The following is a 288,358-nucleotide window of genomic DNA, read 5'->3' as shown; positions in this document are numbered from 1 at the left end:
TGAGAAAACAGGATCCAGGTGTCACCAACACTAAAAGGTTAAAAAGGCAAAGCGAGGAAGACGCATCTTACTTCATCATTTTAAGACCCCACCCCATAAGAAGGACCACCGACCCATTTCAAAGAACAAACTACGCATGCTTAATTGCTTTTTGCCTAATTACCATACGAAGCGGGGAATGGGATGGACCAGAGTTATGAATATGCATTTGTGTTTTGGGTACTCAACACTTTTGTACATAAAAAGACCCTGTGATCATCTGTAAATTGCGCGTGTGTATTTGGGAGCTATCCCTCACGCTGCCCGGCGTCGTAATAAACATATACTTTCTAACTTCAAACTGTTAGAGAGTCTTTGTCCGTCGTAGTTGGATATTGGTATTAGATCAATATCCATATTTTTTTTTAACAAATCATTTTGGCGACCGCGGCAGGACACTGCTCTCTCTGGCCGAGGGGGCCATCGGGGTCTGGGACCCCTCAGGGCGCCCGCCCAGAATTTCCTGGGAAGAGGGGCTCCCGCGGCCCCGCTGACACCCCCGGGGAAAGACCAGAGCCTGTTGGAACTACGGGCAAAAGGTATGTTTAAAATACTGGGACCAGGTACCTTTGAATAGAGGCAGCTTATAAGTCATAAGAGACGTCTTATGCAAAGCAGAAGCCTGCCTGGGTTTTGGAAACTCCGCAGAGTCTTGTAAATGGTTGGTTGTGTTCCAGGTAGAGCTGGTAACTTGTAGCTCCGTCCCGTGGAGGGGAGGGCAGCGGCGGCCCCAGGGCCGCAGGTTTTGTTGGTTTTGGGAGCAGTGATGGCTCCGATTTCGGCTTGTAGTTTAAAGGTGCGCCTTGGTGATCCATAATCTGAAAGGCTAGTCCCTGTTTTGGGGCGCGGGAGGTGCTGTCTTGGGTCGTGGTCCCGCGCCGAAGGTGTGTGTATTGACGAATCTGTGTCTGTCTTTGTGTGCGCTTAGGTGAGGAAAAGAATCATTTGTGTACTGTATGTGTTGAGGTTTGTGAAAGCTTGTGTAGTACGTGTTTTGGTTTGTGTGATTTTGCTGCGTGTTACTAACCTTTGTGAGTGTTTTTGGAAGTTTTGCAAGTTTACAAGAGATTTTAAAACTCCTGTCGATCCGCGGAAGAATACCTATGAGAAAGCGGAGGGATTTGAGTGCTTAACAAACAAACAAACAAACAAAAAACAAACAACCCAAGCAAGGGTAAGGGGTTTTCCTTTTCAAAGTGAATGCCCGACACAGCCACGGTGATTGGGGTGATTTGTTTCTCTGGTAACCGTAGAGGAATCTAGGCTTGCGCAGCTCTCTGTAAAACGCGGAGAGGTTTTGGCGAGTGGATGTTTTAGTTAAAAAGAAATATTCTTATCTATTTGTGAGGTTTGCAGTTACAAAAGTGTGTGGTAGTATCTTAAAGTGCTGGTGGCTTAGTCCTCAACCACAGAGGAGCAGAAAAGCAGTGTGAGATCAAGGTCCTCACCCTCACCCCCCCCCCCCCCCCCCCCCCCCCCCCCCCACTTCCCCGCTTCCCTGCGGAAGGGTCCTGTGCTACGTCCCGGCTGAAATCTGTGGGAATTTGGCGAGACCTTGTTAAATTTTTTTGGTTGAATGTGTTTAGGGTCGCAAGGGACCCCAGCTGTTTCTTTTGTGAGCCTAAAACTGTTGGTGTTTGAAGCCAGGTCCCTGCAGAAAAGGGAAACCCGATCTAGCAGCTTTTGATTGTGTGCAGAGAACGGAAAGCCCAATGCCAGCCGAAGTGGCCAAGGGATTTCAGTAGAATTGTTGGATTCCTGCGAGAACTCGGTTGATACTCTGCAAAGTTCACATTTGTTAATTTTAATTATTTTAGTAGTAACATACCCAAGGCAAGGCATAACAGAAGACCCGGTTTAACAAGTGATTAATAACCAGCAATTTGGGGTCAAGTGCCTGGCTGATTGTGTACTGGTTTTTTTAAAGAGGAAATTTTTTTTTCTTTTTTTTCTTTTTTTTTTCTTTTTTTTCTTTTTTTTTCTTTTTTGTGTGTCAAAAGGCATTGGGAAAAATAGGATCCTGAATATGGGGGCAAATGAAAGCAAAGAGATCCCCAGAGGAAGCCCTTTGGGGTGCATTTTAACACACTGGAAAGAGCTGGTGGGCTATGATGGTACAGGAGGGAGATGGTCAAGTTATGTACACAGTGGTGGCCACTCTATAAACTTGATGAGGGAGTGAAGTGGCCAGCAAATGGTACATTGGACTATGAGACACTATTACAGTTAATGCTTTTCCTCCGGCGGGAACAAAGGTGGTCAGAAGTGACATATGCAGATATGTTTTTCAGCCTTCGAAATCATCCTGAGTGGCAAAGGGACTGTGGAATGAAGCCTCCATCTGATCCTTTAGTACTGGCCCTTGAAAAGGACAATAAAGCTACTAAAGGGAAGCCCAAACATTGCTGCAGCACCTGCTTTATAAATCAGAGGTGCACACATCCCGACAAGGTATACCAAGTAGAGGCTTTGGAACAGGAGACAGAAGACATACTTAAACCACCTCCAAAAAGACAGGAAAGGGGGAGGGTGGGGGGAAATGCAGATTCAGAACCACCATTAACCCCAGCCTCCCCTGCTTCATCTCTAACTTCATCTTCCCTTGGAAGGACAGCAGCTAAGGTAGGGGTTTCTCCACCCACTCCTGAACCATACCCACCACTGCCTAGCAGTGACAGAACCTCCCCTGTCAGCCCCCAAACTTCCTCCACAAGGGCCTATAGCATCCAGGACCCGAAAACAAACCACAGGGGTCATACAAGCACCTCTAAGACAAGCAATGACCTCTGATGGAGAAACAAAGCTGATTAAAGTTCCCTTTTCCTCAATTGATTTAGAGATCTGGGAAAAGAGTGCTAAGGGTTATTGAAGTGATCCAATAGGGGTTGCTAAGAAAATGAAGTTTATAATTAAGCAGCATTTACCTGATTGGGCAGACCTCCAATTGCTGCTTGATGCCTTAACAGAAACTGAAAAGCAATTGATTTTGAAAGTGGCTAAAGACCTAGCCGAGGATGACTGTAGAACAACACAGGAAGATGTTAAAGATGTGTTTCCCCTTAAAGACCCAGGCTGGGATCCTAATAATGATGAGGGGTTGGGACAGTTAAAGAGATACCAGGAATTAATAGTAAAAGGGCTAGAAAGAGCAATCCCCAAAAGCATAAATTGGTCAGCACTATATGCTGTCAAACAAGGCCCTTCCCAAACACCTTCTGAATTTCTAGATCACCTGCGAGACGCGATGCGCCAACACACCACCCTGGATCCTGGATCTAATGAAGGGACACAGCAATTAATAAATTTATATTTAGGACAGTCTACAAGAGACATCAGGTGGAAACTCCAAAAGATCCGGGGTCCAGACAGCCGGAATTTAGAAGCTCTACTGGATGAAGCCTGGAGAGTTTTTAGTAACAGGGAAGAAGGGTATAAACAGGGGATGAAGAAATTAGTAGCAGAAGTAAGGGAGAGAGAAAAACAGGGGCAAGGTCCACCGAAAAAGGGGCCACCCCGACTGGGAAAAGACCAGTGTGCATTCTACAAGAAATTTGGGCACTGGAAAAACCAATGTCCAGAATTAAGAAAGGGTAATGAACATAGAAAAAGTGGTCAAAAAGGGGAAAAGGTGGTTGCTCATGTAAAAGAGGACTGAGGAAGACCGGAGGGCCCTACGCTAGAGGACCCTCTGTTTATAGTCAAACTTGTTGCCTCAAGTTTGCCTGTTTTTCACTTTTTGCATTTTGTTCTCACGCAGCTTCAAGTAAACTATGTATATTTTTAGAATTGTTTAAATTCTTCTCCTCTGGGAGGAGAAAGATGATTGATGGTGATGTTCACCAACAAGGTTGAAGAGGTGGCTACCTGTGTAGCCAATCTTGGCCTGTCTGTAAATTTGGATATAATATGGAGTCAGAAAAATAAAGTAGAAGCTTTCCTGCTTGACCTCCTGCTGGCCTGCGTCGTCCTTTCGTGCTCCTAACAGCAGCCGCACGTGTGACCGTCCGTCACACAAACTAGGGAAAAGAGAAGAAGAAGTAAAATTCCTAGTAGACACCGGGGCAACATTTTCAGTGTTAAATAAGGCCCTAATACCTGTAATCAATGACTATGTTTTGGTAAAAGGAGCAACTGGCCAATCTGAAAGAGCTTATTTTTGAAAACCATTGAAGTATAAATTGGGGAAACAATGGGGAATTCATCGATTTTTATATATGCCTGGAGCTCCATCTGCACTGTTGGGCAGAAATCTGCTAGAGCAGCTAGAGGCAAAGATAATATTTAAGAATGGGGAAATTATTTTGGAAGTAAAAGATCAACAATATATAGAACTGTTAAGTTTAATGATGATAACCAAAGAAATTGAAGTTGCAAATGAAGAAGAGAATTTCAGGAAAGTAATAGATCAGGTGTTTCCTGGAGTGTGGGCTTCTGACATAACAGGAAGGGCAAAGAATGCACTACCAGTACAAACCAAACTTAAAGAAGAACAGCCAGTAAGAGTTAAACAATACCCCCTAAAGAAAGAAGATAGAGAAGGGATTAATCCAATTATTGAGAACTTTCTGAAGATAGGACTACTGAGGGAGTGTTAGTCTGATTTTAACACTCCTCTCTTGCCAGTGAAGAAGCCCGATGGCTCGTACAGGCTAGTACAGGACTTAAGGGCTGTTAACAAGATAACTGAAGACTTGTATCCAGTAGTTGCTAATCCTTATACCTTGTTAAATCGTTTAACTCCTGAACTAACCTGCTTTACTGTTTTAGATTTGAAGGATGCTTTCTTTTGCCTCCCTCTCCATGAAGCCAGTCAGAAAATCTTTGCATTTGAGTGGGAGAACCCCAAAACGGGACGGAAGAACCAGCTCACATGGTGTGTGCTTCCCCAGGGGTACAAGAATTCATCCACTATATTTGGGGAGCAGCTTGCAAAGGATTTAGAGTCTTGGGTACCTCCACCAGGAGAAGGACAGTTGCTCCAGTATGTGGATGACCTCCTAATAGCCACCCAGACCCAGGAAACATGCGTGGACTGGACGGTAAGCCTCCTAAACTTTTTGGGCTTGCAGGGGTATTGAGTATCTCAAAAGAAAGCCCAAATAGTGAAGCAAACAGTAATTTACCTGGGCTATGAAGTGAGTGCTGGACAAAGAACCCTAGGGCAAGACCGCAAAGAGGCAATATGCCAGACCCCAAAGCCTCAGACAGTGAAGGAACTGAGAACCTTTTTAGGTATGATGGATTATTTGTTAAACCTCTGTATGCCTTGATCACAGAAGGAAGCAGAGATCTTCAATGGACAAAAGAAGCAGCTCATGCTTTTGCCCAGCTAAAGAAGGCCCTCATGTCAGCACCAGCCTTGGGACTTCCAGATGTGAGTAGGCCATTCTTTTTGTTTTCTCATGAGAAGCAAGGGATTGCTTTAGGGATACTAGCACAAAATCTGGGTCCGTATTGAAGGGTAGTTGCCTACCTCTCTAAACAGCTGGATACGGCAGCTAAGGGGTGGCCAGGGTGCCTCAGAGCCGTTGCAGCAGTGGCAGTGAACATCCAAGAGGCACGCAAGTTCACCCTGGGTCAGAAGATGACAGTGCTAGTGTCTCACACAATGTCTACAGTCCTGGAAACGAAAGGGGGGCACTGGCTCTCCCCACAGAGATTCCTGAAGTACCAAGCTACACTGGTGGAACAAGATGATGTTGAGATTGTGGTAACTAACATTGTGAACCCAGCTTCCTTCCTCAGCGGCAGTATGGGAGAACCAGTGATCCATGATTGCCTGGAGACTATTGAAGCCACCTACTCCAGTCACCTGGATCTGAAAGATACCCCGCTTGAAAATGCCAAGACTTGGTTTACTGATGGGAGCAGCTATGTCATCAGTGGAAAGAGACATGCTGGGTATGCAGTTACCACAAGCAGAGATGTAATAGAGTCCAAACCATTACCGACAAATACCTCTGCACAGAAGGCTGAGATAATTGCCTTAATTCGAGCTCTGGAGCTGGCAAAAAAGGAAAAAGAATTAACATCTATACGGACTCAAGGTATGCATTTGGAGTAGTTCATGCACATGGAGCCATTTGGAAAGAGAGAGGACTGTTAAACTCACAAGGGAAGAACATTAAACATGCACAAGAAATACTGAGACTGTTAGATGCAGTGCAACTGCCTGAAAAGGTAGCCATCGTGCACATCAAGGCACACCAGAAAGTGAGCTCGTAGTTGGAAGAGGGGAACATGCTGGCGGATAGAGAGGCAAAAGAAGCAGCAAAAAGTAAGATAACTGATGAGACAATTGAGGCAGCATTAATCCCAGATGGAAAAATTTCTATTGAAGGTAAGCCCATATACAATAAAAAGGATAAGATACTTATTAAGGCAGAAAAGGCAAGTTATAACCAGGAGGGATGGGCTGTGACAGAAGAAGGAAAACTTGTAGTACTCTCGTATTTGTTGTGGTCATTAGTACAGAGGGAACATGAGAAAACACACTGGGGAATAGATGCCCTGTATAACCATTTAAAAGAAAGAATCATGGCCAGGAAATTGCAGGGCCCAGTGATACAAGTAACTCGTCAGTGTAGTCTTTGCCTCCGAACTAATCCCAAAAACACCCCAAAGCCTAAAGTGGGACAAATGGGGAAAGGCTGTGGACCTGGACAACAATGGCAAATTGACTTTACAGAGCTGCCCAGGAAGGGAGGATATCATTACCTATTGGTGTTAACTGATACTTTTTCAGGATGGCCAGAAGCCTTTCCTGCCAAAACAGCTAAGGCCCGAGAGGTAACCAAAGCACTGTTGCAAGAAATAATACCTCGTTTTGGAGTTCCAGCCACCATATCCTCAGATAGAGGACCAAACTTTATTTCAAAAATTGTACAGCAAATAAGCAACCATCTGGGAATAGACTGGGAATTACATACCCCATATCACCCTCAATCTAGTGGCCAAGTGGAAAAAATGAACCACTTGATTAAACAACAAATAGTGAGACTGGAGCAAGAAGCAAATTTGCCCTGGCCCCAGGCTCTCCCATTGGCATTATTGCGAATTCGGACAAAACCAAGGGCAAAAGAGAAACTGAGCCCTTTTGAAATATTATATGGAAGGCCATATGCAGTTCAAGAAGGAACAACACCCATGCAAGTAGGGGAAGAAACCCTACATAGATATATGGTGGCACTAAATAGACAACTCAGAGAAACTGAGAAACATGTGGCTGGAGCTCAAAACAGGGAATTAGATGGGCCAGTACATGATATACAACCTGGGGATTATGTATATATTAAGTCTTTTGCAGAAAAGACCTTGGAAGCACAGTGGGAAGGACCATTCCAGGTGCTTCTTACTACCTTCACTGCAGTCCAAGTCAAGAAACAGAAGGCCTGGATCCATCACTCCCAAGTGAAGAAAGCCCCAGAAGGAATCTGGAAGATCACACCAGGCGATAATGAACTGAAGCTGAAGCTCACTCGGAATCACGAATAGATGAATTAACAGTATGGACATTATGTGGAAAGTTGTAATTATTGCAGTAATTCCCTTAACCATAACGAGAGTCAATGCAGTACCACGCAGGTACAATGTGACCGAGATAAATAGGTGTCAAGGAAGAGCTTATGATGCTTACTCTCGTAAGGCTCTAAATAAGATGCTAAAAGTCACGAATGCAAGCTTGTGCGAAGGAAGAAATGTTTGGGGATGTAAATATGCATTCATACAGGATGGGTTCTACGAGGCTTACCACCCACCCATTAGATCCATCTGCATTAGTCCTGAATGTTGTGACAAATGCTTGAGTAAATGTCCACAGTTTAGGCTCAAAATAGAGGGGTGTGCAATAAGAGGGTATGACATTGACTTTAACATCACTCAAGTATGTACTGAGCTCCATAAGGACCAAACCAAGATTACTCCACCAGTGCCAAAAAAGGCTGTGATCAACCAGGTGCCAGCTATCCCAGAAGTAGAGGAACAGATAACTCCTGTAATTACCAAAATTGAGCCATATGCTATTAAAAAGACAGGAGTTCAGAAACTCATAATTAAACCAAAGTGGTCTTTAAAATGAATAGAAATGGGAGTACAGGTAAACGCTTCTCACGTTAGGCCAGAATGTGCTCCATTTCTCAAGAACCCCTTTACAGACTGGACTACTTGGCTCCAAAAAAGTATGCCTCCTGATGTTAGAAGTAAGAGGGATACTAACAGGGTTGCTAGGAACAGGATTAGGAGTACTAAATACCATATATTCAGAAGTACTGATGAATAAATTAGCTTCAGTAGGGAATGGTTTAGTCCAACTACAACAACCTTTGCAATCCTCTCTACTCTCACTGGGTAACAATCATTGGAAACTGACCCAAATACTACCAGAATGGGAAAACACAGAAGACCGAGATCATGAGGTAATAATTAATGCACTGGGTACAGCTAGTAAAAACACTTCGCTGGCTCTAGGATGTACTCAGGCACAACTGTGGATGCAATCAGTGGCTGCTGCGGTTATCAGAGAAGGTGGAGAGGGAACATTCCCTGCTGAAATTCCCAAAATTGTTTGGGATAATGCTTCTGATATGGAGAAGGAGCTTCAGTCTTGGTGGGTGTTGGTCAATTTCACCTATAACCCTGTGTCTAGTATAGTGACAGCCATAACCATACATGATGCCTCAGTGGACCTGATACATCCAATAGTCCCCTTAGGATTAAACCATGAGAGAACTGTATTGTACCCTTCTAAGCACAGGATGTGGGCACGAGAAATTGAAGGAAAATGGCAAACCGTTAATCTAGAGCCCTGCACTGCGAGGAGACAACTAGGATACATATGTGAGGGGACATTAGAAGGTGTCAAAGACACTTGCTTAGATACAGATCAAAATATTTGTCACTTTGAAACGCATCCAAGCGAACAGAAAACTTCAGTGGTGTATACAGGACAAGGTTGTGTCTGTCTAAGGACAGCGTGCCTCATCATAAGAATAGACAGCCAAATTGTAAGGGAGACCCAATTCAATTTGTGTGTTTGCAATTTTGTCAGAATTAAGGGATGTGATTTTTCCTATCGAGCACCTGTAGTATCACAACAATATATAAAGACTAACCTAACCACTGTACAGAAGATATTGCCTGTGCCCATAGGAATGAATTTGACTCTAGTCACTCAATTGATGAAACACCCCGAGCTGAGAGAAATCTTAAAGGAAATTAGAGAAGGGGGCAAAAAGACATTAATTACAATTCACCATGATACAGAGACCATCAAAGGAGTTTTTAAAAGGTTTGAAGAACATTTGTCTCATCATTGGTGGGATGTTCTTCTTGGGTAGTCTCCAACAGCAACGGGTATACTAAACACCTTAGTCCACCCCATAGTTGTGTTGCTTATTTTACTTAGTATAAGTTTAATTTTATCTGTTGCAATACTTGTTTGGAATTGGAGGATGCTACGACGAGTAGCAGCCTTAACCTCACTATCAAAAGCATATGGCTTAGTCTTGAGAGACACCATCTGTGCGGCTTGGATACATGAAGAAGACTCTCTATATTGAGTAAAGGAATTTACTCACTTTAAAGAAGAAGTGGGGAATGAGATATTAATTTTGAAGAATTAAGGACTTTAGTTAAACTAGATATTGTTGAGGTAAACTTCCCTTTGTTAACAGAAGCCAGATTTAAGGAACCGATAAATCAGGAGACCTGTCAACTTAATCAATAGACTCCAAGAACACAATGTGATCATAGATCAGATAGTCTTGAGAAAACAGGATCCAGGTGTCACCAACACTAAAAGGTTAAAAAGTCAAAGCGAGGAAGACGCATCTTACTTCATCATTTTGAGACCCCACCCCATAAGAAGGACCACCGACCCATTTCAAAGAACAAACTACGCATGCTTAATTGCTTTTTGCCTAATTACCATACGAAGCGGGGAATGGGATGGACCAGAGTTATGAATATGCATTTGTGTTTTGGGTATTCAATACTCTTGTACATAAAAAGACCCTGTGATCATCTGTAAATTGCGCGTGTGTATTTGGGAGCTATCCCGCACGCTGCCCGGCGTCGTAATAAACATACACTTTCTAACTTCAAACTGTTAGAGAGTCTTTGTCCGTCATAGTTGGATATCAGTATTAGATCAATATCCATATTTTTTTAAATAAATCACTCTGGTGGGGGGCTAGGGTGATTGGCAGAGCCCATGACTTCTTCGCCCTGTATTATGTATAAGATGTCCTGCTAATTGTCTTCTTGTTCTGGTCACTCCCATCCTACCTGGATTGGTTCTAGATCACCCCCTGCCCCTTTCCGCACCCCCTGTCCTTAAGCTGAAACCCACATCCCAGGAACCCACTTTTCACATGGGCTTCCTGGAGGCAATAAACCTTAGCTCCAACCCATATGAGAGTCCTCCTTTCTTCCACGTGATTGCCACGTTTGCAAACGCCCCCCCCCCCCCCCCGCTCCACTGGAACTGCCACGAGGGGGGGCAAGCCCCCTCTCCGCAGAGCCGCAGAGAGACACACACCTTTGCTGTCTCTGTGTGGTAAAAAATGGGCTAGGAGACCTGCTCCTTTGAAAGGCCTTTATTAGTCAGCTCTTTCAAGGGGGAACTCGAGGGGTCGCCTGCGCCGTCGCCGCTCCTGTTGCCGTTCTCACTCTTGTCGCCGTTCCCGCTCTTGTCGCCGTTCTCTCTCTTGTCGCCGTTCTCGTTCGGGCCGCCGCTGAGGATGAGATGTCAGACGAATCTGCTTCTCTTCACCACAGAGTCGGGAGTTCCTGCCTCGTGGGAATCCTCAGGAACTCAACTGGGCTCATGTGGTCTAGGGGCGTCACTTCTTCCCAGTCTCTTTGTGGTCATGGCGAGGCGGCAGAAGCAGAATTCAGTCCCTAAGTAGCTGAGGGTCTTCTCGTTGTTGTAGTGTCTCCCTTTTATCTGGATTTTGTGCTGGGTCGCGGCTTTTGGGTCCGTTTGCCGGCAACTGCACTTCGGTTTGGAGCGGTGCACCATGGAAGTCTTTGGATTTTCCTATTAGGCGGGGCCGGCAGTTCGAGGAGCCGGCGGGGAACGGCGACAGTCTAGCCCGACAGAAGGGGAAGGGAACCCGGGGTTTTAGAGGGGGTATACAACTTGGAATAAGGTTTTGAGGGTACAAATTTTGGTACAAACAGCATAACTTTCTTAACAGGCAGGGTACAACTGGCATAACATTTTAAACAGCATAACTTTCCTAACAAATGACAGACTGTGTCAAAATGGGAATCTCTTACATTTTATTCATTTCATGCGCATCTCCCAAGCGGAGTGAACCCACTTCCCCGCAGTGCACAGCCAGCAGATGTGCTTTCTGCCTCTGTGAGAGGACCACGTGGGCTGCTCCCCGTCCTCCCACCACAGCAGTAGGTGCTCGGCGCAGACACCTTCCATGCTGCGCCGCGCCAAGAGGACAACCCATGATTTCAAAAATGGCTGCGACCACGTGCAGCAGCTCTCAGCATTTCTTTGTCCCCTTCCTTCTTCCCATCACCCCTCGTGGTCCCAAACCCCGTTCCTGTCCGGTTCCCGCGAGAGTTCCCCTCCGCCCTCTCCCCAAACTCTTCCCCCTCGCTCCGCCTCGAGGTCTGCCTACCGGACGTCACCGGAGGGCCAGACCACTTTCCCTGAGGCTTGGGGGCCCCACCCTGCTTCTGATTCCCATGGTCGCTCTGTCCCCATTCCTCATTTCCATGTCTCCTCCACTCCCTCCCCCGCTTCGGATTCTTGCAAAACGAGAAAGGATGAGTCAAAACCAGAAAATTCCAACTGTAACCTGGTTTCAACACAGACTCCAGTTACTCCCCAGAGTACAGTGAAAGAGTTATGTAAAGCACTCAGAGAGCCTGATGTGAATAAAATTGTGGTAACTCTAGAAAATCTATACGATAAAAGACAGTGGGAGTCGCGTCCTACTCCAGCCTCAGATATCCCTACCCTTGTTCTTGAAAAGATTAAAGAAGAGGCAGAGCGTGCGTTTTAAGATATGCAGACTCATGGTCCTCTAAGATTTTTCAGAGTACTGATGAATCTGATATTCCAGTTGTTAAAAATACTAGAGATGTATGAACACAAAGCTCCACAAATGAATCAGCAACGGAAACAAACTGCTGCTCAAGCTGCTGCTCTCAAAACTGCTGTTCTGTGGATGCTGAGTCACCAAACACCTTGCCTGCTTCCCACACGTCGGCCCAGAAGACCAAGAAGCCGTGCCTGCTGTGTGGAGAGACAGGACACTGCTTCTTGCAGTGCCCTGTCAAAAAGGACTTTGATCTATTCAGGGAACGAGGAGGGGAGGGTCGGAAAGAGGGAGAGAGTGGGAGAGAGGGAAAACTCCCACAAGCCCGTCAAAAAAACTGATGAAGGAGCACCAGCCTACCCAGCATGAAGACAAAATTTGGGTGGCTCAAGCCAAAAGAGGGAATGGGGGAAAGAAGAAAGAGAAGTGAGGGAATAACATCATGCCTTCTTCCTGAACACCAAATTTAATTCAGGCTCCTTCTGAGAGCCTGACACCGGACTTAACTTTTTCACAGGAAAAAGTATTGCAAGTCTTGGTTGCAGCCTGGCGCAGAAAAAAGAAAAACAAAAAAAAGAAAAATAAAAATTCCTGAAAAAAAATTCTCTTCCTTTTACCCTTTCCTGACTGACCCTCTAATAATTTGCTGTTTTAAGTTCCTTTTTACAGTACCAGACCATATCCTGTCCAAAATGAGAATCTCCACGACTGTCAAAATCCTGCATCTGCTCTTGCTCACCAGTTTCCAAACACCTGCCAGTGGATGGGTGACACTACAGCCAAAAGTGAGTCTCTCACCTAAAGCTGAAGACATCCATCAGAACATCTCTGATGTGATCAGCAAAACTTAGAAGGAATCAGAAGACTGGCTGAATAATCTGTTACTGGACTGGGAATTCCCTGAGTGGGCTGGGTTTCTGGTCCAAGCTGGACTGTTGATTTTGTTTGTTATAATTGTAGTTTTGATTACTTTTTGTTTTACTAAGTGTATGGTTTCATAGAATGATTTGTAAGCTAATTCCCATGGCCACCACACCCCATAAACTAAACCAAGTCACCCTGCCAGCAGCTCCTGCAGATGAGGAAGACCTAGAGGGAGCCGCCTCGTTTAAAGAAGATGAAGATCCAGACATCCTACCTCCAGAAAGAGATTGGCCCATTCCTTAAGAGGAGTCATCCACCGATCAGGAGTGGGACGAGGACTCGTACTTCGAGTCCGAAAATCCCTCTCCTCAAATGCAAAACACCTCCTTTTAAGTAAAAGAAAAGGGGGACATTGTGGTATGAAATTTAGGTATGAAACCCAAAGCCCAGGAACTCACTTTTCACGTGGGCTTCCTGGCGGCAATAAACCTTAGCTCCAACCCACGTGAGAGTCCTCCTTTCTTCCACGTGATTGCCACACTTCTGCTTGAGGTTCAGACCCACCAAACCTAAAAGGCACAAAGCTGTACCCCTGAATGTGGACCCAGTGAGTGAGCTAGCCAGTAAGCAGTTCCAGACACCCGCAAGAAGGGTGCATGAATTGAGAAAAGGACCAGGAGAAAACACTCATTAATTTCCACCAAAGGAAAACTGCTCAACTTAGAGCTATTCAGTGAATTTATTACTAACAAAATGAGAGGAGGATAATGATAAGTAAAACAAGCCCTTAAAAACACCTTTTTCCCCCACCCCTCCCTCCTTCCCACTGTCAGCACAGGGGACAGGGCATGGGGGTTTTGGGCAGTTTGTCACCCAAGGGTTTCTTCCACTGCTCAGGGAGAAAAGTCTTTCCCTTGTGAGACCACGGGGTCTCTCCCATGGGAGACAGTTCTCCACAGACTTCGCCAATGTTAATCCATCTCAAGAGCAACAGTCCTCACAAAACTGCTGCAATGTGAGTCCATCCCATGGACAGCAGTATCCCTCATACTGCTTGTAGCATAGATCACTCTGCCATGGGGTGCAGTCCTTCAAGGACAGGTCACTCCAGCTTTGCTTGCATGCCTGACTTTTGCTTTACAAATTAAACTGTGTGTATTGCAACATGAGTTCTCTCACATTGACTCTTCTGATTGTCTCCCTCATTCCACCTGGGGGGAGTGACTGAGCAGCTGCATGGTGCTTAATTGTTGACTGGGGTTAAATCATGACAGCAGAAAACACCTGGAGTGGCCCAAGGTCAATCTCTAGAGTTTTAGAACCATTGGTATAGAGAATTCACAGGCAGAGTATAAGGACATCTGGTATATGAGATAAGAAGTGACAAGTGCCATGCCACCAATTTCCAGCTGAAGTACTGCCCTGCTGCAGGCAGCTATGTGTTCCACTTGCCCCAAAAGACAGTCTCTTCTTCTATCCTTGTGGTCTGTTATGATTGGATGGCAGGATCAGCTGCTTCTTCCAGTTTACCCAGAAGTAAATCAGACCAGGAAGCACCTTCCCCCTACATACACAGGTGTGGTAAATGTAATGGATAAATTCGTGTATCAAAGATTTGGTTTATTAAAAGCTACTCCAGGGCATCTCCGAGATTCCAAGACCTGTGGTGCAAGCTGTGAAACCACAACATTTGCAACAGAAACGACATGGCTGGACTGGAGATGGCCCATTCATCAAGGATGGGCCTCCACTTCACAGCTGCTCGACATCTGATATCGATCTTGGTGGAGGATCAGGAAGATGATCAAATCAGCACCCCAAAGGAGAAATCCAGGAAGACTGTCAAATCATCTTTTCATACTTACAGGAACCCCTTTCAAAACCCTGCCTGGAAATAAAGAGATACACGAATATTTGGACTTTCAACGGACTTAGCCTCAGGATAAATAAACTGTATAAAAACCGTACACCGAGACCCAGTGTGTGTGGTCGAGGTTAGATGGTACCGTTGTTACTGTCACTCTGCCCACCCAGCATTCGATCGATGTTGTCCAATTTTATTGTGGTTTTTAAATGGGGTTTTTTTTGAAATTTGCTAAATATTTGCTGTTATTTTGAATTGGCTTCTTCTCATTTATAACAGATTGGTGCCGTGACTCGGATGCAATAACTGGTGCTGCAGAACCCCTTTGCACAGGGGGCACCCCGCTGATTTTGGCGGTCCGGTGAAGTGGGAAACCCCATAGCACCTATTGTATCACGAACAAATTTAGGTTAAGTGCCACAGTAAAAGAGGGTGTTTTTTTTTTGATTCAAAGAACTCAGGAAAGACCGGGGGGGGGGTGTCTTTCAGAGCCGCAGCTATTGTTTTCACTTGTGAAATTTCTTCATGCACAAAGATTCCACACAAGAAAATAGGTCTAAGTATTGCTGGTTGAGTGAGAGTGATTGGGTGAGTGTGTGAGATGAGACCTGGTCATGTTACCAAAATATCAGAAAATTGTATAGCAGTAGTTATGCTAAGGCTTCTTGGCTAGCATTAGGGCACTAGGCCTTGGGAAGGTAGCCTGGGAATATGCTGGGTCTGTGGAAACAATAATCAAAGGGATTAGCAAAGCATGAAGAACATGCTGAAAGGGAAAACCGTCTTAAAGATAAAGTTTGAAATATTACTAGGAGGGGGTCTAGTGACGGGGAAAAGTAAATTTTGGTAATTAACCTATAGTTTTAAACAAGACAAGCATGTAGAATTTATTACTTTAGGAGTCTGTTACCTAGTAGATGAATGTTTTTGCTTTGATCAAAGAATTTTTCTGTTTGTCACATAGTATGATGAAGTAATCTTTGTAAAAAGGTATAAAAACCTGAGTCTTGATGAGGGTCCTTGGGAATCCTGATTTGGGACGCTAGTCCCCAGGACCCCGGGCCCCGAATAAAGCACGACATAAACTGACTCTTTGTTGGTTTGTGTTTTCACTTCGTTTCGGGCAACAGTCACAGAACAACTACGGACCTGGAAAGCCGCATTTCCAAACTCCCACGAGGGACTTGGTCGGCTGACAGGGAAGAGAGTCGGGGAAAACTGATTTTCGCTCATCAAACCCAGCCTCAGGGGAGTCTGGGGAACCGATCACAAGGAAGCTAAAAGGAAAGGAGACGTTCCTCTGAGTTCGGGAAACTGGTAAGCCTTTTAGCTACGGGCTGGTGGGAAGCCCAAGATGGAAACCGAAGTTTTTATCACTGGATGAACAGACCCACAGCTCAGCTCGCTGGACGGGTAAGTAGTCCAAAAAGTGGAATCCGGTTTGTGACTAAACAGTTTGGGAAAGGATCCCAGCCCTTAGCAGAAACTAAGAAAGAATTCAGCGCGAGACCCACCACAAAAAAAAAAAAAAAGGTAAGAAAGTTTTTTTAATATAATGGGGCAAGGGAAAAGCAAACACCGAAGAGCCTTGTGTGTAAGGCAAAACTTTTACCCCAAACCCATACAAACCCAGGCTCTTCTCCGCTCCGAAACCCCCGCTCCAAACCTGGCAGGCGAAAACCCCCCCCCCCCCCCCTTCCCTCCGGCTTCAGTGTCTCTGCGACTGCGGCTCCCCCGGGAGGAGCGCAGTGTGCGCATGCTCCTCCCCAGCCCCGGGGAGTCCTGTCCCCACCCAGCCCCTGTAACCTGACCCTCTCTGGCGGGCTCACTGCCGCTGCCGACACAGCAGCACCACCACCCACCCCCACCCCCCCACCCCCCCCCCCCCCCAGAGCAGGGGGGGCGTCCCGCCCCGGCCCCGGCCCCGGCCCCGTGTCAGTCCCGGGTAGGGAGATCGAAAATTGAATCAATTTCAATTATAAGTTTCCCCGTGGTAGCCAATCCCTTATACCATTCTAAACAAAGTCCCTCCGGAGAATGTGTAATACAGTATAATAAATCTAAAGATGCCTTTTGGACTTCCCCTCTAAAAAAAAATCGGGATTATTTTGCCTTTCAGTAGGAGGATCCTGAAACAACTTAGGCAGACATCTCAGCCTCAGGGATTTGTGGACTCTCCTAGCCTTTTTGGTCAGGCCCTTAAACATTATTAAGTCAATTCGTGCCAGCAGAAGGAATTAAGTTATTACAATATGTTGATGATTTGTTAATAGCTGGCCCAAGGAAGGAGCATGTGAGAAAATGTACAAGCTCATTGTTGAATTTTCTGAAAATTCAAAGTTTCAAAATCAAAGCTACAATTTGCTGAATCGGAGGTAAGGTACCTAGGACACTGGATATCAAAAGGTAAAAAGAAATTAGATCCTGAAAGGGTGGCTGGAATTATAGCTCTGCCCCCCCCCCCCCCCCCCCCCCCCCCCGCCCCGGACAAAGAGGGAAATCAGGCAATTGTTTGGACTATTAGGATACTGCAGACAATGGATTGAAGAATATATAAAAAGGTAATATTTGGGGCTCCCCTAGTAGTATACTCACCACACAATGTGAGGAGCATTCTGCAGCAAAAGGCAGATAAATGGCTCACAGATGCCAGGCTCCTGAAGTATGAGGCTATTTTGGTACATTCACATGGTTTGGAACTTAGGACAACAGCTGATCAGAACCCAGCCCAGTTTCTGTTTGGAGAGGCACTGGGGGAAACCATTCATGACTGCACTGAAATGGTGGAACTGCAAACCAAGGTAAGACCAGACCTGGGAGAGGAAGAATTGGAAGAAGGAGAAAAATGGTTTGTAGACGGATCAGCAAGGGTAATAGAAGGAAAAAAGAAATCAGGATATGCCATAGTAGATGGCAAATCTGGAGAAGTAGTAGAATCAGGGCCTCTGAATGCAAATTGGTCTGCCCAAGCCTGCGAATTATATGCAGTGCTAAGGGCACTCAAAAGATTAAAAGGAAGAAGAGGCACTGTCTTCACCGATTCAAAATACACTTAAGGAGTTGCACACACTTTTGGTAAAATATGGGAAGAAAGAGGTTTAATTAACACTTGAGGATGAGGGTTAATTCATGGGGAAATAATAAAGCAAATCCTGGAAGCAATCAGGGATCCAAAAGAAATCTCCATGTCAAAGGACACCAGGTGGGTATGCAATTCCAAAACAAAAGAAATAATTTGGCAGACAAGGAGCATTGCTCACAGTAAGTATCCCTGAGGTTCAGGAAGGGGAGACCCTGGAATATCCCCCTCACCCTTCTCAGAAGGAAATTGAGGAATATGAAAAAATAAGAGGTCAGCTAGAGTAAGGAAGGTGGAAATTACCTGATGGAAGAGAACTAGTATCAAAAGAATATACCAGGAAAATTCTGAAAAAATTGCATCAGCAAACACATTGGGGAGCACAGGCTCTAGCAAAACATTTTTTGAGATAATTTAAAATGTCTTGGGTAAAATGCCTTCCTCTAGCTCTCTTGAACATAAGAACTATGCCTCATTCAGAAACAGGATTGTCTCTGTTTGAAATGCTTTATGGAATGCCTTACAGACACGGAATGCTGGTTGGGCATCCTCAAATAGAGGATACCAAGATTCAGCCATATCTAATTGCCATAAACAGAAATTTACAGGACCTACAGAGAAAGGGGCTCATTCCTCAAAGTGCCCTTTTGGGGTTTGCTATTCACAAAATAAATCCCAGTGATGAAGTTTTGATAAAAACCTGAAAGGAAGTCCCTCTGGCACCTCATTGGGAAGGCTCTTTCACTGTCCTTCTTACTACAGATACAGCAATCAGGACTGCAGAAAAGGGTAGACGCACGCTTTAAGAGTAAAGAAGGTTGAGTCTCAAGGCACTGCCCCAAAGTGGAGAGTGTCTTTGTCTCCTGGAGACTTGAAAATCAGACTTCAACGCCACCACGAATGAAGAGAGGGGATCAGATAAGTTGTATAAAACCAAACTGTGATTGTTTTCCCTTTGTTTACTTTAAGTGTGTATACTGTAAGCATATTTGGGTTACCCATTGTAAAGGGGGGTGTAAACCAAGTGAATTGTGTACTAATTGTCTGAAAGAAGAGCAAAAAGAGACTAGCCATTTTTTCAGTAATTGCCACTAGCTTGGGTCTACTGGAGTTAAATTCTCCAGAGTGGTAACAAATATATAAAAAGGGAATAAAAGGACAATTGGATGCAGAGGCTGAAGTGCTTGATGTTGAGTGCCAAAGGACAATCAAAGTACCTTGCTACTCAGATAAGTTCAGGTGGTCCCAGTGGAGTGTCTTTAAAAGGAGGTTTGTGGCTCGGACCAACCGGACCCCAGAAACATACTCCTGCTGCCAAGAAGATGGGTTACCCCACCGTGGACTGCTACCCCATGGGCGAAGGGAAAGGCAGAGGAGTGTTGTACTGGGGAGTCCTCGTAGTCCTGAGCCTAGTCCTGAGCAAAGTGGGGGGATCCCACCCCAAGAACCTGCAGAGGCTGACCCTCATGAAGGAGTGTGAACCAGGCCTGGAAGTTACACAAAAGGGACAAACAAGAAACCTGAAGTATCAACCGCATTATGATTGTCCAGGGGATAGGAGAAAGGGATATTGTTTCTTTAATGGTACTCAATATAAAATTTGTGAATCAGAAAAAGGGGTGGTATGCCATGATCCGAGGGCAATTACTAAAAACTGGCAGTCAAAAGCACACGGAATTTACAAATGGTAAACAGGAAAGATACCAAGTATACCTATGTGTGACCAATGTAACCGGACTGTGTGGATAGGGAGGAAAAGAAAATCTATTTTTTGGGGGTACTATCAAATTAATAGACTATGCTATGACAGGAACAAATTAGAAATATGTACTATGGATGGAAAAAAATGTATTGGGTAGGAAAAAAACTAAAACATGAGGTAAAAACACTTTCAGGAAATGAACCCATACTATTGGATCTCCTCAATCAGGATGACGGTAGGGCATGTTTACAATTTGATGAGACCCTCTGTTTTCCAAAAAAATGAAGAAGGACTCGACCCTAAAAGTAAGATGCAAATAATAACACAAGAATTAAGGAGACAGGAATCAGAGGCAAAAAGAAAAAGAATTGAACAAGAAAGATTAAAAACATTAAGTGAACATTATGAGCAGTTAGAAAAACAATATAAAAATTGGGGATTACGTGCTCCAAATCAGAACCTATTTATAGATCTGATGCAGGAAATTGCCACTGAATTAGGTCTATCTAACTGTTGGATTTGCAGAGCAGAAAAATGGCCATGAAAAGGTGAGGGTTTGACTCCAGAACAACTCCTAAAATGGGACAATACCCAAATATCAAAAACTATTCAAAGACCTGAAGGGTGGATTCTAGACAAAAGAATCATTGGAACGATTTGTATCAGCAGGGAAAGTAAGGAATACACTGAATTGGTAGGCTACACCCCCTGCATATCCACCCTAGCAATAAATTCAAATAACAACTCAAAAGTCTGGCAGCCTGAACCCCCAACAGGGTTTTGGAGCCAAGAAAAAATGGACAATTGTGAATGGTTTGAGTAAATTGGATTATGTTGGTGTAAGAGTCCTGGAGCTAACCCTTACCAGTCTTTTGAAGATTTGAGAGTACTGGAAAGAGCTTGAAAATGTAAACATAAAGTGGAAAGCCCCTGATGGCATCTACTGGATATGTGGGAAAAAGGCTTATAGTGAGCTACCTCAAAAGTGGAAGGGATCTTGCACTTTGGGAATGATTGGGCCCTCATTTTTCAGTTTTACCCAGGACAGAAAGTAATCTGTTGGGGGCCCCACTGTATGAAACCTTGGATAGACAGAAAAGAGATTTGAAAAAAAGAGCTGCCTTTAGCAGGGGGAAGTCAAAAATGGAAAGAAGAAGAATGGCCTGCCGAAAGAATAATAGAATATTATGGTCCTGCAACTTAGGCAAATGATGGGAGTTGGGGATACCAAACCCCTATCTATCTTTTAAATAGACTGATAAAATTACAGACAGTAGTAAAAATAGTCTCCAACAATACCTCAGAGGCTTTGGAATTACTGGCCAAACAGCATTCTCAAATGAGGGCATTTGTGTATCAAAATAGGTTGGCCCTCGATTACTTATTGGCAGAAGAAGGGGGAGTCTCTGAAAAATTCAATGAATCAGAATGTTATATTGAATTGATAAGTATGGAGAAACAATAACAGGATTGGCAGCTGAAATTAAAAAGGTAGCCCGTGTGCCTGTCCAGAAATAAAATTCTATACTTCAGACCTCATCGTGAGACCAGCTGTTTGGGCAAAGTATCTAGTAAAAAGGTAATATTTTTTATCTTATGCTCAATAACCAGAATCATATTTCTACTTTTTCTCATCCCCTGTTTCGTTTGGCTGATTCACTCAGTGGTACAAGGCATGCAAATTGTGGCTTTACCCACTGACCCTGAACTAGCTGGAGGAAAACCTGGACAGTTTTCCAAAGCATCTAGATTAATGAAGTTAAAAGAGAGAAACAGAGTGTCAGAAGCCTTGAAAAAATTTAAAAATAAGAGTAAAAAAAAAAAAGGGAAATTTATCCTTGAAATACTGTGAGATAACACAAGATGAATAGGGGGAATATGAGGATAATTGATAAATAAACAAAGATCTGTAGAACACGAATTTATTGGATAAATAAAAAGGTGGGGGACTGTGGTAAATGTAATGGATAAATTCATGTATCAAAGATTTGGTCTATTAAAAAGCTACTCCAGGGCATCTCCGAGATTCCAAGACCTGTGGTGCAAGCTGTGAAACCACAACATTTGCAACAGAAACGACATGGCCGGACTGGAGATGGCCCATTCATCAAGGATGGGCCTCCACTTCACAGCTGCTCGACATCTGATATCAATCTCGATGGGGGATCTGGAGGATGATCAAATCAGCACCCCAAAGATGAGATCCGGGAAGACTCCTGAATCGTCTTTTCATACTTATGGGAACCTCTTTCAAGACCTCGCTTGGAAATAAAGAAATACATGAATATTTGGACTTTCAATGGACTTAGCCTCAGGAGAAATAAACCGAATAAAAAACCTTACACCAGGACCTAGAGTGAGTGGCTGAAGTTGGATGGTTACTGTCACTCTGCTCACCCAGCATTCGATCGATGTTGTCCAATTTTATTGTGGCTTTTTAATTGGGTTTTTTTTGAAATTTGCTAAATAAATTCTGTTATTTTGAATTGGCTTCTTATCATTTATAACACAGGGGACCTGACATTTTGTTTAATTTGTCATTTTATGGCAAGGAGCTACCATTGTGTTAAACATCATAACCCATGTGTTTTTATACTGCTCTGTGATTGGCTAACAGCTATTTTTTGACACTGTCATATCCACATGTTTTCAGGCACTTCTGTGATTGGCTGACCAGCCACTTCTTCCTATTTCTCCCAGAAGGATGTCAGAGCAGGAAGCCTCCCTCCCACTAAATACACAGGGTCCGACATGTTGTTTCAGTCACCATTTTATGGCAGGTAGCCACCATTTTCCAGAATGTCATGAGAGATTTCCTGACAATACCATCTACTAGCTGGCAAAATGCCTTTTCATAGATCATGTTATTATCATAATATCAGTAAAATGGATTGAATTAGGAGGAGTAAACAGCAAAAGGAAGAACACTTCTTGAAGGGAGCTTAATTTCAGAGAGATTTATAGCAAATATACTTCATTGGCAGAAATCAAGTGAAATCCTGACACCACTGCAATGAGTGGGATTTTTACCATTCACTTCACATGGCCAAGACTTCACTCACTGGGTCTGCCACCTTCCCTTGTCTCTATTCAGATGTTTTACCAATAACTTTCTTCTCTTTGTTTTAGGTGTTTTCTTTAGTAGCTTCAGACTTTCTGCCCCCTACATTCTGCTGACAATCTGAAGAGCATACAGCATCGTGGTTCTTATGGTCCCTACTTTTCAAGCTGATGCTTGCTTTAATCAAGCTGAATTGCTGGAATAATTTCAGAATGTAGTTTTCAAAACCACACCCCTTAAAAAAAAATAAAGCCAGAGAACGGTACAAAATTTTCATTTTTGAAACACCAAAAGTGTACAAAATTAAACACACACCAACATGAAAAGGAGAGAGTAATTATATATATGGACTGTCATCAGCCACTGGAGGCTGTGGTGGTGCATTCTCCCTCCCCAAGCTGCACTATGATCTCAGAAATGCCTTGGCCTTGACAAACTGTACTTGGACTAAGCCCCTCTTGAGCTTATCGGAAACGATGTCTGTTCCCAGGAACTTGTGCTGTTTAACGAGCTCTTGCTTTTTTTTAATGAACAGTCTTGGAAAGTTTTTTTGCCTGAATAACAACTCAAGTGGAATGATATTTTTGTTCTCATACTTTCAAATAAAATTTCTGACTTGAAGTGCAGACAGGATGAAACAGTATTATGAATAAAGCCAACTCTCTTGCAACCCTATAAATAGTGGTACTGAGACCCCTTGAGGTCTCCTGGACCACAGCAGGCTGTGGTCAGCAACCTCCCTCTGAGTGGGGCCTCTCAGTGCCAGCAAACTCTCAAGATTGCTGTACTTGGAGGATTGCTGAATGATGACAATGGATCCTGGGCTGATACCCTCACTCCATAAGGCTCAACCCCTCTCCTGTTGAGAAGATGCAAAGGCATCCAAAGTGAATACTTCACTGAACTAGAGGGGAATTTTTCACTGGTACCCTGTACAGACTCTTTAGGTGTGTGTGCATGCAAGTGTGCATATGCTATAGCAAATGGGCTAGGAATATTGCTCTCCTAGATTCCTAAGTACTTTAGATTTGTAAGTTAGGCCTGTGAGTTACTGTTGTGGTATAGTAAATTCTATATGAATCCTTTGCTAAATTATTTAACTTAAATTATAAATTAGATGTTGTTATGGTGCTGTTAAGTGCTGTTGGGCCTTTAGGCCATATTCTGTTTCATCCTTACCCTTTCTACCCTTTTGACACATGCACACACACACACACACACACACACACACACGCACACACGACCCCCGCCTCCACATAGTTGTTTGTTTATTCCAGTTTGGAATGATTGAGTCTGGATTTTTGTTTGTTTGCTTTTCCTTGGTGTGCATTAACCATTTAGTAAGTAGTAGAGTGAACCTTGCCACCAAACTTTGTTGTGCTGTCACTTTTATATTAAACCTGGTTTTGGTGATACCTTTGCCAGTGATTTTTTAAGCAACCTTAAATCACTCATTTGCAACAGAGGCATTCTTGTGGCTTCTTTGTGGAGCCAAAGATAACTAGCACTGGATTTCCTACAGTTCCCTTTTCCATTCCTCTGTATTTTAAGCTGTATATAACGGCCATTGCTATTTTTTTTTTAGTATTCCTTCAATTCCAGCATTTCACAAGATAAATGTAAAGAGTCTAAATGCACTAGCTAAGAAGCTGTGTGGAATTCCTTTATATTGAGTATTACTATTAATTTTTTGTAATTAAACTTTCTGTTATATATTAACTATATCGTATACCTTAATACATATACATATATATTCTATAGGATTCTATAGGAAAAATTAGAAAACTTTATAGAAAATATATTCCATAATTTTTTTTTTCAGACATTTTATACTGGTCATATTAGATTTCCGTTGGCCCTAACTGGCTTAATCTATTTTCAGTTCCATTTCATTTTTACACAAATTAGAGATGTCTTTTTATTTGTTGATGTTGCCACTAGTTATTTAGAGGGTTAAAACTAAGCCATTTTAACTGTCTTTTGGTTTTTTGGGTTTTTTCACCTAAGATTCTGGACACCAAGTTTTAGTCCAGACATTGAACAAATCATGCTACATGTTGTCAGACCCAAAAGGTTGTGGAGCAAAACCAGTATTTTGTGGTAGAGATGTTCAGCACTGTGATTCTGTATTGCTCGGAAGTAACTTCTCCTATGGCTTATTGAAATATTTTTTTAGATTAATGATCCATATTCATCCAGTTCTTGTTTATGGCTGCCTCCTTTTCTTATAAGCCCCTTTTGCACTGAAAAGGTCTTTGACCACATATCCTCAAAGGAGCAGATGCTCTTTCACATACCCTTACACTACCTGCCAGTCAGTGAGCACACTGAAGCCTTGCCTATGCATACAAATTGTCTGACTAAATATTTCAGTAATCGACAATATGAGACTGACTAAATCGGTGAAACTCAGAGTGACCTGGTGTGGAGGTGGGCGGAGCCCCAGCTGCTCTGCCCTGGAGAGAGCCAAGCTGAGGAGTCAAGGAAGAATTTCGCAACTTCACCCTGAGCCCCTAGGACAAAAAGGCAAACATCCTAGCCACGGCGACCTGTCTGGAGACCCACAAGCCCCCTCGGGATTTTATGTAGATCTGTTACAATTGATTGGTTCTGTACCCTTTTCCTCCCACCCCATAAAAACCCCTGGGTTTCCTCTGGTCGACAGAGGTTCCTCGTCCCTGGATCCCTTTCGCTGGTACCCTCTCAATAAAGTACCACCTGCGGAAATTCCATACGAGACCTCTCTCTCTCTCTCACCACGGCCGGCTAAAAGAGGGGCTAACTCACAAGGGCATGAGCTAAGAGCACTGGGCTGAAATCACTGAAAGCTGAAATCACTGAGCTGAAAAATCACTGCTCTGCCCGATGCTGAGAAGCCCCTCTGTCCAGCTGAGGAGCGCCCTGACCCCCCAAGGAGCTGTTTCTAGCGAGACATCCTTTGGGGTGGCTGTGGCCCTCTGGGTCCCAAGCGGCGGACCCCATCCACCAGCTGGCATATCTGGCGCCCGAACCGCCTCTGGATTTTGGACCCCCTGCATTCCAGTGGAGAAGCTGCGCCCCTTTGAGGGCTGAAAACAGCTGATTCGAGTGCTACCTCCTGGACCAGCCTTCGCTATGTTCTAGTACCGATCCTGACCAGGAAATTTCGCGACCCTCAATCCTCCAGCCACTCTGAGGAGTGAATTTTGGCCGGTAACCACGCAGTTAGACAATTTGGACGCAACCTCTAGGTAAGTATAAGCGCTTCTCATCTTCGGCGTCCCTTTTCTATTTTTTTTTCTTTTTATTTTTCTCTTTTTTTCTCTTTTTTCTGCTGCGTGGGGCATAGAAACCTTTTAGCATGGGGAACAAGCTTGTTAGAACACCCCCTCCTGAGAGAGATATATATCCCATCCTTAAAAATACCCTTCTTGAAAATCTATCTAAGAAAAAACTTCCAAGAAAAAACCTCAAACGTTTCACTACCTGGCTAAAACAAAACTTTCCTCATATAACGATTGATTCTCTATCCTCTAACTTCTTCTGGGATGAAGTCGGGATAAAGCTTTACAACACGCAGGCTGCGGGGGACTTCTCTGTTGCATTCTTTTATCCTGTCTTTCACACTATTGCTAAAACTGTAGAAAACCAAAAAACCCGCGCCGTGGAAATCTCCTTTTCTCCCGCCCCCACTTCCAGTTCTGCCAAAACCGGTTTGCCCTGTCCTGGGCCGCGGCCACTCCAGCCTCCAGCCTATACACATGCTAATGACCCGGCGATTACCGAGGAATCCGCGCCTCCTCCCCCCCCGCCCCCCGCCTCGGCAGCGCAGCCGACGGACGCGCTCCGCCCCGCCCCTGGACCCGCCCCCTCGCACTGCCCGCCGGCAGTCCCGACCCCGCCCCCCACCCCTGACACCGCGTGTACCCCGCCCCTCCCGCCTCCGCTGCCCGCCGCCGCCACGCCCCCCCTCGCGCCGGCGCCGATCCACCCCGCCCCCAGCGCCCCCCCGCTCTCCCCCCACCCCGCGGCTCCGGCGGTGCCAGCCACAGGCACCTCCCCCGCGAAGACCGGCCTGCCGGCTCCGCCGCCGTCCGCACAAACCCCGAGCGCGGCACCCACACCGCCTCCCAGCGCTGCCCCGCAACCACCCTCGATCCTGCCGACCCCCGCCGCCCACACCTCCCGCGCGTCAGAGCAGCCGCAGCCGCATGTGCATGCTCCCTCCGCGGTCCCGTGCTGCGCGCCCCCCCCTGCCCCGGACATCCTGGGTCCTGCAGATGGCTCCTGCCGCCCCTCTCTCCCCCTCCCCCTCCCTCCCACCGCAGAAGTGACCACGGGAGCCGCAGACCCCTGCTGCCATCCCTTCCCCCCCACCCCACTCAACGTTCTACATGCTGCTGTCACACGGACCCCCCTCACCGCCGCGACCCCCTCCCTTCCCATCCCCCCAGACACCCCTCTCCCCCCTCCCCACCTCCCCTGCCCAATGAAAAGCCGGCATCCCGAATTCGCCGTGCAAAAGTTCCTGCTACAGCTTATTCATCCTCCGATAGCACCTCATCTGATTCAGACTCTGATCCAGATGACCATTGGGTACAGACACGTAGGCAAGCAACACAAGCAGAGGACTGGGATATAGCCCAAAACATCACAGCTTTCCCAGTCATATTAGGAAAAGGCAAAAGAGGAGGCTCTTAACACATAAAGACATGGGAGCCTATTCCTTACAAGGAACTCAAAGAACTCTGTACAGCAGCAAAAGAACATGGTAGAAGTTCTCACTTTTTTAAAAATTACTGGAAGCTACCTTCTCTGCTTACACATTTGTACCACATGATATTAAAAATATTATCACCTGCCTTCTTACCCCTACTGAATACATGTTATGGGAAAGATGGTGGAAAAAACACTTAAAAACAATATCAGACACCTATCATAATGATCCAAATCAGAGGAACCTAACAATTGAGCAACTTGCTGGAGAAGGTGACCTCCAGAAACCCCTAGACCAAGCAAACACGCTGCCTGAAGCAGCTCTACAAGACATAGCTACTGCTGCAAAGACATCACTGCTCCTCACACCTGATGACTCTGTTCCTACACAGCATTTTTCTAATATCAAGCAGGCAGTAAATGAAAGCTTTGTCCAATTTATAGACAGACTTAAATTAAGCCTGGAAAAACAGATAGAAAGCCCAGAGGGGCGAAAAGAACTTTTAACAAAACTTGCTATGACTAATGCAAATGAACAATGTAAAACTATTTTAAGAGCTTTACCCTTAGATACTGAACCAACTATTGAACTGATGGTAGAAAGCTGCGCACGCTACGCATCCACGGAGAACAACATGACCCAGGCACTTGTCAAAGGTATTGTAGATGGAGTTTCTGGTGCTTTTGCAGTAGCACTGTCAAAGGAGAATTCCCGTTGTTACCTGTGTGGAGAACTTGGACATTTTATCAAGACGTGTCCAGAGAAATCACCCATCCAGGACTGTCGCATCCAGAGGTACCAGAGACCCCAGCAGTACCAGCAGCATCCGGGAAACTCCCAGCAGGGCGCGGTCAGGCCCCGCGTCCGAACAACAAATCAAAGGCCACACCATCCCACCCAAGAGCCGAGAGAGTGGAGACATCGAGGCACACCATCCCAGGGGATCCCAGAACACGAGAAGGACCCAACATACGGAGCCTCACAGACGGGAACGCGTCGCCAGTTGGTAACATCGCTGTCTCTTAACCTTGTCGAGAAATGTTTTTATCGTATCCCCACAGGAAAATACGGACCCCCAGGAGGCCCGTCGGACATCCTTATCCTGAGTGACACCTTCCGAGGCCCAGAGCAAATTTCTGTACTGCCGGAATTACAAACTGTGCTTCCTGGACAAGAAATTCTTGTTCAGCTTTGCTGCACGGACCCTCCCTTTTTTCTTTCACAGGGAACACCGATAGCACAAGCCTTCTTGCTTCCACGGAACCACCCGGAACAGCTCCCACTCAACCCGACAGTGATGTGGGCACAGATTGTGGGCCCAAATAGGCCAATCATCGAGTGCACCTTGTTCTGCAAAGGAGAGAGAGTCCACCGACCAGGTCTGCTCGACACAGGCGCGGACATTAGCATCCTGGCCCGCTCTGAGTGGCCAGACAACTGGGAACTGGAGCCAGTGGCAGGTGTGATCTCGGGGATTGGTGGAGCTGCTGTTTCCATGAGAAGCAAACACAATGTTGTCATCAAAGGACCCGAGGGCAAGATGGCAACCACCCGGCCTTACGTGGTAAGGGCCCCCATCACCCTATGGGGCCGAGACCTCCTATCCCAATGGGGGGCATCCATCCGAATCTCTGACCAGGATTTCTGATTGGGGCCACTGAGAGAAGCGCACCACCAGCCACTCCCCAGCTTACCTGGAAAAGTGATACACCAACCTGGACTGAGCAGTGGCCCCTGTCAAAAGAAAAACTGCGTGCACTAGAGAACCTGATGGAGGAGCAACTTGCCAAAGGACATATCACGGAGACGACCAGCCCCTGGTACTCTCCCGTTTTTTTATTGAAAAAGCCCGGCACAGACAAATGGAGATTACTCCAGGATCTACGCAAAATTAATGAACTCATTGAAGACATGGGACCCCTCCAACCCGGCCTACCATCACCATCGATGCTGCCCTGAGATTGGATGCTTACCATCATTGATATAAAGGACTGTTTCTTCCATATCCCGCTTCACCCACAGGACTCTCCACGGTTTGCCTTCTCTGTTCCATCTCTCAACCAACAAGCCCCGCTCAAGAGATACCACTGGCTGGTCCTTCCACAAGGAATGAAAGCATCGCCCTCGATATGCCAATGGTACGTTGCACACATCCTGTCTCCCATCAGGACCCTATTCCCAGAAGCAATAATCCACCACTATATGGACGATATCCTAATCTGTGCGGCAGAAAAAACCTACCTGGACAAAGCTGTTAAAAAGACTATTGAAACCATAGAAGCAGCAGGGTTTGAGATTCGTGAGGACAAAGTGCAGCACACCAGCCCATGGACGTACCTCGGCCTCCTTATCCGTGAGAGGACCATCGTACCCCAGCAACTCACCATCCGAGACAACCCAAAGACTCTAAGGGACTTGCACAGCCTGTGTGGATCTATAAATTGGATACGCCCCCTGCTGGGGGTAACAACAGAAGACCTCGCCCCCCTCTTCAATCTTCTCCGGGGCAATGAGAGCATGAACTCTCCCTGCACCCTCACGCCAGAAGCCCGAGACTCCATCGCCAGAGTCCAGGAAGCCCTGTCTTCACGTCAGGCCCATCGCGTCGAGCCCAGCCTGCCTCTCCTGTTTGCTGTTTTGGGCAAAGCCCCTCGATTTCATGGACTGATCTTCCAATGGGACTCCCAACTCAGAGACCCTCTGCTGATACTCGAATGGATCTTTACAAACAACCAACCCACAAAGACAATCACCACCTTCCAAGAAATAATAGCATATTTAATAAAAAAAGGCCAGGACTCGCATCCGTTCACTTGCAGGGTGTGAGTTTGCATGCATATACTTGCCATTAACTGCTGGAAATCTAGAGGATTTGCTTCAGACCAATGAGAGCCTCCAGTTTGCCCTAGATATCTACACAGGAAGAATTTCCATTCATATGCCAAAACACAGACTTTTCAATCGCAATGTAGCCTTCCATCTGACCCCAAAATTAGTACAGAGCCGGACACCCTTGGAAGCCATAACTGTCTTCACAGATGGCTCCGGATCATCCCACAAATCAGTAATGACTTGGCAGAACCCAAAGACTCGAGAATGGGAGTCAGACATCCAAATAGTGGACGGATCTCCACAAATCGCAGAACTAGCAGCTGTCGTTAGAACCTTTGAGAAATTCAAAAATGAACCTTTTAATTTAGTCACAGATTCAGCCTATGTTGCTGGCATAGCTATGAGAGCTGAACATGCTCTCCTCAAAGAAGTCCCTAATGCAAAATTATACCAATTAATTTCTACACTCATTCATTTAATCTCCCACAGAAAACAGCCTTACCATATCATGCACGTAAGATCGCACACTGACCTTCCTGGTCCCATTGCAGAAGGGAACAGGAGAGCAGATGCGCTGGCCATGCCAGCAGAGATTGCAAATGTCCCTGACATCTTTGCCCAGGCAAAACTGTCACACATGTTCTATCACCAAAATGTACCTGCCCTCATCAGGATGTTCAAGCTCTCGAAAGATCAAGCAAGAGCCATCGTCGCAATGTGCCCAAACTGCCAAAACTACCAAATACCATCTATGGGTACTGGAGTTAATCCCCGTGGACTGAACAGCTGCCAACTGTGGCAAACTGATGTGACCCACTTCCCATCCTTTGGGAGATCCAAATATGTGCATGTGTCAGTTGACACATTTTCTGGAGCAGTGTTTGCATCGGCTCATGCGGGAGAAAATGCCACCCACACCATCAAACACTTTCTCTTGGCATTCTCCACCCTGGGAGTCCCCAAAGAAATCAAGACAGATAATGGCCCAGCCTATGCCTCCCGAAAGCTGAAAGATTTCTTCAATCAATGGGGGGTAAGACATAAGAGAGGTATACCCAGCAACCCCACAGGGCAAGCCATCATTGAAAGGACTCACCAAACCCTCAAAAGAACCCTCCACCAGCAGCGGAGAGACACAGAAATTCTGTCGCCTGTAGAAAGACTCTGTAAGGCTCTCTATGTCATCAACTTCCTAAACTGTACATCATCAGAGCCTGACCCTCCAATACTCCACCACTTCTCAAATTCATCCCAAGCTAAGCTTAAAGAAAAACCACCAGTGCTGGTAAAGGATCCTGAAACACACCAGATCTCGGGCCCTTTCAAATTGATTACCTGGGGGAGAGGCTATGCCTGTGTCCAACTGCCATCTGGCCCAAAATGGTTTCCAGGAAAGAACATTAAACCATACCTGAGCCCTGCTAATAATGCTCCCACAAACACAGACAAAAATCCTCCCGAGTCAATCACAAGACCTCGTCAAAACCAGACCAGCTCGGCTTGGAGACGGAGACGTCGCCAGATGACCCCAGACCAGAAAAGAAACCATCCCGTCACCCAACAGCAGATGAGACAGAGCCGAGCAAGATGCCCAGAAAAAAAACCCCAAGCCATAGGCCAGAAATAGTCTGACCAAAAGTTGATCCCCAGTTTATGTGTTTAACACCCCCTTTTTCACCCCAAATTATTCCCTTCCCTCAACCCCTGCTGTTCTGGGTTGAGCTGCCTCCTATCCCGTATATCCATCCCATATCTTGGATATGTTGTTATGTCTCGCAGCTGTACCCCGCCCTCTTGGGCGGGAGCCTGCAATTCCTTCTCTCTTTTTTCTTGCTTGGCTTTCGGCTCTTGCTTCAGCTAGCTCGGCTGCTTTTGCCTTCTTCGCTTTGCTTCGCTCTGCTCTCCGGCTGCCCCTGCCGCCGTTTTTCTTCTCCCCCCGCTGCTTCTGTTTGGTTTTTTTTTCCCTCCTTCCTTTCTCTGTCCCCCCCTCCCAAGGTTTGAACCGGCTCCGGACCTGACCTGACCTGAGAAGTTGGAGAAGACCCGGGCCAGACAGAGACGCGTCAGCACCCTCCACATCCTCACAGTAACCTGTCTTTTCCCACTATTCGGTGTTGGGGAGTGTATTTTTGTCAATAAACTGGTTTTTCCACTTTCCTCCGAGGTATTTTCCTTCCCGAACCCAGGGCTGGGGGGAGGAAGGGGTGGTGGAGGTTTGGTTTAGGGGACTCCTTTTGGAGGTTCTTCCCTAATTTACTCCAAACCAGGACATTTCTTGGTGCGTTCGCCGGGAAACAGGCCATAGAAAGTGGAAAAACCTTAATAATAATATTGGTGGTTCTAGTTGTTTTGTGAGTGTATTGGGATGGTTTTTCCTGGATTCATAATGTCATTCGGGGTGAAAGCCTGCCAATATTTCTGGTCCCCAGGGGTTTTTGAGGTCTTAATACCTCTGTGGTACCTACGGTTATTACCTTACATAGAAAAAGTTCTGGTATTGCTACTAATACGTAGTTTTTGGGGCCGTGGGGCACTAACCAGAATATTCATTGGGCTGGGCTTGCTTGTGATGCTTTATAGAAGGGCTGTTAAGATGCTTAAATCTGTTCCGGAAGTGTATAGTTTGTTGTTATGGTGGTGCATTCAGTTTGTTAGAGGAGAAGCAGGGGGAGGGTTTTTTCAGCCTCTGTCTTCCCTCTTCTCCTTTGAATTTTTCACATCTCTATTAGAAAATGTTCAGTTTCCCTTGAGTGTTAAAGAGACCATCTTTCTGGCATTTAATCTACTAAGTCTTTTCTATACTGTCTGCAGTTTATATAAAATGAAAGCTGAGATTTCTAAAAGAGCTAATGAGACTCCTGATTTAGGGGTAAAGCCAACAAAGAGCAATCTTGAGTGGAGTGGGAAATGGGAAGATATGGGCCAAATTTTAAAGGAATTTTCTGATCCTATAGTCTGGGACTTCCCATCTGAACAAATTCAGAACCCAGCTGAGGTGGCGAAGTATTTGAAAGAGAAGTGCTGTGGTAATACTAAGGAGAAAAGGATTGTTGCAGTGAGCTGGGCCCTGGCATATGTTTACCATACTCTGCTAGATACTGAAGGACAGCAGATAAAAGAAAGGGAACAGGGAGATAAGCTAGTTACCACCCCAGTCACTCAGGCTGCAGCTAATATCCTGGGCTCCGGGCCAACAGCTAAACCAGACAGGGAGTCTAAGACACTGGCAGTCGCCGGGGCAAAGAGAGCACGAAAGACTGATCGACCAGTAGAGGATGATGATGATGATGAAGGTGAAGGGCCCTCAAGGCCGCCTGAGGACACTCAACCAGAAGCTGGACAAACTGACGTAAAATCAGAAGCCGAACTAACTGACACCCGATTGGGAGCCGGACCAACTGGCCTAAGATCAAATGTCCAACCAGCTGGCACAAGATCAGGACCCACTATTGATGCTTTTTCCCTGAAGGACCTTCGAGGTTTGAGAAAGGACTACACCCGACGACCAGATGAGTCTATAATTAGTTGGTTAGTCCGTCTCTGGGATGCTGCAGGTGAAGCTACAATTCTGGATGGCACTGAAGCAAGGCATTTGGGCTCCCTGTCACATGATCCAGTTATTGACCAAGGAATGATGAGGGAGGCTACCCCTTGCAGTCTCTGGGAATGAGTCCTGGGAAGTGTGGCACAAAGATACCTGTGTGCAGACGATCTCTACATGCAGCAGACCCAGTGGAAGACCATAGAACAAGGGATTCAACGCTTGAGAGAAATGGCAGTGGTGGAGATTATCTTCTCAGATGACCTAAACACTAGGAACCCAGACTTGGTACCATGTACACCCGTGATGTGGCGAAAACTTGTACGACTTGGACCATCTGAATACGCTTCTGCTCTAGCAATAATGAAGCGGGAGGAGACACATGAAATCATGCTCGATATGGCAAGGAAGCTTCGAGCATATGCTGATGCAGTACATGGCCCAACTCACGCCAGGATTGCAGCTGTGGAAACACGACTGCAGAAATTGGAAGATAAATTAGAGGAAAATCACAAAAAACTCAGGGAAGAGATTAGGGAGGACTTCCTCCACATTTTGGCCGTTCAAATTAGAGACCCTGGTGTTCAACGCGGGCCTACCTCTGTTGGGGAGAGAAGGCGCACTCCGCGAACCGAGTTGTGGGTCTTCTTGCGTGAAGCTGGGGAGGACATGAGGAGGTAGGACGGAAAACACACTGCTGCTCTGGCACAACGGGTGCGTAAATTGAAAGAAGGTAGGATTCAAAGAGGAAGTCCTACTAAACAGAGAGCAGCACCAGTTGTCTGCAGCCGGGACGATGATGATATGTCTGATCCCCTGGAGGGAACCTCTAGGACATATGTCCAAGGAAAGAAAGATAATCAGGCTTAGAGGGGCCCTGCCTCTAGCCAGGTAGAGATTGGGGAGAATCGTATGTTTTGGACTGTGTGGATTCGATGGCCTGGCACATCGGCGCCACAGAGACATGAGGCTTTGGTGGACACTGGATCTCAATGTACTTTGGTGCCATCGGAACATGTGGGGGCAGAACCAATTTCCATTGCCGGGGTGACAGGGGGAGTACAAGAGTTGACTTTGTTGGAGGCTGAGGTGAGCCTGACTGGAAAGGACTGGCAGAGACACCTGATTGTGACCGGCCCAGAGGCCCCGTGTATTCTGGGCATAGATTTTCTTTGGAATGGGTATTTCAAAGACCCAAAGGGATTCAGATGGGCATTTGGAATAGCATCTGTAGAAACAGAGGGTGTTAAGCAACTGAACACCCTGTCTGGACTATCGGATGACCCATCTGCTGTGGGATTGTTGAAGGTGGAAGATCAGCAGGTGCCAGTCGCCACTTCTATAGTACATCGACGGCAGTATAGAACAGTTCGAGATGCAGTGATTCCCATCCACAAAATGATTCGTGAGTTGGAGAGCCAAGGGGTGGTCTGTAAAACCCACTCACCCTTTAACAGCCCCATCTGGCCTGTGCGCAAGTCGGACGGAGAATGGAGGTTGACTGTGGACTACAGGGCATTGAATGAAGTGACTCCACCACTGAGTGCTGCCGTGCCGGACATGCTGGAACTCCAGTATGAGCTGGAGTCCAAGGCAGCAAGGTGGTATGCCACTATTGACATCGCCAATGCCTTTTCTCTATTCCTCTGGTTGCAGAATGCAGGCCTCAGTTTGCTTTCACCTGGAGGGGTGTGCAGTATACTTGGAATCGACTGCCCCAGGGATGGAAGCACAGTCCTACCATTTGTCATGGATTGATCCAACCTGTATTGGAAGAAGGTGAGGCTCCAGAACATCTGCAATACATCGATGACATCATTGTGTGGGGGAACACTGCAGATGAAGTGTTTGAAAAAGGAGAGAAGATTATCCAGATTCTCTTGAAAGCTGGCTTTGCCATCAAGAAGAGCAAAGTCAAGGGACCTGCTAGAGAAATTCAGTTCCTGGGAATTAAGTGGGAAGATGAACGGCATCAGATTCCCACTGATGTCATCAATAAGATCACAGCGATGTCTCCACCAACTAACAAGAAGGAGACACAAGCTTTCCTAGGTGTCATAGGTTTTTGGAGGATGCATATTCCAGAATATAGTCAGATTGTAAGCCCTCTCCACCTGGTAACTCGCAAGAAAAACACTTTCCAGTGGGGCCCTGAGCAGCAACACGCTTTTACTCAGATCAAACAGGAGATTGCTCACGCGGTAGCCCTTGGCCCAGTCAGGATGGGACCGGACGTAAAGAACGTGCTGTATTCTGCAGCCGGGAGCCACGGTCTGTCCTGGAGCCTTTGGCAGAAGGTGCCTGGGGAGACTCGAGGCTGACCACTGGGGTTTTGGAGTCGAAGTTACCGAGGGTCGGAAGCCAACTATACTACAACAGAAAAGGAAATTCTAGCAGCCTATGAAGGGGTTCGGGCTGCCTCAGAGGTTATAGGTATGGAAGCACAACTCCTCCTGGTACCCCGACTACCAGTGCTAGGGTGGATGTTTAGAGGAAAGGTTCCCTCCACCCACCACGCCACCAGTGCTACCTGGATCAAGTGGATTGCCCTCATTGTACAACGCGCTCAAGTTGGGAAATTGACTCGCCCTGGAATTTTGGAAGTAATTACAAACTGGCCTGAAGGTAAAAGTTTCAGTGTTGCATATGAAGAACAAGAACCAGTGACCCGGGTTGAGGAAGCTCCGCCATACGACCAGTTGCCAGCAGAGGAAATATGTTACGCTTTATTCACCGACGGTTCCTGCCGTGTCATAGGGATGGGTCGGAGGTGGAAGGCAGCTGTATGGAGCCCCACACGACAGGTCATAGGGGTCGCTGAAGGAGAGGGTGGATCCAGTCAATTTGCTGAACTCAAAGCCATTCAACTGACCCTAGATATTGCAAAGAGAGAGAAGTGGCCCAGGCTCTATCTATACACTGATTCTTGGATGGTAGCCAATGCTCTGTGGGGATGGCTGAAGAAATGGAAAGAGGCAAACTGGCAGCGTAGAGGAAAACCAATTTGGGCTGCTGAAGAGTGGAAAGATATCGCTGCCCGGTTAGAAACCCTACCTGTGAAGATTCGCCATGTAGATGCCCATGTCCCCAAGAGTAGAGCTAATGAGGAGCAGCAAAATAATCAGCGGGTAGATCAAGCTGCAAAGATAGGGGAGTTGAAGATAGATCTTGACTGGGAGCACAAGGGAGAGTTATTTCTAGCACGATGGGCCCATGATGCCTCAGGTCACCAAGGTAGAGATGCCACCTATAAGTGGGCACGAGACCGAGGGGTGGATTTAACCATGGACAGCATTTCTCCGGTTATCAGTGACTGTGAAATATGTGCTGCCATTAAGCAAGCAAAGCGGATGAAGCCTCTCTGGTATGGAGGGCGGTGGTCTAAGTACAAGTATGGGGAGGCCTGGCAGATTGATTACATCACACTGCCTCAAACCCGCCAAGGCAAGCATCATGTGCTGACCATGGTAGAAGCCACCACAGGATGGTTGGAAACCTATCCTGTGTCTCATGCTACAGCCCGCAACACCATCCTGGGCCTTGAAAAGCAGGTCCTTTGGAGGCACGGCACTCCCGAGAGAATTGAGTCAGACAATGGGACTCATTTCAAAAATAATCTTATTAAAACCTGGGCTAGGGAACATGGTATTGAATGGGTATATCATATCCCCTACCATGCACCAGCCGCGGGTAAAGTGGAGAGGTACAATGGGCTGTTAAAAACCACCCTGAAGGCGTTGCGTGGAGGGTCCTTAAAAAACTGGGAGCAGCATTTAGCAAAAGCCACCTGGTTAGTTAACACTCGAGGTTCCACCAACCGAGCGGGTCCTGCTCAGTCCCAGCACCTTAATGTAGTAGATGGAGATAAAGTCCCAGTGGCCCATGTTAGAGGTTTGTTGGGAAAGACAGTATGGATCAACCCCGACTCGAGTACAGGCAAACCCATCCGTGGAGTTGTCTCTGCTCAAGGACCGGGTTGTACATGGTGGATAATGCAGAAAGATGGAACGATGCGATGTGTACCTCAGGGAGATCTGAATATGGGGTAAGATTGATATGTGCTGAATGTTACTACCATTGTCTGCGTGTTAGATCAGTTAGACATGAAACAGAAGAAAATGTGTAAGTGTCGAAGGTCTGAGCAAGTAAGACGGATGGAAATGTGTAAGTGTTAAAGGTCTGAGTAAGTGAGATGAAAGTTTTAATTGGATGGATATATGGGATAAGGGGTGGAATGTTCTGGGTTGACCTGCCTCCTATCCCGTATATCCATCCCATATCTTGGATATGTTGTTATGTCTCGCAGCTGAACCCCGCCCTCTTGGGCGGGAGCCTGCAATTCCTTCTCTCTTTTTTCTTGCTTGGCTTTCGGCTCTTGCTTCAGCTAGCTCAGCTGCTTTTGCCTTCTTCGCTTCGCTTTGCTTCGCTCTGCTCTCCGGCTGCCCCTTGGAGAAGTCCCGGGGCTTGCAACAGACGCGTCAGAACCCTCCTCATCACAGTAACCCGTCTTTTCCCACTATTCGGTGTTGGGGAGTGTATTTTTGTCAATAAACCGGTTTTTCCACTTTCCTCCGAGGTATTTTCCTTCCCGAACCCAGGGCTGGGGGGGGGAAGGGGTGGTGGAGGTTTGGTTTAGGGGACTCCTTTTGGAGGTTCTTCCCTAATGTACTCCAAACCAGGACACCTGCCAAACCTCCCTAATCCCCAAAAACCCTCCCCCTCTCACCACAAAGCTAATCGCTCTTGCTTATATTCCCTCTCAGAAGCCCCATCCCTGTTTCAAAGATGAAATCTTTCTGTGCTGATGCTGTCCTCATCGCTGCCTGGATGCTCTCCACCTTGCCTCATGCCTGCAGCTGGGTCGTCCCACAGCCTAGCCACAACATTTAGGTAACCCTAGAAAAAACACTCCAACAAGACAATCTGTGCCTGTCTATGGGAAGCGTAGATAACCCACTTTCCACATGTCTGGTAGGAATTCCCTTTGTAGCAGATGACTGGCCCATCACTAACTCAGAAATCCTCCGCACCACAGGTAAGAGACCCAACCCAGTAGATACTTGGGATGAGTGGACCAAAATTCTGCCAGATGCCAAAGATGAACCCCAAGAATTAAACCTGCTGGGGTCCTCTAAGGCAACATATTGTATCAAATTCTATTTCAGACACAAGAAATCAACACTGGCCAGGAATTGACCAGGCAAAAAACACTTACAGAAGAGACATATCACCAATTAATAAAGCTTAGAATAACCATGATTGGTGCAACTATACCAGTCACATGCTTTCTATGTCCACTCTCCACCCCAAAGTGCTACCCAAAGGGATGTTTTTTATCTGTGGTGACAGAGTATGGGCTGGGATTCCCTCACGCCTCCAAGGGGGCCCCTGTAGCCTTGGAAAGCTTTCTACTCTCACTCCAAATATTACACTACTACATAACTGGAGGAAAGCAAAGGTATCCACACGCCAAAAGAGATCCTTTTCAGAGTATGATGCAAACTGTGACAGTCATATTTACAACATACACTGGGTAGAGCGAATTGCAGTTTCTGTGTTCACCCCTTGGTTAGCTGCGCTTAAAGCCCTTGGTGATATAGATCACCTGGGGTGCTGGCTCAGTAAGCAAGCCAATGCCACATCTGCTGCCTTAAGTGATCTTTTAAAGGATGAGGAGACCACCAGACAAGCAACCCTCCAAAACCACGCGGCGATTGATTATCTGCTGCTTGTCAATGGACACGGATGCCAGGACTTTGAAGGAATGTGCTGTTTCAACCTTTCTTCACACTCAACATCCATCCATGCAAACATACAGAAACTAGAAGGATTAGAAAAAGACATAAAACCAGAAAAGTCTCTGGACTGGATCAACAACCTCTTTGGACAATGGGGATTGACAGGATGGGTGGCCACCTTGGTTAAAAGTGTTTTATGGATTTTCATTGTGATTGTTATTGTATTGCTTATGTTTTCATGCCTCCTACGCTGCTTTAAAAGAATGGCTGGTGAGGCTTTTTTACTAAATATAAAAGGAGGAGTTGTGGGGGTGGGCGAAGCCCCAGCTGCTTTGCCCTGGAGAGGGCCACGCTGAGGAGTTAACAAAGAATTTCGCAACTTCACCCAGAGCCCCTAAGGCAAAAGACAAACTTTCTAGTCACGGCGACCTGTCCGGAGACCCACAAGCCCCCTCGGGATTTTATGTAGATCTGTTACAATTGATTGGTTTTGTACTCTTTTCCTCCCACCCTGGTGTCCCATAAAAACCCCTGGGTTTCCTCTGGTCGGCAGAGGTACCTCGTCCCTTGTTAGGAGGGAGGCTGAGAATTAATTCATGCCTATAATAAGATTTTATAGAAAGTGCTGAAAGTTATATGAAGCACCCCTTTTGTAAAATTCAGAGTGCAAACTCAGGGAGAGACTTCATTTGCATTCAAAGGCACAGAGCAAAGTTCAGAACCAAGGTGGTAGACTTCATTTGCACTTGAAGGCACAGGGTGAAATAGCATTTTCTTGAAACGAGACAAGGAGCGATCATCATCTGACTACCACACCCAAGCCACCTGGCACCCACGCCACCTGGCACCCACGTCACCTGGACCCCCGTCGCCACCTGGACCCCCGTTGGGCCAGAGGGAAGAGACGAAAAGACTTCAGTAAACAACTATGCAATGCAAGAGATAACACCATATCAGGACGACTGAGGAGATTTACATCCTGGATCTAGCCTGAGGGCACAAAAACTGTATAAAAATTAAGATCCAGCAGCAGTTTCTCGTGAACAAGAGATGGACTGTTTTACCAGATAGACCGTTAGTCCAACCTTGTCTCACCAGGTGCTGAGTCCCGGGGCTCGACATCTACAACAAACAATTGTATTTTTGGTGGTGGGCTTTTTTTATTTCTTTGTAACCAAATTGACTTTAATAAATTTCTTTATATAAAATAATTCGGCTATTTCGCTTATAACAGAATTGGTGACTTTCCCGACGTGATTTCCAGTCTTGGAACCGGAATTCTCTCGGCGTTTTGGGGGGCGCCCCACTGCTTTTCAAGCGGCCCAAAACGATACGAGAAGCATCTCCGGGAACCAGTTGGAAATCGAGCAAATTCCGACAAAAAGCCACTACCAAAAAGAGGAAAGCTAGCTAGCAAAAAGGCTCTCAGGGAACTCACGAAGAACCCAGGATAGGGGTGTCCTCAGGTTGCCACGGCAAGAATTTGCTCATAAAAATCTGAAGTGCACAAAGAATCCACGGAGGAAAAGGAAACGTAAGTACTTTGTGGTTGAGCGGTGTGACCGGGTGTGAGTGTATATGTGTGAATGAGACGTGATTTATCACGAAGTGAAAGGGACCTGAGGACCGCATTTCCCACCTCCCGCGAGGGACTGGGTCGGGCCAAAGGGAAGCGATTGTGGAGAAAACCTCAGAGCTCGAGGGGTTTTTTTTTGGTCACAAGTGGGCCGAAGGGAAGGGGACGTTCTTTTGAGTTCGGGAACTGGTAAACCTTCGGTGCCGGGACGGGGTTCCGTCAGGATGAGTATTCGTCAAAAAAAAGAAAAAAGGAGAGCCGAGTGCCAATAGAAAGCCCCCTCAGACGGTTCCTGGCGGTGGGTGAGTACTTTGGTAAAATTATTAAAATTTGAGGTACCTGTAATATTTCCAGCTCCACATACGCATAAGTATTGGTAAAATGGGACAGAGGAAAAGCAAAACGCAAAAGAAATCTAATAGAGAGTTGAATAAGGGAATCCCAGAGATTCCCTCAGACAGTCCATTAGGGTTAATGTTACAGCACTGGGAAGAGAGCCCTAGGAGGAAGCACAAATCTAAAGAAAGAATGATACATTTTTGTATGAAAATCTGGGGTGGCAGAGAAATTGGGAACCATGTGGTTTGGCCCGTGTTCGGGACCTTTGAACAATGGACATGCCAAGCATTAAACACATATGTCCAGGGCAAAGAACCAAGGAATCAGGAAGAAAAGGAATATGCAGACCTATGGAGGGAAGTTGAGGTCAGACTGTATCCAGTACAGACCAATAGCCCAGCTAAGGGTTCAAGGGATACGTGGGATCCCTTAGACAATTTACCCCCTCCCTACCTAAGACCCCCGCCCCAACCTCCACAAGCCGGGAATCCCCCAGCCCCTCTTGCACCACCTGACCCACAGCCGCAGCCAGTAGTGGCTTCGGCACCCCCATTGGAGCAAATACCACAAGCGGCTGAAACCTGGCCGCAGGAACCTGCCCCCCCCCCCCCCCACGGGGCCTATTGCCGCGCCGATGCCCATCCCCCTTCCCCAGCCGGCTGCGTCCGCGCTGAAGCCGGCAAAGGCACCTACACCAAGCCCCCCAACTCCGCCAAAACGACACCAGCCCAGCCGGTTAGGAGATCACAAAGGAGATTACACAGTATAGACGAAGAGGAGGGGGAGGACGAGGAGGGACATAAACACGGTATGTTCCCATTAAGGGAGGTACCAAACGGGATGGGAAACATAAGCTATGTAAATGTCCCGTTAAACAGCATGGACATTCGAGCATTCAAGAAGGAGATGGGAGGGCTGATGGAGGATCCATGGGGGGTGTCGGATCAGCTGGATGAATTTTTGGGAACCAGCATACACTCTTTTGAGGATATAGCTGCGATCCTTAGGATTTTATTCAATCCTGAGGAAAGAGAAATGATAAGGCAAGCGGGAATTCGGGAATGGGAATGTAGAAACCCACAGGGACCCCCAGGGGAGGTGAAATGGCCCCGCCTACCCCCTGGGTGGAGTGCTCAGACAGTGGAAGGGAGACAGAATATGATAGATCTCAGGAACATGGCAATACAAGGGATAAAAGAAGCAGTACCCCGAGGGAAGAATATTAGTAAAATATTAGGAAAATGCCAGCGGAAGGATGAGACCCCCATCGAATGGTTAGAGACTTCGGTCAGGTTTAAAAATGTACTCAGGCACGGAACCCTGACTCCCCAATCGGAGAAGTAGTACTCAAGATACAATTTGTGGGGAGAGCTTGGGAGGACATACGGAAAAAAATAGAAAAGATGGAAAACTGGCAGGACAAAGGCTTGCAAGAATTACTAAGAGAGGCACAGAGAGTGTACATGAGACGGGAAGAAGAGCAACAAGTTGTGCAAGCGAAAATTCTCGTTGCAGCAGTGAGGGAAGCTCAAAAACGGGAACCTCAGACAGAAGGGAGGGGGAAGGGAAGGATTAACATTCAGAAACTGAAATGAATAAAATGTAAGAAATTCCCTTTTTTTGACACAGTCTGTCATTTGTTAAGAAAGTTATGCTGTTTAAAATGTTATGCCAGTTGTAACCTGTCTGTTAAGGAAGTTATGCTGTTTGTACCAAAATTTGTACCCTCAAAACCTTATTCCAAGTTGTATACCCCCTCTAAAACCCCGGGTTCCCTTCCCCTTCCGTCGGGCTAGGCTGTCCCCATTCCCCACCAGCTCCTCGAACTGCTGGCCCCGCCTAATAGGAAAATCCAAGGACTTCCATGGTGCATCGCTCCAAACCGAAGTGCAGTTGCCGGCAAGTGGACCCAAAAGCCAGGACCCAGCACAAAATCCAGATAAAAGGGAAACACTACAACAACGAGAAGACCCTCAGCTACCTAAGGACTGAATTCTGCTTCTGCCGCCTTGCCACGACCACAAAGAGACTGGGAAGAAGCGACCCCCCTAGACCACACGAGCCCAGTTGGGTTGCCGGGGATTCCCGCGAGACCGGAACACCCGACTCTGCTGCGGCGAGAGCAGCAGATTCGCCTGACACCTGATCCTCAGCGGCGACAGGAGCGAGGGCGGCGACAGGAGCAGCGGCGGCGCAGGCGACCCCTCGAGTTCCCCCTTGAAAGAGCTGACTAATAAAGGCTTTTCAAAGGAGAAGGTCTCCTGGCCCGTTTATAACAGAAACCACAGTCTATGCCTCCAAGGAGGGAGGTGGGGAAACAAAAAGAGACCCGTTCTTGTCACTATTGCGACAAGAAGGGACACCTTAAAAAGGACTGTTTGAAAAGGAAAAAAGAGGAAGAAATGTTCAAGGAAGACTAGGGGTGTTAGGGGCTCTATTTTTTAGGGTCCCACTCCATTAAGGAGCCCTTGATAACTCTGGGGGTGGGGCCAAGGAGGGAGAGTTATGTTTTTTTAATTAATTATGGGGCAGAAAGAAGTACTTTCCGAAAATTGCCGGCAGGGTGCACTAAAAGTAGAGAAACAGTGTTTGTCATCGGCGCGAAGGGCGAACCGTTCAAGGTTCCGGTAATCAAAGATGTAGAAATAGAATCTGAAAGTAAGATCTGTCTTGGGAACATGCTCTTAGTGGAAGAAGCTGAACATAATTTGCTGGGGAGGGATTTGATGGTAGCTTTAGGAATAAATCTGGTGGTGGAAAATTCGCAGCTAGTGGTTAGTTTGTACCAGTTAACTTCAGTACATGAGGAAAGAATAATACCAGAAGTATGGCATAAGGAAGGGGAGTCAGGAAGACTCTCACTGGAACCTATTAGGGTGGAGTTGGAAAACCCGGAGTGCCTGGTGAGAGTAAAACAATATCCAATCCCCCTCGAAGGGAGGCTCAGGTTGAAACCCATAATAGATGATTTGATAAAGAGAAAGATCTTAGAACCATGCATGTCCAGCTATAACACCCCCATCCTGGCAGTGAAGAAATCAGATAACAGCTATAGATTAGTACAAGACTTGCAGGAGTTAAACAAGAAAACCAAGACAAAATTCCCGGTGGTAGCAAATCCTTACACATTACTGAATAGAATTTCACCTGAGGATGTATATTACAGTGTTTTGGATCTTAAAGATGCGTTTTGGACTTGCCCATTATCCGAGGAAAGCAAGGATTATTTTGCTTTCACATGGGAAGATCCGATCACGGGTAGAACTACCCAGCTAAGGTGGAACTCGCTCCCCCAGGGCTTTGTAGACTCACCCAATCTCTTCGGACAGGCACTGGAAAAGTTACTGAGTGAATTTCTGCCAGAAGAAGGGGTAAAGTTGTTACAATATGTTGATGACCTATTGATAGCTGGTCCTGAGGAGGAGCAAGTCAGAAATTGCTCTATAAGATTGCTAAATTTCTTAGGAGAAAAAGGTTTAAAAGTCTCAAAATCTAAATTACAATTCACTGAGCCCGAGGTGAAATACTTAGGCCACTGGATTTCAAAGGGGAAAAAGAAATTAGACCCAGAGAGAGTCATGGGGATTGTTTCCATGCCCTCTCCAAAGACAAAGAGGGAGATCAGGCAGCTTTTAGGACTGTTAGGCTATTGTAGACACTGGATTGAGGGATATAGTGAGAAGGTGAAGTTTCTGTACGAGAAACTGACCATGAATAAAGTAAAGTGGGTGGAACAGGACGAGCAGAGACTCAAAGAGGTAAAAGACTTGTTAATTACAGCACCGGTGCTAAGCCTACCAGACATCAGGAAGCCTTTTCAATTGTTTGTAGAAGTTAGCAACCACACTGCATATGGGGTTATGACTCAGGAATGGGCAGGCAGCAAAAAACCTGTGAGTTATGTTTCTAAGATTCTTGACCCTGTAAGTAAAGGGTGGCCCAGCTGTTTGCAAGCAATTGTGGCAGTAGCTTTGTTGGTAGAAGAAGCTAAGAAAGTTACATTTGGTGCCCCCTTGGTAGTATTTACCACACATAATGTTAGAAATATACTACAGCAAAAAGCAGACAAATGGCTAACGGATGCTCGTCTATTAAAATACGAGGCCATACTAATACATTCCCCCGAACTGGAGCTACGAACCACCTCAGCGGTGAATCCAGCTCAATTTCTATATGGAGAAACCTGAGAAATCCCCAACCATGATTGTGTTGAAATGGTGGAACTGCAGACAAAGATAAGGTCGGATTTGGAGGAAGAAGAGTTAGAGGGTGGCGAGAAGTGGTTCATGGATGGGTCAGCAAGAGTGATAGATGGAAAGAGAAAGTCGGGATATGCTATAGTGGATGGGAACTCAAAGGAAGTAGTGGAGTCTGGCCCTTTAAGTGCTGGATGGTCTGCACAGGCATGTGAACTATATGCAGTTTTAAGGGCTCTGAAAAGATTGAAGGGTAAGAAAGGAACGATTTTCACTGATTCTCGATATGCTTATGGTGTGGTACACACTTTTGGGAAGATTTGGGAAGAGAGAGGCTTGATTAGTACGAAGGGATGAAACCTTGTCCATGAGGAATTAATCAAACAAATATCGGAAGCTGTGAGAGGACCAACAGAGATAGCTGTCGTCTATGTGAAGGGACACCGAACAGGTATGCAGTTCAGAGTCAGGGGAAACAACCTAGCAGATACTGAGGCAAAAAGAGCAGCATTGATGGTGGTAAGTACCCCAGAGGTTCAAACAGAGGGGAGTGCAGAATACCCGTTTTGCTTAACAGAGCAGGAAATTGAAACATAAAAAAGAATGGGGGGAGAAATGGTAGATGGGAAATGGAGATTACCCGATGGAAGGGAAATTATATCCAAAGAGTATGCCAGAAAAATTTTAAGACATCTGCATCAGCAAACACACTGGGGAACTCAAGCCTTGGTAGACCAAGTCCTGAAATTCTTTGGATGCAAAGGGATCTACGAATTAGCAAAACAAGAGGTAACAGGATGCATGACTTGTCAGAAGATAAACAGAGCAAACATTAGAAAGGCCACTAGGGAGGGCCGCTCGATTGCTTATCGACCATTTGAAAAGGTACAGGTGGATTTTACAGAATTACCTAAGGTAGGGCGATATAAGTATCTATTGGTCCTTGTGGATCAAATGACACATTGGGTGGAGGCATTCCCCAGTGCCAGAGCCACTGCCCAAACTGTTGCAAAAGTTTTGTTAAATGAGATCATACCCCGATATGGGGTCATAAGTCACATAGACTCAGATCAGGGGACACATTTCACGTCCAAAATTATAAAATTACTAACAGATGCCCTAGGTATAAGGTGGATGTATCACACCCCGTGGCACCCTCAGAGTTCAGGAAAGGTGGAGAGGATGAATCAAACATTAAAAGCACAATTATCTAAATTAATGATTGAAACAAAAATGTCATGGACCAAATGTTTCCCCCTTGCCCTCCTCAACATTAGAACTATGCCTAATTCAGACACTGGACTCTCACCTTTCAAAATGTTGTATGGGATGCCTTACACTCATGGAATTCCAGTAGGGCATCCAAGAGTAGAAGATAAACAATTACAGCCATATCTGGTAGCAATTAATAGGAATATGCAGGAACTTAGGAAGCTTGGACTAACCACACAGAACACACCTTTAGGTTTTGCCATTCATAAAATACATCCTGGAGATAGTGTGTTGATAAAAACATGGAAAAAGGCCCCACTCACACCACACTGGGAGGGTCCTTTTCTTGTTCTCTTGACTACAGATACCGCAGTGAGGACAGCAGAACGCGGCTGGACACACGCATCCAGAGTAAAGAAGGTCACCACAGAGAAGAAAAACCCAGAGTGGAGCGTGGTCTCCCGACCGGGAGACTTGAAATTACGTTTACAAAGGAGCAACCCATGCCAAGAGGAAACTGAGTGAGATGTACTAAAGCTGAGTGCCCATGTTTCCCGTGCATTGAATTCAAATGCAGTCTCTGTAACGAGGTTTGGGTAGCTCATTGTAAAAGGGGATTTAAACCTAAAGGATTGTGCACTAGGTGTCTAGAGGAGGAGCAGACCCTGACCACTCGTTTCCTAAATATCTCTGTCGAACTTGATCTGATTGGGATTCACTCTAGGACCTGGTATTTGCTAAAGTGGAACGGGCTGAGAGGAAAATTGAACACACAGGCAGAACCCCTGAGAATTGAGTGCCGAACTCTGAGCAAGACCCCCTGCAATGCAGATACGGTCAAGCCTGCCCGCTGGGAAGCCTTTAAGAGGCGATATGCAGCCAGGGTCCAGCACGGGGCCCCTGAAGATGACTCCTGCTGCACAGAAGATGGATTACCACGCTGCTGGCTGCACACCAGCAGGCGTAGGCAGAGGCAGAGGAGTGTACCGGTGGGGAATCCTGATGACCCTGTGGCTAGCTTCACTCCCGACAGCGGCATGGTTCTCGGGGAAGCAGTACCAGATGCTTCCGCAAGGCCCGATCAACAGCTGCGATGAATGCAGGATAAGATCAGGCCAAGCAGGCTGTGAAGGGAAGCAGGTGGGATTCTGCAGGAGAGGTGGCACACTCTATGGGATCTGCAGGGAAGGGGAAAAATATGTGTGTTTAGACATAAATAGAGATGATGAAAACAAGAGGTCAGGTCAACTCCCACCAAAGGACAAGAGAAAGCACAGCAGGCAGAGGAGAAGTATCCGATTAGATATTCCAATCTGTGATCAGCGTAACCACACTCTTTGGATGGGAGGGAAAAAGGAATCGATTTTCATAGCATATTTTACTGTGAACCACTTGTGTTACAATAGTGAACAACTGGGAATGTGTAAAATAGGAGGAAAGACCTATTGGGTGGGCAAGAATCTAAAATATGCTGGGAAATCGGTACAGAGGGATAATCAAATAACATTCAATAATGAACAAGATTGCTCACAATTAGATAAAACATTTTGCTTTTCATGGAACAGGGAAGGTATAGAGCCTGAAGTAAAAATTCATGAAATCTCTCAAGAACTAAAAAGGCAGGAGGCAGAAACTAGACAAAGAAGAATAGAACAGGATAGACTTAAGTCATTAAGTGAACAATACGAGCAACTGGAAAGACAATATGGGGATTCGGGATCACTCATTTCTAACAGGAATTTATTTTTAGATCTTATGTTGCTTCAAGTTGGCCTGTTTTTCACTTCTTGCATTCGTTCTCACGCAGCTTCAAGTAAACTATGGTTATTCTTAGAATTGTTTGCATTTTTCCTCTCTAGGAGGAGAATGAATGATTGAAGGTGATGTTCACCAATGAGGTCAAAGAGGTGGCTACCTGTGTAGCCAATCTTGACCTGTCTGTAAATTTGTATATATATGGAGTCAGAAAAATAAAGAGAAGCCTTTCCTTCTTCACCTCCTGCTGGCCTGCCTCGTCTTTTCGTGCTCCTAACAGCAGCCGCACTTGTGACCCTCCGTCACAATCTTATGCAAGAGATTGCCTCTGAATTAGGTCTAACTAATTGTTGGATTTGTGGGGGATTGAATTCTGCTGAAATGTGGCCCTGGAAAGGTGAAAATTTATCTCCAGAGCAATTATTGAAGTGGAATAAATCAGAGATTTCAAAAAACATATTGCGACCTGAAGGGTGGATAATTGACCACCAGATAATTGGAACTTTTTGTATCAGCAGGGAGGGGAGGGAATTCAATGAGGTTGTAGGATATACCCCGTGTATATCCACATTAGCTGTAAATTCAGAGAAACAGGAAAGAAAATGGCAACCTGAACCTCCGATGGGATACTGGGACAAGAAAAAAACTGATCGCTGCAATTGGTCTGAGAAAATTGGTTTATGTTGGCACAAATATCCTGGAGCTAACCCTTTCCAGTCCGTAGAAAACATAGCTCATTACTGGGAAACGCCAGAAATGACACATGAGACCTGGAGATCTCCCGGTGGGATATATTGGATCTGTGGGAAAAAGGCATACAGTGAACTACCAGAGAAATGGAAAGGTTCATGCACTCTAGGTATGATCCGCCCTTCCTTCTTCACACTCCCCAGGGCCGAGACTAATATGCTCGAGGCTCCGTTATATGAGACTAAGTCGAGAAAAAAGAGAAGTAAATTCGGGCCTCCCAATGGCAGGAGGAAATCATAAATGGGAAGAGGAGGAGTGGCCAGCAGAGCGTATAATAGCATATTATGGCCTGGCAACCTGGGCACAAGATGGGAGTTGGGGCTATAGGACCCAAATTTACTTGCTAAACAGGCTAATCAGACTGCAAGCAGTGGTAGAGGTCGTGTCTAATCACACCTCTGATGCATTGGAGCTGTTAGCCAAGCAACACTCCCAAATGAGAGCCTTTGTGTACCAAAACCGAATAGCATTGGATTACTTACTGGCTGAAGAGGGAGGGGTGTGTGGAAAGTTCAATGACTCTGAATGTTGTGTGGAGATAGATGATTACGGAGAAATGATCAAAAACCTGGCATCAGAAATAAAAAGGGTAGCTCATGTACCGGTACAGAGATGGAATTCAATCCTCCAGACTTCTTGGTGGGACAATTTGTTTAATGGGGCATGGTGGAAAAAACTGATTTTCTTCATACTTTGTTCTCTAGCAGGTATCATGTTCTTGCCTTGTCTCATCCCATGTTTCATTCGTCTAATACACTCTGTGGTTCAAGGCATGCAAATCGCAGCAATGCCTACAGACCCCGAATTGGCCACAGGCAAAAGCAACAAAATATCAAAAATCATGAAACTAAAAGAACAGACAGAAGAAAGTGAAGTCGCAAAAATATTGGCAAGATTTGAAAACCAGGTAAAGAAAACTTCCTATGAGGGGAATTACATCCCTCCACAGGAAGCCTGGGATGACTACAAGGAGGAATTTAAAAAAAAAAAAAAAAAAAAAAAAAAAAAAAAAAAAAAAAAAAAAAGAGATTCTTAAGTAGAGCATGAATTAAATTTCTGAAGAAATACAAGGTGGGGGATTCTGTTATGAGGGAGGCTGAGAATTAATTCATGCCTATAATAAGATTTTATAGAAAGTGCTGAAAGTTATATGAAGCACCCCTTTTGTAAAATTCAGAGTGCAAACTCAGGGAGAGACTTCATTTGCATTCAAAGGCACAGAGCAAAGTTCAGAACCAAGGTGGTAGACTTCATTTGCACTTGAAGGCACAGGGTGAAATAGCATTTTCTTGAAACGAGACAAGGAGCGATCATCATCTGACTACCACACCCAAGCCACCTGGCACCCACGCCACCTGGCACCCACGTCACCTGGACCCCCGTCGCCACCTGGACCCCCGTTGGGCCAGAGGGAAGAGACGAAAAGACTTCAGTAAACAACTATGCAATGCAAGAGATAACACCATATCAGGACGACTGAGGAGATTTACATCCTGGATCTAGCCTGAGGGCACAAAAACTGTATAAAAATTAAGATCCAGCAGCAGTTTCTCGTGAACAAGAGATGGACTGTTTTACCAGATAGACCGTTAGTCCAACCTTGTCTCACCAGGTGCTGAGTCCCGGGGCTCGACATCTACAACAAACAATTGTATTTTTGGTGGTGGGCTTTTTTTATTTCTTTGTAACCAAATTGACTTTAATAAATTTCTTTATATAAAATAATTCGGCTATTTCGCTTATAACATCCCTGGACCCCTTTCGCTGGTACCTTTGCAATAAAGTTGATGTGTGAATCTGACTTATGGCTTCAAATTTGTCATGGCAAAAATGGAATACAATTTACATCAGATCAGAACAGAAGCTATTGGAGAGAGCACAGAGCAACAGTCTCTGCTGATGTGAACTCTATGTAAAGTGAATACAAGTTTTATACACTTAAAGATGCTATGCCAAAGACAGATAACAGAATGTGAGTTATTAATATCTGTCACATACATAAGACCACAGAACTGCTCAAGGCTGGTTTAGAGTCTGCTTTCTTTAGCACAGAGACTGATCATGAAGGTTACACAGTGATTATTGTTTTCAGGAGACAGGGTGAGAGTTCAGTCAAGAGGCCCATGAGACAGGATGAGAATTGAGTCAAGAGGCCCACCCAGGTCTTACCATTTCTACTTCCACAATAAAAATGAGTAATTGTAAAATTCAGGAAAAAGGATAATATCTTTAAAATTATGTAGAGGCATACCTTCTTTGAGAATGATGTAAAAATATTTTGAGAGAAAAAATCTATATATTTGAAATTATTTGAAGTAGAATTTCCTATTCTTATTTCAATTTCTATTAGTCCTATTAGGCTCTGATAGATCTAAGTGGAAAAATATCTGTGCAAATTAACTACACAGAAGAAAAGATTACAACTTGAAACTGATTTGATAATTTCCTTGTAACACTGGCAGCTACAATCCTCCTACCTATATAACAGCTGATTATATATTCATAAGCTGAAGATGTTTCTAAAACATTCTACAAATATGTAGAGTCGGGGAAAGAACTTAAGCCATTTCCTTTTATTTGTGCCAAGGCCTGAAACAGGTTTGATTTTTTCCTTCGAAGATAGGCACATGAAGTTCCTTCCTTTGAGAACACAAATTGACAGCCCAGTCAACTGAGATAAAGACCCAGCTTTAAGGCTGGTACCACAGCTTGTCATGTTCTTCTTTCCAAACAAGTAAGCATGCAAATGTTGCTTGACTGAACAGATAAGAGTACAGTATCAAGAAGAAACAGCCTTCAAATCACAGAATGGTGAAGGTTGGAAGAGACCTGTTGAGATCATTTAAGTCCAACTTCGCTGCTCAAGCAGGGCCACTTAGAGCTGGCCAACCAGGACCATGATATCTCCAAGGCAACCACTCTGGCCAACTTGTTTGAGCACTCAGTCACCTTCATAGTAATGACGTGCTTCCTGATGTCAATGCTTTCTTAACCATAATGGGAAGGATGGTTCTAAAGCATTACTGTGGACTTAGTCACAGTATTCTGGCAACAGTTTTTATGAGATAAAAATTATTTGGTGGTCAACCTTTAGAAATTAATTAAGATTATTCTGTCTTGCTTTTAGCAGCAATTATCCTAAAAACCCTTTCAACCTTAGATACTATGACATACATTTTGTAGCCCTCTATGTGGATACTGGACAAATGCCTGTTAAACTGGTGCAGCCTGATTTTGAGAATGGCTGCTATGTGAGACTACACATGCAGCTCATTCAGATAGTCATCAGCCATTTGGAAGACCATTTCCTGCTGGCTGACATAAGGACCATTGAGTTCAACTCCCTGCTCCTCACAGGAATACCAAATACTCCTCTCCTCCCCTCCCCTCCCCTCCCCTCCCCTCCCCTCCCCTCCCCTCCCCTCCCCTCCCCTCCCCTCCCCTCCCCTCCCCTCCCCTCAACAAGCCAAGCGGTCTCAACTGCTCCTCACAAGTCTTGCCCTCGAGACCTTTCACCATATCAGTCCCCTGCCTCTGGACACACTAATAATTTGATGTCCTTATGTTGAAGTGCCCAAAACTGCACACAGTACTTGAGGTGGTGCTCCACCAGTGCAGAGTGGGAGAATCACATCCCTTGACCAGCTGGTGATACTGTGCCTGATGCATCCCAGGACATGATTGGCCCTTTTGGCTTCCAGGGCACACTGCTGATTCATATTCAACTTGACATCAAGCCGAACCCTCAGATCCCTTTCCACGGTGCTGGTCTCCAGCCTCTTGTTTGTACGTACAGCATCCAGCCCCCCCCCTAGTTTGTACATATAACCAAGATTACCCTGTTCCAGGTGCAGAATCTGGCACTTCCTGTTTTTAAATTCCATAGAGTTGGTTATTGCCCAGCTCTCTAGCTTATCCAGATCTCTCTGGAATGCCTCTCTACCCTCAAGGGAATCCACAGCTCTTCCTAATTTAGTATCATCATCCAACTTACTTAACATACATTTGATTCCTGTGCCCAGATAATTTATAAAAACATCAAAGCGTACGGGCCCTAAAATTGAGCCCTAGGGAAACTTACTGGTGACTGACCACTAGCCCAATGTAACCCCATTTACTATAACTCTTTGAACCCAACCTGTCAGCAAATTGTTCACCCAATGTATTATGGAGTTGTCCAGCTGTATGCTGGACATTTTGTCCAGAAGAATACTGTGAGACACAGTATAAAAAGCTTTGCCAAAATAAAAAAAAAAAAAAAAAAAAAAAAAAAAACAAAAAAAACAAAAACCAACCCACCACATCTACTGGTTCCCCGTGGTCAACTAGATGTGGAACCTTGTCATAAAAAGGAAATTAAGTTAGTTAAGCAGGATTTTTCCCCTCATGAGCCCATGCTGGCTATGACCAATATATGTATTACAGCCAAATATTACTGGTTATGTAGATGGTATAATGGACTGCATATAACAGTAATATCATAGGTTACAAAATGTGTAAAAGAACTGAAGGTTTGCATGTATTTGGGTTACAGGTGTGGTAAATGTAATGTATAAATTCGTGTATCAAAGATTTGGTTTATTAAAAGCTACTCCAGGGCATCTCCGAGATTCCAAGACCTGTGGTGCAAGCTGTGAAACCACAACATTTGCAACAGAAATGACATGGCCGGACTGGAGATGGCCCATTCATCAAGGATGGGCCTCCACTTAACAGCTGCTTGACATCTGATGCCAATCTTGATAGAGGATCCTGGAGGATGACCAAATCAGCACCCCAAAAGACGAGATCCGGGAAGACTATCAAGTCTTCTCACACTTAACAGAAACCTCTGACAAGACCTCGCTTGGAAATAAAGAGATACATCAATATTTGGACTTCCAATGGACTTAGCCTCAGGACAAATAAACCGTATAAAAACCCTTACACCAGGACATAGGGTGTGTGGTTGAGGTTGGATGGTACCGTTGTTACTGTCACTCTGCCCACCCAACATTCGATCGATGTTGTCCAATTTTACTGTGGCTTTTAAATTGTTTTTTTTTATTGTTTTTTAAATTGTCTTTTTAATTTGTTAAATAAATTCTGTTATTTTTAATTGGCTTCTTCTCATTTATAACAGATTTGGTGCCGTGACTCGGATCAATACGGTGCTGTGGAACCCCTTTGCTCGGGAGGCGCCCCGCTGATTTCAGCGGCCCGGCGGAGCGGGAAACTCCGTATCACCTATTGAATCACGAACTAAATTTAGTTTAAGCACCACAATAAAAGAGGGTTTTTTTTTTTTTGATCCAAAGAACTCAGGAAAGACCTAGGGGGGTCTTTCGGAGCCGCGGCTATTGTTTTCACTCGTAAAATTTCTCCGTGCACGAAGATTCCACGCAAGAAAATAGCTGTAAGTATTGCTGGTTGAGTGAGGGTGATTGGGTGAGTGAATGAGACGTGACCTGGTCACGACCCGAGTGTGGACCTGGATGTCGCATTTCCAATCTCCCGCGAGGGACTTGGTCGGCTGACAGGGAAGCGAGTGGGGGAAAAGTCATTTCGCTCATCAAACCCAGACTCAGCGGAGTCTGGGGAACCGATCACAAGGAAGCTAAAAGGAAAGGAGACGTTCCTCTGAGTTCGGGAAACTGGTAAGCCTTTTAGCTAAGGGCTTGGTGAGAAGCCCAGGACGCAAACCGAAGTTTTTTTTCACTGGACGAACAGACTCACAGCTCAGCTTGCTGGAACGGGTAAGTAGTCCAAAAAGCGGAATCCGGTTTGTGACAGTTTGGGAAAGGATCGCAGCTCTTAGCGGAAGCTAAGAATTCAGCGCGAGACCCACCACCAAAAAAAAAGGTAAGAAAGTTTTTTTTAATAATGGGGCAAGGGAAAAGCAAGCACCAAAAAGCCTTGTGTGTAAGGTAAAACTTTTACCCCAAACCCATACAAACCCAGGCTCTGCCCCCGCTCCGAAAACCCCGCTCCAAACCTGGCAGGCAATCCCCCCTTACCTCTGGCTTCAGTGTCTCTGCGGCTGCAGCTCCCCCGGGAGGAGCGCAGTGTGCGCATGCTCCTCCCCAGCCCCGGAGAGTCCTGTCCCCACCCAGCCCCTGTAACCTGACCCTCTCTGGCGGGCTCACTGCCGCTGCCGACACAGCGGCCCCCCCCCCCCCAGAGCAGGGGGGCGTCCCTTCCCGGCCCCGGACCCCGTGTCAGTCCCGGGTGGGGAGGTTGAAATTGAACCAATTTCAATTAAAAGTTTCCCCGTGGTAGCCAATCCCTATTCTAAACAGGATCCCTCCGGAGAATGTGATACAGTGTAATAGGTCTAAAAGATGCCTTTTAGACTTGCAGTCTGGAAAAATTAGTGGATTCTACAATTTGCTGAATCAAAGGTAAAGTACCTAATTGGATATCAAAAGGTAAAAACAAATTAGATCCTGAAAGGGTGGCTGGAATTATAGCTCTGCCCCTGCTCCATGGACAAAGAGGGAAATCAGGCAATTGTTGGAACTATTAGGATACTGCAGACAATGGATGGAAGAATATAGTAAAAAGGTAAGGTTTCTTTATGAGAGACTAAGTACAAATAAAGTGAAACAGACTGAACAAGATGGATTAAAATTTAAAAGATTAAAGGTGGCACTAATAACTGCTCCTGTGTTGAATTTGTCAGATGTAAAAAGGTGGTTTCAGTTGTCTGTGGATTAGTGTTTTAACTCAGAATTGGGCAGGGACAAAAAAAAAAAAACAACACCTGTGGGATATGTCTCTAAGCTTTTAGATCCAGTGAGCAGAGGATGGCCCACTTGCTTGCAAGCCATTGTGGCAGTAGCTCTGCTGGTGGAAGAAGCTAAAAAGGTAACATTTGGGGCTCCCCCAGTAGTATACTCACCACACAATGTGAGGAGCATTCTGCAGCAAAAGGCAGATAAATGGCTCACAGATGCCAGACTCTTGAAGTATAAGACTATTTTGGTGCATTCGCATGGTTTAAAACTTAAGACAACAGCTGCTCAGAACCCAGCCCAGTTTCTGTTTGGAGAGGCACTGGAGGAAACCTCCCATGACTGCACTGAAATGGTGGAACTACAAACCAAGGTAAGACCAGACCTGGGAGAGGAAAAATTGGAATAAAAAGAAAAATGTGTGAGATGGGTCAGCAAGGGTAATAAAAGGAAAAATTGCTAGGATATGCCATAGTAGATGGCAAATCTGGAGAAGTAGTAGAATTAAGGCCTCTAAAGGCAAATTGTTCTGCCCAAGCCTGTGAATTATATGCAATGCTAAGGGCACTCAAAAGATTAAAAGAAAGAGGAGGCACTGTCTTCACCGATTCAAAATACACTTAAGGAGTTGCACACACTTTTAGTAAAATATAGGAAAAAAGAGGTTTAATTAACACTCGAGGACGAGGGTTAATTCATGGGGAAATAATAAAGCAAATCCTGGGGGCAATCAGGGATCCAGAAGAAATCTCCATTGTCCATGTCAAAGGACACCAGGTGGGTATGCAATTCCAGACCAGAGGAAATAATTTGGCAGACAAGGAGGCAAAAAAGCAGCATTACTCACAGTAAGTATCCCTGAGGTTTAGGAAGAGGAGACCCTGGAATATCCCCCTCACCCTTCTCAGAAGGAAATTGAGGAATATGAAAAAATAGGAGGTACGTTAGAGGAAGGAAGGTGGAAATTACCTGATGGGAGGGAACTGGTATCAAAAGAATATACCAGGAAAATTCTGAAGATTGAATCGGCAAACACATTGGGGAGCACAGGCTCAAACAGAACCTTTTTTTTGAGATAATTTAAAATGTCTTGGGTAAAATGCCTTCCTCTAGCTCTCTTGAACATAAGAACTATGCCTCATTCAGAAACAAGATTGTCACCATTTGAAATGCTTTATGGAATGCCTTACAGACACAGAGTACTGGTTGGGCATCTTCAAATAGAGGATACCCAGATTCAGCCATATCTAATTGCCATAAACAGAAATTTACAGGACCTACAGAGAAAGGGGCTCATTCCTCAAAGTGCCCCTTTGGGGTTTGCTATTCACAAAATAAATCCTGGTGATGAAGTTGTGATAAAAACCTGAAAGGAAGTCCCTCTGGCACCTCATTGGGAAGGCCCTTTCACTGTCCTTACTACAGATACAGCAACCAGGACTGCAGAAAAGGGTGGACGCACGCTTCAAGAATAAAGAAGGTGGAGTCTCAAGGCACTGCCCCAAAGTGGAGAGTGTCTTTGCCTCCTGGAGACTTGAAAATCAGATTAGAGTGTCACCACGAATGAACAGAGGGGATCAGATAAGCTGTATAAAACCAAACTGTGATTGTTTTCCCTTTGTTTACTTAAAGTGTGTATACTGTAAGCATATTTGGGTTACCCATTGTAAAGGGAATTGTGTACTGATTGTCTGAAAGAAGAGCAAGAAGAGACTAGCCGTTTTTTCAGTAATTGCCACTAACTTGGGTCTACTGGAGTTAAATTCTCCAGAGTGCTATCAAATATATAAAAAGGGAATAAAAGGACAATTGGATGCAGAGGCCAAAGTGCTCGATGTTGAGTGCCGAAGGACAATCAAAGTACCTTGCTACTCAGATACAGTCAGGTGGCCCCAGTGGAGTGTATTTTAAAGGAGGTTTGTGGCTTGGACCAACAGGATCCCAAAAACATACTCCTGCTGCCAAAGAAGATGGGTTACCCCGCTGCGGACTGCTACCCCGTGGGCAAAGGGAAAGGCAGAGGAGTGTTGTACTGGGGAGTCCTTGTAATCCTGAGCCTAGTCCTGAGCGAAGTAGGGGGATTCCACCCCGAGAACCCTCAGAGGCTGACCCTCATGAAGGAGTGTGAACCATGCCTGGAGGATACACAAAAGGGACAAACAAGAAACCTGAAGTATGTACCATATTATGATTGTCCAGGGGACAAGGGAAAGGGATATTGTTTCTTTAATGGTACTCAATATAAAATTTGTGAATCAGAAAAAGGGGTGGTATGCCATGATCCAAGGGCAATTACTAAAAACGGGCAGTCAAAAGCACATGGAATTCACAAATGGTAAACAGGAAAGATACCAAGTATACCTATGTGTAACCAATGTAACGGGACTGTGTGGATAGGGAGGGAAAAAAAAAAATCTATTTTTGAATACTATCAAATTAATAGACTATGCTATGACAGAAGCAAATTAGAAATATGTACTATTGATGGAAAGATGTATTAGGTAGAAAAAAACCCCAAACAACTAAAACATGAGGTAAAAACACTTTCAGGAAATGAACCCATACTATTGGATCTCCTCAATCAAGAAGATGATAGGGTATATTTTCAATTTGATGAGGCCTTTTGTTTTTCAAAAATGAGGAAGGACTCAGCCCTGAAAGTAAGGTACAAATGTTATCACAAGAATTAAGGAGACAGGAATCAGAGGCAAAAAGAAAAAGAATTGAACAAGAAAGATCAAAAACATTAGGTGAACATTATGAGCAGTTGGAAAAACAATATAAAGATTGGGGATTACCTGCCCCAGATCAGAACCTATTTATAGATCTGATGCAGGAAATTGCCACGGAATTAGGTCTATCTAACTGTTGGATTTGCAGAGAATTAAAATCAGCAGAAAAATGGCCATGAAAAGGTGAGGGTTTGACTCCAGAACAACTCCTAAAATGGGACAATACCCAAATATCAAAAACTATTCAAAGACCTGAAGGGTGGATTCTAGACAAAAGAATCATTGGAACGATTTGTATCAGCAGGGAAGGTAAGGAATACACTGAATTGGTAGGCTACACCCCCTGCATATCCACCCTAGCAATAAATTCAAATAACAAGTCTAAAGTCTGGCAGCCTGACCCCCCCAAAGGGGTTTTGGAGCCAAGGAAAAAATGGATAATTGTGAATGGTTTGAGTCGATTTGATTATATTGGTATAAGAGTCCTGGAGCCAACCCTTACCAGTCTTTTGAAGAGTACTGGAAAGAGCCTGAGAAGGTAAACATAAAGTAGAAAGCTCCTGATGGTATCTACTGGATATGTGGGAAAAAGCTTATAGTGAACTACCTCAAAAGTAGAAGAGATCTTGCACTTTGGTAATGATTAGGCCCTCATTTTTCAGTTTTACCCAGGACAAAAGGTAATCTGTTGGGGGCCCCACTATATGAAACCTTGGATAGACAGAAAAGAGATTTGAAAAAAGGCTGCCTTTAGCAGGAGGAAGTCAAAAATGGAGAGAAAAAGAATGGCCTGCCGAAAAAAAAAATAATAACAAAATATTATGCTCCTGCAACTTGGGCAAATGATGGGAGTTGGAAATATCGAACCCCTATCTATTTTTAAATAGAGTGGTGAAATTACAGGCAGTAGTAGAAATAGTCTCCAACCAAACCTCAGAGGCTTTGGAATTACTGGCCAAACAGCATTCTCAAATGAGGGTGTTTGTGTATCAAAATAGGTTGGCCCTCAATTACTTATTAGCAGAAGAAGGAGGAGTCTGTGAAAAATTCAATGAATCAGAATGTTGTATTAAAATTGATGATTATGGAGAAACAATAAGAGGATTGGCAGCTGAAATTTGTGCCTGTCCAGAAATGGAATTCTATACTTCAGGCCTCATGGTGGGACCAGCTGTTTGGGCAAGGTGTCTGGTAGAAAAAGGTAATATTTTTTATCTTATGCTCAATAGCCGGAATCATATTTCTACCTTGTCTCATCCCGTTTTGTTCGGCTGATTCACTCAGGGGTACAAGGCATGCAAATTGCTGCTTCACCCACTGACCCTGAACTAGCTGAAGGAAAGACTGGACAGCCTTCCAAAGCATCTAGGTTAATGAAATTAAAAGTGAGAAACAAAGTGGCAGAAGCCTTGGAAAAATTTGAAAATAAAGTTAAGGAAAATTTATCCTTCCAGAAATACTGTGAGATAACGCAGGATGAATGGGACAAATATGAGGATAATTGATAAATAGAAAAACTAAGATCTGTAGAACACGAATTTATTGGATAAATAAAAAGGTGGGGGACTGTGGTAAATGTAATGTATAAATTCGTGTATCAAAGATTTAGTTTATTAAAAGCTACTCCAGGGCATCTCCGAGATTCCAAGACCTGTGGTGCAAGCTGTGAAACCACAACATTTGCAACAGAAATGCCATAGCTGGACTGGAGATGGCCCATTCATCAGGGATGGGCCTCCACTTCACAGCTGCTTGACATCTGATGCCAATCTTGATAGAGGATCCTGGAGGATGACCAAATCAGCACCCCAAAAGACGAGATCCGGGAAGACTATCAAGTCTTCTCACACTTAAGGGGAACCTCTGACAAGACCTTGCTTGGAAATAAAGAGACACATGAATATTTGGACTTTCAATGGACTTAGCCTCAGGACAAATAAACCGTATAAACACCCTTACACCAGGACATAGGGTGTGTGGTTGAGGTTGGACGGTACCGTTGTTACTGTCAGTCTGCCCACCCAACATTCGATCGATGTTGTCCAATTTTATTGTGGCTTTTTAATTTTTTTTATTGGTTTTTTAATTGTCTTTTTAATTTGTTAAATAAATTCTGTTATTTTTAATTGGCTTCTTCTCATTTATAACACAGGGATATATGGAATCATAGTGACCATTAGATGTGGATGCATTGCAGAAAAATAGTTATGGTGCTGTGTAAATTCTCACACTTTGTATTGACTCCAGTATGCAACATCTCTTATATCCCTTAATCAAGCAGTAATGCTCAATATCTTGTAGCTCCGTGACTACAAGGTGCAGAGAATCATTGGTGATATGGGAGATTAAGGGGAAACATGATGAGGAAGGGAATTTAAAGAGCTTTGCCCTCGTGGCAGCATGCAGAATTAAGTGTGTTCAGGGAAGGAATAAAAGTGAAGCAGGTTGCATTCTAAGGAAAGGCATATGTGGGGAAATGGTAGGGGTCTATGAGAAACATTGTTGAAGGGAACGGTTGGCACAAGGCAGCTGGTAATGCACATGCTGGTTGTGCATGTGCTGAGTCCAGCAAGCCAAGTGTATATAGCAGTTACAGAAAATGTTCAACTTTGCCAATGAGGGCAGTACAGCTGCTGCCACAGCCTCACCTACTTTAGATGGCAGCAGTCAACAAATACCCCATCCAGCAGCATCTCTTCACTATTACTTTCTGATGGGAAAAGAAATTGAGATGGTGATAAGCTGTTAGGACAAAGCAGAACCTCCTGTTCACTCTAAACTGCTTCCAAGTAGCAGGAAGCAAACAGGGTTGAAAAGCAAAGCAAATCACTGAACAGAGATGCCTGCACAAAACCCCCCTTTATTTTAGTCGCTAATCGGATGTGACGTCAGGATGTCGGTGAGCATGATCCACGCGGGAGACAGATATGCTGCTATGACCACACCCTCTCTTCCCTCCTTCTCCCTCCCAGTCGTGTTTTGGCCTGGCAGTTGCTATCCATTTGAACTATCAGCCACCACTATAGGTTCGTTCCTTGCCCACTTCGATGTAGTATGATCTTACATCCATGGATAGTCGATTATCATACTAATGCCACTTTGCTTGTTGGGGATAGAATGCGCCCCCGCACGCCCTTAGTGAGGTGAGGGTTTTAATACGTTCCTACCAACCTTTTCTTTCCTCCTTGAGGAAACAGATCCTCCTCCCCTCCGGCCCTAAAAGCTGTCCGTCACATGGGAAGCCCTGCCTCTTCCGGGTCTCTTCGGCTGGGCCACTGCTTCCTTCTCTCTTGCTTGCTCTCTCTCTTTTGTGAGTTATAGCAACTGTTGCCTTGTGAATCAAGCGCCAGTCACCGTAGTCCTGGTGACTGTTACTCATCAACTACAACTTCTCTTCCACTGCTTTCTATTTGCTTCCTAATCATCACCTACAACAGCCACCACCAGCAAGAACAACAACACAGCTTTCCACGATTCAGGTGAATGTAACTGTTCTGTATAGACTTGCAGTTCTGCCTTTCTATCCCTTTCTTTTCCCTCCTACCTCCACCCCAGCTTTTACCTCCTCCCTCCTTGCAGCATCCAGACTGGGACTGCTGCATTGGGCTTCGCTATTGATGGGGGGGGAGGGGGAGGAGAGGGAGAGAGAAAAGCCTCGAGCGCATTCTCTTCCTCAGCCTTTCTTCCTTCCCAATTTATAATATAGGAAAAGACATAATTTCCAAAGGGGAAAAATGATGTAAATTGCCCTGTGGTTGTTTATTATGAAGGGTATTTATATATATTTTTTAAAAAAATATTATTAGAAGTTATCTGACATGCTGCAGTACTTGTAATGTTCCAAAGTATCTTGTACATCAATAGGGAAAGGCCTATGTTACCTGTAGTACACATTAGAGATCCTTTAAAATTACCTTGAAGGTGTGATTAGTAGTTAATAGTAGATGTTTAAGGGCTAATTGGTACTATATAAGATTCTTCAGTTCAATTAATTGTCATGTCTGGGTGCGAGTGCAATTTTATAATTTCATTTTATGGCTGTACCTCTGAGTTCCTAACATTCTCTTCTCATCAGCTAACACTTTCATTTTATTTTAAAAACATATTTGTTCTACATGGAATATTTCATGGTATTATTTTTTTCATGCACTGATTCAGAGCATCTTTTAATTCTTCAGTTTGTGCTACTTGTAGAATTTAACCTGCTAGTATAGAAACCACTAAGTTTTCAGTAAACTCAAATGAGTTGTGCATATTTAGAGCACACAATGCTGTGTGTTTGTCTTACTTTCTTAAAAACACATTTGTTTCTGAAGGGCTAAAGAAATGTTTAATGTATAGTTTGAAAGGAATAAGAGCCATCTACCTGGCTATGCCTTCTTGATTAAGGTGGCCCTACCATGCCATGTTGTTGATCCCTATGGTTTCTTGTCACTCAGTTTCTGTATCAAGTTGTATTATCTCAGTAGATGATTTAAAATAATTTCGTAGTCTATTAACCCTAGCTTATACTGTGTTAGGAAGTGTACCTCTTCTTACAAAAAATGTACATGCTATCTTTCTTATGAGCATAGCATCTTTCTGCTGTCTAATAAAAGTTCTGTGTGGAAAAATGAGAGAGCATATCTAGTGTGGGTTTTAACCTATTTTTAAATTACTTTAAAAGGAGAAAAACATGGATACCATGTAACTATCTAGTTCTTCACAACCCCTTAGCCACATAAATCCCATATGTATTTCCTCTATAATTGCATTACTTGAATTTGCTCTCTCTCATTTAGTGCCACGATGAAAGTTTTAATTGCCTCTTACACCCATACTTACATGGCACAAACTAGGATAATTTTTCTTCAGTGATTCTGTTTTGTTTTGTTTTATTACATTATGAATACTTTTGAATTAAACCTAATTTTAAGCTAACTGTAAAGTAATATTGTATCAGGAAAATAATGATTCAATTTTTAGAATTACTGTTTACTAACATGCAGATACAAGCCCATGAAATGGAAGACAAAATGCTGTATTTTTAAGGGGATATTTGGAATACAGATAATGGGGGAAGCTAAAGAACAGCCTTGGAACATTTTCCTAGAATCACAGAATGTTTTGGGTTGGAAAGGACATTAAAGATTGTCTAGTTCCAACCCCACTGCCATGGGCAGGGACACCTTCCACTGTACCAGGTTGCTCAAAGCCCCATCCAACCTGGCCTTGAACACTTTCAGGGATGGGTCAGCCACAGCCTCTCTGGGCAACCTGTTCCAGTGCCTCACTGCCCTCACAGTAAAGAATTTCTTCCTAATATCTAATCTAAACCTACCCTCCTTCAGCTTTAAGCCATTACCCCATGTTCTCTCACTGCTTTCCCTTGTAAAAAGTCCCTGTCCAGCCTTGCAATAGCCTCCCTTTAGGTACTGGAAGGCTGCTGTAAGGTCTCCCCAAAGCTTTCTCTTCTTCAGGCTGGACAAGCCCAAACTGTCTCAGTCTGTCTTCATTGGAGAGGTGCTCCAGCCCTCTGATCATCTTTGTGGCCTCCTCTGGACTTGCACCAACAGATGCACAGCTTTCTTGTGCTGGGGTCCCCAGAGCTGGATGCACAACTTCAAGGTGGTGTCTCACCAAAGCAGAATAGAGGGGGGAAATCACCTCCCTCAACCTGCTGACCGCACCTCTTGATGCAGCCTAGGACATGATTGGCTTTCTGGGCTGCAAGCATACATTGCTGAGACATATTGACTCATCCACCAACAGCCCCGAATCCCTTTCCCCAGGGCTGCATTTAATACATTCTCTGCCCAGACTGTACTTGTACTTGGGAGTGCCTTGACCCAGGTGCAGTATCTTGCACTTGACCTTGTTGAATTTCATGAAGTTTGCACAGACTCACCTTTCAAACCTGTCAAGGTCCCTCTGGATGGCATCCTGTCCCTCCAGCATGTCAACTGCATCACACAGCTTGGTGTCGTTGGCAAACTTGCTGAGTGTGCACTCAGTCCCACTGTCCATGTTGCTGACAAAGATGTTAAACAGCACCAGTCCCAATACAGACCCCTGAGGAATGTCACTCATTACTTCTTTCCACTTGGACATTGAGCCACTGACTGCAACTCTGAGTGTGACCATCCAGCCAATTCCTTTTTCACCAAGTGGTCCATCAATCAAATCCATGTCTCTCTAGTTCGCTTGCCCACCATTTTGTTGATTTTGTTTCTAGATGAGTTAAACTAAATACCAGTCTTGAAAACTTTTTTGGGTCAACATTTTCTTTGCTTTTGCAATTTATGTTTTAGTCCTACTTTGCTTTTTTATTATTGATGATAATTTTTTCCTGTTCATGTACATACTATAATTCTGTTTTTGCTATCTGCTGTTGCTTGATTTCATCTCTTCAGTATGGTTCCTTTTTGCAGAATTGTTTCCTATCCACTATTCTTTCCTTTTCCTTGTTAGATGTTTCACTTCCACATGGTTTAATGTTTCAGTTTACTTGAGGTAGGGGGGTGTGTCAAGGCTGGGAAGCACTGTATATTAGGCATCTCTGAAGTATATCCAGCTAAGCTGCAGAGATAGCCTATAGTTGCTCTTTTATTAATCTGTTTTCTTCTGAGGTGTAAATGTTACCTGCTTCATCTCAATATACACAGAATTGACATTTAAAATTTATTTTGAAGAGGACTCTCTCAGCCAATTGCAAATAACTAGAAAGAACACTTATTTAGCAGTTCAGGATCTATTTTTCATACCAGAAACTTGAAGGTTATTTAAAACATCTTCAAACATATTGTGAAAATAATCATATTGAGGAATTTGCCTTTTTGTCAAGTTGGAGAATCTGAGAAAGTTTTAAAATTATTTTTTTAGATAATATAGAAGTGTACTTGGTTGATATCTGCTTAGGTTTCTGCAGAACATATTAAAGCCTAATTCCTTTGTGATATAGTAGTGCTTCTGTGCCTGGTTTAACATCTCTTGGTGTAATAACCCTTTTACCACATTAAATTTACCATTTAAAAAAATCAGGGATTTACTGGAACTTAGTATTGGAGTAGCTGTTTTCAGGGGGTTTTAGTATCTATTTATATATATATAAATATACTTGTATCTATGTGAACATTTAAATACAGGTGATTAAGGTGTTTTTGTTTTAACGTACCCTGTTCTTGGAATTGCACAGAAGTTAATTTTCCTGATGGTTCTGGGTGTTTGACACTATGCCAACTGGAAAAATAATAAATTTAGTAAAGATGCAACAAAATGAAAACATACTCATGTTGGAAAATGTTCAAGAGTCTTAAGTGTCGATGGCAATATTTATTTTATTTTGGGCAGATATTTATCATGTACATGTGAAACAGCTGTTTAGAGAGATTGAGCATGTGTGTCAAAGCCTGGTCTATGTACTTGCATCAAGTACTTAGAAGTTTGATGCTGAGAAGTGAAGGAGGGAGAAGGAATTTGAATGGAAAAGACTAAAGGGAACATTGAACTTAGTATGTACTGTAGAAACATCTCACAGATGAGGGAGATACTCCATAATAGTGAAGGGGGAAATGTTGGTTTCATCTTGGTAGGGTCTGATTCTGGTTGAATTTCTTCATGTGAAGAATACTTATTTAACCAAGCTGTCTCGTCAAGCTTAACAGATTGACACTATCCTATTCTTATATAAACAAACCTATATGTCTGCAGAAGTTTAGTTGCATTCAAGAGACTGTCTTATTGTACTAATAAAATATTACTTATGGAACAATTGAAGTTGGACAGCATTGCAACTGTTCTTTGCTAAGTCCCTCCTGTCTCTAGTGTATCTTTGAGCAACACAGAAGGAAACACTTGCTCTCAGTAGAAACTAGATCTAACAAAAACCAAGACTGTAAAGTGGAGTTCAGATAATCATTAGCTAGTTTTTAAGTGCAACTATTTTTACAGTATAAATATCTAGATGTCTTTAACTGTAACTGTGTAGATAAAATTTTTTTAGACTGTTTTCTAAGCTGTTTTCCCTCACTTTTGAGATCACAATCAATAGGATAGCTTTTAATTTTACAGTTATCTGTCCTTGAAGGTAATAAGTAGCAAATACTGTAATCTTTTTGTCTGTGTTGAGGAAAATAGGTGCTTGATTCAGGATTCTGACTTTCCTCTGTGTTCTTTACAAGGCCAAATCCTAAAAGTGCAGCAGATCATGAATCATCATGGTTTGGGTTGGAAGGGACCTTAAAGATTATCCAGTTCCAACCCTCCTTCCATGGGCAGGGACACCTTCCACTAGACCAGGTTGCTCAGGGCTCCATCCAACCTGGCCTTGAACACATCTGTGTATGGGGTGTCCACAGTTTCTCTGGGCAACCTGTTCCAGTGCCTCACTAGCCTGATGAAGTAACTTTTCTTTATTGTTTGTTTTATAAGCCCACTAGGCAAAAAAAAACAACAAACAAAAAAAACAAAAAACAAGGTTTGGCTTTGAGGTTTAACAAGTCCAAGTGCCGGGTCTTGCACTCTGGCCACAACAACCCCCTGCAGCACTGCAGGCTGGGGACAGAGTGGCTGGACAGTGGTCAGGCAGAAAGGGACCTGGGGGTACTGGTCAACAGCTGACTGAATGTCAGCCAGCAGTGTGCCCAGGTGGCCAAGAGGGCCAATGGCATCCTGGCCTGTATCAGGACTAGTGTGGCCAGCAGAAACAGGGAAGTGATTTTTCCCCTGTACTCAGCACTGGTGAGGCCTTGAGTACTGTGTCCAGTTCTGGGGCCCTCAATTTAGGAAGGATGTTGAGATGCTTGAACGCATCCAGAGGAGGGAAACAAGGCTGATGAAGGGCCTGGAACACAAGCCCTATGAAGAGCAACTGAGGGAGTTGGGGTTGTTTAGCCTGGAAAAAAGGAGACTCAGGGGAGACCTTATCATTCTCTACAACTACCTGAAAGGAGGTCATAGTCAAGTGGGAGTCAGTCTCTTCTCCCAGGCAACCACTGTCAGAATGAGAGGACAAAGTGTTAAGACTTCTTCTCTGAAAGAGTGATTGGGCACTGGAATGGGCTGCCTAGAGAGGTGGTGGAGCCACTGTCCCTGGAGGTGTTTAAAAAATGCCTGAATGTGGCACTCAGTGCCATGATTTAGTTGATAAGGTGGTGTTAGGTCATAGATTAGACTTGATGATCTTAGAGGTATTTTCCAACCGAGTTAATTCTGTGATTCTGTGATTTGCTTTAGAAAAAACAATGCAAGCTTAGAATTATGGAGAAGAAACAAAATACCAGTTACAAAAGCAGTTCTCATTCATGAATACTCTCTTAGGAAGAAATTTTCTCCCCCCCTTCCCCCTGAGTTCTTGCTTTCAAAGGAGTCTTCTTTTTGTTATTCTTTTTTGAGGTCCCTGTAGAAAACCTTGACCCAGTAGTATTAAATATTTTGAGATGCACAAAATGGGTGTTTCATAGACTAGCTATCTCAGCCTTTTTGATAACTTTTAAGACATGCTTTTATTCTTATGTTCCTAAAGAAATAATTTCTGTGATTGTGCCCTTCATCTTATTTGAAAGAGGTAGAGATTTCAAAAACACAGATTTCATCAGAATGATTATCTGGGGAAAGGTAAGACTAAATTTATGCTACTATTGAAGAAAATGCAGTCAGTTCTCAGGTTTTATATATTTCATTTGGCAATAAACATCTGGCCAGTCAACAAACATCCACACCTTATACTCTGTTGTAATATGGATACAATTGAAGAGCAAAAGACATAGGCCAGATTTCCTATTTCCTATAGATATCATCAATCATGCTACTTTTGAACAATTTGTAGGAGAAAAGCCATATTGTTCACTTCTTAGCTATTTCTTCACCCTTCTTCAGTGGATTTGCAAAAATATTATTGAAAACACTGATCCTGTAGAGGAATTTTTAGGTATGTAATTTGGCCTGCAGAATCTTCAAGATTAAAAATAATGAATAAAACCAGAAAAACACAGTTTGCAAAAACAACTTGGAGTCAATATGAAGCTTTTTATTGAAGAGTGTTATGTCATGGTATAGAATATTATTTTGGACAATTGGGATCAGCTGCCCCAGCTGTGTCCCATCCCAACTCCTTGAGCATTCCCAGTCTGCTTGCTGGTATGGCAGTGAGAAACAGAAGAGACCTTGATGCTGCATAAGCACTTTTCATCAATAGCTGAAACATGGATGTGTTATGAACACTGTTTTAAATCACAAATCCAGAACACAGAACCATATAAGCTGCTGTGAAGAAACTTAATTCTATCCCAGCCAAAACCCAGTGCAATTGTAAAATCTGTTAGTGTAACCTTTTAATAAAAGAGATCTGTCAGTGTGTGGTGGCTGTTTGAGAAGACTTTTAAGCTCTTTAAGCAAATTTGTCAGAAATGCATAAGGAGAGCTATAGAATTATTAGTGCTTCTTAACCTGAAAGCACCACATACCTTTTAGGTTGCACAGCAACTGACTCCTAGCAGCAGTATCAGATTGAATTTTTAAGAGCGACATGTCTGATGTAATAATAAAGCAAGAGTACAGATAGTTGTAATGATTTTCTTTTCATAATAAACTAGTTTGAATTTAAGGAACTTTTTGTCCCTCCAAAATAGGAAGTCTTCTTCTCCACTTACCTTGGTGTCTCCATGTTGTTTCCCCACATGTTCTCACCTCCTCCCCTTCTCTGGGTAGAAAAAAAATTGTGCGTGCCCCACTTCTGGCACCAAAACTAATAAAGCTGTTTAGAATGAGAGTGGCTGTCAGGTTTTGGTGTGGAGGTGGGATTTTTTTTTTTTCTAGCATAATACTATGAGATAAAACAGAAAAAAAAGAATAAATGGAGCATTATGTAAGAAATTTAATGCACGCTTAATGAGATTTGTAAATTTCAACTTATCTTGTAAATTAATTCTTTGTAGAATTTCTTAAAAGTCACCAGCTAAACAAGTAAACAAATATTTTGGAAGGAATCAAAATTCTTTTACTTCGGGATATAAGTGAAACTAATGGAGTTAGAAGGAGATTTCCCCTGAATAGGTTATTCCACAACTGCCTACTGTAGAGATTCTTGTGTCTATGTGAAATTCGCTAAACTCATTTAGACAATTTTTATGTTCCAAAATATAGATGGTCATTGTTTCATTGTTTTTAGTTTTTTCTGTTGTCTTCTCTTGGTTCAGCTAACAAATATTCTGAAGCAATTTTTCTAACTTTTTTTGAGATGAATGTTGATATAAAATCCTACATTGATTTTTTAAAAATTTTATTTGCTAAACATGGTAAAATTGACTATTTTAAATCAAACTCTAACCTTTTTCAAAAAGGTTTGAGAAATTCTTGTGAAGATTTGTATAAAAGTTGCTGATGGACAAATTTACTGTCACACCAGTCTGTCAGTGTGTTTTACCCTTCAAAATCCTTTATGTTAAATGTGTGAAAAGGGTAGAAAATATGTGGGCAGGTAGGTGGTATGGAGATGGAATGAGACAGAGAAATAAAACATGCTTCTGCGTGGGCTTCTCTCCATGGGTCACAGTTCCTGCCAAGAGCCTGCTCCAGCATGGGCTTTCCATATGCCCCAGCATTCTTTGGGGCATATCCACCTGTTCCACTGTCGTCCTTGCCATGGGCTGCAGGGGTATTTCTGCTCTGGTGCACCTTCTCCCCCTCTACTTTCAGTGACCTTGGTGTCCGTGGGGTTGTTTCTCACATTCTTCTTGCCCCCCCTCCCTTTTCTCACTCTGCTGTGCAGTGATTTTGCCCTTTTTTAACTATGTTATCACAGAGGTGCTACCAGCTTTGCTGATTGGCTCAACTTTGGCCAGTGGTGAGTCCATTTTGGATCTTGCTGGAACCACCTTTGTTAGGCACAGGGGCAGCCCCTTATCTTTCTTCACAAAAGCCATCTGTGCAACCCCTTGTGGTCTGAATACTAATGGAGTCTGGCAACATGTTATAAAACAAAGCTTTATTGAAGCAGTAAGAAAGATGAGCAATGATGTGCCTATATGGCGCAATCACTATTAGCAAACATAGGATCATAAGTGATGTCATAACTCTGGTGGACTGCCAGGTACACTTGATGGTTGGGTCATCTGACAGCAACTGCCAATCATGCCATTGCCTTTTGAGTATGGGTAAAATTTGTGCCTTCCATTGACTCCCCCATGTTGCATTCTGCTCCTAAGAGGAAGGGAGCACTCAAGATTTGTAGATGCCCGTGGTTGAAAAGGAATGACAAATGTCAGAAGGTCAGAAAAAAACGTACCAAGTTTTATTAGTAAATTATAAACTTGGCATGTAAATGACTATAAGTTAGTCCCTTATCTTCTAGTAGCAAGAAAAATAAAAAATAAAAGAGGGAAGATGGAGAGAAAGAGAAATAGAGAGGTCAGATAGGAGAGGAAAGGAGATCACCAGTCCTGGGTCCAATGTCGATCTGGCTGACAGGATGTCCAGGGTCCTGGGGGGAAGCCACACAGGCTTTGTGGGAGTACCTTTTTATAGATAAGTTTTCCCCACACCGGAGATAAGTTCCTCGCTTTCTATGCAAATTAGTCATCATACACAGTTTGTTCTTCTGGACCCTTCTGGAAATAGGTCGGAGGGCTTTGGGGGTCTTTGGTGGTCTGATCCCCCCTCTACTGGTCTTACCCATTACTTGACCTCATTCCTGCCCTTGCTCTGAACTGTGTTGTACTTATCTCCAGGAGCCAGAACAAGGATGTTTGTCCTAGAAAAGTGCTGCCCTACCTCTGCATGGCCCCTTTTCCAGCCACATCCTGCTCTTTTTTGCTCATTTGCACAGCGTGTTCTTATTTAACAATCCTTGTTTGGCTCCCTGGCTATCAGTGTTTGAGACATACACATTAGCTCCTTATCTTCTGGGCTTCTACACATCGATGGTAGTGTGATTTGAGAGAATCATACTTTACATGAAGAATGTGGGCAGCATCCTGCTTGTGCTTCTGATATTGGTCAAGATGCAGGGTATCAGGAAGAAGGGTGTCACCTCCCCCAACTACCAAAATCTTGCCATGTAAATCTTGTTTTGTTTTAAACCACGCTTTGTTAAATGTAACGAGGCTATTTCAATACTTCATATGCCCTCGATAGAGCTAGTGATAGAAATTCATCTAAAAGAATGCCTTGCATGTCATAAAGCTTTATTTATGACACAAAACCAAAATAAAAGGCAGAGATTAAGAAACCATGCAGATGCTTGCTTGACCCCCCCTCCCCAACCCAGTGGAATGGGGAGGAGAATCAGAAGTAAAACATGTATGCTGAGATAAGAACAGTTTAGTAATTGAAAATAAAGTAAAATACAATAATAATCACAAATAATAATACTGATAATAAAAAGGAAACAAAAAAGTAATGCACAATGCAATTGCTCATCACCCACTGACCAATGCCAGACCCCCCTTCCTGAACCCAGATCAGCTGCCCTTCTGGATAACTCCTCCCAGTTTATCTACTGGGCATGATGTTCTATGGTGTGGAATATCCCTTTTGTCAGTTCGGGTCACCTGTCCTGGCTGTGCCCCCTCCCAGTTTATTTTGCAAACCTCCTCACTGGCAGAGCAGGAGACAAGAAAAAACTCCTTGACCTAGGATAAACACAACACAAACCAAAACATCAGTGTGTTATCAACACCATTCTCATTCTGAATCCGAAACACAGCACTGTAATGGCTACTGAGAAGAAAACTTGCTCCCAGCTGAAACCAGGACAGAGTGCAAAAGGGTTTAGCAGTACTTAATTATGGACTAATTTAACATTTATGAAGTGATTCAATAAGGTTTACTACAATTACAACGACTTAATTATAGATTTGAGATAACAACATTTATACCATAATCAATTCATGTGCACTCACACAGACGGATGTATGCATCTATATGTGCAAAGGTACCTGTTAAAAACTCCTGTCGAGTTCAGTAAAATATGCCAAATCCCTTTGTGTTATCAATGAGCAAGGGTTGCACCTCAAGGAGTGTGTGTGTGTGGAGGGGGATGTCAGCCTAAGCCTCATTATCAGCAATGGTCTTAAAGTATTGCAAACTTGAGGGTTCATGAGCTCTGAGAGGCATCCCACTCAGAGGGAGGTGCTGACACAGCCCACTGCAGTCCAGGAGAGCTCAAAGGGCCTTTATAGGGTCACAAGATGATTTGCTTTAGTCATCAGTAAGTTTCCATCCTGGCCATAACCTAAGTTGGTAACTACTGGACGCTTTTTCAAAAATATAACAATGTAACAATGGTACTATTTCACTTATTCAGGTAAATAGTTTTCCAAGGCTGTCAGGGGATAACTGATTATCCCTTGTTCCCCACCTTGGTCAGGCAACCAATGTTCCTGATACGATCATTGTTGTTCCCACCTTTACCATGCAAGAGCTCCTGGTCAAGGGATGCTTCACTACTCAACTGGTTTGATCAAGGCTTATCAGGAGATCCTGAGATCTGTTTGTATTTCAATATCACAATAATTAAAAGTGTGAATAGGTCTTAAAAGTATGGAAAAAGGCAAATGTTATGCTCATCTTCAAGGAGAATGAGGATGAGGAACTGGAGAACTATAGATTTGTCAGTCTAACCTCAGTCCACGGGTAGGTTATGAAGGAAATCCTCTTGTAAACTGTTTCTAGACACATAAAGGACAAGAAGGTGTTTTGGAACAGCCAGCATGGATTTACCAAGGCAAAGTAGTGCCTGACCAACCTAATAGCTTTCTATGATGAGCTGACTGTGTGTCTCCAAGGGGAGAACCATGGATGTCACACCTTTTACTTTAGTCTTTGACATGGCATCTCATGGTAACCTTATGGCCAAATTGGTGAGATATTGATTGAATAAGTAGACAATAAGGTGGATAGGAAAACTGTCATGGCCTGCCTGGCTCATTATATGGATGACATTCATGTATCAGCTGAACAATAGCAAGTCATGGAGAAAGCCTTAGCCCTTGTCACCAAAGCTGTAAATCAGGCAGGTCTTTGCACCGCTCTTGAAACGGAACAAATACACCCTCCCTGGTGTGATGGAGGGTCACACTTGTGGCTGCTGTTAGGAGCATGAAAGGACGAGGCAGGCCAGCAGGAGGTCAAGCAGGAAAGCTCCTTTATTTTTCTGACTCCATATATATACAATTTGACAAACAGGCCAAGATTGGCTACACAGGTAGCCACCTCTTTGACCTCGTTGGTGAACATCACCATCAATCATCTTTCTCCTCCCAGAGGAGAAGAATGTAAACAAATACAAAAATATACATAGTTTACTTGAAGCTGCATGAGAACAAAATGCAAACAGTGAAAAGCAGGCAAACTTGAGGCAACAGTAGTGATACAAAGTCTAGCTGGGAACTGGATAGCAGTGTTGTCCCTCAGGGATTGATACTGAGGTTGATAGTGTTTAATGCCTTTTTTAGTAATCTGGACAGTAGGAGTGCAACCTTGACAAGTTTGTAGATGACAGTAAATTGGTGTGAATGGTCAGTATTCTGGAGGGCAGGGCTGTTGTTCAGAGGGACCCCAACAGAGTGGAGAAATAGGCTGATCAGAATGTCATGGAGTTCAACAAAGGGAAATACCAAATCCCATGTCTGGGCTGAAATAGCCCCATGTACTGGTATGGGCTATGAGCCAACTGGCTAGAAAGCAGCCTTGCAGAAAAAGAAGCATCTAGGGGTGCTGGTGGGCAAGAAGTTGTACATAAGCCAGAAAAACATGCCCTTGAGACAAAGGCAGCCAAAAGCATCCTTGACTGTATTAGCAAGAGCGCAGCCAGCAGGTCCAGGGAACTGATCCTTCCCCTCTATTCCATGCTGATGAAATCGTATCTGGAATCCCGTGTCCAGTCTTGGGCTCCTAGAATATGACAGTCAGAGAGAGATTGGAGCAAGTCTGGGTCTGAAGCATGTGACACGAGGAGAGGCTGAGAGAACTGGATTTGTTCGGCCTAGGAAAGAGAAGGCGTGGAGAGACCCCATTGCTGCCTTTCAGCTACCTAATGGGAAGGTGTAGAGAAGATGGAGACACTCTTCTGGGAGGTGCACAGTGAAAGGACAAGAGGCAATGGACACAAGTTGGAACAGGGGAAATTCTGACTTGATATTAGCAGAAGTTGTGTAGAAAGGGGGAAAAGAATGTGTATCGGGAGGCATTAAGGTAGCGTGTTTTCAGTCTCCCTATCATCTGTTAAAAAAAAACCAAACCAAACCCAAAGAAATCTGTACCAGCCACATGTTTTTGGTTTGGTTTTTTTTAAAGAAAGGCATGTTTTTTATTGTGGTCATGGTTTCTGGTTTTAGGAATATTTATTGAAACTGGTTAGGAATTTATTCTCTTCAGTGTTATATAGGAATCTCAACTATATTTAAAATTATTCCTGAAAATGAAACAACCATAAGCAGGATGTGAAATTCTTAGTAATAATCTAAATAACATTTCAGTCTTATTTTCAAGTTAAAATTACTTCCTGACACATTCTAGATATAGATGTTTTCTGATTCTACTTAACATGACACTCAGGAAACCTATTTCTAAAATTCAATTTTGAGTGGAAAACAGATATGTATTAATGCCATTTGATCACAACACAAAATCAAAAAGAATGAATGCAGTTTAGGACAGTTTTCAGGTAGGTGGTTACATGACACCTCAAAATCAGCATATATAGATGTGAATTTCTTGATGCCTACCAGTAAGAATTTATTGCAAAGTTTAGAAGTTAAATTTGTGCAACATTTGACTGAAAAAAGGCCCAGCTGAAAAGGATCTGGGGTGCTGGTCGACAGCCAGCTGAACATGAGCCAGCAGTGTTCCCAGATGGTCAAGAAGGCAAACAGCATCCTGGCCTGTATCAGGAATAATGTGGCCAGTGCGACGGTGCCTATATCGCTGAGTCCAGTCAGCCCTGGCACCACAGCAATACCTGGGTCTTGACTTGTCAGGAGCGTAGCGTGGCGACGGCAGAGAGAATAAAGGAGGGACTCTGGAGGGGGTAAATCCAACAGGGGTTTATTGGGCTCTGAGCGTGGAGTCCTGACCTCGGGGTACCAACCTCAGAGAGACCCCGGGTAGGACTGTGAAACAACTTTTAAGGGGGGGGGCATAGCACAGGGGAGGGTTCAGTCAGAGGCCAATGGGGTACAGTAAGGGTGTGGCTCAACATACAATAGACAGATGCAATAACCATACAGAAAATAATGGGAGGGGGAAGCCTGGATCCTGTCCAGTCACTCGACGCTCTCCTTGGAACATTCTGGATTCTGGGAGAGACCCCTGAGTGACTGACAGGACCAGGGGGTTATATAACAAATGACTGACAGATAACTGTAACTGGGGGCAAACCATAAGGAGAAGAACATAGAACAAACCATTGCATATAGCTTTACAAAATGAATATAAAGGTGAACCTAAACAAAATGCACCACCGTAGGCCAGCAGGACTAAGGAAGTGATTCTTGCCCTATACTGAGCACTAGTGAGACTGCACATTGAGTATTGTGTCCAGTTCTGGGCCTCTCACTTCAAAAAAGACATTGAGGTGCTGGAACAAGTCTGGAGAAGGGCAACAAAAATTCGTGAAGGGTCTAGAGAGTAAGTCATATGAAGAAGAGCTGCGGGAGCTGGGGTTGTTTAGTCTGGAGGAGGCTGAAGCGAGACCTTATTGCTCTCTACAACTGCCTGAAAGGAGGTCATAGCAAGGTGGGGAACTGCCTCTTCTCCCAAGTGACAAGGGATAGGAAAAGAGGAAATGTCCTTAAGTTGCACCAGGGGAGGTTAAGATTGCATAACTACTGTTATAATTTCAAATATATGCCTGTAGAAAATCTCTTGAACATCTTATTTCTAATTACTGGCAGAGACAGAACAATACCTATACAATAGCTATGCAAAACTTGAAGCCATATGATAAATGCTTATTTAATTTGGATCACATCTTTCATTTTATCGTAACTCTAAGTAGTGTTGGGAAATATAATAAAAAGGTCAGAAATTACCAACAAAATAATACAACAGCTGAGATATTAGCATCCTTTCAGGTAGTTGTAGAGAACAATAAGGTCTCCCCTGAGCCTCCCCTTCTCCAGAATAAACAACCCCAACTCCCTCAGTTGCTCCTCATATGACTTACTCTCCAGACACTTCACCAGCTTTGGTGCCCTTCTCTGGAAACACTATAGGACCTCGATGTCCTTCCTGTGTCGAAGTGCCCAAAACTGAACACAGTATTCAAGGTATGGCCTCACCAGTGCCAAAGAACAGGGAGATGTTCACTGCCTTAGTCCTACTGGCCACACTATTTCTGATACATAGTTTCCAATTCCCTTTCTGCTGCTTAGTTAATATGAGCAGGAGTTTGAACAGGGAAGACATTTATTGGAAAAATAAATTTTGTGTAGAAGAAATCTGGTGGTACATGGAAGCAGATACCAGGGAGGAATAGGACCATTGGACTGACTTTAAATAGAGGATGGAAATATGAGAGATTTGAGTTCTGATAAAATACATACCTTAGGTGAAAGTGGAAAAAGAAGAAAGGGTGAACAGGATCAAAATCTTCAGAAAGGGGTAGGTGAAGGAGGGTATGAGAAATGTTAATTCTATGTACTATAGAGGGATTATCATCAAATATAGCAATTCTTTGGTTTTGACTAAAATGTTACATGATAATTTTTAATGAAGTTTCTTCCTTCAAAACTGTGGGGTTTTACCTTTCTTTTTCCTGCTTTTCCTTTCTTTTTCTGTTCTTCCTTTTTTGAAATTGTCATGATGTACAGTAGTGTATTTTGTATGGTTCTCTCTAGTGTTTCTCACTTTTAATTTGAAAGGAAAGTCCAGAAATGAGGATGTTAATCTGGAGAACTATGCTAAGTTCCCTGCTGTGTTACAGATTGTGTGGTCTGGTCTAGAGCAAATTATTTGGGCTCAGATAATCAAAGATAATCAGGGACCTAATTCCTCTTAGCTACTCTTTGGTTGCAATTTTTAAGTTTATGAAAGTATGCAGGGATTTTTTACTTTGTTAATACCCTTTATATTTCATATTTGGTTCATTCTCTGGTATATACATTAGTCAAATTAAAAGGAAAATAACTAGGATTTCTATGCTTTTTGTCAAATTGTCTCTCCTGTCTCCAAAAGTTTCAGGGGAAAAAAGGATTTTGAGTTTTATTTGGAATATCGCATTCAAAGAAAATATTTTGTTCATACTAAATTGACCATGTTCTAGTAAAAAATACAGGAGAGAATACTGTCACATGAAAGGGGGGTTTTCAGTCTGTCAATGCTCCAAGAAAGACAAGACCCTTGCATCTGACCAGTCTGTCAACATCCTGTTATGGGCACTCCACTACACAGTCCACTGTATCAGAGAACATGCATCAACAGCAAATTGGAGTAATTTCCTTTATTTCAGTTTGCAAGGAGAGATCCCATTCTGGATCTCCCCACTCATAGTCGGTATATTACTGGTTTTGTTCAAGTATGTTATCTGCTGTTGGCTGCTTCTACTGTCCTTGAGAAAGACTCACACTAAACAGTTTATGGAATAACACATTATTAACAGACACACTGATAATAGAAAATTGTGACAGATTAAAATTCAAAGATTACCATTGTTAGTATGACTGCAAAAACAAGTTTGAATTGATATACAGAAAAGCTCTAATCCCTAACAAAAGATGGGTTCAAGATAATCATTCAGCCCACATAGAGTACTGTTCGTACCCAAGAGGTGTCCTTATGGGGGAGAAGACAGGTTCAGCCCATCAACTGATCCCTGCAGTTATGATGGAGTCTTCTCTAACTTCTCCCCATTCTTAACTTACTTTTATACTATTTCTATGTGTTTAGGTGGAGCTTAAGTGACTCTAGTTACACATACCTTTCTCACTGATTTGTGTAAAATTCTCTCACATTGCTCTTAAAGACATAGTCAATAAAATCTAGAGTGCATGCCCAGTGAACAGTGGTTGTACCTTGGAGGTGTGTAACTTCAGGATAGAGGTGTGCTCTGGTATTGCAATGAGATTATAATGAACCAAGTTCATCTGAGGAAAGTGGTTTTGCCACAGTTGCTGATTCAATGACAAGACATCTTCTGTCTTCCTTGGTTGACAGCTGCTATGCAATTTATCAACTATATGGTACCATCAAGTTCCCATTCTTGCAGGGATTGCAATAGAGCCTGGCCAAGTTTCTTCACTCCACCCTCCTTTTCATCCCTCTTAGCATGTGCTTAAGGTTGCAGGATGTGTTATGTCAAAACTGCTGTAGAATAGGTTTCAGGCATGCCAACCACATTCCATCCTGGGAGTAGCAACTGCATTTCACCCTATAATTTCCTTACTAACTTTGTTAGAATATGAATATAACTTGCAAATTTTCTCTAATTTTACCCCCAATCATTTTCCCACAAATACTAAGTTGGTGATTAAAGTCCTTTAGTGTTGATCAGTCTCCAAGAAAAGTTTTAGAATTCAGATGTCTATGTCTTCATCTTTACCTTCAATTCACAGTGACCCTTAACATTATGAAACAGTGCAGGAAACAAGGTTTTAAACTTCATTTTGAAAACACATTGATTGTATTGTCGTTTTTAGCACTACAGCTTAGATTTGGTGTGATATATTAAAACTATATTGCATTTTTAGTACAATTCACCTTCTTCCATTGTAGAGATTATGTCCCATTATTTATGTTATGGTTTAGGTTTGCTTATCCAAGTCATGGCACCATTTATGTGGTGGTCTTACATTTGCCGAATTTGTTTGCTAACTGAGAGATAGGATTTTGGGAGAAAAAGGCAAAAGCAGGCTCAACTTAGAAGCAAAACCAGACAGATTTTATTAACATACACTAAGAGAAGAAAATAAGAAAAAAACAAAAACAACACAAATTAATTTCTAAAACCAACCCTTTCTCCCACTACAAACTGTTCATTTTCTACAAACAATGTAAAGAGGCAAAACTCAGAACAACAGGTCAGTACCACTTATAAAACAGTTTTGTTATAAATGATTAGAAGCCAATTCAAAATAACAGAATTTATTTAGCAATTTTCCAAAATCAAATTGAAAAGCCACAATAAACTCGGACAACATCGATCGAATGCTGGGTGGGCAGAGTGACAGTAACAACGGTACCATCTAACCTCGACCACACATACTGGGTCTTGGCATACGGTTTTTATACAGTTTATTTGTCCTGAGGCTAAGTCCATTGAAAGTCCAAATATTCATGTGTCTCTTTATTTCCAAGCGAGGTTTTGAAAGGGGTTCCCGTAAGTATGAAAAGATGATTTGATAGTCTTCCTGGATCTCATCTTTGGGGTGCTGATTTGATCATCCTCCAGATCCCCCACCAAGATTAATATCAGATGTCATTCAGCTGTGAAGTGGAGGCCCATCCTTGATGAATGGGCCATCTCCAGTCCGGCCATGTCGTTTCTGTTGCAAATGTTGTGGTTTCACAGCTTGCACAATAGGCCTTGGAATCTCAGAGACGCCCTGGAGTAGCTTTTTAATAGACCAAATCTTTGATACAATATTATATACACGAATTTATCCATTACATTTACCACAGTTTTTTCATTTAGTCTTTGAGAGCAAGAAGTCACTCCTATGGTTTGGTAACTTTCACACAAAGGCAGCCCACCCAGAGAATCTGCATCTGTGGAAACTTCCCATATCACTTAGCCTTTCCCATGACTACCTATGGGCCATGGACTTCACAAAATTGGGGTGGTACCTTTTAAAAATGAGCTGTTTCAAAACAACAAAGGAAATTTTTCAACTCAAAATTTTTTTTTTCATCTCAACAAGAGATGGTCTTCTCACTTCTTCACTTGGCAGAGAGCTTCTTCTCACCTCTCTCTGTTCAACCTCTCATGAGGGCACAAAAATGTTCACTCAGTTCATCACAGATACCTTTGCTCAAATCCACAAATCATCTCCCCAATTTATATTGTCCACGATTTAAAAGATTATCCTGTTACCAAAATCCGTAGATTTTCAGCCTAGAACCAAGGCAACTTGTCATCTCCACCACTTAAAAGTCACTGTTCCTTTACTGATTTTGAGATCTCCATATTGTCCCTTTACATGTGTCCAATTTGGCCTTTTCTTTCATCTCCGAGAAGGGTTAGTTTTAAAGTCTCAGTCTGTGTCAAGGAGGAGTTAAAGCCTGCCCAGGCCTTCGGTGATCAGGTGATCTCTGCTGAAGCAGCTGCAAATGTTTCAAAGCCATGCCTGTGGGGGAGGAGAGGAGGCTGATGCATACCTTGTCTTCCATCCCTCAATCTGATGGCACCAGCTGCTCGCAGCTGCTCTGTAAAGCCCAGCCTAGAGTGGAGGGGGAGTGATCCTACCCTCCTCCTGGGCCGGGGGTGCTGGCAGCCAGGGGAGGCCGGGGCATGGTCCTGCCACGGCTCACCCCGATCCCCGCCGCAGACCCAGACACCAGACACGGGCAGCAGCTCCTGGAATCCCAACTGGCCCCGGCCACTCTGGGGACAGCGAGGGCCTAAGCCAGCTCTCCTCATCTGCCCACGTGTTACCTGCTCGCCGGACGGGGGAGAAAGAGGAAGTCTCTAACCCAGTTTCAGCTTTTACATGGGTATTGCCAAAAGTCACCTTCCATTTTCTGAATGGTCAGAACTGCATGTGAAATCCAAAACCTGCTCCCCCATAGGTCCCTGTCCTTTCCATAGAATTCCAAGGTCCTAGCAGAGAGATACTGTTTCAACCCATGACAATTTAATAGCTGGAATTTTATCACCATGGAAAGGTAAATCCTAAAGATAGTGCAAAAAGATTACTTTGTATATTTTAACCCTATTCTTCTATTCATATCCCTCCCTCACTTTGGGGACCTTTTTCAGATAAGCCTGCTTAAAAATACTTGCTTCCTCATGTGGAAAAAGCATTTAAGAAATTCAGATTAATTAACTTGACTCAAGTTGTTTACTGATCATAAAGAGGGATGATAAACTGTGGCTCATTTGAGACAATGCAGTTCTTTTACAAGAAGTTTGATTTATGTATATTGACTTTAGTCAAATCTGTCTTCATAAATTGATTCAGAGGAAAAAGATGCATACTACTGTCTGCCTGTCAGAACTTGACAGCTCTGAGATGTACACTTGAAGGAGATCTACACAGTTGAAGGAGATGACAATTAGTGCAAGACCTAACTTCTGGTCTATTCCAACTGGGACCCAGAGAGCCACAACCACCCCAAAAGATGTCTCGCTAAAGACAGCTCCTTGGGGGGTCAGGGCGCTCCTCAGCTGGCAGAGGGGCTTCTCAGCAGGAGGGCAGAGCAGTGATTTTTCAGCTCAGTGATTTCAGCTCAGTGCTCTCAGCTCCTGCCATTGTGAGTTAGCCCCTCTTTTAGCCAGCCGTGATGAGAGAGAGAGAGGTCTAGTGTGGAATTTCCGCAGGTGGCAACTTTATTGCAAAGGTACCAGTGAAAGGGGTCCAGGGACGAGGTACCCCTGCCGACCAGAGGAAACCCAGGGGTTTTTATGGGACACCAGGGTGGGAGAAAAAGAGTACAAAACCAATCAATTGTAACAGATCTACATAAAATCCCGAGGGGGCTTGTGGGTCTCCGGACAGGTCGCCATGACTAGAAAGTTTGTCTTTTGCCTTAGGGGCTCTGGGTGAAGTTGTGAAATTCTTTCTTAACTCCTCAGCTTGGCCCTCTCCAGGGCAAAGCAGCTGGGGCTCCGCCCACCCCCACACTGGTCTTTCTACTTTCCTGTGTGCATTTACAAAGTGCCTTTCACTGTTCCTTCAGGAACAAACTGTTGCAGCATGGGTCCCTCACGAGTCCATAGGTCCTGCCAAGGAGCCTGCTCCAGTGCAGGCTCCCCACAGGGTCACAGCCTTCTTTGGTCATCCACCTGCTCCAGTGTGGGGTTCTTCACAGGCTGCAGGTAGATCTTTGCTCCCACGTGGACTCATCCACAGGTCCCTTCAACTCAAGTTCACACTAGAGTTCCATCCTGTCCAGTACAGTAGCACAGAAACAGCAGTGATGCCATGGCCATTTGTCAACCCAGGCGCATCATCATTGCTGTTATCAAAATGTGCATGGGGTTATTCCTCCCCAGGTGCAGGACCCTACACTTGCCTTTGCTGAATTTCAAAAGTTCAATTCTGCCCATCCCTCCAGCCTGTCAAGATCCTTCTGAATGGTTTCATAGCTCTGGGGTATTGGCTACTCCTCCCATTTTTGTATCATCAACAGACTTGCTGAGGAGGCATCTACCCCCTCATCCAAGTAACTGATGAATAAGTTAAGCAATACTGGACCCAGTACTGACTCTTCAGGAACACCACTAGTTATAGGCCTCCAACTAGATTCTGGGCCACTGATCACAACCCTCTGAGACCTGCCATTCAGCCAATTCTCAATCCACCTCACCATCTACTCATCCAGACCATGTTTCCTGAGATTCCCTATGAGGATATCATGAGAGACAGTGTCAAAAGCCTCGCTGAAGTCCAGGTAGACGATATCCACTCCTTTCCTCACATCTATCCAGCCAGTTGTCCCAACACAGAAGGCAATCAGGTTGGTTAAGCACGACGTCCCCTTGTGTAGCAGTTCGCTGTTTCTGCCACAGTGGAGGCTCTGGTATCTAGGCATACAGCACGACTTCCACTTTACTTTCATGAGTGGGTCGGGTCTTGTAACAGACGCATGGTACCAATATGGCAGACGGTTACAAAAGACGTTTATTAAGTAAAAGGTTCAGGTTTTATACTTCTTATCTACTACTACGTCAAACAGGATATTGCCACACCTCCTGGGTTAGTAGTTTTGGAGTGGAAAAGTACTGGCACATGTTAGTAGAGGGTCTACATTCCTTTCAGGGGTAGCTTATCTCGAGAGGGGGATGGGGCTTGCTCTCTTCCTCACCGTTACAGTCCGAGATCTTCCGCGCCGCCTGTCCCTATCCAACCACATCTCCCCCCCCTCTCTCACAAAAGAACGAGGTAGTTATACGCATATATATATATATATATAGATATAGGCACTAAATGAGGTAGAAGGTTAGGACTTAATAAGGTAAAAAGGAGTTTGGAAACTTGAGTAAATTTCTGCCAGGCAAGTTTGGAAATCTTGTGACTGGCAATTTTAAATTCACAGCATCTCATGTTGGCCTATGAACAGAATGTTAGTCTGATCTAGGCGAGCTTTGACAAATGAAACTATCTTGTTCAGCAGGCATGGTCCGAAGGTAACAGATAGAAGTAGCATTGCCAATGGGCCTACCAAGGTGGAAATTAAAGTGGTTAACCAAGGGGATTGGTTAAACCAGGATTCGAACCAGCCTTGCTGAGCTTCCCTATCTTTCTGTCTCTGAGCCAGTCTGTTTCGGAGTTCGGCCATGGAGTCCCTGACGACTCCGGTGTGGTCTGCATAGAAGCAGCATTCCTCTTTCAAGGCTGCACACAGACCTCCCTGCTGCATAAACAAAAGATCCAGTCCACGCCTATTTTGTAGAACCACTTCTGAGAGTGAAGAGACTGACTTCTCCAAGTAGGAAATGGACTTCTCGATCCTCTGCAGGTCCTCATCTATAGTTATTTGCAGCTGAGACAGACCCTGGTGTTGTGTTGCCAGGGCTGAGACACCTGTTGCTGTGCCGGCTGCTCCTAAGCCGAGTAGCATTGCGATGGTAACACCTGTCAATATCTCTCTTTTGTGGAGCCTGTTGGATTCTTCGAGAAGGCTGTACATTTCTTCCTCTGAGTGGTACAGGACTCTAGGAACAATCAGAACTTGGACACAGAAATCGTTAGAATCATCAAACTTGGGAAGAGATACACACGGACTTACTCCAGACCTCTGACAAACCCACATTGCCGATGTAGCAGGTATTACCCACTTGTTATTCTTTCTGTTAGGCTTTACAACTCTGGTACAGACATTCCCTTTTCGCTCAGCCAGGGTTGCATTACCAAAGCATTTGCCTCGGCCTGAGACCTGGCTTAGGGTGATCCCTCTGCGAGGTGTGTCCCATCGGCACTGCTGGGGTGCATCAGCGGCGGAGTAACTGAATGGGGTGTTTAAAGCAACTCCTTCATAAAAAGGTGGTTGGACATCATAACAAAGCCAACAGGAATTGGTTAGGTTAGGGTTAGATTCGTTCAGGGATAGGAAGGTAGCTTCTAACATACGAAAGATTGGATCGGGATCTGACCTAGCTAATTTGTCCATCTGAAAGGCTTCTGCATCACTAGTTGGGGTTCTGCTGACACCCGTAGGTGCAGCCCTAGGGTAAGTCATATTTCTCTTTGTCTGTGTGCTTTTAATTATCTTGTTGGGCCCCACAGCTCTGGGTTCTGAGGGTTGAGACTTGGTAATTTGCACGTTCACCCACTTTTTTGACCCTTGAAGGACCACTGTCCAGGTCTTGCCCACCGTCCAGCTAGGATGAGTGGGTTGCAAAACTGTCATGTTATAGTATATGCATTTTCGGATTTTTGGGATCTTGTAACTATATCGATAGGAATTCCCGTGTACAGAGAGAGGTGTTTTACAACCTGCGGGTGCCCAGGTGAATTGCAGGAATTTGTCAGGTTCTTGTGGGTCCCACCCAGGCCCTGACGGCCTGGCGTCTGTTACAATGGTCTCACATCCCCAATGTCCGCAATATCCCCAGCCGGGGTTATTACAATAGCTTTTTCCTGCGTTTGAAGCTGGGCACCAATAGGATAGGTATGTGTGTGATGAAAATGGAGAATGAGGGTCTACCTTTGGTTGTCCTGGAAACAAATCGATAATACGAAGCACGAAGGATGGACTGTTTGGTGTGGTGATGTCTCTGAGCACCTTACCACTGGTAAGATGTCTCATGACCCACCTGAATGGCTGGTGTGGGTAGAAATCTGAGCTGGCTTGTCCTCTGGCGACAAACCCCAGCAACAAAATCACACAGGCATATCGTTGGTGCTTGGATCTCGCCCGCGCGGGTTTCTCTGGTGCTTTCTGACGGCTTGGTGGTGCGTCTCGTTCCTCTGGGAGAGGCGTGTACGCGTTACGTGGTCGCCCCACCAGCATGTCCTGTAAACAGAAACTCACAGTTTTCATTAGTCTCATCCTGCTCACTGTGGAGATCAGGTTTAATTGATTTAATAGGACACCACCTGATTTTCCCATCCCTTTTGACAGCTGCATACCCTCGCCCTGTAAGCATTAATCTCCAGCCCCGTTCCCATTCACCCAGCTCATTTTTAATTACAACCTGCGGGCCCTCCTCTAGTGCTCTGGAGGCCCAGTGTTTTTGAATGGGATTATTTGCTTCACTTCCTCTGGGGAATTGATTTAATGCTATCAGTGCGGTTGCCAGTATGCGTGCCTGTTCTCCTGAGGGAATGGAATTGTTAAAGCCTTCTGCTTTTGCCAACACCTCTATCTTAGTTTTCAGGGTTTGATTTGCCCGCTCGACTATAGCCTGCCCAGTACTGTTATATGGGATACCTTGCACTAATGTGATCCTCCATTTGGAGGCGAATTCCTGCACTGGTTTAGAAATAAAATTGGAACCATTATCTGTTTTAATCTGCTTGGGGATACCAAGCCATGCCATAGCTGTCAGCCAGTGCTGGATTGTGGCTTTGGAGTTGGTCTTGGGATGCTGGGTGGCTACAATCGTTCCACTGAACGTGTCCACTGTTACCGCAAGCCATGCTCGAGGCTTCAGCAGCTGACACAAGGTGAAGTCCGACTGCCAGATTTCTGAGGGCTTAAGACCTCTTGGGTTGACTCCACTAGTCCACAGGGGTGATTTCTGGCAGTGAGGGCAGGTAGCCACTACATGTTTGGCATCCGCTGTTGTGATTCCACATCTCTTCGCTAGTGCTTTGGGTCCAATGTGGAGGGATTCGTGCAGTTGACGGGCCTCCTGCAGTGTCCAGACCCCTTTCGCTGCAGCATCTGCTTTGTCGTTGCCAATCTGAAAGTACCCTTTGATTGGGTTGTGGCTATTGACGTGAATGATTGATACAGTGCCCTTTCGTGAAGAGAGTGCCTCTTCTAGCATTAGGGCAGCTGCTGATGTTGACACACCTGGTCCTGCCATGGCTAGGCAGAGCCTTGCCACGAATATAGAGTCTGTTACAATGTTAAGGTGTTCCTCTTGGAAAAGTCCACAGGCCAGGGTTACTGCTGTAGCTTCCAGCTGCTGCACTGACAGTGTGGGGTCACATGCTTTGATGCACTGCCACTGCTCTCCTACCTGCCACACTGCTGTCGCCGTAGAAGTGGTGGAGGAAGCGTCTGTGAAAGCTGTTGGTCCTGGCTGTGGTCTGTCCATAACCTTTGGTGGCAGGTCTATGTCGACTATGGTCAGCAGCTGAGTCCAGGGTGGTCTGGTGGAGTAGGAGATTTCTCCTCCAAATCCGACGAGAGCAAGGGCTAGATGCTCCGAGATTGTGGTTGATTCTATGGTCGGTTGCTTGCGAAAAGGAAGGTGGATTCTCGCTGGCTCCGTCCCTAGGTGTTTCAAGGCGAGTTTCCTGCCTTTCATGATGAGGTTAGCGATGCATTCTACTGCTGGGGAAAATGCACGAGCAGGCCTTCCAAGGACCACCCATTGAATCGGTCGGGCCTTTTCAGAAGGTCCTTGGGCCAATGCTCCCACTCCCCCCTTTTGTGTAAAATGCACATATAAGTCCAGGGGCATAGCTGGGTTCCATCTGGCAAGTGTGCCAGTGGACATCTGCTGTTCGATGAAGTCGAGGGAGCTCGCTGCTTGTGGTGTCAGCTCCTTGGGTTCCCAGGGGTGCTTTCCTTTCAGGAGGTCGTACAGAGGGTCCATGATCTCAGGAGGAACCAGGACGATGTTGCGAAGCCACTGCAGTGATCCTACCAGGCGTTGCACGTCGTGGAGCGTCTTAACATCTCGGTGGACTTTCACCTTAGGAGGTGTCACGTAGGAGCTTGTGATTCCCACTCCTAGGAAGGTGACACAGGGTCCTTTCTTGATCTTCGCGCTCGCGATCTCGAAGCCGTTGGCCTGGAGGGTCTCTGTGATCCTGGATACCAGATGATCCACTTGGCTCGCTGATGGTGCTGAGACCAGAATGTCGTCCATGTACTGGATGATGGTGGCAGCAGGATAGGAGTGTCGGACTGGCATCAGTGCTTTGTCCACGGTGATCTGGCAGATGGTTGGGCTGTCGACCATACCTTGAGGTAGCACTTTCCACTGGAAACGCAGGCTGGGACGATTGCCATTCGGGAAAACCACAGAGAAGGCAAATCGTTCCCTGTCCTCAGGATGCAAAGGTATTGAAAAGAAACAGTCTTTAATGTCCAATACTGCACATGGCTGTCCTTCAGGAACAGCTGAGTTCATGGGCAACAGTGTCTGAACTGGGCCTATGGGTCGGATTGTTTTATTCACTTCTCTCAGGTCATGGACTAAGCGATAGCCTTCTCCTGACCTTTTGGGTACAGGAAAAACGGGCGTGTTCCAAGGACTCACAGTGGTTTCTATATGATCCTTTTGCAGTTCCCTCTCAACCAGTTTTATTAAAGCTGCCAAGCGAGGCTCGCATAGGGGCCACTGCTCAACCCATACAGGGTCTGATGATTTCCAGGTCAATTTGATCGGCAGCAAAGGGTGTAAGGCAGTGGCCCTCATTATAAATTTGTAATCCTGACTCCGAGCATAGCCAGGACATCCCTTCCTATTAAGGGTGGAGAATCCTGTAAAATGTAAGGGTAAATGGCAACTGTTTGTTCTGGCCCCTTTTTTGTGTGGAGTGTTATCGCCACCAATTGGGTGCTTTTCCATGCCCTGGATTGTCCCCCCACCCCGTTCACAGGAGGGACTTCTTTAATTTGCCAATGTCTGGGCCAGTGTGATTGAGGAAAAATGGTGCAGTCTGATCCAGTGTCTGCCAAAAACTGAAGCCCTAAAACGTGAGGGTCCTGGCTGCCATAGAGTTGACACGTCCCCCACACCCTCAAGGGCTCCCTCCCCACTTTCATGACCAAGGCCACCCAGGGGTTCCGCTCTGGTTTGTCCCCTGTTGACCCTGTGACACTGGAGCAGTTTGTGGTGGTGAGAGGTGCATGTTGGCTGCTGGTGATGGTGCATTGTTCTGCCACTGAATGACTGGTGGGGATGAGATAGTGACTGGTTCCTGTATATATATGGGGTATGAAGGTCCCCTGCCCCACTGGGTATTGGGAAGACTGGGCCATCTCGCAGTGGGAGGAGGCTGAGTATGGCCCGCACGCCCCCTCCCCCTTCCGTTTCCCTGAGGCCTGGATCTGCACTCCTTGGCCAGGTGTCCCCTTTTTCCACAATTCCAGCAGGTGGGTCTCTGGCGCTGCTGGGTCGGGGGTGCTGCCACTGGCTGCTGTGCTGGCTGGGGACAGCTTGCTGCTACATGACCTGGTTGGCCACATTTCAGGCAAGCCATTGCATTTGTTAGGGTATGAACCGCTGCCTGCATGGGTATTAGGTGTTCTTCCTTTACCACATGTTTGATCATGTCAGCTAAGCTGGCTCCTGCAGGCAGAGACCGTAAAATTTCCTTGGTTACAGTATTACACTGTTGCTTTAAACAGTCTGTCACCACCGGTCCCCTTGCAGCTGCAGGCAGGGTGGATGAATCAATTGCAGCCTGTAATCGGTCCACAAAATGTGTAAAACTCTCACTTTCCCCCTGTTTGATCGTTGACCATGGCGTGGACTTGTCCACAACCCGGGAAGCTGCCCTTATTGCCTCCCTAGCTGCCCTGGTTGTTGCTTTCACCTCCTCTGCTGTGAGGTGTGCAGCTTGGTTTTGGGGCGTGGCCACATCGTCATGTTTGCCAAGCAGCCTGGACAGGGTAGAGCCATGGAGAGGCTGTCCCTGCCCTGAGGCTTGAGCTAGGGCAGCTGCGCATGAATTGGACCACTCCTGCTGAAATACAATCAATCCTGCTCCATCAAAAAACATACGGGTTATTTGTGAGATATCAAAAGGCAGCATATCATCATTGCTAAAAAGACCATCGATCAGTGTGGACACCAGGGGTGAATTAATTCCTTTTTCCTGCACCGCTTTCACCACAATCTGCACTTCTTTTGTACTCAGTGGGGTATAAGTCCGTCTCTGGTTCTGCCGGTTGCCAGAAACCCGTACCGGGAACGCATGTATTGCAGCCGCAGGTTCCCACTCTGCACAGGCTAATTTTATCTTCCCCCAATCGGTTAATTTGCCCTGAATTTGTTCCCTTACATTGTTAAAAGCTTTGCTCGGTTTCGCTGAAAACTTTATAAAATCTGTTATCTCCGTTTCCGAATCGGACTCGGAGCCCTCTGTAGAGCTCGCCGTGGAGTTGTAACTTCCTTCCGTATCGGAAGTGAACTGGTGGTAAGCTTCCGGTTTGCTATGCTTTTTCCCCGGACTCCGCCCCCGTTCCGCCTTCCGCGGGTGGGCTCGGATGTTCCCTCTGCTTTGACTCCATTCCGCCTCCCGTGCCCGGCCCCCCCCTTCCGACCGGGGGTGACGCCGGCGCCTCTCGCGGGGGTTGTCCCACGTTCCCCCTTTTTGCTCGCCCCTGCCCTTGGTAGATGACACCGGTAAGGGACCTTGTCCGCGTGTTCGCCCCCCCCCGCTCTCCCGCGCATGCGCCATGTAGGTCGGTGGCTCCGGAATTCCTCCGACCCCCCACGCATGCTCGGTCGCGGGGTTTTGCACTTCCGGGTTCGCATCGCCACGTGGCGCCCTTCCCCGCGCGCGCTCCACGTGGCCGGCGCCATCTTGGCCACATGGCGGGGGGGGTAGCGGCGATTGGTCGCCCCGCCCCCGCGCCGGACCGTCGGCGCCATATTGGCCATATGGCGGGGGGTGTATGCCCTCCGCGGCGATAGCCAATCTCTCGGCGTCTCTTGCCTGCCGCGCGAGTTCTTCCCAGACGAGCCGCGTACATTCCTCCGCGCGGCCGCGCCGCGTCTCCGCGCCCGGGGAGACCGCCGTTTCGGACCGTGCCGGGGAGCCGCCGCTCCGCGCGGGCGGCGCCGCCGCCGGTCCTAGCGCCGTGCCTCCGCTCGGACCCTGGTCGCGGCAAGGAGGGACTATCGGGGAAACCGCGGTTTTTTCGGGGGTGTTCGGATCTGGGGTCTCTCGCGGGGGGACCCGGGGGTTTTCCGCGTGCTCCGCGGCTTTTATGCATGTATTTGTGGAGGGGGATGAGGCGTCTGACTCCCGCTTTTCCCCTGGGGTCTCTGCTGCACTGCGCCCCCCCCCCCGTCTCTTCCGGGGCTTCTCCGGAGGGTCCTGCGCCCCCTCGGTCCCCTCTCTCCGGCTGCTTAGCCGTGAATAAACACGTTTTTGCAGCGTTCCAAGCCTCCTGTTCTTCCATTGCTTTTCGCAACACTTTTTCAACTTTTCCCCATGCTTTTAAAACTTTTCCGCTGCCGGTGGCTTTTGTATCTTCCGCCAGGGCAACTGTATATTTCTCCCACCCCTCTGAATTTAATATGTCTATAGGGCGTGAAATCGCGCCTAGATCCGTTAACCTTGCAATAGCAAGAAATAAATCTTTTTTGTCCCATGCAATTCCCGAGTGGATTGCTAATTTACTCACGACCAGCTTCACGGGGTCCATGTTTTTCCCGCGGGGTCCTTTGGGGCGTCCCCCTTTTTCTTCTCCTCCTCAGGAGTTCGGACCGGCCGACTCCTACCCGCTGTGCCTTTCCAAAGCGTAGCTCCCGTCCTCCGAGGTAATCGTTCCCGGGTTTACGGCACCACTTGTAGCAGTTCGCTGTTTCTGCCACAGTGGAGGCTCTGGTATCTAGGCATACAGCACGACTTCCACTTTACTTTCATGAGTGGGTCGGGTCTTGTAACAGACGCATGGTACCAATATGGCAGACGGTTACAAAAGACGTTTATTAAGTAAAAGGTTCAGGTTTTATACTTCTTATCTACTACTACGTCAAACAGGATATTGCCACACCTCCTGGGTTAGTAGTTTTGGAGTGGAAAAGTACTGGCACATGTTAGTAGAGGGTCTACATTCCTTTCAGGGGTAGCTTATCTCGAGAGGGGGATGGGGCTTGCTCTCTTCCTCACCGTTACAGTCCGAGATCTTCCGCGCCGCCTGTCCCTATCCAACCACACCCTTGTTAAATCCATGTTGACTACTGATCACCTTGTCTTCCATGTGCTTAGAGGTAGCCTCCAGGAGGAGCTGTTCCATCACCTTGCCAGAGATCAAGGTCAGGCTGTAGTTCCCTCTGTCCTCCCTCTTGCCCTTTTTGGAAGACTGGGGTGACATTTGCTTTCTTCCAGTCTTCAGGCACCTCTCCTGATCTCCACAACCTTTCAAAGATGATTGTGGGTGGCCTAGCAATGATGTCCACCAGCTCCCTCAGCACTCATGAGTGCATTCTATCAGGGCCCATGGACTTGTGGATGTCAAGTTTGACTAAATGGTCTCTAACTCAATCCTCCTCAACCAAGGGAAAGTCTTCTTTTCTCCTGACCTTTTCCCTGGTCTCCTGGGTCAGGAATTCCTGATGATTTGCCTTGGTAGTGAAGACTGAAGCAAAGGAGTTCAGTATCTCAGCCTTCTCTGCAACCTCTGTTGCAGAGGGTCCCTGTTCCATTCAGTTGCAGGCTCACATTTTCCCTGGTATTCCTTTTGTTACTGATGCATTTGAAGAAGCCCTTCTTGTTATCCATGCCATCTTTAGCCAGATTTAATTCCATATGGGCCTTGGCCTTCCTTGCTTCATTTCTGTATACTCTGACAACATCCCTATATTCATCCCAGGTGGCCTGTCCTTGCTTCTACCTCGTGTATCTCCTGCTTATGTCTGAGTTTTAACAGTTCCTTGTTCATCTGTGCAGGTCTCCTGCCCCTTTTGCTCAATTTCTTGCCCATGGCAATGTACCATTCTTGAGCCTGGAGGAAGTGGTGCTTGAATATTGACCAGTTCTCTTGTACCCTTCTTTCTCTAGGGCACATTCCCATGGGATTCTTCCAAGAAGGTCCCTGAAGGGGCCAAAGTTAGCTCTCCTGCAATCCAGTGTTGTGATCTTACTCATTGTCCTGCTTCCTCCTTACAAGATACTGAATTCCATGATCTCATGGTCACTGTAGCCAAGACTGCTCCCAACCTTCACATCTCCAACCAGACCTTCCTTGTTAGTCAGTATAAGGTCCAACAGCACACCATTCCTCATTGACTCTTCCATCAACTGTATCAGAAAGCTATTGTCAATGCTTTCCAAGACCCTCCTGGATTGTTTGTACTTTGCTGTGTTGTTCCTCCAGCAGATGTCAGATGCTATCACAGAAGCACCACAAACTTCCTAAAATTGATTCTGTCAAATATGGGGCCGGTTCCTGATTTCTTCTCACAGAAGGGTCCCCCCCCCCTTCCCCCGCCCGCAGCCTCCCTGCTTGCCATGTAAACCCAATACAGGCACCAAAAAGGGCTATTGTGATTTACACTGCAGTAGGCAGCTTAACATCACACAGCTGCTCACTCACTCTCATCTTGTCAGGTCTCTCATCTCACTGCTATATCATCCTGTCTCTCTTACTTGTCTTGCCTGGTCTCCCTCTCCTCATCTATTCTCTCTTCTGCCTCTGTCAGCTTGTCCCTCATCTTGTTTCCTGTTGCAGCTCTCTCATCTCTAGCCTCTAACCTCTTGACTCTCTGTCTCTCTTCTCATCATTGCCTCCCCTTTTCTTCTTTCTTCCATCTCTCATGGCTTGTCTCATATTTTGTCTCGTCACATTTCTCACGTCCCACCTCTCATCCCCCCCATACTTCTTGCCTCTCACATTGCAGTTCTCTTGCCCCATCTCGTCTCTCATCTCCCCGCTTCGTATGGTAATTAGCCAAAAAGCAATTAAGCATGAGTAGTTTGTTCTTTGAAATGAGTCAATGGTCCTTCTTATGGGGTGGGGTCTCAAAATGATGAAGTAAGATGGGTCTTCCTCACTTTGACTTTTTAACCTTTTAGTGTTGGTGACACCTGGATCCTGTTTTCTCAAGACTATCTGATTTATGATCACATTGTATTCTTGGAGTCTATTGATTAAGTTGACAGGCCTCCTGATTTATCAGTTCCTTAAATCCAGCTTCTGTTAACAAAGGAAAGTTTACCTCAGCAAACTAAAGTCCTTAATTCTTCAAAATTAATGTCTCAAGACTAACAGGCTCGTATTTTCCAGGGTCATCCTTCTTGGTTTTTTTTTAAATCGGGACAACATTTGCCAGCTTTCAGTCAACTGGGACCTATCCAGATTCCCAAGACTATTAAAAAATCCTCAAGAGGCCTTGAAATTACATCAGCCAGCTCTTTGAGGATTCTTGTATGAATCCCATCAGGCCTCAGAAATTTATAAGGATCCAGCTAGAACATCAGGTCCTTCAAAACTTCAGGGTCAACTGGGAGTTGATAATTCTCACAGCCATAGTCCCCAGCTCAGGGCACTGAGACCCTGTTAGTCTATCATTGGTGTTGAAGACAGAGGCAAAGAAAGCATTAAACATATTTGCCTTTTCCATGTCCCTGTTTGTGAGGTGACCATCCTCATCCTGTAGTGGGCCGATGTAATTTCCACATTGCCTATCGCCACTAATGTATTTAAAAAAAAACTCTTTATTGTCCTCCAACATTCTGGCAACTTTGACTCCAACTGAGCTTTAGTTGTACAAATCTCCCTACAGTGGTAAGCAGCACCCTTTTATTCTTCCCATGTCACCTGACCTTACTTCCACTTGGCATACACCTTCCTTTTTGGCCTTAGCTCCAGAGGAAGTTGCTTGCTCAGCCAAACCAGTGTTTTGCCTTGCCTGCTTGACTTCTGACATTTGGGAATTGCCTGCTTCTGTGCCCTTAACAGGTGATGTTTAAAAGTGACCAGCACTGATGGACCCCAGCACCTTCAAAAGCATTTTCCACGGGGACCTTACTCACTAATTCCCTGAGCAGCCTGAAGTCTGCTCTCATCATGTCCAGAGTTGAGGTTTTGCTGGCACTTTTCCTTCTGTCAACAGAGGTTTTAAACTTGATTGCTTTGTGGTTGCTGTGGCCAGACAGCTGCCAATCTTCACTTCTCTCACAAGACATCTCTGTTGACAAGCAACAAATCAAGGAGGGCATCTTTCCTAGTTAACTCTCTTAGTACTTTTTCCATAAAGTTGTCATCCAGATTTCTTAGGAATCTTCTGGACTTGTTTGTACCAGCTATGTGGTTTTCCCAGTTAACATCAAGCATGTTGAATTCCCCCATAAAGACAAGGGAAGTTCATGTAGAGGTTTCTCTTAGTTCCTGAAAGTATAATTTGTCAGTGTCATTGTCCTGGCTAGGAGATCTATACTAGACTCCCACAATAATATCTGCATTATTTGGTTGTCTCTTAATTCTTACCCAGATGCTCTCAAGTGCACCACTGACATCTGTAAGCTCCATATGTTCCATCCCCTCCAATACATACAATTCCACCCTCTCCACCCGCCTTGCCTGCCATGTCTATCCCTCCTGAAGAGCCTGTAACTGTCCAGTATGGCACTCCAGTCACAGGACTCATCACACCAGGTTTCACTTACGCCAATGATGTCAAATCTCTGGTTCTGGGCTGTCGTGGTTTGTTATTGGCCAAACGCTAAGCACCTACAAAAGTTGTTTGTTCATTCTCTTCTGTTATAGTTGGGCAGGGGAGAGGGAAAAAAAAAGTTAACAAAGAGCTCATGAGTTGAGATAAGAACTGTGAGAAAAACACTTTAAGGGCAAAACAGGTTCAAATTTAAAGGTATAAGGTAAATTTATTATTAACAGAGTCAGAGGAGGATAATGAGAAGTAAAATAAGCTTTTAAACCACTTTTTTTTCCCTCCCAGCCCCTCTCTCTTTCTCACCGACAGTGCAGGGATGCAGAGCATGGGGGTTTTGGTTAGTTTGTCACTCGAAATTTTTTTTTTTGTTCGCTCAGGAGGGGAGTCTTTTTTCTGGTGTGCTGTGGGCTCCCTCCCATGGGCAAACAGTTTTTCCAAAACTGTTGTGGCATGGGTCACTTGTCCATGGGGTGCAGTCTTTTAAGGATAGGCTGCTCTAGTTTGGGAGCAAGAGCTGTCTTTCTCTGTCTCTGGAAGCAGGGGCCCACTCTCTCTATTTGGGTTTCCTACTAGATCACAGCTTTCTCTAGCATCTACTTGCTCCAGCATGCGCACTTCTCTCACGGGCTGTGAGTGGATTTCTGCATCCCCTAAGGACTTCATGGATTATAGGGGAATAGTTTATTTCATCATGGTCTTCATTACAGCTTGCAGAGGAATCTTGGCTCTGATGCTTGGAGCATTTCTTCCCCCTCTTTTTTTCCATTGACCTTGATGCTGTCATGTTGTTTTTCCTCACATGACTTCATTTTCTCCTCTTTTCTGACTAGAAGAAAAACTGCTGCTCATAGGTACCATTGCCAACAAGTTCTACTAATGCAAAGATTCCTACAGCATCCTGCAGTGCTGAGAGATTTATTTCCTCTAGGTTTTGCACCGGAGAGTCGCTCGCCATGTTTTCTCTGCCAACCATGCAGCCCCGCCATCACCAAATGGGTAGTAGTGGCTGCCACAGCGCTGACGCTATTTAACACCTCTCTTCATGTGGGGTGCCAGGAAGGAGAAGCTGCCACCATCACCTTGGCCCTTCTGCCTGTAGTGTGGTTGGCTAGGGGCAGCCAGGCAGGCAAGGCTCACCACAGGCCATGCCAGGATGGTGGTGGCCACAGCAGCCCATTGCTGCGGGCTGTGCTGGGATGGCCCTGGCGGCAGTGCCTCACTACCCCTGGAAAAAAAACCGTGCACGTGCTGTTTTGATTTTCTTCTTAAATATGTCATCACAGAGGTGTTACCAACCTCTCTAATTGGGCCAGCAGCAGGTCTGTCTTCAGAGCCATCAGAGATTGGCTCTGTCAGACATGGTGGGACCTTCTAGCAGCTTCTCACAGAAGTGAGTAGTGAGAAGTGAGTTCTGTAGTCCTCCCTGCTACCAAAACCAGGCTATGCCAAATCAACACAGGGCCAAAGCTTTGAGCCCGTCTTGTTTGTTCCTCATGCTACATGCGTTGATATAGAAACACTTCAGGTGTGGTTGATTGTAGCTGACACCTCATGGAGCCGATTGGCCCATTGAGGGATCCCACTAGTGCTTACCTCATCATGTTTTGGCACACCGTCCCACTATTACCAGCAAGCCTGGTTTCATGCCTTTCCCCTTCCAATCTAGTTTAAACCTCTAGTAGTTCCTGTGCTAGAACCATTTTCCCCCTCTGAGATAGGTGCATCTCATCAGGTGTCAGTAGATCAGGTGTTGAGTAGATCATCCCATGGTCATAAAACCCAATGTTTTTCCAATGACACCAGCCTGGGAGCCATGTGTTGATCTGATGGATCTGCCTGTTCCTTTCTATATTATACCTTGCTACTGGAAGGATCAAGAAGACTTAACTTTGCTCCCGCTCTTTCAACCAGTTTTTCCTAGGCCCTGAAATCCCTTTTGGTTGCCCTTGGACTTCTCCTTGTTATCTCATCATAACTGACTTGAAGAACCTATAACAGATAATAATCAGAGGACCTTATTAGACTGGAGAGTTTTCCAGTAAAGTCCCTTACATGTGCCCCTGGGATACAGCAGATTTCCTTTGGGTTGTGTCTGATCGGCATATAGGGCTGTCCTAGTTTGGAATAAATTAGGGAAGAACCTCCAAAAGGAGTCCCCTAAACCAAAACCTCCACCACCCCTTCCCCCCCCCCCAGCCCTGGGTTCGGGAAGGAAAATACCTTGGAGGAAAAGTGGAAAAACCGGTTTATTGACAATAAATAAAAAAAAAGAACACTCCCCAACACCGAAAGTGGGAAAAGGAGTTACTGTGATGAGGAGGGTGCGGCGACGCATCTCTTGCAGGCCCGGGACTTCTCCAACTTCTCAGATCAGGTCAGGTCCGGAGCCGGTTCAAACCTTGGGGGCGGGGGGAGGGGGAAGGAAAAAAAAACCCAAACAGAAGCAGCGGAAAAGCCAGCGGCAGGGGCAGCAGGAGAGAGAGAGAGAGAGAGAGGGAAAAAAAAGAGAGAAAGGGAAAGAAAGCAACAGAAAAACAACAGCAGCGAAGCAAGCAAAAAGCCAAAGCAGAAAAGCTGACAGCAGCAGCAAAAGCGAAAGCAAAAAAGCTGCAGGCCCCTGCCAGAGAGGGAGGGGCAGCTGCCAGACACAACAATGTATCCAAGATATGGGATGGATATATGGGACAGGAGGCAGGTCAACCCAGAACATTCCACCCCTCATCCCATATCGTGGATACACGATTAAAACTTTCATCTCACTTACTCAGACCTTTAACACACATTTCAGTCCATCTTACTTGCTCAGACCTTTGACACTTATACGTTTCCTTCTGTTTTACGTCTAACTGATCTAATGCGCAGACAATGGTAGTAACATTCAGCACATATCAATCTTACCCCATATTCAGATCTCCCTGAGGTACAAATCGTATTCTTCCATCTTTCTGCATTATCCACCATGTACAACCCGGTCCTTGAGCAGAGACAACTCCACGGATGGGTTTGCCTGTACTCGAGTCAGGGTTGATCCATACTGTCTTTCCCAACAAACCTCTAACATGGGCCACTGGGACTTTATCTCCATCTACTATATTAAGGTGCTGGGACTGAGCAGGACTCGCTCGGTTGGTGGAACCTCGAGTGTTAACTAACCAGGTGGCTTTTGCTAAATGCTGCTCCCAGTTTTTTAAGGACCCTCCACCCAATGCTTTCAGGGTGGTTTTTAACAGCCCATTGTACCTCTCCACTTTACCCGCGGCTGGTGCATGGTAGGGGATATGATATACCCATTCAATACCATGTTCCCTAGCCCAGGTTTTAATAAGATTATTTTTGAAATGAGTCCCATTGTCTGACTCAATTCTCTCGGGAGTGCCGTGCCTCCAAAGGACCTGTTTTTCAAAGCCCAGGATGGTGTTGCGGGCTGTAGCATGAGACACAGGATAGGTTTCCAACCATCCTGTGGTGGCTTCTACCATGGTCAGCACATGACGCTTGCCTTGGCGGGTTTGAGGCAGTGTGATGTAATCAATCTGCCAGGCCTCCCTATACTTGTACTTAGACCACCGCCCTCCATACCAGAGAAACTTCATCCGCTTGGCTTGCTTAATGGCAGCACATATTTCACAGTCACTGATAACCGGAGAAATGCTGTCCATGGTTAAATCCACCCCTCGGTCTCGTGCCCACTTATAGGTGGCATCTCTACCTTGGTGACCTGAGGCATCATGGGCCCATCGTGCTAGAAATAACTCTCCCTTGTGCTCCCAGTCAAGGTCTATCTTCAACTCCCCTATCTTTGCAGCTTGATCTACCCGCTGATTATTGTGCTGCTCCTCATTAGCTCTACTCTTGGGGACATGGGCATCTACATGGCGAATCTTCACAGGTAGGTTTTCTAACCGGGCAGCGATATCTTTCCACTCTTCAGCAGCCCAAATTAGTTTTCCTCTACGCTGCCAGTTCGCCTCTTTCCATTTCTTCAGCCATCCCCACAGAGCATTGGCTACCATCCAAGAATCAGTGTATAGATAGAGCCTGGGCCACTTCTCTCTCTTTGCAATATCTAGGGTCAGTTGAATGGCTTTGAGTTCAGCAAATTGACTGGATCCACCCTCTCCTTCAGCAATCCCTACGACCTGTCGTGTGGGGCTCCATACAGCTGCCTTCCACCTCCGACCCATCCCTATGACACGGCAGGAACCGTCGGTGAATAAAGCGTAACATATTTCCTCTGCTGGCAACTGGTCGTATGGCGGAGCTTCCTCAACCCGGGTCACTGGTTCTTGTTCTTCATCTGCAACACTGAAACTTTCACCTTCGGGCCAGTTTGTAATTACTTCCAAAATTCCAGGGCGATTCAATTTCCCAACTTGAGCGCGTTGTACAATGAGGGCAATCCACTTGCTCCAGGCAGCACTGGTGGCGTGGTGGGTGGAGGGAACCTTTCCTCTAAACATCCACCCTATCACCGGTAGTCGGGGTACCAGGAGGAGTTGTGCTTCCATACCTATAACCTCTGAGGCAGCCCGAACCCCTTCATAGGCTGCTAGAATTTCCTTTTCTGTTGGAGTATAGCTGGCTTCCGACCCTCGGTAACTTCGACTCCAAAACCCCAGTGGTCAGCCTCGAGTCTCCCCAGGCACCTTCTGCCAAAGGCTCCAGGACAGACCGTGGCTCCCGGCTGCAGAATACAGCACGTTCTTCACGTCCGGTCCCATCCTGACTGGGCCAAGGGCTACCGCGTGAGCAATCTCCTGTTTGATCTGAGTAAAAGCGTGTTGCTGCTCAGGGCCCCACTGGAAAGTGTTTTTCTTGCGAGTTACCAGGTGGAGAGGACTTACAATCTGGCTATACTCTGGAATATGCATCCTCCAAAAACCTATGGCACCTAGGAAAGCTTGTGTCTCCTTCTTGTTGGTTGGTGGAGACATCGCTGTGATCTTATTGATGATATCAGTGGGAATCTAACGCCGTCCATCTTCCCACTTAATTCCCAGGAACTGAATTTCTCTAGCAGGTCCCTTGACTTTGCTCTTCTTGATGGCAAAGCCAGCTTTCAGGAGAATCTGGATAATCTTCTCTCCTTTTTTAAACACTTCATCTGCAGTGTTCCCCCACACAATGATGTCATCGATGTACTGCAGATGTTCTGGAGCCTCACCCTCTTCCAATACAGTTTGAATCAATCCATGACAAATGGTAGGACTGTGCTTCCACCCCTGGGGCAATCGATTCCAAGTATACTGCACACCCCTCCAGGTGAAAGCAAACTGAGGCCTGCATTCTGCAGCCAGAGGAATGGAGAAAAAGGCATTGGCGATGTCAATAGTGGCATACCACCTTGCTGCCTTGGACTCCAGCTCGTACTGGAGTTCCAGCATGTCCGGCACGGCAGCACTCAGCGGTGGAGTCACTTCATTCAATGCCCTGTAGTCCACAGTCAACCTCCATTCTCCGTCCGACTTGCGCACAGGCCAGATGGGGCTGTTAAAGGGTGAGTGGGTTTTGCAGACCACCCCTTGGCTCTCCAACTCACGAATCATTTTGTGGATGGGAATCACTGCATCTCGAACTGTTCTATACTGCCGTCGATGCACTATAGAAGTGGCGATTGGCACCTGTTGATCTTCCACCTTCAGCAATCCCACAGCAGATGGGTCATCCGATAGTCCAGACAGGGTGTTCAGTTGCTTAACACCCTCTGTTTCTACAGATGCTATTCCAGATGCCCATCTGAATCCCTTTGGGTCTTTGAAATACCCATTCCAAAGAAAATCTATGCCCAGAATACACGGGGCCTCTGGGCCGGTCACAATCAGGTGTCTCTGCCAGTCCTTTCCAGTCAGGCTCACCTCAGCCTCCAACAAAGTCAACTCTTGTACTCCCCCTGTCACCCCGGCAATGGAAATTGGTTCTGCCCCCACATGTTCCGATGGCACCAAAGTACATTGAGATCCAGTGTCCACCAAAGCCTCATGTCTCTGTGGCGCCGATGTGCCAGGCCATCGAATCCACACAGTCCAAAACACACGATTCTCCCCAACCTCTACCTGGCTAGAGGCAGGGCGCCTCTAAGACTGATTATCTTTCTTTCCTTGGACATATGTCCTAGAGGTTCCCTCCAGCGGATCAGACATATCATCATCGTCCCGGCTGCAGACAACTGGTGCTGCTCTCTGTTTAGTAGGACTTCCTCTTTGAATCCTACCTTCTTTCAATTTACGCACCTGTTGTGCCAGAGCAGCAGTGGGTTTTCCGTTCCACCTCCTCATGTCCTCCCCAGCTTCACGCAAGAAGACCCACAACTCAGTTCGCAGAGTGCGCCTTCTCTCCCCAACAGAGGTATGCCCGCGTTGAACACCAGGGTCTCTAATTTGAACGGCCAAAATGTGGAGGAAGTCCTCCCTAATCTCTTCCCTGAGTTTTTTGTGATTTTCCTCTAATTTATCTTCCAATTTCTGCAGTCGTGTTTCCACAGCTGCAATCCTGGCGTGAGTTGGGCCATGTACTGCATCAGCATATGCTCGAAGCTTCCTTGCCATATCGAGCATGATTTCATGTGTCTCCTCCCGCTTCATTATTGCTAGAGCAGAAGTGTATTCAGATGGTCCAAGTCGTACAAGTTTTCGCCACATCACGGGTGTACATGGTACCAAGTCTGGGTTCCTAGTGTTTAGGTCATCTGAGAAGATAATCTCCACCACTGCCATTTCTCTCAAGCGTTGAATCCCTTGTTCTATGGTCTTCCACTGGGTCTGCTGCATGTAGAGATCGTCTGCACACAGGTATCTTTGTGCCACACTTCCCAGGACTCATTCCCAGAGACTGCAAGGGGTAGCCTCCCTCATCATTCCTTGGTCAATAACTGGATCATGTGACAGGGAGCCCAAATGCCTTGCTTCAGTGCCATCCAGAATTGTAGCTTCGCCTGCAGCATCCCAGAGACGGACTAACCAACTAATTATAGACTCATCTGGTCGTCGGGTGTAGTCCTTTCTCAAACCTCGAAGGTCCTTCAGGGAAAAAGCATCAATAGTGGGTCCTGATCTTGTGCCAGCTGGTTGGACATTTGATCTTAGGCCAGTTGGTCCGGCTCCCAATCGGGTGTCAGTTAGTTCGGCTTCTGATTTTACGTCAGTTTGTCCAGCTTCTGGTTGGGTGTCCTCGGGCGGCCTTGAGGGCCCTTCACCTTCATCATCATCATCCTCTACTGGTCGATCAGTCTTTCGTGCTCTCTTTGCCCCGGCGACTGCCAGTGTCTTAGACTCCCTGTCTGCTTTAGCTGTTGGCCTGGAGCCCAGGATATTAGCTGCAGCCTGAGTGACTGGGGTGGTAACTAGCTTATCTCCCTGTTCCCTTTCTTTTATCTGCTGTCCTTCAGTATCTAGCAGAGTACGGTAAACATATGCCAGGGCCCAGCTCACTGCAATAATCCTCTTCTCTATAGTATTACCACGGTACTTCTCTTTCAAATACTTTGCCACCTCAGCTGGGTTCTGAATTTGTTCAGATGGGAAGTCCCAGACTATAGGATCAGAAAATTCCTTTAAAATTTGGCCTATATCTTCCCATTTCCCACTCCACTCAAGATTGCTCTTTGCAGGCTTTACCCCTAAATCAGGAGTCTCATTAGCCCTTTTAGAAATCTCAGCTTTCATTTTATATAAACTGCAGACAGTATAGAAAAGACTTACTAGATTAAATGCCAGAAAGATGGTCTCTTTAACACTCAGGGGAAACTGAACATTTTCTAATAGAGATGTAAACAATTCAAAGGAGAAGAGGGAAGACAGAGGCTGAAAAAACTCTCCCCCTGCTTCTCCCCTAACAAACTGAATGCACCACCATAAGAACGAACTAAACACTCCTGGAACAGATTTAAGCGTCTTAACAGCCCTCCTATAAAGCATCACAAGCAAGCCCAGCCCAATGAATATTCTGGTTAGTGCCCCACGGCCCCAAAAACTACGTATTAGTAGCAATACCAGAGCTTTTCCTAAGTAAGGGAATAACCCTAGGTACCACAGAGGTATTAAGACCTCAAAAACCCTTGGGGACTAGAAATATTGGCAGGCTTTCACCCCGAATGACATTATGAATCCAGAAAAAAACAGCCCAATACACCCACAAAACAACTAGAACCACCAATATTATTATTAAGGTTTTTCCACTTTCTCTGGCCCTTTCCCGGCCAATGCACCAAAAAATGTCCTGGTTTGGAATAAATTAGGGAAGAACCTCCAAAAGGAGTCCCCTAAACCAAAACCTCCACCACCCCTTCCCCTTCCCCCCCAGCCCTGGGTTCGGGAAGGAAAATACCTTGGAGGAAAAGTGGAAAAACCGGTTTATTGACAATAAAAAAAAAAAAAAAAAAAGAACACTCCCCAACACCGAAAGTGGGAAAAGGGGTTACTGTGATGAGGAGGGTGCGGCGACACGTCTCTTGCAGGCCCGGGACTTCTCCAACTTCTCAGGTCAGGTCAGGTCCGGAGCCGGTTCAAATCTTGGTGGGGGGGCAGGGGGGGGGGGGAAGGAAAAAAAAACCCAAACAGAAGCAGCGGAAAAGCCAGCGGCAGGGGCAGCAGGAGAGAGAGAGAGAGAGAGGAAAAAAAAAAGAGAAAGGGAAAGAAAGCAACAGAAAAACAACAGCAGTGAAGCAAGGCAGCCAAGCTAGCAAAAAGCCAAAGCAGAAAAGCTGACAGCAGCGGCAAAAGCGAAAGCAAAAAAGCTGCAGGCCCCTGCCAGAGAGGGAGGGGCAGCTGCCAGACACAACAATGTATCCAAGATATGGGATGGATATATGGGATAGGAGGCAGGTCAACCCAGAACAAGGGCCCTCTGTTCCCCTTAGAAGGCAGTCACGTATGGCAACTACCTTTCTTCTCCTCTTAGCAGAGGTGGTCATGATGCAGGGAGTAGGTTTCGTTGTCCTAGATGGTCCCTTCATCCCAGAAGGACCTTCCTCCACCTCATCAGTTGACTGTCCTTCTGGTTCCAGGGCTTCATACTTGTTGTAAAAAGTGCCAGTCCTACTTGTCATGGTCAAGTTTTCAGGCAGAGGAGCCTTCCTTCCAGTATGGACAGTGACCAGCTTCCAGCCTTCCTGTTCAACAGACCTTTGACTAGCTACTTGACAGGGTTCCAGGTTGTCCTGGTTCTGGCCAGGAGGGGCATGGCTAGGACCTGGAGGTTGTTCTATACCACCTCATGTCATTATCAGGAGTGGGAGGAAGGAAGGACCTGGCTACACTTGGTGGGTAATTAATGCAGAAAGATGGAGAAACCCGTTGTGTACCACAGGGAGACTTAATTTTAAGTGAGAGCAGTGTGTAAGGTTTCATTCTGTATGTATATATGCATTCATCTGTAAGAATGTATTGATTTAGGCATGTTGTAGATGGTAATAGAATAAGGGGTGGATTGTCCTGGGTTGTAGTTTAGGATGTATTCTATCACCATCTTTAGTTAATGGCCCATCAATGCCTTCTGCATGACTCAGAGGGAGTTATCTCTCTCTTTAATGGGCCATCAAGGCCCTCTTCCATGACTCATCATCCCATTGTGAGATGCTCCGCCCATGGGGAAGAGCCAAGCATTCTCACCTGGATATAAGCTGGGATTTGGGACAGTAGAAGCAGCCCTCACCCACTGGATTCCCAGAGGACCGGAGCTACCAGACCTTTCTACAAGATTTCTGTTTCAGGAAGACCACCTCGTCTGGACTGTTTCCATCACCCTGATCAGGTTGTATTCTGACTCTGTCAGTGGTTTTTCTATTTGTATTTATTTTATTTTATTTTATTCTATTTTATTTTCCTTTTCTTCTCATTAAATTTTATTTCTGACTTAGAGCCTCTCACTTGGTTTGTTTTCAAAACCACAACAAACTCCTTGCAATTTCATTTGTAGATAGCACCTTAAAAGGATATGGAAGGAGGAGCTGGCTGATGTGACATAGCTTGTAGTCCTGTCATCCACCAGTAAGCTGTATTTTAGTATGGCTGATAATTTACCATAGAAAAATTTAGGTCGTAAGTGACTTCCAGAGGTTATCTAGTCCAACCCTCTGCTCAAAGCAAGTCTAATTAGATCAGGTTGCTCAGGGACCTGTCCCATAAAGTCATGTACAGCTCCAGGGGTAGAGTTTGTGTACCCCTCCAAGGATAGGGGAGGTTCCTGAGGACCAGAAGAAAGCAAATGACACTTCAATCTTCAAAAAGGGCAAGAGGGAGGATCTGGGGAAATACAGGCTGCTCAGTCTCACCTCTATTCCTGTGAAGATGATTGAAAAAATAATTCTGGAAGCCATTTCCTGGCACACAAAGGACCCAGGGTGATTTGGAGTAGTCACCATGGATTTACAAAAGGGAAATTATGCTTAGCCAACCTGCTAGCCTTCTACAATGAGTCAACTAGCTTGGTGGATGAGGGGAGAGCAGCAGATGCTCTTTATCTTGACTTTAGCAAGGCTTTCAATGCTATCTCTATAACATCTTCGTAGACAAGCTGACAAAGTGCAGGTTAGATAAGTGGATAGTGAGGTGGACTGAAAAGTGGCTGAACTGCCAGGCTCAGACAGTTGTGACCAGAAGCCTCAAATCTAGCTGGAGGTAAGCATCTTGTGGTGTTTCATGTTTCAATGATCAGCCCATTGGGCCAATACTGTTTAACAACTTCATTAATGACCTGAACAATGTGACAGAGAGCACCCTCAGCAAGTTTTCAGATGGTACAAAATTGAGAGGAGCATTTGATAGACCAGATGGCTGTTGTGCCTTCAGAAGGATCTCAACAGACTGGAGAAATGGGCAGACAGGAACCTCATGCAGTCTATCAAAGGGAAATGCCAAGTCCTGCCCCTGGGTAGGAATAACATGATGCACCAGTACAAGATAGGGACTGACTGGCTGGAAAACAGCTTTGCAGAGAAGGACATGGGGGTCCTGGCAGAAAATAAGCTGAATGTGAGCCAGTAATGTGCCCTTGCATCAAAGGAGGTCAATAGTATCCTGAGCTGCATTAGGAACAGTGTTGACAGGAGGTTGAGGGAGGTAAACTTTTCTCTCTACTCAGCACTGGAGAGGCCACACCTGTAATACTGTGTCTAGTTTTGGTCTCCTCAGTACAAGAAAGACATGGAAATACTGTAACAAGTTCAGTGAAGAGCCACTGCAGTGATGAAAGGATTGGAGCATCTCCAACAGGAACAGCTGGTGAAAGAGCTGGGACAGAATTATAAAATCATAGAATCATTGAGGTTGAAAAAGACCTTTAAGATCAGCCAGTTCAAGTATTAACCTAATAGTGTTGTCTAGCACTAAACCATGTCCCTAAGTGCCTTGTCTTTATGTCTTGCCAAATGCCTTCAGGGATGTTGACTCAGGATGACAGAATCACAGAATAGGTAAGGTTGGAAGGCACCACAGGGGTTATCTGGTCCAACCTCCCTGCTCAAGCAGGATCAGTCCAGAGATCATGGCACAGGACTGTGTCCAGACAGTTCTTGAATATTTCCAGTGAGGGAGACTCCACAAGCTTTCCAGGTAATCTGTTCTTGTGCTTGGTCACCAACACAGTAAAGAAGTTCTTCTTCATGTTCTGGTGAAACTTCCTGTGCATCCATTTCTGCCCATTGCCTTTTGTCCTATTGCTTGGCACCACTAAGACCCTGGCTTCATCTTCTTGGCACCCTCCCTTCAGATACTGATAGACATTGATGAGATCCCCTCTCAGTCATCTTTTCTCAAGGCTGAACAGGCCTGACTTCCTCAGCCTATTCTCATAAGAGAGATGCTCCAGTCCCTTAATCAACTTTGTAGCCCTTTGCTAGACCCAGTCCAGGAGGTCCATGTACTGAGGAGCCCAGAACTGGACACAGCACTCTAGGTGAGACTTCACTAGAGCTGAGTAGAGTGGCTGGATCACCTCCCTCCACCTGCTGGTAATGCTCTTCCCAATGCACTCCAGGATACCATTGGCCTTCTTGGCCACAAGGGCACTGCTGGCTCATGGGCAGCTTGTTGTCCACCAGGATCCTCAGGTCCTTCTCCACAGAGCTGCTTTCCAGCAGGTCACCTCCAGCCTGTACTGGTGCCTGGGGTTATTCCTTACTAGGTGCAGGACCCTGCACTGGACTTTATTGAATTTCAGACAGTCCTTCTCTGCCCATCTCTCCAACCTGTCAAGATACTTCTGAATTGCTACACATCTCTCTGGAGTATCAGCCACACCTCCCAGCTTTGTGTCATCAGTGATCTTGCTGAGGAAGCAGCAAACTTGCTGAGGAGGCATCTACCCTGTCATCTAAGTCATTGATTAATAAGTTAAACAATACTGGCACCAGTATTGAACCTTGGGGGACCCCTAGTGACAGGCCTCCAACTAGACCCTGTGCCACTGATCACCACCCTCTGGGATCTGCATTTCAGACAGTTGCCAATTCACCTCACTGTCCACCCATCCAGTCCACACTTCCTGAACTGTTTAGGATTGTATAGTCTACAAAAGAGAAGGCTCACAAGGGATCTTATCTGTGTCTAAATACACTGTGCATTAAAGACTGTTGTGGTTTAACCCCAGCCAGCAACCAAGCCCCATGCAGCCACTTGCTTACTCCCCCATCAGCAGGATCAGGGAGAGAATAGGAAGGGTAAAAGCTGGAGAACTCATGGGTTCCTCCCAACTTCCCATGCATCCCCAGCCTCCTCGACAGCTTGGCAGTATGAAAAGCAGAAAAGGCCTTGGCTTTGTGTAGCCCTGCTCAGCAATAACAAAAATATATCTGTATTATCAACCCTGTGTTCAGTACAAAACAAAAACAACCCCATACCAGCCACTGGGAAGAAAATTACCCTAGCTGAAACCAGCACAAAGATGGAGCCAAAGTCTTCTCAAGTGTGCTCAGTGAAAGGATGAGAGATGATGCACACAAACTGAAATGCATGAACTTCCATCCAAACATAAGAAAAATCTTTTTAACTCTAAGCGTGGTCAAACACTGGACCAGGCAGCCCAGAGAGGTTGTGCATTCTCCATGGTTGGAGATATCCAAAACCTGACTGGACAATTTCCCAAGCTACTTACTCTGGTTGATCCTTCTTTAAGCATGGGCTGGGAAGGGATTTGGACTAGACAAGCTCCAGAGATCTCTTTAACTTCAACTACTCTACTATTGTATGTTTCTGTGATTACACTTGAAGTCACCTCAGAGAAGGTGTCATTTATACAGGATTGAAAATAGCTACAAGTGTAGCTGAGGCTCTACATCTAAAAATATTAATCCAACTTCATAAAGATATTATTCTTTGTTCCACAGAAAGGAATAAAAACCTTGGTATTTACAAGAATTATACTGGACTGTAAACAGAAAATTTCTTTTTAATATTTAACACTACAAACAAAAATACAATAAATGATTTAGGAAGGAATCTAAACTACAGACACCATTTCCTGGAAGATCAACATGGACTTTGCAACTGATAAGATGTTAAACCGGGTGGATCCCAGACATCAAATTGGGATGGATGCAGGAATTGATAGAACTGTACAAACTGATTAAGGGAATTACAGGGGAAAGAGGAAGCAGGGAGGGACAGAGAGGAGGGACAGACAGAAAGGGGGATAAAAGTTTTCTGTCACAGGTAAAATGGAGCCAGTCAGTATGCTTGTCTGGCTGAGCCCTGTGCCTGATCACTGCAGTCTGTCCTATTTTCTTATATTTCTTTTTAAATGTTTTCTGAACTATTGCCCTGCTTAATCTCAATCTCTGTCCTCTGTGTATGTGTTGTGGCTTAACCCCAACTGGCAACTAAATACCACACACAGCTGCTTGCTCACTTCTCTTTGCCCTGACCCCCATTGTGACAGGAATGAGAATCAGGAAAGAAAATTAAACTTGTGGGTTGAGAAAAGAACAGTATAATAATTGAAATGAAGTAAAATATAATAATAATGATGGTAATATGGTAATACTACTGCTAATAGTTGTAATAAAAATGAGCAGGAGAGAGGAAGGTAAAACCCAAGAAAAGGAAATGATGCACAATACAAATGCTCACCACCCACTGACCAAGCAGCAATTGGCCCCTTCTGGCTAACTCCTCCCAGTTTATTCACTGAGCATGATGTTCTATGGTACAAACTATCCCTTTGGGCAGTTCAAGGTCAGGTGTCTGGAGTATGCTCCTCCCAGTTTCTTGGGCAGGTCCTCCCTGGCAGAGCATGAGACACTGAAAAGCCCTTGACTCAGGGTAAGCACTGCTCAGCAACAACCAAAACATCCATGCGTTATCAACATTACTCTCATACTGAGTCCAAAACACAGCACGGTACCAGCTACTGAGAAGAAAATGAATTCTATCCCAGCTGAAACTAGGACAGTATACATGCTGCAAGGAACAGGTGCCAGCTGCTGGTGAGACCCATGTATGTGTGAGTGAAATTTGGTGCCCAGCTACTGGAGTCAGACTAGGGGGTGTAGGCACCCTGGGGCCTGTGGTGTCAGCTACAGGAGTGAGTGACGGTTCTACCAACAGTAGTTGGACAGGCCATAGCTCTCTGAATCATCATCTTATGGTTTGGGTTGGAAGGGACCTTTAAAGGTCCAACCCTGCTGTCATGAGCAGGGAATCTCTTTATGGTCAGGTTGTTCCTAATGCCCCCCAAGATGAGGTTTGTCTTCTTGGTTGCCAGGGCTCACTGCTGACTCATACTGAGCTTTCTGTCAATCAGCATGCCCAGATTCCTTTCTGCAAGGTTACTGAAGATTACTCTAATTCTTGTTATGTGTAATTGTGATAATTTGACCCTGGTGGATGCCAGGTACCCACCAAAGCTGCTCTATCACTCCCTTCTTCAACTAGACAGGGGAGAGAAAATATAATGGAAGGCTCATGAGTTAAGGACTGGGAGAGATTACTTGTTGATTACCATCACAGGCAAAACAGACTCGACTTGGGGAAATTAATTGAATTTATTAATAATCAAAATCAAAGCAGGATAATGGGAAGCAAAACAAATCTTAAAAACACCTTTCCTCCACACCCCTCCCTCCTTCCTGGGCTCTACCTTCTCCCTCCCCAGCAGCACAGGGAGACAGAGAATGGGGGATGCAGTCAGTTCATCACATGTTCCTGTTGCTGCTCAGGGAGAGGATTAGGAGTCCTTCCCCTGCTCCATGGTGGGGTCTTTCCCGTGGGAGACAGTCCTCCATAAACTTCTCCAACATGAGTCCTTCCCACAGGCTACAGGTCTTCCGGTACTGCCTCAGTGTGGATCCCTTTCCATGGAGTGCAGTCCTTCAAGCACAGCCTGCTCCACTGTGGGCCCCTCACTAGGTCACAAGTCCTACCAGCAAAGCTGGTCCAGCATGGGCTCCTCTCTCCATGGCTCTGCAGAGCCCTGCCAGGACCCTGCTCCAGCATGGGCTTCCCATGGGGTAACAGCCTCCTCTCAGGCATCCACTTGCTCCAATGTGGAGCTCTTCCATGGGCTGCAGGGGCACAGCTGCTTCACTGTGGTCTTCACCACAGGCTGCAGAGGAATTTCAGCTCTGGTGCCTGGAGCACCTCCCCCATCTTCTTCACTGTCCTTGCTGCCTGCACAGTTGCTTCTCTCACATGTTCTCACTCTACTCTTTTCTGACTGCAATTACTTTTATGCAATGCCTTTTTTTTCTTTCTTAAATGCATTATAACAAATGTGTTATTAACATCACGGATTGTTTCACCTTTGGCCAGTGGTGGGTCTGTCTTGGAGCTGGCTGGCTTTGGCTCTATCAGACATGGAGGAAGCTTCCAGCAGCTTCTCTCAGAAGCTACCCCTGTAGCCCCTCCCCAACTCGCAAAACCTGGCCACACAAACCCAACAAAGTCATCCTCAGTCTTCTTTATGATAATCTAAATAGGTTTTCTTTGTAAGGCATTTTCTTTCAATGTTGGACCATTTCTGTGCTGTATCCAAATTTTGAATATTCCTCTTAAAAATGTCAGTGCCATCACCTCCTGTAGGGGTAAAATCCTTGTTTTTAACTCCAGTGATTACATTAACACTATCTGCTAAAAAAACTTACTTGAGTCACTTTTTCACCCTTAAAATGCTTTCCAGGGTCTTCTTTTCAGGTTGAAGCCTCTCCTTCTATCACCTGCCAGAGCTTTAACTCAGCATTTGAATATGAAAAACTTATACTGCAACTCAGTAAACCGAGGAAGGACAGTTTTAAATAATGTGTAGTCATTTACAAGCTCCTGGCAGGACTTGGACTTATTTTAATGAGTTGTTCCTGAAGTCACATAAATGAGTGAGAAAAGTTTCTGTTGATTTGCATTATTAAAAAAGATATCTTGAGGGCAAGTATGGTAAGAGAAAACTTTTAATATTTTAGTACATAAGGATTTGAACTGTTTCAGGGAAGAAAATTAAAAGAGAAATTTCTTTCTGGTATTGCAAATTTTACCCACTGTGTTCTTGCAGTACACTATTCAGCGTATGTTAGTTCTTTCTGAAAGCTGAGGGTATTGAAGGTACTATAATTTACTTGTACTGTGATTACTACATAAATTACTCTTTTTGTTCTTCAGAATTGTGATGATTTAGTTGGAAATATTTCCATCATTCAGTTTTATTGCATTGATGATTGCAAGTCTTTTTGTGAAGGCATGCTTAATTAAGAAGTAAACATTTATATGCGCAGCTTCTAGAATTAATTATTTTTGTGTGTATAGGTAGCTTAAAGTGTATTTTCTTAATATGGTAAAAGGTTTTGAGTCTCCTCTCAAAATTTAATAATAGTTGCAGCTAATGCATACAAGTGTAGTTAGAGAAGAATCAGGACTGTGAACAGATGTTGTTTTAAAAGTTCTTTACTTTAAAGCAGTAAATACTTCTTTAAAGCAGCTTCTGACTTGATAAATGCATTTGCTATTACAAAGCAGACTGTAAACTGTTAGAAAAAAGTAATGAAGTCCAAAGCTTATTCTCTTCTTGATGTGCTTCAAGCCCTAAACAGACCTTTAGATTAGACAAAGTAATAATATAATATATAATATGAATTTCTAATATTTTAAGCCAAAGCAACATTTAAAAAAAAGAAAAATAAATATCTCTGTGTACTCACGTAATAGTATATGAAACAATCTTTAGCTAATCCCCAGATTTGATTTTAGGTGAATATGCTTCTTTTAAGATCTGAATAAGTGACAAAAAGCAAAGATGTTTGTGCTGAACTTTTAATTTTACATTTTAATTTTATTCAGAGACCACGATGCAGACATCAGAGACTGGGTCGGACACAGGTTCGACTGTGACTTTACAAGCATCTGTGGCTGGCCAGGCAGCAGGGCCCACACAGGTAGTACAGCAGGTACCACCGGTTCAGCAACAGGTAGGTGTCTGTTAATTTTGGGAAAACAAAAAACCCTGGCAAGACAGAATGATCCATTTAAATACATGTAGTGAAGAACTGATTTTGTATGAGGCTGCAAAACCAATTCCTTTTTACTGGTTTATTCAATTTTATTTTGATGGAACTAAAATATCTACATAAGCAGACATGCAGTTTTCAGAGTTTATTTCTTGAACTAGAATATTTGTCAAACACCAGAAATATATATGCATGATTCTGTATGTAGATTACTATGAAATGTGTGCAATATCTCATAAAAATAACATTCATTTAAGTTACTCAGTATTCACATTTATTCCTTTGAAAGGAATATGGATTTTTAAAATAAATTCAATATAGATGTAAAATACAAAAGCGATGTAATTTTGTACTTATAAGCTGATGCAGAAAGACGTGAAGTAAAACCATAAGTAATGCATAATTTGGATTTGTTGGGGAATTAAAGGGGCTTCTGAAGCAGCCAGCTCAGCACACACTTCTGTGACATGATTAATCACCTATGCAGCCCCACCAACACTTGAGGGTGTGCTGCATGGGGAGATGGAGAAGGGAAGCAGGAGTTGGAAAACAGGAACTGAATGTGAAAAGCCATGACTTTTGTCCAAGGCTCCTTTAGTATGTGTAATTTAGCTTTTTTCTTTTTTTTTTTTTTTTTTTTAATTCTTTGTTCCAGTTGGAAGGTGTCCTGGTTTAAGGCAAATTTGGAAGAAAACCTCCAAATGGGGTCCCTCCAGAATAGCAAATTCAAACAGCCCCTCCCTCAATTGGTCTGGGAAAAAATCTCCTTGGAGAAAAGTGGAAAAACCTATTTATTTAGCAAACAAAGTGCCCACAAAAAATGAATAATATGAAACAATAAAACTTCTCGCCACTCTGAAGAGAGATGGCAAAATTGAGAAAGTCCTTGCTGTGGGTGTAACGCGTCTCGCTCAATCTCTTATCAGTCCCTCTGGCGCTGGAAAATGCCATCCTGGGCCCCGGTGGGCTGCAGGTGCGAGCTCCTGGTGCTCTTCTGGGTTTTCAGTTCAGAGCAGGGTTAAACAGTCCCAAGAGAAAGAAAAAAAACCAGTCCAGGGATCTTCTCTGCCTCAGCTAGCTAAAAACTAACTAAAAGCACAGGAGATCTCTGTCCTGCTGCCTGTCCGTGCTGCAGACAACACAATCCAGGAGCAGAATGCGGAGGAGTGAGTGCAGTTTCTGAAAACAAACTGCGTGCTTCTTCTTTCTCCCCCTTTGTTCTCAGAACCAGTCTTAAAGATACAGAACATAATATCCAACATAAACAGAACAGACAACTGGGGATACAAGCATCATAAAGCCACCCTAGGACAGAAGGGATCTACAATGACAGTCTACTTCAACTACCTGACCACTTCAGGGCTTATCAAAAACCTAATATTAAGGGCATTGTCCAAATACCTCTCAAACACTGACAGTCTTGCGACACCAACCACGTTTCTAGGAAGCCTGTTCCAGTGTTTGACTGCTTGCTCAGTAAAGAAATGTTTTCTAATATCTAGTCTGAACATTTTCTGATGCAGCTTTGAACTATTCCTACTCATCCTGTCACAGGATACCAAGGAGAAGAGATCATGATCTCCCTCTCCGCTTTCCCTCCATTCAGCTGTCACTGTTTTAGGTTCTTTGGGTGAAATCTGATGCTCTTTTTTCATATAAGTTGGCTTTACAGTTTCAAAATCAACAGTATTAAAACTGAGAATAGCTTGTTTAATTATATAAGTCTGTTTCTGTGCTAGTGAATCACTGTTGTCTAAACTAAATTTTCTAGCATTGTGTTTAGTTTTAAAATTTAAGGTGATTTTTTTTTCTGCATGTGTTGCGGGTTAATGCTGGCTGGATGCCAAGCACCCATGAAAGCTGCTCATTCACTCCTTTCTGCAGCTGGACAGAGACTATAAAATTTAACAAAGTGTTCATGGGCTGAGATACGGACTGGGAGAGATCACTCATCAAATACCGCCATGGGCAAAACAGGCTCAACTTAGAGATACAAAGTGAATTTATTACTAACAAAATCAGGGTGGGATAATGAGAAGTAAAATTAACCCTTAAAAACACATTCCCCCCACCCCTCCCTCCTTCCCAGCTCTACTGCCTACCCCAGCAGGGCAAGAAGACAGGAAATGGAGGTTATGGTCAGTTCATCACCCACATCTTCTCCTGCTGCTCAGGGAGAGGAGTCATTCCCCTGCTCTACCATGGGGTCTGTCCCACAGGAGACAGTTCTCTGTGAGCTTCTCTGACATGAGTTCATCTCACAAGCAACAGCTCCTTGCAAATTGCTGCAACATGAGTCCATCCCACAGGCAAAGAGTATTCCTCAAACTGCTGCAGAGTGGGTTGTAGCAACATGAGAACAACGCCTGGGTCCTAGAGAGCAACGGCATCTTTGAGCCCCAGGCACGCTGCTACATGTCTGATGACTAAGCAAAGGGATGGGCTTCTTGTTTTAAGATCCGAAAGCTGTTTATTCAGGAACACAGGCAGGAATAGCGAAGGGGTCCAGGGACGAGGAATAGAGGTTCAGGGATGCAACAGCCTTGAATAAAATCCAGGGACAAAAGCGAGGAGGGGGCCAAGGAAAGAGGGTTATAAATGAGACAATTAGGGCGAGTGTTGAGGTCAGGGTCCAATAAGAATAGGAAAAAGTGGTGCAAAGGAGTAAATATGAACTGGGGGGACTAATAGGGTTACAGGGGTGTAACACTGTGGCAAACTTAACTCAATGGGGTTTAAGGGAAGGAAGAACATTCTAGGATGGGTGCATATATGGTAACAGGGCTTAACAGGGTGATATACTTAACAAACCAATAGAACAATGAAACCCAAGAAATATTAACATGTGGTTGCAAAGGCCCATGGGAGGAAAGTTTTTCTCACCCTAATCTAAAAGGGTATCTTTCCCCATTTGCATCGGTTCCCCCAGGGCTGAGGCATAGCTACCTTGGGGATAAGCCCCTGGGCCTTCACAGTGGGTCACTCTTCCATGGGGTGCAGTCCTTCAAGGACAGGCTGCTCCAGCCTGGGAGAAGGGTCCCTCCTTCCACAGGTCTCCCACAGGATCATAGTCTCCTCCCAGGTGGCATGGGGCTCTTCCATGGGTTGCGGGTGGGTCTCTGCATCACTGTGGTCCTCCATGGGCTGCAGGGGGACAGCCTGCTTCACCATGGTCTTCACTATAGGCTGCAGGGGAATCTCGGCTCTGGTGCCTGGAGCACCTCCCCCTCCTTCACTGTCCTTGGTGTCTGCATAGTCGTTCTTCTTGCATGTTCTCACTCTGCTCTTCTCTGGTTGAAAATTGCAACTGCGCCACAACCTTTGTTTTGATTTCTTCTTAAATATGTTATCACAGAGGTATTACCACAATTTCTAATTGGCCCAGCTTTGACCAGCGACATGTCCATCTTTGTAGCCCCTAGGGATTGGCTAAGCCAGACATTGTGGAAGTTTCTGGCAGCTTCTCACAGAAGCCACCTCTGTGGCCCCCCCTACCAAAAACCAGGCCATGCAAACCCAATACAGCATGTTCTTTGCAATACTGTTTAACTGTCTCATACATTTCACTAATAATATTTCCTGGTATACAGACTCAATTTATAATGCATAATAATTCCATTAATATCACTTATAATGTACCTTGGAATACATTTGCTTTTTTAAAAAACATGCCCTTTCCCCCAAAACCCCCAAAATGCAGTGTCTCAGCAAAACATTCAAATATTGGACACTTAAAATAAATTTAAAAGCTTATCTTCGTGTACTTTCTCCTCTTTTAGTTTAAAACAATTCCCTCTTGTTGTATTACTATCTGCCTTTATGGAAACGAAAAGGTCTTTCTATTATTGTGCTAAGTTTTTTAATCAAGCTACTATGGTGCTTTGACTTAGTAAAGCTTTCTATGAGGTTTACTGTGGTTAACTCTAAGCTTTGCTTCAAACTTCTGAAAACTAGATATAGTTTATATCAGAATATGTTTTCAACATGGTATTACTTATTTTCTAGTGTTATTATTTCCAATATTTCTGTTTCACTGAATATTTCAACTGTACTTTGGAGCATTTTCTGATTCTATTGGACTGTATTTTTCAGCTGAGTCTTATTTTGAAAGTATGAGTTATGTAAGGTTTCAGAAAGGAATGTTAGGAGATCAGCCTGGCCAAGGAAGAGGAGTTTGCTGCAATAATTTGTATAGACTGAAAAGGTGATGCATATGTAGTGAAAGACAATGCAGATGATTCTGCAGTGATTAGGACGGAATATGAAGGAGATACTGGTTCAGAAAGAAAAGGATAGATGATAAAATGTTGAGAAAAGGTCAGGAATCCTAAAGGAATTGAATGTGTCAGGCAGCAACTGACAGAACGAGAGGACACAGTCTTAAGCTACACCAAGGGAAATTTAGGTTGGATGTTAGAGAAAAGTTTTTTACTGAAAGAGTGGTAAAGTACTGGAATCATCTGCCCGGGGAGGTGGTGAAGTCACCATTCCTGGATGTATTTAAAAAAAGATTGGATGTGACAGTGCCATGGTTTAGTTGAGGTGTTAGGGCATGGATTGGACTTGATGATCTTAAAGGTCTCTTCCAACCTAGTGATTCTGTAGGGTAAGGAAAAGGAAGAATCAGCAGTCCAGCCTGATCAGCAGCCCAGAGCCATGTCAGAGCTTGGAAGCTCTTGTGAGCCAATCAGACAAGGAGTCATAGCCAGGAGCACTATGGGAGATTTAAACAACTCCAGAAAGCATGAGCAACCCACAGACCACCAAACAGGGTGAGCAAACAGGATGTGGCATGTCAGAAGGATGTGACACAGAAGTTTGCATGGGCGGGGCGTATGGGGAGGGTGCTGCAATCTGAAAGTAGGTCCACAGGTCAGGTAAGTGCTAAGTGCTCTAGGTCTCAGCCACAATGGGTGGCACATGTCTCAGAGCCAAAACCAGTGTGTCTACTGAGATAGCCCCTAAGAAGTCTGATGCTTCCACCCAGATGGAACTGGTAAGGAAGGAGATGTCAGTACAGGTGGTAGCTTGCAATGAATGTCTAGATACTTCTGGAAAAAAGGTTGGTACTTGCAGAAAGCATGCACAGGTTGATGACCTGTTGTGGCAGATGGCCGAATTACAAGAGACAGTTAATAGGCTGCACAGTATTAGAGGGGCTGAAATGGAGATAGAGAATGTGGCTTTGGAATCATCCACCTGCAATAGATACCACTGAGCATGAGGCACCTTGGAACCTGGTGACCCACAAAAGTAGGGTTCCAATTCAACCTCCACCTGCCAACATCCAGACCAAAACCAAATTTGATGTTTTAAAGGCTTTAGATGTCAATGAGAGAGGCCAACAAGGAGAATCCACACCAGCAGCACACAGCAGTTATAATAAAAAGAAACTTTGAGTGCTCGTAGTGTGTGACTATTAAGGCGCACTGAGGCCCCATCTGCCAGCCTGATAAAGAGTCATGAGAGGTATGCTGCCTACCAGGGGTAGGATCTGTGATGTTACCGAGAGGGTACCCCAACTTGTCAAGAGCATGGACTAGTACCCACTACTACTTTTTCATGTGGGTACAAATGATGTCTCAAGCCAAAAAATTGATAGGATCAAGGAAGACTATAATGCCCTGGCGAGACAGGTGAAAACCATCAGTGCCCAAGTCATCTTCTCATCTATCCTACTGGTTATAGAAATGGGGACAGCCAGAAGCAGACACAGTGCACATCAATGTCTGGCTTTGTGGCTAGTGCCATCGAGAAGGTTTTGGTTTTTATGACAATGATTGTAGCCTGTTAGGGAGGGATGGGATCTACCTATCTAAAAAGGGCAAGAAAATCTTTGGCAGCAGGCTGGCCAGTTTGGTGAGATGGACTTTAAACTGAAGGCCTCGGGGAATGGGGTCCAAAGTGGCAATACTCATGCCTTTGCTTCCTCACGGGGAGTAGGTCATCCCAACCAGTGCAGACAGATGTTCCTTTGACTACCTCTCAGGATGAAAATCACAGGGCTAACCACATCAAGGGTGTGTATGGCTGTGGCGAATCCTCTTACACCCATTCTAGGGAACCTACATGCTTGATTACCTCTCTGAAGTTCCTGTATACAAACACACGCAGCATGGAGAATAAACAGGAAGAACTGGAAATCCCTGTGTGGTCCCAGGGCCATGATCTCATTGCAATTACTGGGACATGGTGGGATAGCTCACATAACTGGAATGTTGTCATGGATGACTATTTACGTTTTAGAAAGGACAGGTCAGTGAGGCAAGGTGGTGGAGTTGCTCTTTATGTGAGAGAACAACTGGAATGTATTGATCCAGGGACAGATGTACCCAGGGACAGACTAATGAGTTGAGAGTTTATGGGTGAGAATTAAGGGACAGGATGATATGGGTGACACTGTTGTAGGTGTTTACTACAGACCATCTGATCAGGAGAAGGAAGTTGATGAGGCTTTCTATGGACAGCTAGAAATAGCCTCATGATCACAGGCTCCAGTTCTCCTGGGTGTTCTCAACCACCCTGATATTTGTTGGAGAGACAACACAGTTTGGCACATACAGTCCAGGAAGTTCCTGCAGATTATTGATGAAAACTTTTTGAGGCAAGTGGTGGAAGAGCCAATGAGGAGAGATGTGTTGCTAGACCTTGTGCTAACAAACCAGGAGGGCCTGGTTGAAGGCATGAAGGTTAGGGGCAGCCTTGGCTGTAGTGACCATGAGGGTGGGACTCAGGATCCTTCATGGAGGAAGCAAAGCAGTAAGCAGGACTAGAACTATGAACTTCTGGAAAGCTAACTTTGACCTCTTCAAAGACCTACTTAGAGGTATCCCATGGGTTAGGGCCCTAGAAGAGAAGGGGTTCCAAGAGAACTGGTCAGTATTCAAGCATCACTTCTACCAAGTTCAAGACCAGTGTATCCCCATGAGCAAGAAATCAAGCAAAGGGGGCAGGAGACCTGCATGGATGAACAGGAATCTTCTAGCAAATCTCAAATGGAAGAAAGAAATTTATGTGATGTGGAAAAAGGAACTGGCCACATGGGAGGACCATAGAAATATCATCAGAATATGCAGGGATGTGATGAGGAAGGCCAAGGCCCACTTGGTTCAACAAGAGCAAGTGTATGGTCCTGCATCTGGGGAGGAATAACCCCAAGTACCAGTACAGGTTGGGGGCCAACCTACTAGAGAGCAGCTCTGTGGAGAAGGACCTGGGAGTCTTGGTGAATAAGTTGACTATGAGCTGTCAGCGTGCCCTTGTGGCCAGGAGGGGCAATGAGATCTTGGGGTGCATCAGGAAGAATGTGGCCAGCAGGTCAAGGGAGGTAATCCTCCCGCTCTACTCAGCCCTAGTGAGGCCATATCTGTAGTACTGTGTTTAGTTCTGGGCTCCTCAGAACAAGAAAGACAAGCAACTACTGTAGACAGTCCAGTGGAGGCCACAAATATGATTAGGGATCTGGATCATCTCTCTTATAAGGAGAGACTGCAGGAGCCAGGCCTGGTTGATCTAGAGAAGACTGAGGGGATCTTATTAATGCATATAAATATCTCAAAGGCAGGTGCCAAGAGGATGGTCCCAGACTCTTTTCATTGGTGCCCAGCTACAGGACAAGGAGCAATGGCCACAAATTAAAACACAAGAAGTTCCACCTCAGCATGAGGAAGAACTTCTTTCTGTTGAGGGTGGCAGAGCACTGGAATAGCTGCCCAGGGAGGTTGCGGAGTCTCCCTCTCTGAAGACATTCAAAGCCCACCTGGATGTGTTCCTGTGTCACCTACTCTAGGTGACCCTGCCTTGGCAGGAGGGTTGGACTGGATAATCTCCATAGGTCCCTTCTAACCATAACTATTCTGTGATCCTGGGAAGAAGATGTAAATTTAGTATAACACTAGGAAATGTGATGAAGAATGTGGGTAAGATAGGTGCTTTTCCACTGTAGGAAAAGAAAAGGCTATCAGGCATTAAAATAATGTCTTTGATGAAGAAAAGTGGCCTTGCTCTGAAAAAAATAATGTATATATTATATATTTGCCTAAAATGAAAATTGGAATTTATGTATACATACTTTAGGAGCAGACTACTTTAGATAAAAATGAAAATTTCAGAAGAGATACTTTATTTTTTTTTTCATTCTTTCCTGTAGTTATAAGGGGAATAATTTTTAAACTTCTAACTTATTTTCTACTGAAATAATTTTTTTATTTACACACTGACAATATAACTATGACTTTCATGAAAGTTTGATACGATGCTTCAAATGAAGAAAAAAATAAATGTCCTTAAGGAAAAACTAAGATTCTCTTCTGAGTGTAGTGGCAGTGGTTTCACAGATGTTTTCAAATGACACAGCAATTGTCATTTTTGGAACCTTGAACTGGTGAAGGGAGAAACCTATATATGTGCAAGTAAAATGTAGCAAAATAAGGCGAAAAAGTGAGAAGCATAATTAAATGCCATTTAACATCTTGTGCAATTTTTCTTAGTCTTATATTTCCTCAAATATGATTTTCCACTCATGTATCATTCCTGTTTTAACATGCATTCTTAAGCATGAGGTAGCAAGCTTATAAGGATTTTAAATTAATTTCACTGACCATATGGTTTATGTCATGCAGTACAAAAGAATTCAAAGAGTAAAATTAAAAACAAGTGTCTAATCTATTTTAGAAGGTGTATACATGCTTCAAAAGTTACGCAAAACAAATCTTCTTATTCATCAGAGACTATGACCATAGCATTCAGAAATAAATGTGTCATTCAACTGGACATACAAACTTCTGCTAATGAAAATTGGAGCTTAATGAAAAATAATTTTTAACATAAAAAGTAGTCATGAACTTATATTGATCCGTTATCTAAATATCAACATTACAGCATGAGTTGCTTTCTATTGGCGATTGATGGAGAGATGGGAAGACTGATTCATGATCAGAATTCGATTTTACTCAGGTTTTCCAAGTCTTATATACCATTTCAGTAATGCTAATAATTTCTACTACAATAATTAGGTTAGAAGATCATACAAGCAACTCATGCATTATACAGCATCTTTATCGTAGGGGGTTGATTGAATCTTTTCCCTCAAACAGGTTTTAATCCCATCTTCTCATAGGCTCAAAGTTCTGTTTGTCCTTGCCACAGCATCCTAGTCATCAGACTAGTTATGCTAATTAAGTCTGTCTTACTGTCGGTCTTATGTATTCCCATAGCTTTCCAGAAGTATTACAGACTAATTAATTTATTAAGATGATTTTTTTCCTCTGAGAACAGAAATCTTTGTGTATACAGCTCTGATTTTTTTAAAATTTAAATGGGATTTATAAGTCCTCACATATTTTACCCTGGTAATATTCTCTTAACCGTATTAGTACTTTTAATGCAAAGACTTGTATCTAAAATCAAAATTCTGTACAATTTTATCTTGTTTAATAATAAAAGATGTATTTTTTCAATTTGGGAAATTATAATTTGGGAACACTGTTAAGAAATGGCAGGCCAATGTCAATTTATGTAACAGTTAACGTGTGAAATCAGCAACCTGCTGAATTTTCCATTTAATCATCAGAGTACATATCATTACTACTGATTGAGAGAAACACTGTTTTTCTGTCACACTTGAACAGTCTTTTTCAAAGTAATGTATTTTTTTCAAAATTAAGGTTTTCATATACATTTTTCCTTAGGTGTCGTGATTTAACCCCAGATGTTAACTAAGCACCACAGCCATTTGCTCACTCAGTCCTCTCCTCCCTCCAGTGGGAGAGAATTGGAAGGGTAAAAATGAGAAAGCTCATGGGCTGAGATAAAAACAGTTTAATTATTAAAAAGTAATTATAATAAATTGTAAGGAAAAGAGGGGGGGAAAAAAGATCCAAAGAGAGAAAAAAATAGAATTCAAGAGAGATGAGTGTTGCAAATGAAAACAATTGCTCACCACCAACCGACCAGTGGCCAGCAGTCCCCCAGCTAACCTTCCCCCTAGTTTTATTGCTGAGCATGACATCATATGGTATGGAATATCCCTTTTGTCAGTTGGGGTCAGGTGTCCCAGCTGTGTTCCCTCTCAACTTCTTGAGCACCTCCAGACTACTCCCAGTAGTTAATAATGCAGTTTTGAAGTATCTTGTTTTGAAGTATCTAACTTAATGATGGAAAAGGAGGGATAGGAATTTTAGAGAATATAGTGAGGATGATGAATGTGTTCTAACTAAAATGTCATTAAAGAGCTCTTGTAGATCACAGAATCATAGCATCAAAGAAGAATTTAGGTTGGAAAGTATCGGCAATTGATGGAGAGACGGGAAGACTAACTCATGATCAGAATTCGATTTTACTCAGGTTTTCCAAAAGCTTATATACCATTTCAGGAAGGTTAATAATTTCTACTACAATAATTAGGTTAAAAGATCATACAAGCAACTCATGTATTTTAAAACATCTTTCTCTTAGGGGGTTGATTGAATCTCTCCCCTTCCCGTAAGCCAGTTTAATCCCATCTTTTTGTAATCTCAAAAGTGTGTTTGGTCCTGCCATGGCATCCTGGTTTTCAAACTAGCTATGCTAATTAAATCTGTCTTACTCTCGGTCCCACATCTCCCCCTTCTGTATTAGCCAAAAACACTCCTTTAATACCCTTATTAATCAATCTTTGCACACACTGAAGCAAGCAAGGTATCATAACTAACATGATTATTATTAAAATCATCACATGTATTCCTATCCTAAAAAATCCTTTAGGCTAAGTGTCAAACCCCAGCCACTAAACAAGTTATCCAGCTAAGATCCAGATTCTACCTTTAATTTAAACACACTATCCTTCAGCAGCTGAATGCTTTTATGGATAGATTCTGAGTGATCAGAAAGATTCATAAATAAGCATAGCATCTGATTCAATCCCATGTTTTTTTACTTGTTTGTTTTGATCTATGTTGTAGAGAGAAAAAGATTCCTTTTAGCATATTTTCTTTTTAAAAGATCAGTCAAATATAAGGCACTCACTTAATTGTTTCATCTGCATTCCAGTTTGCAAATATGGCTATTTTTGGATTTCCTCAATACTTGCCTCCTGAGAGTAGGGAGGTGAGGACTATCCTTTTCTTGTGCCCTGCTATAATTAAAATTTCAGTGGCTGTTTACCTGAATTACTCCAAAAGGACTCTGTAATATCTCTAGTTTTCATGCCCTTTATACTGACACAAAACTCAAAGTTCACAGTTTCCTAGATAGGAAAAAAGAACATCAGCTGCAGTCCAGGTGGGGTTCCTCCTCTTCCTCCTCTCCTGTGGATTCGGTGGCTGCCGGTAGAGGATCTTGGAAAGGCTTCACATTCTTTGCAGGAATCCAGCGAGGTCCTCTTTCTGAGATACAAGCAAAGCCCCTTCCCCAAGTGATCAAGGGGTAAGGGCCCAGGATTTTACCAGATTCTGGGTCACGGATTAGTACTGGTGGTTTTTCCTTGCAGGAAAGCGATGTGGATGATGCAAAATGCCTAGTCATGGGGAGATTCATGTTTGTCATTGAACAGTTTAAGAAATTAAAACTGTATAGGGCTTTGCATAGCCTTTCAGTGGGAGTGTCTCCAACTCCCCCCTTTTGTTGTACCAGAAGGCGTTTGAGACCTTCAGTGAGATAACCTGGGAGGTTGGAATGTGACCTAATATGCATAACAAAGTAAGGAGCCGTCCTCTTGTCTAACAGAGTAACCAGCAGTTTCAACCAGGAAAAAAAGAGTGTCATTTTTAACATTTTTCAAAACAGAATTCTCTGCTCTTTGAACAATACCAGAAACATATGCGGAGTCAGTAACCAGATTAAAAGGTCTACTGAACTTCTGAAACACTCTGACCACAGCGGCTAATTCCCCTATTTGTGGAGACCCTTCAACAACAGCAATATCAGATTGCCAGGTTCCAGTTTCAGAATCCTTCCATACAATCACTGATTTATGGCTTTTCCCGGAACCATCTGTGAATATTGTCAAAGCTCGCAAAGGAGTCTCACTTTTCTTTGGCTTAGGTAGTAAGTTAAAACAAGAACTTAACAATTTGTGTTTAGGTGGATGGATAGCTATCTGTCCTGGGTAATCTGCTAAAGCAATTTGCAATTTTTCAGACATCTGTAGCAACCAATTCAAATAAAACATAGTGAGAGGCAGAAAGATACAATCAAAATCTTTCCCAGCCAAGGAGGTCAGCCTTTGATGAGCCTTGATAATCAACATGGCCATAAGTTCATCCTGCATGGAAATAGTCTTGGGCATATTATTAGGCAAAAAGAGCCATTCAATGATTAGTAAAGAGACTGCTTTCTCTGAATCCCACCGAAATATTAAAGCATGGGATTGCCTGCTGGGGTTCAGAACGATTAACCACAATGGTAATTCAGGAGCCCAACGGGCTGACTGTCTATGAGAGATAGCATCAGCCACTTTCTGAAGCGCAATCTGTGCTTCTTTGTTTAAATGCCTAGGTGATAAAAGGTCGGGCTCTTCCCCCCAGGAGGGCAAACAATGGCTCTAAATCTGCATTTGAAATCCCAAGCAGGGGACGTACCCAATTTATTGTTCCCAGCAGTTTTTGTGTATCATGTAAAGTTTTGATTTCAGTTGAAATTTGCAAGGATTGTGCCGAAATAGAATGCATGCTTATTCACCAGCCCAAATATTTCCAGGGGGATGTCTTTTGAAGCTTTTCAGAAGCAATGGTCAGGCCCGCTGATATAACAGCCTGGCAGACTGCTCGCATTGCTTCTTCCACACGAACCACAGTTTCTGCGGAGATGAGGATATCATCCATATAATGATACAACAGAACATCAGGCATTTTTTCCCGTACTGGACTCAGAATTTTTGCCACATACCATTGGCATATGGTCGGGCTATCTTGCAATCCTTGAGGCAGTACTAACCAATGATATCATTTTAGTGGTGCCTGCATATTAATTCTTGACACAGAAAAGCTAAATTTGGGTGCATCGTCTGGATGCAGCGGAATATCAAAAAAGCAATCTTTTAAATTAATCACTATTAGATGCCAATTTCTAGGGATCATAGAAGGAGAAGGGAGCCCCGGTTCTAGGGGCCCCATTCCCTCAATTGCCTCATTTATTTTCCTCAAGTCATGCAACAGCCTCCAGCCCCCAGACTGCTTCTTAATTACGAACACGAGTGAATTCCAGGGACTTTTAGATAGGATTATATGTCCCTTTTTTAGCTGTTCTTGTACCAGTTCCTGTAATATGTGCAATTTTTCTAATCACACGGGCCATTGATCCACCCAAACGGGATTGGAGGTTTTCCAGGTTAGTTTGGGGGTGTCATGTGCACCAATGACCCTTATGCAAAATTTGACTGCATAAAAATTCCCCACTGTGATAAAACATCTCTCTCCCACAAGATTAGGGGAGCTGAAACGACAAAGGGTCTGACAGTAGCTACTTTCCTCTCAGGTCCTGTAATTTGCACCAAGTGTTTGCTCATATAGCTTTGACTGTTCCCACCCACCCCTGTAAGGACTTGGGGAATCGGCACATAATGGCCAGTCATTAGGCCATTGACTTCGAGAGATAAGACTAATATCCCCACAGGTATCAATAAGCTCAGTTAAAAATAACTCCTTGCCTCCTTAACTCCAGAAAATCTGTGGTACCCCTGTGGAACCAAACCCGTCCCCCCCTCTGTGTAGTCATGGGGGGTGTGGACAAAGGGGCTGCCGGAAAAACTATAAGCTGAGCAATTTTGCTGCCTGCGGGGATCATGCAGGAGGGCTGTGGAGTCCAAGTCATAATTTTTATTTCCCCAACTGTATCAGAGTCAATGACTCCTGGCAAAACAAATAGTCCTGTTACTGAGGTAGAAGATCTACCTAAGAGCAAAGCATGGCAGCCCTGCTGCAAAGGACCACAAATCTCTGTGGGGAGACAAAATACGGAGCTGTTGGTTAACGTTACTGATTTACTGGTTGATATGTCCAACCCGGCGCTTCCTGGAGTGGCTGCCCGTAGTTCTGCTATGGTCTGAGTGGCGGGGGCTGGGCTGGCTGGAAACTGAAGGTTGGTTATGGCAGCTGTGTCTGGGAAGGCTGTGGAACTTGTGTCTTCACGCGTCACCATCCCACGCTGCAAGATGAGTTTTCCTGCAAAGGCTGGCCATTTTTGTGAAATTTAGAGCGGCAGGAATGAGCAAAGTGAGGACCATTCTGGCAGCGAGGGCATACATTTGGGGTTTTTGCTTTTTGCGCCTTTCGGCAGTCTTTTTTAATGTGCCTGGGCTCCCCGCAGCCGAAACAAAGTGACTGCTTTCCGGGCAATATTTTAAAAGCGGCAAAGGCATCAGCTATACCTTGCCCCACGGCTTGGTAAGTAACTGCTGTTGTGTGCTGCAATGTCCCCAGGCGATTGCAAGCCTCAAGCATTTGTAGCATTGTGGGCTCTGGTTCTGCGGACAAAGTTTTCAGAAGATGTTTGCAATCCTCATTAGCATTTTCAACAGAAAGTTTTAGTAGTACAACTTCTCTGGCTTGATCATTATCAATTTGTCTTTTCAGAGCTTGTTTCAGTCTGTCCACAAACTGCATATAGGGTTCTTGTGGAGCTTGCTTAATATTTATGAAGGATTGTTGCGGGGTTTTGGCATCAGGCACTTTGAGAAATGCATACCTGGTTGCCTCGGTGATTCCCTCCAGGGCTTCCCTCGGTAAGGCAGCCTGGCCATTAGGATCAGTGTGCACTCCCTCGCCAGCCAATTGGTCAATAGTTAAGGCAGCCAGGGCTTGGGTTGCATTCCCTGCATATGTTAAAATTAAGTTTTCCAGTCTTTTTTCCATTGTGCCATGAATATTGTATATTGCGTTGGGGTGAGCAAAAGGTTTACCAAGAATTTAACATCACGAGGAGTCATCAGGTGGGTAGTGAAGGTTGCTCTTAGTAAATTACTGGAGTAAGGGGATCCCAAACCGTATTCTGCCGCTGTATGGCGCAGTTCCTTAATTTCTGAGTGGCCTAAGGGCTCCCATCGCGGATTCCCCCCCCTCGGGCCGAGTTGCACGGGGGCTACAAAGATTTCTGCCGCAGTTTCAAAGTCTCTGTCCTTAAGGGCTTTCTTTTTTATCGGTAACCAATTGTTATGGATATTTGGAGGGAATAGGTCCAGACCTTTTTCGGGGCCAGGATCGAAAGACTCTCCGTCGCTACTAGAGTCACTGTCCGCATAATCAACATTTGGCGGCTCTGTGGTCACTGATGGGATAGCGGCAAGGCTACAGGTGGCATCTGTGCTCTATCCCTGGCTTTCGTTGGGGAGGGGATGCCGACAGGATAGGGAGTGTGGGACCTGGGCCGATCAGGGTTTAACATGGCTGCAGGGACCGTCTCTGCGGTTGCCTCACAGTTTACCTCGCCTCCTCCCTCTTTTTTAATCGCGTCCATGACCGCTCTCCAAGCAGGGAGCAGGCGAAGCTCTGTCTCACGGCCAGGCAGCGTAGCCAGTTCATAGAGTTTTACACCGACCTTGTCCCAGTAGCAGAGAGTAAAAATAGAAGAAGCGGTGGTATCGGGAAATATGCGTGACACCCATCGTAGAAGTGACTTAAGGTCCCTCTTAGGGATGGGGGATCTATGCTTGTTTAGGAGGCGTAGCATGGTTTCATAGACGTCTCTCTCAGTGGACATTCCCTGTCCCATATTTTTAGTTCCCCTGGCTCACCTGTCACATAGCAGCATACAGGGATTGTGGGCCCAAACACAGTTCTTTCACCGTCACGATCAGTTCCAGGGGCGTCGCCGATTGCCGTCAGATAGCTGGTTCTTCTCTTCACACGGAGCACCAATTATCGGCAATTGATAGAGAGACGGGAAGACTGATTCATGATCAGTATTCGATTTTACTCAGGTTTTCCAAGTCTTATATACCATGTCAGTGAGGTTAATAATTTCTACTACAATAATTAGGTTAGAAGATCATACAAGCAACTCATGCATTATACAACATCTTTATCATAGGGAGTCGATTGAATCTTTTCCCTTAAACAGGTTTTAATCCCATCTTCTCATAAGCTCAAAGTTCTGTTTGTCTTTGCCATGGCATCCTAGTCACCAGACTAGTTATGCTAATTAAGTCTGTCTTACTCTCAGAATTCTGTATTCCCACAGGAAAGGACCTTTAAGATCATTGAATCCAACACTGCCAAGTCCATCACTAAACCATGTCTCTGAGCTCTACATCTACACATCTTTTAAATATCTCCAGGGATGATGACTCAATAATTTCCCTGGGCAGCCTGTTCCAGTGCTTCACAATTCTTTCAGTGAAGAAATGTTTCCTAATATCCAATTAAAACCTGCCCTTGCAGAACTTGAGGCTATATCCTCTTTTCCTGTCACTTGTTTGTATCGGAGTTTCTTCGGGAGCAAGGACATGATTTGTGTTTGGAGTGAGGCTTGAGCAATTCCAGACTGAGCCCTTTGGCCTGTAAGGCCTGTGGGCCCCATGGGCCTGCAGGGCCTGCAGGCCTCTGTGGTGCAGAAGAAATTCTCAGTTGTGGGGCAGCAAAAATTTACTTCTCACATTAAGGTGTCTCAGGGAATAACGGGGTTTGATATGTAGAATTGTAGCTTTAAGACTTTAGCCACCTTAAGGCAAAGATTGTTTACATATTTTGTATGCTTTGTAATTGTCAACTGTGCTGTAGATGTATAAAAGTCATTGGGGAAAACAATAAAGGGGAGAGCGACATGATAACTGCATCAGTTTGGATGTGTCGTTTGCTCTGTCTGACCTCCCATTAAGGGACCCTTTGCAACAGTGTCGCCTGAACCTAGGGACCCTTCGCTTCGATGCGGATCGCTTAGATGCAGGGCTTGGATGCAAGCCAGGCTCGGACGCGAGCCACACAGTTTGCTTGAATGCAAGGAGATTTGTGCTTTGATGCAGAGTAAGAATTGCCGACAAGCGCTGGACGTGGGCAATTCACAGATTAATCGCCTAAACGCGGAGACCTGGACGCAGGAATTTATTGCATAGATGCAGAGACCCAGCCGCGGGAAGGCTCCGTCTTTGTTTCCAGACCGGGACTGACGAGTGGTTGGGCTCGGCAGGGGAGACAAGTGTGGGAGCTGGTGAGGTCGGAAGGGATTTTCTTGCAGTGAAAAGTGAGGCTGTAGCAACACGCCCGGGTGGTGAGGTAAGCTACGTTCGCTGTGGTGGTGAAAACAAAGAGGCAGAGTGGGAAACAAGCATGGAGAGAGATTTGCAAGCAGCGACGCGGCTCCTTGTAAATATTATCTCTTAGAGAGGAGAAAAACTGAAAGAAACTGACTTAGAACAATTAGCCCTATAGGCCAGGAAGTGAGGGAAGCTGACCAAGCCGTCGCTTGTCTTTAATGAGACAGAGTGGTGAGAAATAGGAGAAATGTTATGGGACTGTGCTATCGGCGGTGGGAAGGAAGGAAAGGCCACTCAAGAACTAGGCATGGTGTGGAAAAAGACTCTAGTTACCTTACAAATGCTTTCAGCAAGGGAGAAAGGCTGCGGAAGCCGTGATTCAAGCCCTGGAGGGTGCGGGGGCCGAAAGCACAGAGGCGCAGAAGTCCTTTAAAGTCAGTGCAGGAGCTGAAAGTGCTGAAGCGCAAAGATCCAAAGATTTTTGATGTTTATAACACCTGCCCCATGAAGGGAGGACGGGCTCCAGTGAGCCCCACGTTGCAAGATGCAATTCAACATGTTCAGGGACCAGAAGTTCCCCTGTCTGCTCCAGTGCAAACTAACGCTGCTCAGGAAGGAGCACACCCGCCAGAGTCTGAGGGCGTGGTGAAAGATGAGAAGTCAGGCAGAGTCAGGGACAAGAGGGGGCTGGCCCCAGGGATGACACAAGGGGATGGAGTGCGGGGCAGAGACAGCAGTGCGGCGTCACAGCCCCTTCCCTCCCCCGGAACTTGGGAGGCAGCGGGGCCCGCGGGAGGCAGGGTAACTCCATCTCCCATGGCAACGGCAGCAGGAGTTACAGTGCAGCAGCCAACAATGCACACACAATCTTCTACAACAGCTGCACAATTCCCTCTTCCACATGATTCAGTCTCTGATTCCGAAATATCGGAGAATGAAGGACTTAATGGCAATCTACACAAGAAGCAGCGATCTCAGATACAATCACAGCGTGCGAAAGACTTGCAGCAGATTATAGCTAAGCTCGCTGAGCTGCTTAACTGACAGGATCTATTGGAAAAGCAAACACAGCCTCGGTCACAGGAGGAGCACAACCCTCCTCTGACTGTGCCGACAGCACCTCCTGCACCGGCAGTTTTCCCTTTGACCCAGCAGGTGTCGCTGCCAGCTTTGCCAGGCAATCCCATTGAGAGATGCTGGGCTGCAGTTTGTAAAAATGCTATGTTAGTTGGAGACTGGGAAACTGCTGGCGCTCTGTCTTGTCCAGTTATCATTAAAAATGGGAATGCTACTTGGGAACCTCACAAATGGAAGGTTCTGCAATCAGCAAAGCAAACAGTCACAACTTATGGTATCAGGTCAGAGACAGCCAGAAACATCATTCAGTATATCTTTACAGCAGATGTGCTATGTCCTGCTGATTCTACTAGTATTGCTTCACTGTTGTTATCTCCCTCACAATTTCCTATATTTGAACGGGAATGGAGACGTTTGCCGACTGAGGAAGCTAACACACACCAAACTGTGGGAGATCCATTGTATGGAATCCAGCCAGACATGTTAACAGGCCATGGACCCTATTCAACAACTAATGTTCAATTAACCTTTCCGATGGAAATCCACCAACTTTCTCAATCATTGGCCCACGAGGCATTGCTTTTAGTTCCAGACAAGAAAAAGCCAGCACCCTACTCCACAATAAAGCAGGGTGCCACAGAACTGTATGGACAATTTATTGACAGGTTGTCAGCTGCTTTGAATGATGCACCAGATGCGACACCAGAAGTACAGGAACACCTGTTTTGCTCTCTGGCTTTTGAAAATGCTAATGCATGTACGAGGACCATTCTAGCTACTCTTTCTCAAGGTAGTCCAGTGGATGAAATGTTAATAGTTGCAACCAGATCAGAGCAAAATAGTCAAACTGCAGCATTTGCAGCAGCTGTCCAAGATGCCATGAAAAAACAGGGTCACATCATTGCAGCTGCTTTGTCCTGTGGAAAAGGCAAGCACTCTAATCGTAATAACAAATCTGCACGTAATAAAAATAACAACAGATTATCTAATGTTATTTGTTACTGATGTGGCGAAGCAGGCCATTTCAAAGAGACCTGTCAAAAGACTGTATGGTGCCAAAAATGTAATGTTGACACTCATGCTACAGAAGCTTGTCGCATGTTGGGAAACTTCAAACACAACGCGCTGAGGCAGCGGGCCAGGACATAAATCAAAGCCTCGATCCGCGGGATTCCGAGAACGGCTTCTTGGTGAAGAACAAACCTGCCACTTGGGGAAGCCTCGGGGTTGATGTTTCAACAGCGGAATAAGTTACTTTACAAAATGATGCAATAACTGTGATTCCTACTGATGCCTATGGTCCAACGTATAGCATGCTTTCTTTAGTTGGTGGCATACTACTTGGAAGGTCCTCCACAAGCAAACAAGGTGTGATCGTGCTTCCAGGACTTATCGATGCAGATTACACAGGAGAAATTAAAATATTGGCATTTGCTTTGCGACCGCCTGTGACAATTCCAAAAGGTAGCAGGATTGCTCAAATTATAGCATTTGAGAACCTCCTGTCACAACATCAACGTCCAAAAGAACCGAATGAAATAGAGAGAGGAGATAATAGTTTTGGCTCAACCGGTCATGAAGTTTTCCTTGCCATGGATTTAACAGAACGACCAATTAAAACTATAACCCTACAACATGACTCCCATTGCATTCAACGAGAGCTTTTGCTTGACACAGGATCTGATGTTTCTATAGTGAACATCATGTATTGGCCATCTACTTGGCCCTTGAAAGCTCCAGACACCCACATTGTGCGGGTGGGCGGAATGAAAATTCCTGCCATGAGTAAAGACCCTATTCGTGTTACTTTTGAGGGCAAACAAGTCATTGCAACTCACTTATATGTTATGCCTTTACACCCAAAACTTAATGGATTGTTGGGCAGAGATGTACTATCCCAACTCGGTATCTCAATAACTACAGATCAGCATTTTTCCTGATGCCCACTGCAGAGCAGCCACCCATTCTCAAGATCACCTGCTTAACTGAAACTCCTGTTTGGGTTGAGCAGTGGCCAATGACTGAAAATAGGCTGCAGATTGCAGAACAATTGATTCAGGAACAGCTTGATGCTGGACACATTCAACCATCTGTGAGCCCATGGAACACACCAATTTTTAAAATACCTGAGAAATCAGGTAAATGGAGGCTGTTGCATGACCTGAGGAAGGTCAATGAACAAATGCAAGCAATGAGCGCCCTGCAGCCTAGATTACCAGCATCAACTATGCTACCACAGGGGTGGAGCATTGTTGTGATTGATTTAAAGGACTGTTTCTTTACCATTCCACTCCACCCAAAGGACACCCAATGTTTTGCCTTCACTGTGCCATCTCTCAATAGAGCAGCTCCCACCAAACGGTATGAGTGGACCGTTCTTCCTCAGGGCATGCGCAATTCTCCCACTATGTGTCAACTCTTTGTTGATTGGGCTTTGCGTTCAATTCGCCAGTGTTTTTCTAATGCAATTATTTATCACTATATGGATGACATTCTTATTGCTACTAAGCAGCCATTGCCAGATGCAAGTTTGAAATGGGTGGTTTCACAGCTGAACCATCATGGACTGACAATAGCTCCGGAAAAGATTCAACGATCAGCCCCCTGGAAATATTTAGGCTGGCTGATCACTGATGCACAGATTCCTCCACAGAAAATTATTTTACACACCAAAATTTCTACCTTGCATGATGCTCAGAGACTTTTTGGAGACTTACAATGGGTTCATACCATTGTAGGCATTACTAACGAAGACCTACAACCGTTCTTACCTTGGCTCCAGGGCACTGATGCTAATAGCCCTCGAATCAGCACTCCAGAACAATGTGAAGCTTTATGCCAAGTATCAGAAAGATTACAATGTGGCTGGAGTGCTCATCATTTAGAACATCTCCCTTTGTCAAGTTTCTTGTCTAATGCTCATAACTGCCTGCTTGCCATTGTTTTTAATGGCAAAAAGAAAAGGGAGAGACACCAATCATACTTGAGTGGTTGTTTTTACCTGTTCAGCCAAAAAGTCATGTCATGAGCAGAACAGAGGCTTTTGCTGCATTGATAAAGAGAGGCAGAGATAGGATTGTGGAAATAGATGGAAAAGAACCTGCAGACATCAGTATTCCTGTGAAAAATGCAGATCTAGAATGGTTGCTAAGGCACTTTGTTCCATTGCAGGAAGCACTGTTGGGTTTTGCAGGTGTGGTTCACAGTAAGCAGCCAAAAGGCCCGAAGTGGCATCTAATTAAGCGTCATCGGTGGTTTGAAAGACCTTTGTGTTCCCTGACACCAGTTTTCACTGACGCTGGCCAAAAGACAAGAAAGGTTGCATGTGTTTGGCAACAGCAAGGAAAATGGTTGCAGCATCTAATCAAAGGTGATGCAAAAGATAGTTTGCAAACCCTCAAGTTGAAAGCTGTGTGTTGGGCTTTGCAGACCTGGAATATAAAACCACTCAACATCATCTCTGATTCTCTATACATAGTTGGAGTTGTGCAGAGAATTGAAGATGCACTTATTAGGCAAACCCAGAATCAACGCCTGGGGGAACTGTTTCTGCAATTGTGGGGTGCGCTGAAGCAGTGTCAGCATGTGTTCTGCATCATGCACATTTGAAGTCATCAATGTCACAAAGGTTTGGGAGAAGGCAACGCTTGAGCAGACGCTGCAGTCAGCTGTGTTGTTCATGCTCCCCCATGGAACAAGTTTGAAGAAGCTTGCAACAGTCATGGTGTTTTTCATCACAATGCCAGAGCCCTACATCGTCAGTTTGAGATTCCCCTGAATAATGCACAAGGGATTGTGCGTGCCTGTCCTCAATGTAGTCATTATGGCCCAGGCCTTGGTCTAGGCACGAATCCAAGGGGACTGAAGGATCTAGAATTGTGGCAAATGGACGTGACTCAAGTTCCTGAATTTGGGAAATTGAAATATGTCCATGTGACTGTGGACACATATTCGAAGTTTATTTCAGCAACTGCTCAGACAGGAGAGAAAGCTCTACATGTTGAAAGACATTTGTGTGCCTGCTTTGCGGTGATGGGTATACCTGTAGAAATTAAGACCGACAATGGTCCAGCCTATGTCAGTCAATGGGTTGCGAAATTTATGCAGAAGTGGGGGGGGGGGGGGGGGGGGTGAAACATACCACTGGAATCCCTCACTCTCCTACAGGTCAAGCAATTGTAGAAAGAGCAACTCGTACCCTAAAAGAATATTTAGCAAAGCAAAAACAGGCTGATGAGCTTGATGTGTTTAGTCAATTGTCAAAGGTGGTGTTTACCTTAAACTGTTTATGTTTAACCGAAGGAAGAGAAGAACCTGCAGTCGTGATACATCATCAAGCGGTGAAAGAGGGGAGAGACCACAGGCAATTCCAGGACTCTATGTTTATTATAAAGATATGTGAACGGGTGAATGGCGAGGACCTAGTCCTGTGTTGTTTAATGGTCTCAGTTATATGTGTGTCTCCACAGGGTCTGGATCTATTTGGGTGCTGAGCCATTTTACCCGTGCATGTCCCCAGTCAAAAATACCGAGAGATAAAGATAGTGACATCAACGCTGACAACAGCGATTTACCTGAAGTGCCCTGTGACACCTCCAGCGCTGCTGAGAACTGATTTTATAGAATACAGAAATTAAAAATAATTTATATAGTTACAGTTATAGAGTTAAGCTAAGTATGAGTTATAAGTAAATAGTATAAGTTATAACTTGGCCAAGTTACGTTAAGTTAAGCTTAATTAAGTTTAAATTATAATTAAAATAAGTTTAATATAAGTTATAAGTGATATTGAAAATGTAGTTTAAATTTATCTGCTCATTCTCAGTCCATCTATAAGCAGCTCTCGCAGTTAAAAAACAACCTGAAAAAACTTATGGTTGTCAACACTTGTTTTGATCAATGGTTCAATTCATGGAGTTTTACTGGTTGGATCAAAGATTTGGTTCATTTTGGTATTGTATTTGGTATTGCAATCATAGTTGTTTTAGTGTGTGTACCTTGTTTGCTGCGCTGTATGCAAAAAATGATGTCGCACCTTTAGCTCGGTCTGGATTGCTCAAAAAGAAAAAGGGGGAGTTGTAATGGAGTTTCTTCGAGAGCGAGGACATGATTTGTATTTGGAGTGAGGCTTGAGCAATTCCAGACTGAGCCCTTTGGCCTGTAAGGCCTGTGGGCCCCATGGGCCTGCAGGGCCTGCAGGCTTCTGTGGTGCAGAAGAAATTCTCAGTTGTGGGGCAGCAAAAATTTACTTCTCACATTAAGGTGTCTCAGGGAATAACAGGGTTTGATATGTAGAATTGTAGCTTTAAGACCTTAGCCACCTTAAGGCAAAGATTGTTTACATATTTTATATGGTCTGTAATTGTCAACTATGCTGTAGATGTATAAAAGTCGTTGGGGAAAACAATAAAGGGGAGAGCGACATGATAACTGCATGAGTTTGGACGTGTCGTTTGCTCTGTCCGACCTCCCATTATTAAGGGACCCTTTGCAACACTTGTTACCTGGGAGAAGGGACTGAGTCCCACCTCATCACAACCTCTTTTCAGGTAGTTGTAGACATCAACAAGGTATCCCCTGAGCTTCCTTTCTCCAGACTAAACAACCCCCGTTCCCTCAGCCATTCTTCATAAAAACTTGTGCTCCAGCCCCTTCACCAGCTTTGTTACTCTTCTTTGGACGCACTCCCGCACCTCAATGTCTTTCTTGTTGTGAGGGGTCCAAAACTGGACACAGTATTTGAGATGTGGCCTTGCCAGTCCCAAGTACAGGGGGACAATCACATCCCTGGTCCTGTTGGCCACACTATTCCTGATACAGGCCAGGATGCCACTGACCTTGTTTTCCATCTTGGCACACATCTGGCTCGTGTTCAGCTGGCAGTTGATCAACACCTCTAGGTCCTTTTCTGCCAGGCAGCTTTTTAGTCACTCTTCCCCAAGCTTGTTGTGTTGCATGGGGTTGTTGTGACCCAAGTGCAGGACCTGGCACTTGGCCTTTTTAAACTTCATACAACTGTCCTTGGCCGATTGATCCAGCCTGTTCAGGTCCCTCTGCTGAGCCTTCCTACCCTCCAGCAGATTGACACTCTCAGCCAATTTAGTGTCATCCAGGCATTTGATAATGGTAGGCTTAATCCCCTCATTTAGAATGTCAGTAAAAATATTAAACAGGACTGGGCCCCACACTGATCCTTAGGGAACACCACTCATATCCAGTCATCAACTGGATGCAGCACCATTTCACCACCACTCTCTGGGCCTGGCCATCCAGCCAATTTTTAACGCAGCAAAGTGTACACCTGTCTAAGCTGTGGGCTGCCAGCTTTTCCAGGAGAATACCATGGGAGGCAGTATCAAAGGCTTTACTGAATTCCAGGTAGACACATCGACAGCCTTTCCCTCATCCACTAGGCAGGTCACCTGGTCATAAAAGGAGATCACATTGGTCAGGCAGGACCTTCGTTTCCTAAACCCACTAATAGCCACTAATTGCCTCTTGAGTTGGTGGGGGGGCTGTGTCCTCCCTGCATGCCCTTCTTGCCTGAACTGCTGTGTAAACTGCCACACCTGCCTTGGCTGATGCATCCTGCCTTGGCTCTTGTGCCACTGTCCTGGGTTCATCCAGGACCGGGTTAATTTTTTGCAGTAGCCAGGACAGGGTGTGGGCAGGACCATAATTTTATTCAATACCACCTCACATCAATGCCAGATGTGGGAAAGAAACTCTCTCTTGCTTCAGAGGTGGGGAAAAGGATCTCTCACTTCCAAAGAGAAGGGTGTTCCAGTTGAGAAAATGTGGCAGGGGAAGCTGTCCAATATTTGTTTATTCTTGCAGGCTTTCTGTGTAAATAATTTCTTTTTCTTATACCTTTTGTTATTAATATTGTTGCTGTTACAGTTTGTTCTAATGTTATTGCTGTTTCCAATAAATTGTTCTTATCTCAATATGTGATCTTTGCTTTTTGTGCTTCCAATTGGAGGGGGATGGGGAAGCAAAAGCATGTGTTCAGTGGGAGCACTAAATTGGGGAATACCATTCCTAAACCACAGCAGCCTTATTTGGTGCCCAATGTGAGGCATGAAGGATTGAGATAACAACAGATCTGCCCAGAGCGGGTTGGAAAAAAATTTGATCTAAGCATTTGTTGTATTAGATACGAAGCCACTGGTCACAATGTTGTTTGGTCTGTTCATGTGGGTGTGGTACCCAACCCTCTATATATTCCTGTATGTGCTCCTAGTGATGATCTTTTTCAGAGCAGGGAGAGAGATCAGCATAGCTTTCTTGCTGTACCATGGGATATCAGTTTATGACATAACATCAAGGGCAATGAGGGTCATTTGGGATGTGTATTCAGTGTTGCTCTCCTACCCTTACCTCAGATGCTACCTTTGGGAGTGCATTAATAATCATACCCAGCCTGTGGGAGGAACAGGGGAGGATGATTTTCTATACCTTTTCACCCTCTTTTCATCTTTCAGCCCTGTTACAAGAGCTTTTGAGAATTTTGAATTTCCCTTGGATGTTAAGGAAAGCATGTTCTTATTGCTAAGTCTGCCAGGCCTCCTCAGTGCAGTCCACACCATGTTTAGAGTCAAGAAAGATTTTTAGGAAGGTCATTCAGAGATTTGCCCCAAGGGGGACTAGTCATGAGTGGCATGGAATGTGGGAGAAAATGGGCCAGGTTTTGGAGAAATTCTTTCCTCCAATTTTTTTGGAGTTCACCACTGAACAACTACAGGACCCTGATAAAATGACAGAATATTTCCAAGAAGAAAACTGTGGCAACTCCAGAGAAATACAACTTATTGCAGTGTGCTGGGCCCTGGGTACTATTTATCAGACACTGCTTGTCACTAGACAGCAACCTAAAAGGGAACAGGAGGAAAGCAGACTGTTACGTGAGGGTCATGGGTTGGAGACAGGCACACCACACAGTACACACCAAGGGTCATCAGCCAACAGCCCGTTTTATTGTTCAGATCCTTCTTATATAGTAATTTAAAACTCCTGGGTCTAGACAACTGATTAGTCTGAGTCTTAACCCTGCCTAGCTCCTTGACCAGTGATATGTCTGCTCTCCGGACTGACCATGATTGCCTGAGGTCTCTGTATGACTTCCATTGTTCACTTAGGGACTTTTTTCTAGAACAAGCCAGGTTAGCCAAATTGGATTTGTTATGACCAGATTTATCTTGTCTAGCTACAGACCAGCTGCAACAGCAGACCAAAAGGCACCACAGCCATTCAAAAACTGCAGCTGAGCCAGAGGAACAACCTGTGCTGGTAGCAGTTGCCCCTATACAGAAGAAAAAATCTTAGACCAAATCAGTTTGTCTAGTGAGGGCTGAAGAGGAAGCAGGGCCATCTCAAAAGAAGGAAGAGGTAGGGCCAGAGATAATCACCCAATCCCTATCCCGTGTGAGCTGCAAGATATGTGAAAAGATTTCAGCCACCAATTGGGTGAGCCCCTGGTGACCTGGCTGCTCCAGTGCTGTGATATTGCAGCTGACGATATGAAACTAGATGGTAGTGAAGCCAAGCAACTGGGATCCCTGTCCTGGGATGTGGGCATTGACAAGGCAATTGGGAAGAACACAGAAAACTCTCAGTCTCTAGAAGTAACTCCTGTCAAGCATGAGGGAAAGGTACTCTCTCAAGGATGATTTAGTAGTGAGCCCAAGCAGGTGGAACACCATGGAGAAGGGTATCCAGTACCTGAGAGAATTAGCAGTGCTGGAGGTAGTCTGTAGGGATTCAAATAACAAGCAGTCCCCTGCAGATCCAGATGAGGTCCAGTGTACCCAATCCATGTGGCAGAAGTTTGTATAGAGCACGCCATTGTCTTATACCAACTCACTGGCCTTGATGTCAATGACAGGAGAAAAAGCAGTGCTTCAGGTGACTACCTGACTGGCAGTATGAAGATCATCTTTTTTCCTCCCTACCAACCTGTGCCTCAGCTGTGGAAAGACTGTCCAAGACTATGGACAGATTTGAAAGACTGAAGCTGCTGTGGAGACAGAGGGAATTAGACAGCTGAATACCTTGTTCGGTCTCTCAGAGGACCCTTCTACTATGGGACTGCTGCCAGTGAAAGAACAATGGGTACCAATTGCTACCACAACAGTGCACTGTCAGCAACACTGCACCAACTGGGGCTCTGGGACTCTGATCCATAGATGATTTATGGAGACCCAGGGAGTGGTCAACAAGACTTGCTCACCCTTCAGTATCCCCATATGGCCAGTACATAAGTCCAATGGAGAGTGGAGACTGACAGTGGACTATCATGACCTGAATGAAGTCACACCACCACTGAGTGCTGCTGTGCTAGACACACTGGAGCTTCAGCACGAACTGGAGTCCAAGGTCACAAAATGGTGCTACCATTGAAATTGCTAATGAATTTTTCTCCATTCCTTTAGCTGCAGAGTGCAGGCCTCAGTTTGTTTTCACCTGGAGGGGCGTCCAGTACACCTGGAGCCAACTGCCCTAGGGGTGGAAATACAGCCCTGCTATTTGCCATGGACTGATCCAGAATGCACTGTTAAAGGGTGAGGCTCCAGAACACTTACAGCACATCAATGACATCATCTTATGGGGCAACACAGCAGAGGAGGTTTTTGAGAAAGTGGAGAAGATAATCCAAATCCTCCTGAAAGCTGGTTTTGCCATAAAACAAAAGGAGCCCTAAATTGGGGAATACTGTTCCTAAACCATGACAGTCACACCCTGTTTGCCTACCCAATTTGCCCCACTCCTGGTTGTTTCTTGGGTGCATCTTTTGTACCTGTGGGAGTTGGTCACCTGTTGCAGAATTTCTTAGAGAACGAGGACATCATTTATATTTGGATTGGGGGTTTAGCAACCCCAGACTGAGCCCTGAGGCCTACGAGGCCTGTGGGCCCCTGTAGGCCCCTGTGGCACAGGTGAAAATTCATGTTAAGGTATACCCAGGGAATAGTGGGTTTCTAGGTGTAGTTTTGTGGCATGAACAGTTCAGCCACCTTAAGAATAAGATAAATAGTGTTTGTTTGCATTCTTTGTATGGCCTGTCATGGTAAACTATACTAAGAATCCATATAACCCGCCATCTGGGAAAGAATAAACCGAGAACACCATGCTAACTACATTGGTTCAACATGTCGTTTTGCTGTCCGTCTGGCCTCCTATTATTTAGAGCCTCTGTCAACAGTCACCTTCACTCCTGGCACTGCCCACACTGAGTTAGAGCTGCCACTTGTCTAGCTTTTAACACTTCTTGCTCTAGCTGAGGCTGGTGCACCCTCTCTCTTTCTGCGCTAGGTTCACAGTTTTGCAGGGTTTTGGAAAGCTGTCTTAGCACGATCCTCCACTCCAGAGCATGTCTGCCAGAGCAGTTCACCTCAGAGACATCAGATGCATCACATGCATGAGAACCAGACTCTTCTAGGATTACACTGAATTTTTTAGGACCTGCTCTCACAGGTCAAGTTTGCCTTTTAACAGCACATGTAAGTTGTGATTTAGAGGCTTGTATTGCATAGAGTTAAACTGGAGTAAAAGAAAATACAGAAAATCAGCATACAGATGATCAAATAAAATTTTCTTCCTTCCTACATGTAGTTCCTAAGCTCGGTGTCAATCATGTAGTTCTTGATTTTTCTAGATAGTTCTTTCTTTGGCATTGAAAATACCCATATTCACAAGGGCTTCCATCTCCAATGTTAGTATTTGTCATGGTTTGACACTGGCCAAACACCAGGTACCCATGAAAGTAATTTGCTTACTTTCTTCTGCTAAAGTTGAGCAGAGGAGAGGGGAAAAAATTAATGAAGGGCTCATGAGTTGAGATAAGGACTGGGAGAAAACATTCTAAGGGCAAAACAGGTTTAAATTTAAAATATAAAGTAAATTTATTATTAACAGAATCAGAGGAGGATAATGAGAAGTAAAATAAGCCTTTAAAACACCTTCCCCCCCAGCCCCTTCTTCTTTCCCATCAACAGCACAGGGAGAAAGGGAATGGGGGTCTTGGTCAGTTTGTCATTCGAGATCTTTTTCTGTTTGCTTAGGGAGAGGAGTCTTTGCTATGCCGTGGGGTCCCTCCCACAGGCAGTTTTTCCAAAACTGTTGTGGAGTGGGTCACTCATCCACAGGATGTGGTCTTTTAAGGCTAGGCTGCTCTAGTTTGGAAGCAAGGGCTCTCTCTTTCTATTTGGGTCTCCCAGTAGATTACAACTTTCTCAGGCATCCATTCACTCCAGTGTGAACACTTTTCTCACAGGCTGTGAGTGAATCTCTGCATCCCCTGTAGACTTCATGCATTACAGGGGGACAGTTTGTTTCACCATTGTCCTCACTATGGCTTGCAGAGGAATCTCGGCTCCGACACTTGGAGTACCTCCTCCTACTCTTTCTTTTCCACTGACCTTGGTGCTGCCATGTTGTTTTTCCTCACATGTCCTCACTTCCTCCTCTTCTCTGACTAGAAGAAAAACTGCTACTCATAACAAACAAGTTCCACTAATTCAAAGATTCTTGCAAGATCCCACAGCACCGAGAAGTTGATTTCATCCAGGTTCTGCATTGGGAAGTCACCTGCCACATTTTCACTGTCTGCAATGCAGCCCCAGCGGCCGCCACAGTGATGACACTATTTGACACCTCTCTTCATGCAGGGCGCTGGGAAGGAGAAGCTGCCACCATCACCTTGGCCCTTCTGCCTGTAGCATGGTTGGCTAGGGGCAGCCAGGCAGGCAAGGCTCACCACAGGCCATGCCAGGATGGTGGTGGCCACAGCAGCCCATTGCTGCGGGCTGTGCTTGGATGGCCCTGGCGGCAGTGCCTCACTACCCCTGGAAAAAAAACCATGCACGTGCTGTTTTGATTTTCTTCTTAAATATGTCATCACAGAGGTGTTACCAACCTCTCTAATTGGGCCAGCAGCAGGTCTGTCTTCAGAGCCATCAGAGATTGGCTCTGTCAGACATGGTGGGACCTTCTAGCAGCTTCTCACAGAAGCCACTTCTGTAGTCCTCCCTGCTACCAAAAATCAGGCTATGCCAAATCAACACAGTACTCCACTTAGCATATTACAGACTTGCAGCACAATATTGCATTGTGTCATTTAGTAATTGCGAGAACAGGGATGTCCCAAAATTGAGAGTATTCTTTAGAAAACATTAGATGCACTGAAGCACTAGTCATTCTTTTTATAAGGTAAACTATCCTATATTTCTGGTGTTCTTGTTTGCAGGTACAAGTACAGTCTGTGCAACAGGTACAACATGTCTACCCAGCCCAGGTTCAGTATATGGAGGGAAGTAACACAGTCTACACAAATGGAATGATGTAAGTTGGTTATTCATCTAAATTAGAATGTTTACTAAAATATGAAGTTAAATGCATATTCTTTTCATGGCATCATATGGGCTGCTGTTTTAATTAGCAAAGAAAAATGTTTGAACAAAAACTTTATTTTGTCATATTAAATCATTAATTGAGTGAAAACAAGTTGGATTCATATCACTTGAATTTATCTAAAATTAATTCAGGTAATTGTTACAGTTGGACAGTGTGTAGCTGTATATGCAGCATTTTGTTGTTTGGGGAAAAAACCCTCGAGTTTATGGACAAGTTTTAAGTTATGCTGATAGGAAGTATGATCTAAATTTGTCATAAATATGATCATCAGTGTAATAAAGTAGTCTTCATGTGGGCCTCTATTCTTCTAGTTGAAACTATATTGGCAAGTTCCTAAATTGCTGAGGCAGTTATAGTCATTATTTACAGAAAACAATTATATTATTTCTTTATTGTTTTAAGTGCAGTGATATGCATATTTATTTTTTTCCAAAGGAAGGAAGGTAGAGGAAGGAGAATATATCCTTTTGCTTTTCTCTCACTCTTCTATTTCCTGTGCTTTTCTTGCTTCGATGAACATGGTTTTCTACCATCAAATTCCTTTCTCCCATGTTCAAACTTTAAATCATAGAATAATTTAGGTCAAAAGAGACCTCTAGAGGTTATACAGTAAAACCCCCACACACAGAGTCAGAGTAGGGCTAACTTCAAAGTTGCTCAGGGAGAACCTTCCCTCCCTCTTTTTATAGTTACGTCTAAATATATCCCCTGAAACTTCTGATATAAGGTTAAGGAAGAAGCAAAAGGCCTGTAGAAAACTTTTTTGGTGCCAGCAAATATATCTATTGATGATAATCTGGCATTGACACAAAAAAATCAACAACGCTATTGGTTTCTGAGACTGATGTTAACACTTGCAGCATCCTCTTCACTGACATATTTTGCCAAATTTATTCTTCAGATAAACTTTTTCAACACTCTCTTGTTCCCTCATTTTCTTTGCTCTTATAATATCTAAGCAATCTTCTGTCCTAAATAGGTCTGTTAAGACATGATTATTATTAAGAATGGCCAATGTGTCCCTGTTTAAGATACTGTAAAAATGGAAAGTTACTCATCACATTTTAACTGCAAAGACTGAAAATATCTCTGTAGAATGTCTGATCAGGCTAACTTATAATTGAAAAATGTCAGCCAGAAACACTGAACTGTCAAGACAAAAGAAAACATATTTCTTCATCCACACTTGTTTTTCCTTTAAAAGCTCTAGTGCTTCTACTCTTTAAATTATGAGCAGTGATATTAGGAATGTGTAGTTTATTGCAGTTCATGACATTTTACCTGACTTTATAGCTGAAATATATATAAGTAGAGGATTGTTTTATCCTGTTTATATGTTAATTGCTCCAAAGACCAATGGATGTCCTCCAGATGACCCTAAATGGGGTATTTCCTTGCACCTGCTGCTTTTGCTATTAATTATATGAACTCTGGTTTCTAGTACCTAATCTATTAACAAAGAGTCTATTCCATTCCATATACAGGGCCTAGGATATATGGTTGAAGGAAGTTATCCTATTAAAACAGAGAAAGGAGCAAGTACTAAACCTGTGGTGGAAATGGAAAATGTTCTATGACAAGTAATATGGATATTCTTTCATTCTCTTTTTATGGTCATGTGCTAGCTTGATTCTAATGCAACCCTCAAGACCTCCCAAGAGATCATTTGTTCATGAAAACAGCAACTAGGCCCAGTCAGTGAGGAGGAAAGGAAAACATGAGTTGCCTGATTCAGAAGAGTGAAACTACGATCCAGTGAGCAGGAAAGGGTTCTGGTCTTAGATAAAGAGCTGGTGGAAGTGCCTGGAAAGGCAAGAGCCAAGAACTGGTGGGTGGAAAGAAGGACATGTGGTGGCAGACATAGAAATCTAACAAAATGTCAATATGCATGGTTGTCTGGGGAAAAGAACTTAAAAAAACAAAACAAAAATAGAAATACTGGCTGGATAAATAGCCCAGAAAAATTGTCTCCATACAGGAGATGATGTCTATATGATTTTCACGGTATAACTCTGTCCTGGGTTGTAGTTTAGGATGTATTCTATCACCATCTTTAGTTAATGGCCCATCAATGCCTTTTGCATGACTCAGAGATAACTCCCTCTGGAGTTATCTCTCTCTTTAATGGGCCATCAAGGCCCTCTTCCATGACTCATCATCCCATTGTGAGATGCTCCGCCCATGGGGAAGAGCCAAGCATTCTCACCTGGATATAAGCTGGGATTTGGGACAGTAGAAGCAGCCCTCACCCACTGGATTCCCAGAGGACCGGAGCTACCAGACCTTTCTACAAGATTTCTGTTTCAGGAAGACCACCTCGTCTGGACTGTTTCCATCACCCTGATCAGGTTGTATTCTGACTCTGTCAGTGGTTTTTCTATTTGTATTTATTTTATTTTATTTATTCTATTTTATTTTCCTTTTCTTCTCATTAAATTTATTTCTGACTTAGAGCCTCTCACTTGGTTTGTTTTCAAACCACAACATATTTTGGCGCCCAACGTGGGGCAGAGGCAATAAGAAAAGTCAGAAATTACAATTTTATTGAAGAAAACACCTGTCTGTTATGATGCCCAACATGCTTACATGTGTCTTATACCTATCTCTCTATATTTTTCCGAACGTGGGGCACTATCTGCCAGCCTTAATACTCCTGCGTAGACCAGGATATGGTACTAAAATTGCTTTACTGGTCTATTATGTCCATTGCTTGATAAAATCTGAGGCAATGAACATTATTCAGAATATATACCCAGTTTTGTATTCTTGTTCTAGTCTAGGATGCTGCGTCTGGAGCCTCAACAATCTCACCCAGCCCCTGTGGGGAGGAGTAAAGAATGATTTTTTCCAGCTTTTCAGGAAGGACACAGCAGTTTTTGAAAATATTGAGTACCCTCTGGATGCCAAGGACAGCATGATGTTCTTGTTAGTCTTGCTTGGTTTTCTCTGTACGGCCCGCACCATGCTTAGAATCAAAACACTGCATGGTGTGTTGGAGCATGTTCTTAAAGAAGTAGAAGAGGTAAAAAGAAGCAAAGCAACAGCATCGATGACTACACAGATTGTCACAGAGGAGAAAGGAACCAAAAGTGCTGTCAGCATCTCCACACAAACCGTCACTGAACCGGAACAGCCTAAACCAGTAGCAGTTGCCACCACTCAGAAGAAGAAATCAAGGAGCAAATCAGTCCGCATAGCGACTGACGAGGATGGAGCAGGACCTTCGCACTCAGCTGAAGAGACAAGAGACAGAGATCATCACCCGCTCTCTATCTCTGGGTGAGCTGCGTGACCTGCGAAGGGAATTCACCCATCAGACCAACGAGTCCATCCTCACCTGGCTGCTCCGCATCTGGGACGCTGCAGCCAATGACACCATTCTGGATGGAACTGAGGCCAGGCAACTGGGATCACTGTCCCGGGATGTGGTCATTGACCAGGGAATTGGAAAAACCCAAGAAACTCTCAGCCTCTGGCAGCGACTGCTAACAAGTGTGAAAGACAGATACCTTTGTAAAGAAGACCTCCTAGTGCACCAAGGAAAATGGAACACAATAGAACAAGGTATCCGATGCCTAAGGGAATTGGCTGTGCTGGAGATCATTTTTTCAGAAGATGAGAGATTTCCTAAGAGCCCAGATGATGTCCAGTGCACATCACGGATGTGGTTGAGATTTGCACGGCTTGGACCAGAAATGTACTCACGTTACCTGGCAACACTGCAATGGAGAGAAGGTGAGGACAAGGTGGGTGTCCTGACTAACAAACTAAGGATTTACAAGAACACTGTCACCGCCCCAGTTCGTGCCCATGTCTCATCTGTGGAAACAAGACTGGCTGAGCAAGTCAGGAACTTAATTGAAAAAGGCCATCAGAAACTGAAAAAGGAACTTAAGGAAGAAATTTATGATATCTCACCAGAGCCGACGAGAGTCTCTGTGATTAGGAGCAGGCATCCCCCAGCCAGGGAGAGAGGATACACACCCTGAAGTAACCTTTGGTCTTTTCTTCGGGAGCATGGAGAAGATATGAAGAAGTGAAATGGAAAACCCACCTCCTCCTTAGCAGCCCAGGTACGTGAACTGAAAAGAGAAATGTCTACCACAAAAAGCTCATCTAGAATCAGTGTTGCTCCGGTCTCTCGTGCACAGAACTCCAGACGTTACAGGAATGATAATATGACTGATCCTCTTAAAAGAACCTCAGCAACTCATTTACAGGAAGAGAACAACGTATGCGATGACCAGGAATAGGGGGGCCCTGCCTCTAGCCAGGTAGAGGAAAAAGACAATCGGATCTACTGGACTGTGTGGATCCGATGGCCTGGCACATCTGACCCACAAAAATATACGGCATTGGTTGACACTGGGGCCCAATGTACCATGATGCCATCGAGGTATGTAGGAACAGAACCCATTTCTATTACAGGAGTAACAGGAGGGTCCCAAGAACTGACTGTATTAGAGGCCGAAGTGAGTTTAACTGGGAACGAGTGGCAGAAACACCCTATCGCAACTGGCCCAGAGGCCCCATGCATCCTCGGCATAGATTATCTCAGGAATGGATATTTCAAAGATCCAAAAGGATATCGTTGGGCTTTTGGGATAGCCGCAGTAATGAAAGAAGACATCAGACAGTTGAATACTTTGCCTGGTCTCTCAGATGACCCCTCTGCTGTGGGACTGCTGAAAGTAGAAGAACAACAAGTACCAATTGCCACAGCAACAGTACACCGTCGGCAATACCGCACAGACAGAAACTCTGAGATTCCCATACATGAGATGATCCGTAAACTGGAAAGCCAAGGGGTGGTCAGTAAGGCCCATTCACCTTTCAACAGCCCAATCTGGCTGGTGCGTAAGTCCAGTGGAGAATAGAGACTGACGGTGGATTACCGTGGTCTAAATGAAGTCACGCCACCACTGAGCGCTGCTGTGCCAGACATGTTAGAGCTTCAGTACGAGCTGGAGTCCAAAGCAGCAAAGTGGTATGCAACCATTGATATCGCCAACGCCTTCTTCTCCATTCCTTTGGCAGCGGAGTGCAGACCTCATTTTGCCTTCACCTGAAGGGGCGTGCAGTACACCTGGAACCGACTGCCCCAGAGGTGGAAACACAGCCCCACCATCTGCCATGGACTGATCCAATCTGCACTGGAAAAGGGTGAGGCTCCAGAGCATCTGCAGTACATTGATGACATCATCATATGAAAGAATACACCAGAGGAGGTCTTCAAGAAAGGAGAGGAAATTATCCAAATTCTGCTGAAAGCTGGTTTTGCCATTAAAAGAAGCAAGGTTAAGAGACCAGCTCAAGAAATCCAGTTTTTGAGGGTCAAATGGCAAAATAGTCGTCGTCAAATCCCCACAGAGATAATCAACAAGATCACAGCCATGTCCGCACCTACCAGCAAAAAAGAAACACAAGCTTTCCTAGGTGCCATAGGCTTTTAGAGGATGCACATTCCTGAATACAGTCAGATTGTGAGCCCTCTCTACTTAGTAACCCACAAGAAGAACGATTTCCACTGGGGGCCTGAACAGCAACAAGCTTTTGTTCAGATCAAGCAAGAGATTGCTCATGCAGTAGCCCTGGGCCCAGTCAGGACGGGACCAGATGTGAGGAATGTGCTTTACTCTGCAGCTGGAAACAATGGTTTGTCTTGGAGCCTTTGGCAGAAAGTACCTGGGGAGACTCAAAGCCGACCATTAGGATTCTGGAGCAGAAGTTACAGAGGCTCCGAGGCCAACTACACTCCCACAGAGAAGGAGCTCTTGGCTGCCTATGAAAGAGTTCAAGCCACCTCAGAAGTGATTGGCACTGAAACACAGCTGCTTTTGGCACCCCGACTACCAGTGCTGAGGTAGATGTTTAAAGGAAAGGTTCCTTCCACACATCATGCCACCGATACCACATGGAGCAAATGGATTGCCCTCATTACACAGCGTGCCCGCATTGGAAACCCAAATCGCCCTAGGATTCTGGAAGTTATAACGAACTGGCCGGAAGGTAAAACTTTTGGATTATCGTCTGAAGAAGAAGAAGAAAAGCAAGTAACACGCGCTGAGGAAGCCCCAGCATATAATGAGCTACCGGAGACTGAAAGACGATATGCTCTGTTCACTGATGGCTCCTGCCGAATTGTAGGAGCTAACCGGAAATGAAAAGCTGCAGCATGGAGCCCCACACGACAAGTTGCACAAGCTACCAAGGGACAAGGTGGATCGAGTCAAGTTGCAGAGCTTAAAGCTGTCCAGCTGGCTTTAGAAATTGCTGAACGAAAAAAGTAGCCGAGGCTTTATCTCTACACTGACTCATGAATGGTAGCTAATGCTCTGTGGGGATGGCTGAATCGCTGGAAAAAGGCCAATTGGCAGCACAGAGGAAAACCCATCTGGGCCGCTGACATTTGGCAAGACATCGCCGCCCGAGTAAAGAGGCTGACCGTGAAAGTTCGACATGTAGATGTGCATATACCCAAAAGCCGGGCTAATGAAGAGCATCGCAACAACGAGCAGGTAGACAAAGCTGCCAAGGTGAAAGTATCACAAGTGGATCTAGATTGGCAGCACAAGAGAGAATTATTCCTAGCTCGTTGGACCCATGATGCCTCTGGTCATCAGAGAAGAGATGCAACATATCGATGGGCTCATGACCGAGGGGTGGACCTCACTATGGACAGCATCTCACAGGTCATCCACAGCTGTGAGACCTGCGCTGCAATCAAACAGGCCAAGCGAATGAAGCCTCTGTGGTATGGTGGACGATGGCTGAAGTACAGGTACGGGGAAGCCTGGCAAATTGACTATATCACCCTTCCCCAAACACGCCAAGAAAAGCGGTACGTGCTGACCATGGTGGAAGTCACCACTGGATGGCTGGAAACCCACCCTGTGCCTCATGCCACTGCCCAGAACACCATCCTGGGCCTTGAAAAACAAATCCTGTGGAAACACAGCACCCCTGAGAGAATTGAGTCGGACAATAGGACCCATTTCAAGAACAACCTTATAAACACCTGGGCTAGAGAACATGGTATTGAATGGATATACCACATTCCTTATCATGCACCAGCTGCCGAGAAAGTTGAACGGTGCAACGGACTATTAAAGACTGCCCTGAAGGCACTTGGTGAGAGAACCTTCAAGAATTGAGAACTAAACTTAGCCAAAGCCACATGGATAGTTAACACCCGAGGGTCTATCAATCGAGGTGGTCCTGCCCAGTCTGAACCTTTACACACAGTGGATGGAGACAAAGTACCTGTGGTACACATGAAAGGCATTTTAGGAAAGAGTGTTTGGATTAATCCCACTTCAGGCAAAGGCAAACCCGTCCATGGGATTGTCTTTGCTCAAGGACCTGGCTACACTTGGTGGGTAATTAATGCAGAAAGATGGAGAAACCCGTTGTGTACCACAGGGAGACTTAATTTTAAGTGAGAGCAGTGTGTAAGGTTTCATTCTGTATGTATATATGCATTCATCTGTAAGAATGTATTGATTTAGGCATGTTGTAGATGGTAATAGAATAAGGGGTGGATTGTCCTGGGTTGTAGTTTAGGATGTATTCTATCACCATCTTTAGTTAATGGCCCATCAATGCCTTCTGCATGACTCAGAGGGAGTTATCTCTCTCTTTAATGGGCCATCAAGGCCCTCTTCCATGACTCATCATCCCATTGTGAGATGCTCCGCCCATGGGGAAGAGCCAAGCATTCTCACCTGGATATAAGCTGGGATTTGGGACAGTAGAAGCAGCCCTCACCCACTGGATTCCCAGAGGACCGGAGCTACCAGACCTTTCTACAAGATTTCTGTTTCAGGAAGACCACCTCGTCTGGACTGTTTCCATCACCCTGATCAGGTTGTATTCTGACTCTGTCAGTGGTTTTTCTATTTGTATTTATTTTATTTTATTTTATTCTATTTTATTTTCCTTTTCTTCTCATTAAATTTTATTTCTGACTTAGAGCCTCTCACTTGGTTTGTTTTCAAAACCACAACAAACTCCTTGCAATTTCATTTGTAGATAGCACCTTAAAAGGATATGGAAGGAGGAGCTGGCTGATGTGACATAGCTTGTAGTCCTGTCATCCACCAGTAAGCTGTATTTTAGTATGGCTGATAATTTACCATAGAAAAATTTAGGTCGTAAGTGACTTCCAGAGGTTATCTAGTCCAACCCTCTGCTCAAAGCAAGTCTAATTAGATCAGGTTGCTCAGGGACCTGTCCCATAAAGTCATGTACAGCTCCAGGGGTAGAGTTTGTGTACCCCTCCAAGGATAGGGGAGGTTCCTGAGGACCAGAAGAAAGCAAATGACACTTCAATCTTCAAAAAGGGCAAGAGGGAGGATCTGGGGAAATACAGGCTGCTCAGTCTCACCTCTATTCCTGTGAAGATGATTGAAAAAATAATTCTGGAAGCCATTTCCTGGCACACAAAGGACCCAGGGTGATTTGGAGTAGTCACCATGGATTTACAAAAGGGAAATTATGCTTAGCCAACCTGCTAGCCTTCTACAATGAGTCAACTAGCTTGGTGGATGAGGGGAGAGCAGCAGATGCTCTTTATCTTGACTTTAGCAAGGCTTTCAATGCTATCTCTATAACATCTTCGTAGACAAGCTGACAAAGTGCAGGTTAGATAAGTGGATAGTGAGGTGGACTGAAAAGTGGCTGAACTGCCAGGCTCAGACAGTTGTGACCAGAAGCCTCAAATCTAGCTGGAGGTAAGCATCTTGTGGTGTTTCATGTTTCAATGATCAGCCCATTGGGCCAATACTGTTTAACAACTTCATTAATGACCTGAACAATGTGACAGAGAGCACCCTCAGCAAGTTTTCAGATGGTACAAAATTGAGAGGAGCATTTGATAGACCAGATGGCTGTTGTGCCTTCAGAAGGATCTCAACAGACTGGAGAAATGGGCAGACAGGAACCTCATGCAGTCTATCAAAGGGAAATGCCAAGTCCTGCCCCTGGGTAGGAATAACATGATGCACCAGTACAAGATAGGGACTGACTGGCTGGAAAACAGCTTTGCAGAGAAGGACATGGGGGTCCTGGCAGAAAATAAGCTGAATGTGAGCCAGTAATGTGCCCTTGCATCAAAGGAGGTCAATAGTATCCTGAGCTGCATTAGGAACAGTGTTGACAGGAGGTTGAGGGAGGTAAACTTTTCTCTCTACTCAGCACTGGAGAGGCCACACCTGTAATACTGTGTCTAGTTTTGGTCTCCTCAGTACAAGAAAGACATGGAAATACTGTAACAAGTTCAGTGAAGAGCCACTGCAGTGATGAAAGGATTGGAGCATCTCCAACAGGAACAGCTGGTGAAAGAGCTGGGACAGAATTATAAAATCATAGAATCATTGAGGTTGAAAAAGACCTTTAAGATCAGCCAGTTCAAGTATTAACCTAATAGTGTTGTCTAGCACTAAACCATGTCCCTAAGTGCCTTGTCTTTATGTCTTGCCAAATGCCTTCAGGGATGTTGACTCAGGATGACAGAATCACAGAATAGGTAAGGTTGGAAGGCACCACAGGGGTTATCTGGTCCAACCTCCCTGCTCAAGCAGGATCAGTCCAGAGATCATGGCACAGGACTGTGTCCAGACAGTTCTTGAATATTTCCAGTGAGGGAGACTCCACAAGCTTTCCAGGTAATCTGTTCTTGTGCTTGGTCACCAACACAGTAAAGAAGTTCTTCTTCATGTTCTGGTGAAACTTCCTGTGCATCCATTTCTGCCCATTGCCTTTTGTCCTATTGCTTGGCACCACTAAGACCCTGGCTTCATCTTCTTGGCACCCTCCCTTCAGATACTGATAGACATTGATGAGATCCCCTCTCAGTCATCTTTTCTCAAGGCTGAACAGGCCTGACTTCCTCAGCCTATTCTCATAAGAGAGATGCTCCAGTCCCTTAATCAACTTTGTAGCCCTTTGCTAGACCCAGTCCAGGAGGTCCATGTACTGAGGAGCCCAGAACTGGACACAGCACTCTAGGTGAGACTTCACTAGAGCTGAGTAGAGTGGCTGGATCACCTCCCTCCACCTGCTGGTAATGCTCTTCCCAATGCACTCCAGGATACCATTGGCCTTCTTGGCCACAAGGGCACTGCTGGCTCATGGGCAGCTTGTTGTCCACCAGGATCCTCAGGTCCTTCTCCACAGAGCTGCTTTCCAGCAGGTCACCTCCAGCCTGTACTGGTGCCTGGGGTTATTCCTTACTAGGTGCAGGACCCTGCACTGGACTTTATTGAATTTCAGACAGTCCTTCTCTGCCCATCTCTCCAACCTGTCAAGATACTTCTGAATTGCTACACATCTCTCTGGAGTATCAGCCACACCTCCCAGCTTTGTGTCATCAGTGATCTTGCTGAGGAAGCAGCAAACTTGCTGAGGAGGCATCTACCCTGTCATCTAAGTCATTGATTAATAAGTTAAACAATACTGGCACCAGTATTGAACCTTGGGGGACCCCTAGTGACAGGCCTCCAACTAGACCCTGTGCCACTGATCACCACCCTCTGGGATCTGCATTTCAGACAGTTGCCAATTCACCTCACTGTCCACCCATCCAGTCCACACTTCCTGAACTGTTTAGGATTGTATAGTCTACAAAAGAGAAGGCTCACAAGGGATCTTATCTGTGTCTAAATACACTGTGCATTAAAGACTGTTGTGGTTTAACCCCAGCCAGCAACCAAGCCCCATGCAGCCACTTGCTTACTCCCCCATCAGCAGGATCAGGGAGAGAATAGGAAGGGTAAAAGCTGGAGAACTCATGGGTTCCTCCCAACTTCCCATGCATCCCCAGCCTCCTCGACAGCTTGGCAGTATGAAAAGCAGAAAAGGCCTTGGCTTTGTGTAGCCCTGCTCAGCAATAACAAAAATATATCTGTATTATCAACCCTGTGTTCAGTACAAAACAAAAACAACCCCATACCAGCCACTGGGAAGAAAATTACCCTAGCTGAAACCAGCACAAAGATGGAGCCAAAGTCTTCTCAAGTGTGCTCAGTGAAAGGATGAGAGATGATGCACACAAACTGAAATGCATGAACTTCCATCCAAACATAAGAAAAATCTTTTTAACTCTAAGCGTGGTCAAACACTGGACCAGGCAGCCCAGAGAGGTTGTGCATTCTCCATGGTTGGAGATATCCAAAACCTGACTGGACAATTTCCCAAGCTACTTACTCTGGTTGATCCTTCTTTAAGCATGGGCTGGGAAGGGATTTGGACTAGACAAGCTCCAGAGATCTCTTTTAACTTCAACTACTCTACTATTGTATGTTTCTGTGATTACACTTGAAGTCACCTCAGAGAAGGTGTCATTTATACAGGATTGAAAATAGCTACAAGTGTAGCTGAGGCTCTACATCTAAAAATATTAATCCAACTTCATAAAGATATTATTCTTTGTTCCACAGAAAGGAATAAAAACCTTGGTATTTACAAGAATTATACTGGACTGTAAACAGAAAATTTCTTTTTAATATTTAACACTACAAACAAAAATACAATAAATGATTTAGGAAGGAATCTAAACTACAGACACCATTTCCTGGAAGATCAACATGGACTTTGCAACTGATAAGATGTTAAACCGGGTGGATCCCAGACATCAAATTGGGATGGATGCAGGAATTGATAGAACTGTACAAACTGATTAAGGGAATTACAGGGGAAAGAGGAAGCAGGGAGGGACAGAGAGGAGGGACAGACAGAAAGGGGGATAAAAGTTTTCTGTCACAGGTAAAATGGAGCCAGTCAGTATGCTTGTCTGGCTGAGCCCTGTGCCTGATCACTGCAGTCTGTCCTATTTTCTTATATTTTCTTTTTAAATGTTTTCTGAACTATTGCCCTGCTTAATCTCAATCTCTGTCCTCTGTGTATGTGTTGTGGCTTAACCCCAACTGGCAACTAAATACCACACACAGCTGCTTGCTCACTTCTCTTTGCCCTGACCCCCATTGTGACAGGAATGAGAATCAGGAAAGAAAATTAAACTTGTGGGTTGAGAAAAGAACAGTATAATAATTGAAATGAAGTAAAATATAATAATAATGATGGTAATATGGTAATACTACTGCTAATAGTTGTAATAAAAATGAGCAGGAGAGAGGAAGGTAAAACCCAAGAAAAGGAAATGATGCACAATACAAATGCTCACCACCCACTGACCAAGCAGCAATTGGCCCCTTCTGGCTAACTCCTCCCAGTTTATTCACTGAGCATGATGTTCTATGGTACAAACTATCCCTTTGGGCAGTTCAAGGTCAGGTGTCTGGAGTATGCTCCTCCCAGTTTCTTGGGCAGGTCCTCCCTGGCAGAGCATGAGACACTGAAAAGCCCTTGACTCAGGGTAAGCACTGCTCAGCAACAACCAAAACATCCATGCGTTATCAACATTACTCTCATACTGAGTCCAAAACACAGCACGGTACCAGCTACTGAGAAGAAAATGAATTCTATCCCAGCTGAAACTAGGACAGTATACATGCTGCAAGGAACAGGTGCCAGCTGCTGGTGAGACCCATGTATGTGTGAGTGAAATTTGGTGCCCAGCTACTGGAGTCAGACTAGGGGGTGTAGGCACCCTGGGGCCTGTGGTGTCAGCTATAGGAGTGAGTGACGGTTCTACCAACAGTAGTTGGACAGGCCATAGCTCTCTGAATCATCATCTTATGGTTTGGGTTGGAAGGGACCTTTAAAGGTCCAACCCTGCTGTCATGAGCAGGGAATCTCTTTATGGTCAGGTTGTTCCTAATGCCCCCCAAGATGAGGTTTGTCTTCTTGGTTGCCAGGGCTCACTGCTGACTCATACTGAGCTTTCTGTCAATCAGCATGCCCAGATTCCTTTCTGCAAGACTGCTCTCCAGCCACTACTCTCCCAATCTATAATTGTGCCTGGCATTACTTCATCACAGTTGCAGAATCTAGCATTTGGACTTGTTAATTTTCATGCCATTGATGATTGCTCCAGTCTATCCAGATCCCTCTGCAAGGCCTCTTGTCCCTCAAGAGATTCAGCAGCTCCCTCCAGTGTGGTATCATCAGCAAACTTGCTAATGGTGCATTCAACTTCTGCATCCCAATCATTGATAAAGATATTGAACAGAACTGGCCCTTAAATTAAACCCTGAGGAATACTGCTAGTGACCACTTGCCAACCAGATATAGCCCCATTCACTATAACCCTTTGAGCTCTGCTATCCAGGCAGTTCTTTGCCCAGCACACCACGAACCTGATCATTTCACAGTTGAACAACTTGTCCAGAAGGATACTGTGAGGGACAGTATCAAAAGCCTTACTAAAATCCAGAAAAACTACCTCCAGCTTATTATAGAAGAATACGAAATTAAACAGGAACTCTTTGCGAACTCTTGTTGATTATGTCTGACGATTGCATTGTTCTTTAAATGTCTTTCTGTAGCACTCAGTATTATCTTCTCCATATTTTTTCCAGGTATTGAGGTTAGACTAACAGGTCTGTATTTCTCTGGGTCTTCCCTCACACCCTTCTTGTAACTAGGAATAGCACTGGCTATCTTCCCTTTAGCAGGGACTTCCTCAGACTCCCAAAGCATTTGGCAAATGATTGAGATGGGTCCTGCCATAACATCTTCTAGCTCCTTTGGAACTCTGGGATGAATCCCATTAGGCCCCATCAACTTGTGAACATTCAGCTGATACAACTGGTCCCTTACAATTTCAGTGTCCACAAATGGAAAACCACTGTTTCCTCAGTCATGGTCCTCCAACTCAGAGGACTGGGCAGCCCAAGGTCTATCAGTATCATTAAAGACTGAGGCAAAAAAAAGAATGTAATGCCTCTGTTTTTTCTTCATCCCTATTAGTCAGGTGATCATCTTCAACAAGTATCAGTCTAATGTTTTCTTTAGACATGTTCTTGGTATTAATGTATTTTAAAAAGTCTTGTTATCTGACACAACCCTGGCTAGTTCCAACTCTAGTTGAGCTTCGCTTTTCGTGTCTTCTCCCTGCAAATATGAGCCACAGCTTTGTAATCTTCCTGCAAAGCCTAACCCTACTTCCAGAGATTTTACAATTACTTTTTCCTCTTGAGCTCCATGAGGAGTTCCCTGTTCACCTGATTTGGTTTTCTTCTCGACTTTCTTGACTTTTGACTCAGTGGAATTGCCTGCTCCTGTGCTTCTGAAATGTAGTTCTTTAAGACTGACCAGCACTCATGGGCCCCTAAGTCCACAAAAGGAGATTCCCAGGGTAATCTAATTAGCTTCATGAATAGCTTAAAGATTACTCTCTTGAAATCCAGGGCAGCAACTCTGCTGATGTGTTTTCTACACTGAAAATTTTAAACTCAAACATTTCATGACCATAGAATCATTAAGATCATTGAGTCCAACTGTTGATCACTGTGGGCAAGACAGCCACCAACCATCACATTTCCCAAGAGCCCTTCTCTAGTCACAAACAAGTCTAGGAGGGCATCTTTCCTAGTTGGCTCACAGAGTAGTTGTGATGAGAAGCTACCTCCCACAAAATTCAAGACTTCCCAAGGCCTGCTCATCACAGCAGGATGATTTTCCCAGTTGATGTCTGAGAAGTTGGAATCTCTCATAAGGATGTGGGCTACTGATCCAGAGATTTCTCCTAATTGCTTACAGAATAGCTCATCACTGCTTACATTCTGGCTGGGCGATCAGTAATAAACACCCACTATAATATCTCCTTTGTTTTCCACCCCCTTAAACCTCACTCAGAGGCTCTCCACCACATCACTGCCAACTGTAAGGGCTGTACAATCAAACCTCTTCCTTACGTATAGTGCCACATCTCCATGTCACCTGCCCTACCTATATCTCCTAAACAGCCTGTAGCCCTCCATCCCAGCACTCCAGTTGTGGGACTCATTCCACCTAGCAAATATAGCACTACCTGCTACTGCTACATCAGTTAGACATACACAAGTCTATGGGACTTGATGGGATCCACCCAAGGCGGAATGTTTTGGAGCAGATCACCCCTACAAAGAGGGGTCTGGACAGGCTGAATTGATGGACTGAGGTGAATTGTATGAGGTTCAGCAAGACCAAGTGCCACGTCCTGCACCTGGGTCACAACAACCCCATGCAATGCTATGGGCTTGAGGAAAAGCAGGTGGAAAGCTGCCTAGTGGAAAATGACCTGGAGGTGTTGGTCAATAGTCGGCTGAACATGGGCCATCAGTGTGCCCAGATGGCCAAGAAGGCCATGTATCAGAAATAGTGTGGCCAACAGGACTGGGGAAGTGTTTGTCCCTCTGTACTCGGCACTGGCAAAGCCACACATCAGATACTGTGTTCAGTTTTGGACCCCTCACTACAGGAAGGACATGGAAGGACACTGAGATGTTGGAACATGTCCAAAGGATGGCAATGAAGCTTGTCAAGAGTCTAAGGCATGAGTCTTCTGAGGACCAGCTGAGAGAACTGGGGTTGTTTAGTCTGGAGAAAGGAGGCTCAGGAGACACCTTATTGATGTCTACCTGAAAGGAGGTTGTGGTGAGGTGGAAGTTGGCCTCTTCGCCCAGGCAACTAGCCACAGTACAAGGGGAAATGGCCTCAGGTTGCACCAGGGGAGGTTCAGGTTGGATATTTGGAAAATTTTATTCACTAAAAGAGTGGTTAAGCATTGGAAAAGGCTCTCCAGGGAAATGGTGGATTCACCATCCTTGGAAGTGTTCAAAAATGAGTGGACATGCACTTTACAATATGGTATAGTTGACATGGTGGTATTAGGTCAAAGGTTGGATTTGATGATCTTGAAGGTCTTTTTCAGCTTTAATGATTCTATGATTCTGTGATTCTATGACTACCAGGTCATGTTCATCTTCTTATCAGCCAACACCCCCAAGTCCTTGTCCTCATTTTTGCTCTCAGTCTATTTTCCACTTGCCCTGTATATTTGCATGGTATTCCCTCTCACAGGTGCAAGACCTTGCATACGGCCTCATAGAAATTCATGAGGTTAGCACAGGCCCACCTCTCTAGCCTGTCAAGATTGCCTTTGATGGCATCCCTTCCCTCCAGCTTGTAAACTGTACCACTCAGCTTGGTGTTATCTGCAAACTTGCTGAGGCTATGCTCAGTCCCATTGTCTATGTCACTAATGAAGATATTAAATAACACTGGTCCCAAAATGGACCACTGAGGGACACCACTTGTTACTGATCTTCATGTGAGTATTGAGCTGTTAACCACTACCCTCTGGATGAGACCATCCAACCAATTCCTTATTCACCTAACAGTCCACCCACTGAATCCATCTCTCTTCAGTTTAGAGAGAAGGATGTTGTATCAGGATTATTCGAGAGATGGGACCACTGAGAGAGGTTCTAAAGCATGATTTATTGTTCTTATTTTCATCAGTCTCAGAGAGGGTGAGAACCTCTTCACATCATTTGTCAGAGGTCACAAGATCTCTAGCTACAATGCCTGTTAAAGATTTATTAGTCAATAAACTACTGCCACAGTTGTTAGTGTCTTTAAACAAATTGTTAATTATTTTGTATTACACGTTTTGCTGCAGTGAGGATCTTCTTAATCAATCATATAACGACACACAAACTCACAGTACTACATCTTAAAACTTCTTACTACCTTTGTAACAAATTCTCTAGCCAAACTTTTCTACTCTAAAACTTTCCACTATGTAGCTTAACATGTTTCTGATTAAACTTGGGCCCAGGTCTGCAGCGCCCACAGTTTTAAAGTCAGCTGGATGTTAGCTGTGACTTTCCCCTCCCCCGTAGGCAGCTGCGGCCCCAGCCCGGCTCAGACAGACCGGGCCATCCCAGCAAGAAGGGAGCCCGGCTGACTTCTTACCTCCTCTGAGGCCAGAAGGGAGAAGGGCCGGCTTGGACACAATCAGTATTTATGTGGGTATTTTCCAAAGTTGCATTCAGCGTCCTCAGTGGCCAAACAGTATGTCAGTATCTAAAATTGACCTCTGATAGGTGCCTGTCTCTTCCAAAGCAATTCTAAGGTCCTGACAGGGCAGTATTCCATATTCCTCTTTAACTAAAAACCAAACTGTGTTAACCCATGAAAACAGCTCACCTTTATAAATTCAAATTTATCTTTTACATAAAGTTCAACTCCACCTCCTCTTCTTCCCTTCCAATCTTTTCAAAAGAATTTGTAGCCATCCATTGTGGTCTGCCAATTATGTGAGTTTTCCCCCCAAGCTTCTTTAACTCCTATGATATCATAACTGTCATACTGGGCATGGAGCTCCATTTCCTCCTGTTTGTTTCCCAGACTATGCATACATGCACTTGAAGTGGCTGGACTTGGGGTTTTTGACTTTGGAAAGGGTTGAGGTGCATTTCTCACTACTCTGGTAGGCATGCTCATCCACCCTGTTGCTCATGGATATATAGGTGTCACAACTTTGGACCCCACACCCCAAGTTTATTAGTTTAAAGCACGATTCACTAAGTCAGTCAATATCCTGGTGAAGATTGTCCTGCCTCTTCTAGAACAGAAGATTCCAACTCTTCCCAATAGGCTGTATTCATTGAAGAACATCCTGTGACCCTAGAAAGCAAAGCCCTGGGGCAACACCATCCATGAAACCAGGTATTGATCTGCATGATGCATTGACTTCTGCCTGCACCCCTATCCCTGACTGGCAAGACAAAGGAGAAGATCATTTGGACACCTGTCCCCTTCACTTGAAGCCCCAGGGCTTTCAAGTCCTGCTTGATCTTGTCCAGACAATGCTTTACCGTGTCATTGGTGCCTATGTGGAAAAGAAGTAGTGGATAGCAGTCTGAACTTTTAGCCAGTTGTGGCAGTTTCTCTGTGACATCCTGGATCTTGGCTTCTGGCAAGCAGCAAACTTTCCTTGACTGTATATCAGGGTGGCAGATGGGTGCCTCAATGCCTCTCACCGACTCTTAGCACTTGCTGCTTTCTTTTGCAGCTTTTAGTATGTCCTGCTGTTGCAGTTTCTCCCTCTGAATCTTGCCCATTGGTTTTGCCCACTGCTAAGGCTTTATATCTTTTGCTGGTTGGTACATACAGGGAAGGGGAGTGGTAGTGGTTTCACATTTGCCTGTCTCGGTTGGCCAAATTTAGTGTAGTGGTTTAAGTGTCTTTTCTGCTGTGAGATAGGATTAGGAGAAAAAGGCAGACAGGCCCAAACTTAGAGTACAATGATAGGTTTATTAACATACAGCAAAAGAAGGGAAAAACCCTCCAAAAATCAAAATGAAACTTTCAAAATACTTTTCCTCCCCCCACAAACTGTTCACTTTCCCCCAAACAACATAAGGAGACGAAACTCAGAGCTCTAGGTCAGTACCATCTATAAAACAGTTTTTCATTCAGTCTTTTGAGAGAGAGAAATCTCTCCTGATTTGTTTTGGTAACTTTCCACAAAAGAAACAGTCTGCTTGTGGCTTCTAAGTCTCCCAAAAGCAGCCTGCCTGGGAACTTCTGCAGTTGTGGACCTCCCATATCATGTAGCCTTTCCCATGACTACATATGGGCTGTGGAGTCACACATACTGGGGTGTCATTTTTAAAGATAAACAACTCTAAAGGCAAAGGATTCTTCACCTCAGGGAACAGAGATGTCTTCTCACTTCTTCACTGGCACAGAGGGCTTCTTATCTCTCTGTTCAAACATCTCATGGGATCACCGGATCACAAATTCTAGTTCAATACTCACTCAGTCAATCACAGATATCTTTGCTCAAATCCACAACTCTGAATAATCATCTCCTCAATCCATATTGTCCACGATTTAAAGGAATATTCTAGCATATTCATATTACAGTCTGTCACCACCACTCAGGAGATTTTCAGCCTAGGACCAAGGCAACTCGTCATTTCTTCCTTACTTAGGATACAACTTCTCTTTCACTGACCCGGGTATCTTCATACTGTCTCTTTAAACATCTCCCACTCTGACCTTTCCTCTTTCTCAAGAATGTTAGGGCTTTGGAAGTTTTCATCTGTGCTAGGAAAGAGTTAAATCTGCCCAGGCTTGCGGTGGTCCTGATCTCTGCTGGGCTGTGGCTCTAGGCTGCACAGCTGTGGAAACTCAAAGCCATGCTGATGGGGGAGGCTGGTGGATGCCTTTCCCTCCATCCCTTGATCTCAAGGCATGGGCCCACTCGGAGCTGCTCCCTGGGGTTCCCCCCCCAGCCCTGGCCAGCGGTGCAGGCAGCTGCTAGGGTGAGCTTAAAACTCACTAGATGTTAGTAGCTGGGGCTTTTCCTCCCCTCCCCTGCTGCCAGCTGCCACTGGGCCCGGCCATGGCCTGGCCCTGCAAGCCTGGTGGGGCAGTGGTACCTGGCCCAGCCCGTCTGGCTGCAGCATGGCCGGTGTTACCGGCTGGTAATCCAGAAGGAAAAAAGGACCATCTTGGACAAAATCAGGATTTTGTATGGGTATTTCCAAAAGTCGCATTCAGTGTCCTCAGTGGTTAAACAATGTGTCAGTATCTAAAATTTACCTCTGATAGGTGCCTGGCCCTTCCACAGGAAATCATAGGTCCTTACAGGGCAGTATTTAACTAAAAACCAAACTGTGGTAACCCATGACAGGAGTGAAGCAATATCCTGTTTCCATGGTTCACCAAAGACCATGGTGCCTCCTTCTCCAAGGTGCTGTCTGTTTGGCACTGCAGCTCTTTGGTAGTCCTTGAAGGCCAGTGCTATGAGATCCTAGTATTTATTCTTGCAACACCTCAAATAGTACCATTTCTTGTTCCCCCTTGTAAAGGCACAGAGAAGCTGACTTTAGTAGTGGGGTGCATCCTCCTGCCCCTCTCCCCAGGCTGCACTATGATCTGAAAAATGCTCATTAGGCCTTAGCCTTGACTAACTGTACTTGGACTAAGCCTCTCTTGAGCTTATGAGAAACACTGTCCCCAGGAACTAACAACTCAGCTTATTCTGTGATTTCTATTTTTTCACAAACAGCCTTGGAAACTTATTTTTCTTGCCTGAATAACAACCCAAGTGGAATAATATTTTTGTTATTGGACCTTCAAAGAAAATTACTGACTTGAATTGCAGTCAGGATGGAAAATTACTATGACTAAAGCTCATTCTCCAACAACACTAAAGAGCAGTCCAATGTGAGACCCTTTGAGCTCTTGATTCCCAGAAGATAAGGGGATAATGTGTGTCTCAAACACTGAAAACCGGATGGCTGTGGAGCCAACCAAGGACTGGCCACCATGAGAAGAAACAAGGTTTGGCTTGAGAAGGGGGGTCATGCAGAGGTAGGATAGCACTTTTCTGGGATAAACATCCTTGTTGTAGTTCCTGGAGATAAGCACAACACAGTACAGTGCAACCACAGGAATGAGGTCAAGAAGTGGGCATGGATTATAGGGGGAGATTAAGACCACCAAAGACTCTCAAAGCCCTCCGGCTCATTTCCAGAAAGGTCTGAAAGAATGGACTGTGCATGAGAATTAATTTGCATAGAAACCAAGAAACCTGTCTTTGGGGCAGAGAAACCTATTCATAAAAATGTACCCACCCCCCAAGCCCAGTCAGCGCCCCCAGGATCCTGGGCATCGCATCAGCCGGACCAATGCTGTTGGATTGATGATGAAACCAGGACTGTTGATCTCTTTTTTTCTCTCTTTTTCTCTCCCCCTCTTTAATGTCTTCCTTTCACCCTACTCCTTTATCCAAAACCCACTGCTGTGTGCTTATACAGTAGTCAGGGACTAACACACCAATTTCCATGCTGAGTGTGTAATTTACTAATAAAACTTCTTCATTGTTTGCAGACCCTCTAACTTTGGTCAGTCCTTTCAAACATGAGCATTTATGAATCTTAGGTGCTCCCTTCCCCTTAAGGGTGGATCTTTGTTGGAACCCTGGGTACTGAGAAATTTAGACTTTCTGTGCTGACAGGCACTGACCCCCAAGAAAACACTACCTTTGACCTGAGGCCTTGGAAAAGGCTTCCAAAATTGAATTATAGCAGTAGGATTATGGGTGTGTAGTTTCAATAGAAGTGTGTAATATCACAGGGTGGAAAACTTAGTTTTAGTATATAGTAATATATATATAAAGCAAAATGGAGGTTTTAGGGTGCAGGCTAAATCTTTCTTTTTCACCTTCTTCATGGGTCTGGATGGTATTTTGTAATTGGATAGAAAAATCCACATTGCGGACCATGGGTGGTTGGTTATTGGGCTAAAAGTAAAAATAGTTTAGGTGTCATTTCATAATTGGACAGTTTGTTCTTAAAAGGCTTTGTAGAGAGATAGAGACGGAGCCATTTTTCACTTTGTTAGCTAGAACTCACAGCTTGTGAGATTTTAACAGATAAGAATTAATAAACATCTGAGTCCAAACACAAAACACGTCTCTTGAGCATTTCATCCTGGCTCTAATAGAAAAGAAGATAAAGAAGCCACAGATCTTCACATCCCTTCCTAATACAGCATAACCTAGTGACTTCTTCCTGCATCTTCTCCACCCAGGAGTATTAGGTGCAGTCTTTACAGCCCTCCACCTGGACAGCAGCTTCCCTGATAGGAAGCTCTGTCTGAGTGGCTGCCTCTATTCATTCCAGGCTAGCCTAGCTAGACAGCCAATTCCTGCCTGCTACAGAGTGCATCCCTCATCTGGTCTTTACCACCATTCTTTCAACAACCTCAAAACACTGCCTAATAAGGTCCTATGATTCCCTGGAGATGTCAAGCTGCTAGACAGGCTTGCACAGCCAACAGCTATTTGGGGTGACCAACAGTAGCAGTCCAGCAACTAGTAGGATGTGCTGCCTTCCTCATGCACCCTTCTGCTTGAACTGTTGCACAATGTCTTGCACCATTCCTCTCAGGCACTGTTCCCTACAGCACCACACTTTGGTCACTGGCACTTCCTAAAGGCCAGTTATATGTGAATTCCTGTGGTTTGAACTAGCTGCACCAACAGTGAGAACCACCCAAATCTCTCATGCCCCTCTTATGAGACCTGTTGACTGCTGGCCAGTCCCTACACACACACAGCCCAAGGGTATTTGGGGCCCAGAAAGCTCCTCAAATATTACGTTTGGGGTCATTGGTTTGAGACAGAAATGACAGGAACTCACCAAGCATCCTCAACAAACAGTCAAGAGTTTATTACTGCAGCTTTTTTTATAGGGGGTTTGAATGTCCCGGGTCTAGACAGCTGATTGGTTGGGATCAATCTCTGCCCAGATCTCTGGCCAGTGGTGTTTCTGCATCTGGGCTTGAACAGGGTTGGCTGAGGGTCCCTGTTTGAGTTAAAATCTGTCCAATAATTGTTCATCCAGGGACTTGGTCTACTTCTTTTCTAGGACGAGCCAAGTTAGCCGAACTGGATTTGTTGTGGCCAGATTTATCTTGTCTAGCTACAAACTAGCTGTACTGTGACAATTCCTCCTTTTCTGTTTTATTAAAAAAATGCAAAGTGTCCTCTGTTATCTTACCTGCAAGGGTCCTTTTCAGATGGTGACAGAAGAAAGCATGGGTCTAATTTGAATGAGATTTTCCACTCAGTTTGACAAACCTAGCTCCCCTCAGTCAGTGATGTGTCCTATGTACCACTGGAGTTGCAGCACTCACTTCCAGGAGCTGTGAGGCAAGATCACAATCTTTCAAGCTAACATGCCACAGGTTAACTACCTAGAGTTTCAAGTTACAACTTAACACTAAAAAAAAGAAAGCATTCAACTCAAAACCATTTCAATTAAAAACACACATCCTTCTGCCACTGATGTCTCCCAAATGTTTGAGTCTTGGAGTTCAAATAGGGTGGTGGGTAAATTGTCTTACTATTGACAATGTTCTGACAAGCTGATGGCTTGCTAGGTTATGTTGTGAATTGATTGAAAAAGATGAGAAAAATATGAGACCGTGAGAGCACTCAAGACTCTTGAGGGGGGTGTACATCCACCCCACACTTCTCCCCTTTCTTTGTTTTAGCAACTATAATAGGAACAAAAAATGTACTTTTGAATTAAATTAACAAGGTGAATCTTAAACGGCTTATATGCTTTACCATTATCCAGGGTCTGACATCACTGAAGAGCCTCCTTTTCACAATGAGGACTTGAAAGGCCTCTTCCAGACAAGGCCTTCATGTTTATCTCAAAGGGAAAGGGGTTCAGCTTTTGCAAAGCCAAATCAGCTAATTAAAGTGACTTACTTTCATTTTTAGCATAGAAAACACCTGTGTTTAAAACTTTTCCTGCCAGTCAAGGCCATAGCCTGGCCAGGGCTAAGACCTAGACTAGATGGAACTTCCCTATTATATCTTTAAAGGAAATCTTTTAGTAATGACTCATGGAACAGTTGACTTTGTTATCTATCTTTAACTAAATGACTAATGTTATATAAATAACTTGTAAATAACTACAACTATGTACACATATATATATAATTCTTTGGAAAGCACTATTTACCTCCTGTTACAAACAAACCAATTTAAAACCATTAAAGGAAACATTTCCCTGTTTCAGCCAAGGAAAATATTTGCACAGTTTTAGATGACTGAGAACAAAACGTAATTTGGATTTTGAAATCTTTTAACTGAAATTGTAGGATTTTTGGAAGATGAAAGTACATACTTTGATGCTTCTTTTTTCTTTGGAGGGATAAAAATAGCCTAGAAAATTATTGTGAGTTTTATACAGAAGAAAATGTTTAAATTAAAATAAAATCTTTAAATATTACTCAGTATTATACTGAAACGTCAATGCACATTTGAAAAGAAGAGAGTTTAGTATTGTTGGGACTAAAACTGTTGAAAGTACCTAGAAACCAACATTAGAATGAGTATCTGTTTCTATGGCAACTATTTCTTGTATCCGATTATTGAAAACATTACCAAAGGAGCTTTTAATGCATCTTAATTCTGTGGGTAGTCTTTTCAGGGGTTGCTCTGTATGCTGATCACTTGCATAACCATGGGTGAATGGGCTGTGATGGCTGTGGTGGCTGGGACGGCGCCTGCCGCTCGCTGTGGCCATCTTGCCTAATGCCCTGCTCCCTGGTTACGGTAAGAAGGGGGGTGTGCCGCTTGGGGGCCCCCTAGTGTTATATGTGTGTCCCAATAATTGACTGGACACAAGCTCAATTAAATCAGATTGGAATTTATTGCGCAAGCGACAGTAAACAAAACAGCACGCTGGGCGGCCAGGTGAGTCTCCTGCTCTACCACGGTCCACGCCACTATCTGAGAGTCTCTGCTTTTATACTTTTCAGCTCCCTGTGATACGTGTATTTTTCTGTTTCTCCTGTATTTTCGCAAAGTGCTGCTGGGGAGGGGTCTTTGTCCGCTTCCCGGTAGTTGGTGGTCCGGTGGTTGTGGGAATGCAGCTCTGATCCCTGCAAAAAAGTGGTCACTCAGCTTTTCTTTTGTTTGCTTTGCCGGATGTTTGAAGAGAGGGTCTTGGCGAGAATACCAGGTGCTTCCTGTGATAGGTTTAGTGAACAATTACTGATTGGTAATCTATCATAATTTCCCCTTTTTCTTTTTTTCCATTTTGTTCACTGAACCGCTGCAACTCCTGTTGACTCAGAATCAGAGCTTCGGCTTCTATACCTTCATTTTCAATTGGCTCATATTTGGCTTGGATGAGCATTAAGTGTGCTGCTTCTAATCTACTTTTTACTATTTCAATTAGTTTATTGAATATACATGGTCCAAATGTTAATCCCAGAACTAGCAAGATTACTGGTCCTGCAATGGTTGATAACAGTGTAGTTAGCCAGGGGGAGTAATTAAACCAGGACTCATACCAACTCTGTTGAGCTTCTCGTTCTCATTTTCTCTTTTCCAGGCCTTCTCTGAGTTTAGCCATGGTATCTCTTACCACTCTGTTATGATCTGCATAAACACAACATTGTTCTCCAAAGGCAGCACACAACCCCCCTTGTTGAAGAAACATGAGATCTAACCCTCTTCGCTTTTGTAGGACGACTTCTGACAGTAACCTGACTGATTTCTCTAAAGCACTAATTGATTCTTCTATCGGAGCTAAATCTTCATCTACAGCTATTCTTAATGATTGGAATTTTTGATTCTGCTGAACCAGTGAAGTTATTCCTGTCCCTGCTCCCATAGCTCCTACAGCTATCAAGGCAGCGACTGTTAGGGCAGAGAGAGTGATAGGTTCTCGTTTCTGCAAATGATGGGAGTTTAGGTGATCATACATGAAATTTTTGGAATGGTATATTATTCTAGGGATAATAGTCACTTGTATACAGTATTCTTCACTCTCATTGAATAGTTTAAGGGATAGACAAGGGGTGACTCCTGTCTTGGAACAAATCCATTTGGTATTGCTGTCTGGTACTAGCCAGTCTGCAGGTGGTTTTTCTTTCAGGGAGGTTATTATTCCGCACAGATGTTGTCTACTTGGGGGCACGTTACCTATGCACCTTCCCTTCCCAGATACGTATTGCATTGTTATCCCTTGTTTCTTCTCTCTCCATAGACACTGGGATGGGTTTGATCCATTAATTCATCTTATTCTCGAACGGACTCCTACTGATTCATAAAAAGGTGGTTTGACATCATAACATAACCAACAATGTTGGGTTAAGTTTGGGTTAGTAGAGTTCAAAACTTGATATGTGGTATTTAAGAGTTTCCACAATGAGTCATCTTTTATACCTGAACTGGGATTAAGTTCTGCTGTATTGGTAATATTTAAGACTGGGGCCTCTGTTATGTGTGGAGCTTCTGAGTCTCTCAGGTGGCCAATAACTGGGTTGGGACCTACTGCTTGTGGTTCAGGTGTTACCATTTCTTTCTTGATAAGGAACAACCCGCCTCTGGTAGTACCAGACTTCCAAAATCTCATGCCTCATGTTTTTCCAGTCATCCAGCCGGGATCCATAGGCTTAGATATGTTCACATATATGAATTTACAATTCACTTTGCCTAGTGGGATGCCACACCGGGGGCCTAGCTTAATGCCACTGTATGAATCTTTTTCAGGTGGATCACATCCCCATGGTCCCCACCCTACTTTGAGGAACTTATCAGGACCTGCTCCCGGGCTCCAGTCAGCCGCAATAGTTTCACATCCCCAATATGCACAGTAATAATGCCCTGGACTATTGCAATATCCTTTCCCAGGATTCAAACTTGGACAGATGTAGAATCCCTTCAGATTCGGACAGGGTTCTATGGGCACTATTTGACACAGAGTGGGCGTAAAACTAGGGGCTCCCGGAGTAATGATTGTCTGAATCACCTGCTGGTCTTCCCCTCTAACTAGAGACCACTTGAATGGTTGGTGTTCATATTGATCAATTTCCATCATTACTAAATCACAGAATATTACAGATACCATAAGTCTTAATGCATGCTGTGAAGGGTGGGAGTCCTTTTGTCTACATATTACTTTTAAATTTTCTTTTGATCTCAGGGGCTTGCTAGAGCTTTTGCCTGTGGAGTCATAGGTGCCTTTTTCTAGTGATACGAGGCAGCTTTTCCAGCATTTTTGCACAGTCTCATTCATGGGACTTTGTTCTCCACACTTTCTTACCCCTCTGCCTCGCCCGTCGACTCGGTTGCTTCGAGCCACGGGGGGTACCATCTTCTCGGCAGAAAGAGTATTCTTCAGGAGCATTAATGCTGGTTCACTTGCCTCTGCTTATAAGATTCCAAATTTTTATCTTTTCACTAAAGGTATATCACACTTGACTCCTTCCAGAGCTCTATGGTCACACTCCTCTATAATTTCTGTTATGAATGGGATTGGTTCATTGGAATGATACCAAAAATATTCAGGCCGAATTCAGTATACAAATATCCTTCACAATTTCACAATTCATTGGAACCCTTTTTTTTTTTTTTCTTTTTTTTTTTTTTTTTAATACTTTAAAGTGTAAAGCAAATTTGGAGATTTCCCTTTCTTGTTTCCAACAAGGGCTACACACTCCAGAAGGAGGGTATCCTTATTGGCAATAGAACCACCACCATTCTTGGCACACTTTACAAATACAGCATACAAAAGGGTAACAATTACAATTAGGATTTTTCACATTAAATTCTAATATCACTACCATTTACATGTGGTTCAGTTACTACACGATAATTACTCGTGTGTACTTCTGTTACCAATCAGTTAATTTATGTCCTTTTGAGCGTGATCTTTGAATCTCCAGGTATGCCGATAACTTGCCAGGAAGAGGAGTCTTGGACAGGCCCTTTCACTCGGCTTGCGTGAGTCCACCCTCTTTCAGCTGTCCGGATAGCAGTTTCTGTAGTGAGTAAAACAACATAGGGTCCTTCCCAACGAGGAGTCAGGGAAGACTCTTTCCATGACTTAATCAATACTTTGTCTCCTGGTTTGATTTTGTGCATTGCCACATCTAAAGGTGGTCTCTGGACTACCAAACCTTTGGCTCGCAGTCTCTCCCTTCTAGTCATTAATTGTATTAGATAGGGTTTAATTTGTGATTCTTCTAATTGAGGATGATCCTGTGGAATTTCTAGATCATATGGCATTCCATATAACATTTTAAAAGGAGAAATCCCAACATCTGTGCGGGGCTGCGTTCTTATATTCAATAGTGCTAAGGGAAGGCACTTTACCCATGACATTTTTGTTTCCAACATCAGCTTTGTCAACTGTTTCTTTATTTCTCCATTCATCCGCTCAACTTTTCCTGAACTTTGTGGGTGCCACGGAGTGTGATACTGCCACTTAGTGCCTAAAGACTGGAGAGTCTCTTTTGCCACTTTAGACACAAAGTGAGGGCCCCTACCAGGGAATAATTTGTTCTAATAGTATTTTTAGTACTGTCTGGGCAGTAGCCCATGCTGTTGGAAATGCCTCTACAAACTGAGTTAGATGATCTACTATTACTAATAGGTATTTGTATCTCCCAACCTTCGGTAACTCAGTGAAGTCTATTTGCATCTTTGCAAATGGCCTATGGGCTAATTCTCTTCCTCCATGTACTTTTTCTCTTAACTGATTTTTATTGACTTTCTGACAAGTCATACAGTCTCCTACAATGCGTTTTGCAATATTATGTATCCCAATGCACGTGTATTTATTTGCAAACTGATCTACTAATGCTTGAGTTCCCCAGTGAGTTAGATCATGAAATTTCTGCATTATTCTCAGGGCCAGAGGTTTTGGGAGAACCTCCCGACCATCTGGGAGTTCCCACTTCCCATTATTATTTTCTCTAATTCCCATTTGACTCAATCTGTCCTTCTCTTGGATGGTGAAACTCAAAATGTGGTGACCTCTGTCATGCATGGGGCAGTGTGTGTATTTCTCCTCATCACATGTGCACTTTATTGCTTCTAGCCCAAATTTTTTTCCAGCAAACATAACATGGGGGCTCATCCAAGTGTTCTCCACAGATCTCGCACTCTTCTCGGGCTTTCGCTTTACTTATGCACCCCTTTAGAGTCATTAATGCAGCCCGCGTAGCCTCTTGATCTGCAAGGTTATTTCTCCTTATCAATGGGGTCAGCCCCCTCTGGTGACCTTTTAGATGTACTACTGCTACTCTTTTAGGCTGCCTAATAGCTTGTAGGATTTGCGTTATCAGTTCAAGGTGTATTAACTCTTTACCTTGGGAATTGATTAAACCCCTTTCTTCCCATATCTTCCCGAAGGTATGTACTACCCCAAAAGCATATTTTGAGTCAGTATATATAGTCCCCACCTTTCCCGCCAAGAGCTGCAAAGCTTTTAGCACTGCATATAACTCACAAGCCTGGGCTGACCAGCTGGGGCTTAGGGGTCCTGATTCTATCACTGTAAAGGTTTTTCCATTAATTATTGTATATCCTGATTTCCTCTTTCCTTCTACTACTCGGGAAGATCCATCCACAAATAGTTTTTCACCTGTTTCAAGCTCTTCTTCTTCTAAGTCTGGCCTGATTTTTGTTTGTTCCTCTATATTGTGAAGGCAGTCATGGGTTAAATTTTCACTAGGTTCTCCATATAGGAACTGTGCGGGATTTTGCAGTGCCGTGGTTTCAAGGGTTATTCTGGGAGAAGAGATGAGGATGCTCTCGTACTTAACTAGTCGAGCATCAGTTATCCATTTATCTGCTTTTTGCTGAAACACACCCCTAATATTATGGGGTGATAATACTTTTAGTTCCCCTCCGAAAGTTACTTTATGTGCTTCTTCTACTAGGAGTGCAGCTGCCACTATTGCTTGCAAACACGTGGGCCATCCCCGGCTTACTGGGTCAAGGAGTTTGGAAATATATGCTACTGGCTTTTTGCTCCCTGCCCATTCTTGAGCAAGTACCCCGAATGCTGTCCCCTCTTCTGTATTCACAAATAGGAAAAATGGCTTTTTCAAGTCTGGTAAGCTTAGGACCGGGGCGTTTACCAGTTCTTCTTTTAATTCCTCTAGTTGGTTTTCGTCTCCTTGGGTCCACGTTACCAGGCCATCTCTTATCAGCTTAGTATAAAGGAACTTTACCTTTTTACTGTAATTCTCAATCCATTGTCTGCAGTACCCAAATAAACCTAGCAGCTGTCAAACTTATCTTTTAGTTTTCGGAGCTGACAGCGATAATATACCGTTAACCCTTTCAGGATCTAATCTCTTTGTCCCATTACTTAACCTATGTCCTAAATACTTCACTTCTTTTTCAACAAACTGTAATTTAGACTTTGATACTTAAAGGCCTTGCAGGCTTAGGAAGTTCAGCAATTTAATGCTCTCTTGCCTGACAGCCTCCTTGCTTTTTCCTGCCAGAAGCAGGTCATCCACATACTGGACAAGAGTAATCCCTGCAGCCGGTTCATACCCCCTTGGAATTTGTTCTAATGCTTGGCCAAACAAATTAGGGGACTCCGTATAACCTTGAGGGAGCACTGTCCACCTTAGTTGTTGTTTTCTGTGGGTATCTGGATCTTCCCACTCAAAAGCAAAATAATCTCGACTTTTTTCACTTAGCGGACATGCCCAGAAGGCATCTTTAAGGTCTATTACACTATACCATTTATCTTCAGGACCTAATTGGCTTAGGAGGGTATGGGGGTTAGATACCACAGGAAATCTTGCAACTGTTCTTTTATTGATTTCTCGTAAGTCATGCACCAATCGGTAATTTCCATCTGCCTTCCTTACAGGCAGAATAGGTGTATTGAATGGAGACACACACGGTTCTAACAACCCTTGTTTAATCAGTCTCTCTATTTCGGGTTTTAACCCTTGTCTCCCCTCTTTAGGTATTGGATATTGCTTAACTTTAACCGGTATCTCTGGGTTCTTTATAGTCACTGTAAAGGGTTCAGTGTTCAATCTTCCCACCGTCTCTGGAGTATGCCATACTTCAGGATTTATTTTCTCTTCATCCTCAGTCCTTAAGGGACACAGCTTAATGGTAAGTTTCTTTCCCACTACTTCCAAGTTAATTCCTAATTCAATCATCAAATCTTGACCTAACAAATTATAATCGGCCTCAGGCACTAGCAGCAAAGACCCTATGCCGAGTTTAGAGTCTGTTTCAAACAATACATCTTTAATTATGGGTACCTTGAACGGTTCCCTTTTAGCTCCAATAACTTGAACTTTTTCTGAGGATATTTCATACCCCCGAGGTAATTTTTGGACGGTTGATCTCTCCGCCCCTGAGTCCACTAGGAACTCAATTTCTTGTTGTTGGGGACCCACTTTTAATTTTATCAAGGGCTCAGTTCTTTCTCGAGTCCCCAGTAAATAGAGCCCCTGACACCCCTATTCCTCCCTGAACATCCGTTCATCCATTATCCTCTTTCTGCAATCTTTCTTAACATGTCCCTTCTTTCCACAGTAAAAGCACGTTAATACACCTCTATCCTCCTTCGGGGGTCTCTTTGTCCCAGATTCTTTGTGTCGAGCCTCAAATCCCTTTCTGGAATCTGCTGTTCTCTGCCTGTCTCTGACTGCTGCCAGCATTATTCTAGCTTGTTTCTTGTAAGCCTCATCCTCCCACCTTGCATAAATTTTCTGAGCCTCTCTCAACAATTCATCTAATCCACGATCTTGCCAATCTTCTATCTTTTCTAGCTTCTTTCTGATATCTGTCCATGATTTGGCCACAAACTGAGTTTTCAGCAGGGCTTGTCCCACCGGGGTATTAGGATCTACCCCGGAGTATAACTGGAGACTTTTTTGTAACCTCTCCAGCCATTCAGTGGGAGTTTCATCCTTCTTTTGTTGTTCATTAAAAGCTTTATTGATATTCTGCCCCCGAGGGACTGATTCTCTTATTCCTTGGACAATAATTGTCCTTAGGTCTTGCCTATGACCTTGATCCACTGGATCCTGATTATTCCAGTTCGGTCTCTGAAGGGGCCACTTAACATCTGCCACGGGGCCCTGTTGGTGTTGCTGGTCCCACAGTCTCATTCCGGCCCTTCTGATCATTCCCCTCTCTTCTGCTGTAAATAGGATGCCCAGTATAGACTGGATTTCATCCCAGGTATATATGTTGGGCCCTAGAAACTGATCCACCCTTTCTGCAACTCCTAAGGGATCCTCTAACAAGTTCCCCATTTCTTTCTTAAATTCCCGCACATCTCCTGAATTCAAAGGGACTGCTACATATCCCATACCCGGCTGCGGACCCCCCATAGCAATTTCTCTGAGTGGGTATAACCCGCTCTCATGTTGTTTACTTTTCGTCTGACTCCTTGTTACTCTCCAGTGTTCACCGGGAGAACCAGATGCAGAGTCTGTACCATCAGGGTAATTTGGCACAGAAGGGGGTGCAGGCGGAAGAGGTGCTGGGGGAGGGGGTGGTGGTATATAAGGAGGAGGTAAAACAGGTACTTCATCCTCTCCCCCTTTTTCTTTTAGAGGGTATAAATTTATCCTAGTTTCTGACCTGATCCAGAGATGTGCATACTCACTCTCTGAACTGAAAGGTTCCCTGGAACTTACATAAATGTTCAAAGCCTGACAAATCCAATCCTCAAAGGAACCAAACACAGGCCGGTATAGGTGGTCACCTCTAATTTGCTTTCCATCCCACACCTCCATACAATAGTGAATCATTTTTACTTTACTCTTACCCTGCCTAGAAGGGTAATCATCCCAATATGTAATCATCAGTCCCAGAGGACTATCTGGCGGTATCGGGGGGAGCTTTGCCTGGGGTCCCCCACCCATGGGATCAGAGGGCTTGCTTTTCCCCTGTCCCATCTTCCAGAGTGCCTTCACACACACACACACACACTTCGCCTCCTTTTCGTGGCCCAGTCCCTCGCGGGATATGGGAAACGCACTACCGAGGAGTCCACACTCACTTTGTCCTCCACTGGATGTCTCACAGCAACACACTCTGGGATACCCAACCCCAACCGAACGGATAACCGGCCTATACTTACGCACTCCTGCGTCTTCGTTCGGGCTTTGTGCACAAAGATTATGGGGTTGCCGACTTTCTTTTGCTTACTGTCAAATTTTAGGCTTCGTTGGTAGAGGATCAGATGGGGTGCTACCCGAACAGGGGCCGCTTGTCAGCGGGGCGCCTCCCCTGTATGGGGACCCCCACCAGGTTGCCTCTATCCGAGTCACGGCACCAAATTTGTTATATGTGTGTCCCAATAATTGACTGGACACAAGCTCAATTAAATCAGATTGGAATTTATTGAGCAAGCGACAGTAAACAAAACAGCACGCTGGGCGGCCAGGAGAGTCTCCTGCTCTACCACCGTCCACGCCACTATCTGAGAGTCTCTGCTTTTATACTTTTCAGCTCCCTGTGATACGTGTATTTTTCTGTTTCTCCTGTATTTTCGCAAAGTGCTGCTGGGGAGGGGTCTTTGTCTGCTTCCCGGTAGTTGGTGGTCCGGTGGTTGTGGGAATGCAGCTCTGATCCCTGCAAAAAAGTGGTCACTCAGCTTTTCTTTTGTTTGCTTTGCCGGATGTTTGAAGAGAGGGTCTTGGCGAGAATACCAGGTGCTTCCTGTGATAGGTTTAGTGAACAATTACTGATTGGTAATCTATCATACTAGGATGGTGTGCTGCAATGGGCTGCGCTAGTTCCCACTACCCCTTGCCGTTGCAGGAAATAGCAACGGTACCCTGGTTGCAGCGGGAGCAGTGGAGGCAGCAAAGTTTGGGGATAGTAGCTCTGAGGCGGCTTGTAGGGCTTTCGCAGCCCACAAGATGGTGGCCTTACCGGGCAAATCCTGCCGTGTGAGGGGGGGGAGGGAACGTGGCGCTGCTTCTGCTGGGGCCACCTCTGCCGGGGCCATGTGCTCAGTACCCACAGCTCCACCTCCCCACCCCCCCACCCCCCCACCCCCACCCCCACCCCTGTCTTTGCTGCTCTCTCGCTCTTCTGGTTTCTGGGGTCGCTCGCAGCCTGCATGGTGGTCCCTGTAGCTGGGGCATGGGAGGCCCTAGGCATTCTGAGGATGGTCCCGGTGCCGGCGGGGGAGCTCTGGCGAATAATGGCCCCTCCTCCCTCGGTTTTTCACTCGCCGCTCTGCCCCGCTCCGTGTCCTTGGCGGGTGTTTCGGCAGGTGGTGTTGAAACATGGGGTTAGAAACTAGAGGATATTAATCATAAAAATTAGAAGAATACTGATTAAAGGATAGACATTCAGATGGTGTGTATTGCTGCTCTTCGAAGGAAGAGACAGGGCTGTGTGCAAGAACAGCAAAGAGGAATACAAAGATGCCTGATAAAAGGGGGGTTGTTTACCAGAACAAAAGACAAGAATGCAAGATTACCAGAGACACTGAGATAATAAGGCGCTTTGGGCCCCCAGGACCAGATAAATCTGGCCTTAGAGCTTGGACTATGACCAGAGGATCAGTGGGCATGCACAAGACAACAGGGTCAGAAGTTCATCTCTGAGGAAGACTATCCTTCTTCATCTCTGAGACCCCCGGGACAACCACCAGAGACACCTGCGCAGGCTCAAAGGACTGATAAGACAATTAACATACAAAGTGAGGAGAGTAGGAGCCAAGGAATGTATATGCATAGGTGTATTGCAAAACTTGATGCATATGTAACATTCTAGAGGTTAAAGGAGAATGGGAATGAGTGAGGGGCGCGGATGCCTTTGGGAGCTATCCCGCATCGTGCCCAGCGCTGAATAAATCACACACCTACTTTAAAACTCACTTTATCTCTGAGTTTTAGAGTCTTTCCGCGTGTCAGTGTCATCTTTACTGCTGTCTCTGTGTCCCGCTCGGCTTCCAACCGCCTCAGCAAGTCCGAAACAATTTTCCAGGGCTTTAAAATGTTCAGTCCATGGTTCCCAGACCATGCCAGCAAGGCTAGAAATGCCTGCTGCATATACTTTGCTCCCCATTTAGGTAGAAAGAGAATCAATACCTTGATTATGGGGTTTTCTTCCAGTGCAAACCTCCTCCCATGTCTTCGGCGCCATTTTGCATTTACAAAGGGTATTTGCAAAGGGGAATCAGTTTTTTTGTTGGCTCTTTATGCTGTTTTTGGTCAGCTCTTCACACCATTTTTGGGCCGGCTCTTCATGCCGCCATGTTTTTATACAGCCTGATGGGCTGTTCTGTCTCTTCTGGCTCTGCTCATGGGATGGCTGTCATCCTCACACGGGGGCACTACGTGTGGTCATAGGTTGGAGACAGAAATCATGACTCGAGTCTTCTTGATCAAAAGACAAACAGCCTGTTTTATTGTTCGGAACCTTCTTATGTAGGGAGTTCAAAACTCCCAAATCTAGACACTGATTTGTCTGGGTCTTAACACTGCCCAGCTCCCTGGCCAATGATATGTCTGCATTTAGGGTTTGGAGGGATTGGTTGAGATCTCTGAGTTTAAATCCATGATATGATTGTTCAACTAGGGACTTGTTTATTGAACTAGGAAAGCCAAATTGGGTTTCTTATTTGTCCTGGTTTAGGGCAAATTTTGGGAGGAAACTTCTGAATGGGGTTCTTTCAGAAAGCAAATTTAAGTGGCCCCTTCCCCAACTGATGCAGGAAAAAATTTCCTTAGATAAAAAGTGGAAAAAATTGTTTATTCAACAAGCAAAGTGTTCAAAAGCAATAAAAAAAATTACTAATATTAAACAATAAAACCTCTCACTCTTCTGAAGTGAGATGGCAAAATTGAGAAAGTCTTTGCTGTGGGTTGTAGCTCAGCTTGCCCAGTCTCTAGCACTGGAAAATGCCATCTTGGGCCCCAGTGGGCATGAGCTCCAGGTGTTCTCTGGCTTTTTCAGTCTAGAACAGGTTTAAACAGTTTTAAGAAAAAAACCCAAAGAAACACAGTCCAGGAAACTTCTCTGCCTCAGCTAGCAAAAACTAACTAAAAAGCAAAGGAGAGCTCTCTCTTGCTGTCTGTCCATAGACAACACAGTCTAGGAGCAGAATGTGGAAGAGTGAGTGCAGTTTCTGCAAACAAACTGCACGCTTCTTCTTTCCCCCCCTTCACTCTTGGAACCAGTCTTAAAATGTAGAACTTAATATCCAGCATAAACAGAACAGACAATTGGGAATACAAGCATCACAAAGTCACCCCAGGACATTATTATAGCCAGATTTATCTGTCCAGCTACAGACTAGCTGTACTGTGATACTCAAACACCCTCCAGGGCTTCATAAGCATCATACTTTTCTCAGCGCAAAGCAAATACTACTGCTGCCTCTACTGCCATTGCTGCTGCTGGCATTTAACTGGCTGGGGAACAGCCACCACCACCCAAGCAAATGGAGCTCCAAACTGAAATCAAACACAAAAAGGAAATACACAGAAGGTGGAAGCAGGGACAGACTACTTGGGACAAAGATATTGCCCATACATATATCAAGAAAGCTCTGAAGATTGTTGTGTACACATCCCCCACTCCCCATGCCCAGCTCAAAGGGAGAAGAAGAATATCTGCCCTAGTTTTATACTTTTTTGGGCAATAGTGGATGCTCTGTGAATCCTAAAGTTTCCTTACTGAAAGGCACTGAAGGATCCATTTTCCATCCAGACAAAACAAGCAGAGGCCGCTGATGTGTTAGAAACCAACAGAGACATCTGTGAATTCCACAAAGGAATTAGGTTGTGTTCCTCTAAAAAGCTGACAAGGTCAATAGGCCCACTAAAGTGCCTCTGAAGCAATGCATGCAGCATGTGTATGTTACAGGAAAACATGGAAGTCACTGTGCATCTGGAAAGCTATGATTTAATTGCTACCATGGAGAATTGGTAGGACAAATCACATGACTGGAGCACTGCAATCGATGGCTATAAACTCTTCAGAAAGCATAGGCAAGGAAGAAGGGGTGGAGAGGTTGCCTTCTATGTAAAAAAATTGATTGACTGGAGACAGCTCTTAGAAAAGCAGCGCTGAATGGGTTGAGACCATTTGGGTAAAAAAAAGAGAAAAGCCAACAAAGGAAACCTCATGGTTGGTGTTTGCTTCAGGCTGCCCGATCAAGGTGAGGATGTCAATTAAGCATTTTTACTTTAGTTGCAGGAAGAATCACACTTACAGGCTCTGATCTTCAACCACCCTGACACCAGCAATCTCTTCTCACAACCTGAACCTCGAGGTCTGTATCCAAGACTGGGGGGAAGCAGTCCCTCCCATCATAGGAGAAGATCAGGTTTGTGACCACCTAAAAATCCTGAGCATACATAAATCCATGAGACCACACAAGATGAAGGCCAGGGTCCTAAAGGAGTTTGCTGAGGTGGCTGCTAAGCCATTCTCCATTGTATTTGAGAAGTTATGGCGGTCAGACCACATCCCTGATGACTGGAATAAAGGAAGTATTGCACCCATTTTTAAAAAATATTAAAAGGACCACCCTGGGAACTACCAACCAGTAGACCTCACCTCCGTGTCCAGTAAGACCATGGGACAGATCCTCCTGGAAGATATATTGAGGCATATGGATGACAAGGAAGAGATTAGCACAGCCAGCATGGCTTCACTAAAGGCAAATTGTGCATGATCATTTTAATGGTCTTCTACAATGGAGTGACTGCATCACTGGAAAAGGAATGAGCTGCAGATGTCATCTACCTGGACTTCTGTAAGGCCATTTAAATGGTCCCCCAAAACATTCTGGGCACTAAATTGGAAAGATATGAGGACTGTTGGATAAGGAATTTGCTAGATGGCCATGTCCAAAGATTTATAGTCAACAGTGCAGTGTTCAAGTGGAAACCCAGTGACAAGTGGTGTCTGTCGGGATCCATATTGAGACCGATACTGTTTAATATCTTCATCAATGACAGTGAGTTTGAGTGCACCCTTAGCAAGTTTTCAGATGACACCAAGCTGAGTGGTGCAGTTGACATCCCTTCCCTTTGTGTTCCTCTAAAAAGCTGACAAGGTAAATAGGCCCACTAAAGTGCCTCTGTAGCAATGCATGCAGCATGGGTAACAGACAGGAAAAGGGAAGGAATGGCATGCCATCCAGAGGGGTCTTGACAGGCTAGAGAGGAGTGGGCCCATGCAAAGCTCATGAAGTTCACCAAGGCCAAGTGCAAGGTCCTGCACCTGGATCCGGGCAATCCCCAGTATCAATACAGACTGGGGATGAATGGATTGAGAGCAGCCCTAAAGAGGACTTGGGGATGCACTGGTGGATTAAAAATTTGCCATGGGCTGGCAATGTGCGCTTGCCCCCCAGAAAACCAGTCACATTCTGGGCTGCATAAAAGTCAGTGTGGTCAGCAGTTTGAGGGAGGTGAATTCTCCCCTTCTACTTCACTCTCATGAGACCCCACTTGGAGGGTCCTGTGGTTGGATAGGGACAGGCGCTCGGAAGATCTCGGTTGTAACGGGAAGAGCAGAGAACACTCCAACCCCCCAAAGATAAGCTATCACCACAAGAATGTAAGCCTACTAACATGTGCCAGTACTTTTCCATTCTCCCTACTAACTCAGGAAGTGTGGCAAGACCCCTCTGACGTAGTGAAGAACCCCAGAGTATTTAAACTGCATGTTTGAGATAATAAACGCTTGTAACCGTCCACCAAACTGGCGTAAGCGTGTTACTAAGCCCGGCGACAGGCGAGAATGTGTACGCCGTGCTGTCGTTCCTAAAGACCAGGCCGCCGCCGTTGCAGAAAAGAAACAGCAACAGGGTCCAACATCCAGTTCCGTTACAGAAAGTCCAGAGGAGAGCCACAATGATGATTAGAGGGCTGGAACACCTCTTGTAAGAGGAAAGATTATGAGAGTTGGTGTTGTTCAGCGAAGCGAAGCGAAGCGAAGCGAAGCGAAGCGAAGCGAAGCGAAGCGAAGCGAAGAGAAGAGAAGAGAAGAGAAGAGAAGAGAAGAGAAGAGAAGAGAAGAGAAGAGAAGAGAAGAGAAGAGAAGAGAAGGCAAGGCTCTGGGGAGACCTTATTGCAGTCTTTCAATATATAAAGGGGGCAGAGAGGCACTTTTTGCCAGAGCTTGTACTGACAGGACAAGGGGCAATAGTTTTAAACAGAAAGAGGGAATGTTTACACTTAGATTTAGGGATCAGGAGCATAGCTGAAATGCTTGTACACAAGTGCACTCAGTATGAGAAACAAACAGGATCAACATGTAATGGGTTGACTTTGGCTGAATGCCAGGTGCCCACCAAGCCACTATATCACTCTCCTTCCCAGTGGGACAGGGGAGAGAAAATAAGATGGAAAACAAATAATTGGTTGAGATAAGGCAGTTTATTAAAGCAAAAGTTTGCATGAACATAAGCAGAGAAAAAAAAAGTTTATTCTCTATAGCGAGTGATGTTTAGACACTGTTGTGGTTTAAGTTTGCTTATCCAAGTGATAGGATTTAGGGAGAAAAAGGCAAAAGCAGGCTCAACTTAGAAGCAAAAGAAGATAGATTTTATTAACATACACTAAGAGAAGAACATAAGAAAAGAAAAAAAACAAAACCCAACACAAATTATTTTCTAAAACCAACCCATTCTCTCACTACAATCTGTTCATTTTCTACAAACAATTGTAAAGAGACAAAACTCAGAACTCCAGGTCAGTACCACTTATAAAACAGTCATTCATTCAGTCTTTGAGAGCAAGAAGTGACTCCTGTGGTGTGGTAACTTTCACACAAAGGCAGCCCACCCAGACAATCTGCATCTGTGGAAACTTCCCATATCATGTAGCCTTTCCCATGACTATCTATGGGCCATGGACTTCACAAAATTGGGGTGGTACCTTTTAAAAATGAGCTGTTTCAAAACAAAACAAAGGATTTTTTCAACTCAGAACAGAGATGGTCTTCTCACTTCTTCACTGGCATAGAGCTTCTTCTCACCTCTCTCTGTTCAACCTCTCATGAGGGCACAAAAATGTTCATTTAGTTCATCACAGATCACAGATACCTTTGTTAAAAACGGGCCAGGAGACCTGCTCCTTTGAAAGGCCTTTATTAGTCAGCTCTTTCAAGGGGGAACTCGAGGGGTCGCCTGCGCCGTCGCTGCTCGTATCGCCGTTCTCACTCTTCTCGCCATTCTCGCTCCTATCGCCGTTCTCGCTCCTATCGCCGTTCTTGTTTGGGCCGCTGCTGAGGATGAGGTGTCAGACGAATCTGCTGCTCTCGCTGCAGAGTCGGGAGTTCCGGCCACATGGGAATCCCCAGGAACTCAACTGGGCTCGTGTGGTCTAGGGGTGTCACTGTTTCCCAGTCTCTTTGTGGTCATGGCGAGGCGGCAGAAGCAGAATTCAGTCTGAGGGTCTTCTCGTTGTTGTAGTGTCTCTCTTTTATCTGGATTTTGTGCTGGATCGTGGCTTTTGGGTCCGTTTGCCGGCAACTGCACTTCGGTTTGGAGCGGTGCACCATGGAAGTCTTTGGATTTTCCTATTAGGCGGGGCCAGCAGTTCGAGGAGCCGGTGGGAATGGCGACAGCCTAGCCTGACGGAAGGGGAAGGGAAGCCGGGGTTTTAGAGGGGGTATACAACTTGGAATAAGGTTTTGAGGGTACAAACTTTGGTACAAACAGCATAGCTTTCTTAGCAGACAGGGTACAACTGGCATAACATTTTAAACAGCATAACTTTGTTAACAAATGACAGACTGTGTCAAAAATGGGAATTTCTTACATTTTATTCATTTCACCTTTGCTCAAATCCACAAATCATCTCCCCAATTTATATTGTCCACAATTTAAAAGATTATCCTGTTACCAAAATCCATAGAAGATTCTCAGCCTAGAACCAAGGCAACTTGTCATCTCCACCACTTAAAGTCACTGTTCCTTTACTGACTTTGAGATCTCCATATTGTCCCTTTACATGTGTCCAATTTGGCCTTTTCTTTCATCTCCGAGAAGGGTTAGAGTTTTAAAGTCTCAGTCTGTGTCAGGGAGGAATTAAAGCTTGCCCAGGCCTGTGGTGGTCAGGTGATCTTTGCCCCAGCATCTGCAAATGTTTCAAAGCCATACCTGCATGGGGGATGGGGGGGGGGAGGCTGATGGATACTCTGTTTTACCACCCCTCGATCTGATGGTGTGAGCCGCTCCAGTTGCTCTGTAAGGCCCAGCATAGGCTGGGGGGAGGGGGGAATCCCTTCCTCCCCCCTGGGCCAGAGGTGCTGGCAGCCAGGGGGGCCTGGAGCATGGTCCTGCCATGACTCATCCCAATCCCCAACACGGCCCCAGACACGCGACTGGCCCTGCCTCCTCTGAGGGCAGCAGCTCTTGGAGTCCCAGCAGGCCCCGGCCACCCTGGGGGCAGCCAGAGCCTAAGCCGGCTCTCCTCAGCCACCCCACCTTTTACCTGCTTGCCAGATGAGGGAGAAAGAGGAAGTCTCTAACCCAGCTTCAACTTTTATATGGGTATTACCAAAAGTCGCTTTCTGTTTTCTGAGTGGTCAGAATTGCATGTGAAATCCAAAACCTGCTCCCCCATAGGTCCCTTTCCTTTCCATAGAATTCCAAGGTCCTAGCAGAGAGATACTGTTTCAACCCATGACAGACACTCCCCAGGAAGCAGGGCTTCAGCACATGAAGTGGTTGCTCTGTAAGGCAAACATAAATAACAAATGCCCACTATTCTTCCTCCCTCCTTTAGCTTTTATATTTAAGCTGACATCATATGGTATGGAATATCCCTTTGGTTAATTTGACTTAGCTGGCCTAGTTGTGTCCCCTCCCAGGATCTTGCCCACTCCCATCCCCTTGATGGGGGGGAGGATGCTGGAGGGACAGTGCTGATGCTGTGCCAGCACTGCTCAGTAGCAGCCAAAACACTGGTGTGTTATCAACATCTTTCTAGCTCCCAATGCAAAGCATAGCACTGGGAGGGCTGCTATGGGAAAATGAATTTCAGCTCAGCCAGACTCAATACACATTTGACCAATCTTAAAGTAAAAAAAAAAAAAAAAAAAAAAATTATTTCTTAGAAGCTATGGTAAGGCACATGGAGGACAGGGAGGTGATTCAGGACAGTCAGCATGGCTTCCCCAAGAGCAAGTACTGCCTGACCAACCTAGTGGCCTTCTAGGATGGAGTGACACCATCAGTGGACAAGGGAAGGGCTACAGATGTAATTTATTTGGACTTCTGGAATGATGCCTTTTCCCTGGCCCTAAAATCATGAGCCAGATACAGGGTGATAAAAAGGGGTTACCTTTATAAGAATCCTTTGGTGCACAATTTGCCAGGTGGAAAACACAGAAGATGCACACACATCATAATGCACATACCATTTTTATACATTTTGCAAATTAGCATATCTGACAAGAATCCCCAATTAGAAGCATAACTGGTGAGGTAATTCCCCCCAGTTCAACTCTTTTTTGAATTTCCCCATCTCTAGATGGGGACTAAACTCTGTTTATGAAAATGTGTCTTGAAGAGCTGGTTTCAACCTTGGTTCCCAGGAAGAACCAAGGTAGGAAAGGAGCCTTGAACCAACAGCTTGGAGCTTCTGGAATGTGATTTGTATTTCTGCCTATGAGGCTAAGGAAAACATACTGGAGCTAACTACAAATACAATAATAGGCTACAGAGCTACAAATATATGTGTAAAGAATACAGAGAATATATTAAAAAAAAGGGCAAAGAATTAATTTGACATGGTCCCCTATATCCTTCTCTCTAAACTGGAGACATGGAGTCAATGGGTGGACTCTTAGGTGGATAAGGGATTGGTTGGACAGTTGCATCCAAAGGGTACTGATCAATGGCTCAGAGTCCTGATGGACATCAGTGACAAGTGGTATCCCTCAGGGGTCCATATTGGGACCAGTGTTATTTAGCATCTTCATTAATGACATAGACAAAGGGATTGAGTGCACCCTCAGCAGAATTGCAGATGATGCCATGATGATAAGTGCAGTTGACAGACCTGAAGAATGGGATGTCATCCAGAGGAATCTGGACAAGTTTGAGAACCAGGCCCATGAGAACCTCATAAGATTTAACAAGACCAAGTGCTGGTACTGCACCCGGGTCCAGGTGAACCCCGGTGTTAATATAGAATGGGGGATGAACTGATTGAGAGCAGCCCTGCTTAGAAGGACTTGAGGGAGCTGGTGGATGAGAGACTGGACATGAGCTGGCAATATATGCTTGCAGCCCAGAAAGCCAACTATGTCCTTGGGCTGCATCAAAAGCAGTGTGGCCAGAAAGTCAAAAAAGATGATTCTGCCCCTTTACTTTACTCGAGTGAGACTGTTATGGATCGAGTGAGAGCTTTGGACAAGCCCTGCCTTAGGCTCAGATTTTTGGCTGTAGGTCTACTTAAGTGACCCTCACCTAAATCACTCTGGCTTGCAAGTTCTTAAGAATGATCGATTAGGTCTATTGTAAAATGAGTTATTTATTGAATAGATATGAGGTAACAGACAAAAGGCCTTAAACAGAGTTAGTTACTACACAGGATAAACTAAAATAACTACTAGTAGATTACATAAAACAGTGCATGACATAAAGGTACCTATATTACAGCTAGCATAGAAGTAGCATATATTAGAAGTCAATGTAACTTACTACCAAATTGACAATAGTGTACACAGATTCCTTTCACTCAGCCATCAGGAGAATAACCCAAAACTCACGGTAGGAGAAAAAAGTAGGTAGGAGATGGGACTCTGCACTGGTGGCAAATTCTTCGCATAGCGACCACAGCCTGCCTCCCCTCCTATCCCGAGAGCAAGAGAGAGCTCGGAGCTGAGCCCAGCCCCTAACCCCCAGCCTAAATCTCGAGGTAGCTCTGCCCTTCCCCAGAACAAAGACCCTGGCTAAGGGGCTGCAGCCATCTGCACTTCCCCCCACCTTGGACACTTCTTTTTTCTCTCTTAAGTACTGGTCATTAATATAACTTAGCAACAAATGGGAGAAAATTCCCTCTTAGAAAAAGAAGAAAAAAAAAAGCCTAACCTCCCACAAAGATTAGCTGGTTAATGAGGCCCAAATGTTTAATAGTTGGAAAGAATCGTGTAAAATTGCTGCTGTTCCTTTGACTTTTCTACTCTCTTCACAAATACTTTCACAAATTGTAGTTCTATTTTAGTTTTTCCTTATTTTTCATAATAACATTGTACATATTGCTGTCCAATTTAAAATTTCACTCTGCTGAACTAATTCAATGTCTTAAAATACAAATGAGCTCAGAATTTCAAGCTTTTGCCAGAGAATTTCAGAGAATTTGAAATCAAAACAAAGCATTTATAGGACTCTTGTATATAGGACCCTCTTGGCTGACATTTTTTTATGTTTACAGTTTTGTAATGTACACACAGCTGTTCATTCACTCCTCCCTCCCTGCAGTGGGATGGGGAAGAGAACTGAGAAAAATGGTTTGACAGTTGGACTTGACAATTGTTGAGGTTGACTATTGGACTTGATGATCTTAAAGGTCTTTTCAGCCTTGATGATTCTATGATGCAGTGATTCTATGAATAATAAACCTCATGGGTTGATGTAATAAGTGATCAGCCAATTTCATCAATAAACCATTTTATTGAGAAATGTTGCCAAATAGAAATTCGAAAAAGCCACAAGCAAAGGTCAGCACCGAGCCTGGGATCAGTACTGGGTGAACCTTAGATCCAGCCTCTATTGCACCATATCTCTCCCCGTTCACAAAGTTCGCTTTTGCAGGGCCGGTTTATATACAGTTTTTCGGCCAGAAAGAAGGTTGCCTCATCCTTTTGTCCACTCAGTCATTGTTCCATATTCATATTTCTTTTCTTCCCATCTGCCGGTCTGATGAATAGCTTTCCGGACAGGGCTGGATGCCTGATTACATTTATGGGAACCCGGTATTGGGTTGCACACCCAGGCCGATGTAGATAAGATTTCCATCAGGTTTTGATCACTGGGTTGTTGGTAATCCCATCTTTGGAGGAGACCCATCTCCTGGTGGAGACACCCTTCTTTTTATTGCAAATGCGCTGCTTGCCCTGTTCCTGGCAGAGGCTGCAGTTTCCCAATCGCCTTTTATTTGTTGGATTCAAAATGATTTTATATCATATATTTCTATAAAACACAAATTAATTCTCTAAAAATCACCACAGTTGAGATAAAGAAACTTTACTAAGACAAAAAAGGAAGAGAAAAAAATAGAATATACAAAACAAATTATGCAAAATGCAGTGGCTCACAACTTGCTGACTGCCCATCCCATCCCTGAGCTGCGATTCTAACCCCCTGGCGAACTCCTCCCAGTTTATGTGCTAAGCATGAAATCACAGAATATTAAGGGTTGGGAGGGGCTTTAAAGATCATCTAGTTCCAAACTCCCGGCCTTGGGCAGGGACATCTTCCATTAGACCAGGTTGCTCCAAGCCCCATCCAACCTGGCCTCGAACACTGCCACGGATGGGGCATCCACAACTTCTCTAGGCAACCTGTTCCAGTCCCTCACCAGCCTCACAGTAAAGAATTTTTTTCTTGTCTAACCTAAATTTCCCCTCTTTCAAATTGTACCCATTACTCCTTTTCCTATCACTACAGTTCCTGATGAAGATTCCCTCTCCAGCTTCCCTGTAGGTCCCTTCAGATACTGGAAGGTTACTATGAGGTCTTCATGCAACCTTCTCTTCTCCAGGCTGAGTAGTCCTAACTTTCTCAGCCTGTCTTTGTAGGGGAGGTGCTCCAGTCCTCTTTATCAACTTCATGACCTTCCTCTAGACTTGCTCCAATAGTTCCATGTCCTTATGTTGGGGGCACCAGAACTGTACTCTACTCCAGATGGGATCTCACAAGAGATGAGTAGAGGGGGAGAATCACCTCCTTCAACCTACTGCCAATTCTCCTTTTCATGCAGCCCAGGATGTGGTTTGCTTCCTGGGCTGTGAGCTCACACATGGAATATCCGTTTTGTCAGTTTGGGTCAGCTGTCCTGTCTGTTCCTCCTCATAGCTTCTTGTGCACCCCCAGCCTTCTTTCTGGCTGGACATAAGAAGCTGAAAAGTCCTTGACTTAGTATAAGCACTACATAGCAACAACTAAACCATCAGTGTTATCAACATCAACATTATTCTCATCCTAAATCCAAAACACTGCACTGTACCAACTGCTAGGAAGAAAATTACTTCTATTACAGCTGAAAACAGTATACATAATAAATGTCATATAAATTAAAATCCAGCTTTGACTGGAGCATTTTAAAAGTTACAACAGTTTTTTAAATTACTGTATAATATATTAATACTTGAATGAGATCTTCCTCTCATATCTTCAATTTTCGTCATACTTTTCTCCACCCATCTTCAGATAGGACTAAACCCATTTTCTGTTAAGTTAATTGAATACTTATTTTAACAGTGAGTCCAAGTTAATTACTCAGTACTTTGACATATGAAATGTTATTTTGTGTAGATGCGGGGGTTTTTTTGCCAATCCTGTTAAGTTTGGTTATAGCAACTGTACACTCTTTTCTCCGATGATGTTTCCCTCACTTAAATAATTCAAATAAATAACTACTACTTCTTTTATTTTCTTTTCCTGAAGTCGAACAACTTATCCTTACACGGAAACACAGATGTATAGCCAAAACACTGGGAGAAATTACTTCGAAGGAAGTTCTTCACAGGCAACTACAGTGGTCTCCTCTCATAGTATGGTGGGCACCGGAGGGATTCAGATGAGTGTTGCAGAACAGCTCATTAGCAACTCAGGAGGGACCTATCTGATTGGCAATTCAGTGGAAAATTCTGGTCATTCAGTGACTCATACAACACGGGCCTCCCCAGCTACAGTAAGTACTTCAGAACTATGTTAAATTTTTGGGGATATTTCTTAATCACTATGATGTTCTGGCATGCTGATATGTTTCTGTAGCAAAAAGCATATTATGTTGGCAGAATCAGTATTACATGGCTTTGTCTTGCAAATATTTACACTTAGTTTAACTCTGTATATGTAAATAGTATAGTGCTGCCATGGTTTAATCCCAGCTGACAACTAAGCACCACACAGACACTCACTCTCACCCAGCAGGATGGGGAAGACAATCAGAAGAAAATGAGAAAACTCATGGGTTGACATAAAAACAGTAATAATTTTAAAGTGGAAACAATAGTGATAATACTGATAGGAATAAAAATTAAAAGGAAAAAAAATAACAAAGAGAATGCAAATAAAATTCAAGAAAGACAAGTGATGCAAATGAAAGCAATTGCTCACCAACTGACTGAGCCAGCCCAGCTGCCCAGTCAGTCCCCGAGCAGTGGCTCCCCTGCCAATGTCTCCCCTAGTTTTATTGCTGAGTGTGACATCATATGGTCAGGAATATCCCTTTGGTCAGTTAGGGTTAGCTGTCCCAGCTGTGTTCCCTCCCTACTTCTTGTCTACCCCCAGCCTACTCACTGGTGGGGCAGCATGAGAAACAGAAAAGGCTTTGACTCTACGTAAGCCCTGTTCAGCTATAACTAAAACATCCCTGTGTTATCAACATTGTTTTCAGCACAAATCTAGAACGCAGCCCCATACCAGCTACTGTGAAGGAAATTAACTATCCCAGCCAAAACCGGTGCAGTTCACTGGGGATGCTTGCATGCATAAGAATGTGGATGAGACTGAAAATCTGGCTACAACCGCCTTTCAGATAGTTGTAGAGTGATAAGGTCGGCCCTGAGTGTCCTCTTCTCCAGGCTAAACAACCCCAGCTCCATCAGCCCCACTCCTCATATGACTTACTCACCAGACCCATCACCAGCTTCCTTGTCCTTCTCTGCACCTCAATGTCTTTCTTGTAGTGAGGGGCTCAAAACCAAACACAGTATGGGCAGGGACATCTTACACTAGATCAGGTTGCTCAAAGACCTGACCAACCTGACCTTGAATGCTTCCAGGTATGGAGCTGTAGCAAGGGTCCTTAACTATTAGGAGGTTGGACAGGACAAACGACACGTCTAACCGATGTGGCTTCCATGTCGAATTCCCGTTTATTATCAGCCTGCGGTGAGTTATATAGGTTCGCTACATAGTTTACAGTTACAGGCTATACAAAGAATGCAAAAAACCCTTATTTATCTAAGTCTTAAGGTGGCTAAAGTGTCAGAACTACAATTCTACATTTAGAAACCCATTACTTCCCAGAACACCTTAAAATAAACTGTAAGTTTTCTACTGCGCCACAACTGTGAATTTCTAACTGCGTCACTGTGGCCTGCAGGCCCTGTGGGCCTCAGAGGGCCACAGGCTCTGCAGGCCAAAGGGCCCAGTCTGAAATTGCTCAAGTTTCACTCCAGATATAAATCATGTCCTCTATCTCTAAGAAATTCCAACATGGGGCATCCAAAACTTCTCTGTGCAACCTGTTTCAATGTCTCACCATTCTCACTGTAAACAGTTTCTTATGTCTAATCAAAACCTATCCTCTTTCAGTGTTCAATCATTGCCCCTTGTCCTACTGTTACAGGCCCTACTAGAAATTTTGTCCCTATCTTTCTTATAAGCCCTCTAAGTACTGAAAGACTACCTAGAGCCTTCTCTTCTCCAGGCTGAACATCCCCAACTCTCTCAGTCTTTCCTCATAGGAAAGGTGTTCCAGCCTTATAATCATCTTTGTGTCCCTCTTCTGGAACCACTCTAACAAGTCTTGCTTGTGCTGGGGACCACAGAGCTGAATGCAGTACTTTAAGTGGGGTCTCACAGAAGAGTAGTAGGGAAGGAGAATCACCTCATTTGACCTGCTGGCCATGCTTCTTTTCATTCAACCCAAGATGTGATTGTCTTTCTGTGCTGCAAGTGCACATTGCCAGCTCATGGCCAATTCTTTGTCCACCAGTGCATCCCCAAGTCCTTCTCTGCAGAGCTGTGCTCAATCTGTTCATTCCCCAGTCTGTATTGATACCGGGGATTGCTCTGACTCAGGTGCAGTACATTGCACTTGGCCTTGGGGAACTTCATGAGATTTGCATGGGCCCACTCCTCAAGCCTGTCAAGGTCCCTCTGGATGCTACATAACAAACCAACTGAATCACTCAGTTTGATGTCATCTGGAATATTGCTGAGGGTTCACTCAATTCCACTGTGTGTTACGTTGATGAAGATATTAAACAGTATTGGTCCCAGTATGAACCCCAGAGAGACACCACTAGTCACTGATCTCCATTTGGACATGGAGCCATTGACTGTAACTCTTCAGACATGGCCATCCAGACAGTTTCTTATCCATCTTAACAGTCTGTTGATCAAACCCATATCTCTCCAATTTAGTGGCCAGAATGTTTTGAGGGACCATTTGAAAGGCCTTACAGAAGTCCGGGTAGATGACATCCATAGCTCTTCCCTTTTCCAGTGATGCAGTCACTCCATTTAAGAAAACCACTAGATTAGTCAGACATGATTTGCCTTTGGTGAAGTCATGGGTGCCATGTCTTTAATCACCTCCTTGTTCCACGTTTTGACATATGCAGAATCACGGAATGGGTAAGTTGGAACAGACCACTGAAGGTTGACTAGTCCAACTTCTTTGCTCAAGCAAGGGCCCTAGAATATATTATTTAGGAATGTATCCAGACAGTTCTTGACTGTCTCCAGGGAAGGAGACTCCACAATCTCTCTGGGAAACCTGTTCCAACACTCAGTCACCTGCACAGTAAAGTCACCTGCACAGTAAAGTTCTTCCTAATGTTCAGTTGGAACTTCCTGTGTTCCAGTTTCTGCCTGTTGATTCTTATCCTATTGCTCGGCACCACCAAGCAGAGCCTGGTCCCATCCTCTTGGCACCCTCCCTTTTGATACTTATATACATTGATAAGATCCCCTCAGTCATTTCTTCTCCAAGCTAAACAGGCCCAGCTTCCTGAGTATTTACTCATTAGTGAGTTGCTCCAGTCCCTTAATCAACTTTGTAGCCCTTTGCTAGACCCAGTCCAGGAGGTCCATGTCTCTCTTGTACTGAGGAGCCCAGAACTGGACATAGCACTACAGATGTAGCCTCATCGGGGCTTAGTAGAGGGGCAGGATCACCTCCCTCCACCTGCTGGCAATGCTTTTCCCAATGCACCCCAGGATATCATTGGCCTTCTTGGCCACAAGGGCACTGCTGGCTCATGGGCAGCTTGTTGTCCACCAAGATCCCCAGGTCCTTCTCTATAGAGCTGCATTCCAGCAGGTACTGGTGCCTGGGGTTATTCCTTACCGGGTACAAGACTGTGCACTTCCCTTTGCTGAATTTCAGACAGTTCTTCTCTGCGCATCTCTCCAGTCTGTTGAGATCCTTCTGAATGGAAGCATAGCACTCTGGAATATCTGCCACTCCTCACAGTTTTGTGTCGTCAGCCAACCTGTGGTGAAGGCACTCTATCCCTTCATCCAAGTTATTGATGAATAAGCTAAATAATACTGAACTCAATACTTTTCAGGACAATGAGTTTCGTGATCTTATCAGGCCGGAGGTGAGGCTGACTGATCGGTTGTTTCCAGGGCCCTCCATTTTACCTTTTAAAATGGGTAAAAGTTTCTTTTTTTCCTGTCACCAGGGTCGTTTCCTGACTGCCATGACAAATATAATGCAGAATGACTTGGCAACTGTATCAGCCAATTCCCTCAGGACCCTGGCATGCATCTTGTTGGGTCCCATGGACTTGCATGCACTCAGGTTCCTCTGGTGATCATGAACTGATCTTCTCCTCTGATGGGAGGGACTTCTTTCCTCCAGTTACTGCCTTGAGGTTTGGGGCTTAAGATACGTGGGAAGAGAGATTTTTATTGAAAACTGAGGCAAAAAAAATTGTTGAGTACCTAAGCCTTTTCCATGTCAGTTGTCACCAGTTGTCCTGTGCTAAGTATCAGGCTGGAGAAGAGAGTACATTTTCTTTAATCTTTCTTTTCTGGCCAACATACCTGTAGAAGCCCTTCTCATTCTTCTCATGCCTTGCCAAATTCAGTACCAGCTGTTCCTTAGCTTTCCTGATCCCATCCCTGTGCACTCAGGTAGCATCCCTATATTCTTTCCGTGTTCCTATGTCCCTGTTTCCACAGCCTGTGCATTTCCTTCCCATACTTTAGGTTTGACCAGGAGATCCTTACTAGGCCATTCTGGTTTCCTGCCCTCCTTGCCTGATCTCTTGCATGTGGGAATCAAGAGCTCTTGTGCTCTAAGAATAATGTTCTTGAAGAGCTTCCAACTCTGTTCAGCTCCTTTATCCCTGAGGGCAGTTTCCCAGGAAGTCCCATCCACTAATTCCTTAAACAACTGAAATTTTGCTCTCTTAAAATTCAAAGTCCTGACTCTACTCTTCACCTGGCCCATATCCCTCAAGACTGTGAATTCCACCAGGGCATGATCACTGCAGCAAGGGCTGCCACCAGTCTTGAGAACTCTAATTAGTTCTTGACATCTCTAATTAATTTAAGGCTCTTGATATATAGGATTTAACTCATACAAGAAATAGTCAACTGACACCTAAACAGTTCAGCTTAAACTGTGACATCAAACACATGCTTTTTTAAATTCACTTAGTGGGTTACTGACGGGTAATGTCAGAGGACGGGCAGCTACAGCAAAGACGAATTAGAAGATTAACTCAACTCCCCTATAAATAATAGAATTTAAATCACTCTGCACTTTTTACTATATGTAAATGTTTTAAGGATTGTTCTGATAAAATTTGCATTGTAATATCAATGTTTCCTAATGCCAAAACTTTCAAAATGCACATATAGTTATTAAATTAAAAAACGTATTATGCTCGTCAGCCTGGAAAGAACTCCCATCTATTAGTTCTGGGTTTTTTAGCAAGCATTAAGGTCGATCTGCAATCACTGTTATTCATCAGTCATCACTATCCATAGGAACTACTGACTCATAAATGTATCCTATTTCAGTCATGCTTGTGCACATCAAAAGTTACATCAAAATAAAAACAAATATGAATTAATTAATTAGTTAATACTTCTGAATTAATTAATGAATACTCCTGGTACTAAATACAGTATGCTAAGCATTCTCTTGAGGGTAAAGAAAGTATGGTACCTTTCTAAAATAAACCATTTGATAATGAAGTGGGAGAATAAGAATAACAGCCGCAAATAAGGGGGGGCAATAGTAATGTCAAATCCTGATAGTGTAGTTTTGGAGGAAGTATAGTTCTTTTAAGAGAAAACAAGTATAAAAATATGTAAGCTTCCATAGCTTAATTTTAAGCTGGAGTAGTTGTGATTTGAAAAGTAGTTTGAAATAAGATTTTATTTATTCAAATAGCCAACCTCTTTCTAGGTAAAGGACTTTTTTCCTTTTTTTCCTCACCCCTCTGGTAATTGGCAGAACAGTTTTATATAGCTATATTCATCCTAAAATGAACAAACTGCTTCAGATTAAAAAATCAGAGATACATGGATCTTTATTGTAGCGGCTGCCTGTGTCGCTCAGTTTGGCCAGCCCTGGTACTACGACGACACTGGTGGTTCTTGGCTGACCAAAAGCAGGGATGCGGCGAAGGCAGGAGATAAAAGGCGGGACTCTTCGGAGACAGGGCTACAGAGTTTATTGGATCAGGGGGATCCTCACCCCAGGGCTCTGTGTCAGAAGAGACCCTGAGAATGTGAGGAGAGCAACTTATAAAGGGGGGTGGGTCTCAGGGATGGGGTACAGCGACAAACCAATAACAGAAAAGTAAGGAGTGACTCTTGACATACAGGTGCAACATCAAATCATAACCAAATGAGAGGGGACCCTCTTGATTCTGCCCAACCACTGGACGTCTCTCTTGGAATTTTCTGGATGCAGGGAGAGGCCCCAGAATGACTGACAGGACCAGAGGGTTATGTAACTAATGATTGACACTTAACAAATATCTGACAAAAAATTTGGGGATGAACCAAGGGAATGGAACAGGTGGGGGTTACAAAGAAAAAACCATTTTACATTAAATTTTCTGGAAATAACTCATATAACAGAACAAGCAAAGTAAAATCCAAAACATTCACCACCACGCTTTATGTTATATTGGAAAATTAAATCACCTAGTCTGACCTTTAGATCATACAGGCCTTACATTTTTATTCAAATCTTCTTCTGAACACAATGACTTGTTCGGTGAAAAAGGCATTCAGTCTAGGTTTCCAAACACAAGAAGGTGAATAATCTGTTCAATGAGTCAGTTCAAGTTCAAGTACTAGCACTGTTAAAAATGTTGGTCAGTTATGAATTAACTAGTGGGGTGAAAGTTTAGAGGATTTGGGGGGTCTTGTACTCCCATTAACCTCTGTCCCTCAAGACTCTGCCTCCTGATTCATTCTGCTCCAAATCTGTGAAGCATCATGACTTGTTTCTATCCCTTCCCAGGAAAAGAAATAAGTTTCAGTGTTTCACAGTAGACAGAATTACATATCAGTCCTACTCTGCCCCTGGGAGCCCCATAAAGCCCTCACTGGATTTCCAGAAAATCCCCATGAGACTAAGGTCAGACAGACTTGCACCATTTACATTCTGGCCTCATATGCTTATATTGCTCATTTATCTGTAGCTTTCAGCCATTATCTTTTGTTGTGTTAAAAATTTAAAATTGCATTTAAAATTTAAATTTAAAAAGCCCTGTAGCATCTAGTATTTTGTTTCTAGTTTTGCCTCTTAATGCATTTATTCAGTAGATCACATACCTATATCAGCTTGCTATATTTCGTGTATTCATTACAAACAAATTGTTTCTGAAATAACTTTGTGGTGGGTTGGCCTAGCCACCAGGTGCCCACCAAGCCACTCTCAATCCCACTCCTCAATAGTCTGTTTTGCCTCTGACCATAATTGGTGAGTGATCTCCCTGTCTTTATTTCAACTCATAAGCTTTTTGTCATTTCTTTTTCAACCCCGTCCAGCTAAGGAGTGTTAGAGCAGCTTGGTGGGCACCTGGAGGCCAGCCAAGGTCAACCCACCACACTTTCAAAGGCAAATCAGACTTGACTTGATGAAATTATTTTAATTTATTGCCAATTAAACAGAGCAGGATAATGAGAAATAAAAACAAATCTAAAACACCTTCCACCCACCCCTCCCTTCTCCCCAGGCTCAGCTTCGTTCCCAACTTTTCTACTTTCTCCCTCAGAGCAGCACAGGGGGACAGGAAATGGGGGTTGCCATCAGTTCATAACACTTTTTGTTTCTGCCTTTTATTCCTCTTCATGTTCTTGTCTTGCTGTAGCATGGGGTCCCACCCACGGTATACAGTCCTTCATGACCTTCTCCAATGTGGGCATTCCTACTGGCTGCAGTTCGTCACAAACTGCTTCAGAGTGGGTTTTTTTTTCCATGGGGTGAAGTCCCTAAGGAATGGACTGCTCTAGCATGGGTCCCCCACAGGGTCACAAGTCCTGCCAACAAACCTGCTCCAGCATGGGCTCCTCTCCACAGGCCACCATTCCTGCCAGGAGCTTCATTTAGGGCACATCCACCTTGTCCATTGTGGGGTCCTCCACAGGCTACAGGTGTATATCTGCTCCACTGTAAACCTTCACAGGCTGCAGGCAAATCTCTGTTCAGACGCCTGGAGCACTTGCTCCCCTCTTCCTTTACTGATCTTAGTGGCTGCATAATTTTATTTCTCACATATTCTCACTTCTAGCTGCCATTGTGAAGTATTTTTTTACCCCTTCTTAAATATGTTTCCACAGAGGCTCTAGCAACATCACTGGCCCAGATTTGGCCAGTGGCAGGTTGGTCTTGGAGCTGTCTGGAACTGTCTCTGACATGAGAACAGCTTCTAGTGTCTTCTCTCAGAAGCCATCCCTGCACTGCCAGGTCTACCAAAACCTTACCACATAAACCCAATACACTCGTATGGAAAACTATTCGCATTTTAAAAAAATTGGTCAAACAATGATGTTTTGTTTCTGAGGTATTCAAAATTTAATATTGGAGATGCCTCTGAATCCCTGAAGTGAATTTCTGTCTGTTCTTTTTCTTTTCTTCTATAAAAATGTATAAAGTCGGTCAAACATGACTAGCCACTGTTATCATTACAGTTCAAATCTTAGTGGCATGGTGTTAACACTTTTCTAGAGTAGTAGATTTCTGTGTGTCTGCTGTGGTTTAACCCCAGCCAGCAACCAACCCCCATGCAACCACTTGCTCACTCCTCCACCAGCAGGATCAGGGAGAGAATAGGAAGGGTAAAAGCTGGAGAACTCATGGGTTGAGATAAAGACAGTTTAATAGAGAAAGGAAAAGCCACTCACGCAAACAAAGCAAAACAAGGAATTAATTCACTGCTTCCCGTGGACAGGTAGGTGTACAGCCATCTTCAGGAGAGCAGGACCCTATCATGCATAACAGTGACTTGGGAAGACAAAAGCCATCACTCCAAACATCCCCCTCCTCCCCTTCCTTCTTCTTCCCCCCACTTTATATACTGAGCATGATGTCTGAGCATTCCACCCAGGTTTCTGACTTGGCCATTTCTAGTCTGCTGGAGTACTCAGAGGATTCTGTAGCTCCCATTCCCATATGCCCACCTGCCTTATCATTTCCCTCTCCTCATTATTAAATAATGATCCTAATATCGCTGTCAGATCCTCGTAGGAGTATACACTAGTGCCTAGGAACTCGTCCAGTCTATCTGAGACCCTCAAAGGGTCATCCAATAATTTTCCCATCTCCTTCCTAAAGGCTCTAACATCTCCAGTATTAATTGGAACATTTACGTATCCAATGATTCCTGGGGCAGTCGGCACTTCCCGTAGTGGGAGCAAATTGTGCCTCTCTTCCTCATTTTCATTCTCCTCCTCATTTATTCTCCTCAATTGCCTCCGTGTTCTCCTGGCTAGTGGGGTAAAATTCGCTCATGGTGGATCTTGAGATGCGTGAGGGCTGGGGCCCAACTCAGGCAGCGGCGGTTCAAGGGGCAGGGCAATCTGTGGTGGTGGTGGCAGTGGCAGCGTGCCTGCCAGGGAGGGTTGAGTGACAAGAGTTGGGTCCCATGGAGGTGGGAATCCCCAAGGTCATGGAGTGTGTGTGGACATGGCTGAGGTCCTGCTTCCTGGAGTGGCAGACCTGCTGGAGGCTCTTAGGCCATTGGCAGGGGTGCTGAAGCCCCTTGCGGAGGCTGGGGTTAAGGTCCTGGGGGTCCCAGGGGTGAAGCTTGGGCTTGCGCGGCTTGGAGAGGGGGCATGAGGTAGGGCAGAGGGAGATTGTCCAAAGGTTCCCAAGTGTCACCAAGGGTTCCAGCAGGATTCTTAATCCTTATCAGAAAGAGCCTAATATCTGCCCTTTCCCAGATCCTAGCATACTCATACTCTTCCTGATCCCATGGCCATTTACTATCTGTGTAACTTATTAAAGCGCTACAAATCCATCTATCAAACGTACCATATATAGGCTAAATCACATTACTCTTTATCTCCTTTCCTCCCCAAACCTCCACGCAGTAGTGAATAATTTTCTCCTTTGACCTTTTTCTCATTGTGGGATAGTCAACCCATCGATCTAACATCCATCCCAACGGGCTTTCCTGTGGGATTTCAGGTATATTGCTTTCTGGTTTCTTTGCAGACTTCTCAGAGGTCTTACCCTGCATTTTGCTCTTCTTTTGCCCCATTTTTTTAGGTTCTGTCTACTCTTTCTTAATTTCCTTAGTTACAAGACACACTCCTAAATTTGAATCGGTACCGTAGTGATTCTAATTTTTCCTTTTTGTATTACAAGGCTATTACTCTTGTAGGGGACCGACCTACAAGAGTTTCGCCTAGTAATGGGCTCTCTGTTTTCCTCCTGGACCCTCCTGGTCCTAGACTGAAAGGTTTACCAGTTCTTGTTCCCCTGAGAACGTCCCTTCCCTTTCAGCCTCCCCTTGACTGATATCCAAATCCTTCAGGATCCGGACTTTACATGAAACAGCCACTTCCTTTTTGACTGACTATGTCCCTCGCAGGATTAAAGAACTGCAAACGCAAGGTCCACACTTGGGTCGTGATAAAATCATGTCTCATTCACGCTCAGTCACTCCCCACTCAACCACGCAGTACTTACGCATCCTTTTCCTGCATGGATTCTTCGTGCACGTAGAGTTTTAAGAGTGGAATTTGCACTGCGGCGGCTCTGAAGACCCTTTTCCCCCCGGGTCTTCCCTGATTTTTCGAGAGCCTTTGAGCTATCTTTTATCCTCCTTTTGGTTATGGCTTTTCCTTTTGATTGGTTCGGTGTCCAATTGGTTCCAAGGGGTTTCCTGCTCCGTCGGGCTGCCTAATCAGTGGGGCGCCTCCCAATCAGAAAATGAGGGACCCATGGACCCCAAAATTGGATCACATCGGGGTCACCAGTTTGTAATAAGTGATCACCCAATTTCATCTATAAGCAATTTTATTGAAAAATATTGCCAAATAGAAATTCGAAAAAGCCACAAACAAAGGTCAGCACTGAGCCTGGTATCGGTACTGGGTGAACCTTAGATCCGGCTTCTAGCGCGCCATATCTCTCCCTGTTCTCAAAGTCTGCTTCTGCAAGGACTGTTTTTATACAGTTTTTCAGCCAGAAAGAAGGTTGCCTCATCTTTTTGTCCACCTGGTCGCTGTTCCATATTCATATTTCTTTTCTTCCCATCTGCCGGTCTGATGAATAGCTTTCCGAACAGGGCTGGATGCCTGATTACATTTACGGGAACCCGGTATTGGGTTGCACACCCAGGCCGATGTAGATAAGATTTCCATCAGGTTTTGATCACTGGGTGGTTGGTAATCCCATCTTTGGAGGAGACCCATCTCCTGGTGGAGACACCCTTCTTTCTATTGCAAATGCGCTGCTTGCCCTGTTCCCGGCAGAGGCTGCAGTTTCCCAATTGCCTTTTATTTGTTGGATTCAAAATGATTTTATACCATATATTTCTATAAAACACGAATTAATTCTCTAAAAATAATGACAATTGTAGATATCACAGAGTCCTTTTGGCAAAAACATAGTGTAAATCAGGTACAAAGGCATTGAAATTTTAATTATAGCAGGCTACAAGAAAAGGACAGTCCTCACCTCCCTACTCTCAGGAGGCAAGTATTGAGGAAATCCGAAAATAGCCAGATTTGCAAACTGGAATGCAGACAAAACAATTAAGTGAGTGCCTTATATTTGACTGATCTTTTAAAAGGGGAATGCGCTGAAAGGAATGTTTTTCTCTCCACAACATAGATCAAAACAAACAAGCAGAACACCATGGGATTGTATCAGATGCTATGCTTATTAGCATTGCTTGCCCATAGTAGCACAGCATGGCCTGTTGATCAACCCAAAACAAATGTTTGGATAACTCCAGCTAACCCAGCCAAACAAGAAACCTTATGCCTAGCTACTGCATCCCCAGAAAATCCATTTTCAATCTGTTTAGTTGGCTTGCCATTAGATGGCTGGACAATACCAGAAGCTACTAAAAGCATTGTACAGAGCTCAAATCCTGTTAATACATGGGATCAGTGGACTTCTTACCTTCCTATAACACCCTTGGAGCCACAAGAATTAGAACTCCTGGGTTCTGTAAAAATGGATTTTTGTGTTAATTTTAATTACACAGGAAAAAAATCAGTCTAAAGCTTGGGATGTTTCTGCCTATCATCCCATGTATAGGAATCAGATCTCTTGGTGTAATTATACTTCTGCCAGTCCTTCTACGTCTAGTAATGCCTTCCTGTGGCTGCCACTAGGAATGTTTCTGGTTTGTGGAGATCGGGCCTGGGCAGCAATCCCTTCACACATAAAGGGAGGTCCCTGTAGTTTGGGACGACTGACTCTGCTGACACCTAATGTGTCCATGATTTTGCAGCACAAGTATCCCCGCAAAATAAGGCGCAGCTTGCATGCATTTGATGAATACTGTGATAATGAATTGTCTTTGTGGTCTGTGACCCAGATGAATTGGACCTCTTTGCTTTTGCCAGAACTGACTGCAAAAAAGGCCCTAAGTCAATTAAATAAGGCAGCCTGCTGGCTGGCAAAACAGACGAATGCCACCAGCTCTGCTTTATCAAATTTATTAACAGATGTTGACAGTGCAAGGCATGCCAGTTTACAAAACCAGGCCGCTATCGATTTTCTCCTCCTTGCTCAAGGCCATGGATGTGAGGATTTCCATGGAATGTGTTGTATGAATCTTTCTGATCACTCAGAATCTATCCATAAAAGCATTCAGCTACTGAAGGATAGTGTGTTTAAACTAAAGGTAGAATCTGGATCTTAGCTGGATAACTTGTTTAGTGGCTGGGGTTTGACACTTAGCCTAAAGGATTTTTTAGGATAGGAATGCATGTGATGATTTTAATAATAATCATGTTAGTTATGATACCTTGCTTGCTTCAGTGTGTGCAAAGATTGATTAATAAGGGTATTAAAGGAGTGTTTTTGGCTAATACAGAAGGGGGAGATGTGGGACCGAGAGTAAGACAGATTTAATTAGCATAGCTAGTTTGAAAACCAGGATGCCATGGCAGGACCAAACACACTTTTGAGATTACAAAAAGATGGGATTAAACTGGCTTACAGGAAGAGGAGAGATTCAATCAACCCCCTAAGAGAAAGATGTTTTAAAATACATGAGTTGCTTGTATGATCTTTTAACCTAATTATTGTAGTAGAAATTATTAACCTTCCTGAAATGGTATACAAGCTTTTGGAAAACCTGAGTAAAATCGAATTTTGATCATGAATTAGTCTTCTGGTCTCTCCATCAATTGCCGATACACCTCTTTCCCCTCTTTCTTTCCACTGACCTTGGTGCCGTCATGTTGTCTTTTTCCTTGTCTTCACTTCCTCCTCTTTCTCCGACTAGGAGGAAAAAACTTGCTGCTTGTAAGTACTCTTGCAAACAAATTCCACAAATTCAAAGATTTCTGCAGGATCTCACAGCATTGAGAGGTTGATTTTGTCTAGATTTTGCCCCTTTACTTCACTCTGGTGAGACCCGCCCTGGAGGCCACCAAGATGATCAGAGGGCTGAAGCATCTCTTCTCTGAAGAAAGGCTTAGAGAGCTGGGACTTGTTCAGCCTGGAGAAGAAAAGCCTTTGGGGAGACCTTATTGTGGCCTTTCAGTACCTGAAGGGAGCCAACAAGAAAGACTTAGAGGAACTTTTTACAAGAGCATGTAGTGACAAGACAAGGGGGAATGGCTTCAGACAGAAAGAGAATAGGTTTAGATTAGATATTAGGAAGAATTCTTTACTGTGAGGGTGGTGAGGCCCTGGCACAGGTTTCCCAGAGAAGTTGTGGATACCCCATCCCTGGAAGCATTCAAGGCCAGGTTGGATGGGTGTCTCAGCAACGTTGTCTAATGGAATGTGTCCCTGCCCATGGTGGAGGGGTTGGAACTGGATGATTATTAAGGTCTCTTCCAAGCCAAACCATACTATGATTCTATGATTATATACATATGTATATATCTTCATAATTTATGCTTTTTAAAAATTGGTTCTTTGAACAGGGCACAAAAACTTGTCACAGTGAAGTGAGAGAGCAGTGTAATAGCTTGAACGAGCAGCAGGAGGCAGGATTTCAGCCCTGTAGTACTGCTGTAGAGAAGGTATTGTCAGTGGAGTGACATTCAGAATTACAGTTTAAACTATACGTGATGTTATAATATTATGCTAAAATGGGAGAGTCTATGATTGTACAATACAGTGAGTTGATCTTAGTATGATGAAATCTTAACCTTTTAATTTTTAATATACAGTATACTTTTAAATTTGACCTTTTCTGTCTGATTGAAGAGTTTGACTTAATAGTATTTTCTACTGAAGCAAGAAAAAAACTGTGCCCAAACATTATTTTTTCAATGTCTTGCATATCTTCAGATCCTAGTATGCTTTTACCAAAAGACTTATATTTCTAATAGTAAACAGTTGTAAGAAAGACTTCCTTTTGCATTGAGAATTGCTACAGTAAGAATACTATTTGATTAGTTTATAAAAAGGGGAAGGTACATTTTATTTATGCACTGAAATATAATCTGAAATATTTTTCAGTTTTGTGCTGTATATTGAATGAACTCATTTTAGTAATGCAATTTACCAGTATAAACTCTTTAGATAATAGTGATGCCTTGAGAAGGCTGACCTGGAACAGAGACTAGACAGAGCTAAAAGAATAAAGTAGGTATTTATTAAAAAGCCTTTAAGCATACATCTTGGGCAGTACAAGAGCCTGGCCAGGGATACATCCAAGATGGACCCAAAATGGTCACAAAAATGCATGACCAATCACACGGTCTCACACATTTATAAGTTTGGGTCCATTTGCATATTGAGGTTAATTGTCCAATTACAGCTTTAGATTATGCAGTCCCATCCTTCTTGTTTTCTCTCTTCAGTCCACCATTGTTTATGCTTTTGGGCCTGAAACTTGTAATGGTTGTCCTTGGTCTCAAGCTGGATAAGGATTTGTTTTGTGTACCTACTCTGTGAAGAGAGCTTACTAGCACTTAATATGAGGCTCAGAACTACACACCTAGGCAGCACAGAATCTGAAAAACATGAAAGCTAAAACTTAAGGCATCAATAGTGCAGTAATTAAAGACGTGTAGGGAAGATTTATTTTAAAACTGTCAACAGTGGATATAAGTGGTTTTAAATTTACAGATACTTTTCCATTGCTTTTCTGTTTTTTTCCATTTAATGTGGCTCATTATGTGAGTTCTTTTACTGTGCATCCCATTGTCTCGATGACTTTCAATGTTTTCTGCTATTCTAGCTCTGCATCTAAACTACAGTTAGATTGTAATTTTATTTTTATTGTTGTCATTATTGAATTAATAAGATGTATTAATATGGAAGGGAACAATAGGAAGGGATAAGGTTGTCTTTACTCATTTGTATTAGGAGTAATGCTACTGTATAATTAGTGGTTTATAATACTTTTTCCTTTAAAAGTATTATTTTAAATCCATCTGATTTTTTATTTTCTTTTAAGGATGGATCTTGCTGTCTGTGTAAACCTCCAGTTTTTGTTTACTTTGAGAGCTCTGAATATTCAAAGAATGCTTTAACAGGCTGTAGGGGGTGATATCCTGTACAATGAAGCTAATGGCAGAAAACTTATGGAATGATTGAGATTTTACTCCCTGGTTGCAGAGAGCAGAAATTTTGCTTCTTATTCACACTCAGTGTGCACAGTTCTTTCTCAAATACCTAGAGGAAGAAACACTAAGGCATTTCTTGGAATTTTATTCTGGGGTTTTTGGTTTTTTTTATTCAAAACACTGTTCAGTAATTTTTACTGTTTGCAATGTAGCTTACTAGTAAATCCACTTCTCTTATTTAATGAGTAGGGAGGAAGGTAAATTGGACTTTGAAAGTGGGATCCTGCAGTATATATATGTAAGCAAAATGCCACCCTGACTTCACTAGGAGGTTTGCCTTCATGAAGACTTCAGGATGAGGCCTTTAAGTAGAAAATATCCCATAGCTATGACCAAACTAGATATTTCTGCTGAACTTAAGGCAATCTATCAGAATTTTTCTGATTAGTCTTTTATACTGTCTTGAGTCATTTTCTAATGACATCTATTATCAGATTGAAATGGCGATTGAGACACTTCAAAAGTCTGATGGTCTTTCTGCTCACAGAAGCTCTCTTCTCAACAGCCATGTAAGTTGTCTCTTCTTTCATGAAAGCTAATCTCTATCTTGTTCTACATGCTTAGCCTGCCTCTAAATGTGTTTTAATTTATTGCTATTTTTTGCTTGTAATCTTTCCATTTTAGTTGCTCGTAATCTACATCTTATGTCACTATATTTTGCCAGGCTAAGTATCATGACACACTGTAGAGTGCATTTATTTTCCAGGTTCTGTATTGTGTTAATGCAGCTAAACATATTTGTCTATTTTGCAGGTCCCAATGTAAATGTAAAAATAATAAACAAACAACCCTTAGGTAGTCTGTTTGACATGAAAAAATAATTTTTTATAATTTGTGTACCTGATATAATAATTTAAGAGCAGGTAAAGGGGGAAAGAAGCAGTGCACACAGTTTGAATAAAAATATACTTTAGATTTCTTTTCAAATATTTCTATTATTCTGAATAAGTTTATTATAACAATTCCGCAGATCCATCAGATGAGATTTAAAAATTAAAACAATCTGTTAATGTCTAATATGTTTTCTTCTGCCTTTTGCTTTGTTCTGTCTTTGCAAATCCTGTAGATAGGAATTTTCCATAATAAAAGGCTGAAGATGTTTGCATAAAAATATGGTTGCAAATATAGTGGTAAAGCCATTAAATACAACTTTTAAGTAAAGGAGTAAGGCTCAACATTTAATTTTCAGTTTGTTTTTAAATAGTGCTAGTCTTTCTTTAAATGTGCAAAGAAAATGTTTTTTCTTCAGCTGGTATAAATAGTTTTGTATTTTTAATTGCTGCTAAATTTCTATACATACTACATCCTTTTTGCTTCTTAGCCTTACTAACAAACATAAACTCACATATTTTTTCAGATTCTTGTATTTCTTTACCACAGAAAAGTAAATATTGATTGTAATATGAATGTATGAGTATATTGGGTAGAGTCTATACACTTATTTTGATTTGTTGACATTTTCCCCCCTCCTCCAAGAATGTGGTAATATGGAGGTGAAAACCAAATTTTTTTGTAAAAGTTTATCATCATGGTAGAAAAATACAGCAGGATCCAGTACAATTTCTTGGAAGAGAATTTAGTTTTCTTAGAAAATACTAAAATTAGGTGAAGGAAATTGAGTACTGTAAAATGTGAAGGAAGATATCTAGATCATGTTAAGGCAACCTAGAAACATGCTAAAATTGTTTTAGCATCACAATTAAATTTGATTTTTTTTTTTTTTGCAAAATACCAAAAATATGTATTAAAACTTAGATATACAAAAAATTACTAAATCTGCCTTGAATCTGACAAGGAAATTCAGAATCTTCATAATGAAAACAATAAGAGTTAAATTACAAGCTTTTCTACATCAGCAAACTGTATTCCCCTATTTCCTGTGTAATGCACTAGTTAAAAGATCATGGAACAAATCCTCCTGGAAGAGGAGGAAACATGGAACACAGGGAAGTTATTAGAGACAGCCACTGTGACTTTGGCAAGGACAAATCATGCCTAACTAATCCAGTGGCCTTGCACAATGGAATAACTGATTTGGTGGATAAAAGGAGAGGTATGGATGTCACCTATCTAGACATCTGTAAGGCCTTCAATACAGCCCCCCACACGATTCCTGCTGCTAAATTTGAGAGAAATGGGTTTTATGGGTGGACTCTTAGATGGATAAGAAACTGGCTGGATGGCTGCATCCAAAGCATTACAGCAAACAGCTCAATGTCCAAACAAGGATCAGTAATGAGTTGTGTCCCTCTAGGGTCTGTACTAGGACCATTGCCATTTAATATCTTCATCAATGGCTTAGGTAGTGGAATAGAGTGGGTCTAAGTAGGGCCACTAAAACGATCAGAGGGCTGGAACACCTATCTTATGAAGGAAGGCAGAGAGAGTTGAGGTTTTTAAACCTTATTGCAGCTTTTCAGTACTTAAAGCGGGCTTATGAGAAAGATGGAGAGAGACTTTTTACGATGGCCTGTAGTGACAGGAAAAGGAGCAATGGTTTTAAACTGGAAGAGGATAGATTTAAATTGAACACAAGGAAGGAAGTTCTTTACAATGAGGGTGTTGAGATATTGGAACAGTCAGGTTGCACAGAGAAGTTATGGCTGCCCTGTCCCTGGAAGTCTTCACAGTCAGGTTGGATGGGGCTCTTTGCAACGTGATCCAATTGAATATGTCCCTAATCACTGAAGAGGAATTGGACTAGATGACCTTTAAAGGTCCCTTTCAACTCAAACTATTCTATGATTTTCTGAAAATATCTTTCTAATAAGGAGATTTGCATCTGTCTGTTATAGTAGCCTTATTCTGATGTTTCTTAACTGTTTTGAGGTATTTTCAAAACTACTGAAAGACAAATAGAGGGATCTATTGTGGATTCTGTGAAAAAAAAAAAAAAAAAAGACCTCCAGGCATTTTGCTGTAATAAATGTTCTTTCCTAGCCTCAGTCATTTTGGAAGAAATTAATGTAACCCAGATCAAACACTGGATATTTTCCCTTTTTTAGAAACTTTTCTTGAATTATGACTCAAATAAGGGCAGTAATTATGGTGTTAGTCCTATCTTTTTCCTTAAGCTGGCATTTTGTTTCCGTAATTAATACATGTTTATTTCAATGACTTTTTAAAATTTTCCTTTATTTTATTTCCTTTCCTGATTTCTTTCTGTATGTGATTGAGTTGACTAATTTATAATCTAGTGATTTTAAAATATTGGAGTTTCATTGAAGTTGTAGTCAATTTACCCATTCTGCATAAACCATTTCATAGCATTCTAATGTTGTTAATATTATAAATCAACAAGTCAAAGTGTACACATTTCAATTTTAGAATTAGATTTCTGCAAATACAAAAATATATTTAAGGTCGTTTGCAATAATGTTATCATGTCTGCAGATTATTTACTTTTTTGCATGGCATTCAGCTATTGGCATTCTTCTTTGAAGGCTGTAACCTGCCAAATAATCATGTCAACCTTTTTTTATTGAAATATTTTCACCCTGGAGCAAATATCCTTACTTTGTACTTATCTTGGGTTTTGCTTTCCTATTGTTGACTAATGCCAAGCTGTGGTTGAAAGAATATCTGTCAAATATAGATCATTAGTAAAATGCACTGAAATTAATCCTAATAAATTATAATTAATCTGGAAAAAATCTAATATTATATTTAGAAGTTAAGCTGGAAATAATTTGGGGATTTTGTCAAAAAAATTTTTCTTTGTGAGGTAAAACAAATTGCTCATATTCCATAAAATAATTAGTATAGTTTAAATGGTAAGTTCGAAGGATATAATTAAGATATAGTGAAATGGTTTTGATAATACACTCATGTAAAGGTAAAAGTTTATAATATTTTTCCTAGGCTTTGTTTCAGAATTGTAAATGCTCAAGTTAATAAAAAATTGTGAATGTTAAGACTGCATTTATACCTTAAAGTTGATATAAGGATAATGAACTGCACTTTTTAATGTTTATTTAAAGTGCAACATTATCTACATCCATCTTGCAAGCAGCTAGATCATGTTTCTCCTACATCTTTACACAGAACTCTTGTTTAGAAACCGAGGCATGATAGTTCTGGTGATATTTTCTGTAAGAAAGTAAACATGAAGATGGTCTTTGAAAGGTCTCGAGTAAATGTTTTCCTAATTTTTCTTTTCATTTTTCATGTATTGTGTTCAGTAAATTGCTCACAATTGACTTAAACAGAACTCTATGTCAAATATATTCATTATAATCTAATTTTTACTAATAGTCCTGCAATAAAGAAGGGTCAGAGTGGAAACTTATTTCAAGAGTAATGGGCACTAAAATATTGATATTCTTGTTCTGTAAATGACAAGTTATATTGAACATTACTAGAACAGAATTTGTTCAGTGATCTATTAGTAAGTAGCCCTGCAGAGTAGCATATGCAATGTCACATAATTATGTATTTTACTGTACTTTAAACACATATCTTGGTTGTATTAATTACTTTGGTGGACCAAAGTGGAATGGATTAAACAATCGTGTGAGGGTCCAGCAGACTGGAATAAAACTGTTCCAAATGCCAAAACCAAATCCATGGTTTGGGGATTTATTGGATGGTCAGAATAAGTCCAGACTTTTTGTAAGATTTGTGAACCTGGAAAATTTGGATGTTCATTCTAATTCATTTTGGCATAATTACCTTCTTAAGTAATTAGTAAATACAAGACAAAAACAAAATTTGGAAATTCTTCAAGTGGAATTTAAAGGAAAATTCCAAGGATATGAAACCATGGGGGAAGGAAGGGGTAAGCTAAGTAAAATGATAGTATTCTCAAAAATCTGAAACCCCATAAGTTAAATATAGAATCATAGGGTCATTTAAGTTGGAAAAGATCTCTAAGATCATCAAGTCCAACTAATAACACTGCCAAGTCCACCACTAAACCATGTCCCTAAGTGCCACAGCTACATGTCTTTTAAACACCTCCAGGGTTGATGACTCGACCACTTCACTGGGCAGCCTGTTCCAATGCTTGACAACCCTTTCATTGAAGAAAAATTTCCTATATTTCCATTTACTCTTGTCTTACTGCTTGTTACTTATGAGAAGAGACTCACACCTACACCACTACAAGCTCCTTTCAGGTAGTTGTAGAGAGTGATAAGGTCCCCTCTGAGCCTCCTTTTCTCCAGGTTAAACAACCCCAGTTTCCTCAGCTGCTCCTCATAGGACTTCTGCTCCAGACCCTTCACCAGCTTCATTGCTCTTCTTTGGACACACTCTAGCGCCTCAGTGTCTTTCTTGTAATGAGTGGCTCAAAACTGAACACAGGATTTGAGGTTTGGCCTTACAGCTGATGAGTACAGGGGGGCAATCACTCCCCTAGCCCTGCTGGCCACACTATTGCTGATACAAGCCAGGATGCCATCAGCCTTTTTGGCCATCTGAACACACACTGGCTCGTTCAGTCAGCTGTCAACCAGCACACCCTGATCCTTTTCTGACCAGTAGTTTTCCAGCCACTCTTACTCAAGCCTGTATTGCTGCATGGGGTTGTTGACCCAAGTGCAGGACTATGCACTTCACCTTGTTGAACCTCATACAAGCTCTGCAGAACCTTCCTGCCCTCCAGCAGATTAACACTCCCACCCAACTTGGTGTCATCTGCAAACTTACTAAGAGTGCACTCAATCCCCTTGTCCAGATCATTGATAAAGATATTAATCAGAACTGGCCCAAATACTGAGCCCTGGGAAGCATCACTTGTGACCAACCACCAAATAAATGTAATTCCATTCACCACCACTCTTTTGACCCATCCATCCATCCGTCCTTCCATCCGTCCCTCCAGATTTTTACCCAGCAAACAGTATGCCTGTCCAAGCCATAAGCAGCCAGCTTCTTCAGGAGAATGCACTGGGAAACACTGTCAAAGGCTTTACTAAGGTTCAGGTAGACAACACTCACAGCCTTTCCTTCATCCACTGTGTCACCTTATCATACAAGGAGATCAAGTTAGTCAAGCAGGACCTGCCTTTCCTGAACCAGTGTTGACTGTGCCTGATCTCCTGGCTGTTCTGTACATACCATGGAATGGCACTCAAGATGATCTGCTCCATAATGTTCCCTGGCACTGAAGTCAGACTGACAGGCCTATAGTTCCCCGGATCCTCCTTCTGGCCCTCCTTATAGGTTTGCTAACTTCTAGTCAAGTGAGACCTCTGCCATTAGTCAGGACTGCTGATAAAAAAAACTATAAAAAACATCTCCATTTTTTTTTTCGGTCTCTTATACTGGTAAATGTGGTTAAAATGACAATTTTACTTGAGTTTTGTGTGCATAACCCTGAAATTAGCTCAGTTGGTTAGAGCATGGTGCCAATAACACCAAGGCTGTGGGTTCAATCCCTGTATGGGCCATTTACTTAAGAGTTGGACTTGATCCTCATGGGTCTCTTCCAACTCAGAATATTCTGCGAATCTATGTTAGTTACTATTTGTTCTATACAAAGGTACAGAAATGTACTAGAAAATATTTGCCTAAATCATTCCAAAATTACTCACCAAAATTCTGGAATAAATTACACCAGAAAAAAAAAAAGTTAATTCTGTTGCTCTTAGAAGTCAAAAGCAAACAGATTACAACAGAAAGGGATTGGGCTCATGATGCTTTATAGCTATACAAGGTTTTTTTCATGTCATCTAGATAGCTTTTTACCTTATATTTGTTGTGGTTTGAAAACAAACCAAGTGAGAGGCTCTAAGTCAGAAATAAAATTTAATGAGAAGAAAAGGGAAAAAAATAAAATAATATAAAATAAAATAAATGCAACAATACAAAAAGAAAAAAACAAACACTGACAGAGTCAGAATGCAACTTGATCAGGGTGATGGAAGCAGTCCAGACAAGGTGGTCTTCCTGAAGCAGTGATCTCATAGAAAGGTCTGGTAGCTCTGATCCCCTGGGAATCAAGTGGGTAAAAGCTGCTTCTACTGTCCCAAATCCCAGCTTATATCCAGGTGAGAATGCTTGGCTCCTCCCCCTGGGCGGAGCATCTCACAATGGGATGATGAGTCATACAGGAGGTCCTTGATGGCCCATTAAAGAGAGATAGCTCCCAGAGGGAGTTATCTATGAGTCATGCACAAGGCATTGATGGGCCATTAACTGAAGATGGTGATAGAATACATCCTAAACTACAACCCAGGACATATTTGATAGTTTCTTTGTACTTAGAAGATAATAAACACTATTCAGTTAAATGTAGTACTGGGTTTTTTTATTTGCATTTTTTAATTCCATGTGAAGAGAAACAGTATATCATTCCAGAATTTAAAATGTATTAACTTAGTTCTATTAGGGTTTTTTCATCCAATCAATATAATTTTTATTGGTTGTTTTATTTATTTGGAGTTCCAGCAAATGTTCTCCAAAGCACAAATAACTTCATAAAATGTTAATGTTTGGTACTGAATCCGAGATATTTTTAGAAGTGGAGCTATCTGAGCTCACAAGTGCCATGAGTCTTGTTATTTACTTGTAAACCTAAAAAAAATAATTTCAAAACTAAAGCATCATGGCATATCTAGCATTGAAAGAGATTTAGAGAGATTATATTTGCTTGAAGAACAAAGTCACTGTATTAAACAGGCCTTGAGTGGTCTAAAAAATATGAGAGTTCTTTGTTGTACAATTAAGTGGGGGTTTTCAGTAGAGTAATACTGAATTTACATATGTTCACTCTTTCATATTTGACATAGCTCCAATGGCTTTTAGACAACTATGAAACTGCAGAAGGAGTGAGCCTTCCAAGAAGTACCCTTTACAACCATTACTTACGTCATTGTCAGGAACACAAGTTAGATCCAGTCAATGCTGCCTCCTTTGGAAAACTCATACGGTCAATCTTCATGGGATTACGGACCAGAAGACTGGGAACCAGGTTTGCATTAATAAAATCTTAAAGTTTTAACAGAAAAATATCAATAATAATTGTGAACATGAAGCTCATATGTTAAAAACAAGCAAGGAAATAAGTAAATAAAAATATTTAAAACCTTTCTGTTAAGGGAGTTGCCAAATCCAGCAGAGTTCAGGACTCGGGACTCCTGGTCTGCTATAGCCAGATTCTGTGCACTCTTATGACCCAGATATCTTCCATGTCAGTCCAATGGATGCAGCTACTGCTGTTTCCATTTTCAGGTCCAGATAGTAGCGAGACTAAACGTGTTCCAAAGATATAGACAAATGCACACATGACACTAACACAGCTAACCCCAGAAGCTAACACAGGGCAACGCCTTTACCAGCACCCATATAAACACTCTCATAAACATGAACACAGATAGCCCAATTCTGTTCATTCTTTCCAGTTGACCAGGACTGAAGTTGATTAGTGAAACATTCACAAACACTCCCTCACAAGCATACCTCATTTACAGAATTGTTTTATTCACCATGACTGCATAAGTAATTTAGTTGGTTTTTTATTTATCTTATTCTATTTAAATGAAGCCCAACAGTAAAGTGCTGGAAAATACAGTTTAAGTGAACTGTTTTTCAGAAGTTGGTGGAGTTATATAATTTTATACCAGAGTGAAAAACAAGCCTAACTTTTATGTACTGTTTACCAGTCAAGGCAAATGTTAACATGTGATGTATATACAAAAGAAACAATGTTATTTTTGTTCTTTCATGAAGGGGGAACTCTAAATACCATTATTATGGGATTCGTGTCAAACCAGATTCTCCCCTTAATCGGCTACAAGAGGACATGCAATATATGGCTATGAGACAGCAACCTATGCAGCAGAAACAGAGGTATAGTGTTATATGAAACTACTTTTTCATATTTCTAGTTCTTGGAACCTTACCTGTCTGCATTTATGTGGCAAAGTTGAATCTCTAATGGAAATTGTTTAACTTCTCTTGGGAAAAATAAAGGTTTTTCAGTTCAGCAGTTGATATCACTGGAGTCTGATATCAGTAGACATATCTAAAAACTCATAAATTTGAAAATTTGATAAAAAAAGTAAAATATTAAATTCTTCAGAACAGACACTTCTTGGTGGTCTTGGGTTATTTCTCAAAAGATGAAAAAAAAAAGTAATAGGAGCTTTGAATTTCAATTCTGCTGTTCATTTTCATCTCTTTATTCAGCACATATAAAAAATGATAGAAGAACTTGTGATTAGGTTCAGCTTTGTGTTGATGTCCTCCTCCTGGCAAGAACTGATGCATCAAATCCCTGGACTTGAGCAGAGAAGACTTGGGCCTCTTCTGGGCTCTGCTTGGAATAATCCCATGGGAGACAGCCCTATAGGGCAAAGGGTCCAGAAGAGCTGGTTTATTTTTCAAGGATCACCTCGAAGTTTAAGAATGGTCCATCCCAACATACAGGAAGTCAAGCAAAGGTGGAAAGAGGCCTGCATGGATGAAAAAGGAGCTCCTGACAAAGCTCAAACATATAAAGAAAGTATATGAGAGGTGGAAGCAAAGTCAGGGAATCCAGGAGGAATACAGTCTGTCTATAGACTCTCTCTCTATATATAGATGGAGTGTGCAGGGATGGTGTTAGGAAACCAAAGCCCACCTAAGAAGGACAAGAAGATTATTAGGAGTTGTCAACATATATTTACAAAGGGGAAATCATGCTTGACCAACCCAATAGTCTTCTAAAATTAGGTGAATGGCTCCATGGATGAAGAGAGAGCAGTGGATTATGTCTATATTGACTTTAGCAAGGCTTTCAAAACTATCTTCCTGTCAGGGAGCAGCAAGGGCTGGCTTCTCCCTAAGGAATAGGGCATTGGGAATCGAGTACCATGGTATACACAGCAGGGACCTCACCAGCCTGGGCCTAGTGCTGCAGTATACAAGTGAAGTGAGCAGGGCAGATCTGGAGATGGTAGTCAGATTCAACTGAGAGTCCAGATTATAAGATAAATTTGTGGTGATGACACAGTTGCAAGGTCCAGCCAGGAAGTCAGTCCACAAATCAGACTCAGGTCTAGTGAGGGCAACCAGGGTCAGACACAGTCCATTGATCATTGGGTAGGTCCCTAGGGGCAAGACAGGTCCAAGGTCAAGACAGAAAGCAAATCCATAATTTGATGTCCAGGTCAATTGCATATGGATATACCAGTCACAGGTGTGGGTGTGGCTGAGCTAAAAATCAGTACTCCTGCAACACAGGTATCTTATCAATGTGTATAAATACCTGATGGGAGGGAGTAAAGACAAAGCCAGATTTCTCAGCAGTGCCCAGTAACAGGACAATGATCAATGGGCACAAACTGAAAAAGAGAAAATGTCATTTAGTTGAAAGGCACCTCTGGCAGTTGTCTAGCCCACACACACACACCTGCAGCACAAAGCAGTGTCAGCTAGAGCAGGTTGCCCAAGCCTATGTACAGTTGGGTTTTGAATTTTTCTAAAGGGGGAGACTCCACAAACTTACTGGGCAAACTGTTTCAGTGTTCAACCAGCCCTAGAGTAAAAAAAAAAAAAAAAAAAAAAAAAAAAAAAAGAATTTTCCTATGTTTAAGCAGAATTTCCTGCAATTCAATTTGTGCCCATTGTCTTTTGTTCTTTCACTGGATACTAATGAAAATAGTGTGGATCGGCTTTATTTATTCCATCCTGACAGTATCTATACAAAATAGTTTTGAAGATCTTTGTTAATCCCTTAAATCAATTCAGGTGTGCAAAGATTTTAGTAAAATAAATTTCCAAATCCCAGGCATTCTAAATAGATGAAATAGAGAAATAGATGAAATAGAGAGTAGGGAGCTAGAATTACTGTGTGATATTTACAAGGTGAAAAACTTAGTACTGTCTGTTTTCTGTGCAAAATCAGATATACTAATATACTTTTCAGAAAAGACATGTTTATCCAACAGAAAAATAAGCAATTTTCATTGAAAAAATTTGGAATCCATGAACCAACTGTTACCTACAAGACATTTTATGTAAAATGTGCCAACTTTGAAGGTTTTGATGAAAATTCTTTGATGGAAAAATAGAAATTTTAAAAACAAGATCAAATGTCTTCCTAATATTTTTATCACAATGGACTATGGTTAACATAACAGTAATTTTAAACAAAAGTTTAAATATATATATAAAACACCAGCATTTCTTATTCTAACATGTTTAATATAATTTTGCTTTTCTCTAGCATGCAGAAATAGTTCCTTTTACTTTTTATTTCTGTTTATATCCTTTTTTTGCAGGGTTTAGGATATAGTTTAGTCAGATTATTCTTCTGAAATGTGTATGGGGGGAAAGCTTGACCCATATAGTTGCTTGTTTATTTTAATGGATCTAAAGAGTCTCATGTATGTACTAGACCTCAGAAGTTAATGCTTGGGGGGCGGGGGGGGGGAGGATAAAAGAGCTACATGTAAGAAAAACAAACAAACAAAGAAAGTATGCATTAAGCTGCATTACATTTTTTAAACACTATATTTCTGAACTAAGACTTCTGTCACATTTATGAAACATGTTTAGTATATATTTGAGAAGTTTGGTATAACTGTATATTTGTATCAATTTAATCTTACAGTATTCATAAATCTCTCATGTTTTAACACAAGATAAAGGGCTTAATACTATAGCTTGAGCATTCTTTATAATTTACAGGTTTTTTAATATTTCTAATTTTATTTAAAAATTTAAAAAAGTTTTAACTTACATGCAATAATTCTATTTTAAGAAGACATTCGGAGCAAAGACAATCTAAGAATGTTTCCCTCTCCTTTCTGATAACTTGAGCTGGGAAATGCTATTTTTCTTCCTTAGAATCATCTGACAACTGTGTTTGCTTTTTCTGTTCAGATGTATCAGTTTTGCCCCCCTCCATCAATTACATCTAATCAGATAGCCACTTCGAGTTCTTGACTTCTTGGCAAAGTGTAGGCTGAATTTATGCTACAGATCACTTTTCCTCATTCTTTCTTAATTTAAAAGGTCATGTAACTTTCTTACTTGTGTGACACTGCATTCCCAGAACCACAGGATAGGATGACTTGAATGGGACCGACAAGGATCATTGACTCCAACTTCTGGCCCTGCACAGGACCATCCCCAAGAGTCATACCATGTGCCTAAAAGAATTGTCCAAATACTTCTTGAACTCAGTCAGGCTTGGTGCTATGACCACTTCCTTAGGGAGCCTGTTCCAGTGCCCAACCACTCTCTGGGTGAAGAACCTTTTCCTAATATCCAACCTAAACCTCCCCTGACACAGCTTCAGGCCATTCCCTTGAGTTCTGTCACTGGTCACTGCAGAGATCAGTGCCTGCCCCTCCTCTTTCCCTCACAAGGAAGTTGGACACTGCAATGAGGTCTGTCCTCAGGCTCCTCTTATCCTGGCTGAACAGACCAAGTGACCCCAGCCACTCCTCATATGCTTCCCCTCAAGGCCCTTCACCATCTTTGCTGCCCTCCTCTGGACGGTCTCTAATAGCTTAATATCTTTCTTATATTGCGGTGCCCAAAACTGCACACAGTATTTAAGGTAAGGATGCACCAGTGCAGAGTGGGACAATCACCTCCTTTGACTGGCTGGCACCTCTGTGCCTAATGCACCCCAGGACATGGTTGGCCCTTCTGGCTTCCAGGGCACACAGCAGACTCATGATCAACTTTCCATCAACCAGGACCCCCAGTCCCCTTTCCGCAGCACTGCTTTCCAGCATCTCATTCATCAGTCTTTCTGTACATCCAGGGTTGCCCCATCCCAGGTGCAGAATCTGGCAGTTTCCCTTGTTGAACTTCATATGGTTGGTGATTGCCCAGTCCTCTAATTTGTCAAGGTCTGCCTGCAGGACCTCTGCCTTCGAAGGAGTCAAGACCTCCTCCAGTTTTGTATAATCTGCGAGCTTGTTTAGTATCCCTTCCACTCCTGCATCAAAGTAATTTATGCAAATGTTGAAGAGCACAGGGACAAGGATGGAACCCTGAGGAACCCCACTAGTGACTGGTCACCAGTCTGATGTCATCCCATTCACTATAAGCCTTTGCGCCTGACCCATGAGCCAGTTGCTCACCCACTGCATGATGTATTTATCCAGCTGTGGGCTGGATATTTTGTCCAGAAGGATTTTGTGGGAGACAGTATCAAAATCTGGGATGAACTCCGAAAAGATTACATCAAGTGGCTTCCCTTGATCAGCTAGCTGGGTTACCTCATCATAAAAGGAAATCAGGTTTTACAAGCAGGACTTTCCTCTCATAAAGCCATGCTGGCTGTGACCGACGACTGCATTGTCTTTCAGGTGTTTTTCAATTCCTTCCAGAATAATCTTCTCCATAACTTTACTAGGCACCTAAGTAAGACTAACAGGCCCGTAGTATCCATGGACCTCCTTCTTGCCGTTCTTGAAAATATGGACAACATTCACCAGCTTCCAGTCAGCTGGGACTTCTCTGGATTCCCAAACTGCTCAAAAATCCTTGAGAGGTTTTGCAATGACATTAGCAAGCTCTTTGAGGAGCACAACTCCAGTTGAGCTTTGACCACACAAATTTTCTCCTTACAGTGGTGAGCAGCATCTCTGTATTCTTCCCATGTCCCCTGACTATGCTTCCACTGGCCATACACTTCTTTTTGGCCTTATTTCCAAGAGAAGATCCCTGTTCAGCCAAGCTGGTCTTCTGCCTTGCCTGCCCGACTTCCAACATTTGGGAATCGCTTGCTCCTGTGCCTTTAACAGGTGGTGTTTAAAAAGTAATCAGCACTGATGGACCCCAGCACCTGCAGAAACATTTTCCCAGGGGACCTTATTCACTAATTCCCTGAGAAACCTGAAGTCTGGTCTCCTCATGTCCAGAGTTGAGGTTTGATAGACCTTTTCTCCTGTCAACAGAGTTTTTAAACTCGATCTCTTTGTGGTCGCTGTGGCGAAGACAGCTGCCAATCTCTGCTTCACTCATGAGTTCCACTCTGTTGACAAACAGTACATCAAGGAGGGCATCTTTCTGAGTCAGCTCCCTTAGGACCTGTCCCATAAAGTTGTTATCCAGGTTTCTTAGGAACCTTCTGATCCCGTTTGTACCAGCTGTGTGATGCTCCCAGTTAATTTCTGGCAAGTTAAAGTCTCCCATAAAGACAAGGACAGTTAATTTGGAAGCATCCCTTAGTTCCTCAAAGAATAATTCATTGGCATCATTGTCCTGGCTAGGAGGTCTATAGTAGACTCCCATGATAACATCTGCATTATTTTTTGTCCTTTGATTCTTAAGGTTTTGGTAGTGGGTAAGGTGCTGCCCTGTGCTGGACACAGCTGGTTCCAGCTGGCTTGCTAATGGACCTAATGCAGGCCAAAGCTGAGCCAATCAACAAAGCTGATGGTGCCTCTGTGAAAACATACTTAAGACGGCAAAACCCACCAGACATGCAGAGGAGTAGGGGGGAAAAAAAGAGTAAAAACCAGCAGTATGAACAGAGGTCAGAGAAGAAGGTGGGGAAGGAAGTGCTTCATGGTACCAGAATCAGTATTCACATAGGAGATTATTTAACAGACCATGCTGGAGCAGTTGGATATTTTGTGAAGGAACTGCAGCCCACGGAGAATCCATGCCAGAGAAGTGTAAAAAGGAAGGAGTACAAAGATTTTTTTTTATGTACTGACCATAACACCCTTACACCTTTGAGCTGTTCATTGCCTCACTGAAGGGGCTGCATGTAACCTGTGTCAATAGCAAGAGGGGGGAAAGATGAGTCTGGAATGAAGGCATGAGCCTGGGAAAGGAGGAAGTGTATTTTAATATTTGTATTTTTGCTTTCTGCTACCTGATTGTCAAGGTTTGACTTTCGCCAAATTTTGTTTATCAGCTGGGAGATAGGACTTTGGGAGAAAAAGGCAAAACAGGCACAACTTCAAAGTAAAAACAGATAGATTTTATTAATATACACTAAAGAAAAAGAGAGGAAAGAAAAAAAAAATGAGACTTGCTGAGACATTTAAACACCTTCTCCCCCCCTTTCCTCCCAACTGTTCACTTTTTCACACACCACAGAGAGAAAACTATGATTTTCAGTCAGTTACCACCATTTAAACACGATTCTACATCACCTTGGGAGAGGAGCCTCTCTAGGGTTATGGAGAACATGCCACAAGAAAAAAAAAGATCTAGTGGCTTTCACAGAGTCTACAACCACCCGGAATTTTTGCAGATTCTGTGCAGTCTTACCCATATAACAGTTTTCCACGCTGTTCATGGGCTTCTACATGTTTGGGGTATCATTTTAAGAATGCTTTTTCTAGTACAAAACAGGCATTCTCTTCCATTTCTAAAGTCACTTCTATCTCAAAAGAAATAGAAACCTCATTATTCTTTCCCAGGAGCCGGGGACATATTCTAATCAAAATTCTTAATTAAAACCCATGTATATCAATACACACAACCCTTTGGCTAGAGCTTGCATTCCCCCAAGCAACATTAAGATATTACAAAAATAGTCCATTTCCCCATAATTCACATCTAGAGAAGTCTGGTCAGAAATGCCCACTTCCTCTATCCTATCTTCAAAATAGTCTTTCTCAGTTCTTTCACTGACTTTTTCTCAATGCTCTCTCTCTCCATTTCAAATCTCTTTGTCTCATTTTCCATGGAGGAGGGAAAAGGGTTAAAATCTTTGCTCAGAGTTTTTTCCTTCTTCAGCGGACTCAAGGCCACAGATGATGATGGGAAGAAGGGGGAGAGAGAGAGAGAGTGCATGCTCAGGAACACTGATGGATGAAATCTCCTCCAACCCTGGTCAGATCTAAAGCGACTCAGACTCGGATCAGCTCCCTGGAGCTCCAGAGAAAAGTTCTTAAAAGTCTCTCCTCCTTCGGACCAGCGGCTCTGGCAACCAAGGCCCAAAGCACGGCCACCATGGTCTTGGCACAGGGCCAGACTATTGATCTGCAGTCTTCTTTCTCTCCCCATTGGAGGAGCCGGGGTGGAGGGACAGAGGGGGTACAGCCAGCCCTGGCCGCTGTCCCACAGGCAGGGCCCCCCTGAGGCCTGGCAGGCCTGGCCCCGGGGGGCCCAGCCTGACCCCATCCACGAGGTGATGTTACTTTCTCGATGACCGGAAAAGGAAAGAGACTGAGTCACCTGAAAGATTGTAATTTAAGGCTGTGTTTCCAGAGGCGTAGAAACACTCCCATTCGTCAGCTAACCTGTCAATCACAATCCATGCTAAACCACCACACTGATTAAGTAATTACATGTTTATTTTAATTGGCGAAAAGTTTACTTAATTTTACCTAAATTGAGTCTGTTTTGCTGCAAGGATGATTTGTAAGCAGTCTCCTGTCATTATCTTGGCCTGCAATCTTTCTTGCTCCTCTTCTTCCTATTTTCTCCATCTGACCCACTGGGGAAGGGAGGATGTGAGTGGCTGAGTGGGATTTTCACTGTTAGCCAAGGCTAAACCACCATAAATGTGAATATATCCAAAGACCTGCTAGAGGTATGCTTGTGTGCAGTGTCTGACATGGCCCTGAATTCAGGATCTGAGATTTCAGGAATGAATTTCAGTTGAGTGGCAACAACCACTGAGCTGATTCAAAGGTTGCTGAGTCACAGTTGTGGTCAACATGAGCTATGGGAGTACTACTTCTGTATTCCAATAAGAAATTTTAAAATAAAAAATGTAAACTACAGATTACTGTTGCTAACAGTCCCATCTCCCAGTTGAGACAGTAGCTTGTACACAACAGACGCAGATCAAGATATTTAAAGCACCTTTGTACTGGAATTGAAGAAATGCACAGGTAAGGACTTGCCTCACCTATATAGGTAATAGCCCTGACTTTCAACTGGAGCTGCTGTATGGCTCAGACTTCCAAATGGAAGTCTGGTTTGTGCTTGACATGTTGGTTCTAGATGGTTTATGGGAAGTGTCTTGGTTTGAAAGACAGGTGTCTGCTAAGGAAGGCAGGAGCCTCCCTTGGAATGGAAAATATGACCCCTCCTCTTTGAATTATTATAATTTTGAAATTAAGGGGCTTTCAGGCAAATATATGAGAAAAGGAATAACAGTTCTTTATTAGTATGTGTATGTATAACGAGGCAAACAACAACAATGGTAACAACAAACAAAGAACAGAAAACCAAATAAACAGTATCTTCCTGCTCTTCTTTAAGCACTTTCCCTTTTGGTGTAGTTATGGCTGCAGTCGGCAGGGGCGCTGGTGGCTCTCTGTGGCTGCAGGGGGCGCTGTGGCTCGAGTTTTGGCCTTCTCCCTCTCACATGGATGGGGGTTGGGGTGGGGACAGCTGACACCCTTGGGCACAAAACAAAACAAAACAGATCAAAAACCCCAAAAATGGGATGGGATAATAAATCATCCCAAGACAGGAAGAAAATCCCAGGATATTTAAATAATTGAATCACAGAATGGTTGAGGTTGGAAGGGACCTCTGGAGGTCATCTTGTCCAACCCCCCTGCTCAGGAAGGACCACCTAGACCAGTTGATCAAGACTATGTCCAGATGGCTTTTAAATATCTCCAAAGAGGGAGACTCTACCATGTCCCTGGGAAACTTGTTCCAGTGCTCAATTACTGGATATTTCCTCATGTTCAGAGGGAATCTCCTATGTTTCAGCTTGTGCCCATGGCCTCTTTTATTTTCACTGTGCACCACTGAAAAAAAGCTTGGCTCTATCTTCTTTGTATCTTCTTTTCTGAGATTCATATACATGAGTAAGATCCCTCCGAGCCTTCTCTTCTCCAGGCTGGAGTCTCAATTCTCTCAGTCTTTCCTCATAAGAGAGATGCTCCAGTTCCTTAATCATCTTGATGGCCCTTTGAGTCTTTCCAGTATGTCCATGTCTCTCTTGTACTGGGGAGCTCAGAACTGGACACAGTACACCTGGTGTGGCCTCACCAGTGCTTAGTTAAAGGGGAAGGATCATGCCTCTCCACCTGTTGGCAATGCTTTGCCGAATGCAGACAAGGGTACCATTAGCCTTCTTTGCAGCAAGGGCACAATGCTTGTTCATGTTCGACTTGATGTCCACAAGGAACCCCAGGTGCTTTTCTGGAAGCAGCACAACCCTTTGTAATATCAGCCACTCTTCCCAGTTTTGGTGCTGTCTGCAAAGTTGCTGAGGGTACACTCTGCCTGATCATACAGATCATTAATGAAAATGGTGAACCGGACTGGACCCAGTATTGACCCTTGAGGTACACTGCTAGTCACTACACTTTTTGCCACTGATCATCATCTTCTGGGCCTGGCCACTGTGGTAGGTTGACCTTGGCTGACTGCCAATTGCCCACCAAGTTGCTCAGTATGACAAGAAAAAAATACTACAAGATGCTCATGGGTCAAGATAAGGACAGGGAGATCATTCAGCAATTGCTGTCACAGGCAGAACAGACTCGACTTGGGGAAATTAATTCAATTTATTGTCAATCAAAATTGCATAATGAGAAAAAAAGTGAGTCTAAAAAACCATTCCTCTCAATTCTTCCTTCTTTGCAGGCTCAACTTCACTCCCAACTCTTCTAAATCCTCCCCCCAGCAGCACAGAGGGATGGGGAATGGGGGTTGCAGTCAGTTCATAATGCATTATCTCTGTCTCTCCTTTCTCCTCACCTGCTTCAGTGTGGGATCCTTTGCACAAGAGACAGTCTTTCATGAACTTCACCAGTGTCGGTCCTTCCCATAGACTGCAGTTACTCATGAACTTCAGCATGGGTCCTTTCCATGGAGTGGAATCCTTCAGGAACAGACTGCTCCAGCATGGGTCTCCCATAAGGTCACAGGTCCTGCCAAAAAACCTGCTCCAGTGTGGGCTCTCCATGGGCTGCAGCTTCTTTCAGGGCACATTTACCTGTTCTGGTAGGGGCTCCTCACAAGCTGCAGGTGGATCTGTGCATCCCTATGGATCTCCATGGGCTGCAAGGGGACAGCTGCTTCATCATGGTCTTCACTATGGGCTGCAGAGGAATCTGTTCTGGCACCTGGAGCACCTCCTCCCCCTCCTTCTTTTCTGATCCTTGGTGTCTGCAGAATTTTGTCTCACATATTCTCATTCCTCTCTCCCAGCTACTGTTGTGCAGCATTTTTTACTCCTTTGAAATATGTTATCACAGAGGCGCTACTAGTGTCTGATTGGCTCAGGCTTTGGCCAGTGGTGGGTCCATCTTGGAGCTGGCTGAAACTGGCTCTTTCTGACATGGGGACAGCTTTTGCTGTCTCCTCTCAGAAGCTACCCCTTGCAGACCCCCAGTACCAAGACTTTGCCACATAAACCAAATTCAGCCAATTCTCAATCTATCTCCGTGTCTGCTCATCCAGCCCATATTTCATCAACTTTTCACCTGATCTACCAGGCCAGTCATTTCATTGTAGAAGTTTATCAATTTGGTGAAGTATGAACTCCTTTTGGTGAATCCATGGTGACTACTCTCAATTGCCATCTTCTCCTTCATGTGTTTTTAAATGGTTCCTAGGTTTAGCTGCTTGCTTCATCAATTTCTCAGGAAAAAGGTGAGGCTAACCGGCCTATAAAAGCTGTTCAAACTGTTTGACTCCTTATAATGTCACCTGTAATAATGCCAGAATTAAGACTTTTCCCCAAGATAAAACACATTGGAGCAAGTGGTAGGATAGTCCTGGCTCCTAGCATCTAGATTTTTTTTTGTGTGTGTGAGCATTCTTTTTAAACCCTAGAAACTCAAAGGACTGTTACTTTTATGCATTCAAGGCACTTTGGATTCTACTCGAAGAGCTGAAAAATTTGTGAAATAATAAATTTTGTAGAAACTAGTGGAACTATGAGGTTTCCTCCCAATTTTGCCCTAAACCAGGACAATCTCTATAGGCACAGGTGATATTTCTTGCACAGTAGTCAAATTTGCCTTTATGTGTTGGTGCGATACGACAGGTGCCTGATAGGAAAAATCACATCCTTCAATTTTGACAAAGATACAAATGCACACATTAAATTGAGTTTCATTCACAGTGAGCTCGTCCACTATTATAGTAGGGCATGTTGTTCTGAGGCATGCACAGCTTTGACCTATGTACACAAGCAGGGTTGTCTGGTTAACTGAATGCATTTCAAAGTGACAAGTGCTTTGTCCTGTGTCCAAACAAATATCTTTGTCATCATTTATATTCCTTTCACGTATAAACCCCAGTTGTTTTCTCATAGAACAAGGTTCTAAGTTAATAGTCCACCACTTTCCTTCAACTTTTTGTGTCCACATTCTGTGTTTGGAAGGATATAGTATAGTCCCCTCGTGGTTCAATCTTAAGGCAACTATTGGGTGTATGAAGCTCACTGATGCATTGTGTATAGTTAAGACAAAGGCTGTTACCATACTTGTTACGGGGTTATAGGTGAAATTAACTAAAACCCACCAAGGCTGAAGTTCTCTTTCTAAGTCAGAAGCATTATCCCAAACAATTTTACGAATTTCAGCAGGGAATGTGCCTTCCCCTCCTTCCCTAATAACTGAAGCAGCCACTGATTGCATCCTCAATTGCACTTGTATACACCCAAGGGCCAAGGAAATGTTTTCACTAGCTGTGCCTAGAGTGTTAATTATCAGTTCGTGATCTTGCTCTTCTATGTTTTCCCATTCTGGTAATATTTTGGACAACTTCCACTAACTAGTACCTAATGCTAATAAGGAAGATTGTAAAGGTTGTTGTAATTTAACCATATCACTTCCAATTCCTGTTAATTTGTTCATTAATACTTCTGAATTTGTTGTGTTCAAAACTCCCAGCCCTGTCCCTAATAATCCGGTAAGGTCTCTGTTTTGTCTAGATGTATAAGGTATATGCTTCTGCAGCCAGGTGGTCCAATCCATAAAGGAGGTCCTAAGAAATGGGGTACACTCTGATCGAATGGCAGACGCATTCACCTGCATTGCCATTTCTACTCACTTCAAGGACCATTCTGGATTAAATAACAGCCTTTGAATTCCTGTCTTCTTAATAGCATATGGCCCAATTTTGTTAATTATAGGAATTATAAGTTGAGTTCCTTCTTCCAAGGTGGTTTGAGTTTGAGTGACCACGGTCTTTGTTGATGTCGGGGTTGGTGGGGTTGTTTTAATCTTATCTTTCCAGGGATCAATACAAATTTGGGTTATATTGTAGTCAATTTTAAAATTCTTAATTGAACATCCTTCTACTTTAAGCCTGAACTCAGGACAGCTGGTTAAGCATTTGTCACAACATTCAGGACCCATTAGGATGGGTTTCATAGGTTCTTGGTGAGATTCATGACATCCATCCTGAACAAACACATATTCACATCCCCAGATGTTTCTCCCTTCCCAAACAGTTGCATTTGTAACTCTCAACATCTGCCACAGAGACCTACAAGAGTAAAAGTCATAAGCTTTCCCTTGGCACCTATACATACCAGTCACATTATATGCGTGCGGAATTGCATTAACTCCAGCTGTGGCTGTAGCGATGGTCACAAAAGCCACAACTCTCCAGGCTGTGCCTACTTGATTCTCCATAACAACTGCAAATCTTTGTACTCTTTTAAAAAAATTGTTAAGCTATGCTAACATTTTACCCACACTCTGTTCATTTTCCCGAGTAAGTTTTAATTTTAGTTCATTGTCACCCAGTGTGGCTTTCCAAAGTCCTTCAGGAGCCTTCCTCACTCGGTTATGATGAATCCAGATGTTTTGCTCTTTGATCTTGATTGCAGTAAAGGTGGTGAGGAGCACCTGGAATGGTCCTTCTCACTGTGGCTCCAGAGTATTTTCCGCAAAAGGCTTAACATACACATAATCCCCGGGCTGTACGTCTTGTACTGGCCCATCTAGTTCTCTGCTTCAAGCCCCAGCCACATGTTTCTCAACTTCTCTAAGTTGTTTGTTTAGGGCCACCATATATCTGTGTAGGGTTTCTTCCCCTACTTGGGTAAGTGTTGTTCCTTCTTGGACCCCATATGGTCTCCCATACAATATTTCAAAAGGACTTAATTTTTCTTTTGTCCTCAGCTTGGTCTGATTTCGTAATAATGCTAGCGGAAGAGCCTGGGGCGAAGGTAACTTTGCTCCTTGTCCCAATCTTACAATTTGCTGCTTAATCAAATGATTCATTTTCTCCACCTGGCCACTTGACTGAGGATGATATGGGGTATGAAGTTCCCAGTCTATGCCTAGGTGGCAGCTAATTTGCTGCGCAATTTTTGAAATAAAGTGTGGCCCTCTATCTGAAGATATTGTGGCTGGGACTCCAAAGCACAGTATTATTTCTTGTAACAATACTTTGGTCACCTCTCGCGCTTTGGCAGTTCTGGTAGGGAAAGCTTCTGGCCACCCTGAAAAGGTATCTGTTAACAGCAATAGGTATCGATATCCTCCTTTCCTGGGTAATTGTGAAAAATCAATTTGCCACTGCTGCCCAGGCCCATAACCTTTCCCAGTTTGCCCAAGCTTTGGTTTGGGGATGTTTTTGGGATTAGTTTGGAGGCAAAGACTACATTGGCAGGTCACTTGAATTATTGTACTCTGCAAGTTTCTGGCAATAATTCTATTCTTCAAATAATTATACAGGGCATCTATTCCCCAATGCATTTTCTCATGTTCCTCTTTCACTAGTGACCATAAAAAATGAGAGGGAATAACAAGTCTTCCTTTCCCTTCTTCTGTAATAGCCCACCCTTCCTGGTTATAACTTCCTTTTTCCTTCTTAATAAGCCTCTTGTCTTTCTTGTTGTACCTTGGCTTACCTTCAATAGAAATCTGTCCATCTGGAATTAAGACTGCCTCAACTGTCTCAATGGGTGCCTCACCTTTAGCTGCTTCTTTTGCCTTTCTGTCTGCCAGCTCAGTTCCTTCTTCTAATTCAGAGCTCACTTTCTGGTGTGCCTTGATGTGCATGATGGCTACTTTTTCAGGTAGCTGGACTGCCTCCAACAGTTTCATTATTTCCTGTGCATGTTTGATGCTTTTCCCTTGTGAGTTCAATGGTCCTCTTTCTTTCCAGATGGCTCCATGTGCATGAACCACTGCAAATGCATACCTTGAGTCTGTAGAAATGTTGATTTCTTCCCCTTTTGCCAGCTCTAAAGCACAGGTTAAGGCAATTATTTCAGCCTTCTGTGCAGAGGTGTTTGTTGGTAATGGTCCAGACTCTATTATTTCTCTGCTAGTGGTAACTGCATACCCACCATGTCTTTTTCCACTGATGACATAGCTGCTTCCATCAGTGAACCAGGTCTCAGTGTCCTCGAGAGGGGTGTCCTTCAGATGCGGGTGACTGGAGTAGGTGGCTTCGATGGTCTCCAGGCAATCATGGATCACCAGTCCTCCCATACTACCACTGAGAAAGGAAGCTGGGTTCACAAGATTAGTTACCACAATTTCCACATCATCTTGTTCTACCATTATGGCTTGGTATTTCAGAAATCTCTGTGGGGAAAGCCAGTGTCCGCCTTTTACCTCCAGGACTGCTGACACTGCGTGGGACACTAGCACAGTCATCTTCTGGCCTAGGGTGAATTTGTGTGCTTCCTAAATGTTCACCGCCCCTGCCACAATGGCTCTAAGACACCCTGGCCATCCTTTAGCTGCTGCATCCAGCTGCTTGGAAACGTAGGCGACTGCCCTCCGATATGGGCCCAGGTCTTGTGCTAGTATTCCCAAAGCAATCCCCTGCTTTTCGTGAGAAAACAAAAAGAATGGTTTACTCACGTCTGGAAGTCCCAAAGCTGGAGCTGACATGAGGGCCTTCTTTAATTGGTCGAAGGCTCGTGTTGCTTCTTTCGTCCACTGGAGGTCTGTCACGATCCGCTAATGCAAGCAGGAGTTGTGATGGTTCGTTAAGTGATCTCAGAGTGCAAAACCAATACAGAGGGGATTTCAGTATTCATTAAAACAAATTCACTTTTATTAGTGCCAACATCAAATGCGATAGAAGGAGTTGAAGGGAAACAAAGGATAGCGAGAAAAGAGAGGGTGGGTATAGCTACCAACGGAGAGACGAAATCCTCGTGGTTTGGCCAATAGATCTGTCTTCTTCCGTGGGGAGATCTCAAAAGTCTTTGGTTAACTCAGGGCTCCTTATAGTCCTTTCCAAAGCGACAGGCAGTTGGCCAAAAGGTGGGGAAATCATTACAGTGTGTTTGTTTTGAGAACTCAGAACAGCTACAGCCATCAGCAAGTGCAGCCAATTCACCGTGACTTGCCCACTGTTTCTGCTCAGGTTCTGATGTTCCGATGGGAATGCATGCTAGGTTTTTCCATTGAACACACCTGCAGGCAACAGTTGGCAAACGTCCCACCTCAGCCAGGCCAGAACTCCTGTGTTGGGGTTTTAGAGTCCTTTTTAGGGGTTTCAGTCTCTGTCCTTGACAATGGTCGTGAGGCAGATAGATGAGGGATCTTTGGACCGTCTCTTACAAGGTCTCTGTTTCCTTACGTAACCAAGGCATACGGGGGTTTAACCAATAATCCATAATTATAAATCCACAGACTACACTACCCCATCATTCCTAAAAAGGTTCTCAGTTCCTTTACTGTCTGGGGCTTTGCAGTCTGGCATACTGCTTCTTTGTGGTCTTGCCCCAAAGTTCTTTGTCCAGCACTGACCTCGTAGCCCAGGTAGATAACTGTTTGCTTCACTATCTGAGCTTTCTTCTGGGATACTCTGTACCCCTGTAGACCCAGAAAGTTTAGGAGGCTTACCATCCAATCCACACATCTCTTGGGTTCGAGTAGCTATCAGAAAGTCGTCTACATACTGTAACAGCTGTCCTTCTCCTGATGGGATTCCCCAGGATTCCAAATCTTTTGTAAGTTGTTCTCCAAATATCGTGGGAGAGTTTTTGAATCCCTGGGGTAAAACCGTCCGTGTGGGCTGGGTTTTGGGCCCACTCTTGGGTCTTTCCCACTCAAACGCAAAATTTTTCTGGCTGGTCTCATGGAGAGGAAGGCAAAAGAAAGCATAGTTCAAATCTAAAATGGTAAACCAGGTTAGCTCAGGTGTTAAACGAGTTAACAAGGTATAGCGGTTGGCAACCACTGGGTGTAAGTCCTCAGTTATCTTGTTAACAGCCCGCAAATCCTGTACTACTCGGTATGACCCATCCGGCTTTTTAGCAGGTAAAATAGGAGTGTCAAAATCAGACTGACACTCTTTTAACAGCCCTATCTGCAAAAAGTTTTCAATTACTGGGCTAATCCCTTCTCTGTCTTCCTTTTTTGTGATACTGTTTGACTCTAACTGGTTGTTTTCCTTCTTTAAGTGTAATTTTCACTGGAGGTGCATTCTTTGCTCTCCCTGGTATGTTCGAAGCCCATACCCCAGGAAATACCTGATCCATTACTTTCCTGTTAATGTCTTCTTCACTTTCAGCTTTGGTCTCATTGGCTATTAACATTAGGCTTAGCAATTCCACATACTGTTGATCTTTTACCTCCAAAATAATTACTCCTTTTTTGAATATTATTTTTGCTTCTAGTTGCTCCAATAAATCTCTACCTAAAAGTGCTGACGGGGCGTTGGGCATGTATAAAAACTTATGAATTCCTTACTGTTTCCCAAGCTTATATTTCAGTGATCTACAAAAATATGCTCTTTCACATTGGTCAGTTGCTCCCTTTACCATAACATAATTATCTGTTTACAGGTATTAAAGCTTTATTTAACACTGAGTACGTTGCCCTTGTGTCTACCAAAAATTTCCTTTTCTTTGTTCACTAGCTTGATTATAACCAGAGGATCCCCTAGGGTAAGATCCTCTGGTCATCCTCATTCTTTTTTGACGCGAGCAACCACCCTCTCCCCTTTTCAGTCTCCTCTTCTTTGATCATGACCTTTTCTCCGTTCTGGGCACTGGCTTTTCCAGTGTCCAAATTTCTTGCAAAATGAACACTGGTCTTTTCCTAGCCGGGGTGGTCCTTGCTTTGGTGGTCCTTGTCCACGTCTCCCTTTTTCCTCTTCCCTTACTACTGCTACAAATTTTCTCATCCCTTGTTTATATCCTTCCTCTCGATTGCTGAAAACTCTCCACGCCTCATCTAGCAAAGTCTCCAAATCCCACCCCATCGGCCCCCGAATCTTCCGAAGTTTGCACCTAATATCCCCTGTGGATTGTCCTAAAAATAAATTCACCAATTCTTGTATCCCTTCCTCAAATTCAGGATCTCAAGATGTATAGTGGCGCATTGCATCTTGCAAGCAATCTAAAAATTCAGAAGGTGCTTCAGAGGGGCCTTGCTTAATTGCATGTAAGGCTGACCAGTTTATGGTTTTAGGAATCACCCTTTCTAACCCTTTCACTATAAGGTCTTGATAATTCTCTAATTTTTCCAAATCCCCTTCTTCATAGGGGTTGCAATGTGGATCCTGGAGAGGAAAAAAGTCTTTCACATCATCCTGTGTTACTCTACAAACATCTTCTGCTAAATCCCCAGCTACTTTCAGAACCAGTTGTTTTTTTGCCTCAGTTAAGGCATCCAGCAATAGCTGGATGTCCGCCTAGTCTGGACTATATTGTTTAATCATAAACCTTAACTTTTTAGCAACACCTATTGGGTCACTTTGATAGTGTTTAGCAATCTTTCCCCAAGCCTCTAAATCCATTGTGGAACAAGGGATTTTAACCAACATTGCTTTTCCTTCAGGGCTTACTGCCTCCCATAAGGGTGCTTGTATAATTTCCCTAGTTTGTTGTGGGGTCCGAGATGCTATAGGATCCTTTGGGGAAAGCTCTTCTTCTTCACTGTCACTGCTGGGCAACGGTGGATATAGTTTTGTCGTTTCATGTGATTCAAGAGTAAGTGGGGGAGCAGATGGCTCAACTAGTGTCTTTCCCAAGGGAGATGAAGTGGGGGTTGGGATTGACAACCGTTCTGAATTTACTTCTTCTCTCAGCCCCCCCTTGCTTCCCAAGGGGTGGTCTAAACAAGTCCAGCAGCTCTTGCTCTAGTGGCTCAGTTTGATACACCTTGTCAGGGTGTGTGCAGTGCTGGTTTATTGAGCATGTGTTGCAGTCTGGTCCGGTGGTAAAGGTGCTGCCACCTTCCTTGCTAGAAGCATCTTTAAAAAGACACCTAGATCGACAGAGGCATAAGCACTGTCAGGCAGAAAGTGATTTAGATCTTTGTGCACCCTTAGGTGCAGATTGATCAGCTATTTGGTGAACTCTCAAGTGCAAAGTGGTTCGCTCTTTGAGAGGCTTCCTGAGCAGCAGAGCCACGTTTTCCACCCCAGGTGACGCAGGAGTAAAAGCAGGATGGAGTCTTTCCAAAGTCCAGGAAAGCTTCTTTATTCCACAAAGTCCACAGGAAAAGAACCCCCTGGTCCCAGGGGAGAGGGATTATATAGGGTAGATAGGGATGGGGTTTCACAACTTGGCCAGTGGGGAGAGGAATTGGGAAAGGGACCAATCAGGGGAACGATCCAAAACGGACCAATTGGCTGGGGTAAAATAGAACCAATGGGTTATAACTGATTAACACATTTCCTCACCATAACATAGAGAGCTGTTTGCCAGGGTTTCCCCTTTAGGGGGTTATGTTTATAATCTGTCTGGCCTAACTGCTCTCTTTCTAAGGGGGCACATTTATATTATTGTCTGGTTTCTCTCCAGGGGAGTGTGTATGTATTAACACTGTCTGGCTTAACAGCCTCCACAAGCATGTACTGCAGCTTCGCTTGGGTTTCCCTCTATTAGCCTTACTGTCCTTTTCAAGGACCAATACCAAGGGATCAGAGGGGGGCCTAATTCCACTCAGGATGGTTCCGAAGGGAGAAAAACATGTCGGCGTACATCACTTCCTCCCACTTCTGTTCCCATCTTAAGAAAAGCATCTGCTGTAACAGGGTCTCATAGTCTAAGGTCCCAGCTGGTGGCCATCTGACACCCTCTTCTAGCCTGTAAAGTGGCCACCATTGTGTACAAAATTTAACGAGGGCCTTTTTATTTTCTGTACCACTGTAACCCACCAGTTCCTTCCAGCGTGTCAAGATACATCCTAAAAGGACTAGTTTTAGGAACCTCTTTGCTCTGGTTAGTTCCCATTGCTTCTTTACCTTATCCCAGTTCTTTACCTAAATTTAAAAATACTCAGTCCTGATTAATTCTGCTGGGTTCTCTAAAGTATTTAAAACTCTCTTTCCAATAACTCAACAATCCACTACTACCTTTCCTCACAACCAGTTGCCACTCAAAAGCCCTTAACAAAAACTAGCACTCTACACCAATTACTATTATCTCCTTTGCATCTTATCTTGCTTCCAACCAAAACTCACTTCACAGGCTCTTACAGTCCTTTCCCAGTTTTCTTCCCGCACAACCCACTGCTCAGGTACTAAGTGTGACCTCCCACACACCAGCTTTAAAATCTTCAGTTCAAAATCAGCTCGATTAGAGCGCTGTCCCCACTGGCACTGAGCACAATCACTTTGTTGTCTTGCAGAAGAACAGTAATGGCGTCCTGCACAAATCCTACACTGCAGTAGCACCCACGCACAATGCTTACCTCTAGATGCACCAGGGGCTACAGAAAAATGCCCACAGAGGCAGGCTATTCCATTTACCCTTTCTTGAATTTCTAAATTCTCTACCACGGGCTGCGCCCAATCCAAAGCCACTGAATTGCCAGTGATATAATCCACCTAAATAATACCTTCTGTTTCCTCTGTCTAACCACCAATTAACCAAGTTCACAAATTCCAGGTTAAAATATACACAGATCACCACCCATAATAATTCTCATACAAAAGCCACCCCTGTTATAGTTCTAACAATCCATAAACACAACCTCCGTGTCTCAAAATCCAAAAATCACAACTAAGCCACTACAAGGAGAGACTTTACTCCCTTTTGCCAAGCTTACACTGTTCCTTAGTCTTTTCCCAATCTTCTTCAAAAACATCCATGCCCCACATCTGAAACTGAACGGTTTTTTCCACAAACTACACTTACTATTTCATACTCAGTATGTGCTGCTTCCCAGTTATAATATCGTAGTAGCTTCAAAATACACCTGGGGCACACGGGGTACCTTCATCTTTAGGACACACAATACCACCTCCTCTTACACTCCTTACAGCAAAGAAAAACCCAAGCTGGATGCCAGTTTAATTTCCAATGAAAAATTGTTAAGCTACATACAAAACAAGGAATGACTGCCTCTCATCCCTGCCACAATGGGTTCCTAAGCCCCTCCCCGACTGGGGATAATTCCCAATCAAAAGCTAAATGATTATTAGTCCAGACTCTCCAGTTTGATTCCAATTAGTTTCTGTGTCCAGGTGCAGTCAGTTTCATTTATTATCACAATAGTCCATCTATCTTATTTCCTTCTACAAACAAAATACAATAAGCAAGTAATACATTACCTATGTTCTAGCTTAAGCATCAAATTATTATTAGCTCTTCTACTTCATCTCTACTCTTAAATCCTAATCTCTTGACGATTGATAGAGAGATGAGAAGACTGATTTGATGATCAGAATTTGATTTTACTCAAGTTTTCCAAAAGCTTATATACCATTTCAGGAAGGTTAATAATTTTCCACTACAATAATCAGGTTAATGATCATACAGGCAACTAATACATTTTACATCATCTTTTGCTTGCAGAAATTTGATTGAATGTCTCCTCTTCCTGTAAGCAGGTTTAATCCCATCTCCTGTAATCTTCAAAGTTCTGTTTGTTCCTGCCATGGCATCTTAGTTATCAAACCAGCTATGCTAATTAAATCTGTTTTACTATCTGTCCTGTGTATTTCCACACTAATCAATATAAATTGCTTCTATCCTTTAGCTAACATCTTAACTCTTAAATTCTTGACTCACCTTTCCCCCTGCTGGCCACGAGGTAGCTGCTGCAGCTTTTGCCTCACCAGAGCCCGTCAGCACCACCTGCTGGCTATGAGTGAGCCACTGCACCCTTTGCCTCACCATAGCTTACAGCGCCCCCTGTCAACTGTGATCATACCTACATCAAAGGGGAAACGTGGTGCTTAGTGGGTGGGAAACATCTGTTATTGTTGTACTGGTTTGAAAGCAAAACCAGTGGGAGACTCCAAGACAATTTAATAAAAGTGTAAAAATTGGAAAATAAAATAAAATAAATAAAAAGCAATAGTACAAAAGACCTCTGACAGAGTCAGAATACAACTTGACATCTTGTTAGTTAGGGTGGTGGTGGCAGTTCATATGAAGTGGTCTTGTTGAAAGCAGTGATCTCGTAGAAAGGTCTGGTAGCTCTTGTCCTCTGAGAATCCAGTGGGTAAGAGCTCTCTGTGCTGTCCTAAATCCCAGATTATATTCAGGTGGGAATGCTTGGCTCCTCCCCTGGGCAGAGCATTTTACAATGGGATGATATCATTCTGAGTCATGCAGTGGGTCTCTGCCCATTAAACAGAGATAGCTCCCGGAGGGAGTTACCTATGAGTCATGCGGCAAGGCATTGATGGGGCCATTAACAGAAGATAGTCCAGAGGGAGGGGGCAAGGGAAACACTGCCCCACCTGGTTACAACAGCTCATGAAGATGGTGATAGAATACATATCTTGGGCACATCCTACACTGCAACCCGGGAGAATTGTGGTGTTGTTTTTTCTGTTATATATATATATATTAGTAAAAAAAGGTTTTTCCTTTTCCTATATTTTTTGCCTGGAAGCCCTGTAATTTCAAAGTTACAATAATTTGGAGGGAGAGGTCGTCTTTCCTTTTCCGGAAAGTTCCTGCCTTCCTTGGCAGATATTTGTCTTTTAAACCAAGACACCTTCTTGTACAGGAAAAGGGAAGATGATGCATTAATTTGAGTATTGCTACTATCATATAGTCATAAAACTTTTTCCTATTCTTGGACACTGTCTAAGCCATAAATAGAACTATACAGCATTTAAGGATTACATTGGATGTTATGGTTATATTTGTATTTGAAAGGCATAGAGCATACAGCCATTCAAAAAAATGCCGAGGGTCCTGGATTCTTCGCAAAGTGCAATTTTTGGAAAAGTTAATGCAACTGTGTTAACACACTTAATTGGCTTTGCAGGTAAAATCATCCTGTCTCCATTCTTTAGTAGAGCTTATCCATCCCCAGGTCATAGAATCGCACAATGCCTTCTCATTTGAAGATACCGCTCCTGGGGTAAAGGCACTTCCCAAATGGACCATGGTGATAAAGAGGAACATCCATCCTGGCAGATTCTATAAAAGAGAAACTCAACACTTCCAATTATTCTCATAAATAACATTTCTGTGTGGGAACATATTCCCATTTTTCTTGTCCAGCTTTCATAATAGGAATGGTATTATCTTTTCCTACTGCTATTGCTTCAGCAGGTTCAGGGGATCCATTTTTTCCTTGGGTCCACATTTTAGTTCCATTATTAAAAGAGTTACTTGTTCCAAATCCTCTATCACCTTGTACTGTAATTATTCTTTCTGTCATGAGCTGCACAGTGCTCCCAGCTTGACTCTCTAATTGTATTTCCACAGTCACCCAAGGTTTTCTTCTCTCATGCAGGGAGAGAATTTGTTCCCCCATGAGACTGTGTTGTCCCTTCCCACAGGAGACAGTTCTCCGCAAACCTCTGATGATTTTGACATCTGACCACCCTAAACAAGACTCTTATTTGTATTTTTGCTTTTTTTATCATTTATAAAATTTTTGTGACTTAAATGTTAGAGGAGGGGAGAGGAGAGGAGAGGAGAGGAGAGGAGAGGAGAGGAGAGGAGAGGAGAGGAGAGGAGAGGAGAGGAGAAGAGAAGAGAAGAGAAGAGAAGAGAAGAGAAGAGAAGAGAAGAGAAGAGAAGAGAAGAGAAGAGAAGAGAAGAGAAGAGAAGACTTCAGTTGGAAGGGACTTACAATGATCATCTAGTCCAACTGCCTGACTATTCAGGGCTGAACAAAAGTTAAAGCATATTATTAAAGGCATTGTTCAAATACCTCTTGAACAGTGACAGGCTTGGGACATTGACGACCTCTGTAGGAAGCCTGTTCCAGTGTTTGACTATCCTCTCAGTAAAGAAATGCTTCCTAATACCAAGTCTGAACCTCCTCTGATTCAGCTACTTAGTTTAAATAGCCTTCTCAGAACTTTTGAGCGCATGAGAAGTTTGTTACACGCTAAAATTATTTAAATTACTTTGTCTTCAAATAAATGAATCACCCTTCTATAGGTGATTAAACCTTTATTTTTGAGCTACTTGATTCCTGGGAAGACCAGTCCTTTGGAAAAGGAAATATTGTGTTTCTGTTAAGTGTAAATGAGCTTTAGATGTTAGTGGTATAGTTTTTAAACCAAACTCCACAAGAAATTGGTAGCTGTTCTGTGATATCTGCTTTATGAATTTTATGTGTTGCCAGTGTTCTACATTTCCTTGCTACAATTATTCTGATGTTACTTTTTTCTTTTGTGTGAACTAGCAAAACTGTATATTGAGATTCAGAAATCAGGCACTTACAAAAAAGTGACCCTAAAGAATGAGTTTGTATTTGATAATTTTTTAGGTACAAGCCTGTGCAGAAAGTGGACGGAGTTCCAGATGGTTTCACAGGAAGTGGTCAACAGACAGGCACATCTGCTGAACAAACTATAATTGCCCAAAGTCAACATCATCAACAGTTTGTAGGTATGAAAAGATGTTATACTGTTGTCTCACTGATAATAGAACAAAAAGATACTCATAGAAGCTATATGTTCTGTATTGCAGGACTTCTGCAGTATTTAATATTCATCATGCAGATTGTCCTGGTTTAGGGCAAATTTGGGAGAAAACTCCTGAAACAGGGTTCCCCTGGAGAGCAAACCCAAACGACCCCTCCCCCCAGCCGATCCGGGAAAAGAACATCCTCAGAGAAAAGAGAAAAAACCTATTTATTCAACACACAAAGTGCCCACAAGCTTAAAGAATGAATAATATGAAACTAAAACCTTTTGTTCTGGAGTGAGATGGCAAATTGACAAAGTCCTTGCTGTGGGTGTAGCTTGGCTCTCTCTCAGTCTCTTATCAGTCCCTCTGGAGGTCCAGGCCCTGGTGGGCCACAGGTGCGAGCTCCCTGGTGCTCCTCTGGGTCTTTCAGTCCAGAGCAGGTTTCAACATTTCCAAGAAAAAAGGAAAAAAAAAAACAGTCCAGGAAGCTTATCTGCCTCAGCTAGCTAAACTAACTAAAAGCAAAGAAGATTTCTATCTCAGTGCTGTCCATGCCTCAGCCAAACACACTGGAGAAGGAATGCAAAAGAGTGAACACTCTTTTCTCAAAACAAACTGCGCACTTCTTCTTTCCCTGATTCACTCTCAGAACCAGTCTTAAAGGCACAGAACTCAATATACAGCAAAAACAGAACCGACGATTGGGGATACAAGCATCATAAAGCCACCCTAGGACACAGATATAAAACAAAAAGATGTGCAAAATCTATTTGCACAGTAGATTTAAAATATATTGCAATGCAAGTGCAGTGAAGACTGAGGCAAAACTGCTCTGGCAGATGTGCTCTGGAGTCAAAGGTCATGCCAAGGGACTGTGGAGAGAGTTCCTGAAGTGGCAAGACCTCAAAATTAGCACTGAGAGGTGCCTCAGCACCCCACCTTTCCCTCTCAGCAGGAAGTGCTGAAGCTCTGACCCAGAGGCAGCTCTGACTCAGTGTGGGTGAGGTCAGGAGTGATGAGGTCTACTCCCCACCCTGTAACACCTTGGACACTTAATGTATGGGGCTAAACTGAGGTTCCTTTGCTTTGGGTAGATGCAAGGGAGGCATACTGACCAGATATTCTCAAGAGGTAAAAATCCCACAAAGGGTTACTGGCAAAAAATAGAATATTCGAAGAAATTTGGCAAAAGATTTAGTACAACATAAAACACTGATCACAGCATTGACTTAGCCCATTCAACTTAGCAACCTTTAAACCCATTCAGTGTTATGTTCCATGAAAAGAAAGTTAGAAGAGGAAGAAAGGGTGAAAGACAGGAAAGATATAGCAAAAGAGTCATATAGCTACCAACTTCTGGGTGCTAGTGATGTAACAGATAGAAAACTCCAAGATGAAGGTAGGGTTAAAGAACAACATGCTTGCCTTGTGGTCATCCTTCTTAAACCCATGGCCCTTTGTGGGCCTTCCTCCCAGTTGGGACTTCCAGTTGCTTGGCCACTCAGGGGCTGGGTTAGGCAACACTGAGGAGCTACCTCCAGTGTGCTATGATTGACAGAGACTGTGGGGCTGGAGGGTATGGGGGGCAAGGCATCACCTCACCAGAGCAAGGCCAGACCTGCCCCCTACTACACATATTCCAAGCATCCCAAAATGTCTCCAGACATTGATCTTTCCAGTCTCTAACACACCCCTACAAAAGCAGCTCCTAGGGCACAGAGTAGGTAAACAGGGAGGAGTGTGGCAGTTCAGGAAGGTGGAAGGCAGTCACCCACCAGTTCAAGAAGAGAGCTCAGTTGATGGTCATTACCTTCTCAGAAGGAGCTCATCTATGGTATCCACTTGGCAGGGAGCTATGACCTCTGGAATTTCCAGAAAGGATGTGGTGACACAGACAGAGCTGCCATGAAAACATGCAGCCATCTAGGTCTTGGGCTACAGGGAATTCCAGAGCCTGACACTGGTATTGGATGGCGGTAGAGACAAAAGCTGTGTGAGGTGTGAAGTAGATGATCTGCTAAGTGAGTAAGTCTATCCCCTGCACCACAACTGCCTCAGTCAAGAAAAAAAGAGCAATTTTCATTGGTGACTTCCTTTTGAGAGGAACAGAGGCCTGATATGCTGACTGGACCCAACCCATAGGGAAGTCTGGTGCCTCCCTGGGGCCTGGGTAAGAGACATTAGGAAGAAACTCTGTAGCCTGTAACAGCCCTCTAATTATTATCCTTTACTGGTTTTTCAGGTGGTCAACAATGAAGTAAAAAGAAAAGTCTGAGGACAATAGACAGGGGCCCCAGGGCTTTGGGATGACTGGTTGAAGGATCTGGAGCATGAACAGTTTTCTCTATTCTGCCAGTTGCAGGGAATAATGGAGGTAGAAACAGGAAAATCATGCAGATGAATATTTGATGCTGAGCCAGGTGTCACCAGCAGAATTTGGTTTTTTTGATCATGACACTGAGCCTGCTGGCAACAGCTGGGGTACACCTGTCTCAAAGGGGGAAAAGGATCCTTACTAGTTAGCAGGGCTCACTGATAGAACTTTAAACTAGATTTGAAGGGAATAGAATCAGGAACACTGGAGATAAGCCCGGGGGTTGCACACCACTGACAGATGGTGTGCTAATGAGGTCCTTCAGTCTGTAGTGTCGACAGAGGTAAGGGATGGAGATCCATGCAGTAGCAAGGATGCATGGGTTATTGATGTGCTAGAAACCACAGAAGCAGCTGAGAATGGTCTAGCAGAAATTAGAGCATCTTCCTCTGAAAAGATAGTGGATCAATAACACAAGTGTATTACATCAATGCACTCAGCATGAGCAACAAACAGGAGGAACTGGAAGCCATGGCGCAACAGGAAAACTTATGATATAGTTGCCATCAGAGACATGATGGAACAAGTCACACAACTGATGCAGATGGTCTTTCAGGTCCCTTCCAACCCAAACCATTCTATGATTCTATAAACTGATCTCCTTCTATAACAAGGTGACCTGCTTAGTGGATGAAGGAATGGCTGTGGATATTGCCTATCTAAACCTCAGTAAAACCTTTGACACTGTGTCCCACAGCATTCCCGGAGGAACGGGCTGCTCATGGCTTGGATGGGTACACTGTTTGCTGGGTAAAACACTGGCTGGATGGCCAGGCTCAAAGAGTGGTGATGAATGGAGTTAAATCCAGTTGGTGGCTGGTCACATGTGGTGTTCCCCTGGGCTTAGTATTGGGGCCAGTCCTGTTTAATATGTTTATCAGTGATCTGGATGAGGGGATTGAATGTGCCTCTGTAAGTGTACAGATGACCCCAAATTGGGCAGAAGTGTTGATCTGCTGGAGAGTAGGAAGGCTCTGCAGAGGGATCTGTACAGGCTGGATCAATCAGCTGAGGCCAGTGGTATGAGGTTCAACAACATGAAGTGTTGGGTCCTGCATTTGGGTCACAACAACTGCATGTGATGCTACAGGCTGGAGGAAGAGTGGCTGGAAAGTGTTGGAAAAGGATCTGGGGGTGCTGGTCAACAGCCAACTAAACTTTAGATGTCAGTGTCTGGGTGGCCAATAAGGCCAACAGCATCCTGGCTTTTACATTTGCTAATGTAAAAATACTTATTAAATGTGATATTGCAGTAATTGTACACTTTGTTTTGAACTCATATATTTGTATTTTGAAGCATCACATCTTTTGGCATAACCTTGCTGTTACCAAAATCATTGGGAACCTTACGCTATAGTTAGCAGGTTTTTGAATTTTCCTTTCCACTGTCCCCCTAGTTGACAGTGCATTTTTTCCCCCCATACCAGTATATCTGTTGGAAACACTTGTGAGAAATAGTAAAAGCACGTTGGCTACAGTTGAAAGGCTTTTAAATTTCAAGTAAATATATGCTGCTGAGTCTACTAAACCCTAACATGCATGTCAGTGCAAAAACTCCTTGGTTGATCAATCAAAATAAAAACTATGACATTATATTGATCTCTTATATACTGACATGAATATCCTGAAAATTAGTCTTATCTTTTCTTTATATACAGATACAATATGTATGTGTAATCTTATTTATCTGCTACCTCTCAAGAATAATTTAACATCTCCTTTTGTTTTAAAAATAGCTAGCTGGTTTGTTCACAATTTTATTGCAACCTTAAGACATATTAAGTATGAAAGACATTCCTCTTTGGACATTATGACCTTCTAGACTTTATTTCTTTACATCATCCCTAAATGTTTTCTAATCAAACTGTAATTGACATAATTTGCAATAGCTTTCTTCTGTTATGTTGTCATGGAAACAGATGCATCTCGAGTACTTCCAGAGTTTGGAGAAGTTGAAATATCTTCTCTGCCAGATGGTACTACTCTTGAAGACATAAAATCACTGCAAAGTCTTTATCGAGAACACTGTGAGGTAAAAGTGCCTTTTCACAGAAATTATTCTTTGAAAATTCATGTCTTCTAGTGAGAATCAGTACAACAGGGTGACTGACACAAAACAGATTACAGCCAGCCTACTTGTATCTTATGTGATCCTCAAATATTTTGCTTATTCAGAAAGGATATTTGCAAAAAGACCCCTGAAATTTCTCTCTTAACAGGAAAAAATCACTAACATGTAATAGAATACAGATATTGGAATATAATCATATGTAGGTTTTGAGAATTTAGATAAAACAAACTTTAGATAATATATATACAAAATTTTGGGGTTTTTTATATGAGTTGAAATCAGATTTAATTATTATTTCCAATGTTTATGTTAAAAACAAACTGATTTTTTCTTCAAGTTTTAAAGAAGCAGGTTGCTTAAGAACTTAAGGCCACATTTTATATTGAATAACGTGTTTTAAAATTATTGTTGAAGGTGCTTTAAAACATGTAATGAAGTAACAATATTAATGAAATAGGTTTCCTTTGTGTTTACAATAGTGTTAAAAGTTCCGTTTAAGTGAATTTACCTGATATATGTGCTTAGGCTCTTTTCTGGAGGCCTGATCTTAGTCTCTGGTTATACTAGTCCAGACAGCTGGAGAAATTTTTGCTAAAAAGTTTTTAAAAATGATATTATGTGTTTATTTATAAGCATGCATTTTAGTATTTTTTCTGCAAAATGACCAGGGGCAGCTATACTCCTGGAAAGAATTGTGGGGAGAATCACTTAGAAGACGATCTGCACCGATTTTATATTTCCTTAGGCAATAGTGGATGTTATTGTGAATCTTCAGTTTAGCCTGATAGAAAAATTGTGGCAAACTTTCTGGCGCTATTCTCCCTCTGCTCCAGCTGACGATGCAGCTATTATTGAACTGAGGTCAGTAAATGTATTTGCTTACTGTTCACCATCATGATATAACAGCAGGAGTTAAATCAACAAAAGACTTAGTTTTACATATAGGCTAAGAACCTTTTCTGATATCAATAGTTTTTCAGGTTCAATTTTTGTTGTCTGCTAATTGATATATTTGGTGTTGATATATGTCAAACTGAAGCCTTGAAATGACTGTATACATCTTCTATTTTTTCATTTGGATTACTAAATTCAAAGTATCTTTTCACAGTATATTGTCTGGTCTGTTTAAATTGCAAGGACTATCTTCTTAACATACCTCTGCATTATTTATGTTCTGGAGCAGAACTTTGGAGGCCAGTTTCATATGAAGTTAGTTTCAATTTGATGTAACAGAGACATCTAAAAAGTTTTCATTAAATAATCTATTTCAAAATCCATGGTACTTTTTTTATCTGTATGTAAATGCATTTTCATTTCTTATGTTTATTCACAACAGCAATCTGAGCGAAATAGAAAGTCGACTTCCAAAAGGAAAACTAATTACTCTGTGCAAAAATGAGTCTATTCTGAAATGGATGGGTAACTGTGACCATGTGATGTACCAGGCTTTGGTGGAGATTCTCATTCCTGACGTCCTTAGACCTATTCCTAGTAAGTTAAACACATATAACATTTCATAAGACTGTCTTTTGTTTTGTTTTATGTGGTGAGATTTTTGTGCCTCTTGTGAAACTTTTCAGAATGATTTCAAAGGATCTAAATGTAGTGTGTGTGTGTGTGTGATCTATCCTTAAAACTCTGTTGAGTAGAAGGGTGTACTGGAGTTGATGTAAGCATTGTACTTAAAGAAAAGCAGAGTGGATGCTTCATTGTATTTAGGAAAGCCTATGGAATTTTTAAGAACATATTTTCTTATGAATTATGCCTTTTTAAACTGAAAATTCTAAGTTTTTATTAAAGATAAAAATGGCTTTCTTTATATACTAGCTCTAGTCTGACAGTTGTGAATGCACTATAGCCCTGAGACTGAGTTCAATAATGTCAAGATAGTCTTTCTGTTGACTTCAGTAGGCTTTAGTTTAAGTTTTTATATATAAGTTCTAGTTGTTAAAAAAAATAAAATATATATGCTTTGTCATTTTATTTTTGGATAAGTAAACATTAATGTATTATCAGTGGCTGCTAAAATCTTATCAGTTTTGATGCCTACTAAACCAGCATAACACTATCAAACATCTTAAGACTTGTTTATTGTTCCAGTCTATTATAGTTTATTTTCTATTTCCAGTATGAAGGACTCATCAATTGATTCTAATATGGCAAACTGACCATTATCAGGAATAGAGCATTCTTTTCAAAGCTGATTTTATAGCATCAGTCATTGCTCAAGCATGGTATTTTTTATGGCTGCTTTTGGTAGTAAATTATTTTAAAATTGTTTTCCAGGAAGGATAACTTTTTAAAAAAAACATTTACTGCATGTTTTGTATGTTGTGTGAAATCTTGGAAAGTAATTATAATTGCTTATATTATATTATATTATATTATATTATATTATATTATATTGTATTATTATATATTATATTAGAAATATTAGGAACCAACAGGAAGACATCTGTGAAATGCCACAAAGGAATTAGGTTGTGTTCCTCTAAAAAGGTGACAAGATTGATAGGTCCACTGAAGTGCCTCTATAGCAATGCATGCAGGATGAATAACAGACAGGAAAAGATGGAAGCCACTGTGCACCTGGAAAGCTATGATTTAATACCATCACTGAAACTTAGCGGGACAAATCGCACAACTGAAACACTGCAATCAATGGCTATAAACTGTTCAGAAAGCACAGGCAAGGAAGAAGGGGTGGAGGGGTTGCCCTCTATGTAAAAAAATGGATTGACTGGAGACAGCTGTCTTTGAAAACAAGTGCTGAATGGGTTGAGACCTTTTGGGTAAAAATAAGGGAAAAGCCAACAAAGGAAACCTCGTGGTTGGTGTTTGCTACAGGCTGCCCAATCAAGGGGAGCCTGTTCATGAAGTGTTCTTACTTCAGCTACAGGAAGCATCACACTCGCAGGCTCTGATCCTCCTGGGGGACCACCCTGACATCGGCAATCTCTCTTCCCACATCTTCCAAGACCCTGAATTTCAAGGTAGGGACTGGGAGAAAGAAGTCCCTCCCATCATGGGAGAAGATCAGGTTTGTAACCACCTGAGGAACCCGAGCATACACCAGTCCATGGGATGACAGGAGGAGCTAGAAGCCATTGTGCAGCAGGAAAACTATGACATTGTTGTCATCACAGAAACATGATGAGATGACTCACATGACTGGAGTGCTGCAATGGATGGCTATAAACTCTTCAGAAGGGACAGATGAGGAGGGAGAGATGGTAGTGTAGCCTGATATGTTAGGGACTGTCTCCATTTTCTGGAGCTTAATGGTGGTGTCTGTAGGGTTGAGTGTTTACTCAAGAATCAGGGGCAAGGCTAACAAGACAGATATAAATGGTAGGAGTCTGTTATAGACCACTCAACCAGGATGAAGAGGCAGACAAAATATTCTATAAACAGCTGGGAGAAGTCTTAATAATCATTAGCCCTTGTTCTCATGGGAGACCAACTTATCAGATGTCTGCTGAAAATACAACACAGCAGAGAGGAAACAGTCTAGGAGGTTCCTGGAGTGTGCAAGAAAACCTCCTGACACAGCTGGTGAGCCAACTCAGGAAGGTGCCCCGCTGGACCTGTTGTATGTGAACAGTAATGGAGTGCTGGGTGATGTCTTAGGCAAAGCACACATGTAATGACAGTTTTTGATTCTCAGACAAGTAAGGGGTGACAACAGAACTGCTACCTTTGACTTTCAGAGAGCAAACTGGCCTGTTTAGGAGACTGGTTGAGAGAGTCCTTTGGGAGGCAGTCCTGATGGGCTAAGAAGTCCAGGAAGGCTGGACATTCTTCAAGAAGGAAATTCTAAAGGTGCAGGAGCAGGCTGTCCCCACGTGTTGAAAGATGAGCTGGTGGGGAAGTTGACTGGCCTGGCTGAACAGAGAACTTCGGCTGGAACTCAGGGTAAAAAAAAGGAAACTTTATGACCTTGGGAAGGAGGGACAGGAAACTCAGGACTACAAAGATTTCATGAGTTTATGCAGGGAGAATATGAGCCAGCAGTGTGCCCAGGTGACAAAGAAGGCCAAAGACATCTTAGCTTCTGTCAGAAATAGTGGGGCCAGCAGGACCAGGGAAGTGATCGTTCCCCTGTATTTGGCACTGGTGAGGCTGCACCTCATATTGTGTTTACTTCTGGACTCCTCACTTCAAGGAAGATATTGAGGTGCTAGAGCGTGCCCAAAAACAGGCAATGAAGCTGGTGAAGGGTCTGGAGCACAAGTCTTTTGAGGAGCAGCTGAGGGAGCTAGAGTGTGGGGAAAAGGAGGCTCAAAGGAGACCTTATGTCTCTTTACAAATACCTGAAAGGAGCTTGCAGAAAGGTGGGGGTGTCTACTCCCTAGTAAGAAGTGATAGGACAAGAGGAAATGGCCTCATGATGCACCAGAAGAGGTTTAGAGTGGATATTAGGAAAAATTTCTTCACTAAAAGTGTTGTCAAGCATTAGAGTCACCATCACTGGAGGTATGTCCTGGTTTCGAATAAATTAGGGAAGAACCTCTAAAAGGAGTCCCCTAAACCAAAACCTCCACCACCCCTCCCCCCCAGCCCTGGGTTCGGGAAGGAAAATACCTTGGAGGAAAAGTGGAAAAAAACGGTTTATTGACAATGAAAAAAACCACTCCCCAACACTAAAAAAGTGGGAAAGGAACCGCGTTACTGTTGGGAAGGGTACTCAGCTTCTCTTGCAGACCCAGGACTTCTCCAACTTCTCAGGTCAGGTCAGGTCCAGAGCCGGTTCAAACCTTTGGGGGGGGGGGGGGGGAAGGAAGGAAACAAAAACAAACAGAAGCAGCAAAAAGCCAGCGGCAGGGGCAGGCAGCAAGCAGAGAGAGAGAGAGAAAGAGAGAGAAAGAGAAACAGCAGGAAAAAAAAACAAAAAAAACAGCAGGCCAAGCAAAAGCAGCCAAGCCAAGCAGCAGAGAGTGAGCGAGAGAGAGCAAGCCAGCAGCAAAAAAAACCAACAAAACAGCAGACCCCGCCAGAGAGGGAGGGGCAGCTGCCAGACACAACAATGTATCCAGGATATGGGATATATGGGATAGGAGACAGGTCAACCCAGAACAAGGTATTTAAAAGATGTAGCTGTGGCACTTAGGAACATGGTTTGGTGTTGGACTTGGCAGTGTAAAGTTAAAGGTTGGAATCAATGATCTTAGAGGTCTATTGCAATCTTAATAGTTCTATGATTCCGTGACCTAACAAGATGCATGCCAGCATCCTGAAGAAACTGATGTAGTTCACAAAGCATTCTCCATTACATTTTAGAAGTCCTGGCAGTCAGACTGCACCATTAGTGACTGGAAAAAGGGAAACATTGCATCTGTTTTTAAAAAGTGTAAAAACAAGGATTCTGGGAACTACTGACCAGTTGGCCTCACCTGTTGCCTGTAAGATCATGGAGCATGTAAAGGTAACTTCCCAGTCTTACCATTCAGGAGAGTCTCTGGCAGTCATACTTCAAATGCCAGAGACTTTAACTGCTGGGAATTAAGCCTCTTCGCAGAGGTGTCTCCAGTGAGCTGAAGGGAGCCCCTGCACACCCCACTCACATGCAGTCAGACCAGGTTTCCTTAATGGTTCGACCCCAGGATTCCTATAGCAGAGTCTCAGATGTCTTGTTCCATAAAGCAATTTATTCACTGCCCAGCAACACAGAAACAGCCTGAGCTGGTGCCTCCGAGGAGTCTCGTGAATGGTCAGACTGGGTAGTTTCCATAACAGAGTAGATCCTCCTGGAAGCTACATCGATGACAGGGGGGACATTAGACACAGCTAACATGGCTTCACCAAGGACAAATCGTGCCAGACTAATCTAGTGGCCTTGTACGATGGAGTGACTGCATCAGTGGAAAAGGGGTGAACTACAGATGTCATCTACCTGGACTTATGTAAGGCCTTTGATACAGTCCCCCAGAATATTCTGGCCACTGTTAAATGGTGTCATGGTTTAATCCCAGCTGGCAAATAAGTACCACACAGATGCTCCCTCCCTCACTAGTTGCATGGAAAATCAGAAAAAAAAAAAAAAAAGTAAAACTTGTGGGTTGAGATAAGAACAGTTTAAAAATTGAAATAAATTAAAATATAATAATACTAATATTGTTAATGATGATACTAACAATAATAATTGTAATGAAAATAAGAGAGAGAGAGAGAGAGAAATAAACTCCAAGAAATACAAGTGATGCACAATACAATTGCTCTCCACCTGCTGACCGATGCCCAGCCTGTCCCTGAGCAGCCACTGATCACTTCCAGATAACTCCCCCCAGTTTATATCCTGAGCATGACATTCTATGGTATGGAATATCCATTTGGCCAGTTCAGGTCTCCTGTCCCAGTCATGCTCCCTCCCAGCTTTTTGTGCACCTCACTAGCAGAGCATGAGATACTGAAAAGTCCTTGACTTAGGGGGAGCTCTACTTGGGAAAAACCAAAACATCTGTGTGTTATCAATATTATTACGGAATCATTTAGGTTGGAAAAGACCTCTAAGATTGAGTCCAACCTTTAACTAATCACCACCTTGTCAACTACACCGTAGCACTGTCACGTCCAGTTGTTTTTTGAAAACCTCCAGGGATGGTGACTCCATCACCTCCCTGGGCAGTCCATTCCAATGTTTAACACCCCTTTCTGTGAAGAAATTCCTCCTAATGTCCAGCCTGAACCTCCCCTGGTGCAGCTTGAGGCTATGTCCTCTCATCCTGTTGCTAGTTGCCTGGGAGAAGAGGCCAAGCTCCACCTCACCACAACCTCCTTTCGGGTAGTTGTAAAGAGTGATAAGATCACCCCAAGCCTCCTTTTCTCCAAGCTATACAACCCCAGCTCCCTCAGTCACTCCTCATATGACTTACTCTCTAGACCCTTGTAGTGGTTTCATGTTCACCGAATTTCTGTTTTGCCAAATTTAGTGTAGTGGTTTGAGTGTCTACTCGCTTTTCCCTCTGGGAGATAGGATTTGGGAGAAAAAGGCAAAACAGGCCCAACTTAAAAGGAAACAGATAGTTTATTAACACACACTAAGGGAAAAGAAAAGGAAAGAAAAGAAAAGAAAAGAAAAGAAAAGAAAAGAAAAGAAAAGAAAAGAAAAGAAAAGAAAAGAAAAGAAAAGAAAAGAAAAGAAAAACAAATGAAATTTCTAAACCAACCCTTTCTCCCACCACAAATTGCTCATTTCCTACAAACAATGTAAAGAGGCAAAACTCAGAACTCCAGGTCAGTACCACTTATAAAAGAGTCTTTCATTCAGTCTTTGAGAGAGAGAAGTCTCTCCTATTGTTTGGTTACTTTCCACAAGAGAAACAATCTGCTTGTGACTTCTAACTCTCACAAAAGCAGCTGACCCAGGAAACTTCTGCAGTTGTGGAACCTCCCATATCACCTAGCCTTTCCTGTGACTACATATGGGCCATAGACTCACACATATATATTGAGGTGTCACCTTTTAAAGATAAACAACTTAAAAGGCTAAGGATTCTTCATCTCAGGGAACAGAGATGTTTTCTTTCGCTGCCACAGGGGGCTTCTTCTCATCTCTCTCTGTTCAAACCTCTTATGGGGTCACCAAATCACAACTTCTAATTCAATATTCACTCAGTTAATCACAGATACCTTTGCTCAAAAATCCACAAATCATCTCCCCAATTCATATTGTCCACAATTTAAAGGAATACTTTAGCATATTCATATTACAGTCTGTTACCACAACTCATAGGAGATTTTTCAGCCTAGAACCAAGGCAACTTGTCATCTCTTCCACCTAAGAGGTCAATATTCTTTTACTGACTTTGAGATCTCCATATTGTCCCCTTACATGTCTCCAATTTGGCCGTCTCTCTCTCATTAAGGAAAAATTTAAGGCTTTGGAAATTTCATCTGTGCAAAGAAAGAGTTAAATTTTGCCTAGGTCCTCTTTTCTCCTGGCTCCAGCAGACTTCAAGGTTGCACGGATGGGAGAGGGGGTTGAGAAACTCACGTGGAGAGATCGGAGAAGCTTTGGCAGTCAGGGATCTCAGTAGTCAGGATCATAGGGGGGCCTCCTGCCCACCCCCGTTCTCATATGGTGAGGGGGAAAAAGGGAACATCTCCTCTGGTCTTGGCTGGCTCAGGGGTAAGCTTTAAAAGTTCACTAGATGTTAATCTGCAGCCTCCACTTCCACCCCTGGCAGCTGATGGGGGAGCAGCATGGCCTGGCCATCCTGGGCCGCCCCTCAGAGCTGTGTTACCTTCTCCTCCGGCCAGAAGTAAAAAGGGAGCTGGCTTGGGCACATTCAGCTTTATATGGGTATTACCAAAAGTCGCCTTCAATTCTCTCAGTGGTCAAACCACATGTCAATAGCCAAGAACTGGACCCTGATAGGTCCCCATCCTTTCTAAAACAAAGTGCAAGGTCCTGGCAGGGAAATATTCCATTAACCAAAACCCCAAACTGTGTTAACTTATGACAACCCTTCACCAGCTTCCTTGTCCTTCTATGGACTTGTTCCAGCACCTCAATGTCCTTCCTGTAGTGAGGGGTCCAGAACTGGACATCGTACTCAAGGTGTGGCCTCACCAGTGCCCAGTAGAGGGGGACAATTACTTCCTTAGTCCTGCTGGCCACACTATTTCTGATACATGGCCTTCTTGGCCATCTGGGCACACTGATGGCCCATGTTCAGCCGACTATTGACCAACACCTCCAGATCATTTTCCACTAGGCAGCTTTCCACCTGCTTTTCCTCAAGCCCATAGCATTGCATGGGGTTGTTGTGACCCAGGTGCAGGACGTGGCACTTGGTCTTGCTGAACCTCATACAATTCACCTCAGTCCATCAATTCAGCCTGTCCAGACCCCTCTTTGTAGGGGTGATCTGCTCCAAAACATTCCGCCTTGGGTGGATCCCATCAAGTCCCATAGACTTGTGTATGTCTAACTGATGTAGCAGTAGCAGGTAGTGCTATATTTGCTAGGTGGAATGAGTCCCACAACTGGAGTGCTGGGATGGAGGGCTACAGGCTGTTTAGGAGATATAGGTAGGGCAGGTGACATGGAGATGTGGCACTATACGTAAGGAAGAGGTTTGATTGTACAGCCCTTACAGTTGGCAGTGATGTGGTGGAGAGCCTCTGAGTGAGGTTTAAGGGGGTGGAAAACAAAGGAGATATTATAGTGGGTGTTTATTACTGATCGCCCAGCCAGAATGTAAGCAGTGATGAGCTATTCTGTAAGCAATTAGGAGAAATCTCTGGATCAGTAGCCCACATCCTTATGAGAGATTCCAACTTCTCAGACATCAACTGGGAAAATCATCCTGCTGTGATGAGCAGGCCTTGGGAAGTCTTGAATTTTGTGGGAGGTAGCTTCTCATCACAACTACTCTGTGAGCCAACTAGGAAAGATGCCCTCCTAGACTTGTTTGTGACTAGAGAAGGGCTCTTGGGAAATGTGATGGTTGGTGGCTGTCTTGCCCACAGTGATCAACAGTTGGACTCAATGATCTTAATGATTCTATGGTCATGAAATGTTTGAGTTTAAAATTTTCAGTGTAGTGAGAAAAAAAGGTCAGCAGAGTCGCTACACTGGACTTCAGGAAAGCAAACTAAGATATTAAGGGAGATATGTAGCAGTGTACCCTCGGAATCTGCTTTGAGGGCTTAAGGACCCACAAGTTCTGGTCAGTTTTAAAAGGTATTTAAAAGACATATAGGTGTGGTGCTTCGGGACATGGTTATTTGCTTTCTTCTAGCCCTCATGAACTTTCCCTGATCACCATGACCAAAGGTAATTGAGAGTGGCCTTGCAGTGAAATCAGCCAGCTCCCTCAGCACTCATGGGTGCATCCAATCAGGTCCAGGGACATATGCCTCTCCAATTTTTAAAATGTTCCCCTAACTGGGTCTTCCTCTATTGCGGAGAACTCTTCCTTGCTGCAGACTTTTCCTCTGGTCTCAGAGGCTTCAGATTCCTGAAGTTAGCCCTTACCAGTAAAGACTCAAGTGTAGAAGGCATTCTGTACCTCAGCCTTTGTCATTAGGTTCCCTGCCCTCATTCAGCACCAGGCCCACATTGTCTCTGGTCTTTGTTTTTTCTGCTGATGTACCTGTAAAGACCCTAATGTTCTTCTTAATTTTCAACTCCAGGTGGGCTTTGGTATTCCTAACCCCATTTCTGCACACTTGGACAGTATCTCTGCATTCCTCCTGGGTCACTTGCCCCTTTTTGAATTGCCTGTGTGCTTCCTTTTCATGTTTGAGTTTAGTCATGAACTCCTTGTTCATCTACACAGACCTGCCACCTTTGCTTGATTTCTTGCTCATTGTGATGGACCATTTTTGAGTTTGGAGAAGGTGATCCTTGAATATCAAACAGGTCTCCTAGATCCAGAGTGCTCTTCGGGACTGTCTCCCATGGGATTCTTTCAAGTAGGTCTCTGCACAGGCCAAAGTCTGCTCTCCTGAAATTTGGAGTTGTTATCCTGCAATTTGCCTTTTTCCATCCTCTCAGTATACTCAACTCCACCATCTCATGGTCAATGCAGCTCAGACTCCCCCCAAGCTTCACATCACTGCGGGGGTGCCTGCTGGGGGCGCCTGTGTCGCCTGTCCGGCCAGCCCTGGCACCACAGCAACACAGTGGTTCTTGGCTTGTCGGGAGTGCAGCGTGGCTGTGGCAAAGGAAATGAAAGGAGGGACTCTCGAGGGGTAAATCCAATCGAGTTTATTGGAGGCTCCGGACGTGGAGTCCTCGCCTCGGGACACCAGCCTCAGAGACACCACGAGCCCCTCTGTGCTGTGACTCTTAACAGGGGGTGTGACACAGTGGAGGGTTCAGTCAGGAACCAATGGGGTACAGTGAGGGTGTGGCTCTTAACATAATAGACAGGTGCAACAACCATACAAAACACAATAGGAGGGGAAAGTCTGGATCCTGCCCAATCACTCGACGCCTTTCCTGGAATTTTCTGGACACAGGGAGAGGCCCCAGAGGGACAGACAGGACCAGAAGGTTATATAACCAATGATTGACATAAAACTGAACATGGGGTGAACCATACAGGGGGAAACATAGGGGGTTACAGAACAAACCATTATGTAAAATCTTATTGAAACAAATCATACAGAAACCTGAGCAAAATACACCACCACATCTCCCCCTTATTTTATTATTAAAATGAGGAGAATTGCGGTTGAGGGGCCAAGTACTCTGAGTTAGGGTACAAGTTCCCAAACCATTGCTGGTTAGTGGACCAGTTCTCAAAGGGGACTGGCCACTGCCCTTCTTCCTCTGGGACGCAGTTTTCTTTGTCCTCCAGTTCTCCCAACGCTTTCACCTCTGCTTCTTCTGGTGCCGAGGGGACTGCAGCATGGTTAACGTCAGGGGGTGTGGTGGAAACAGAAAGCAGTCTATAAATAAGTCTTTCAATTAGTCCAAATGCAATCGAAATGGTAATTATTATAAACAAAATCAGAATTTCAGTCTTTATAATTGAGCCAGTCCAGCTGGAAAGACCCCAGTTCCCGAGAATCTGGTCGAACCAGTCTCCTGTCTCCTTTTTTATGGAGCTGACCATGTTTGGCTGAGGAACAATCCATGGTTGGGTCAGCCGCAGGAGACTGGCGACGATTGCAGCTTGCAGGAGGTATGCTGCTCTGGGGGTCCTCATCTGGACTGGTCTCGTTTTCACCAACCTAAGGAGAACTCAAGATTAAACATAATTAAAGGGAAGAGCCACACCTGGGGTTAAACGGAAAAGGAACCCTTACTCCGGACAGATCTCCTTTCTCTTCCTTCTCCAGGAGGCCACCGACACCTGGGATACCTGTTTTTCAGAGGCCTTGGGGATGTAGGGCCTCACCCACTTAGAGGGGACCCACCGCAAGCCGGCGGGTGTGGAGACGCAGGCGTACCCGTGCCCCCAGGTAACCAAATCATGCGGTCCCTCCGTTCCCAAGGTCTCCAGGTCCTTGATGAGGACCTTCGGCCTTTCCCGGAGAGCCAGTTGTCCGCTCCCCCCAAAGTGCTTGATGATAGGCGGGTTCAGGGACTCGAACGAACAGTTCAGAAAATTTAGGGTGAACAAGGCCCGGGCAAGTCGCACCGAGGGAGGTTCGATTTTAAGAACCTGCTGCTGTTGACATAGGACTCTCTTTAGATTTAAATGAGTCCTTTCCATGATCGCTTGGCCTGTCGGGGAGTGGGGGATGCCGGTCTTATGTTCCACACCCCACTGCTGCAGGAAACTGCAGAATTCCCTGGATTTGTATGCAGGGCCATTGTTGGTTTTGAGGGACTTTGGGATGCCCAGGCAGGAGAAAGCCTGAATTAGATGCTTAATAGCATCTGCAGACTTCTCCCCTGTGTGGGCAGAGGCGTAGACAGCGCCTGAGAAGGTGTCCACCGAGACGTGCACATACTTTAATCTCCCAAACTGGGGGAAGTGTGTGATGTCTGTTTGCCACACCTCGCAGCTGTTGAGTCCCCGGGGATTCACTCCCGCACTCATGGTGGGGAGGGCATGTTTCTGACAATTGAGACAGGCGGCCACAATCGCCTTGGCCTGGTCTCGGGTGAGGCGGAAACGTCAAACCAGGCCTGGCGCGTTCTGGTGGAAGAGCTGGTGACTGATCTTGGCTTGCTCAAAGATGTTCGGCAGTGGGGCCATTTCAGCAGGAGCAGCAAGAGCATCCGCCCTCCTGTTTCCCTCCGCAATGAACCCAGGCAGATCCGTGTGCGACCTGATGTGCATCACGTAAAATGGGTGCTCTCGGTGGGAGACCAGCTTAACCAATTTCGAGAGCAACTCAAATAACACAATGTTGGGCACTTCCTGCAGAATGGACCTTTCTGCTCTGGAAACTACTCCAGCTACATAGGCCGAATCAGTTACTAAATTGAATGGTTCAGAGAACCTCTCGAAAGCCCTGACGACTGCAGCCAACTCAGCAACTTGAGGTGATCCCTCAACTTCTGCAACACCTGACTCCCACTGCTGAGTTTGAGGGTCTTTCCAAGTCATCACTGACTTGTGGGACCTTCTGGACGCGTCTGTAAAAATGGTCAAGGCATCCAGAGGCCTTTTACTCTGAACACTCTCTAAAGCCAATTTGAATTGTGCATCCTGATTGAAAATTTTATGGGCAGGCCGATGGAATGAAATTTGTCCCGAGTAGTTGTCCAGTGCAAACTGCAGCGCTTCATTCTCTTGAAGCAGATGTTCCAACATCGCCTTAGTAATTTGGCCCGATCTTAACCTAATTGGCATGTGAATACACTCAAAATCACAGCCGGCCAGTTCTCTAATCCGGACTCTGGCCTTCTGGATTAGATCCGCCATCAGCTCCTGTGGCCGCGTCATCCTTTTGGACCTCTGGTGGCTGAGAAAGACCCACTCTATAATCAGAAGAGGATCTTCTCTGCCTCGGTCCTTTTTAGGAATGGTGGCAACTTTCTCGTCCCATTGAAATATCACCCCGTGGAGGTGTGGCAATTGTCCTAATATGATGAATCTGAATGACAGGCCAGGGTCACACCTGCTGGCCTGCCTTGTGGACATGGCTGTCTGGACCCTTTCCAGGGCTTTCCTTGCCTCTGGGGTGAGTGACCTAGGGGAACTCAGCCCTTCTCCCCCTTTCAATAAATTGAAAAGAGGGGCTAGGTCCTCAGTGGATAGACCCAGCCAAGGCCTCACCCAGTTTAAAGCCCCACACAGTTGGTGGACATCCGCAAGAGTCGTAATTTTGGTTTTAATGGCAAATTTTTGCGGAACAATGGTCCACTTACTGATTTCCAGCCCCAAGTACTTCCAGGGCGACATCTTCTGAATCTTGGACTCCTGCAGTTCGAACCCTGCAGCAACCAGTGCAGTCACTGTCAGGTCAAGCGCGTGGGTCAACAGGTCGTCGGTTGGGGCACACACGAGCACATCATCCATGTAATGATGGATAATGGCCTCGTGTGCGGCTGCATGGACTGGGGACAGCAGGGAAGAGACATACCACTGGCGAATGACTGGGCTGTTTTTCATGCCCTGAGGCAAAACCTTCCAATGGTACCTCTTCCGAGGGGCCTCTTGGTTAATGGTAGGAACCAAGAAGGCAAAGCGTGGGGCATCGTCAGGGTGTAAAGGAATTTGGAAGAAACAATCCTTAATGTCTATAACAGCCAAATTCCAATTTCGGGGGAGCATGGTTGGGGAGGGCATCCCTGGTTGGAGAGAACCCATATCCTCAATAACTTCATTAATTTTCCGGAGGTCGTGGAGGAGGCGCCACCTGGTTTTATCTGATTTTTGAACGACGAACACCGGAGAGTTCCACAGGGAAGTGGTCTCCTCGATGTTGCTCTTCTTGAGCTGCTCCTCCACGAGCTCATTAAGCGCCTTCAATTTCTGATTTGATAGCGACCACTGTTCCACCCATACTGGGTCATTTGTTTTCCAATTCAGTTTCTGGATGGGGTGCTTCTCAGTGACCGCCGCCCAAAAATCCTTGGGAGGGTCGGGTATTTCAATTGTGACCCCCCACTGGGCCATCAGGTCTCTCCCCCACAGGGGTGCCTCATAGTCCAAAACGAAAGGACAAAGGGTTGCCAATTGTCCTTTCGGCCCCTCAATTTGTACCACGCTCTTTGATTGTCTGGCCAATTGCAGGCCCCCTACACCTTTAACGTGTCCAGCCACTCTTTGCAAGGCCCAATGTGACGGCCACAGTTTTTCCGGTATAATCGTCACATCCGCGCCAGTGTCTAGGAGACCCTCTACAGTGGTGGTCTCCCCACCCACCGTAAGCTTGCATGTTTCTTTGGGTTTATCCTCCCCAATCGCCCGTACTGTGTTCACCTGCGGGGTGGCATCCACATCTGCTGGAATGACCTGGGCGATGATTTGCCCCTTGGGGAGGAAGGTTGGTGGGTTTAGACAGTGCAGCCATAAGACGAAGCGCTCAGGGTCGGATGTTATCAACCCTGGAGCAACTTCTATCTCCTGAGGTGTATGTTTACAATCCCCAACGACGACAAATTTTCTCTCGATACGATGCCACGTACCTTGCCGTTCTCTGGCCACCACAGCGGTGTGCCAATCCCGATCCCGCAGGTGGAGCGGCTCAACAAGGCTCAACCGGAAAGGCTCGTACCGGGAGTCAGTCGTCAAGGTGACGGATGGAGATGGTAATATTAGTTGTCTTGTCCGGTTAGGTGGATCCTGGAGAGGATCTGTGGAAAGAATTGGTATATTGTCATGTCCTGATTTTTTACCCTTCCCCCCCCCCTCCTTGGCTCGGGCCACCCGATTTTGGTCATCGCACTGGGTGGTCCCGCGCTCGCCCCCTAGTTTTTTTGATGTCTAGGACAGTTGTCGCCATTCCTCCCTTTTCTCTTTCCGTCCCTGAACTTATCGAATTCCCTTTTCAAGGGACATTGCTGGCACCAGTGTCCCCCTTTCCCACACAGCGCGCAAGGCCTGTCAGCAGCTCCCCGGAAGGAGCGATTCCTTTGGGCCGGAGTGTGTGGGGGTGGTGGAGCATTTGATGGTCCAGCGTCCACGGTGGCAGCGGCAGCAGGTCTCCCTTTCTTTTGCTCTCCTGAAGGGCCCATTAGTGGAACTCTCTGCTCGCAGACTTCCAGCATATCGTCCAGTGTGGGAGGAGGGTTCAGTGGCAGTGTGAGTATCGCTCCTCGACACTTCTCGTTAGCGTTCGCGAACGCCAATTGTTCCAAGACCTCCTCACGAGTTGCCTCTCTGCGAACTTGGATTTCGATGGCTTTTGTGAGACGCTCCACAAATTGTATAAACGGCTCTGCTGGGCCCTGGAAAATCTTTGAATGGTGAGGGAGGGGACCTGCAGGCTGCATTTTGAAAAAAGCCTTTTCTGCCACCTCTGTGATTTTTTCAAGGACGGGGGGTGGGATATCTGAGGTCTGCACCCTTGCCCCTGCCCACTGGCCTTCACCACTCAGATGGTCGAGGGTGAGGTCAACCCCTTTCTCATCTATTGACGTAGCAGGATCTTTTGATAGACTCAGGAGGGTGTCCTTTAAAATACGTTTCCACGATCTCTCCCAAGCCCTATACTCCATAGCATTCAGGAGGGATTGGAAAAGGTATTTTAGATCATATGGGACTACTACACTCTCGGTCAGCTGAGCATTCAACACTCCCCTGAAATATGGACTATCTCATCCATATTCCTTGAGGGCCTTACATATATCCTTCACTACGTTAGGCGAGAGGGGCTGCCAGGACGGGGTGGTAGTATTCCCACCTCTTGATCTCCAGTATGTAACCGGAGCAAGAGAAGGGATCAGGTCCTGGCCTGAATCTTCCAGTTCCAGCTCATCCTCTTCCAAGCTCCAACCGTGGGAACCGGGAGGGGGAGCGTGGGAACTGGGAGGGGGAGCGTGGGAACCGGGAGGTGGGCGTGGCCTTGGGCACCCAGGGGGAGTGGTCTGGCACCCTGATGACATCACACGAGGGGCGGGTCGATGGGAGGGATGCGAGGGAGGAGACTGCCAAGGAGGAGGAGCCTGGGGGAAGGGTGGAGACAAATTCTGTGAGGTAGGAGGGGCTCCAGAAAGGAAGGGGTTGGTCGGGGAACGAAAGGGATTATGGGAAGGAGAAGGAGAAAAGGCGGGAAGAGAGGACAGGGAGGAGGACCTTGCCATGTGGCCCCCGCCATTTTGAGGACCAAGGCTGAGGACGCCATTTTGTGGCAACTCACCCCCAGCCAAACTAAAACGAACTCGGGGCTTATTCATGGGGTAGGATCAGGGTAGGGAAAAATCACGAGTAGCCTGGCCAGGGCTACCACAGGAACCCCAAGCAGTCTGGCCAGGACTGCTCGGGCGGGGGGGCTTCGGCATTCTAGGGGAGCCAGGGCTGATGGGGGCTCGGCTCCCCACTGCTCCCTTGAGAATGCCTGCCTTGGGACGAGGGGGTTCAGGGTTAGGAGAGAGGGAAGGGGGATTTGAACTTGAACTAAACTTGGGAGAATTGCAGGTTTGCCCTTTCTCCACTCCTGGTGCTCCTTGTAAAGCACTCCTAATTTGCTGAGGCCAGAACGAAAATTTTGCTGCTTTTATGTCCCCTGACTGAGCCAATTCAATGAATTTAGAGCACACACCATCCCAAAATTGAATGGTGCTTACTAGTTCAGAGGAGGTGTGAGGGAAGTGGATGAAGAGCAGCCTGAGAAACCTTTTCAGTTCTCCCTATGAAAAATTAACATTACCAACAGTCAAAACACCCATAACTTTATACAAAACTCCTTTCTGGGCAGTCGAGAGCCTTGCACCCATCTCGGCTCGATATTAAAATTGACCGCCTTTCCAACAGGAAAACTGCTACAACAAAAATCTTAAACTAAAAGGCAAAACCCTCAACACACTTAAAACCGAGTCGGGCACCTAAAGCCCACGCCCTCGGGGTGCCAGTTGTAACGAAAAACAACGAGAATTAATTAAACAAACTAAAGCAAAAGAAAATCGCGACCAGAGGGAAGAAACTGCTCAGAGAGGGCAAAAAGGGAAAGGGTCTCCCCCCTTTTTCCTCCCAGGGACCATGTGGTCTGCCTCCAAAGGCTAAAAGCCTCGAGGCTTCCCAAGAAGGGTGCTATTCCCCGGGGGGGGGGGGGGGGGGGGGGGCGGGGCTGCACACACTTACCAAAACCTCCGGCACACAGACAAAAGGAAGCAGTCCTGTGATTCCCTGCTGAGGAAGACTCCTCCGGGCGCAGAAGGAGCTCCCTTCCTCCTCCACCAGGAGCGCACCCAAAGAGGGCTGCTGCGACTGGTGGTGTGTAGTGTGCTGCCGGCTGTCTCCGATCCGGAGCCACTCCGCAGGGTCCCGCAGCTGTGGGGCCGACCTGCGTCAGCCACTTACACTGCCACGCTGTCAGAATCACTCCCTGACAGCCACCACGTTGGGCGCCAGCCCTGCGGGGGTGCCTGCTGGTGGCGCCTGTGTCGCCTGTCCGGCCAGCCCTGGCACCACAGCAACACAGTGGTTCTTGGCTTGTCGGGAGTGCAGCGTGGCTGTGGCAAAGGAAATGAAAGGAGGGACTCTCGAGGGGTAAATCCAATCGAGTTTATTGGAGGCTCCGGACGTGGAGTCCTCGCCTCGGGACACCAGCCTCAGAGACACCACAAGCCCCTCTGTGCTGTGACTCTTAACAGGGGGTGTGACACAGTGGAGGGTTCAGTCAGGAACCAGTGGGGTACAGTGAGGGTGTGGCTCTTAACATAATAGACAGGTGCAACAACCATACAAAACACAATAGGAGGGGAAAGTCTGGATCCTGCCCAATCACTCGACGCCTTTCCTGGAATTTTCTGGACACAGGGAGAGGCCCCAGAGTGACAGACAGGACCAGAAGGTTATATAACCAATGACTGACATAAAACCGAACATGGGGTGAACCATACAGGGGGAAACATAGGGGGTTACAGAACAAACCATTATGTAAAATCTTATTGAAACAAATCATACAGAAACCTGAGCAAAATACACCACCACACATCACCAACAGTTTGTAAGAATTGTAAGAAAAGTGTCCTTGTTTGTAAGAATTTGGTCCAGCAGTGTCTCCTTTTCAGCCCTGTTTTGCCCATTACAAGCTCTGTCTTTTCCATAAGACCTTGCTTACCAACTCATTCCAATACTCCTTCACTTGACTGTGACTTGTCATCTCCCTCCCCTATTATTTCTAGTTTAAAGTTTTCCTCACCATGTTGGCCAGCCTATTGGTGAAGATGGTTTTGCCCCACTTGGTCAGGTGGATCTTATCTCTAATAGTCTTCAATCTTTAAAGAAGGGTTCCCATAGTCATAAAATACAAATACCAATTGTCATTGCCAGCTGGGCAAACAACTGTTGACCCACAGGATACTTCCATTCCCCCTCAAGCTCTTGCTTTTCACTGGAAAAAGCAATGAGAAAACCACCTGGGCCCCCATACCCTTGACCATTGCCCCTAGATGCATGTTATCACTTGATATGCTCCAGGTCTCGTCTGGCAGTATTGGTGCCCACGCAAAGATTTGCAAGGAGTAATAATTCGAGAGTCAGACAAACCTTGTCAGTATTGCCACAGCATCCCGGATCCAACCCCCATGTTGCTGTTCCTTTTTCAGCAACTGTGGAGGCTTGGTTTTCAGAACAGACAGCACGGCGTGTACATTCTGCTGGTACCGCCGGGCCTAGTAACAAACGCTAAAACCAACGTGGCAGATGGTTACAAAGGCGTTTATTAAGTAAAAAATGCAGTTTATATACTCTGGGGTCTTTACTACGTCAGACGGGATATTGCCACACTTCCTGGGTTAGAAGACGGAGGGGAAAAGTACTGGCACATGTTAGTAAGGGTCTACATTCCTTTAGAGATAGCTTATCTTAGGGGGGGTTGAGGTATGCTCTTTCCTTCCCGTTACAGTCCCGAAATCTTCCGGGCGCCTGTCCCTGTCCAACCCCATCTCCCCCCCTCTTTCACAAAAGAACGAGGTAGTTATACATATATATAGAGAGATATAGGCACTAAATGAGGTAGAAGGTTAGGGTTTAACAAGGGAAAAAGGAGTTTGGAAACCTGAGTAAGTTTTTGCCAGGCAAGTTTGGAAATCTTGTGACTGGCAATTTTCTTTGATAAATTTACAGCATTTCATGTTGGCCTATGAACAGAATATTAGTCTGATCTAGGCGAGCTTTGACAAATGAGACTATCTTGTTCAGCAGGCATGGTCCGAAGGTAACAGCTAGAAGTAGCATTGCCAATGGGCCTACCAAAGTGGATATTAAAGTGGTTAACCATGGGGATTGGTTAAACCAGGATTCGAACCAGCCTTGCTGAGCTTCCCTATCTTTCTGTCTCTGAGCCAGTCTGTTTCGGAGTTCTGCCATGGAGTCTCTAACGACTCCGGTGTGGTCCGCATAGAAGCAGCATTCTTCTTTCAAGGCAGCACACAGACCTCCTTGCTGCATGAACAGGAGGTCCAGTCCTCGCCTGTTCTGCAGGACCACTTCTGAAAGCGAAGAGACTGACTTCTCCAAGTAGGAAATGGACTTCTCGATCCTCTGCAGGTCCTCGTCTATAGTTATTTTTAGCTGAGAGAGACCCTGGTGTTGGGTTGCCAGGGCCGAAACACCTGTTGCTGTACCGGCTGCTCCCAAGCCGAGCAGCATCGCGATAGTTACACCTGTCAGTATCTCTCTTTTGTGGAGCCTGTTGGATTCTTCGAAAAGGTTGTACATTTCTTCGTCTGAGTGGTACAGGACCCTAGGAACAATCAGAACTTGGACACAGAAGTCGTTAGAATCATCAAACTTGGGAAGAAATACACACGGACTTACTCCAGATCTCTGACAAACCCACATTGCAGACATAGCTGGAATTACCCACTTATTATTCTTTCTGTTAGGCTTTACAACTCTGGTGCAGACATTCCCTTTTCGCTCAGCTAGGGTTGCATTACCAAAGCATTCACCTCGGCCTGTGACCTGACTTAGGGTAATGCCTCTGCGGGGTGTGTCCCATCTGCACTGGTGAGGTGCATCAGCTGTGGAGTAACTGAATGGGGTGTTTAAAGCAACTCCTTCATAGAAAGGGGGTTGGACATCATAACAAAGCCAACAGGAATTGGTTAGGTTAGGGTTAGATTCGTTCAGGGATAGGAAGGTAGCTTCTAACATATGAAGGATTGGGTCTGGGTCTGACCTGGCTAATCGGTCCATCTGAAAGACTTTTGCATCGCTAGTTGGGATTTTGCTGACGCTCGTGGGTACAGCTTTGGGGTAGGTCATTTTTCTCTTTGTCTGCGTGCTTTTAATTATCTTGTTGGGTCCAACCACTCGGGATTCTGAGGGTTGGAGCCTGGTAATTCACACGTTCACCCACTTTTTTGACCCTTGAAGGACCACTGTCCATGCTTTACCCACTGTCCAGCTAGGATGATTGGGCTGCAAGACTGTCATGTTATAGTATATACATTTTTGAATTTTAGGGATTTTATAACTGTTTCGGTAGGAGTTCTCCTGTACAAAGAGAGGTGTTTTACAACTTGCGGGTGCCCAGGTGAACTGTAGGAACTTGTCAGGCTCTTGTGGGTCCCACCCAGGCTCTGACGGCCTGGCATCTGTTACTATGGTTTCATAGCCCCAATGCCCACAAAATCCTCACCCGGGGTTGTTACAATAACTTTTTCCTGCGTTTGAAGCTGGGCACCAATAGGATAGGTACGTGTGTGATGAAAATGGAGAATAGGGGTCTACCTTTGGTTGTCCTGGAAACAAATCGGTAATACGGAGCACGAAGGATGGAGTGTTTGGTGTGGTGATGTCTCTGAACACCTTGTCGCTGGTTACGTGTCTCATGACCCACCTGAACGGCTGATGTGGGTAGTAATCTAGGCTGGCTTGTCCTCTGGCAACAAACCCAAATTGGTTAGTTTGCACTGAGTTTGTTCCCTTACATTGTTAAAAGCTTTGCTCGGTTTCGCTGTAAACCTCATAAATTCTGTTATCTCCGTTTCCGAATCGGACTCGGAGCTCTCTGTATAACTAGCCGCGGAGCTGTAGCTCCCTTCCGTGTCGGAAGCAGACTGATGGTAGGCTTCCGATTTGCCATGCCTTTTTGTCAGGCTCCGCCCCCGTTCCGCCTTCCGCGGGTGGGATCGGACGTCCCCTTGGCTTCGGCCCCGTTCCGCCTTCCGCGTCCGGCCCCCCCCCTCCTCCCGGGGGTGGCGCCGGCGCATTTCGTGGGGGTAGTCCCATGTCCCCCCCCTGGGCTCGCCCCCTCCCTTACACGGTGACATTGGGAGCGGCTTCCGATCGCGTGTCCGCCCCCCCTCGCTCTCCCACGCGTGCGCTGTGTAGATCGGCAGCTCCGGATTTCCGCCGACCTTCCGAGTATGCGCAGTCGCGGGGTTTCGCACTTCCGGGTTTCCATCGCCACGTGGCGCCCCACCCCACCCCCGCTCTGGACCGTCGGCGCCATCTTGGCCACATGGCGGCGGCGGCAGCGGCGATTGGCCGCCCCGCCCCCCCGCTGCGCCATCGGCGCCATCTTGGCCATCTGGCGGGGGTGGTAGCAGCGGGGCCGCCGCGTCCGCGACGGCACTGGCTATTTTCTCGGCGTCTCACGCCTGCCTCGCAAGTCCTTCCCAGAAAAGCCGCGCGCTCTTCTCCGCCTGCCTGCGCCGCGGCTCGGCGGTCGGAAAGACCGCGGTTTTGGGTTCCGCTGGGGAGCCGCCGACCGGCGCGGGCAGGACCGCCGCCGAACCTGGCAAAATGTCGCCACTCGGACCCTGGACGCGGCGGGGAGGAACGATCGGGAAAACCACGTTTTTTTCGGGGGGTTTCGGATCCGGGGACACCCGCGGGAGGGTCTGGGGTTCTCCTGTTGGCTCCGGGGGGTTCAGGCATGCATTTGGGGAGGGGGGTAACGCGTCCGCTTCCCGCATTTCCCCGGGGGTTTCCAAGGCACTGTAGCTCCCCTCCCTCGCTTCCTGCATTTCTCCGTGGGGTCCCACGATCCCGCGATCCCCTTTCTCTGGCTGCTTAACGGCGAATAGACACTTTTTTGCAGCATTCCAAGTTTCCTGTTCTTCTATTGCTTTCTGCAACGCTTTCTCAACTTTTCCCCATGCTTTAAAAACTTTTCCGCTGCTCGTGGCTTTTGTATCTTCAGCCAGGGCAGCGGTATATCTCTCCCACCCCTCTGAATTTAATATATCTATTGGGCGTTTTATCACGCCTAAATCCGATAATCTTGCAATAGCAAGAAATAATTCCCTTTGGTCTCGCTGTTTCCAGTGGACCACAACTGAACTCACGACCTTCGCTACGTCTTCCATGCCGTCAACGGGTCCCTGGGGCGTCCCCCTTTTTTCTTCTCCTTTGCAGTGGATCGAACCGGCCAACCCCTGCCCGCTGTATCCTTTCCAAGCGCAGATCCCGTCCGCCAAGGTCTCCTTTCTTTCCTTTCTTTTCCCGAGCTTTCGGCACCACTTCTTGCTGTTCCTTATTCAGCAACTGTGGAGGCTTGGTTTTCAGGACCAACAGCACGGCGTGTACATTCTGCGGGTACCGCCGGGCCTAGTAACAAACGCTAACACCAACGTGGCAGACGGTTACAAAAGCGTTTATTAAGTAAAAAATGCAGTTTATGTACTCTGGGGTCTTTACTACGTCAGACGGGATATTGCCACACTTCCTGGGTTAGAAGTAGGAGTGGAAAAGTACTGGCACATGTTAGTAAGGGTCTACATTCCTTTAGAGATAGCTTATCTTAGGGGGGGTTGGGGTATGCTCTTTCCTTCCCGTTACAGCCCGAGATCTTCCGCTCGCCGCCTGTCCCTATCCAACCACACCCCCAGCAAGCAGTAAATCTTCCAACACAGCAGGTCCGGTTGGCAGATGTGGGCCCCAATCCCCATAGCATGGAGTCTCCCATTATTATCAGTTATCATTTCCTTCTGGTGCTGCTTCATGGCTCAGGCTTAATTAGCTCTTGGACAGTTCGCAGACCCTCATCTACTGTGAGGGTACTGCATCTGCTCTTTGTTGGAGATATGCAGGTGAAGCAGGAGTTTTCTTTCTGTTTCCAGAAGTCACAGGCTTCCAGCCTTTGCCATTTCCTAATCCAATTAGCACAGACCTCCCGATCCTCCTTCAATACTGCTGAGACTTCAGGTTGCAGGGTCTTGAAAAAGATCCAGTAGATCTTTCTCACCTTCTCTGATACTGCACAGTCTGCTGACCTCTTCCTGCACTTCCATGGCAACACAGGTTCTGTTCCACTGCACACCTCCTGCAGGCAAGGAAACTGCCCCCTCTGCCCCAGCCTCAGCAAGAGACCCCAAGCACTTGCTGTACTCTGAGCTGCATCTTCCCTCAGAAGTTCAGGCTGGATTGAGGCCTCTGATGTTATAGGGATAGTTGCTCTGATGGCTGGAGGTGGTACTCTGTGATGCATTAACACCATTGCTGAGGACATGAATGCTGTTCTCTCTTCTGACACAAGTACTGCATCTGGTATCTGCCTTTGTTAGCTATGATGTAAGAAGCAACTCAGGAAAATATTTTCAAGTACTGCTTTGTAGAAATACCCCATTATTATTGACAGGTTTCTTTTTTTCTGGATAATCAGAAAGGTACCAACAGCAGCTGGCCAAAAAAAAGGGAAAATATGTTTAATTTTGTAAGGATGCAAACTGATAATTCTGTTTTTGAGTTTCATCTTTTTTTCTTTTCCTGCTTTTCAGTATTTGGGGAAACCTACTCTTCCACATAACTTCCTAATAAATATTACCATAAAAGAAATTCATAGTGAAGAAAAGTTTTTGAAAAGCAAGCTCTAAGTCAAATTTGGTTAGTTGAAATTTTTGTGAAAACATTTTAGTGCCCACAAAATAAATGAAAAACTACTGTGTGGGGAAAAGCCAAATTTCTTTGTTTAAAAAGAAGCCAAACACTTTATATACTTCAGTCAGGAGTAAAATTTATTATTATCTAATGATTCTAGCAAAAGACCAGATCCACTATGTACTCATGGCGGTAGATCCTTTCCCCTGAGAATGGCCTTTTTATCTCTTCACAAGTGACAGGAGGGATAGCATTAAACTTGTTTGGGAGTTCCTCTTCCAGGCAGAGAAGTTATGTTCAAGATATTTTTCATGTTGTATTTGTCAATTTCAGCAACTACAAATACCAGAAAGACTTCAAAATCTTGTTATTTATGTAGAAGAAATATTTCAGATGAGAAACCCAAGCTTTTTGAAGGCTTATCCAAAAATACGTTTTCCTTCTAACTTTTTTTGCTGTATCATTTAATGTGTGCTTAGTAACACTTCGCAAATTATCTGAATGAGCTTTTTTATTATTCTGCAGGTAATAAATTAACATGAGTGAATGCTTTGTTAACTAGTAAGTGCATACAAAAATGTTAATGTAGAAACATGTGGGTGAAATGATTGATGATGAAAAAGAATGTTTGTTCTTTGACCGGAAGCTTGAAGACAGAAAAAAAAAAAAAAGCCCATTCCATAGAGCTACTTCAGAAGTTTAATAAGTCCAAATTAATTTTCAGATGAGCATTCATATTTGGGGACAGTTACATAAACCAGTCATCAGTAAAAAGAAAATAATGCTTTAAAATAGAAAATATTTCTTTCTTTTTAAGCAAATTAGTTAACTTTGATAGCAGAAGACATAATTTGCAGGATTCATCAATTACTCAAGCTGAAAAAGGGCATTTCTCATATTAGGTGACTTCCACGAGCAATTAATTCTTTCTCTATCAAACGTGCTGTTTTGCCTCATAAACAAAATCCACTATTTACTTGCACTGTTTCTTCTTAGATGTAGTAAAAAAATCACTTATAGATAGTAATATTTCCCTTTTCTGTTTTTTTCCTTCTTTGTTATTGTAGCAGCATTCATTCTCCACCACCAAATTTTCACACCAGTATGAGCAATCCTACCTTGTTTGTTTAATACATTGTTATATATTCCTTATTGATACTGCAGTTGAACATTGCACACTGCATTTTGTTCTTCAGAACTAAAAGCAAAACATCTTGGCAATGGTTCAGAGTACTTCAAGCTTACTTGAGGAAACTGAAGTATTGCAATAATTGCCATCTCCTGTGGCATTTTGCTCTTTAAAAGCAAAAGAACTTGGGCAAAAATTGATGGCAGAAAATTCATGATGGAAGTTTTCAGGAGATAGGAAACAGTTGTTACAATTACTGATGCTCCTGTAGGAATGCCAAAAAGAATTTTCACTGCTGATCATAAGTTTTTTTTAAGGGATCTTAGGTGAAGTGATCAATTCTTTTTTGCTGAATCAGAAACTAAATGATTGTTATGTAATATAGAATACAAGAATAATTCAGGTTGGGAGGGACCTCAGGAGGTCTCTTGTCAAACCTCCTGCTCAAAGCATGACCAGTGCTGAATTCAGACTTGTTTATTCAGGGCTTTACCCTGTCAGGTCTTGAAAACATCTAAGGGTGGAAACTACATAAAGCTCTTTGGGTGACCAGCTCCACTGTTCAACTGTCTTCTTGGGTGTCTTAGTTTGAGAAGACAGGTTTCTGCCAGGGAAAGCTGGAGTTTCCCTTGGAATGGAGAATGTAAACCACCGCTACCACCCTTTTTCCAATTATAATTTTTTCAGTTAAAAGCTTTTAGGCAAAAGATTTTGGAAATAGAAATAGCAGTTCTTTACTGCTTACTGGTATGGATAAAAAAACCAACCAACCAACCCACCAACAACAACAACAACAACAAAAAAAAAAAACACCAAAACAACAACTACAGCTTTGAAAACAAAAACAGTACCAAGAACTTTGATGACTTTGCTTCACAAAAACCCAGGGCAGTTTGGTCTCGGTGCCTTTGTAGGATCCTCAGAGCACCAAGCTGGGAACAGTGGAAAAAGAGTCTCGGGCTGGTAGCTGTAAAGTGGCAGGGTGTCCCGGCAGGCAGCGGCAGGGTGTCCCAGAAGGGCAGGGGCAGGGTGTCCCGGCAGGGCAGGGGGATGCAGGGTCACTCTGTAGCAGATGAGCAGCGCTGATGGAACCACGATGGCGGGGCAGGCCTGGCCCAGCTCTCGCCTGGCGGCAAAGAAGCTCAGAATTCCAGGGTGAGCAAATGATGGCAGATTTCCCAAGACTGGACTGCAATGAAATCTTCCAGCAGGAGTACCAACCCAGCTGTTCTTTTACCCCAGATGCCAAAAACCAGACAGACAGGCTACCTGAAGCTCTGCCCTTTACTTGCTTCAAAACCCCCACGCTGCTCCGAGCTTCAACCACCCCTTTGTTTTGTTAAATAGTCTTAAGTATGACATTTAGTTTTCTTGGTAACTTATGGGGAAAAAATTCTTTAGAGTAAAAAGGAACAAAACCTAACCCCCAACACCCCCTCTTTTTCCAATTATAAATTTGCAGTTGGATGCTTTTAGGCAAAAGATTTGGTAATTGAAACAGTAGTTCTTTACTGGTATGTATAACAAAGCAAACAAAAACAACAACTACAGTATTTATAACAAAAACAGTACTAAGAACCTCGAGGGCTTTGCTTCACAAAAACCCACAGCAGTTTGGTCTTGGTGCCCTTGTAGGATCATCAGAGCATCAAGCTGGAACAGCAGAAAGTCCTGGGCTGGTAGCTGGCATGGCAGGATGTCCTGGCAGGGCAGGGAGGGTGCAGGGTCACGCTGCAGCAAGAGGAGTAGTGCTGACAAAACCGTGATGGAGAGGCAGGGTTGGCCCAGCTCCTGCAGGGTGGCAGAGAAGCTCAGAATTCCAGGGCGAGCAGATGATGGTAGATTTCCCATGACTGGACTCCTCCAGAGACAGTGAACTCTTCTAGCAGCAAGCAGCAACCCAGCCATTCTCTTTCCTCGAACACCGAAAAAAACAGAGTGCCAAGCTGCCTCAAGCTCTATCTTTTACTTGCCCCAAAACTCGAGTTATCTTTTCCTTCGAGCTTTGACCACCCCTTTGTTTTCATTCAGTACTCTTAAGTATCCAACACTTAGTTTCCTTGGTAACTTATGGGGAAAAAATTCTTTAGAGTAAAAAGGAACAAACCTAACCCCCAACACTGGGTTTCTTTTGCTCTGCTTTGTTGTCCCTCTAGCAGATAGGGACAGTTCTGCTGTTCAAGTCCCTCTTGAAAACTGAGCCTGTAAACATGAAGCTTATTCCAGTTACCTGAAGGAGACCTGTATTGGCTTTTGTAGCTTTACATGGCAAGCTGTTGGTAGAGGTGGGGGGTGCACAGATGTCTTCTATGAGAAGATACCAGAAGCTGTCTGCATATCAGAAAGGGACACTTTCAGCTGGCTCCAAGATGGACCTGCCATTGGCCAAAGTCTGAACAAATTAGAGACATTAGTAGCATCTCTCCGGCAACATATTTTTAAAAAGAGTAAAAAATGCTTTACAACAGCAGCCAGGAGAAAGGAGTGAGAATATGTGAGAGAACCAACTCTGCAGATACGAAGGTCAGTGAAGAAAGAGGGGAGAATGTGCTCCAGTTGCTGAAGCAAAGATTTCTCTGCAGCCCATGGGGAAGACCATGGTGAAGCACATTGCCACCCTGCAGCCCAAGGAGGATCCCACACGTGAGCAGGGTCCTGTCAGGAACAGTGGTCCTGTGGAGAGAACCCCATGCTAGAGCAGGTTTTCTGCTGGAACCTGTGACCTTGTGAGGAGACGAATGCTGGAACAGTCTGTTTTTGTAGGTGTAGTGGTTTCACATTCACCAATTTCTGTTTTCCAAATTATATGTCGTGGTTTGAGTGTCTACTAGAATTATTTAATTTTTTTCTGCTGTGAGATAGGATTAGGAGAGAAGCAAAGTAGGCTCAAAACTTTAAAGGGTATAAAGACAAGTTTATTAACCAAACTACAAAAGAGAAAAAACTTATAACAATCAGAATAAAACCTTCAAAACACTTCTCCTCTCCCCCAACAGCTTCTTTTCTTTCTCACAGACAACATATAAAGACAAAACTTGGAACTCTAGGTCAGTTTTTCCACTTATAAAATAGTCTTTCATCAGTTCATTTAGAGAGAGAAGTCTCTTGGTTTACCATGGAAACTTCCCACAAGACAAAAACAGTCTTCTTGTGACCTTTAATTCTCACAAAAGCAGCTGCCCAGGAAATCTGCAGTTGTAAAGTGTAATGTTTCACATTTGCCAATTTTTTCAATTCAGTCCTTTTAAGGAGAGAAGTCTCTCCTGATTTGTTGTGCTAACTTTCCACAAGAAAGAACAGTCAGCTTGTGGCTTTTAACTTTCACAAAAGCAGCCACATGTGGATAAATCTGTAGTTGTGAACCTCCCATATCACGTAGCCTTTCCCCGTGTGGCTACATATGGGCCATGGACTCATGCATACTGGGATGTCATTTTAAAGATAAGCAGCTCCAAAGGCAAAGGATTTCTTCATCTCATGGAACAGAGATCTCTTTTCACTTCTTCACTGGTGCAGAGGGCTTATCTCATCTCATCTCATCCCATCTCTCTCTGTTCAAACGTCTCATGGGATCACAGGATCACAGCTCAGCATTCACTCAGTCAATTACAGATACCTTTGCTCAATCCATCTCAATTAATATTTTGACAGTTTAAAGGAATATTCTAGCATATTACAGTCTGTTACCACGGCTCACAGAAGATTTTCAGCCAAAAATACCAAGGCATCTTCTCATCTCTTCTACCTAAGGGGTTACTCTTCCTTCACCGACTCTAATATCTTTATATTGTCCTTTTACATGTCCCCAGTTTGGCCTTTTCTCTCACTTAGAAAAGGGTTAGGGTTTTGGAAGTTTCATCTGTGCAAGGAAAGAGTTAATATCTTACCCAGGACCTGCGGTGGTCACATGATCTCTGCCGGGCAGCGGCTCTGGCTGCACAGCTGTGGGATTTCAAAGCCATGCCGATTGGGAGGGGGGAAAGAGAACTCACGCTGAGAGATCAGAGTGGCTCAAGGAAACGGCAGTCAGGAATCTCAGCAGCCAGGATTGTAGATGCCTCCTGCCCACATCCGGTCTCATGGACTGGGCCTGGCCCATCCAGCAACAGAAGCTTTAAAGTCGGCTAGATGTTAAGCTGCAGCTTCCCCTTCCCCTGCCAGCAGCTGATGGGGCCTGGCAAAGGCAGAGCCTGGCGGGGCCACACGCAGGCCCCAGGAGGGGCCCGCAGCAGAGAGTGGCCAGCCCGCCACTCCTACTACTTCTCTCCAGGGCAGGGAGGAAAAAAGGGTAGTTTCCCAAGATTCCTCCAATATTTAACCCTGTGTGTTCACAGAGACGTATCATTTCTCTATTGGCTATATTAGCTGTCAATTTCAAAACTAGTCACTAACTGGTTTAGCTATAACTTTCTGAAAAATCCCTTCCCCATGTCAAACTACCACATAAAGTCCCTCCCATATTACACAGCCTCTCACCGCTGCAATATGGGTCATTCATGGTCATGGGGTATCATTTTAAAGATGAAGAGTTCCAAAAGCAAAGGTTTTTCTTCATCTCTAGGAACAGAGTTCTTTTCTCTTTCTAGGGGAAGATCTTCATCTCATCTCCCTCTCTCTGTTCAAGCTTCTCATATGATCACAGCTATTTCAGTATTTACTTAGTCCATCACAAATGCCTTTACTTATATCTACAATCTGAATACTCTCATAATCTCCCCAATGCATATTTTTCCCATGATTTAAATGAATATTTTAGCATATTACAGTCTATTACCATAGCTCACAAAAGACTTTCTACCTAAAACCAAGGCATCTTCTCATCTGTTCCATCTAAGATGTAACTCTTTCTTCACTGACTTTGATATCTTCGTATTGTCTCTTTACATATCCCCACTTGCGGGGGTTTTGTGCTGCTTTCCAGCTAGCTCTTGTACCAAGCTCGCATTTAAGGGTACAGATTGGTACCTTTCCGATCCTGTGGGTCTTGGCCTCAGGCAGAAGCATGGAGATGGCAAGGAAGAAAGGAGGACTTCACATGGGTTTCAAATGGGTTTTATTTCACCCAGAGGGTGGCCCACATAAAAGTTAGTTTCCCACTCTGCTCTCACCTTAAGTACCAGGGTGGGGACAGGGGAAGGGTACAGGTCTGGAACCAATCCCAAAGGTGAGGGAGTGACCCAGGACAAAAGACAAGTATCGGGGGGGTTTCCTCACCCGAGCTTCAGGTGGTTTAAAGTCCTTGGCCCTCTTAAAAGCCCCGAGTCGCGTCCGTGTAAAAAAGCAGAGTCCTCAAGGTTTGTTTTCAGGTTTCTCGTGTTGTTTATTATTTGGTATCTCAAAATTTTCTCTGCTCCCAGCCGAGGTTTGGACAGCAGCTGGGACACGAGGCAACTGCCCCCCAGGTGGGATGTCCCCTAAGATTTATACAGATAATTACGTACTAGTTATTTACTATTTTGTGCCAATGCCCAGTGCCCACACCAGAAGTGACATTCTACTTCGGTCCAATCCACTCTAACTACTTTGTGCCATCACCGCCCCAAAAAATGGAGGACGAGGAAGAAGGAGAAGTACATAAGGTACCACCCAAATTCCACCATCTTGTCCCCATTTACTTCTATTCTAAAAATTCTAAAACCATTAAATTCTACATCATCTACTGTGCTAAACTACAATTTTCACATCCTGGAAGTTTGTAATTACTTCTGCAATGTTGAAAGCTTTTCCCATGGATCGAAATCAAACCCAGTGTCTTCCTGGGCTCTGTGCCAAGGTCTCCGAGCCCCCTCGACCGTCTCCACACCCCCCTGTCCAGGGCTCAAACTCCTTTCCTCAGGTCCCAGGCCATCCAAGGGGATGTCCTGGACTCCAACAGACAAGTCGCAAAACAGTTCTATACATAAAAAAGGGAGGGGAAGGCAGGCACTCTGCCAATCACCCTGGCCCCCCACTAGAACTTTCTAGTCATCTGGGCAGGGTTGCAGAGTAATAGACAGGACCCATAATTAAGGAAAAACCAAAAAGGGGTTTAACATGAAGGTACGGGACAAACCGTTGTACAGAAATTTGGTAAACCTAAATTTCACTCCACAACACCCACTCTGGCTTTTTCTCTCACTCAGAGAAAGGCTAGTGCTTTGCAAGTTTCATCTGTGCAAGGAAAGACTTAACAGCCTGCAGAAGGCATGATAATTCTTCCGGGCAGTGGACAAAGGTGGTAAAATCAGGCCACGCTGCGAGGCCACTCTACATAGCTGCAGCGCTGACCCTGGTCTCAGCTGCATGATGTCTAGCGCAGGTGGGGGAAGGGCTCAGCAAGGGGTCTTGGTAACAATGGGGGGGAGGACAGCTAAGATTTCACAGCAGCATGCCTGCAGCTGGGGTTTCCCTTCCTCTGCCCAGCAGCTGCTGGGGGGGGCCTGGCCTGGCCCTGCTAGGCCTCCTGGGCCACGATGTAGGTGCAGCTTTTAGCAGTAAGGTTTTAACAGCCACTGGAGGCCTGATCTGGCCTGGATGGGGCCGCTTCTTCTCCCCTCCCTCTGCCTGGCAGTCATTGGGCCCGGCCCCAACCTGGGGCCCAACGGGCTCCCTGGGAAGGGACCTGGCCCCAGGCAGGGTCCAGCCGGCCCGGCTCCTGTGGCAAGGAGGGAGCCAGGGCTGCTTGTTACCTGTTTCCCAGGCAGGAAGGGAAAAGGATTTTTCCCGGGAGTTTTCTGATTTTTAACCTGTGTTTTCACAGAGGTGTATAATCTTTCTAGTGGCTACACCAGACGTCAATAATCAAACTTAATAATTTATTGATTTTGCTATAACTTCCTTGCAAAAAAATCACTTCCATGCTAAACTAGCACAGTAGGACTTCACCCCATGGAAAAGACCTATGCTGGGGCAGTTTGTGAAGAACTGCAGCCTATGGGAAGGATCCATGTTCTAGAAGGTCATGAAGGGCTGTCTCCCATGGGTGAGACCCCTGACTGGAGCAGAAGAGCATGAGGAGGAAAAAGAGGCAGAGACAAAGTGTTATGAACTGACTGCAACCCCCATTTCTTGTTGCCCTGGGCCACTTGGGGGTAGGAGGTTGGGAGTTAAGTTGTTCCTGGAAAGAAGTGAGGGTTGTTATAAATGGGCCAGGAGACCTGCTCCTTTGAAAAGCCTTTATTAGTCAGCTCTTTCAAGGGGGAACTCGAGGGGTTGCCTGCGCCGTCGCCGCTCCTGTCGTTGTTCTCGCTCCTGTGTCGCCGTTCTCGTTCCGGCCGCCGCTGAGGAGGTGTCAGACGAATCTGCTGCTCTCGCCACAGAGTCGGGAGTTCCTGCCTCGCGGGAATCCCCAGGAACTCAACTGGGCTCGTGTGGTCTAGGGGCGTCACTTCTTCCCAGTCTCTTTGTGGTCATGGCGAGGTGGCAGAAGCAGAATTCAGTCCTTAGGCAGCTGAGGGTCTTCTCAGTGTTGTAGTGTCTCCCTTTTATCTGGATTTTGTGCTGGGTCACGGCTTTTGGGTCCGTTTGCCGGCAACTGCACTTCGGTTTTGGAGCGGTGCATCATGGAAGTCCTTGGATTTTCCTATTAGACGGGGCCGGCAGTTCAAGGAGCCAGCGCGAATGGCGACAGCCTAGCCCGATGGAAGGGGAGGGAACCCGGGGTTTTAGAGGGGGTATACAACTTGGAATAAGATTTTTGAGGGTACAAACTTTGGTACAAACAGCATGATTTTCTTAACAGACAGGTTACAACTGGCATAACATTTGAAACAGTACAACTTTTTTAACAAATGACAGACTGTGTAAGAAAATGGGAATCTCTTACATTTTATTCATTTCAAGGGTTAGAAGAAGTTGTTTGTTTGTTTGTTTTTTAATTTGTTCTTATATCTCACTCTCCAACTCTGATTGCCAATAAATTCAATTAATTTCCACAAGCTGAGTCTGTTTTGCCTGTGACGGCAATTGCTGAGTGATCTCCCTGTCCTTATCTTGACCCATGAGCATTTCTTCGTATTTTTCTCCGCTGTTCTGTTGAAAAGGGAGAGTGATAGAGCAGCTTGGTGAGCACCTGGCAGTCAGCCAAGGTCAAGCCACCACAAGATTTCATCTACTTTTTCCTGATGTAGTAGGCTGTATGAGATACCCACAAAATCACCCATGTTGTTATGTCATCTAACCTGGATCCTTAAGCTCTCAACTGGCATATCATCCATCCCTAGGCAAAGCTCTATACATTGCAGTTCCTCTTTAATATAGAACACCTTCTTGTCTTGTTTCCCCTAAAGGTTCTGTATCGATCCATTGCAGCACTCCAGAGAATCCCATAGTTATAGTTGCATGAAGCCTAGTTGGATGCCAGTAAATAGCAGTGTATCCCAGAGGTCAGTACTGGGTCAAACACTGTTCAATGTCTTTATTGGTGATCTGGATGATGGGGCAGAGCATACCCTCAGCAAGTTTGCTGATGATGCAAAACTCTGAAGAGTGGCTGATGCATCACAAGGTTGTGCTGCTATCCAGAGGGACGTCGACAGAATGGAGAAATGGGCTGACGGGAACCTCATACAGTTGAACAAGGGGAAGTGCCAAGTCCTGTCCCTGGGGAGGAACAATCCCATGTGCCAGTACATGACAAGGGAGCCAACCAACTGGAAAGCAGCTTTGCAGAAAAGGACCAGTGGGTCCTGGTGTACACCAAGTTGAACATGAGCCAGCAGAGTGCCCTTGCTGCAAAGAGGGCTAATGGTATCCTGGGCTGTATTAGACAAAATGTTGCCAGTAGGTCCAGGTAGGTGATCCTTCCCCTTCATTCAGCACCATTTGAGTGCTGTGTACCTGGAGTCCTGTATCTAGTTCTGGTCTCCCCAGTAGAAGAGTGATATGGACATACTGGAGGGAGTCCAATGAAGGGCCATGAACTGGCACTGCTTTACTGTCTTCAAGGTGAAAAAAATTCTCCTATCAAGTCAGGATTCCTCTTTTTTCAGTTTATGCCCAGTGTTTTTCGCCCTCCTGCCATGCATCACTGTGAAGAGGCTGAGTCTGTTCCTGATACCATGTAGGTATTGAAAGGCTTCTCTTAGGTCTCCCCTAAGCTTTCTCTTTTTCAGGCTGAAAAACCTAGTTCCCTCAGCCTCTCCTCATAAGATATGTGCTCCAGCTCCCTGACCATGTCAGTGGCCCTCTACTGAACTTGCTACAGTTTACCAACATCCTTCTTGCAATGATAGGGATCCAAACCTAAACTGCATAAGTCTCTGAGCCAATAAATGCAGTAGTTCTCAACGTGGAATATTTAAATACTGAAGATGCAAAAGGTTTCAAGAGAGGCACCTTGCCATCGTTTTCATTTTATTTTTATTCTTTAATGTTTAGGTGCCTTGACTCAAGCCATTCGCAATTTTGCAAAAAGCCTTGAAGGTTGGCTTTCCAGTGCCATGAACAATATTCCACAGAGAATGATACAAAGCAAGGTAAACAAAGTTGACTGTAGTTTTCTTCTCTTTCTGCAATTGTACACTAGGTGTCATTCAAGATGTAAAAATAGCAGCATTTTAACTTTTATGCTAAATTACATATTTAGGTTGAACTTCAAACATAAACCATGGGGTTGGAAATAACTTTGTTTTGACAAAAAAACATAGGAAAAACTGTATTTGTTCCATTATATGTGAATTGCAATATCTGAGGGCTCATAAATTAATACAGCAATATTAGAATTAAAATAGACAAAACAGAAGATTGGTTGGTAATACAATGTGTTAAGATAAATGGATTTCTTCATAGGTTGCCACTGTAAGTGCCTTTGCCCAGACTTTGAGAAGATACACATCTCTCAATCACCTGGCTCAGGCAGCTCGGGCTGTGCTTCAGAACACTTCTCAGATCAACCAGATGCTCAGTGATCTCAACCATGTGGATTTTGCCAATGTACAGGTACCTTTAGCTTTAAAACTCAGACTTAAAAAAAATTATTACGACACTTTTTTTTAATTTTTATTGTTAGTTCTTATTCTATCAAGAAAGCAAAGTGGGAACATTTTTCTGATCTACATATATACAGTGTTTCAGTCAAAACTTGCCAGCTTCTGCTTTGGCCATAAAAAAACCAGAACCTCAGAAACATTATCTATTTCCATTTTCTCTGAAGGCTTCTTATCCTTCAGACCATGCATTCTGGCAGTTTTTATTTAATGCAGATGAAAGTGTAGACTACATGTGTTCTTAGAATGAACAGCATGAACAATACCTGGAGATGAGATCTTGGATAGCATAGCTTCTGATCTTTTATGAAAAGATATTGATATTAGAGCACTATTTCTAGTCCAGATGGTTAAATTATTTTTAATATGTTCCATATTTTAATTTAAAATATAATATCATTAGTATGCTTTCTTTGTTTGTGTTTACATTTCCAACATTTCCTAAGTAAATGGTTAGAACTAGTTTCCAGTTATTTGTAAAAAATAAATTTATTATTTTTCATTTGGTTTAGAAAAAGTTTCCCTTTTATCTCTTTTTTCTCCTTAGAAGAAACAAGTTTTTTTTTCTCCTGTTGCTCAACTAACTTACATGGCCCAGATTACTGATAGTCATACATTTGTCTTCTTTCATGAACAAACATTTTAACTTAAAAGAAGTTCAGATGTTCACTAGCACAGTTGAATTATTTTTGTTTGTTGTAAAGATCTTTGAATAAATAACATTTAACACAATATAGTTATATTGCATAATAGTGTGTAAACTACCTAAAATTTAGTATGTAACCAAATATATGGTGTTATAAATGGGCCAGGAGACCTGCTCCTTTGAAAAGCCTTTATTAGTCAGCTCTTTCAAGGGGGAACTCGAGGGGTCGCCTGCGCCGTCGCCGCTCCTGTCGTTGTTCTCGCTCCTGTGTCGCCGTTCTCGTTCCGGCCGCCGCTGAGGAGGTGTCAGACGAATCTGCTGCTCTCGCCACAGAGTCGGGAGTTCCTGCCTCGCGGGAATCCCCAGGAACTCAACTGGGCTCGTGTGGTCTAGGGGCGTCACTTCTTCCCAGTCTCTTCGTGGTCATGGCGAGGTGGCAGAAGCAGAATTCAGTCCTTAGGTAGCTGAGGGTCTTCTCAGTGTTGTAGTGTCTCCCTTTTATCTGGATTTTGTGCTGGGTCACGGCTTTTGGGTCCGTTTGCCGGCAACTGCACTTCGGTTTTGGAGCGGTGCATCATGGAAGTCCTTGGATTTTCCTATTAGGCGGGGCTGGCAGTTCGAGGAGCCGGCGCGAATGGCGACAGCCTAGCCCGATGGAAGGGGAGGGAACCCGGGGTTTTAGAGGGGGTATACAACTTGGAATAAGATTTTTGAGGGTACAAACTTTGGTACAAACAGCATGATTTTCTTAACAGACAGGTTACAACTGGCATAACATTTGAAACAGTACAACTTTTTTAACAAATGACAGACTGTGTAAGAAAATGGGAATCTCTTACATTTTATTCATTTCAGTCCCCTCTCTATTTCTTTTATCGGGCCTTTGCCCGCATCAATTGGCAGTTTTTGATTCATGGGAGTATATCTTTCTTAATTTTTGGTACTGGTTATATATTCTTTTGGCTTCACTTAGTTCTTCAGTTTGGGGTTCTAATCTTATTATATTTGTGGGCCTTGGGACATTTATTTCAGTAGGTTTGGGGCTTGCTTGAACGGTTGCAGTTATTGGTCGAATTAAACAGGGGAGTATGCAGGGAAGGAGTAGAAGGCTGGCAAGGATGCTTACTACAATAAATAAGTCAATAGGTAAGTTTTTATCAAGGGGCTCATCTATTTCATTCTTCATGATTAGTGGCTTTTCTTTTATTAAATTTGCAACTCCCTTTGGATTGTCTAATTTTTTAGGGTAAAACCATTCTCTTATAGGGCACTCTCCAGTTAGGTGCTGCATAAATGTCGCAGCATTTTTTGCAATCCAATATTGCTTTTCATTTTTCCGGCAAGTGGATACTTGGGTTATATTAAAATACGTGGGACTCACATGAGTGTGAACTCTTATAAGGGACTGCAGATTCTCCCCGTCATAGATGAGATGGTAGCCCCTAGAGCATGTTCCTTTGGCGTGTTTGCTTATTAATGGGACTAAAATTAGTCCTCCCAAGAGTCCAGTATGAACCATTATCTCAATCTCACCTGGTCTTGCCTCTTGGGTTGGGGAAGTTATTTAGCTGGCCTTATGGAGTTCCTTTCAGTGTGCTCCCACTTCTTTTTTAGTTTTTGATTAGCCTTTCTGTGGTGTGCCCTATAAGAGATCTGTAATGATATTATTATCACAACCTTTTAACACTTCATGATAACTTAGAACAACAACTTACAGAGAACATTTTTCTATGATTTAATTGGGCTTTGGTTGTTTCTTGAAGGTTATTTTAAGTGTGTTTGGATCTCTAATGGTAGTCCATTCAGAGGGAGTCTTTGCTGGGGTAACAGAGTCACTGGGAAGTGGCAATGGTCCTTTTGCTCGGGATATGTGTGTCCAGCCCTTTTCTTGGGTCCTCACTGCAGTGTGGGTTGTGAGCAGGACCTGGAATGGACCTTCGAATTTGGGAGTTAGTGGAGTGGTGTTCCAAGATTTAATTAGGACCCAGTCCCCTGGCTTTATTTGGTGTACATCTGCATCTAAGGGGGAGGTTTGAGGAAGATACCCTCTTCTTTTAAGATCGGCCAATGTTTTTCCAATTGTTTTAATATATTCTTGAGTGGCTGCCTCCCCTTCTAAATAATTTGCAGTGCTGTAAGGAGTTAGTAAGAAAGGGAGTCCAAACATCATTTCATATGGTGAAGCCCCTATGTCTGACCTTGGCCGAACTCGGATTCTTAAGAGTGCTAGGGGCAGACATTTTAGCCAATTCATTCCAGTTTCTGTTATTAATTTAGTCAATACATTTTTGAGGGTTTTATTCATCCTCTCAACTCTCCCCGAGCTTTGAGGATGCCAGGGTGTATGCAACTGCCATCTAATTCCCAAGGCTTTAACAACATCATGCAGGACTTGTGCTACAAAGTGGGGGCCTCTGAATCGATATTATTTACCAGTCCATACCGGGGGATGATGTGTTCTAATAGTATCTTTATTACCACTTGTGCTGTTTCCCTTTTTGTAGGGAAGGCTTCCACCCAATGCGTTAAGTGATCAACTATAACCAAAAGATGCTTATATCCCTGTACTGGAGGCATTTCTGTGAAGTCTATTTGTATACTTTGAAAGGGTCTTAATGCTATTTGTCTTCCCCCTGGTGTGGGCTTTTTCATTACTTTTTGATTTACTTTCTGACAAATTAGGCATCCTTCAGTAACTCCTTTAGCCAGGTTATGGATTCCAACACATAGGTGTTCTCTCAGGAAATGATCACACAACCCTTGGGTGCCCCAGTGGGTTAAGTTGTGGATTTCTGCCAGCATTTTTCGAGCTATTGCTTTATTTAGGAATTTTCTTCCATCTGGGGTCAGCCATTCCCCTCGCTTCCCTTGGTGTAAACCTAACTTTTTTATTTCTTTTAATTCATTTTCATCATACATGGGTTCACTAACTTTGTTAGCTAGTACATCATTTAAAGTCAGAATTTTTATTGGTTCTCCCAGCCTTTGAGCTGCTAGTCTGGCTGCTTGATCAGCTACTTGGTTGCCCTTTCCTTCAAATGTGCCCCTTTTTTGATGTCCCTTGACATGTACAATTGCTATTTCTTGGGGCTTCATAAGAGATTCTAATACCAATTTAATTAATTCTTTATGTATCAGATCTTTCCCTTTTGAATTTAGGTAGCCTCTTTCTTCCCAGATTTTTCCAAATGTGTGTACTATTCCAAATGCATATCTTGAGTCTGTGTAGATTGTACCTTGGTCTTGTTCTAATAAATCTAATCCCCTCTTGAGGGCATAGACTTCACAACACTGGGCAGACCAATTAGGGGGCAGTTTTTCTTTTTCTATAACTTTTAAATTGTCCCTTTCTGTACCTTCGACTATTGCATAGCCTGATATCCTTTTTCCCTCTGTCACCCCAGATGATCCATAAATAAATAGCACCCTCCCATATGGTAGAGGTGTATCTTCAAGATCCTCCCTTACTTTTGTTTGTAAATCTATGATTTCCAGGCAATTGTGCTCTAAGTTTGGTGTGGGGTCCCCTGAGAGGAACTGGGCAGGATTTAGACTTTTTGATGTGATTAGCTCCAAATCACTGGTGCCGGTTAAAATCACTTCATATTTTAAAATTCTAGAGTCAGTCAGCCATTGTTGAGCCTTTTGGCTCAACACTGTCCTGAGATCATGGGGTGTGTGTGCAATGATTTTTCTTTGCAGTGTCAGCTTTAGTGCTTCCTCTACAAGAACAGCTGTGGCTGCTACAGCCTGGAGGCAAGCCGGCCACCCTCTTGCAACTGGATCCAGAAGTTTGGAAAGATATGTGACAGGCTTTTTGTGTCCTCCCCATTCTTGGGTTAATACTCCATAAGCTATTCCCCCTTCGGAGTTAACGAATACGTCAAACTTTTTCTTAAGGTCTGGGAGACTCAGGACAGGGGCTGAAGACAATTTTGTCTTTAGGTCTTTCAATTGTTCTTCATCTCTATCTGTCCATTTCACAGGTTCAGGTTGGACTAATTTCTCATATAGAAATTTAACACTTTGGGAATATTTTTCCATCCACAGCTTGCAATAACCAAATAGTCCTAATGATTTTCTTATATCTCTTTTTGTGGTTGGAGCTGGGATTGAGAGTATACCTGAGATTCTCTCAGGGCTTAATTTCTTACACCCTTCCCCAATGAGGTGTCTGAGGTAGGTGACCTGTGATTCTACAAACTGCAGTTTGTTCTTTGACATTTTGAGGCCTTTTTCCCCTAGAAAATTTAGGAGATTAATACTGGTTCTTTTCACTTCATCTTTCTCTCTCCCCGATATTAGGAGGTCATCTACATGCTGCAGGATTTGCACATTATTTTTAGGGATAAACTGTCTTAGTAACTCTTCTAGGGCTTGCCCAAAGAGGTTTGGGCTTTCAGTGAACCCTTGAGGAAGACGAGTCCATCTCAGTTGCTGCTTTCTCTTACTTTCAAGGCACTCCCACTCGAAAGCAAACCAATCTCGGCTTCCTTCTGCCAAAGGACAGGCCCAAAAAGCATCTTTTAGATCTACTACAGTAAACCAGGAATGTTCTCTAGGGATCCTGCTCAGGAGTGTGTAGGGGTTTTGTACCACCAGGTGCCTGGTAATTGTTTTTTTGTTCACTTCTCTTAGGTCTTGCACTACTCTAAACTTATTTTCTACCTTTTTTACAGCCAGAATAGGGGTGTTGTGGGGTGACATACAAGGTTCTAATATTCCTTCTGTGAGTAGATGGGTTATAATTGGGGTTAGTCCTTTTTTCCCTTCTAGAGAAATAGGATATTGCCTGACCCTTATAGGAGGTGTCTTTTCTTGCATTTTTATTTCTATAGGTGGGATATTTAAATATCCATATTTTCCCTCCTCGGCCCAGACTTCTGGCTTGATTTCTCCCAAGTCTTCAACAGTCAGCCTCATCATTTGTACCACCATTCTTCCTTCTCTAGGAAGAATCCCTACTCCCAACTGAACTTGCAGGTCCCTTCCCAGCAGGTTACTGTCTACTTTGGGTAGATATATTAAATTAGTGACACATCTTTTGGAATTTCCTTTAATTTCTATATTTTCTATAACTGAAGCCTTGAAAGGCTCCCCTTCTGCTCCTAGGACTTCACATGTCTTTCTTCTAATCGCAATTTCAACTGGAAGTCGGTTAATACATGATTTATCTGCACCAGTATCTACTAAAAATTCAAACTCTTCATGTTGGGGACCTACTTCAAAATTTACTATGGGCCCTTCCTGATGTTTCGTGGGGTCCCCTAACGCATAGAGCCCATGACACCCCTAATCCTCTTTGACCTCTTCCTTCAATATTTTTCCAATGCCTCTTGCTCCCCCACGACAGTCTCATCAAATGACATTTTTTTGCAATGTTTTTTAAAGTGTCCTATTTCTCCACAATAAAAACAGGCTCGAGTCTCTCCTGGTCTCTGAGGAGTACCCCAAGGTGGCGGGTTCCTTCCTCTTACCTTTCCTGGTAAAGATTTTGTGTTTCTTTCACCCCTAGTATCCTCTCTGAGATCCCTTACACTTTCCCTGGCCCCGGCTACCATAATCCTGGTTTTTGCTTTTGTTCTTTCTTCTTCTCTCCTAAGGTATACTCTTAGGGCTTCCCTTAATAATTCATTTATTTCTCGGTCTTGCCAGTCCTCCATCTTTTCAAGTTTTCTTCTGATATCTGGCCAGGATTTTGTGACAAACTGTAATTTTAATAATATCTGTCCCTCTGGGCTATCTGGATCCAAATTAGAATATTGCTGGAAATTCCGTCTGAGCCTGCTCAGCCAGGCTGCTGGGGTTTCATCTTTGTCTTGGGCCCTGTCAAAAGCTAATTTGGTGTTGCTACTCCGAGGAACTGATTCTTTAATAACTCTTATCATTAGGTTTCTATAATCTTCCATATTTCTCCTCCCTTCTCCTCTGTTTGGGTCCCACCCTGGGTCAGCTATTGGCAACTTCTGGTCACCAGGGGGGCCCATTTGGTTTTCTCTTTCCCAGATGTGCATCCCTGCTGCCCTAACCAGCCGAACCTCGTCTGGATTGAATAGTATATTTAAGATGGAGTTTAGTTCTCCCCATGTATAAATATTTGGGCCCAAAAACTGGTCAATCTGGTTGGCAATTCCCACTGGGTTTTCAACTAGATTCCCCAGCTCTTTCTTAAAACTTCTGATGCTGTTAAAGGTGCATTGACAAACCCTATTCCTCCAATAGCCCCACCCATCGGGACCTCCCTTAGGGGAAAGAGTTTGGTTTTTGACCTGGTGTTACTGTAAGGTCCTTCTGGGTTTTTTATTGCCTGGCAGGATGCATTGTTAGTTGCCAGACCTAGCTCCCAGCTGTGAGGGGGTGCAGGGATTGTGGATGGTGAAGGAGAGGAGGTTAGACCAGTGTTAGGAAACGGCAGAGGGTAAGAGGGGTTATAAGCTGGAGGGGGGCAAGCTGGGGAAGGAACAGGGATTACAGTTTGGGAAGGTGGGATATGATTTTCAGATGAGGTTGGAGGATTAGTAGGGATAGTTTGTAGTACTTCGGGATAAACTGGAGAAGGAGGCAAATGTTCTAAGGGGTCCCAATTATGGCTGGCTTCCTCTTGGTTCTCCTGCTTTTCATTCCTTTGTTTCCCTTGCTGTAACTTACATATTTTTGCTGTTTCATTTTTGACTACTTGTTTCTGCCAACAGACAGCATAGAGTATTTGTTCAGTACTTGAATCCCCTTGAGATTTCAAGTATTGAGTTAATTGTGAACACATCCAGGGGTCTCTAGTTCCACACCATGGCCATTTTTCAGGTAAATCTAGCTTAGGCCAAGCCTCTATGCAATAATGGATCATCTTGATTCTGTCCAAGCTTTTAGTGGCTTCATCAACCTCCCATAGTTCTAACATTTGTCTTAGTGGACTGTCTGGTGGAATATTTCTTATCTTTTTCTCTCTTTTCTCCTCAACTGGCTCCACTCTACTTATGTACGCCCCCATTTTCACTGGGTCTCAAATAAAAACTACGCTGCTCTTACCCTGACAGAAACTTCAGGGCAACACAAAGCAAAATTATCTGACCTTGTTTTAACTAAACTTCTTTAAGGTGCCCCTACACACACGCAAGTTTAAAGGTGGGCAACCCAAATTTTAACTCTCACTCACTCTTTGAACACTTGTAAGTAGCCCCAGGGATCCTTTCTTAGGGTTTGGGCACTACCCCTGCCAGTGCTCGGAATGCTCCACAGGTAGCCTGGTGACCCGCCCTTAGGGCCTCAGCCACTACTCCTTAGCCAGCACTCCTTTTCTCTCCTGTACGTCAGGCAAATCCCCGTAAGTGGCCGGTCAACCAGGGCCCAGGGTTCCAGCCACCACCTACTGCCAGGATTTGGACATACAGCGTGCGATGTACTCACTCACCCTACCTACAAGTCCCTTGCACTTTGGGACTCCCCTAACTCTTAATCCTCTGCACCTGGACAGCGTCCTCTTGGGCACCCCCGACCAGTTCTACCTCTCCGTACCTGGACAGTGTACCTCTTCCCTGGGTACCCCCGACCAATACGACACCCTCGAACCCAGAAAGCGTACCCAAGATACCCCCGACCAGCGCAGACTCTTTTATCCCAGCACCCCGACAGCTACCCCAGCCAGTCTCCAAAGTACCCCGAAAGCAGCCTATCTTTGCTACCCCAGCCGGTACTCAGATGCTCTGGGCCGTAGCTTCAGCCAGTGCTCTCTTCCTCTCCCCACACCCCGGTAGTTACCCCAGCCAGTGCCAACTCACAAGCCCCGAAAGTAGCCTGGGCAACCCGCCCTTAGGGTTCCAGCCGCTACCCCAGCCAGCGCTAGTCTCCTGTGACACCCCGGGCTATAACCTCAGCCAGTGTGGTGCGTGCCTCACACTGCTCTAGCCCTTTCGCACACTTGAAATTGGCCCAAGCCTTTTCTGCCACACACTTCTTTGACGTGCCACTCACTCTCTAAATTCCTCCACACGTCCAGAGGGGGCCCCTATGCCCCTGGAGACGCCTCAGTCCCTCCCAATACACTCGCTTCCTGCTTTTCCCGGCCAGCCCCCTCGCGGGGGTGCAGAAACGCGGTACTCAGCAGTCCAAACTCGCTTGGGGGGGTCCGAGCTGCCGGCCCCCCTCTCATTCACTCCACACTCGCTCGTCTCCACTCCCGCCACCGGTTGTTCTTACCGATGCTCCTCAGTGGCGTCTCACGAGGCTGGCGAGCGTCGTCCTCTGGTCCGGGATGTCCAGCTGTCCAGGAGGTCCGAGGTAGGGCTGCGCCTTCCCGTCCAGGTCCTCTTCTGGGCGTGGCTTAGATCCCGGACGAGTCCCCAAATTGTTATAAATAGGCCAGGAGACCTGCTCCTTTGAAAAGCCTTTATTAGTCAGCTCTTTCAAGGGGGAACTCGAGGGGTTGCCTGCGCCGTCACCGCTCCTGTCGTTGTTCTCGCTCCTGTGCCGCCGTTCTCGTTCTGGCCGCCGCTGAGGAGGTGTCAGACGAATCTGCTGCTCTCGCCACAGAGTCGGGAGTTCCTGCCTCGCGGGAATCCCCAGGAACTCAACTGGGCTCGTGTGGTCTAGGGGCGTCACTTCTTCCCAGTCTCTTCGTGGTCATGGCGAGGTGGCAGAAGCAGAATTCAGTCCTTAGGTAGCTGAGGGTCTTCTCAGTGTTGTAGTGTCTCCCTTTTATCTGGATTTTGTGCTGGGTCATGGCTTTTGGGTCCGTTTGCCGGCAACTGCACTTCGGTTTTGGAGTGGTGCACCATGGAAGTCCTTGGATTTTCCTATTAGGCGGAGACGGCAGTTCGAGGAGCCGGCGCGAATGACGACAGTCTAGCCCGATGGAAGGGGAGGGAACCCGGGGTTTTAGAGGGGGTATACAACTTGGAATAAGATTTTTGAGGGTACAAACTTTGGTACAAACAGCATGATTTTCTTAACAGACAGGTTACAACTGGCATAACATTTGAAACAGTACAACTTTTTTAACAAATGACAGCCTGTGTAAGAAAATGGGAATCTCTTACATTTTATTAATTTCATATGGTATATTAAAAATTGTTCTGTGGTAAGATATAAAGTCTATGAAAGTTGAGATGCTAACTTGGCATGTGATAGCTAGAGTTTAAGAATATGGTCTTTGTTAAATCTATCTTGGTTTTCTCAAATTCCATTTAAGAGAAGCATCCATATTGGTCTTAATAAAACTTTAAATTAAATACAGTCATATTCCTTGATAATACTGTGAATTGCTTGTCTTGGTTTGAAAGATAGGTATCTGCTAGGGAAGGGCACGGCCTCCCTAGAAATGGAGAATTCAAATCTACTCCCTCCAAATTATTATAATTTAGAAAATTAAAGCGGCTTTCACATAGAGGTATCGGGGTAGGAATAACAGTTCTTTACTAGTGTGTCTAACAAGACAAACAAACAACAACAACTGCAGAATTAATAATAAACAGAATCAGGAACCTCAAAGGGCTTTGTTTTACAAAGCTCGGGACAGTCTGGTCTCTTGGGACTCCGAGAGCACCAAGCTGAAATGGTGGAAAATCCTGGGCTGATGGATGAGGTATATCAGAAGCTCTGCCGGTGGTAACTGGAACTGCAGGAATGTCCCCCCAGGGCAGGGCAGTGCAGGTCCACAGAATAGCAAAAAGCCTGAAAGCAGTGCCAAAGAAACGGCGGTGGTGAGACAGGAGGAGGCGAGCTAAGTGTTCTGGGGCACACGAGGAGATGGTGGTAGATTTTCTCAGGACCAGACATGGTGGTGACAGTGAACTCCCACAGCAAGCCTGGCCGTCCTCTCTCCCACGCCGATGCCAAGAGCAAGAGAGTGATGCTTCCCCCCAGCCTTGTACTTTACCTGCCCCCAAAATTCGCGTTATCTCCCTCTCTGAGAGAAAACTCCCAGTGAAAAAAGAAGTGTAGCCATGTCCTACAACTCTTCTCCTTTGGGCACTTTTTTCTGCCTGAGTACGTATAAGTATCCAGTAGTTAGTTTCCTAGAATTTTATGGGGAAATTTCTATAAGTAAAAAAGAAACAAATCTAACCTAGTCTATTGTATATAGACTGTGTTTGTCCAATTGCATGCTATTTATATTACTCATTAGGCAATATGTAATATATCGTAGACTGTTGATAAACACAACAATCCTTTTTTGCCTATAAAAGAAAGCTCTTTTAAAGTGAGGTGAATAAAAAATGTAACAAATTTTATTTGATCTTAAGTCCTTTGTCCTGGTTTAGGAATGGTATTCCCTAATTTAGTGTTCCCACTGAAACACCCCAGACCATGTGCCACTTGCTCACTCCTCCCCTCCCTGTGTCAGGATGGAGAGGAGAATTGGAAGTACAAAAGGTAAAAACCATGAGTTGAGAGAAG

The 288,358-nt window shown here is 44.3% G+C and overlaps 1 protein-coding gene across 1 annotated transcript; it reads left to right on the top strand.

The window, feature by feature from the left end:
* Nucleotides 1-62,016: 62,016 nt before the first annotated feature.
* Nucleotides 62,017-277,654, top strand: LOC136373305 (transcription factor RFX3-like). The gene is made up of 13 exons (XM_066338200.1): nt 62,017-62,230; nt 112,614-112,745; nt 143,273-143,360; nt 189,299-189,545; nt 205,276-205,350; nt 212,575-212,756; nt 213,515-213,634; nt 237,289-237,410; nt 241,725-241,837; nt 242,622-242,737; nt 243,213-243,367; nt 276,713-276,810; nt 277,124-277,654. The coding sequence occupies exons 2-13, from the start codon at nt 112,622-112,624 to the stop codon at nt 277,328-277,330; spliced, it is 1,647 nt and encodes a 548-aa protein (XP_066194297.1). The 5' UTR covers nt 62,017-62,230; nt 112,614-112,621; the 3' UTR covers nt 277,331-277,654.
* Nucleotides 277,655-288,358: the final 10,704 nt, after the last annotated feature.

This window comes from Sylvia atricapilla, chromosome W (genome assembly GCF_009819655.1).
Source record: "Sylvia atricapilla isolate bSylAtr1 chromosome W, bSylAtr1.pri, whole genome shotgun sequence".
In the NCBI taxonomy this organism is placed as follows: Eukaryota; Metazoa; Chordata; class Aves; order Passeriformes; family Sylviidae; genus Sylvia; species Sylvia atricapilla.
The sequence above is the reverse complement of the archived record's forward strand: the minus strand, read 5'-3'. Positions and strand labels throughout refer to the sequence as shown.

Excerpts from the sequence above, each read along its gene's own strand:
- LOC136373305 (XM_066338200.1), top strand. The coding sequence starts at position 112,622 with ATGCAGACATCAGAGACTGGGTCGGACACAGGTTCGACTGTGACTTTA. Across the intron at positions 112,746-143,272 it reads ACCGGTTCAGCAACAGGTAG|TACAGTCTGTGCAACAGGTA; the intron begins GTGTCTGTTAAT and ends TGCAGGTACAAG. Across the intron at positions 189,546-205,275 it reads CACGGGCCTCCCCAGCTACA|ATTGAAATGGCGATTGAGAC; the intron begins GTAAGTACTTCA and ends ATCTATTATCAG.